The 240301-nt window shown below is 42.6% G+C and overlaps 44 protein-coding genes, 10 long non-coding RNA genes and 4 other non-coding genes across 96 annotated transcripts, besides 5 other annotated features; 23 read left to right on the plus strand and 35 right to left on the minus strand.

Moving 5' to 3' along the window:
• The first annotated feature begins 2082 nt into the window (after window positions 1-2082).
• Window positions 2083-2119: a mobile genetic element.
• An 800-nt stretch (window positions 2120-2919) lies between these two features.
• Window positions 2920-5429, plus strand: CG17104 (uncharacterized protein). Of its 3 annotated transcripts, none has more exons than NM_001273429.1 (3): window positions 2920-3186; window positions 3469-4527; window positions 4626-5429. In NM_001273429.1, the coding sequence occupies exons 2-3, from the start codon at window positions 3630-3632 to the stop codon at window positions 5075-5077; spliced, it is 1350 nt and encodes a 449-aa protein (NP_001260358.1). In that variant the 5' UTR covers window positions 2920-3186; window positions 3469-3629; the 3' UTR covers window positions 5078-5429. The 3 variants fall into 3 exon arrangements, with proteins under 3 accessions (NP_001260358.1, NP_609433.1, NP_001285809.1); NM_135589.3 differs by having other exon boundaries at window positions 3087-3186; window positions 4626-5229; NM_001298880.1 differs by lacking the exon at window positions 2920-3186 and having other exon boundaries at window positions 3539-4527; window positions 4626-5229.
• Window positions 5430-5872: 443 nt separating this feature from the next.
• On the minus strand, window positions 5873-6202 carry lncRNA:CR44180 (long non-coding RNA:CR44180). The gene has a single exon (NR_073754.1). It is a non-coding gene; the product is annotated as a long non-coding RNA:CR44180 (long non-coding RNA).
• A 549-nt stretch (window positions 6203-6751) lies between these two features.
• Window positions 6752-7497, plus strand: CG17105 (uncharacterized protein). Of its 2 annotated transcripts, none has more exons than NM_001298881.1 (1): window positions 6752-7497. In NM_001298881.1, the coding sequence occupies exon 1, from the start codon at window positions 6769-6771 to the stop codon at window positions 7078-7080; it is 312 nt and encodes a 103-aa protein (NP_001285810.1). In that variant the 5' UTR covers window positions 6752-6768; the 3' UTR covers window positions 7081-7497. The 2 variants fall into 2 exon arrangements, with proteins under 2 accessions (NP_001285810.1, NP_609434.1); NM_135590.3 differs by having other exon boundaries at window positions 6752-7185.
• A 126-nt stretch (window positions 7498-7623) lies between these two features.
• On the plus strand, window positions 7624-8250 carry CG17107 (uncharacterized protein). 3 transcript variants are annotated; one of them, NM_001273430.1, is made up of 1 exon: window positions 7624-8105. In NM_001273430.1, exon 1 carries the CDS (start codon window positions 7713-7715, stop codon window positions 8001-8003), a length of 291 nt encoding a protein of 96 aa, NP_001260359.1. In that variant the 5' UTR covers window positions 7624-7712; the 3' UTR covers window positions 8004-8105. The 3 variants fall into 3 exon arrangements, with proteins under 3 accessions (NP_001260359.1, NP_001260360.1, NP_609435.1); NM_001273431.1 differs by having other exon boundaries at window positions 7688-8250; NM_135591.4 differs by having other exon boundaries at window positions 7688-8105.
• A 659-nt stretch (window positions 8251-8909) lies between these two features.
• Window positions 8910-8965: a mobile genetic element.
• A 183-nt stretch (window positions 8966-9148) lies between these two features.
• On the minus strand, window positions 9149-10131 carry CG7299 (uncharacterized protein). 2 transcript variants are annotated; one of them, NM_001201859.2, is made up of 1 exon: window positions 9149-10131. In NM_001201859.2, exon 1 carries the CDS (start codon window positions 10092-10094, stop codon window positions 9561-9563), a length of 534 nt encoding a protein of 177 aa, NP_001188788.2. In that variant the 5' UTR covers window positions 10095-10131; the 3' UTR covers window positions 9149-9560. The 2 variants fall into 2 exon arrangements, with proteins under 2 accessions (NP_001188788.2, NP_609436.1); NM_135592.4 differs by having other exon boundaries at window positions 9489-10131.
• Window positions 10132-11845: 1714 nt separating this feature from the next.
• On the minus strand, window positions 11846-12788 carry CG7296 (uncharacterized protein). Of its 2 annotated transcripts, none has more exons than NM_001273432.1 (1): window positions 11846-12788. In NM_001273432.1, exon 1 carries the CDS (start codon window positions 12667-12669, stop codon window positions 12184-12186), a length of 486 nt encoding a protein of 161 aa, NP_001260361.1. In that variant the 5' UTR covers window positions 12670-12788; the 3' UTR covers window positions 11846-12183. The 2 variants fall into 2 exon arrangements, with proteins under 2 accessions (NP_001260361.1, NP_609437.2); NM_135593.4 differs by having other exon boundaries at window positions 12113-12711.
• Window positions 12789-14455: 1667 nt separating this feature from the next.
• CG7294 (uncharacterized protein) lies at window positions 14456-14993 on the minus strand. The gene has a single exon (NM_135594.4). The coding sequence runs from the start codon at window positions 14916-14918 to the stop codon at window positions 14535-14537; it is 384 nt and encodes a 127-aa protein (NP_609438.1). The 5' UTR covers window positions 14919-14993; the 3' UTR covers window positions 14456-14534.
• A 3668-nt stretch (window positions 14994-18661) lies between these two features.
• Window positions 18662-19825, minus strand: CG17108 (uncharacterized protein). Its single transcript, NM_135595.3, has one exon. The coding sequence runs from the start codon at window positions 19780-19782 to the stop codon at window positions 18754-18756; it is 1029 nt and encodes a 342-aa protein (NP_609439.1). The 5' UTR covers window positions 19783-19825; the 3' UTR covers window positions 18662-18753.
• An 896-nt stretch (window positions 19826-20721) lies between these two features.
• On the minus strand, window positions 20722-23765 carry CG7300 (uncharacterized protein). 2 transcript variants are annotated; one of them, NM_001201860.2, is made up of 1 exon: window positions 20722-23765. In NM_001201860.2, the coding sequence occupies exon 1, from the start codon at window positions 23744-23746 to the stop codon at window positions 21086-21088; it is 2661 nt and encodes an 886-aa protein (NP_001188789.2). In that variant the 5' UTR covers window positions 23747-23765; the 3' UTR covers window positions 20722-21085. The 2 variants fall into 2 exon arrangements, with proteins under 2 accessions (NP_001188789.2, NP_609440.2); NM_135596.4 differs by having other exon boundaries at window positions 20931-23765.
• Window positions 20780-23917, plus strand: asRNA:CR44181 (antisense RNA:CR44181). Its single transcript, NR_073755.1, has one exon.
• Window positions 23918-25129: 1212 nt separating this feature from the next.
• On the minus strand, window positions 25130-27266 carry Lip1 (Lipase 1). Of its 2 annotated transcripts, none has more exons than NM_078816.4 (5): window positions 26882-27266; window positions 26439-26616; window positions 26018-26373; window positions 25812-25949; window positions 25130-25753 (listed from the first exon to the last, which is right to left on the minus strand). In NM_078816.4, exons 1-5 carry the CDS (start codon window positions 27083-27085, stop codon window positions 25310-25312), a joined length of 1320 nt encoding a protein of 439 aa, NP_523540.1. In that variant the 5' UTR covers window positions 27086-27266; the 3' UTR covers window positions 25130-25309. The 2 variants fall into 2 exon arrangements, with proteins under 2 accessions (NP_523540.1, NP_001285811.1); NM_001298882.1 differs by having other exon boundaries at window positions 25239-25753.
• A 395-nt stretch (window positions 27267-27661) lies between these two features.
• On the minus strand, window positions 27662-35175 carry Lip2 (Lipase 2; the record flags this gene model as incomplete). 2 transcript variants are annotated; one of them, NM_001298883.1, is made up of 6 exons in its annotated part: window positions 27662-28527; window positions 28590-28718; window positions 30750-30899; window positions 30954-31219; window positions 31423-31600; window positions 34581-35175. In NM_001298883.1, 5 exons carry the CDS (start codon window positions 31598-31600, stop codon window positions 28117-28119), a joined length of 1134 nt encoding a protein of 377 aa, NP_001285812.1. In that variant the 3' UTR covers window positions 27662-28116. The 2 variants fall into 2 exon arrangements, with proteins under 2 accessions (NP_001285812.1, NP_524667.1); NM_079928.2 differs by lacking the exon at window positions 34581-35175 and adding an exon at window positions 31805-31912 and having other exon boundaries at window positions 27957-28527.
• CG6415 (uncharacterized protein) lies at window positions 29343-30652 on the plus strand. Its single transcript, NM_135597.3, has 2 exons — window positions 29343-29814; window positions 29871-30652. The coding sequence occupies exons 1-2, from the start codon at window positions 29356-29358 to the stop codon at window positions 30627-30629; spliced, it is 1218 nt and encodes a 405-aa protein (NP_609441.1). The 5' UTR covers window positions 29343-29355; the 3' UTR covers window positions 30630-30652.
• A 647-nt stretch (window positions 35176-35822) lies between the features above and the next one.
• On the plus strand, window positions 35823-36455 carry lncRNA:CR44407 (long non-coding RNA:CR44407). The gene has a single exon (NR_124182.1). It is a non-coding gene; the product is annotated as a long non-coding RNA:CR44407 (long non-coding RNA).
• A 13469-nt stretch (window positions 36456-49924) lies between these two features.
• CG6431 (uncharacterized protein) lies at window positions 49925-54462 on the plus strand. 2 transcript variants are annotated; one of them, NM_001201861.2, is made up of 6 exons: window positions 49925-50068; window positions 50139-50268; window positions 53327-53475; window positions 53556-53990; window positions 54074-54278; window positions 54335-54462. In NM_001201861.2, the coding sequence occupies exons 1-6, from the start codon at window positions 49996-49998 to the stop codon at window positions 54396-54398; spliced, it is 1056 nt and encodes a 351-aa protein (NP_001188790.1). In that variant the 5' UTR covers window positions 49925-49995; the 3' UTR covers window positions 54399-54462. The 2 variants fall into 2 exon arrangements, with proteins under 2 accessions (NP_001188790.1, NP_609442.2); NM_135598.4 differs by lacking the exons at window positions 49925-50068; window positions 50139-50268 and adding exons at window positions 51237-51866; window positions 52024-52165.
• A 237-nt stretch (window positions 54463-54699) lies between these two features.
• CG6443 (uncharacterized protein) lies at window positions 54700-56024 on the plus strand. Its single transcript, NM_135599.5, has 3 exons — window positions 54700-54824; window positions 54903-55030; window positions 55094-56024. The coding sequence occupies exons 2-3, from the start codon at window positions 54962-54964 to the stop codon at window positions 55922-55924; spliced, it is 900 nt and encodes a 299-aa protein (NP_609443.1). The 5' UTR covers window positions 54700-54824; window positions 54903-54961; the 3' UTR covers window positions 55925-56024.
• Window positions 55977-57078, plus strand: CG17118 (uncharacterized protein). Its single transcript, NM_164941.2, has 3 exons — window positions 55977-56104; window positions 56162-56353; window positions 56420-57078. The coding sequence occupies exons 1-3, from the start codon at window positions 56021-56023 to the stop codon at window positions 56987-56989; spliced, it is 846 nt and encodes a 281-aa protein (NP_723611.1). The 5' UTR covers window positions 55977-56020; the 3' UTR covers window positions 56990-57078.
• A 43-nt stretch (window positions 57079-57121) lies between these two features.
• Window positions 57122-58145, minus strand: EMC3 (ER membrane protein complex subunit 3). The gene is made up of 2 exons (NM_135600.3): window positions 57908-58145; window positions 57122-57847 (listed from the first exon to the last, which is right to left on the minus strand). The coding sequence occupies exons 1-2, from the start codon at window positions 58054-58056 to the stop codon at window positions 57253-57255; spliced, it is 744 nt and encodes a 247-aa protein (NP_609444.1). The 5' UTR covers window positions 58057-58145; the 3' UTR covers window positions 57122-57252.
• Window positions 58146-58374: 229 nt separating this feature from the next.
• On the plus strand, window positions 58375-59029 carry Dpy-30L1 (Dpy-30-like 1). The gene has a single exon (NM_135601.4). It carries the CDS (start codon window positions 58540-58542, stop codon window positions 58942-58944), a length of 405 nt encoding a protein of 134 aa, NP_609445.1. The 5' UTR covers window positions 58375-58539; the 3' UTR covers window positions 58945-59029.
• On the minus strand, window positions 59015-61793 carry Nup107 (Nucleoporin 107kD). The gene is made up of 2 exons (NM_135602.4): window positions 59495-61793; window positions 59015-59430 (listed from the first exon to the last, which is right to left on the minus strand). Exons 1-2 carry the CDS (start codon window positions 61665-61667, stop codon window positions 59066-59068), a joined length of 2538 nt encoding a protein of 845 aa, NP_609446.1. The 5' UTR covers window positions 61668-61793; the 3' UTR covers window positions 59015-59065.
• A 247-nt stretch (window positions 61794-62040) lies between these two features.
• On the minus strand, window positions 62041-62765 carry Vha16-5 (Vacuolar H[+] ATPase 16kD subunit 5). The gene has a single exon (NM_135603.3). It carries the CDS (start codon window positions 62677-62679, stop codon window positions 62098-62100), a length of 582 nt encoding a protein of 193 aa, NP_609447.1. The 5' UTR covers window positions 62680-62765; the 3' UTR covers window positions 62041-62097.
• A 301-nt stretch (window positions 62766-63066) lies between these two features.
• CG12299 (uncharacterized protein) lies at window positions 63067-66484 on the plus strand. Its single transcript, NM_135604.3, has 2 exons — window positions 63067-63489; window positions 63598-66484. The coding sequence occupies exon 2, from the start codon at window positions 63610-63612 to the stop codon at window positions 65818-65820; it is 2211 nt and encodes a 736-aa protein (NP_609448.1). The 5' UTR covers window positions 63067-63489; window positions 63598-63609; the 3' UTR covers window positions 65821-66484.
• Window positions 66485-66503: 19 nt separating this feature from the next.
• On the minus strand, window positions 66504-69657 carry CG6729 (uncharacterized protein). The gene is made up of 4 exons (NM_135605.3): window positions 69544-69657; window positions 68415-69492; window positions 68310-68356; window positions 66504-68257 (listed from the first exon to the last, which is right to left on the minus strand). The coding sequence occupies exons 1-4, from the start codon at window positions 69594-69596 to the stop codon at window positions 66601-66603; spliced, it is 2835 nt and encodes a 944-aa protein (NP_609449.1). The 5' UTR covers window positions 69597-69657; the 3' UTR covers window positions 66504-66600.
• Window positions 67607-67709, plus strand: mir-4970 (mir-4970 stem loop). Its single transcript, NR_047931.1, has one exon. It is a non-coding gene; the product is annotated as a mir-4970 precursor RNA (primary transcript).
• Window positions 69658-69796: 139 nt separating the features above from the next.
• On the minus strand, window positions 69797-82047 carry CG17124 (uncharacterized protein). 3 transcript variants are annotated; one of them, NM_001298884.1, is made up of 5 exons: window positions 81626-82047; window positions 79039-79736; window positions 71504-71800; window positions 71357-71431; window positions 69797-71293 (listed from the first exon to the last, which is right to left on the minus strand). In NM_001298884.1, exons 3-5 carry the CDS (start codon window positions 71717-71719, stop codon window positions 71210-71212), a joined length of 375 nt encoding a protein of 124 aa, NP_001285813.1. In that variant the 5' UTR covers window positions 71720-71800; window positions 79039-79736; window positions 81626-82047; the 3' UTR covers window positions 69797-71209. The 3 variants fall into 3 exon arrangements, with proteins under 3 accessions (NP_001285813.1, NP_723615.1, NP_609450.1); NM_164942.2 differs by lacking the exon at window positions 79039-79736; NM_135606.3 differs by lacking the exon at window positions 79039-79736 and having other exon boundaries at window positions 70837-71293.
• mir-9378 (mir-9378 stem loop) lies at window positions 77599-77660 on the minus strand. The gene has a single exon (NR_144667.1). It is a non-coding gene; the product is annotated as a mir-9378 precursor RNA (primary transcript).
• Window positions 82048-86837: 4790 nt separating the features above from the next.
• On the plus strand, window positions 86838-90693 carry CG6495 (uncharacterized protein). Its single transcript, NM_135607.3, has 6 exons — window positions 86838-87372; window positions 87549-88040; window positions 88248-88366; window positions 88438-88813; window positions 89579-90108; window positions 90165-90693. The coding sequence occupies exons 1-6, from the start codon at window positions 87228-87230 to the stop codon at window positions 90528-90530; spliced, it is 2028 nt and encodes a 675-aa protein (NP_609451.1). The 5' UTR covers window positions 86838-87227; the 3' UTR covers window positions 90531-90693.
• A 38-nt stretch (window positions 90694-90731) lies between these two features.
• Window positions 90732-93728, minus strand: Ubc2 (Ubiquitin conjugating enzyme 2). Of its 4 annotated transcripts, none has more exons than NM_001273433.1 (4): window positions 93379-93661; window positions 92113-92734; window positions 91913-91997; window positions 90732-91852 (listed from the first exon to the last, which is right to left on the minus strand). In NM_001273433.1, the coding sequence occupies exons 2-4, from the start codon at window positions 92711-92713 to the stop codon at window positions 91840-91842; spliced, it is 699 nt and encodes a 232-aa protein (NP_001260362.1). In that variant the 5' UTR covers window positions 92714-92734; window positions 93379-93661; the 3' UTR covers window positions 90732-91839. The 4 variants fall into 4 exon arrangements, with proteins under 4 accessions (NP_001260362.1, NP_001285814.1, NP_477137.1 ...); NM_001298885.1 differs by having other exon boundaries at window positions 91285-91852; window positions 93379-93728; NM_057789.4 differs by having other exon boundaries at window positions 91285-91852.
• A 227-nt stretch (window positions 93729-93955) lies between these two features.
• Window positions 93956-95674, minus strand: CG6724 (uncharacterized protein). 2 transcript variants are annotated; one of them, NM_001273434.1, is made up of 4 exons: window positions 95397-95674; window positions 94676-95336; window positions 94366-94612; window positions 93956-94298 (listed from the first exon to the last, which is right to left on the minus strand). In NM_001273434.1, exons 1-4 carry the CDS (start codon window positions 95453-95455, stop codon window positions 94009-94011), a joined length of 1257 nt encoding a protein of 418 aa, NP_001260363.1. In that variant the 5' UTR covers window positions 95456-95674; the 3' UTR covers window positions 93956-94008. The 2 variants fall into 2 exon arrangements, with proteins under 2 accessions (NP_001260363.1, NP_609452.1); NM_135608.3 differs by having other exon boundaries at window positions 94670-95336.
• Window positions 95675-96589: 915 nt separating this feature from the next.
• CG17127 (uncharacterized protein) lies at window positions 96590-97092 on the plus strand. 2 transcript variants are annotated; one of them, NM_001144341.3, is made up of 2 exons: window positions 96590-96618; window positions 96680-97092. In NM_001144341.3, exon 2 carries the CDS (start codon window positions 96707-96709, stop codon window positions 97001-97003), a length of 297 nt encoding a protein of 98 aa, NP_001137813.1. In that variant the 5' UTR covers window positions 96590-96618; window positions 96680-96706; the 3' UTR covers window positions 97004-97092. The 2 variants fall into 2 exon arrangements, with proteins under 2 accessions (NP_001137813.1, NP_609453.1); NM_135609.3 differs by lacking the exon at window positions 96590-96618 and having other exon boundaries at window positions 96653-97092.
• Window positions 97093-97759: 667 nt separating this feature from the next.
• Window positions 97760-126831, minus strand: CG31869 (uncharacterized protein). 3 transcript variants are annotated; one of them, NM_001144343.3, is made up of 8 exons: window positions 126563-126831; window positions 126401-126461; window positions 114461-114699; window positions 101296-101466; window positions 101087-101200; window positions 100925-101008; window positions 100461-100562; window positions 97760-100387 (listed from the first exon to the last, which is right to left on the minus strand). In NM_001144343.3, exons 3-8 carry the CDS (start codon window positions 114690-114692, stop codon window positions 98757-98759), a joined length of 2334 nt encoding a protein of 777 aa, NP_001137815.1. In that variant the 5' UTR covers window positions 114693-114699; window positions 126401-126461; window positions 126563-126831; the 3' UTR covers window positions 97760-98756. The 3 variants fall into 3 exon arrangements, with proteins under 3 accessions (NP_001137815.1, NP_723619.1, NP_001137814.1); NM_164944.4 differs by having other exon boundaries at window positions 126401-126831; NM_001144342.3 differs by having other exon boundaries at window positions 100461-100653; window positions 126401-126831.
• lncRNA:CR44582 (long non-coding RNA:CR44582) lies at window positions 111225-111895 on the minus strand. Its single transcript, NR_124183.1, has one exon. It is a non-coding gene; the product is annotated as a long non-coding RNA:CR44582 (long non-coding RNA).
• CG31870 (uncharacterized protein) lies at window positions 115944-117172 on the plus strand. 4 transcript variants are annotated; one of them, NM_001298886.1, is made up of 3 exons: window positions 115944-116089; window positions 116149-116431; window positions 116505-117172. In NM_001298886.1, the coding sequence occupies exons 1-2, from the start codon at window positions 116074-116076 to the stop codon at window positions 116370-116372; spliced, it is 240 nt and encodes a 79-aa protein (NP_001285815.1). In that variant the 5' UTR covers window positions 115944-116073; the 3' UTR covers window positions 116373-116431; window positions 116505-117172. The 4 variants fall into 4 exon arrangements, with proteins under 4 accessions (NP_001285815.1, NP_723622.1, NP_723620.1 ...); NM_164947.3 differs by lacking the exon at window positions 116505-117172 and having other exon boundaries at window positions 116138-116480; NM_164945.2 differs by lacking the exon at window positions 116505-117172 and having other exon boundaries at window positions 116149-116480.
• A 485-nt stretch (window positions 126832-127316) lies between the features above and the next one.
• lncRNA:CR44581 (long non-coding RNA:CR44581) lies at window positions 127317-128523 on the minus strand. The gene is made up of 2 exons (NR_124184.1): window positions 128301-128523; window positions 127317-128142 (listed from the first exon to the last, which is right to left on the minus strand). It is a non-coding gene; the product is annotated as a long non-coding RNA:CR44581 (long non-coding RNA).
• Window positions 128524-129995: 1472 nt separating this feature from the next.
• Nos (Nitric oxide synthase) lies at window positions 129996-163233 on the minus strand. 3 transcript variants are annotated; one of them, NM_078817.4, is made up of 19 exons: window positions 163002-163233; window positions 157051-157818; window positions 156322-156436; window positions 151671-151807; window positions 151396-151558; window positions 149483-149574; window positions 148690-148831; window positions 147829-147968; window positions 144114-144288; window positions 142685-142866; window positions 141746-141955; window positions 139023-139167; window positions 138186-138290; window positions 138009-138076; window positions 133013-133346; window positions 131707-132849; window positions 131341-131465; window positions 130552-130618; window positions 129996-130348 (listed from the first exon to the last, which is right to left on the minus strand). In NM_078817.4, the coding sequence occupies exons 2-19, from the start codon at window positions 157647-157649 to the stop codon at window positions 130241-130243; spliced, it is 4050 nt and encodes a 1349-aa protein (NP_523541.2). In that variant the 5' UTR covers window positions 157650-157818; window positions 163002-163233; the 3' UTR covers window positions 129996-130240. The 3 variants fall into 3 exon arrangements, with proteins under 3 accessions (NP_523541.2, NP_001027240.1, NP_001027243.2); NM_001032069.2 differs by having other exon boundaries at window positions 138009-138290; NM_001032072.2 differs by lacking the exons at window positions 156322-156436; window positions 157051-157818; window positions 163002-163233 and adding an exon at window positions 152262-152680.
• On the plus strand, window positions 144829-146207 carry CG6508 (uncharacterized protein). The gene has a single exon (NM_135613.2). It carries the CDS (start codon window positions 144845-144847, stop codon window positions 146114-146116), a length of 1272 nt encoding a protein of 423 aa, NP_609457.1. The 5' UTR covers window positions 144829-144844; the 3' UTR covers window positions 146117-146207.
• CG17134 (uncharacterized protein) lies at window positions 146427-147689 on the plus strand. The gene has a single exon (NM_135614.3). It carries the CDS (start codon window positions 146455-146457, stop codon window positions 147628-147630), a length of 1176 nt encoding a protein of 391 aa, NP_609458.1. The 5' UTR covers window positions 146427-146454; the 3' UTR covers window positions 147631-147689.
• A 220-nt stretch (window positions 163234-163453) lies between the features above and the next one.
• CG6700 (uncharacterized protein) lies at window positions 163454-168319 on the minus strand. 2 transcript variants are annotated; one of them, NM_135615.4, is made up of 6 exons: window positions 168103-168319; window positions 166589-167995; window positions 165783-166518; window positions 165523-165727; window positions 165255-165462; window positions 163454-165191 (listed from the first exon to the last, which is right to left on the minus strand). In NM_135615.4, exons 2-6 carry the CDS (start codon window positions 167908-167910, stop codon window positions 165038-165040), a joined length of 2625 nt encoding a protein of 874 aa, NP_609459.1. In that variant the 5' UTR covers window positions 167911-167995; window positions 168103-168319; the 3' UTR covers window positions 163454-165037. The 2 variants fall into 2 exon arrangements, with proteins under 2 accessions (NP_609459.1, NP_001162944.1); NM_001169473.2 differs by having other exon boundaries at window positions 163582-165191; window positions 168107-168319.
• On the minus strand, window positions 166067-166198 carry mir-4987 (mir-4987 stem loop). The gene has a single exon (NR_047933.1). It is a non-coding gene; the product is annotated as a mir-4987 precursor RNA (primary transcript).
• Window positions 168320-168735: 416 nt separating the features above from the next.
• CG17140 (uncharacterized protein) lies at window positions 168736-171386 on the minus strand. 2 transcript variants are annotated; one of them, NM_001038808.1, is made up of 5 exons: window positions 170831-171386; window positions 170528-170758; window positions 169461-170472; window positions 169162-169392; window positions 168736-169103 (listed from the first exon to the last, which is right to left on the minus strand). In NM_001038808.1, the coding sequence occupies exons 3-5, from the start codon at window positions 170012-170014 to the stop codon at window positions 168803-168805; spliced, it is 1086 nt and encodes a 361-aa protein (NP_001033897.1). In that variant the 5' UTR covers window positions 170015-170472; window positions 170528-170758; window positions 170831-171386; the 3' UTR covers window positions 168736-168802. The 2 variants fall into 2 exon arrangements, with proteins under 2 accessions (NP_001033897.1, NP_001033896.1); NM_001038807.1 differs by lacking the exons at window positions 170528-170758; window positions 170831-171386 and having other exon boundaries at window positions 169461-170124.
• On the minus strand, window positions 168736-171386 carry CG17139 (uncharacterized protein). Its single transcript, NM_001038809.1, has 5 exons — window positions 170831-171386; window positions 170528-170758; window positions 169461-170472; window positions 169162-169392; window positions 168736-169103 (listed from the first exon to the last, which is right to left on the minus strand). Exons 1-3 carry the CDS (start codon window positions 171319-171321, stop codon window positions 170172-170174), a joined length of 1023 nt encoding a protein of 340 aa, NP_001033898.1. The 5' UTR covers window positions 171322-171386; the 3' UTR covers window positions 168736-169103; window positions 169162-169392; window positions 169461-170171.
• Window positions 171387-171509: 123 nt separating this feature from the next.
• On the minus strand, window positions 171510-172766 carry Porin2. Of its 2 annotated transcripts, NM_001273435.1 has the most exons (4): window positions 172686-172766; window positions 172295-172626; window positions 172004-172228; window positions 171510-171940 (listed from the first exon to the last, which is right to left on the minus strand). In NM_001273435.1, the coding sequence occupies exons 2-4, from the start codon at window positions 172618-172620 to the stop codon at window positions 171610-171612; spliced, it is 882 nt and encodes a 293-aa protein (NP_001260364.1). In that variant the 5' UTR covers window positions 172621-172626; window positions 172686-172766; the 3' UTR covers window positions 171510-171609. The 2 variants fall into 2 exon arrangements, with proteins under 2 accessions (NP_001260364.1, NP_609462.1); NM_135618.2 differs by having other exon boundaries at window positions 172295-172766.
• A 182-nt stretch (window positions 172767-172948) lies between these two features.
• On the minus strand, window positions 172949-176570 carry porin. 5 transcript variants are annotated; one of them, NM_134283.2, is made up of 4 exons: window positions 175939-176062; window positions 174266-174585; window positions 173963-174190; window positions 172949-173890 (listed from the first exon to the last, which is right to left on the minus strand). In NM_134283.2, exons 2-4 carry the CDS (start codon window positions 174583-174585, stop codon window positions 173590-173592), a joined length of 849 nt encoding a protein of 282 aa, NP_599110.1. In that variant the 5' UTR covers window positions 175939-176062; the 3' UTR covers window positions 172949-173589. The 5 variants fall into 5 exon arrangements, with proteins under 5 accessions (NP_599110.1, NP_001245961.1, NP_001260365.1 ...); NM_001259032.1 differs by lacking the exon at window positions 175939-176062 and adding an exon at window positions 174753-174787; NM_001273436.1 differs by lacking the exon at window positions 175939-176062 and adding an exon at window positions 176476-176570 and having other exon boundaries at window positions 173147-173890.
• SmydA-3 (SET and MYND domain containing, arthropod-specific, member 3) lies at window positions 175863-180326 on the plus strand. Of its 3 annotated transcripts, NM_001273437.1 has the most exons (6): window positions 175863-175981; window positions 176963-177409; window positions 178085-178607; window positions 178832-179161; window positions 179275-179501; window positions 179556-180326. In NM_001273437.1, exons 3-6 carry the CDS (start codon window positions 178240-178242, stop codon window positions 180152-180154), a joined length of 1524 nt encoding a protein of 507 aa, NP_001260366.1. In that variant the 5' UTR covers window positions 175863-175981; window positions 176963-177409; window positions 178085-178239; the 3' UTR covers window positions 180155-180326. The 3 variants fall into 3 exon arrangements, with proteins under 3 accessions (NP_001260366.1, NP_001245962.1, NP_609464.1); NM_001259033.2 differs by lacking the exon at window positions 178085-178607; NM_135620.3 differs by lacking the exons at window positions 175863-175981; window positions 176963-177409 and having other exon boundaries at window positions 178233-178607.
• On the minus strand, window positions 180157-182366 carry Dnz1 (DNZDHHC/NEW1 zinc finger protein 11). The gene is made up of 3 exons (NM_058101.4): window positions 181885-182366; window positions 181377-181820; window positions 180157-181179 (listed from the first exon to the last, which is right to left on the minus strand). The coding sequence occupies exons 1-3, from the start codon at window positions 181998-182000 to the stop codon at window positions 180909-180911; spliced, it is 831 nt and encodes a 276-aa protein (NP_477449.1). The 5' UTR covers window positions 182001-182366; the 3' UTR covers window positions 180157-180908.
• A 152-nt stretch (window positions 182367-182518) lies between these two features.
• On the minus strand, window positions 182519-183816 carry aurB (aurora B). The gene is made up of 3 exons (NM_057988.4): window positions 183566-183816; window positions 182793-183510; window positions 182519-182732 (listed from the first exon to the last, which is right to left on the minus strand). The coding sequence occupies exons 1-3, from the start codon at window positions 183697-183699 to the stop codon at window positions 182595-182597; spliced, it is 990 nt and encodes a 329-aa protein (NP_477336.1). The 5' UTR covers window positions 183700-183816; the 3' UTR covers window positions 182519-182594.
• A 441-nt stretch (window positions 183817-184257) lies between these two features.
• Stam (Signal transducing adaptor molecule) lies at window positions 184258-187728 on the plus strand. Its single transcript, NM_058100.4, has 4 exons — window positions 184258-184599; window positions 185092-185369; window positions 185429-186632; window positions 186699-187728. Exons 1-4 carry the CDS (start codon window positions 184557-184559, stop codon window positions 187241-187243), a joined length of 2070 nt encoding a protein of 689 aa, NP_477448.1. The 5' UTR covers window positions 184258-184556; the 3' UTR covers window positions 187244-187728.
• A 187-nt stretch (window positions 187729-187915) lies between these two features.
• lncRNA:CR43807 (long non-coding RNA:CR43807) lies at window positions 187916-190419 on the minus strand. The gene is made up of 3 exons (NR_073756.1): window positions 190184-190419; window positions 188526-188623; window positions 187916-188456 (listed from the first exon to the last, which is right to left on the minus strand). It is a non-coding gene; the product is annotated as a long non-coding RNA:CR43807 (long non-coding RNA).
• Window positions 188626-190159: a mobile genetic element.
• A 5469-nt stretch (window positions 190420-195888) lies between the features above and the next one.
• On the plus strand, window positions 195889-196444 carry CG12517 (uncharacterized protein). Its single transcript, NM_135621.2, has one exon. It carries the CDS (start codon window positions 195962-195964, stop codon window positions 196376-196378), a length of 417 nt encoding a protein of 138 aa, NP_609465.1. The 5' UTR covers window positions 195889-195961; the 3' UTR covers window positions 196379-196444.
• A 144-nt stretch (window positions 196445-196588) lies between these two features.
• Window positions 196589-196855, plus strand: lncRNA:CR45453 (long non-coding RNA:CR45453). The gene has a single exon (NR_124185.1). It is a non-coding gene; the product is annotated as a long non-coding RNA:CR45453 (long non-coding RNA).
• Window positions 196856-197735: 880 nt separating this feature from the next.
• On the plus strand, window positions 197736-198106 carry lncRNA:CR45454 (long non-coding RNA:CR45454). Its single transcript, NR_124186.1, has one exon. It is a non-coding gene; the product is annotated as a long non-coding RNA:CR45454 (long non-coding RNA).
• A 4213-nt stretch (window positions 198107-202319) lies between these two features.
• Window positions 202320-209318: a mobile genetic element.
• Window positions 209319-212175: 2857 nt separating this feature from the next.
• lncRNA:CR44490 (long non-coding RNA:CR44490) lies at window positions 212176-212921 on the plus strand. Its single transcript, NR_124187.1, has 2 exons — window positions 212176-212205; window positions 212684-212921. It is a non-coding gene; the product is annotated as a long non-coding RNA:CR44490 (long non-coding RNA).
• A 445-nt stretch (window positions 212922-213366) lies between these two features.
• CG14071 (uncharacterized protein) lies at window positions 213367-214649 on the minus strand. 3 transcript variants are annotated; one of them, NM_001259034.2, is made up of 2 exons: window positions 213998-214649; window positions 213367-213939 (listed from the first exon to the last, which is right to left on the minus strand). In NM_001259034.2, the coding sequence occupies exon 1, from the start codon at window positions 214498-214500 to the stop codon at window positions 214090-214092; it is 411 nt and encodes a 136-aa protein (NP_001245963.1). In that variant the 5' UTR covers window positions 214501-214649; the 3' UTR covers window positions 213367-213939; window positions 213998-214089. The 3 variants fall into 3 exon arrangements, with proteins under 3 accessions (NP_001245963.1, NP_001285817.1, NP_609466.1); NM_001298888.1 differs by lacking the exon at window positions 213367-213939 and having other exon boundaries at window positions 213991-214544; window positions 214619-214649; NM_135622.3 differs by lacking the exon at window positions 213367-213939 and having other exon boundaries at window positions 213991-214649.
• Window positions 214650-220365: 5716 nt separating this feature from the next.
• On the minus strand, window positions 220366-221066 carry lncRNA:CR44491 (long non-coding RNA:CR44491). Its single transcript, NR_124188.1, has one exon. It is a non-coding gene; the product is annotated as a long non-coding RNA:CR44491 (long non-coding RNA).
• Window positions 221067-226222: 5156 nt separating this feature from the next.
• CG14070 (uncharacterized protein) lies at window positions 226223-227507 on the minus strand. 2 transcript variants are annotated; one of them, NM_001298889.1, is made up of 2 exons: window positions 226983-227507; window positions 226223-226926 (listed from the first exon to the last, which is right to left on the minus strand). In NM_001298889.1, exons 1-2 carry the CDS (start codon window positions 227415-227417, stop codon window positions 226606-226608), a joined length of 756 nt encoding a protein of 251 aa, NP_001285818.1. In that variant the 5' UTR covers window positions 227418-227507; the 3' UTR covers window positions 226223-226605. The 2 variants fall into 2 exon arrangements, with proteins under 2 accessions (NP_001285818.1, NP_609467.1); NM_135623.3 differs by having other exon boundaries at window positions 226370-226926.
• A 59-nt stretch (window positions 227508-227566) lies between these two features.
• Window positions 227567-227636: a mobile genetic element.
• Window positions 227637-229452: 1816 nt separating this feature from the next.
• Window positions 229453-229681, minus strand: lncRNA:CR45724 (long non-coding RNA:CR45724). The gene has a single exon (NR_124189.1). It is a non-coding gene; the product is annotated as a long non-coding RNA:CR45724 (long non-coding RNA).
• Window positions 229682-231991: 2310 nt separating this feature from the next.
• Window positions 231992-234615, minus strand: CG7309 (uncharacterized protein). The gene is made up of 9 exons (NM_135624.5): window positions 234527-234615; window positions 234322-234463; window positions 234004-234269; window positions 233837-233951; window positions 233735-233784; window positions 233550-233672; window positions 232803-233484; window positions 232569-232685; window positions 231992-232500 (listed from the first exon to the last, which is right to left on the minus strand). Exons 1-9 carry the CDS (start codon window positions 234532-234534, stop codon window positions 232417-232419), a joined length of 1587 nt encoding a protein of 528 aa, NP_609468.4. The 5' UTR covers window positions 234535-234615; the 3' UTR covers window positions 231992-232416.
• Window positions 234616-235772: 1157 nt separating this feature from the next.
• CG14069 (uncharacterized protein) lies at window positions 235773-236370 on the minus strand. Of its 2 annotated transcripts, none has more exons than NM_001298890.1 (1): window positions 235773-236370. In NM_001298890.1, the coding sequence occupies exon 1, from the start codon at window positions 236255-236257 to the stop codon at window positions 235952-235954; it is 306 nt and encodes a 101-aa protein (NP_001285819.1). In that variant the 5' UTR covers window positions 236258-236370; the 3' UTR covers window positions 235773-235951. The 2 variants fall into 2 exon arrangements, with proteins under 2 accessions (NP_001285819.1, NP_609469.1); NM_135625.2 differs by having other exon boundaries at window positions 235885-236263.
• Between the last annotated feature and the right edge of the window lie 3931 nt (window positions 236371-240301).

Here is a 240301-nt window from a genome sequence, read left to right on the forward strand (position 1 = left end):
CGCAACAATAAGCCTTTGCTTGCAATTGAAAATTAAAAAATAAACAGAGTTGCAGAGTTTCAAGTTCCTTGGAATAAAAAGCCAATCGAAAGGAATTGGAGCCAGACAAGTGACTTTTGTGGCGGAGCATAAAGTTTCGAGGACTTATTGATTACAAAGTAATGAGGTAAAAACAAAGCTCACATTTTCCAGGCACATACTGCCAGTTCCACCCCACGTTGATTGATTTTACTTCGGCATCGCAAGCAAATTTACATTTCCATGCCAAGTAATTTAGAAATAAACATTACCGCCAGCAGCCAGTGAAGCGCTCGTAATCGTTAAGCAATAAGCTTCCACGCCTTGCGGACAAATTGCCACTGGGCGACACTTCAAAGTCCTGGGAAAGTCGATGGGGAAAATTACATTTGTACAGAACCGAATTTGCATGCGAAATGTTTTCCTAATGATTTTCCGAAGCATTAAAACTGAAGCGGGGCTTCCATTTCTGATCGGGCTAAAAGCTTATTTCACTTCGTATTTAAATTACATTGCTCGTTTGGCCAAATCTTAAGTACTACCTACTTTGATTTTAGTCGGTCGGCGCTTTAAAATTAATAATGATTTCGTGTCGCTTCCCGGCTGCCTGTTAATGACTTCTTCTTCGTTGGTTCAACTCTGGCCACAGGGCGTATGATTAATACTTTGTTTACACTCGAAGTAGCCGCCGCCGAGGAAAATTGAATTCTCGATTCATCACCTTCCCTTCATCAGCTGCGTACATTTTGCATAAATATTTCGGCAAAGTGCTGAGAGCCAGGCAGCCAGCTACATCATCAGTTTAACAAACTAATTTGCTTGCCAAAAAGTCCTTTTCGGGACCATTTTATAAGCCATTTATATTTACGTTGGACGCCTGCCAAGTGGCCTTTGTGTCCGGCATTTTGATGGCAGGAGCTCAATTTAAGTGAGTGCCAGCAGCCTCCGTCCTCCGTCCTTCGTCCTTCTGCGCTTAATGATGTTATTCAAGTTGGCTAAAGGTGTCTGCTGGGCATGCCAGCCAAGTGAGTGGCAGGACTTAAAGTAGCCGAGGGAGCCAATCATTAGATAAATCATATTGAACAAAACACGCCCCCAGCAAAGAAATATGTATTAACTAACTTCTCAGCGCACCAATTTCGCTGAACTAGGCAGAAACCGAAAACTAGGCGGTACAGTAAATATCTAAACATATATTTAAATATTTACTTTAATTTAAATTCCTGAACTACTTTTACAGTATTTAGTTTAATCTCAGCTTTCTAACATTTATAATTCCCGCGATCACAGAGTTCACAAAAGTTAGTGTATCTGAATTCTTAGTAAACTAGTGACCTTATACCCATTTCGTCCAAGTCAGGCCGCACTGTAGCTCAATAGCAGCCAGTTTATTGTTATTGCCCTGCGTAGTTGACATTTGTAGTTGTAAGTGCCTTTATCGCCGTTGGTGGTGGCAAGATGTTAACATTTTCGACCACGTCCAGAAGACATTTTCTGTCGAGTTGACATAAAACTTGTCCTTATGGTCAACAATGTTTATGTTGTTGGCCAAGTTTGCCGCAAACGAGAGTTTTGTGGTCGCTTTTCTGGTTCGATAAGAACTAATTATGAAAGTTCCTCTTTGCAATTTGTTGCCACCGAATCAATTTGCGGGGTCAATACTGCTGGGCAAATTTATACGTTTAATCGAAATGACCAACCGGAAGATAAGCGTAATGCGAGGAAGTATTGTACATTAAAATTTCAAATGAAATTGGCTAGAAAAAACAACATTGAATATTATGGCTGCTCTGGAATTCCGCTAAAAGCTGACTCACTCCCAAGTGTATAACAATGGCAATCAGCAAAAGCCACTTGACAAAATCCCCAGACATTCCATAAGTTTGCTTTTATGGAAAATGTCAAACACTCACAGCATTAGCATGAAAATTGGCAGAAGCTTAAGCGAATGATGAATAAAATGCATTGCCAAAAAAATATGATATATTACAGATTATAGGAAGATCATTGTAAAAGAATTTCTAAAATGTATAAAGTTGAAATATATATTTTATTCCATCAAATATATTCGGGAAACTTGACTATAGCATTTTTGCTTTTTTTTTATTTTTAGCTATCCAATCCACTTTTTTTTAAGCACACCGGAAATATATCAGGGGATTAAGTTTGCTCTTGGCATAAAATTATTAAACTGGAACTAAAACTGGAAATGAGTTTAGTAAGTCGCTTGAAAATGTAGTTTTATAAGAAAGGGTTTTGATCCCATAATATTACTGTTACAATTTTAGGAAATACTTTTTTGATCTACATATATTATGCAATTATATCCATCCTTAAAAAGTTCACAATTATTTGAGAATTGTAATAGAAATGATAGCATGCTATAATCAATAAATTATTAACACGTCATATAAGTAACTAACGACAATTTTCCACATTTCTGGAAATGTGGAAAAATGTAAATAATGTCTGTGTTTATAGGAACTGAGTGGTTTACTTTTCACATAGCAATCACATATTCGCTCAATTACTCCAATCATTCAATCGGCAATCAGACACTCTTTCAGGCCAAGACAATGGACTTGGCTCAAAGAGACCCATTGGTTCTGATCGAATTCATTTAATATAATATCAATAACAAATGCGAGAGCGTATCGGAGCAGATCGTTGAATAACCGCGAATTATGAGAGGTCGTCGAGTTGTAACCAACTAATTGCCATACCAGAAAGCCGGTTTGCCACTCCGGGCCAAGCCGAAACTGAAAAGCCACAGCATCGAAAAGCAAAATCAATATCAAAAGGTGAACACAGGTGAGTGTGCGTTGAAAGTGAAATTGAACTGGAGAGTGGGGAAGTGCCATTTAAGAGATGATTTCTGGGCCAAGTGCGCGGCGCCTCGTCTTCCCAGGCCGGCCCACCTGCACTTCAGGTCCATCAAAAGTGCCGAACCCGAGGAGCAGTTGGTCGCACACCTGGGCCGCCAGAAGAAGCGAAAGAAACCCAAGCCAAAAACCCGGGCCGGGAACAGTTTTTCAAACGCCTTAAAAGCCCGAGACGGAGCTGCAAACGGTTTAGTTCCTCGCCGCAAACAAAACTAGTCACAACAACGTGGAGCGGAAGCCAGCAGCCCCAAAGTGAACCAGTTAACATACAGAGATACGGTCTGAGGTAAAGACACTCAGAGAAAAACGTTTAAAAAAATGCTTAAAATTTATGGTGAATTTCCAAATATAAAACAAACAAAATTGAAGTGAACTATCAATTTTAGTGCAATTGTCAAAAAGAAAAGGAAAAGTGGGAATGACTATAACTTTAACTAAAGCATCGTTCAAAAGCTAATATAAACAGTGAATAACATATAGCTCTAAAACAGCTTAAAAATATTCAGTTATTTGTAAGATCCCTTCCTCTCTTAATATCGTAAAAATAAACCACCTTTTTTCTCTGCAGAAAGAGAGAGCTTTTGGAATCAGGAGCAAGTTTTTTCAGAGCCAAAGTGAACGTAGCTTTCGGCACGTTCGAACCACCACACTCGTTTGATTCATTGCCAGCGAGCCACTGAACCGCCTCGCATTCCGCGAATACCAAAAAAAAACAAAAAATCCGCCGAAATGCTGCGGACCTTTGCCATTCTGCTACTGATCGCAGTTTACAGCCACGCAAGAGCTGCGCCACAGAAAACAACCGTTTCGCCGGAGTATGAAGCCACCGAGGACGTGGACTCCTCCACCTATATGTCCGTGGAGGAGAGCACCATTACGGTAGATGTCGACTCGGACGTGATATTGACCACCAATCCTGAGGGGGAGGCCTTCACCGAAGCCAGCCCGATAGTTACGACGGAGGAGCCACTTCCGGATTCGGTGGTGCAACAGCTTGAGATGGAGCGTGCACAGGAGGAGGAGCTCAAGAATCCCGAAAAGCCGGAAGATGACCTCGATTCGGACTCGGAGGAGGAGGATCAGACCACATCAACAAGTACTGAGCAACCAAAGTCTGAAGTTTCCGAGAGCACCACCAAGCGGAGCTACAAATTCGGAGCTACCACACTGCCACCGAATTTCATCACAACCACTAGAAGAGTGGAGATCACCACTATTCTGCCACAGGACGGAGCCACGACTCCTAATGCTGAGACCGAGGAAACCACCGTCAAGGAGGAGGTCAAAACCATAAGGAACTACTTCGAGCGGAAGCCCGCACATATGGAAGAGATTGAACTGGACATGGCCGAGAACCGAATGGAAACGACCACAAATGAACCCCTCCATGAGAACGTAGAGCTTTCCATGATTATGACCACCGACGCCGCATTGGTGGAAGAGGATAAAAAGACCGGAATTGAGACTGATCAGGCAGAGACGGTGGAAACCACAGTGGTGCCTGTTTACCAATACGTTAGCAATGCAGCTCCTATCGTCACTGAACCACAACCGGAATCAACTACGGTGGTGCCCACAGTAAAGGAAGAGGCAGCCACCACTGAGGGTGCCATTGAGGAAACTACAGGTGTGTCTTTAATCTAAAAATATATTTGTGACTTATTTATTTACGAAACCCATTTCCTTGCCAACAATATGTTAACTAAATACATATTTTTTTCACAGAACTGCCACTAGTTTTGTCCTCTGCATTTAAACCCACCAGTGAGGCTGAGGAGACCACTGAAACAGCTCCAAGCACCTCCACTTCAACCACCGAGACTGTTCTGATCACCACCAAGGTGGGAACATTGGAGAACTTCCAGCCAGAGACCACCACGAGTGCTTTGGACACAACATCCACTACGAGCACCACTGAAGCTCCAACTACGACGAGCACCACAAGCAGCACTGAAGATCCAACTACAACGAGCACCACTGAGGCTCCAACTACGACGAGCACCACTGAAGCTCCAACTACGACAAGTACCACCAGCACCACCAGTGCTCCAACCACAACCACCACCACAGAACGCCCCATTCAGACGCGAGCTCCGCGTGTGGAGCGAATCTTCAACTCCGACGGAGTGGAGGTGCTCTACGGATACTCGTCTGTGGTGCGGACCAACCGCTCGTGAGTGGTCAGCACCACACGACCTTGTCAAGGTCGGACAACTTGCCATTATGTGGAGATTGATGCTCGGGTTGTTTTAGGCAATTTTCAATTCTAAACGAGTTATAAACAAAAATATTTAAATTTTATGCGACGATCCGCACAGTGTGATAAACCAAAAAAAAAAAAGAAAAACAAATAACGATGCGTAAGAAGATATCGATGGAAATACAAATCCGCACAGACATTAAACAAAACAAAAATAATATTGTGCAAAATTTGTGAACGGTCTGCCAAATGACAAAAATGAGGAGAAATGCGTGAGATAAGCGATTTTATAAATTATAAATAAAACATGAACACCCATCTTTCGTTTTGTGTTTGTTTTGGCGATTGCACAAAGCGTTAGTAGGTATTTTAAACATTGTTGATCCGAAAATCGATCTTCAAATGGGACATAATATTGCCGCAACGAAACGTGATTGGCTGAGGTGATCCAAAAGATACCCTCTAATAGTAGCAGAGGGAAAGATAATTTAAATCATGTTTATGTAGGGTCTATTCCTAAAATTGAATATTCAATATAGAGTTTTTAATATAGAGCATTCAATGTAGAGTATTCAATATAGTATAGACTTCTTTCAAATCTAATTCACTGAATATGAATCATTTTGTATATTGTTCGAGCAGCGCACCCAAGAAATCAAGTCAAACACAAGCTCAGACATTCAGCAGCCCACAAGCTGATCGCTGCCCACCTGCAAAAAAAAAAATAAAAAACAGAAAAAGAAAAACCGGCAATCTCCTCAAGAGTTGTCGTCATACATTTTTGGGCTTTATGTTCCGGCATGGACGCAGTTAGTCCGATGGACAGACACGTGGACCAGTCAAGCTGACTGGTTTGGTGTGGTCAGGTCTGCAGGCTTGGGTCGCCTGGCAGATTATTCATTCATCGATCGGCTTGTGAAAATCCATGAATCCATGAAGAAGCACAGGGCTTTTTTGGGGGTTTTGCAATGAGTATCACGTTTGCTATGCCTCACCCTCGATGGAATTTGAAAGCAATCGGCTATAAAACAAACACCAAGCGCTAATTTCCATTTGAACTTGAGCGGCAGTCGCTAAACTGCATGTTGAATATGGTTCGAATGAATGCGGATCGAAGGTTTTGGCGATACGGGTTTTTTTTTTTTTGGCCACTTAACTGGCCTTTATTTACTAAGCCAACTGACTTAGTAAGCTCTAGGTCGTGGGATGTACCGATATCAGGCAGTTAGTCATAAGCTTAACGGGATGAAGAAAAATATATATATTAAGATGGTAACCACAATTGCAGAAATGAAATTAATAGATTAGTTATTTCTATCATAACATTGAAGTAATTTCTCTATCTCTCCATTTTCCTTGCTTATGAATAAATTTATCCTGGACATTTAATGACCCAAATTACTACAGTAGATTGATTTGTAAAACAAAAAGATTCGCAAATATTTCTCACTGTATGCTTGCTACAGTAAGCTCTGGCTATAAAAGCTTCATTCGCAGAAAATAAAAACAACTTCTGTTACAGCCGAAAACTATGCCACTTATATATTTAAGCTCTAGTTAACCATTGTTAACAAGTTAAGTAGACTTATTTTTGCTTTCTTTGTTTCATTATGGAAATTAAGTTGTCATACGAAAAAAAAAAAACACAGGATAGTGGGACATCCCACGATGAAATTATATGCACTCTGCGCTATCCTGCTCCTTGCCATTGTGGCAGTCCAAGGATATCCTGGTATACACGGTGGCTTTGGACACGGAGGACACGGTGGACTCAGTGGCTTGGGAGGACTTGGCGGCTTAGGAGGACGCGTTGGTTTCGGAGGACCCGGTGGCTATGGAGGACCCGGTGGCTACGGAGGACTCGGTGGCTACGGCGGACCCGGTAGCTACGGCGGTGGTGGTGGAGGCGCAGTAGCCACTGCCAACGCTAATGCAAACGCAAACTCAGTTGGTTACAGTCCGGGTGCTTACTACGGATAAGGAATGATGATAACAGCAGTCCAGAAACGGCAATTGCTTTAAAAAATAAACAAATGCATAATTATTGCATAAAGACTAAGACATTTTTCTATTATTACTTTTGCCAAACGTTATCAACACAATGGCCTTACCTTCTATGTATAATATACTATAAATATAAATTTATTAATTTTTAATTATTATTTATTAAGTGAAGAATATATATATAATTTTCGGGTTCAAAAGTTGTAATCACCGGAAAAGGAATTTTGTATAAAATGTGTAAACAGAAGCAAATCTAAGGACTTACATGATAAACTAGTTTTTATAGCTGATTATCATAATGAATTTATCTGAGCTTTTTTACAGCCTGAAAATATACTTTACCAAAACATGGCTTGCCAAAGCTAACCAGTTTTCAATTATTGATAACATAGTATATAAGCATATACTATACATATAGGTAATATTAAACGTCATGCGTTTTTAATATATGTCTAATTAATGTGCTAATCGAAGCCCCCATATATATGCCGATACAATATCGATTCTGTGATTTTTTTTGTTTTTCAGATAAACAAGTCGTCCACCTGTCACGGATGCTGGTATAAAAGAGGCCAGCACGCGATCACAAAACATCGCAATCTCTAACGATGAAGTTCCTGGCTATCTGCATTTTTCTAATCTTCGCCCTGGTGGCCGTTCAGGCACATCCTGGTGGATTCGGCGGATTCGGTGGAGGCGGTGGTGGCGGTGGTCGCGGTGGAGGCGGTGGAGGCGGTGGAGTCGGTGGAGTCGGCGGTTCGAACGCAGTTGCCAACGCGAATGCCGCTGCAACCGCCGACAGCAGAGGAGGCGGCCCAGCTTCCGCCTCGGCCTCGGCCACTGCAACCGCCAACGCCAGCTCCGGAGGAGGTGGAGGTGGACATGGCAGACATGGATAGGCTCGAAACGGATTCATAACTGTACTCTCGAAAAGTGGGCACGTCCGCTGACAGACCTACTAAACTGAAACCAATACCAATACCAATAAATATTAAAATGCTAATTCTGTTTTTGGAAATCCAAGATGTTGTTTTCGTATATTAGGTTAATAACCAGTTTATGAGTCGGGCATTATTTATAGATCTAATGACGTCAAACAAGATTTCTCTAGCCTCCTAAAAACAGACTAAGTTAACAGCGGGAGCTAATATTAGAAACTATGTTTTAAAATGTATCTAACAACTTGAATTACAACTGAAAAGTATGCATTATATATATATAGTTTTTGCAAATAGTTAGTGCATCTCAATTTTAATTTAATTTATTTTTATATTTAAAATCATTAAGCTCATTTCATTCATCATTTGTTTGTACAGCTTACCCGGAAATCCAAACAATTTGTGAGTTTTTTTTTTTTGTGTGATTACTTTTTTTATGTAATTAAGTAATTGCATTTGCCACCCACAACAAGTCTTGAATTTGGCCACTTACGGAGTGACACACTCAATTTCAGCAGGTCTAATAAATCGAAGATATTTTTTCACAAATGAAGTCCGACGTCTCTTGATATATTGTCAAGCTTCTTAAAACTCGGGTTTGCAATATTTAAATTTGCAAATTATCAACATCTGGATAAGTTTCTACGTTTACGGTAGCCAAACCTTTCCGAAATAAAACTAGTTTTATACCCCTTAATCGTACAGTAATAGGGTATGCTAGGCTTATTAGAATGTATGAAACAGATAGAAGGAGCATTTTCAATCTATATTGCATTCAGATTTTAGGGACGTTGCACTTTTGAAAAATGCTTTTGATATTTTTTTGTTTAATTACCATTTTTTCCTATCTATTGATGTGCCAAATGAACTAGTTGAGTAACGGGTATCAGATAGTCGAGGAACTCGGCTATAGCGTTTTTTCTAGTTTTTAATTCTAGCTAAATTATCTACATATTATTATCATAGTTAATTTTTGCACTAATCAAAGCACACAGTCTGCATATCAATGATGTTTTCGAAATGTCTGTTCTTTTCTGTTGCTCTAGAAAGTGGAACACACATTATAATTATAATTTGTAAATCTAAAGAGTAAAATATTTTTCTTTGTTTATTCCAAAAAGACTACAAACATTTTTACAAAATACGCTTTCAATGTATGAATTGTAATTTTATCAGCCTAGAACAATTTTGCGACTGAATCATTTCATTTATATTTTCATAATAGAAATGCATAAATTCGAAATAAAATATTATCAAAATATTCTTGACAAAGCATTCCCCTGGAAAAAAAAATGTAATTGGATGTGTGCAAAAATGCACATGTTCTTTTTATGCACATTCAATTTAGTGGATCTATACTTAAAAAGGATTCTGTGTTAGTTTTCCTTGTTTGCATGGACCTCATTACTGTGATGACATGCCTTTCAAGAATTACAAATGTTCATAGTTTTGTGTTTTTTATTTTTATTTTTATAAATATTAAAAATCTACTCAGTGAATAAATTCGGATCTGTTGGCTTATTTGCGGAATGCGTTGGCGACGGCATTGGCGTTAGCATTAGCACTGCCACCTCGGGTGTTGGCATTGGCATTGGCGTTTGCATTGGCATTACCACCGCCAAATCCTCCGTCAGAGTTGGCGACAGCATTGGCATTGGCGTTAGCTTCGGAGTTACCACCGAATCCTCCTGGTCCTCCTGGTCCTCCGAATCCTCCTGGTCCTCCGAATCCACCCTGTCCTCCGAATCCACCCTGTCCTCCGAATCCACCCTGTCCGCCGAATCCACCTTGTCCTTCAAAGCCACCTGGTCCTCCGAATCCACCTTGTCCTGGCCCTCCGAATCCACCCTGTCCTCCGAATCCAGGGCCTCGTTCCCCGAATCCTCCTCCGAATCCGCCTTCCTTCTGGAAACCAGGTCCGCTGAATCCTGGTCTTCCACCGCCCTCACTCTCAGCATTTGCGTTGGCATTTGCGTTAGCATTGCCATTATTAAACTGCGGGGCGGCACTGGACACGGCCAGGATTACGGCGAGAACGACAAAGACCTTCATGGTGATCTGCTTGATCGGAGTGACTGAACAAACTTAATGGCCAATGCCCCAGGGCCTGGTTTTTATAGTGGCCAGACGGCAGGCAGACGCAAACAAACAAAAAAAAATAAAAAAAAAAAACAATAATCTAATCTAGCCTCCGCTTTCGGATAAAAATTAGCATGCAAACAATAGTCACTGCCGAAAAATAATTTCAATATTATCGGAGATCACAGATAGATTCCCCCGATCTGGACAGCGCTCCAGAGTGGGACGGATAGCGAGTGAAAGAGTCAGATAGTGCTCTGATCGAATGCAATGGTTTAAGGAAAGTTTGCAAATGTCTTTAGACCAACACGAGCCGTGTTCGTGGTGGTTTACTAAGGAACCGGTTTGATGATATCAATATTTAAACGATTATTGATATTTGTGTTTATATTTCATTAAGCCAGTATATTTCTTACTTTCGGCACTATCATCGCATCGCTTTCAGACGGAAACGACATAGAAGCAGTTAATTGTCAGGGAATTCTCTTTATTAGCTATTAGCTATTAACACTAGAATGTGTTATATGTTTGTTTTTTTTTTTTTTATCAGCATAGATATAGAAGCAAAGTGGTTCCTGAAATCTAAATCTACCTTAATATAGAAGCGTTATTACATGATCATTGTGAAAAGAACCGTTTCAGAATCCTTAGCGGTATTAGTCCAATGATAATCAAATTGGAATCAACAAATTTGGCAAGCTTAAAAACATTACCCTAATATATTTAAATATTTTCGGTCGCTTACTACCAATATATTCTTACAAAGTCGCACATGTGGTTTTAATTAACACTTTTCTATGAGTTTCCTTGTTCTGCTATAAATCCAAAATTATTCCATATTTGGAAGCAAACCCACATCTGGTTCTTATCAATATTTTTGTAATTTACCGGCAACCGTTCAAGCCCCTATAAAATTTACATATTTTTTAGCGATGAATATATGTATGTTTGTATTCAACTTCATTTACGCGAAATAAAAATGATAATTTAAACTGCGGACGTGCGGATAGTCGAGTCAGATCTAACAAGAAAGGAAGCTCAGCCGAAGCTTATATACCCTTCTACTACGTGTATTTATTTGTTTATCTATATAAATTTAAATATGTACATATATATTTAAAAAATACGGATGCTTACCGAGTTACAACATTGAAACTATGATTTCTTTTTTATTATTTTCGAATAATTTTCCAAGGCAGTTGTGGTCGTTCGATTTTTACTAAGCAAAATACAAAGTTATTGTACTCAAATACGAATTTACACCGAATAAGAGTGTTTTTTATGATCAAGCGAAAAATTGTTTGCCGATCCGGTTCGTTCCGAGTTATATGCTACCCTATATTAGAAAAAAGCTTTTGGGGAAGATTCATGCAGATAGCTTCAAACCTAAGGGGCTCATTTGCATAAAAACAAACAGAATGATCAAGAATTTAAACATGTATATACTTCTTTTGGTCGCAAATGTGTCTGGCAAACTTCTGGATATAATCGAGATGCCCTCTGAAAGCGTATAAAAAGTCAACCAGTGTTTTGTCAATTTCCAATGCCTGACAAAAGCTTCTTGCTATATATTTGAACCAAGATTTTATAACTCTCTTGTACTACTGATTCATAAAATAATATCAAATTTTTCCAGTTCTTAAGAACTGTGTTTTAAAATGTATTAATGTTAGATTAGATTTTCATTATTTGTGTCTTAAAATTAAATTGGTTTTCGTAAACTTAAAATATAATTCAAAGATTTTAGCAATGATCTTTTGTATAAGCACGCCTACAAGAGCCAAAAATATAACATCTCCTTTCAATAAATGCGTTTAAAATTTGTCGTTAGTTTTCTAGCAAATAGTTCAACTTTTTTTATTTCTCACTCCGCGTCTATTCGACTATTGCTACTGTTGAATTTTTAGCTTAACACGTTTACCTATAATATGTTTACAAATAACTCCTTAATGATAAAAATGATTGAATGACAAATACTTGTATATAATTTTAATTTATTTAGGTTTTATTCACAGTCATTTCTTATCGCTTAACTCCAAATACCAGTATAGTTTGGATCGGTCTAACCGTACAGTCCACCTCCGGAGGCATTGGCGGATGACGATGCAGAAGCGGATCCAGCGCCACCACGTCCGCCACCACTAGCCGATGCCGAGGAAGAGGCTGAGGCCGCAGATGAGCCACCGACTGCAGGACGTCCACCACCGAATCCTGAGCCACCACCAAATCCAGGACCTCCACCAAATCCACCGCCGAATCCTGGGCCACCGCCGAATCCTGGGCGACCGCCGAAACCTTGGCCACCGCCGAAACCTGGGCCACCGCCGAATCCTGGGCCACCGCCAAAGCCTGGGCGACCGCCGAAACCTGGGCCACCGCCGAAACCTGGGCCACCGCCAAACCCTGGGCCACCGCCGAATCCAGGACGACCTCCAAGGCCGCCCTGGGCATTGGCATTAGCATTCGCGTTGGCGTTGGCGTTTCCGCCGAATTGAGGCAGGGCCGATGCCACAGCCACCAGAACAGAGAGCGCGATGAAAAGTTTCATGTTGAGTTGTTGCTTCCTCGAAGGTGATCCAAACACTTGTCCAATGCACCGCCGGACCCGGCTTTTATTCCGTTGCCCGTTGGCGAATAGATTCGTTGACTGCTCGGTGATCTACCCTGGAGCTCACTCTCCTAAGCGGCAAAAGTAGATAGAAATGAGAAAAAGAGAAAAAACAGAACAAATTATCAATATTTATGGCTCAACTCATTAGCAAGTTCGGAGCGTACGACCGTCGGACCCTACACACAATAAACCCGGTCTGCTCGATCTCCCGCTGCAACCGGTTAGTCCCAATCTCGGTAGCACCTGAGACGCGCCCCCTAATCTATACATCCACTGGAGAGGCAGCATAACGATGGGCTTGATACCAGTGATGTCATGGACCGAGTAGTTAATGGAGCTTAATGGAGGGTGACGAAAAATACATCTTATCGAGGGGGGCCAATATTGAAAATCAGCGCAGGTAGATTTCGAACAAGGGGAATTCTAGTCAGATGATCCGAAATAGATGTCGCATTAAATGCTAGTCAAAATCTATATATTTATCCTCGGAACATAGAAAAATGTAATTACTTATTGTTTAGCCATTTAAAAATATGTAAATAATAATATTAAGCAGTAAACGTAAAACAGTTTACCATAGATATTATAGATATTAGATAGAGGTAGATCTTATTAGCGGTAACTGGTTAGATATTAGTACAGTCATCAAATTAAATTAATAAATAAAAATAATGAACTAGTTCTCTTTGAGCATCTCTGTGCCGCTATTAATTAAGTATCACAAACATATCAAAAACAGTTGACTGATTTTACTGTTCGCCATAATAAATGCAAATTTTTTGTTGCCTTTCTGCCACCTGTTTAGCTTTAAACTTTTTCGCGTCGCGCAGATTTTTAATTGTTTGTTTATTTAAGCCTTTTAAAGCCGAATATAATTGAAAACGTTATAAAAACGTGTATTTGGCTAAATTCTAAACGTTAATTATTCAAATTAATACACGAGAGTCATCATCATGTCAGGAGAAAAACAACATCCCAAAAGCATTAGAAATTCAAATGAATCGAGTTGATTAATTTTGTTTGATCGGCGTGGGGGCTACGAAAGAGCTATCATCGAAAGAGTGGACCAACCAAACGGGGAGTCCCAATTGAAAGTGTGCCAAGTAATGTTATGTGATTCACACAGCCATATAAAAATGCAAAAGGGTGCTCAAAAGCCTCCTACATACGATGCCCGCATCACTGGCCATCTATGTCAGAACTTTGACAATTGAATGTGCAACTATTTTTATTTATCCTCCCGACTTATATGTATAAGCCAACGGCAATTTTATGCAGATTAGTACTCATCGGATGAGAAATCGAACCATATTGTGCACTGCACAAGTTTGAGGAGGGTAAAATTCAAAAACAAAAAAAGTAAGAGTACGGTAAGGTAAGTACTCTCACTAAAATGATTAGAAGTAATAAATCTTTTAATCTGCTCACAAATCTATCCCAAATTATTATACTAAAAATATAATTTCTTATAATAGCCAACCCTCGACCGTAGAATAATCATTCACTTCGCTGATAAGACTTAAAATCAATTAGATTGCTTATAAGATTTAAAATAAAAATTACATTACACATAGAACTCGACAGATAAATATTTTTCGCTTTTAGCGAAATGTGTAAATATTTGTTAATTAAAAACTGCACATAAATCCGTTTATTGAACCTTAATAATTTCTGAAGAGATAAATTATTGATTTTTTTTTAATTTCAAAATAATGCTTTTTGTGGGTTTTAAAATTTTTTTATTTCAGACTTTTTTAACATTAACAATAACTTAACTTCTAGATAATCCGCTCTCTGGCAGCTTATCCGTAGAAACCACCACCGCTTGCGGAGGCGGATGAAGAGGCGGATGAGGAGGCCGCTCCGCCACCACCACCAGCTGCAGAGGCTGACGAAGATGCGGAGGCAGAGGCAGCACCACCGCCACCACCGCGTCCACCGCCATGACGCCTGCCACCGCCGAATCCGCCGCCATAGGGATTACCGAATCCCCCGCCGTATGGACCACCTCCGAAACCGCCGCCATAAGGACCACCGCCAAAGCCGCCGCCATATGGACCACCGCCAAAGCCACCGCCGTAGGGTCCGCCGCCGAATCCGCCACCAAATCCTGGTCGTCCGAATCCAAATTGCGGTAGGGCCGAAACGGCGGCCACCAGAAGAGCGAGAACAATCAGAGTCTTCATTGCGAGAATTCTTCTGTGAGTTTGATAGATTCTATCTGTGCGATCGCTGGGTTGTCTGGGCTGGAACTGACGGACTCTCAGCTGAGTCGCTAAAGTATTTATACCTGCTGCATTTTTTCGAAAAGTCGTCACATACCTGGAGAGTCAAATGTTTATAATTTCGGCTCATGGGCCGATCACCTACCGGTTTTCTTTTGATTGTGTTCCATCTCATATCTAATTACACTGGGCAACATACATATTGCTCTTGAGAAAATCGATGACGAATGATATTTTGAGTTTAAATGTACAATTAATAAAATAATGCTAAATTAATAAAATAATGCTACATTTAATAATATTTTTATTGATATTGGTAATAAAAACAACGCTTGGATTTTTTAAAATTCATTATCAAAACGGTAGCATAAACGAGGAATTATAAAGAAGTATTATATACTTAGCCGATTTTTGCTATTATTACTAGCAGTATTTTAAATTCTGTTAAATATATCGATGATTTCCTATTTTAAAAATAATATAATTTTTTAAGTTTTACATGCTTGGTGCGTAGTGCTGCCGTGCTAAGCGATGACTTTGTTTGCCGGGGGATTCCCACACACACTCCCACGAAGACACATGATTGTCGACCCCCACTCAAAAGATGACCCAGGTGGTAGTGTTTGAAAAATGACAGCCAGCTTGTTTACATGTAGTTCTTCCTGATCTGCGTAGTTCCCCACCAAGATCAAGAGTACTCCTCGGCGGTTGATTTCGATCGCCTAATGCCGATCATCTGACAAGTTCATCTTGAAGAGTTTATTCCCCCTATCTTGCTTTGTTCGTCGAAAGCGGTTTCGATGGCGATGTTTTCAATAAACACCGGTCGATTGGAGTGGGCCAGTTGGAGGTGGTGAGATCACTGACTGATCGCCGGTGGCTATTGGGCATTTCTCCAGGTTTCGCGACCATTCTGCTCAAGAGAAGGTTCAGTCTGCCACAGAAAGTCTTCAGTTCCGATCGCGCATCAATTATTAAAATATACCCGACTAATCCTGAAATTATTAGAATAAAACCAACTAGTCCTGAAAGTACACATGTGGATTTGTTGAAAACAAAACAGAATCATATTTCTTATCTTAAATTAATACAACTTTACTATAAAGCCAAAATTTATTATTACTCATGGTTTGCTCTGTGTGTTTAAATGAAGTGATCAATTAATCTACGGCCAACACATTTGAATTCTATTGATTCTATTGATATTGTATTGTAGTGATATGCATTATATATCGAATATACTATTTGATTGATTTCTAAAAGCATTTTATCTTAGTTCACAGTATCGGCCAGCAATTGCGATTGGTTTCACTAGCGCAAATATGTAAATCTTGTGCAATGAGTAAAATATAGTATCAGAGTGAAATCTCTCATTCATGACTAAGTTTAGGTTTACAATCTCTTAGCAATATGATATGTTGACACTGATCGTTAGTGGGGAAAAATCACACATTTTAATGAGACAGTGCACGATAGCAATCGCAAAATCCCCATAATTCGGGCTCTTAGAGATCTGAGTCTTAACAGTCCATAACAATAAAGTCTCCCATGCGCGTCGAACAAGATTTCAGGGGTTGTTAATTGGTAAAAAAAAAAATCATTTCTTTTTAGAATATGAATACGAAACCCGTTTGGGTGTCGTCACAGCCAACTTTGAGATACATTTGTGATCGTACACATGTGTGACGATTAGCGACTCACATCCGAAGGGGTTTTCCTGGCCAGCATTTGTGAAAATCGAATTAGCACAGTCGTCAGAACTCGGTGATTTTTGGTGGTCGATTCAGGCAAAGGTAAACTATTGGAAATCCAATTTTACTTGTACTTTAAGCTCGTTATAAATAAAGTCATTAATTCCCAGCCCATTTGAATATTTTTTTCGTCTTTGGCTTATGCAAAAAGTCCGTAACATAATCGCCTAATGAAACCGGTCGGGTACGGGATCGTTTATTTATTTATATTTTCTATTTTTTTTTTTGTTTTTTTTTTTTGCCACATTTGCGATGAGGCTTTTTTTTGGGCAATTATATAAGTCTGAGCTTCGGGCATTATGTGATTTTTCCCGGAGCGACTTCTTTGTGTTCCATAATTAATGGCAGTGAAATGGCGCAGTATCTCGCAATTGCCAAACAATCGATTCGAACTCTTTACATAATTAGCTGTCTAAGCTGGCAATGCAAACGACTGGCTCCCGAATTGTAATGCATTTGCATTTAAATAAATAACGAGAGCTCTTAAATAATGAACTGCTAGTGCAAATATTTGTATATTAAAATCAATCAAATTGAAATAATCGGAGACTGGTCGAAATAGAAATATTATCACATTAGCCGACGGCCAGAATCATTTTCCATGGCGACATGAAATATTATTAAAATGCCAACTAATGAACGTCATGTTAATTATGTAAACACACACACACACACAAGCGCACGCAATCAGTGTCCTGTAATATTTTCGCATTTTAAACGCCGTTTATTGCTATTGGCATTTCCCATAGTTTTTCCGCGCCTCACCACCACTTGGCAAATTGAATTTTACCCGCCCGGGCAGGGCAAACTTTTCAATTATGCGGCCAGCGGGCTAATGAACAAAGCGATCTGACCAGAAAACCATTTGGCCAACATATCGATATGGATACGAGCCAGCCAGCCAGCCACACATCTAGCTGAATGTGCAGACTGAATTATTTAATTTTAATTAAATGCTGGCTGGCAATCGAATGGTCCAAAAATTGTGTATAGCCTATTTTGGGGCCAGTAGATCGCTTATGAAATTGAAACTTATTGTCGCATACTTTGAGGCAACGCACCTGAGATGAGCCGTAGTTTAAAAAAAAAAAAGTGCATTGGCTCATTGATAAACATTTCACATTTATTTTATGGCCCAACATAAATTGCAGCAAACAAAGGGCCCGGCCATATTGTCAGTTCTACAAAGGCCAACAACTGTTGCAGCAGCAGCAGCAGTGACTCTGTGGCAAACCGCCAACAGTCTGTTGGCCCCAACTTCCGGTTTTCCCCTCATCTTCCGCCTCTTCGACTCCATGTTGCAAAACTGCACCGCAGGGGTTCATCGTCCTTGTGCAAATTGGTCTCACAGTTTATTGCCGACTCCGGACTGCGGACTACGGACTGTGGACCTCGGACTAGGGACTTCGTGCTGCAGACTTCAGACCTCGGAGCCCAGGAGCACACAGATGCTGCTCCTCCGGCAATAAAAGTGCACTTTCAGCCTGCGAGTGAGAAGCCAAAGCTGAGGCGATGGCGAAGGCAAAGGAGCTTGCTTAAGATTTCAATTTGTTGCCATTGTGTGCAACAATTTGCAATAGTAAAACTTTGCTTAATGATAAATGTTTGTGGGGGACACATAAAACTCAAGAGCAGCGCAGTCTGTCCTGGCCATTTAAGAGATTTATGTGACCATGAGTGGCATCAATGTCTTCGGTCGGCGCAAATACAACTCCAAACCATACCATTCCATTCCCTCTAATAGACCATTAATTTTGGCGGAAACTTTGCATGCCAGATTTTCCGAACCCCAAAAAGCAGGAAAAGTCTTCTTTCGACCGCTAAGAAAACGGCTCGAAGAATAAATGGGACAGAATCAAGGACACAACGTGTCTTTCACGCATTTAGTCCTTACTCCGATTCAGAAATTATAGTGTCTAATAAAATGCCAAAAAATGATAGTACACCAAAATTGTTGAGTACAAAAACTATATTTGATCGGTTTTGATGTAATACTTTAAGCCACTGGGAGAATTACAGGTATATTGGGCTTTGGGTAATCCAGACTAGCCATGATAGCCGCCGCCTGCTCCTGCTGAGGCACTGGCACTGGCTGAAGCAGAGGCTCCGGAGCCACCTCCGTAGCCACCTCCGTAGCTACCACCACCGCCTGGTCCGCCACCTAAGGAGACTGCAGGTCCAATTCCGTAGCCGCCACCGCCGCCTCCGCCTCCGCCGCCGCCGCCGCCGTATCCGCCTTTGAAGCCGCCTCCGCCTCCATGGCCTTTGTGCTTGTGGCTAAGACCACCACCAAAGTGTCCACCACCGGATCCGCCTCCAATGCCGGGGCCAAAGCCTCCACCGCCACCTCCAATGCCGGGTCCAAAGCCTCCTCCACCTGGTCCGAAGCCTCCTCCACCTCCTCCACCAGGTCCGAAGCCTCCTCCGCCGTGACCTCCGCCGCCATGACCTCCACCAATAACTCCAACTGAAGATGATGCAGAGCTACCGGATCCGCCGATTCCTCCACCAAATCCAGGACCGCCGCCGATTCCACCGCCTCCACCAGAATGGCCACCTCCGCCGCCGATTCCGCCACCAAATCCAGGGCCGCCACCGATTCCGCTACCTCCACCAGAATGGCCACCTCCACCGCCGATTCCGCCACCTCCTCCGGAATATCCACCTGATCCAAATCCAGGGCCGTCACCGATTCCTCCACCGGAATGACCACCTGATCCGAATCCGGGACCGCCACCGAATCCGCCTCCACCTCCAGAATGACCTCCGCCGGAGATCACTCCACCGCCAGCATGGCCACCTGCGAAGGGACCTCCTCCGACACCGCCGCCTCCAAGTCCTAAATCACCGCCAGAGCCGAAACCGCCAGATCCAAGTCCTCCAGAACCGTGACCACCAGATCCATAACCTCCGCCGAGCTTACCGCCTCCATCACCGCCGCCAATCGCACCGGCAGAAGCGGACGAGGAAGCGGATGCTCCGGCGTGTCCACCACCACCACCTCCGCCTCCACCGCCGTAACCTCCGGCGGAAGCTAACGCCACACAAACACTCAGCACTATAAACAGACGCATCGGAACCTTTGCCTGCAGCTGACTAACTGGGCTCCCTGGAAAGATGCCGGCTTTTATAAGAGACTCTCCGATGTGCAAAAAGCACAAATAATAGCAAAATACTTGCAAAAATTTCGCAGAGCGCGAAAAAAGAACAGAACTCAGTCACGTTCCCAATGCTGGGATCCTAGGGTCAGGCCAGGCAAAAACTCAGACTGCACTGGACAACAAAGAATAATCAAATGGATTAGTAATCCATTTCAGTACAATATTTGTTACAAAGAAGTTTGATTTTATTTCAGTTGTATACCATCTCAAAATATTAATCCACAATAGTCTCTTCAAATTTAGTAATATATTGAGAATTTTAAAAACCTTTAAAACAGTAATTATAGTTAATATTAATTATAAATGAGAGTGCACACCTGTAGCACAGTGTACTTTGCACCCGTGGAGAACACACAAACGAGTTCCATTTTAATATTCTCGATTGTCTACAGGCGGAAATTACATTATACCCTAGGGAGAACCGAATATTTGGAAGGCGTGTGCAACCCGCGGGAGATTCATGTTAGCCATCAGTAATGATGAATTAACTTAATGATATCTAAGCCCGATTACCATTGTTGATTTACCAAAATAAACGAGTAAGCACATATTCCTAATGGAAGATCAAATGTGGCTTGAACGTGGGCTAGGGCAAAAAGAGGGTATTCCGACCTCGTCATAGTCCGGTACATTCAGTCGCTAAGTCTTATGTAAACCATTTTAATTATCGATTACCTCGGAATCAGTTGCATTGAATCTCGACTCGCCCAAGATTAGATTGATTTTCAATAAGATGATATTCGGAGGCGGTTGATGGTTACGACAATGACCCTTGGGGTCTACGTCACTCGGTTTGATGGAGTGAAAATACAGACGCCACACAGAGTGATGAATTATATAAAATTATTAAACACCATCATAATGTTTATTTGGCGAACATTTTAATTAGTACGCGATCTTAAAGCACACACATAATTTATAATAATAGTACTTTATGGTGTATTTATATTCTAATGTGGCCAAATAAATTCATTTTCACCGTGGACTTTGCATTAATACTAAAGATTAATAATTATTGGTCAGCGAATCGTTGTATGAATTGAATGATAAACTTTTTTTTTATTGTACATGTCACTTTTTAATAAGCTTTAGATCAAATCTTTAATGTCAGCTTAATGTATTGTACAATGTAGACATTCGCTTTAAAGGTCGCGTTCAAATTTTAATTATAGAATTTAAGTGTAGAATACTTTGAAATATTAGAGGTAACTTAAAATTAGCCAAGGAAAAGGCCGCCGCCACGGTTAATGGATCCTCCAAGGTGAGCGCCACCCAATCCAATTCCGGCACTTCCAGAGTTCCCGCCGAGATTGCCACCAAGGCTTAGACCATTTCCTCCCAGACTGATACTTCCCTGGCGATATCCTCCTTGGCTGGCAGATCCGCTCGATCCCAAGGAGGCAGTGCTACCACCGAGAGAGAGACTTCCCGAACCCACAGCAGGGGTCAGTATACCACTGGCGACTCCATGGGCCAGAGACGCAGCCTCGTGGGCACCGGCTAGTCCAATCGATCCAGCTGTGTTAGAGTTGTGTCCGTTTGCTCCTATTGACAGGCCATTTGTTCCAAGTGAAGCAGATCCTGAATTTCCAGAGGTTCCGATACTCAAATGTCCGGCGTTGATCTTGGATGATCCGGCGCCAGAGCCAGTAGATCCAGAGATTCCAACTGATCCGATGCTCAAGTGACCAGATGATCCAGTGCCAGAGGATCCCTTAGAAGCGGAATCAGTTGATCCAATGCTCAGATGTCCGACACCAATAGATGCAGCTTGAGAGGAACCGGTACTTCCAGCAGATTGGATATTTAGATGACCAGCTTCGATGGAGGCAGAACCTGATCCGGTGTGCAGGGAACTAGATCCCGATGACTCAACTTTCTTGTGCTCTGTCTTGATGTGGGCAGATCCAGTGTGTGATCCAGAGGCTCCAGAACCAGCAGATCCTGAGATTCCAGCTGATCCGATGCTCAAGTGGCCAGATGAACCGAGGGCAGAGGATCCCTTAGAGGCGGAATCAGTTGCTCCAATGTTCAGGTGTCCTACACCAATAGATGCGTGGTTTGAAGCAGCTTCGGAGGATCCGGTAGTTCCGGCAGATTGGACATTCAGATGACCAGCACCGATGGAAGCAGAACCTGATCCGGCGTGCATAGAGCTTGATCCCGATGACTCAACTTTCTTGTTTTCTGTCTTGATGTGGGCAGATGCAGCGTGCGTTCCAGAGGCTCCAATGGTTGCGGATCCAGAACTAATGTGGGATTGACCAGCACTGAATTTGGATGATTCGGTTTTTGAGGAATAAGTGGATGAATGCCCAGAAGAGACCATCGTGGACTCAGATTTATGATATGAAGAAGAAGTTTTCTTTTCACTGGCTCCAGTGGCGTCTACATTAATGTGGCCAGCAGTGCCGGAATTCGAGCCAGAGGTTTCGATTTTCCCATGTCCAGCTGTGATCTTAGCAGAACCAGCCTGAACAGATCCAGTATGGTGTGCACCAGTTGACGAAGATCCAGTGATTTTGGCATTGCCAAGGGAGCCTGAGCTGGATCCGGAAATTCCAGATGATCCGATGCTCAAGTGACCAGAATTGGCTCCGGAACCAGAGGTTGCACCGTTGACAACGCCACTGGCAACTGTGTCTGCTGCCTGAGCTCCATGAGCGGCAGTAATTGTTCCTGCGGAATGGATAACATTGGCTCCGGTTCCTGCAACTCCCAAAACTCCGTTGACAACCTGTGCTCCATGAGCGGCACCTGTCGATCCTGCTGCTCCAGCTTCCGCTGCATTCAGCACTGCATTGGCTGCATTAACAGTTGCTGATCCGGCGCTATGATGAAGGTCACTGGAACCCGAGACGCCGGAAGTGCCGATGGTCAAGTGTGCAGTATTCGTCTTGCTACCACTGTTGCCAGAGGTTTGAATATTCAAATGTCCAACTCCTAGGGAAGCAGATCCTGACCCACTGTGCTGAGAAGACGCTTTGTGTACCTCATCCGCCGCCGTTACACCTGCAGAATGCACAGCATTGACTCCAGTCGCAGCAGCTCCCAAAACTCCGTGAGCAGCATGTGCTCCGTAAGATGCGGCCGTCGATCCTGCCGAGTGCACAACATTAGCTCCAGTTCCGGCCACTCCCAAAATTCCGTTCACTGCCTGAGCTCCGTGAGCAGCAGCTGTTGATCCCGCTGAATGGATTGCATCTACTCCAGATCCAGTTGCTCCTAGCACTCCATGGGCAGCCTGAGCTCCGTGATTGGCAGCTGCGGATCCGGCGGAATGAACGACATTGGCTCCAGTCGAAGCAGCGCCCAATATCCCGTTCACTGCCTGAGCTCCGTGAGCAGCAGCTGTTGATCCCGCAGAGTGGACGGCATCTACTCCAGATCCAGCTGCTCCTAGCACTGCATTGGCAGCCTGAGCTCCGTGATTGGCAGCTGCGGATCCGGCGGAATGAACGACATTGGCTCCAGTCGAAGCAGCGCCCAATATCCCGTTCACTGCCTGAGCTCCGTGAGCAGCAGCTGTTGATCCCGCAGAATGGACGGCATCTACTCCAGATCCAGCTGCTCCTAGCACTGCATTGGCAGCCTGAGCTCCGTGACTAGCAGCTGCGGATCCGGCAGAGTGGACGACATTGGCTCCAGTCGAAGCAGCGCCCAGAATGCCATTGGCAGCCTGATTCAGAACCGATCCAGAAGATCCTCTGTTGTATTCCCCACCCAGACTCAATCCAGGCAGACTTGCTTGAGCCGAGCCACCACCGTTTCCGCCTCCAAATCCAAGGCTAGCACCACCGAAGCCCAGTCCGAATCCGGCGGATGCCAAGGATACGCAGCAGGCAGTTAGAAGTAAATACAATCCCGTGGGAGCCATTGTCTCAATTTTACTAACTGCTTTCCGAGAAAACGGCTTGCTTTTATAGAACCGAAAATGCGCCTAGCAGTAATGACGTCAAAGCCACTACAGGCAAGCTTCGCTACCTCGAAAAGCTCCAAATAAATTAGAATTTGTTAAAACTTCATTTCATTTCGACATCTTAAAGATAAATCAAATTGCTGTTAAATAAAATGCAATAAATATCTGAAATGGAAAAACTTGAAACTACCTAATGTGCACACTAACAGAGGTTAAACTGTAAGTGAACAAATTTCGTGACGATTTCTTCGTTAATCAATACGAACAAAAATACAGAGGGAAACCAGTTCCTTAGCATTTATCATAGTTTTTTGACTGGGAGGTGCTTATTCTGTTCAGGGGATTCACAAATGTATAAATATAACACGTGTGGTGCAGAATCTGCAAAATTAAGGTCAATCCGATCTTGCAGAAATAGTCACAGCAAACTTTCCATACATTTTAGTTTTTATCATCTTGCTTAAGTGCAAATCCAGTTTACTATCATATTGATACTTTCTACATTCTCATAAAAGTTTCATAGTTTTTACCTAAACATCTTCAACACATGCTCATTAAAATATACAGAGTATTCTTGGCATCGCAATAAGTTATTCAACTTTTTCGTGCCTATATTTATCCCATAATTAATTTCCCTCACCCAAGACTGATAAAATTAGCATTATTTTTACATCTGCTATGACGACTATAGTAGTGCGTCAAAATGAAACGAATTTTCAGAAATATTTCATACGTGTAACCAGTAGAACAAGACTTACAGCTTAAATACTGTATACGGAAGTTTTTCTTTAAGATAATTATACGCAACTAAGTAGGGAACTTAGTAAATTCGGTACCGTACAATCGATCTGAGCCACGTGCCAGTTGCCGCTTGGCGCAAGCTTAGACACAGTTTTTCACTTAACTTGGCTGCTGGTGTTGCAGGAAAAGCGCAGCTGAGCGTAGCTGAGCTCCACCCAAATGCAAATGGCAAGACAATGTGGGCTAAGAGCCCAAGAAACTATAGCTGGCGGAAGGTCGGGCGGGGGTGCAAGAAAGGAGGGAAATGCGGCAGCTTCTTGGCCCCGGTGTCAGCTGTTGGCCCACTGGAAAGCACTGGGGAAAATGGAAAATTGTGCTCGCAGGAAATCTGCTTACAAATGCATGTATCTTGGCCCGCCAGCTGGATGATGTTGATGCAAAATCTGTTACGGCTTTTGTGGGGCGAAAGAAACACTTGACTTCCGCTTCCGCCGGAGTTGCCCATGCACACTTGCGAATGCCAAATGCTATGCAAATGCGGGCATCTTTTCCATATTTAAAGCAAAGTACAACGAAGAGCAAATAAATAAATAAATATTTAAATTGGTACTGCCAAGTGGCTTCGTTATTTTTAATATGAATCTGAAATCGACACTCTATGTGATAATTTTACGCACGGAATGGTAATAAATACGAAGCACAGAGTTTTGTTTATAATATTATTGTAGAAATAAATACTTATAGTTACAAAATAAATATGTCCAAGAAGAGGTAACACAATTAAGAACGTATGAATTTTCCCCGGATTTCCCTTCTGGATCGATTAGCCTCTTCTGGCGAGCCCTCTGGCACTTTTCCGAGGACCTGCAGCATACGGCGATAGAGCATTTTTCGCACATCGATGGCCCAGAGGAAGTCCATGTGGTTGAACTCCTTCTGCGGCACCAGGTACTTGCCCGTCACGTTGCCCAGGTCATCGCACATGGACTCCACATCCTTGGGGTGGCAAAGCAGATCATTGGTAGAGTAGTACACGAAAGTGGGCACCGTCACCAGACTCAGGTTGTAACGAGGTGGCAGGTGATCCCTGTACAACTGCATATTCTTATTGGAACTGTAGCTATAAGGAGCAAAGCGACCGCTCTTGATGATCTGAATGAAGTGCTTCACCTGCTTGGCAGCCACTCCTGCCGGGTAGTGACCCAGGATCACAGGGAACATTTTCTGCAACAAATCTTGAAAGTAAATACGTACTCTTGTTGAAACTTAAGCATAAAGTTACCCTGTTAAACTCGTTCCAGTTGCGACCCACTATTCCAAATACGGCCTCGATGCACAGCCGTTCCGTCTCCTCCGTCATCCGGCATAGAAACCGGAACTCCCCATTGAACATCTCCCTAATCGAGCTGCCTACCAGGCTCTAAATTATGTAATGGAAATATGTTCTTTATCATGATATAGGAAAACTATACTTTTATTGTTACTCACATTAAAGTACAGACTGATGGCCCGAATGTAGGGGTGGTCCTCGGTCTCCTTGGCATAAACGGCGGGTGCGAGGGCCTGCATGGAAACGACCTTGTCGTTGTAGGCTGGACGCATGGAGCACATCACGAAGAAAGAGGTGCATCCCTGCGAGTGGCCGGCGTAGTGCAGTTTCGGGAATCCGGTCACCTTTAGCACGTGATCAATCATCGCTGGCAAGTCGTACATCCCGATCTCGTGCCAACTGAAGTCCCAGAACTTGGACTCGTCCGGGTCGAGGGTGGTGTGATTCCTCGAGTAGCGATTGCCACGCGCGTTCCCCAGCCAGACATCGTAGTTGTGGTCGGCCAGCAAGTAGGCTGCAAAGTGGACTTCGGTCGTAATCACTTGGCCATTAATCACGGACGACGCGAATGGCACTTACCCAGGCTCACGTTGGGCCCCATTACCACAAATCCCGCCGAGCTGTCCACGAGTCCGTGCTGCAGGAGGAAGGGCGGGGCGCCCTGCTTGCGGATGCGATGCATGGTGAGAATGTATCCGTCCTCGGTGGTCACATGGTGCACCTCCGACTCGTAGCCGTACTTGGCGATTAATTTGTCCTGATGACGAAATGGGTGAGAAGTGATGATAATGGCCGTAAAAAGAGGAGTAATCTTCCACTTGGCTATGAAAAGATTTTTCAGTAATTATTGGGAAGCGCAAGACATTATTTTCCACAATACAACTGTCTCTTTAAGATATATATATATATAGCAGCCCTTTTTGTGATGCTAAAGTGTTAATAATATCTTTTACTGATTATTGAATTTTTTTCTTTTTCTGATGTTTTTTATAGCACTGGAGAAGTTTCAATTTATATCATACCACACTGAGAGTCGAATCCTGTTTGATGTTCTTGCGCTGCAGTCGATCCTCCGGCGTTTCGTCCTCGACGCTCTCCTCCTCTTCTTCTTCCTCCTCCTCGTCCTCTTCGTCCTCCTCGCCGCCAATCAGCTGGCCTTGGATCCTGGAGATGAACACACAGAGTCCCAGGAGCAGGAGCAACTGCATCCTCAGGCTGCACCGCATCTTAATTTAGCCACAAGTATCTGCGAGTTTCACTTTCACGGAAGCGAATCTCTTGGCGGAATTCAACCTCAACGCAGCGCGACGCGAACTCAACTGAAGACCAATTCGAAAACTGTCAACGGTTCGAACCGCCGATTACAAAAACCACATCGACCAACTTCTGCAGAGACCCTGCAGCAAATAAAAAAAAAAAACCGAAATAATAAAAAGAATGCCGAAATACGAAAAACTTTCGATCAGACAACAACATTGCGCACTGTGACGTGTTAGCTTGTTTTGTTTACATTTCGATTACGTTTTACCTTTTGGGCCAGTTAATTAAATATGGGTACAAATCAGTGGGTCTCCGAGGAGGGGGAGGGTGTACTTCGAATGCGTAGGGCGTATCAATCGGAAACAAGAAACTTATCAAGTGCAGCAAGTACAGTAAAGCGTCGAGCCAGAGACAAAAGCAATTGTCAAATTGAACCATGTTCAATGGAGCCCACAAATATCTTATCAATCACAAATGTTCACACAATTGTAAAATTGTATTTTATGATGACATAAAGCCCAATGGTTTATAATAATTTATTTATCTGAGATTATTTTCCAAAAAATAACAGCAATCAAAGAGATATAAGTAGATAAATGTTGATAACATTTTGATACCTAAGGTACTTTGTTTACACCCACTGTTGTAAAGTAGGTCCAAACATTTCCACCAAGGTAATTATCATTATTTATCGTCTCTCATTTTACCATCGAAATAGCTTAATAACCGAAACCTTTTTGGCCAAAGCCACAACAACCAACACTGGTAACAGATAACTTTATTGTTGGCCATCAAAAGAAAGTAAAAGTGTCGACCAGTTGTGGCGGCTGCCTTTTTGAATTATACATATATATATGTATATTTTTTTTTAATGGTTTGGCTACCGCATTACATAATTGGCATTTTGGACGACTGCCAAGGTAAATAAAGCATTTCGCTGGGCAATTATTTTCTGTTATTTCTGTTATAATGGGCCTTTTTTATATAATTTTGGCGGTCATTCAATTACGTAGGGCAAGCGCCCATCGAAAAACTGTTCCATATGCTCGATTAATTTGTCGTTGACCAGGCTCTTAACATCGCCGGAAATCAGGAAGTCCAAGTGATTGAACTTCTTGGAGTTGATCCTCCGCACACTCTTCACCGACCTCAGCATTCTGGCATATATGGCATGGACTCCTTCCGGTGTGGCAATAGCATCCGTTTCCCCGAAATACAATATGATCGGCACTGTGATCTGGCTTATATTGTAACTGAGGGCCTCCACGCTGTGATATACTTGCAAGTTCTCCGCGGTCCCAAAGTCATAGGAGATGAAATCACCCGATTTCCATATCTGCTGCAAGTGTTTGATTTCCCGCGGAGAACCGCCTTGCAGTAGATACTCGTAGTTAAAGGCTTCTAACAGCTGGAAAAGGATATTAAAGCTAGTGGGTATTCAAATTCATTAAATAAGTATAAATGTTTTACCTTTTTGTTGTTTTGAGCGCTGCCTACCAACTGCTTGGCATAATATTCGCAGAGATCTCGTTTGGCTTGGCATACTTTTCGAAAGTAGCCAGGTGGAAAGATCTCGAACTTGTATGCCTTCTGGCGTTTCTGCAAGCAAGAAAATTGTTATATTTATAAAATATTAAATATTCAGACTAAAATGCTTATTAATATAAAAACTTTATTTATTTATATATTCATTTTATTTAAGTAGCATTATACCACAAGTTCAATTTTTAGTTTATCTTCTATAAACAAATGTATTACTTTTCTTCTATAAACAAGTGTATTTCTTTTCACGAAAATGCATTGCCCTTTTTATAAAATTTCCACTGGAATAGATTCCACTCAGCTGATTGGTTTTACTTTCCATAGCATCAAGATCCACCAAAACATATTTAGAGTCACACCAGGGGGTTATCACCGAGTGTACCTATTTCTCTAAATAATCTCAAAGTCTCTCCTACTCTCAGAAGTTCCCTAATCTCTCTAATGTCAAGCGGTCAGGCTGTTATCAGCAACACTGAGAAAAACATATGGTTTCCTCGAGCACTCAACTTTGTAAAACCAACATTTAATCTTGATTGTTTCATACTATTACCATATCTAACCTTTATTGACCAAAAATCCTGATATACAAATCAAATACAAATTTTTGTACTTCAAAGCTAGTTAAATTTCTTTAGGTGTATCTCAAAGATCTGCTCTTGGCAGTGCTCTCGATCCGGGCTTCAGTCACTGCGCGATGTTCAGACTAAGCTATCGACTGCCCGCTGCCCTCGGCGGTCTGCGCCACGCCTCCTCCGCCGCCGGCGAGGGTCAGCGCACCGCCCTCTACGATTTCCACGTGCAGAAAGGCGGAAAGATCGTGAACTTCGGAGGCTATGCTCTGCCGGTTCAGTATTCGGATCAGAGCATTATAGCCTCCCACCTGCACACCCGTCAGGTGGGCTCCATTTTCGACGTGTCGCACATGCTGCAATCCCGGATTTTCGGCAAGGATGCGGCCGCCTGTCTGGAGTCGGTTTGCACTGCGGACATTCTGGGCACGCCGGAGGGCAGTGGTAGCCTCACCGTCTTCACCAACGAGGCGGGCGGTATCCTGGACGATCTCATCGTGAACAAAGTCAGCGAAAAGGAGCTATATGTGGTCTCCAATGCGGCGATGAAAGAACAGGACATGGGCATAATGAAGACAGCTGTGGTATGTTCGTATTACATTGCACTTTTGAAGGATAAATATATGTTTCGAATTTTCAGGATAATTTTAAGTCCCAGGGAAAAGACGTATCCATTGAATTCCTCACACCCGCCGATCAATCTCTAGTAGCCGTCCAGGGTCCTCAAGTGGCCAAGGAACTATCGAAACTACTTACCGGGAAAGCTTCTCTCGATCAACTCTACTTCATGAGTTCCTTCGTCACCACATTGGCTGGAATCCCCAATGTCAGGATCACGAGATGTGGTTACACCGGTGAGGACGGTGTGGAGATATCGGTGGCATCCAGCCAGGCACAGAAGCTCACTGAATCTCTTCTTGAGAGTGGAGTCCTCAAGCTTGCTGGTCTGGGAGCCAGAGACTCCCTGCGATTGGAGGCGGGTCTCTGCTTGTATGGCAGTGATATCGATTCTAAGACGACACCCGTGGAGGCGGCTCTTGCCTGGTTGGTAACCAAAAGACGCCGCACAACCCGCGATTTTCCAGGAGCTGACGTGATCCTTGGCCAGCTGAAGGAGGGCGTCAGCCGGAGGCGAGTGGGTCTCCAGATGTTGGGCACCAAGCCACCGCCAGCTCGTTCCGGAGTGGCCATCTTTAGTCAGGGTCAGCAGGTGGGTCAGGTGACTAGTGGCTGCCCAAGTCCCAGTGCTGGACGCAACATTGCTATGGGATATGTGGCAGAGAATCTAAAAGCACCCGGCACAAAGGTGGAGTTCAAGGTTCGAGACAAGCTCTACGAGGCTGAAGTCACTAAAATGCCATTTGTAAAAGCTAACTATTATAACAGACCAAAGAAATAAATGTGCAGCACACACTGATAATGATTAAGTGAATTCTAAATGGAAGTTTAAGCTAAGGTTGACAAGTCTTTCGCCAACACCAAGCCCGCTAACTAAACAAAGTAAATTTCCAGCAATTACCTTGATAAACTTCATGAGGCGCCGCACCTGGAAGGAGTCGAATCTCACCTGACGATGCAGTCGAGCCAGTGGTGCCAGTGCCTGTATGAGCTGAATGCGCTGGTTAAAACGTGGATGCACCGCACAAAGCACCAGGAACGCATTAAAGGCCTAAGAGCATATTTTGAAGGATGAGTTAGCCAGCTGAAAGTAAGCAGCGCTCACCTGGGAGTGTCCAATTAGTACCACCTGATGGTGTATTTGCTCCTCATCCTGGCCAGGACCTCCTCTGCTGGCCAGTTGCTCGCCGCCTGTGACCTTCGCCATGTGGTCAATTATGGCTGGCAAATCGTAGGCGCCATGCTCGTGGAAGCTGAAGCGCCAGAATTCGACCATCACGTCGGTCAAGTCGATGTGCTGCCGTCCGTAGGGCGACACTCCGCGCAGATTCGCCAGCCACACGTCGTATTCGCGGTGGTGCAGCTGGAAGGCTGTACACCGAAAGAAAATATAGGGTTTCATATAAAGATATATCAAAGTGCAATTCAGTAAGGCCACAATGTACGAAAGTTGTTGAAATACAATTTTAAGTTTTAGATTCCACCAAAACCCACTGACAATGCATTTTTTTAAGATTTACCTACTGACTTGTATTTAGGTGTACAAATGTTACCGGAAGTGCCCACCTGCTTACCCAAACTCCGTTCGGGCCCCATGCACACCCATCCCAGAGAGGAACCCAGCAATCCATGGACCAGGAGCACCGGCTTAGCTCCCAGTCGCGGCAGACGCTGCAACTGCAGCTGGTAGCCATCCGCCGTGGTCACATTGTGCACTTCGTGGCTGACATTCTGGGCCTCCAGCCAGTCCATCTAATGGCCATGCATAGAATGCACAGAAAAAAGTGCAATATATATTTTAATTTTAATTTTTAACAGATTAAAAAAATTCTATTTAATACTCTCTACTCTATTTACTCTCCTACTCCATGCATTCATTTTCATGATAAGTTTTGAATATTTTTCCGAAGTGTATTAAGGAGAAGGGAGCGTAGTCGCTATTAGCCCGACACTCACCGTAGTCCACTTGTATCGCGACTCCGGCGGCGAGGAGTGGGCATTTCTGCCAATGGCACACACGATGAGCATTACTTTGATGGCGCCGATGCAGCCTGACCCACCCATTTCACCCTTTCAACTAAATCGGGAGCCAGCCCCACATGGGTGCACTAATTGGCCGGTTCCCCAGATCATCTTTACACTTGACTAGGCACTCAAAAATGTAATTTATCGAGCAATATGGTTAGTTGAGTGCGAAAAGCTAATAGCTTTACATATTTCAAGCTGCGTATTATTAAGTATTTAGAATGCTTCTTTAAATAATTACAGAACTACTCGCTTGTTTTTATTATTAAAGTCTTACACAAATATATATACAGTGGCTAAAGTAATACAACTTCAATCTATAAACTTTATTCCCTGCATCCAGACAAGTGCCAGGCAATGCCATTCGCAATTAAATAAAGCTTAATGGAAAACTTAAATAAAATAGATTGAATAATACCAGCGCATCAGCATCAGCATCCGCACACATCCGCATCCGCAGTGGGATCTGTATGGCAACACTCACAATTAATTGCAGTCCCCTGGTCTTATCACTCAGTAATATTCATACTCGCAAAGAGGGGGAAAAGTCTGCGCAAAAAGAAAATGCGAAAGCACTCGGCCATCCAGTTGCAATTGCAACTCAGGAGCAGACTGCACCCCCTGTCCACCGCGTTTGTTTACTTATCGCTGGGAGATTACAATTGACTACCCGGACAACAAAAAATCGCGGCGAACTTTATTAAAATTACGCTCGAAAGTGACAGGATGGGTAAGGAAGCAACCGAATAAAAGGCCAAAGCCAGGAGCAAACGCCAAATTAAATGGAATACAAAAATGTGAATGCAAAAAAAAAAAAAAAATAATAACCACAAGGCTAGGGGGTGGCAAGGTGTGGGCTTCGCGAATGCGACTGGCAACAAAGGACGTGCACTGGCCACAGGTCCTGCGCCCAGGATCCGATCCACTGCTGCCCGTTCAACTTTCCTCCCGTCATATATGGTTGAATATGGCCCTTTTGGACATTTGGTCCACGAAGTCACACAGCGTTCTCCTTTTGGCATCTCTGCCAAAGGATACGGGAATCCTGGCATAAAGGAGGCGGCATCTGTGCGCAGTCAACGGGATGCAAAAGTGCAGTCGATTAACGGATGTGAATAAAGGGTGCGGGATTCACCAAACGCCCCTCGCCGTCGCAGGAGGGGCGTGGTATGTCGACACTGGCATATGTATGAATTTTTATTAAATTTAATAAAGCTGCAATTATGCAATTTACTTTGTCTGCATTTGTCACGCCCACGCGACAGTCGGTTGAAAATTAATTTGGCTGCGGTTACTGAATTTTAAAAATGCATTCTACGGTTTCATGGACTCATGCTGGATGGAAACATATTCAAACCAGTAAAGTCGATAGAATGTAACGTAAATGTATAGAATGTAACGTATATATATACTTATTTAAAGAGATATTTTCAAAGTAATACAATTAGTTTAATTGTATTTGATTAACTGGTACAAATATGTTTTATATACTTTTAGACAACTGAAGTGTTATTTATGGAATTCAAATCAAAGTTGATTTTGTGACACCCACGTAAAAGTACTTTCAATGCGATACAATGATAGAATAGACAACCAAAAGATACAATTTAAAATTTGCATTCATGTGAAACACACATCATCGCTTTAGATGATTTCCCACCCAAATTACACGTATTTATCTGCTCTAATGACACTTTTTACGCCCCGTAAAACATGAGCCACATAAACGTTGCCGAATGGAGCGAATTCGGCACGCATCAATTGACATTTTTGGCACAAAGGTGAATTGGGGCGCCAACAATGGGGGCCCAAAACGACTGCGATTTCGATTGCGATGCTAAGCGCCTGATGGAAAAATCATTATGACGAGTAAATAACATCGAGGTAAACAAGTTTGCGGCAAAACAAGGAAGGACCACACAACGGGACGTGAAAAATGAAAATAGTAATGAAAATGGTGATGGCAAACAAAAGTCAATCACCGTCGTTGTTGTCGAAGGAAATTGTCGAAAATATTTGGGAAGGGGAATCGCAGCAAAAGACACTTTGTATTATTAAACGGCAGATAGACAAATCAAAATGCGACGAGGGTGACAATGGCGACGGCTGGGTTTTCCGCTGGCAATACCCCCCCCCCCCCCGCCCCTGACTTTTCACTCCCCTTTCCGCTGAGCTTTTCCGGCAGGTGGAAATTCTCGCAGAGACACAACCGCACACGAAATCAATGTAATTGACGAACTCACTGCCACTGGCTGGGTAAGTGAGTGAAAGAATCGTGTCGTTTATTGTGGCAACAGCTTTTCAGAGGAGCTCGCCACCGATTTCCCTTTTTTCCGCCGAGTTTTCCTTGCGCCATTGTTTGTCTTTCAACTCAATTGCATGGCAACTTTCGGTGGGTCGTCGCCATTTTTCCGCCTACAGAACTCGCTTCTGTATTCGTTATTATTTCCTATGCCAGACTGTGAATTGCTTTTGAAATGTTTGCGTGCCATTTGCGTTGACAGTAAAAGCCGCTTAATGATTTCATTTTGGTTATAAATAGGATTTTTGCCTCAAAATCTTAGAAGAAAAAGACTTTTGTACTTGGGGTAGGTTATGTGAAATGGAGTGAGTGAGCGATTCAAGTGTGCTATCCAAGTTCATTTACACAGTGAGTAATAAAATTTATAACTTAAACTAATACAATTTTAAAGATCTTTCGACTTACCAAACTTTAAACTCTTTCTCCAGAAATAAGCTTCAATATCCACTTAGCACTTAAATTTGGCAAAGTTCAAGCCTTTATTGGCTATCAAGTGCCCGGCATTTATTCGCCGAATTATGTGCGCCTTTTAAATAAACAAAACGTCAGTTTTCGAGCGGAATTAAAGCAAGTTCTGCCAGCAAATTTCCACGTTGCCGTTGTCCGAGCCAAGGAAAATTCCATTGGCCCGGCGCAGCAAGGAGGGCAAAGTTTTCACATTTTTGTTTAACATTTTCCAAATGCCGTTTTATACATTTTTCTTTTTTTTTACACTTTTATGCATAATGGAATTAGTTAAATTTCTCTTTGCAGCGAAATTTTCGCTGAACTTGCGCCAAAAAGTTTGCTTCCTGTTTTCCCCCTTTTTCCGAAATGTTATGCGTTTCTGATGACGTTGTAGAAAACGTTTCCGTTTTCCGAGCCTGCAATGAAAACTTCTTAGCTTAGAACAACATTGGACTTGCCACTCGCTCGAGTTTTAATTAAAATATTTATGAATTTGTCTTCGAAGAGCGACCAAATTGACAAGAAAAGCAGTATCTTGATTCTGGGCTGCTGAATGAGTCAAAAGAATGGCCAAGAGAAATGAGCCATCTGGCCGAGATAAATGCCAAGTGTGAATTGAAACTCAAAGTCGCTCATGTGAATGAGTTTCTAATTAAGCCAGGCAAACTGGAAGCCTCATGCCAGTCTGAATAATAACAATGAAGTCGACGTATATATTTTTTAATTATTACGAGTATACTTTTTATACTCGCAAAACGTGCGGCGTATATTTTGCCATGATGTCATTTCATCGGGCAGCAACTGAATTTAAATTATTGAATTACATTTAATACGTCACTTGAGAAAATACCGGTATGAAAATCGCATTCGAGGAAATCCCCCTATTAGCCATTAAAGTCCATACTATTGTGAGTTCGTATTTCACACAAAGTCACCGATAGTAGCAATTATTTATTTGCATATTTAACATCGACCGGCTAATAAATAATCATTATGGCCTTTTATTTCGCTTTTTCGTGTTGATTACTAGCCGTTCTGAGACAATCCGGGTTGTCTAACCAGAATTACCCAACAAATTGATCTTCAATTTGTTTAAAGCAATTAGCCAATGTTTATTGTTTTCGATTCCGAGTAAGCGACAAGTGTTTGCTTCTAAAGGAATTAATCAGCGTTTTGGTATAAATATTAGCACACAAACACCAATGATCGGAGTACCAAAAAATGTGAGATACAAGGGTATTTGAAACAAGTAAGCTGAGTATAAGCATATTGAAACCTGTTATTTTGCAACTAGTTCAACAACTGTTGAACATTTAAGGACCTCGATTCGCAAAACCGACATATTGAACACATCCCCCAACAATTTGCATTTCTTTATGGCCCTCAGAAGTATTTTCTAGCCAAACTGCCCAACTCCCCCACTCTCGTTACGCAATGCAAACAGCTTCCAACTAGTGCTCGACTCTGGCTGCTTTATGTCTTTCCATTATTGATGACTTAATTCCGCTTGATTTATTGAGGCCACAAACAGCCGGTCAGCGAGCCATGTTTTGCAATGGCCGGAACCAGGAGTCAGGACCTGGCCGGGATACCCATTTGGTATGCACACGTACTGCGTACTGGGCCAAATGGAGGCACTCGATGGAGAGGTTGGAGCCAACAGACCTAGCATCTGTGCTTGGCCAGAACGTGTTTAATAAATAAGCCCAGTTAATATGGCGCAAAAAGTTTCGGGCCAAAGCAATGTAAGCAGAACCCATATATTGTAGAATATAATCACTCGCACATAGAAAAAAATTCATTTTAATATACTGAGCCCTTTGAATTCAATATAAAAAGTATATACATTTTATGAAAGTTTAAATTTAAAACAATATAACATTAAACTAGTAAACAATATGTTTTTATTCCCTTCGTATAAATTGATATCATGGAGTATATGAAGTTTCTATTCTTTTTGAACAACATTATGGTAAGGCCCAGGCAATTTCTCCCTGTGCATTTCTCAAATGTACTTGGCATTGTCTGAGCAGTATTTATTTCCGAGCTACCCATCTCGGTGCATTGACCTCTTTGGATGGGCAACAGTTAATGATGTTAACAGTGGGTTTGGGCCATGAATGGCCAGCGGCAACGATGCATTCAGCCGTTGCTCCATTGATCACCTAGAAAAGGATGAAAAACGAGCTGTTTTCAGATGGAGATACTGCCACAAAAGTTTCGATGCAGGAGAATGAGGTGTAATCGAAACGGGCGCAAACTCGATTGCTGCACGGTAATTAAAATTTAATCATTGGACATTAGTATTCCCATACTCGCAGAGCTTACCGTGGGCGAATTGGCGTGGCTGGGGGCGTGGTCGATAATGCTGCGATGGAGGCTTAGCCAAATGGACGAGTTCGAGTCGCTGGGCCAGGGGAAGGCGGTCAGTCAAATGAGCTCCCTTTTGAGGGCTTTCAACCTGGTGTATCTGTGCACTCACTACGAACTGCATACTTTCGGGCATGTAAATGCACAATCTGCATTTGCGTTTGTGTGGATAAATGTTTGACTTAGAGGTTTGGGTTTGGTTGTTTTGGTTCGTTTGGTTTGTTTGTCCGTTTGTTTGATGGTAGCCAAGGTATTTAAGTCACCGCTGCTTTTTGCTCTGTTCGCATCGCTTCGGGCTTTTAATAGATTCCTGCTAATGACATGCAATTAATTTTGTGGGTTTTCAGCCGGAATCATAAACTGTGCAAAAAAGATATTTGCACGTATGAGTAGGGTTTTTTATGGTAGTAGCTACCAGCGGTTGACTTTGTAATTGGTTGTGTGTGGCCCATCGACCTGCTTTAGTAATAACTGCGGCCAGCAAAGTCAATTCAAACAAAGATTTTGGCAACTGCAACAGTATTAAAAGCAGTATCAAAAATGTTTGCACAAGTATTATTTTTTTTGTGATTTTACAATTTTACAATACAAAGCTTTTTACAATCGCTACTACTTGAAAAGACTTTTTGCTTCTGTTTATACTTTTCAATAAGCTATCCAAGCGTATGGTACTCATTCTTTTAACTTTCATTCCAGCATTTTAATCAAGTACCCATTTTTATTAAACGTTATTTATGCCGAGCTTATATGGCTTTTTAATAAGAGCTTGACCCCTCAGAGTCACTTTTATCAAGAAAGTGCACTTTCCGTCGATTGTAGAGCGATGAAAGAAGGGGTTGACAATCCACGGCACATCTGCTTTTCATTTCGAACTTTTATCTAACAACAAAGCTCACACATGGAATAGCCAATGTTTTGACCAGTGGCACAAAAGGACAACCCCGATTGCGAGTTGGCCAGGGGATTTGGCCGGCAAATGGCCAGCGATGGCAATTAACTTTATAACATTTGCATGGCCCATGTGCAATTGCCTGGCCTTGTTGTTGCGGGTACATTACCAGCCAGTTGATTAATTGGAAATTGCGGTTAATGGATGGTCAGATCGAAATCGAAATCGACAATGGAGATGAACAAGTCGCCCTGGAGTCTAGACTTTTAATTAGACCAGGCATTTGAGCCTACTGAAGTCCCCTACTTGAAGCATATGCAAAAAAAAAGTTTTCTGCAGAAACTTTGCCACTTGCCATGGAATTTTTTCCTCCAGAGTCAGCCAAAAAAGTTGACAGATTTGCAGCGGAAAATTAACAAGTTCCGTGCTGAAAACATATTCGTTTTTCCTTTACTTTTTTTTTGTATAAACTTTGCCTTCGTAAAATTCAGTTAAGAAGTCGGAAAAAGTATGCAATGCTAAGAATGTGCTAAAAACTATGTACACGAAAAAGAGTTTTATAGGATTTTTTGTTTTTCTTTTCTTTCTTTCTTTTTTTTTTTGATGCAGCTGTTATTCGACCAAGTCTACGAAAACTTAAAAAGTCGTAGATGTCGCCGGCAGTTTTGTGTTGCCGCATTTTTATGCCCTTCCGGCAAACCAGAGTTTCCCACTCCGATCGTTCAACAGCCTAGAAACGGAGTTTGTTGGAAATTAAGTTTACTCGATGGCCACTTCCAGTTGTTTGCCCAGCAGACGCATATTTTTCACAATCTTGTGATCACTTGCAGGATGTCAGAAGTAATGATTGCGTAACTGGTAAGCTTGCCAAATAAAATTCTACTCAGTAATTGGTTTGTCTACATATGTAGGAAACATTGTGAGTACTTATTCAAACTTACAATTAAAAGCAGCTTATTGTTTAAGTATATAAATAATATAAACTTAAAGTACCTGCACTTAATTTCTGGCATTATTCCCCTAAAAGGTTCAATCTGCACATCTAAATTCAGCTCAGGTTCAGGATGAGCGCTCAGCTGGCAATTGCCTTCGGTCCAATTATCAGTTGTGATTTGAAATGAAGGCAATCGGATGAATTTTTTATAAAAGCACATAAGAGCCGAGCATCTGGAATGTGCGTATGGTCAGAGCGACCGGCGATTGACCCCAATAAATTGGAACCGTAAAACAGGACCACAGCCGGCCGAGCAAAGTTCACATGGGTGGCGACCTTTTGGCAGCCTTAAAACGCCTGTTGATTTATTCAAAAGGGGATTAGCAGGGGCATCTGAATGGGGATAAACACAACGTAACCGCAGACATGGCATTCAAAGTTGCCAACGAAGCAGGAAGACAGTCTCGTAATTTTAGCCAGTCGGTCGGCACTTTTGAGCCGCAGTGTTTTTTTTAACCCGGCATAAAATAAGACAAATGAGCTAATTTCGCTGGCGGAAAGGATAACAGGATCGGGCCATCGCCTTGGCCATAATAAATCGCACACAAATGTGATATTTATATGCATTTTTTTATACAGACATAAGCGCAAACATACTATACGAAGGCACTCGGCTGCCATTTGCCATAAATCTATTGCCGCATTATTACTCATACGCACTGTAGACGCTGTCTACCCTAATATATCAAGGCATTACCATGGCTATTACTCTTCCTTTCTCTCCATCGGCATGGCATGCCCTTTCATTCGAATAAATGTACATTTATCTCGGAAAATGGCATAGGTTAAGCTTTTCGAAAAAGTTTAAAAACCATGTGCTTAGGGTTTATAGAGATGCACTGCAAAATGCATATTTGCCCTAATTGTTCCACTCTACCCTTTGATGGCTAATCCTAAGTAGTCCGCAAATTGCACAACTCTGGCTCGTTTGAAACCAGTTTGGGTTTAAACTACTATTGAAAACCCCGAAGCAAGTCAAGTACCGAATTCCCACTCCGAATCACTACTCTCGGTGCCGTGTAGCGTGACTTGGGATTTATGAACTCCATTTCGCATGTTCGCCATTGTAAAGATTAATTGCCACAGCTCCGTACCGCTTCCCATTGCGGCTTGTTGTTATCATTCAGCAGCAGGCCATGTCCGTAGCTTCAGCTCCTTTTTGTTGGCCAACTGACAGGGTGAATCAGCAATGGAGAGCTGAGGAGCTGAAGAGCTGCGCAGCAATAGAGCGATAGCAACGACATCGACAGACGGGGAAGTTATGTGCCAAACTTAAAGTCCAAACCAGCAATGCAAACGCATTGGACAAAGCCATTGTCAAGCTGGCAGTGTTTGCTTTAGAAAAATGCGTTGTAAAATCAGTATCAAAGGTTAGTGAGCCAACGAGCTAAGTTCCAACTAAATTCAACAGGATTTATAAATACGAATGTACTAATGTTAACTCAGTTAAAGATAATATTTTATAACCATCTAGAGATAGAAATGCAATACATTAATTAAGTTGGTACTGCATTACTAAATTCGTTGAGTACCAAATGCGTGCATTTATACCCACTTCAAAATGATTTAATTTACCCAACTTTTACACACTCAGACTCCGGATGTTTCCGGCATCGTTGTTAATATAATTTCGATGCGCATTGTACCCAATTAAATGAACCATAATCCTTGGGCACCCAATGCAGCCGGCTCACCGTCATAAAAGTTGAACTCCTTTCATTATTCTCCTTAAACTTTCATGATGGGGCTTTTGCTCTTTGTTTGTGCTGCTGCTGTTGTTTGCGAGGCTTTACTGTATTTTAATTGGCTTTTTATTTATATGAGCGGAGAGCCGAGTTTTCTCCACAATATTGGCACAATAAATGTAATCCGGTTCCGCATGCCAGGGGTTCCAGGGGCTGTAAATAATCACGAGACGTCTGCCGCAAATGCAGGGAATAAACTTTTTAAAAAACATCGAGCGTGGCCAAGTTTGCTAGGAAACGGAAGTCATTGAACGGGTTTGTTACCGTAACATAATTCCTGCCTTCGACAATAAAAATTGAAAGTCCTTATCAGGATTTCATTCCACCTTGATTACGCTAACAAACATTGTTCATAATGATAATCACTGGTTGAAAATACTAAAAAGAAAGCTGAAAATAATTCAATTTATATTGCGACTTTACATTCTAGGTCTAACTTTTATAAACATCTGGAAGGATTTCATATGGACAGGACTCATATGCTTGGTATTGAATAGTTTAGCCGTTACGTATACGTCATGGCGTCCAAAGCCTAGGTGAATTATAACGGCTTTGAATGTCACAATTTAGAGTGCAGATTGTAGGAGTTTCAATTTTTGTGTTTGAAAAAGGAACAGGTTTGTGAATGTTAACATAAGGGTATAGGTTTGTGTTGTGCAAAACTAAAAATTGACTTAAAAATACTAACTCTTCCCTCTTCCTAACAAGTGCACCGTGCCTTTTTTAAACTCCTGCCAACGAAACGGTAGAAGGCCATAAACAAAATCGGCTAAGCCGATAAAAAATGTGTTGACTTTATGGCCAGAAGAGGCAAGCCCGCAACAGGCTAGATAGCACGCATAAGTCATTTTTTCTGGAATTTATTGAATTTATACGGACGTTCGCAAATTGGCTAAAGTTGGGAAACACAAAGAAGTAGCTCATTAAAAAGTAAAGCCTTTCTTTTCGCCTGCTATAAAGTTGTTTTCGAAGAAAACTTTCTAGAAATAAAATAAAGTAAGTTGAAATCGAAAGAAATAGTTTGTTTTTACCTAGCAAAATAAACCTAAAAGTCAGACTGACAAATACAAATCTATCTTTGTCCCCAAGAAACACCAAACTCATTTAGAGGAATTAGATATACAATTGCAGTGGCAGGCGACTTACACCTGTGTCAACATATTCTGTCCAGCAATTTTCATCCCCGGAGATTGGCGTGACCAAAGTCCGGACCATCAATCATCCAGACTGATTCCCAACCAAATCCGAGATAAGAAAGGAAGTTCGCTGCTAACCTAACACACCAACAGCCAACAATTAAAAATTGGATTTAATTAAAGAAGAGCCCACACTCCTTTGGCGTCTGTCATTTTCCACGGCGAATGCAAATCATTTTAATGCGATTAATTAATATGAGGCAAGGCAGAACTTTCTGCTTTCCTCAAAGAAAAGCGAAAAGCACACAAGTTGAAAATCATATTTGCCACCGCCCTATTCTGCTAATGGGGCAAAGTGAGCACACACAGACGCAAAATGTGAGAGGCTGGCAAATTGAGTGCTAATTAAATTAAAAACTGAGTAAAAATAGTTTCGCAAAAGTCATATCCCCTTTCTGCAGGAGATGGCATCCTGCACTGCCCCTCTCCTCCTTCTCCGCTCGGTTTGTTCTACTCGTCGTGTAAATGAGCTCCAACTTGCTGTGCAAATAACGCGTGTAGCTAAGTTTCCAAAGTGGGTACAAGGAAAACTGCCAGGCTGTAACTATATGCAGAAACGCAAATACACTTTAAGAAATGGAAATCTGCTCTTTTAATACATCTTCATTGATGCCAGCGTAACACAGATTTTTTACCAATAGCTACATCTTTTTGGTGTCCGATTTTTACTACCAAAACCAACTAGAAATTTCAGAAAACATATGCATTTTTTTCCTTAAGCTTTCCCTGCCTACCTTTCTCTCAGTGTCCCTTAAGCCATTCAAATCCCTAGCCGAGGAAAAACAATTTCGAATTAAGTATGCGCATATGTTTGTGCAAATGGCAAGCAAGTTAAAAAAAACCCAAAGGAAACAAAAAAAACAACAGGACAACGCAGAACAAACCCGAAAAACAAGCTGAGGCAGCAGTCGCTGTCCCTAAATCCTTTTCCTCTCCCACAGAAGCTAACCGCAAGGACCACGGAGGCGGAGTGATTGCAAACAGGATGAAAATGCAGCTGGCAAGACGAAAGCCAACAAACTGAAACGCTTGAGTTGAGTGAGATGCGAAGGACGAGCGGCAAAGGGCAGCCGGAAACGGAAGTGCAAGGAGCTGCGCAAGAAGAAGCAGCTAGCAGCTGAGCCAAGGAACCAAGCTAATGCTGCTGAGCTGCTCCTTGAACCGCTTCTACACAAAAAATGAAGACTTTCGGCTTAAATCTTAGTTTTTCATTTAAGATGAGTTACTAAGAACAAGAGCAATACATTTTTAAGTTTATGTTTATTTAAAATGTAGTTTTAATAAAAATGTATATCGTTCATACCCCCATAAAATCACATAAAAAATACATTTTGACTTCAATAATTATTATTTAACAACAAACATAATTTTAATAAATTCGTGATTGATTTTGATAAATTTTGTTTAGCTGACACCAAACTAAAAAGGTCTTTGAAAACGCAAGAACAGAGCACACATTTCTCTCGGTGTAGCACCCTTTTAGGTTTTGTTTTTGCCTCAAGCACGCTCGAGATGCAAAGTAAATGCAAAACCACAGCAAATTATGTTGAGGGGGTCGGAATCTGGTGGGTGATGTCTACTGGCGCGATAAGGACGAAGGCCCAAGGACCAAGAAGCTGGAACGGCAGAACGAGGGAACTTGGGACCTCCGGCGGAGCCGCTCAAGTGATTTTCCTTGAGTGGAGTGGAGCCTTGAGCAGGTGTCTGTTTAACCATTATGTTTAGTTGCAGGCAATTTGTTCTGTGCCGTGTTGCCAAGGTAAACTATTTTTTCTTCACTACTGCTCAAAATTTCACCCAGCGGCTTCCGGCTGAACTACACTTCTATGCAGGTTTGACGATCAGCGAAACCTTCAAAAAATAAATTGATAGTCTTAGGAATTTAAAGGAATTAATAAGCGTGGTGTTACATAAATAATAATACTTAAGTATCTTACTTTGCTCTACAAGCAAATAACAAAACAATTGAACGAAAATGTGAACCGAAAAGATAATCAATTAAAAATAGAAAACCCCTTTGAAAAATTCTTATGCTGTCTAGTGTTTTTACTATTTTTGAGAATATTTCCCAAAGTGCATTGCTGAAGGAGATTAAGTTGCAGGAGGTTAAGAGAACTTTATTAAAATAGCACAAACAGCAGCCATTGCTCACAGCTCATCATGGAGCAGGATATTCCTGTGCTCAAACAAACGGAGGTGGGCTCCATATCCTTTACCTAGCAGTTCCTGGCTGAAAAACTGCACGAGAAATCATTGAGCCTTCCCGGTATGTAGAGAAGAACAAGGGAAATGAATACACTGATCTCAGCGAATCGATGGCGATGCCTTTTCTTTGAATTTAAAACTGACCCCGCATTTTAAAAATCGACTCAAAGTGCTGTACGGATTAAATGTCAGCCTGCAGGTGAGAGAACAGCCACAGAGGTAGTCGGTTGATAAACAAGAACGTAAATTTCCTTAATGGTGATGCTCCCCATACATTATTGAGTGAAATACATAAAACTGCCTAACCATTTCAGAAATTCTAATCTGACAAATGCAGGCACATTACTTGAAAAACAGAAATACAATATAGCAACAGCTTTGCAGTCATTAAAGGGTTAAGTGTCGGCATATCGAGTTGGGAAAATTTCTAACGAAAATAAACAAGCTAACCTCACTCTGCGGATCTTCGGTAATCGTTTGGACCGGGTGCAAAAGGGCTAAGCAAATATTTGCAGCGGCAACTTCGCAAATGAGCTTCAGCCCAAAAGACAGAGGACACACAGAGATGATGACGACAACGACGACGATGAGGAGTTGTCGCTGCGTTGTAGCCAGGATTTCAAAAGGACCTCAACTCTGGCGGAAACGGAAACAACAACTTTCCCGCTCTCCAGGAACAGGATGGATGTGAATGGGTTGGAAGGAAGGGCCGCCTGTCGTGGCTGCCATTTAATGACATTTTTGCACCCATTTGAGCTTCCGGGCCTGCTGTCTGCCTGTCGATTTCAGCAATAATTTACTTAAGAAAAGTCTAAATATGCTTGCCAGCCAGCAGCCAGTACCTCCATCTTGTGGCTCGGCAATTGTTTATTGCGTTTATCTTCGTCCGTCTGGAGGCGATAAAATGTTGTGAAAATCCAGCGACAATATCCAATAAATCGTTGTCCTTCCAGGGGGGTTTTGTGGCCTGACCTTCACAACTCTGTTCAAATTTTGCTGTCCCGTGTTTGTTTGTATTTGCTTTCGTCCTGTCTGCTCCCTGGCTTTTTTCAAAGGGTTTAATTGTCCTTTTTGTTCGCCTTTTGTTGACATAGGTGGCCAGGAGATGAGGCTGTGCGAAATAAAGGACCTCCCCATATGCCAAATGCTCGTATTATGAATGGCTTCGGCATTCATTGTATTTTTGGGGGTAGGCCTACAAAAGTGTTAATTAACTTGTATAAATCAGTTGGCAATAGACTTGTGGAAAGCGAACGAAGGTCGTAAATTCAAGTGGAGTTAGATTGAAATGGGATCGAGTTTATCCTAATTGAGTTGAAATGGTGATGTAGTTAACTTAAAGGGATTTAATAGTGTATTCTCTTTAAAGTTTATTTGCCTTTCTAATAGAAATTTTCAATAACAGCAGTCACTCTTAATCTGCACGTTCTATAGCCACCTTGCCTCCTTTAACCAGCCACAGTGACTGCCATAAAGCATTTCCGGATAGCCAATAAATCCGCAAACTGTAAATCTCAATAATGCGAGGCGAGGCCATTAAAAGTCAATGGAAGCTGAGCGGAAAAAGAGCTTGTCAAAGCATCCGCATAATTCAGCCGAGACATTTCACGCCGTCTCTACGGGATACCCACAGCACCACCCAAAACACCCACAGCACCACCCAAAACACCCACAGCACCACCCAAAAAAACACCCAAACGACCCAAAACATCCACAGCAACCGCTGAGCTGAGGCTGAGCTCATAATTCTCGCGTTTCCTGACATCAGATTGAATTTGCGCAATGAACGCGACTTGCAGCTCATGATAAATGCATTTTGGCGCCAAAACGATTTGTTGCGCTTACTTTGCTGCAATGCGAATGCGAAAATTTATGCGACTTTGTAATGCAATTCATAAGCTATGCGCTGCACTTTTCCAAAAGTTGCAATTTATCGTTTGCCCAAGTGCCCAGCACGAACAAACAAATTGCCAATCCAATGCATTCGATATTGCGGCTTCAGAACTGCTTTATATGTTAATCCAAGTGTTATTTGCAATAAAATGGAAATGATCGCTTTTGTGGCATCAAGAGCATCTGTGTCTTCAAAAGAAAAACAAATAAAACTAAGTTATGGCTGCATAACGAAATACCTTAATATTAATCATAAAATGAGTAACTAGATAACTAATTTGTTAGCCATGTATCGCTGCATCAAAAGCCAACAACTTTGTGCGCACGATTCATCCTTCCAGGCCGACTGCACTATCCTTTTGGCCGCCGCCCTTTCCAGTGCCAGGTGTACTGTGACAAGTTTAATTATTGCCGTACTCCAGTCAGTACGCCCGACGTACTTGGGGTTTGTTTGCGCAGTCATTTAGCCAGTCTGTCATTCAGTCAGTCTGCCAATGTTGACTGCATAGCCGCTGCTTAACGCCTCACTTGGCAGCTCCAGTGGGAATGGAGATGGAATTCTGTGGGGGGGTGGAGATGGCGATGGTGATGGAGATGGAGTATTAAAACAATTTTGTTAATTAAGTAGGAAAAATTGTTAGTTTATTTACTCGTCAACTTTGCCAGTGCCAAACACCTCACACACTCTGCCTGCCATTCCCAATGGATATTTTGTGCCGTAGCAGCTAAGTTTCAGAGTTTACTCAAAAATTCTCAAGTGCACAATTAATTAGTAAAGTTGCGGCAAAGCAAAAGCCGAAGCAAAAACAAAGCAAGGCGCAATTTTCCACTCCCCCCAAACCCCCCGGTTTTCCTGGAATTTATGGCCCATTTTGATTAGACTCGCTGAAAAGCATCGTAAGTTTTGGCCAAGTTTAAAACTATTCGTAAGTAGGCAAAGCTTTTGTGATTATTTTCCACGGAGTTCGTTGGCAATAGGCAAGAAATTGAAAAGTGATTGGGACTTGCATAAGTAATGAACCGATTCAGTGGAATTCCATTCTCGATGTCGTTATTTAAGGGAAGATTATATAAATGCTCAAGAGTAAATTAAATTGGAATTGAAAAAATTGGAATCGGCATGAGTTGAGAGTAAAACGTGCTAGCTCTGGCTAAAAAAATTTATTGGGGATTTTAAAAATTAGGTAGTTCTATTAAGGGAGATGCTGCACCATTGAAAAAAATAAAAAAATAAGCATGCAAGGAATTCTTTTTACAGAAATCATATTTCCAGTGAAAGCAAGGCTGTTTTTATGTTTTTACTAATATTTGCGTTATTCAAACAAATTTAAATCCTTACGATTTTCTTTCGACATTATTGTGGTAGCTTACATGTATTTAAAGTATAAATATGTTATTAAATGCATTAAATTAAAATAAAGTTACAAATATTAAAAGAAAATATATATTTATTTAAGTCATAGTTATTTTCGAAGCGCTCTGTTAACTGGTTGAGTAACTCTATAAGCTTTCTGTTAACAACCTCTGTTAATATTTAGTAAAGACCTGCACCATTGACTGCTTGCTTTACTGCTTATTAAAAGTCCAAGGTAGATATTTTATCCCTAAATATATATAAATATTAATATATTATATGGATTAATATAGGTAATTAACATTATTATTAAATAATTATTAAATATTAACATATTATAAAACGTACTTTTGTGATATTGCTTCGTATATAGAAAGATAGTTTTTTCATACTGTGGGTTGTTTACATTGCAGTTGTTGAATACAAGTTTTTGTTTTATTTTTGGTATTATAGCAAATTTAATATTATGAGCGTACTCTAAAATTTTTTGTTTTCTCTCAAAATTGTATACTTCTGTAAATTTCACGGAAGCATCCATTCGACGCTATGCCCCATAACTTGGCAAAGTTATGGGAAAATGATGTGAGTGAATGAAGCCAAAATTCGTCATGGTCAATTAATTAACAATATCTGTAATTTGGAAAAGAAAATGCAAAAATTGTTTAATTTGTAAACCAACTAATTGCCAACCAAAATAGCATTGAAGACTGCATCGAAATGAAGTACTTAACCAATTGCAACCGATTTAATTAGGCAGATTTTGATCACATTTCGAATAATAATTAAAAGGATTGTGTTGTGGAGGTGTGAATATCTAGTTCGTATCAGTGCAGGCTGGGAAAATGTTATGCAATTGGCAACTATTCTTTGCCAACCGCTACCAGATGAATGAACAATATAAAACACAACATCAAGTGCACAAGTATCCAGTAACAGCAAATTGGCTGAGATCGGCAACCATGGAAAATGGAAAGACCAAAAATGAACAAGGAAACTCGACTAACAAATACACTTTTTATGCAAAACTGCAAAAAGCAACTGAATCGAAAATATAACATATGACATATTACAGCCATTCTAATATAGCCTTGATGAATATTAAATGAATAATGTGAATAACTAGATCAGTTATTGTTTTATAGCCATTATAAATATAGAGCAAAAAAGTGCAACATGAATAGAGGGAAAAATATGTTGTACCTTTTTCTTGCCTCCGCTGCGGTTCGGTTTTCATTTTCATTTGCATTACATGTATTTTCCTTTCCTTCGAATGGCTTTACTATATCAAAAAACCCTGGAAAATTGTTTTTGCTGCCTCCAGTTGACTTTAGCCCCGTTTTGCGGTGCTGTAGGGCAACGAGCTCATTACTTTCAATTAGATGCATTAGGCGCAGACTCAACATTGTTTACTTTCGTTTGTAAAATCGCCGTCTGCCGGTTGCAAAAGCGTTTGATGTCATTTTGGGGCCCGAGTTTTCCTTAACTCAGATCTGTTTCCCTCTCGTGGTCAGAATTAAGTGCTGTCGCTTTTGCTGCCAACTTCTTTTTATCTAAGGTGTAGGGAAATTGTTTGGCTTGACTTTTAAATTGGCCTTAAAGGTTGAGTTCATTGGACTTTCTTAATTGGAAACCAACGCTGCACTTGAAAATGTAGCCTGGTTTTTATCAAGTCTACCTGTTAACTTCACTTTAAAAAACACTTTATATACTCCTTAACTGCGACAGTTGGATCTAATTGATCTATTACATTTTTAATAGAAATGTGGCGTGATAGCGTTTAAAATTTCTAAGATCATTGCCATACTTTCAACACTCATCGAATCTGTTTAACAATTTATTGGTATGCTATTTAAAAAATGCAAAGCTTTTTAAATGATTTTTATTCTTTATTGCTGTGGATAAAGGAGCCTGCAGGTGGCCAAATGTCGCAATCAATAGTCGTTTATAAACACATAGTCAATTGCGAAACGCTATCACCCCAGTCAACAATATGATATTACACCTCAAAAAATATGACTGTGATTAAATATGACTTTCATGATTAAATGAAAGGAAGCGTTTATCATAACTATGCAATTTAATGGTCATTTAAACTTAACCAAAATTCATTTATCATTTTATTTAAAAAAAATAATTTAAAAAGCATAATCAGGCTTCATAACATTTATCAAGCGATTTGAAAAATTTAATCAATTTCTTAACTATTTTAATCGATTTAAATTACTCGCTATGGTAAATGCTTACTGTGGCTAAAAAAAATGAATATAGTTAGCCCGATCGATAAAAATTGTAATAAAAGTTAAATGCTTCGTTTATTAGGCCTTTTTGTGATGTAGGTATAGAGGGCTCAGTTTAGATATATTGTTTTACTTTCAACTTTCTGAAAACACAAATCGATTTTCCTCAGTGCACTTTGCCGTATGGAAATCTTAGTTCGGTTACACGCAACTTCTGCGCACACGAGACCAAAATATGAAAACAACCGCCTGATGCCTCCCCACAAAGCAATGTCACCCAATCCACAGATGGCGCCGGGTCGTTCGTGAGTGTCAATTTTCGGCGATTTTCATTCGTTTTTCATTTTCTTGTGCGGATGCAGCTTTTAAAAGCTCTTGGCTCCTTAGTTTGGCAGTAGCCGATGCGAGTGGCTCATTCAATTAGACGGCTTCCATTTAACCCGATGTGTCGCGGCCTTCTCCGTGATACCAATTTAAATGCGGAGTTCATATGGACAAAATGCTAACGAGCCTTATCGCACTGCTGTTATCGCTACTTTCCCTAAATCCCATCACGAATGCTTGTAAGTGAAGAAGATCGCATCGCCGATAGGGATTGTGATTTGTGTGCTTAGCTGGTTTCCTTTTTTATAGCCAAATACCACAGAGAGGCATTGCAATTCTTGTTGCGCAACGGAAACTTCGACCTAAATCCACTAAACTGTCACATTTTATTGTGGGAAACGTGCCCTAAGCGATTTATAGATTATCAGCTGTTTACAAGGTAAGTAAAGTGAGAAATGTGAAAGTGACAAACATGTTGAAAATTAATTTAAAAGACGAAAATAATGTTTTTAAAAAGAGTACGTTATTGAATGAAGTGCTAAAGACAATTATCTTAACAAATAGCGAAATTGAACAAGATAAAAATTAGATTTAGGTTTGAATGAATAATTTAATTTACAATAAGCCAGTAAGACCTCTAAAGCGAATTGGTTTTCAAATATCAACAGCCTTACCACGCTAGCCAAATAAGCATTCCAATCTTTCTCTTTTCTGCGATGCAGATTAACCTTATAAATGTTCCCATTTTACTCCTGAAATCTTTCCTTTCATTTTCCTGACCGTGAACCACGAAACAAAGGCAGTATGAAAGGCCAGCTAGTCACCAAAAAGATGGAAATCTGATAAAACTTCACAATCGCATAGCTAAAACGAATGACTTAGGAAACAAACTTGGCAATTGTCGTCGAATAAAATTATAAGAATTTGCATTAAATGCGAATGTTATGTAAATAATAAACATATGAATTACAAACCAAAGACACCATGAAAAGGCAATGGCATTGAGCTGGGGGAACGAAACCGAAACCATTTCCAACCGAAAACTCATAATCAAAATCAGTGCAGCGTTGCGTGTGCCATGGATTTTCATTTTCATAGACGTCGCCAGGCGGCAAATGCGGCAAAAGCAGCAAAAGCAGCAACAGCAGCAATTGCATCAACAATGAAGCCAACACAACAGCAAAAACAGCAGCAACATTATACAGATATTAGCCAAAGTCGTTCACGTTTTGACTGCGAAGTTGAGCAAAGTCAAGGCAACAGGCGGTGGGCTGAGCAATTCTTAGGCCAGTTTTTACTGTTGCTGCTGCAGTTGCTGTTACGGCTGCTACTGCTGCTGTTGCTGCTTCAGCAGGCGTCTGCTGCATTTTCCTTGGCTGCGCATTTCGCGCTTTTGCAGCCCATTTGCAGTGCACAGCGCGAATCTGCAAGACGTGGTGCGGATTGCTCGCGAAAAAATCAAAATTGCTAATTTCAATGCAAAGGATTACGATGAAATCGCTAGGCAAACACAAATGGATATCAATTAGAGAAACGTGCAATCGGAGTGCAAGTTGTCAATTTAAACGGGAAAGCGCTGTGGAATCTGGTTAAAAATATACGAAATATGTGAAAGGCGATGAAAGAGGAAAGCCAAATATCCTCACGGAAAATAACTCATTAATAAGTGACTTGAAAATAAAAATCTCTAAATTATTTCATAAACAAATCAGTCGAATGGAATTAAATTAATGAAAAATTTGGTGTAAAATTGGGTGAAATTAAATTTTTTTTTTAAATTGTGAAAGATAATAAGTTAACTTTATATGCATGAGCTAATAACAACCTGAATTATGAGCTCAAAATTTTAGTAAATATTATTACCAGTTAAAGTATTGATAATGTAACTTTTTTATGTGAAAATAATCGAAACTGCATTGAAATTTTGGCTTTAATTAGCATTTTAAATAAGTGAAACAACAAGTCATAAGACGTTAAAGTCCAAATAAAAAATGAAACAAATCGTCGTGCTTTGCATATTCTCACTCTTTGCCAAAGGTAAAATACCTGAATTTATTTCACATAAAATGTGTTGATCAAGCTGAAAAAAAATCCAGTTCTTGTTTTTCCGTTCAAAAAATCTTGATCATTTACACATTTTAAAGTGTTTTTATGAAAAGGCAGAGAATTTAAGAATCGTGAAATGCAATTGCAGATGCACAAACATTGCTCCTAAGCCAAATGGATTGGAAGAATCTGCGCAACAGTGGAGCCTTGGACCTAAATGTCTTGCGCTGCTTTTTGCGCGACAAAAACTATTGTCCCAGTCCACATATCGATCACCGTCTGTATGCACCGTAAGTTCGATTGGATTCGAAGATATTATGAGTACTCCCAAAGTAATATTCCTTTTTGAGCAAAATCAAGTTTTATCGGTGAATCACACTTTTAAATTGGTATTAAGTCCATAAAGTGCTGATCAAAATGCTTGCAAATATATATTTTTTAAGTGCTAAAGATGTGTTTTCATCTTTAAAAATCAGTCGTGCCACATGTTTAGGTTCGATTTGTTTATAAATTTAAATGCCAAAAGCAGGAAAATTAATGTTATTAATTTAGTCGCTGGCGGGGGAGAAAGTTCCTCAGGTGTTAGGCAACTGGAATTTCAGACTCGGTTAGTGTGTCAACTGCCGAAACACTTGTCGCACTGCACTTGTGCAACCATAAGGATATTAAGCGGCAAAGAGCAAGAGAAAAAATAAGAGTACAATTAATGGGCGGGCAACTCGTTTCTCGAAACCAGCCACTGACCCACTAAGGATGGGATGCTTTTGCCAAAGGAGGCCGGCTTTTTCCACATCGAGCGCCGATCTTGGCCAGCGATGACATCAATTTCAATGGCCAATGCCAATAAAATGCTTTGTAAATGGCTCCTCGATATTTGCCCAACTTGTCTGGGCAAGATTACCGCCAGCTCTGGAGGCGAGACAAAGTCGCAACTGGCGAAGTCCATTTTTGGAGAGCAGACGGGTAATTGCGGTGGTAACAAATTTAACAACTGGGGGGATTACATGATGGCCAGCTTTTACGAGCCTGCTGATTGATGGTTGTATAACAGCGGGAAATGACCGGGCTGACACCTCCGTTCTGGGAAATCCGCGAAGGAATACAAATTGCTTTTTCTGCAACTATTTAGTCTCGTTAAGAATTTCTGGAAACCGTTTGGCTTGTAATTGGTGATGTATTTTAACTCATAGTTGTAAAGTCTATAATTTGATCCACTTTAAATGAATTTTTCATTATTACTAGCTTGATATTCAATTGAAAATCTTTCAAGATTAACTAAAGTTAAGAGTTAGCATGCCCAGATCTGTGCTTGCTGCACGAGAGATTTCTACGGTTTTATACACACATGGAATTTCCATAGTTCTATTTAAATGTATGCACAAAAAAGAAAACAGAGATATCTGCAAAATACTATTCCATTATTATATAGTGGCTTTTTACAATATTTTCAGCAATGGACCGCGTCGTGGAACTCCTTTAAATGTTAAGAACCCAATAACGCTTTATAAAGGTGGATTTAGCAAGCACCGCGAGACTGTCTTCATAATACACGGATTCAATGGAACTGCCATAGATATTCACCTGCAATTCCTTCGAGATGGTGAGTGCATCTATCTGTTAAATTATTATATTCTACAATATTAAGCTATAATTTATATAACTTTAACTCTCTCTTTTTAGCTTACCTATCCCGCGATTTCAATGTCATTACAGTGGACTGGCGACCTTTGACCCGCTATCCATGCTACCTCCACTCGCTTATAAACACCAGGTTAACTGCGCAATGCACCGCCCAGATCTACGCCTTCCTCACCCACTACGGAGCTGTCCGGGAACGGATCACTTGCGTGGGTCACTCCCTGGGCGCCCACATCTGCGGCATGATCAGCAACCACCTGACGCGGAAACAGTATCGCATCATTGGATTGGATCCCGCCCGGCCTTTAATTGAGCGCATGAAGAGCAACAAGTTTCGGTTGTCGATCGATGATGCCAACGTCATTCAGGTGCTCCACACCAATGCCGGTTTCCTGGGCCAGGAGGATAACTCCGGGCATCTAAACTACTGTGTCAACGGTGGACGCATCCAGCCGTTCTGCAAAGGAAATCCAATCAGTAAGGCTAAATTAAAGTAGTTTAATACCCTCTTTCTCGGAAAAAGAAATCATATATAAATAAATGTGCTCTCTATCAAACAGGAAAATCGCGATGTTCGCACTTCTTGAGCATCTGCTACTTGGCCACTGCCACATTTAAACACAATAAGTTCATGGGAGTACCGTGTCCCAATGGCTGCCTGAATCTTAGTGGATCCAAGAGGCTGCCAGTGAGCGGCAAAGTGAATCCCTTCGAGTTCGCCTCGCTGATAAGGGAGTACCACATAGGCAACGATGCCCCCGATGAGTAAGTTTATTAAAAACCATATATATAATTTATAACCAATTTCATATTTGATTTAGCGCCCGAGGCTGCATTTGCATTGATGTGCCGTATGCCAAGCACTGCCCCTTTACGGATGCGTAGGAGCTGGTCTTCAGTAGTTTGTAATTCTATGATAAAGCTGTCGATAATAAATTCAAGTAATATTATTTTTTTGGTCTTTGGGTATTTTAGTAAATATGAAGGAAAAATGAGAAATAATTACTTACCTTCTACTACACGTAGTAGGAGTTTATTATTAAAATGTTGCAAATTCCAAATTTAGTTTTCGAAAATTTAAAAATCAAATTCGATATACTAAGAGTTTGGTTCACCGTAATATACCAAAATTTATATCGAATATATGATATCGATGTTTGCAATCGTCATTGCAGTCGCTACAGCTGTTTGGTGTTTTACCATCTCTATGGACATTGTGTATATAAAACATTTGTTATTGCTCATAACAGAATTTCTCCATTTACTACAACCTGAAGATATATAGTTATTTATATCGTTAGTTTATTTAAAGTAAGTAAGATACTTATACCGTGTAAAATGTAAAACAATTGAAAAATATCATAACCCATTGTAAATCGCATATTATAGTTTGCCCAACAAGGAATTCCCAGGAAATATATTGTAATTCTTGAGATAAATATATAATCATGGGTTGCGATGGAGGAACTATTCCCAGGCGCGATGAGCTGGTGCGCGTGAAGCAAAAGCCAGAGCAGGTAAGTCTATTCGATTGGAGCACCTCCTAGCCAGACCGAAATATCATTTCTCGAACCCTACAGAAAGACAAAGATGCGGAGAGGGAGTTCCGTTGGCGCCACTGCACCTTGACCCAGCAAAGCCTCCAGGAGCCGATCGCCATGTGCGGCATGGGTAGGCTCTATTCCAAGCAGAGCGTCATTGAGCGACTGCTGGAGAAGGAACCGATGCCAGAGACAGCTGCGCACGTGAAGAGCATGAAGGACATTCGCCAGCTTAATCCCACACCCAATCCCGCCTTCACCGAGGAGGACAAAACTGAGGGACTGCTGGACACACGACATTCTCCTTACATCTGCAAGCTGATTGGCCTGGAGATGTCCGGCAAATTTCGCTTTGTGGCCCTTTGGAGCTGCGGATGCGTTTTATCAGAGCGTGCCTTGAAACAGATCAAAGGCAGTGTGGCTAGCACTTGTCCGCTGTGCCAGGCTGCCTATAGCGTTGAGGACGTGGTGGTCCTCAATGGCAACGAGGAGGACATGGAGCTCATGCGGGTCAAGATGGAAATGCGTGCGGCCAAGCGTAAGTCCTCCAAAAAGGACAAGAAGAGTGCCAAAAAGGTGGAGGTGAAAGCGGAGCCCGCAGAGGAACAGGAGCCAGTGGCGTCCACATCCAAGGCTGCAGCCGCAGAGAAGCCCACTACAAGCACAAAAACCAAGGCGGTGGCGCCGGTCAAACGACTGGGCGCCGTTAATGCAATGCAGGATCCCGAACTGAAGCGTCTCAAGAGCGACTTCAGCGTGGCCAAGGACCCGAAGGCCAGCGATGTTTACAAGTCCCTTTTCACCTCCCATAAAACCGAAAAGGACCAGGAGCGCGCCCACTGGGTCACCTATAATCCATTCTACAATTAGTCTAGATTTCGTTTAAGTTTGCTGTGTTAACTCAGTCACATGTCCATAGTTTGATCGTTGAAACCACACACACAGTTTCAAAATATACAACCGACAATGTATCGTGCAGCCTATCAAAAAGGTTTCCTTACCGTGCTTTACAGCGTAGGCAGTTCGCCCCTGAACAACTGGTCTTCCTATGTGAGTATCTGGCATTCAATGCAGCTGCCTCGTCTCTAGAAAGCATCCTTGTAACAGACCAAAAACGGGTATATCAAACGGATCTACGATGAGGACATCAAGTCCCTGGTGCTCGAGATAATGGGCTCAAATGTGTCCACCACATTCATACACTGCCCCAGCGAATGCAAGGAGCAGCTGGGCATCAAGTTGCCCTTCCTGGTGCTCCTTATAAAGAACATGCACAAGTACTTTTGCTTCGAAGTTAAGGTAAGGCCAAGTGCTATGAATTTATAGTAAACTCTGGACTGCACAATGATGACAATATATCCTTAGATTCAAGACGATCAGCGCTTCATGCGCCGTTTCCGAGTGTCCAATTTCCAGAGCAAGACCTCCGTGAAGCCCTTCTGCACGGCGATGCCGATGGGCATGTCACCGGGGTGGAACCAGATCCAGTTTAACCTGGCCGACTTCACGCGCCGTGCTTACGGCTCCAACTATCTGGAGACGGTATCCTTGCAGCTGCATGCCAACGTACGCATCCGGCGCATCTACTTCGCAGATAAGCTATACACAGAGGCTGAATTGCCCAATGACTACCGTCTGATGGGCAAGCCGAAGGATCTGAAGAAGCCGGAGAAGCAGTTCAAGGTGCAGGCCACTGCGCGTCCTCCGTCGCCTTTGAACACGGGTCGCGGTGAACCCGGACCCTCCAAAGACACGGACGCAGAGGCAACAGGTCCCGCCACGGATCCGATGAGTGAGCCGGAGCCCGCGCTGCAGAAGTCTCCGTCGCCGCCTGTTCCGCAGAAGGTTCCGTCGCCAGCAGCTTCCGCTCCTCCAGAGCCGGCCACCGAGGAGCCAGCTCCACAAACGGAGGCCACCGAAGAGGCCTACTATTAAGTTACGTTGCACAGTTGCTTGTTTTTATCGTTCTGTTGACACGCGACTGGGAGTGGCACATAGTTTAAATTTCCAGTCATAGCAATCATAATCGAAAGTGTTTCTTTAATACAAAACTTGGGAATGGGCATTACATTTGGATTTCCATGCAGAACGGATTGGTTTCCCATTGTAGTCACACAACTTGCTTTATTTTAACCCTCTCTGACTCGAAACAAAATCTACTTTGTTACATTGTGAATTTGCTAAAATACATAACTTAATTAGGATGATGCCGCGGGTGCACTGGCGATAGCCAGCATGTCAGCGTCAATGTTCTTGAGTGCGTTGTGGTACTCGGTTATCTCGAGCGCCTCCCACTCGGCCTTGAAGGCGGCCTTTGGATCCTGGGGCATAGTCATGGCGGCGCCCGTCATGGCATCCGCCTGTGCCTGCGTCTGATCGGCATGATTGTTCTCGCCAAGAACCAGTGTGTAGATGGAGCGCAGGCCGAACACGTTGAGGAAGTACCAAGAGGCTGAGGAGACCCAGGCGGCGTCCAGCGAGGCCAGCTCCACGCCCCGCTGGAGCATGGGCTTAAAGCGCAGGGTCAACGGGAAGGGTACCTTGGTGGTGACGAAGCCCGAAAACATCCAGTTGATCCAGCCACCGATCACGACCATGGGCAGCACGTTAATAAAGTTTCCCTTGACCATGTCGGTGAGCATGGCGGATGAGTTTTGGGCTACAGGCGCCCGTTTCTGAGTCTTGAAGTAGCCGGTCTCCTCGTTGTTGAAGTAGTTCTTACGCATGGAGAAGCTCTGGGCGCTGAGATACTTGCCGTTCTCGCGTAGCAAGCGTGCCCGGATCATTGCCTGGCTGTGAACGGAATGGTAGGTGTCACTAAAAGGTGCCTCGCTGCACTTTGCTCACTCTCACCTGTCCTGGATTTGGGTGATCTCGGCCTTCTTCTGCGTGGATATCAGTATAGAGACGTAGTGGCGCACAATGCCCACCAGGAACGTGATCAGCACGATGGGCAGGAACACCCACACGCGGATGTCCGGATCAATCAGCAGCTCCGTCATATTTTAATTGATCTGTGAGATTTTCCTGTTTTTCGGCCCAATTTTCACCCAACTGGCTCAATTGGATTGGGGATGACAGTCGATTATTTATCCGATAAATGTGACAGGTCACGTTCGGAACATTTATCGATAGCTTATTTCACTTTTAAAAACATAGGAACACTTATTTAATTGAACACATTAAGTGAATAAGTGATTAATTACCTGTGATTTGTACCCAAATCCAGTATATTCAAATGCATGTAAGCTGATATATTTACGATAATATATGTTTTTACACAATATTCACAGGGAATACCCCAATTATGTGAACAAATCACAGGAATTCGATGTATAAGTAAATTTTCGTGTCATCGATTCCCGACATGAATGCGACAACTCTGCAGACCGAGAATGTAAATTTTGATCGAATCGAATTTGTTGGACTGCTGCAAAGACGCCAAGTGAAAACCGAGATTTGCTGAACAAAAGGAACACATTGCCATGGAGGCCAAGACCGACGCACCCATCTCACCAGCGCCCACAACAAATCCGCCGGCAGAAGCTGGCAAGGAGCCAAATGCAAGCAGCAATGCGCAAGCAAACCCGACCGCTGCGCCGGGAGCTCCTCCATCCGGAGCCATTGCCGTTGGCCAGTCCACAAATCCAGTGGCGCAGCAGCAACAGCAGCCGGCGGTGGCCAAGAAGCCCAGTAGCGAGACAAACAACATGCCCACGCGACAGTACCTCGACCAGACGGTGGCGCCGGTTCTGCTCCACGGAATGCAGGCCCTGGCTCGCGAACGGCCCACGGATCCCATACAGTTCCTGGCCTCCTACCTACTAAAGCATAGCAACGGGTGCGACGAGAACAACGCCTCCGCCGCCGCCGTGGACAACAACTCCTAAGCCCTCCATCCTACCTACCTCCCATTTGTCCCCCTCCTTAGTTGTATAATTGAACAGTGAATAAATAATAAACGTTTAAAGTTAGAATGTAATCGCAAAACACACAAATGTACTAGGATTGCTAAGTTGTTATAGGATAGCCCCATGGATCCAGTTTCGAGTTGAGCAGCTCCAGGGAGGCGTCCGCGATCTTGGCCAGAAGCTCTGCCAGCTTGTGCTTCGTATAGACTTTGTACAACTGCCGATTCTCGCTGGATATTTCATCTGCCAGGCGCACGCAACCCGCAAAGTCTCCCGACTTGAACATCACTTCGTTCAGAAACAGGGCGATCTCAGGAATGCAGATGGAGCGCAATTTCTCCATCTGCAGTAGGCGATGATCCCAGCTCAGCTGCACGGCGTTCTCGGGCAGCTTGGCGATGAACGGATCCACCAGCCAACCCTTGTCCGGGAACATGAGCACATTGTACAGGAGTTCGATGGTTTCTGCAGGGAAAGAATGCGGGTTATATGCCAAAAGATCTCATTAATGGGTATGCGATCCACTTACGCTTGGCCTGCTCCTTAACCTTGTGCTCCCAGCGCACGACTTCCGATCGGTGAGCCTGCTCCTTGCGCTCACTCGCCATGCGCTCCGTGAAGTTGTCCTGCGAGGAAGCTGCGTGTGAAGTCTGTGGCTTCTTGGGCCTGTTCTGCTGCAGGCGGTTCCATTCGACGAAACTGTCGACGCCAGACAGATACGCCTTGTAGCAGAGATACTCCTTCAGGCAGCACTCCTCACGCGGTGGTATGTTGTCCACCGAGCCGTACAAGCTGACTAGTTGCTGCACTATGTCGGCCGGCACCATGCGGAAGGTCTGGCGCATGCACTCCACCTTGCTGCTGGCCAGATAGGTGCGTATCATGGCGTTGGCCTGCCACAGCAACTCACCGCGCTGCTCCGGCAAATGGATTAGCCACTCCAATGCTGAGATCTTGCGCTGATCGATTGCAGAGATCTCGCCGGACTGCGGCTCACCGAATTCCCCGAGTGGCTGATGTGCGAGGCGAATATTCTGCACGGTGACGCGTGTGATCTGTTCCACATCCAAGCCCGCCTGCAGGGCGGCATCCACAGCTAGCTCCCGCGGACGCTTCTGCTCCACTTGCTCCAGAAACCGCGAGTAGAGCTGAACCTGCAGCGGATTCGAAAGCGATGCAGTATAGTAGGCTATTAGCTGCGGTTCGCCCCTGGCAATCAATGCCTCCACATATGCGGCTACGATCTTCTCCGCCTGTCGCTCCTGCTCCACACGGCCGATTTGACGCAGGAAGAGCACTATGTGGGCCATAAAGCGCAATTGATGGGGCGATTGTTGGGAGGTATCCTTCTCCACCCAGCGCACCATGTGTTGGATCAGCTCGCCGCAAGTATCCAGGATTAAATGACGCTGGATAATGCCCAGTTGACTTTGGGCGAAATCCCGCACCGACGCATCCTTGGCAACGTTCAGTTCCTCGAAGATCTGCTCCATCGTCATCCTGCCGTTCCAGTAATCATCGGGCATCGGTTGGTAGTTTTTGAGGCAGCAGCCGCGTATCTCCGATTCCACACGGATGTCGATCTGCACCTTCAGATGGGCCCAGAGCAAATCGTGCCAGTTGCTGTGCAAAAGGGTTTTCAGCGAGCCCAAGTGGCCGGAGAAGACACCCGCCGTCGCGCGGCTGTACTCGTCATAGTTCTTGGAATCGGCCAGCATCCACGCGCAGCGCTTCCAGATATCCCTCCTGGGATTGCCCTCGATGGGCAGCTTTTCGTGCAGCACCGAGACATTCTGCTCGAAGTTGGGATCCTCGTGGAGACGCCAGCCCTCAAGGATCGCCGCCCGCCACGTCTGTCCGAAGTGCTTGCACAACTTGAGGCCATCGTCGACGCGTCCCGCTCGTATCAATTCGAAAATGGCGCGGGACAGGCGCAGGTTGTCCTCCTCGTCGAGGGCGTGCAACGGTCGTTTCTCGCGTACGGGAGCATCTGGATCCAGACGCGTTACGATCTTATGGCCCTTGCCAAAGGCGGCGCCCTGCAGGTTCTCCAGTTGGAAGAGCGTGTTCTCCCACGCCATCATACGATCGTGGGCGTGGAGTGGGTTTTGTTGCTCCCCCCGGTCGTAGCACGCCTCCAGCCAGTCCACCACCAGCTGGTACTCACGCAGCGTCGCATTGAGGGCGTACAACTGCTGTATGACCTCCTTCTCGCTGCCGCCGAGCGTGGGGCCATCTTGCATCTCATCATCCGCCTGCCTGTCCGTCTGCAGCAGGATGCGGTCGTAGAAGAGGGCGTGCAGCAGGCGCCACGTGTTTATCTCCTGTCGCAGCCAGGTGAGCATAGACTCGCGTTGCCGCGCGCCCTGTTCCCCACCCATGCCGTGATCGATCTCCAGCTCCAGCTGCTCCACCACGCCGCGACAGACTTGCGTCAGCGATTGGATCACCTCGAATGCCTCCTGCCCGTTACCCTGAGCCTGCAGCACGTCGAAGAACTGCGGGAAGAGCACGTCCATGCGGCTCTTGCCCCGATCCAGATCATCGCCGGTGTCCTCCATCAGCGAGAGCTCATTCTGCTCCGCGTTGCTCTTCTCGAGGATGAGCAGCGAGTGGGAGAGATTTTGCGGCGGCATCGAGCTGTTCAGCGTCGTGCGTAGCAGGCCACTGCGGCTGCTCCTCGGGAACGGGCTGTCGGCCATGGCTGCACTATGCGTTTCTTGGCTATCAGCTACGGCACATCAATTCAATTAATTTAATCAAAACAGAAATTCACGCGCTATTCGCTAAAAATGCCGGGAGCGTTCAGTGTTACCAGATGACGGAACAGCAAGAAAGCTCCCTTGCACATACACTTGTAAATAAGCGATTCTCACTGAATTCAAGCAAATTTCGTAAGAAACAAATTGATTTAAATTGTTTACATATCTAGTAATTCGGCAAAGCTGCTAAAGAATAAGGTACCAGCATTCCGTAGAATCATTAGTATGGGGTACCTCCATCGCGTACCGCAACGGCGTACCTGAAATGAGTACCACAATCGCGTAAAGAAATTCAAAAGGCATTTCAAATATTAAAGATCGATAAAAACGTTTCTTAACGAATTAAATATTTTAGATATAACAAATTCTGCTACTTAATGTTGACCGTGTACAAATAAATCCCAATGATCAGGCCGTAGAGACCGAGCACCTCGGCGAAAATAAGGATCAGGATCATGCCGATAAAGAGGCGTGGCTGCAGGGCAATGTGCCGCACGCCCACTTCGCCGACTTCACCCACTGCATATCCGGCAGCCAGTCCAGCAAATCCCACCGAAAGTCCAGCGGCCAGGTGTACATAGCCGGTGGGCAGCGAGTATTTGGGAGCAGGCGCTAGTTCCCCAGATAGGAGCACGGATACCACCAGACCGTATATGGCAATGATGCCCGCCATGACCACCGGAATGATGGACTTCATCACCAGCTCGGGACGCATCACCGCTGTGGCGGCGATTCCAGTTCCGGAAACAGCAGTTCCGTAGGCCGCTCCAGCGGAGGTCAGCACACTGGAGAATACGACGCCCATCACGCCATAGAACGGGGAGTACGGCGGATAGCGATCCAGCACGATTGGCGATATACTGGTTTCCTTCAGCTTGAGACTTTCAATCAGCCCCGGCACGTCCACCGAATTTGATCCGTTATACACTGGCAGATAGTAATCCATTTCCATTTTGGTAGCCTTTTTCGTATTTACTTGAAAAGGAACGATCCACGTTGCTTGCTTTCTGGATTTTCCAACTTGTTAGTCTGACTAGCCTGTAGTTTGGCAAGAAAGAAAATCCAAGGGGAACGAGATGAGCAGTTTATATTTAATATTAATATTATTTAAGATGTTAGGGCTCAATTCAATAATTTTAGCAACTTGTTAAGTGAAATTAAACACTAATAATAAAACTTGCTTAGATTTAGGCACTCGAAATTAAATTAAATATTATTAAATGTTTAAAACCTTCGAAAGATGTAACAATCGATTGCGGTTTGAATTTGAAGCTGCGCGGTTTATCGGTCATCATGCTGGCGACGTGCACGAAACGCTTGCATGACGATATGCTGCCGTCCAATCGTGCAAGGGCCGCCCAACATAAAACATTTTTCTTTTATTTGTTGTACGCACGGCGAAGACGCTTGCAATTGCGATTTTGGCTCTGCAGAATTGCGATTGGGCGATGCGCTGCATTCGCTCGAGTCGCAGCTCCTGGCAGTCGCAGCTAACCAGACAACGGGTCGGAGGACGGTACGCGATTCCGGCGACCCACGGAACCGAGCAGCCAAATTCAAAAACAAGCGAGCACCGAAAACAGGAAGCAAGTTATTCGCATTTCGCTGGCGGCGCATAAAATGGAACGCAGTGGACGAATGTGGACGAGAGCCCTGAGAGAAACACAAAAGCACGGAACCTGAGCAACAGCACACACCAGTGATATAATAGTAGTCTACGGAACCCCTGATCCACGGCACTTCGCATCTAATCTCACCCAAGGTACGGCATTGATTTTTCTCCCCGCAAACGCGCATTTTTATTATAGAGAAAATGTTCACACGCTCGTCGCTTGTGTTCCTTGTGATTTTTGTTGTTTGATTTGCACAGCCTTTTGGCAAGATGGCCGTGCAGCTGAAACAGAGCTACCACCACCTGCCCCTGACGATCACGCCAATCCTGCAGCAGACGCACCTCCTGCCGCAACAGGCACCCAATCCACCCCAGCAGCAACCGCAGCAGCCACAGCCGCCGGATCTCACCTTCCACTGCATGTGCTGTGCGGAGTTCTTCGTCCATCCGCTGGCGCTGTACCAGCACATGAACACCCTGCACCCCCATGAGCCGGGCAATGGACAGCAAGAGCAGGAGAGCCCGGGCGACGAGAGCGAGGACTACAGCTGGATATTCGAGCCGGTGTGCGAGCTGGCGGAGGATGGCAGCGACTCGTCGGATGGGAGCGCCTCCTCGGGCTCCGACAGCTCCTCGTCGTCGGACGACGACGATGACGATGACGACGACGACAGCAGCAGCTCCAGTTCGAGTTCCAGCAACTCGAGCTCATCAAGCAGCTCGGTGCCGACCACCAGCAACTCCAATACCCAGCAGAGCCAGGAGTCAGTGCAGCCACTTCACGGCCTGGTTGCCGGTCCGGGCTACAATGAGTTCCAGCTGCAGATGACAGATCCGCGGGAGTCCACCTCCATATTCATGGTGCAGCCGACCGTAAGCGTCACGCCCTTGCAGCAGCTACTACCACCGGCACCCACTGTTAGCCCGGGATTGGGCCTGCAATCGACGCCCATCAAGCGGCGGCGCGGAAGGCGGAGCAACATCGGTGCACCCGTGATGGATCCAGCGTTGAATGGCAACCAGAAATGCTTCCAGTGCACGCACTGCGAGGCGAGCTTTCCCAACGCCGGCGATCTGTCCAAGCACGTGCGCTCGCACATCACCAACAAGCCGTTCCAGTGCTCCATCTGCCAGAAGACATTCACGCACATCGGCAGCCTGAACACGCACATCCGCATCCACAGCGGCGAGAAGCCGTACAAGTGCGAGCTCTGCCCGAAGGCCTTCACGCAGTCCAGCAGCCTGATGGTGCACATGCGCTCGCATTCGGTGCGCAAGCCGCATCAGTGTGTGCAGTGCGACAAGGGATTCATCAACTACAGCTCGCTGCTGCTGCACCAGAAGACGCACATCGCGCCCACGGAGACGTTCATCTGTCCGGAGTGCGAGCGCGAATTCAAGGCGGAGGCGCTGCTCGACGAGCACATGCGCATGCATACGCAGGAGCTGGTGTACCAGTGCGCCATCTGCCGCGAGGCCTTCCGCGCCAGCTCGGAGCTGGTACAGCACATGAAGAACCACATGGGCGAGAAGCCATTCACCTGCTCGCTGTGCGACCGCTCGTTCACGCAGTCGGGTAGCCTGAACATCCACATGCGCATCCATACCGGCGAAAAGCCGTTCCAGTGCAAGCTATGCGACAAGTGCTTCACACAGGCCTCCAGTCTGAGTGTTCACATGAAGATCCATGCGGGCGAGAAGCCCTACCCGTGTCCCATATGCGGCAAGTCGTACAGCCAGCAGGCGTACCTCAACAAGCACATCCAGGCGCACCAGATGGCTTCGGCCGCCTCCGCATCCACGTCGCCTGGCCTGCTGGTCGCCAAGCAGCCGCACGAAACACTCGTTTGCATTGTCTGCGGATCGTTGCATGCGGATGCCACTGCACTGGCCAGCCATGTGCACAGCCAGCACGCAGCGCTGCTGGACACGATGAAGCAGTCCGGAATGAACACGGCGCCGGGCGGAGCGATTCCAGACGTCAAGTGCAGTGCAGAGGAGCAGCAAGCCTATGTGGAGCGGGTTCAGTGCGTCCTGCAGCAGATGAACCATCAGCAGCAGCATCAACAGCACCAGCAACAACCTCCGCAACAACAACAGCAACATCCGCAACAACAACAGCAGCAGCATCTGCAACAACAGCCGCATCAGATGCAGCTACCGCAGCAGCCCAAGTTGCCAGCCATGGACTCCACCGGCGAGGACGAAGAAGAGCCCGACGAAGCGGAGGAACCGCCGGATGAGGAGGAGGAACAAGATGAACCAGAGGAGCCGGCGGAGGTGAAAACGGAAGTGCTGGCAGCAGAGGACGCTCTCACCAATCCGGGCTATCCCATTCTCGGGCTGCAGGAGGAACAGATCCTGCTAGACTCTGACATGTACTACGAGGACTTCGGCGACATGGACGTGGGCTGTCAGGAGGAGGTGTTCGGCGACTTTGTCGTCAACGAGGAGGAGGTTTACACCGATGCGCTCATCTAGATCTAGGTACTAAGATTTGGCCATAGTTTACGAAAGTAATTCATATTTACATTGAAAGGCACGACAGTTCTTAACTACGTTTGGATCACAAAATGTGCTGACCGCACTTTTTTTATACACTTAATTTTGTTTAATGATGTCGTGTGGTATTACAGAGAAGACATTTGTCGGAAGTGTTCCAAAAGTACTTAACTCACAGTTTATCGTTGTTAGGTTACCATGTAGGATTCCCAGAGCACACAACAAACCTTCAAAGTTTCAACTCGGTACGCGAAAGATCAGTTACTTATCTATTAACCATGGAACCACCAAGAACCTTTTTTTTTTTTACTAATCATAAGATCAAAAGCGATTTTGTGAGCATTCCCAGTACAACTTGTGGCACATTTTGGGCAACCGAAAGCGAAATTCCAGTTTTGTATCTCATATCACACGAAGCCCACACGACTAAAGAAGATTGTCCAGGAAATGGACGTATTGTATTTGCATAGTATCTTACAAAGATATTACATTTTGTTAGTATTAAGCCCTACTTTATGCTGCTCATTTTACATCCCAAGGGATATACCCTTACCCAAGTTGGAGCCACAACGACTCCAACTATTCCACGTCGCGTATTTCCCAGAATCGCCTGAAGAGATTACATTAATCGTTATATTTAAGCACGCAGACTTGTCTTTTTTGGGTAAGGCTTTTGATTTATTCACTGTTCTAACAGTGGAACTCTGGTAAGAGGTACAGGATCATAATGGTTTTTATTGTATTCATTTGTGTGGACTCTTAAATCCTAGTGAAATTTCCCGCTGCAGAAGCGCCCATCTTGTCAGGTTCATTCAAATCCAGTGTGGGATCCGTCTCCACCACTCCGAACATCCCAGGCAGTAGATAGCCACCGGTCAGCGGATAGCCCGGATCCAGTTGCTCGGGCGGAGCGATGAGCACATCGTCACCCTGGTAGACGTAGGGCAATCGGATGATCCAGTAGGCGCTCTGTGAGAGGCGAGGCGGTACTATGCTGCCCATGGTGAAGGTGTACCTTCCCACGCACACCTTGGGATCCACGATGATGTTGACCGGCGCCTTGGGCGTCACCACATGGATGCGCATCAGCTGCGCCAGAAAGTTGTTCTGGGATCGGCAGGGACAGGGATAATAGAGCGGCATGTTGTTGTGGACTACCATGCTGCAGGTTTCGCGTTCGATGTCTGCTCCACCGCGCAGCACGCGATCTGGGGCGCACATCATGAACCGGTGTCCGCGGGAGCACTCGTACTCCATGCCGACGAATATTTTGAGCGAAAGCCTGTCGCCCTGCTTCTTCCACCGCTGCTGCTTCTTTCCGTGATGCTGCTGCTGGTATTGCTGCTTGGGCGCGTGAACTAGACGCAACTGGACGTCCCAGGGCAGCAGGAAATTGGCGCCGGACAAGAAGCCGCTCTGGAAGTGCTCCTGCAGCCCGGTATTGTGGCTATAAATGGAACTGGGACCCACGCAGGCCAGGGACCAACTTGGGAAGAGCGGCAGCAGGCCAAAGTTGCTGACAGTGTGGACCAAGCCCGGCAGATACTCAGTTGTGGACGTGGAAACGGCATGGGCTGGACCGGCGTCTTCGCGAGCCTCCTTCTTCGCTGGCTCCTGGAGCTCAACCACGAGTTCGTTATCCGTGTCGGCGCTGGAGGTGCCACTGCTTGTGGTATTCTGCTCGGAATTCAACAGTTGCTCGGAACTAGCCTGCGATTCCTTCAGTGATGCTCCAAATCCGGCAATGGACATGTTTAGATCGGACCCAAAGGTGGGCGACAAGGGCTGGGAGCAGCAGTTGCTGGCGGTATTCTGAAGCTGCTCTTCCGTGGGTTGCTCTTGCTCCTGACCCTCCTCTTCCTCCGCTTCATCCTCCTCCGCATCTTCGTCTTGCGGCGCACCACTTTTTCCATTGTTCAACAGAGGAAATGCAGCTTCAAAGGCCGCCGCCCGGTAATCACTAACCGATGGCTCGAAAATGGGGAACTGGTACTGCTTGACCTTAACGCACAAGTTGCACATTTGAGCAATGTGCTCGTAGAACTCGTAGTTCGCTTGCCGCAGGTTGAACGGATCCTCTCGACGGCCCTGAGTGCGACCGCAATTGCAGCTGGAGATGTGGATCACTCCGCTGTTGTGCTTCTCGTGTGGCACTTTCTTGGGCAGTGTGCAGGGATGGGAGCGCAGGCTAAGCTGCTCGCACTGCTGACGTCCATCCTGCCAGTGCTTGTGGCAAATGGATGCCAGCTTCGCCAGTGCCGCCTGCGCCTGTGGACCGCGACCTTCCTCCTCGAAGGCAAGGGTGGCCTCCGCCAGTAGTTGTCGGTGCGTGGCACTGCCATAGTTCTCGGGTGCAGCGTTCTTGTAGGCGGCGATGCCCTTCTTTAGGCCCAGTTCGCAGAGGTGAGCCCAAAATCTGCGATATAGTAAAGTTAAAGAGCGCATAAGGGTAAGTACTATTAACATACTTTTTCTCATAGTTCAAGCTCTCGTCGAAGTTCTTCAAGAAGTTTTTCTGTAAAGAGCAGTCAATGGTGAACAAGGTGCCACTATAGACGTACTATGTTACTCACATATTCCTCATTGCTGGTTTCTAGGTTTGGATCCTTAGTGTTCTCCACCAGCAACGTGTGCATCGTGGCCATGCAGTCGTGCCACTCTTTGCTATTTAGGAGTTGGAACGTACCCTGCTGGGCATGCTGCTTGAAGGAACCCGCTTCAAAGCAACCCATCAAGGCGTCCTGAACGTGGCGCTCCAGAAAGTTCCACACGGTGTGGTCCTTCTTGTACTGCTGATTATCCCACTCCTTCTCATCGACCGGCAAGGCGAAGGGTTTGACGAAGCCATCGAAGGGAGCCAGCGCCAAGATCTCCAGGTCTTCCTCCTCCTCTTTGAGATCCGGCTTGTACATTGTCTCATTGAGGCATTCGACGGCCTTCATCAGCGTGTCCTCACGCAACTCTTCGTGTGCGTTGAAGAAGACGAACTGTTTGTTATTGGGAAGTGCCACAAGCGAGTTGCTGCTGCTATTGGTCACGATGTTGTGGTGGCGCAACAACTCATAGATGCAGTCCTCCATCTGGAACTCGTATGTAGAGACGCATTCGCGTGTCTTTGGCTCGTCGCTCGGAAAGTTTTCGAAAAGGAAGAGAATCCTGGGAGTGCAAAGTCGTGTGCGCTCGCTCATTCTGGCGGCAGGCGTTTCTCTAAGCATTTGTGGCAAGAACTGCATCAAATGCTGTTCCCTGGCGAACTTGGCCAATTGGAACACGGTGATTAGTGTCGGATCAAACGTCTGCCCAGTTTCCACATACACCACAATGTGGCAAACGTGCAGGGCCAGCAGCATCATGCGCACGAAGCGACATCGTATCCCCTCGAAGAAGCTGTCGATGTCGAAGGGAGTATCCACATCCTCTATGCAGACATCTATCATCTGGCCAGCAATCTCCGCGTCGTAGGTGCTTTCGAAGTGCAGCAGCAGGATGGAGGTACCCGGCTTGTAGTAACACTGCATCTGGCCGTCCTTGGGTGTGTGCTCACTAGGCGGCTCCATGCCGAAAGCCACCATCTTGTTGGCCTGGTCGCAATCCGACCGGCCAACGATTCCGACCACTACCAGCGAACCGTTCAGCTGCAGCAGCTCCTGTCTAGGAAAAGTCATGTATGAGATGCTCTCTGCAGTTTCTTCTTAGACTTACGCCACATTTTCGGGTATATCCGGGTAAGTCCAGGTGTAGTAATCATCCAACATTTTCGCTGGAAATTGTTTACAAGATTCTGCATCAGCTGTTTGAGTTCTGACCACGTACAGTAAATATCTGGCAGCACTGTCTTAAATGATATCGATAGCGATGCTTCCGATATATTTCAGTTACTTGGCGCGTTTTTTTAAAATTACGTCCCTTACCAATAGCTGAAATATACATTTGGTAATAAAAATCCAAATAATTTGTTGTCTAAAGCAATTAAATCTTTATTGTAAACTTTTCTTTTGCGTTTTATAAATATTTTCCGCTAGCCCTTCATTACAGCTCTCCGCACTATTTTAGCGTACGTTTTTGTGTGTGCTTTTCGATTTGCTTTTAAATGAGAGTTATGTGCATGATTAGGTGTGAATGCTTTAATGCTAAACTCGCTTAAATAATCGTTTTATGCGTTCTCTTAATGTTGCAATGGAATAATGCGGTGATTAATTTGTTGATACTAGTATGCAAATAGCAATTTTTAAGAAGATACTAATACGTTTACGATCTGGTAGAGAGAAATAGGGTTCGATAGTCTAGGTGTGCTAAAGCTGAATCATAATAGCGTATCTTTTCTCCTCCGCCTTTGTTGAGCACAATTAAAATACTTTTACGTTATGTTTCGATTGCTACAAATTGTTTAGACACTACTACAAAGAGGTGTAGATTCCGTGGAGTGAAGAAGTGTTGATGCTTTTCGTGGGTATTTACAAATTTTTGAGAATCGAGCTGTATGGGATTCGTTAATTATTTTATTTACAACTATTTCGTGTAGTCTGGGTTTTCTAAAATGCAGCTGTTTCTTATAGGTTGTGAATAATGTTCCTTTTAATTCGAGAACAAAGTTTTTTGATGTGTGGTTAAAATTCCGTTTTGCCAGGCCGTACTGTGCTTCTGTATTCCATATCCGTTTGTACTTGTTGACTGCGCATACAAGACCTTCCTCCTCCACGTTTTGGCAGTGAACCTGAGCTTTCATCTTTGACTTGGTGATCGCACACTTTACATACAAAAATGTTTATTAAGATACTCATAGTTATGATATTCATGGGTCTATATAGATAGGGGGCTAAATGAAGCACACACATGCAAATAAACTAGTTTTGCAAAACAACCGGAGTGGTTCGAGTGGATTGAAATTGGAATCCACTCAAGATTGGATCTAATCGTATTTCATTAACTACACAGGCTTATCCTTTTGCCATGGTTTTCAATTCAGTTGTAGCTGAACATTTGCTTTTGCTTTTTCGGGGCATATCATATCATGTTTGTGTTTTATTAAAAAAATATCATCACAAAATTGATGAAGTATTATGTTTTCGGCGGCATTACACCATAAGCTTACGGCTAACGATCTTCATCATGTTTATCATTTTCTTGGGTAGCTTAAATTAGGTTAGACTTCAAATTAATCAGCGCAAAGATACAAACTAACAACTAAAGTACATAGAGAAAATCAACACAGTGTTCGAATAGGTAGATCTCAAGAATTCTTTGTTCTTTGCGTTCCAAGCTAAACTTAATCATCTAGGTTTTGTTAATTCTTTTTCTTTATCTGCATAGTATATATGTATGTATGTGTAGGTCTGCTGGATGATTTTTCAAATGAGGCATCGGCGATTTACAGGGTTTTTGCGCGATCCAGCAGATCGCCAATGAACTTCGATATGTCTGATTGCGGGCGTTTGCAGACGGACAGTAATCTCTGCATAATAAGGAAAGAAGCTTAATTAGAACGGTGTTAATTGATGGAAGTTATGGAACTCACTATAAGATGAGATCTTCTTATGTCATCTGTGTCCATGTCCAGTATCTCGTCGATGTCCACATCGATGGCCTCGTTCTGTGGGTCGAAGTCCATGCAAATGAGAAGTTTAATTTACGAATAACCCTTTTGAACGTTGGCACTACTCACTGGTGGATCGAAGAGCTTCTGTAGCTCGTCGTAGAGCCACATCTCCACGGCCAGCCGCTTGCGGATGAGGCTCATCTGGTGTGAACCGTACTTGGCCGTGAGGAACTTCTCCCGCCGCTCCTTCACCTCCGCCCCCTTCTCGTTGAAGTTGACCCGGAGGTTCGTCCGGTTCGGCGACCGCTCACAGTCGTTCATCTGCTCCAGACCGCACTGCATCTTTGTCGATCGATTTAGCGGTACAAGCTGCGCCGGTTGAACTTCAATTTGCGGAACGCCTGCAATCGATTGGCGTGGCTGCTGCAATTGAGGCAAACAGTTGGACACATGAGACTCAAGTGGCAGTGTAATTAAATAAATTATTAATCGCCTGTAACTGAGCTTTCCAAACGTGCGTCACACCCATTTCTCTGTTTCAAGACCCGTTTTCTGTGCCCAAAAGGCACTACCAACATCCCGCATCCGTGACTCACCCAACTTTTGTGCCCTGCAGACCCTCAGCTCTGATTCATACATTCCACTATCTGCCCATTTGTGCGCCAGTGGACTTTTTCTATGTCCAGAAACAATGACGACATGCAATCCGAACACCGAACAGCAATAATTGCTAACGTGTCACTGGTTTTTCTCCTATCTCTGTATCCTCCCACATATATGTATATATATATATATATATACTATATGACAGCTAATTAAATTAATGTATAATGCTTGGCATTTCAGTGAACTCCAGTAGCTGGAAATCTAATTTCAGTATATAACTAAGTGCAGCCAAAACAAAGGTCACGTCGAATTGCCTTCCTGGGTTCATATTATGATAGAAAACATAGTTTATTTGTAAAAATAAGTCTTAAAATGATATATTAATAAAGAGATTCTATTTGAAAAGAAGTTCATATTGGTATAGAAGGACATGTATAACTTTTCTAACCCGACATATTTAAAGGCACATCGAACGCGCCGTATTGACTTTTTCTATTACTTATAAGCATATTAAATCCAAGTGACACTTTTCCCGTGTTTTCCCCAATCCGAAGGGGGACAAAGAGAGGTTATTTTCCCAGCCAAAAGCCGAGTGCCAATGGCAACAGAGGCCGTGGTGCCAGTCACCAGGAAAGGCCCCTTAACACCTATCCGCCCATTCCCAAAGAAACTCGGTATCCTTGATCTACTAACACAAGCCATCCCCAAAAAAGCATTCGCCAGCTAACGGTGAACCTTGAAATTTCCAATTTCCCCCGAAAAAAAGTTAACAAACTCGATTCACTCTCATTCTTTGGGGCCGAACTAAAACGAAATTGAATTGCAAATGCTCGCAGTTGAGTATTGAAATAGTTTTCGTTGGCTTTTTATATATTTTTTCTTTCTTTTTTTTTTTTTTGTAAGGTATTTCGAAATCGTGGGCCATGTGGCAAACGTGGCAGCAACAACAGCATTGCATGCACACTCGTACACACAAAGAGTTTTCCGCATTCGCCGCTATAAATACATAAACAACAATGCCCGACCCCGCCACATTTTCACACAGCTGAATTTTCCAGCCCGTGCGAAATCTGATACCAGATTTACCCGAGAGCCATGAGCAATTATGAAACCGGCGTTTAACTTGTCACTTGCATGTCGTCCGCTTATCGTTCTGTTTTCCCGGCGGAGCGAGGAAATCCGTAGATTTGTTTGCCTCTTGAAACATGAGCCGGTGCAGATCTGACCCTCTGGGGTAAAGAGTTCCATAGTTTAGTTTTTCTTGGGGCTCTGGTCCCGGAAATTACCCTAAACGAAGTTAATTGTGTGGATCTGTTTGGCCTACTACTAACTGGAGTGGGGTAACCACTCCTACGTTCCCGCTGATGATGGACTGGCGACATGATACCATTTTAGAGGTATGGAAAAACGTGTGAAGCGGTGGATGAAATTACCATCTTAGAACACCCAACTGGGAAAAAACGCGAGATCGCTTATATCTCTAAAGTATTTCGACTTCATAACGCTGCCGATCTATTAAATCATTAGTAATAGGATTATTTTTATAAATAAAGAAATCCTAGGAATTCATAGCAAAGTTATTAAATATTTATTCTATGAATAAACTTAGGTTCTTTTTTTATTTTCATTATTTAAATACTGGGTATTGTTGTCGCGGTGGTTATAACAAATGTGTATTGTGTGATTCTTCTGCTGAGTCAACGGTAATTGTGGGATCTAATAACTTATGTTGACTACCGCAAAGCTTATCTAAGGAATTTCCTCAGGTTTTCCCAACGACAACATGTAGAAACGAGAGCAAAAACTATTTGACCGAAGATTTCGAAGGGCGATGAAGTTGAAAAGGGGGGCAAATTATACCTTTATTATAATGGCTTGCCACATCTGATGTTGCAGCTTTGCATAAATATTATGTTGAAATGCCTATGGCAATGCGGCAACAACATGCAACATGTTGCATGTGCAGCGCCAGCAGCAGCAGCTGGCCCAGCAGCAACAACAAAGTCGGCGCTAGCTGCGAATAAATTTGTATCGAGCAAACCCCCTCTGCCCACGCCCCTGCAACGCAGTGTTGCATAAACTTCCGGAATTGCTGCACTGTGACAAAAAAAATGTGGCATATAATTGAAAGCCTATGAAGCCAGGAGAGTTTCCACTGTGAAAAAAGATTTAAAAGAACTAGTTTTCTTATCTGTAATTGTAGGTTTTTCCAGTTTGGTATAATATTGTGTAACTAAATATCAATTTAAAATGTATTGTTTTTCAGTGTGTACTATTTCTCAAAATTTGTATCAAAATTGCAGTGCAACTTAATGCGTTTTACCTCGGTCCAGTAAAGGAAATTAGTGCGGCTGGTCAGAAACAGAAAGAACCATTAGATGAATTGCATGCGATGGCAATTTTCGGAATAGTTTCATGCATATCAAATGTGATCGATGTGGGCAGAAAAGGCTCTCCTCAATTCCACTCACATTCGAATTAAAAATGTAAATTGGCACTTGGTCTGCAGCTCCCCACTTGCCACAAAACTGAAATGTCAACGATACATTTTTCAGTGTCTCCCAGACACAAGGACATTCATTGAAATCCTGTAAGCATTTTCAATCAGCAAACAAGATTTGATTTATTGCAGACAGCCAGAAAAGTCAATCAATCGATGAACTCAAGAAAAATAAGACAAAAACGATGATGATGTGTCCATTAGAGCGGGCTAATTAGATTTCAAGTAACAAAAGCCCCAATTAATAAACGTACATTTGATGAGGCATAAAATGGGGAAATAAAATCAAATCCCAACTCAGAACCAGAGCAAGTTCAAGACAAAGGCCCAATTTGTTCACCTCCAAATTGATTTTTAAATGCCCCGCTCTGCTGCTCCCCTATATCTATATATATATATATTCCATATATACATGGAGCATTTATGGGTAAATGCAAATTCAATGTGTCGCAATCGACGCAGATACATTTTATCGTTTTGGGAATATCTTTTTTGGGCCGGCGCCAAATGACGACTGCAGAAAGTTCATGTTAATTTCAAGGTAATTGTGGATTAATTATACATTTATGTAGTGTTCATAGTCGCTTATATGGCTTTCGGTCCATAAAACACTTTGCCACGCCACTCAAAAGTGCTCTATAAAATAAAATGGTCATTTAAGCGATTGCCAAAAGAGATTATCTTCGTATGACTTGTAAAAATACACATTCATCACACTTTTCTGACTTTTATGCGCATTACGTGGCAGATATTCAAAATGTTCTAAATCTGGGCTAATGATTTCGATTTCTTTTTGGTCCAAATTTACATATCCATAAATATGAAACCAAAATATCAGGTTCATCAACTCAGATACGGAGTAGACATGGCATTAACCCATATAGGAAGATACTTTGAGATCCATGAGATCGACTATTGAGCGTTTCAGAAAACTTCATTCAAGCCGGAATTTTCACATGAACGGGGGAAAAAGTGAAATGTGACGGTTTTATGCTAAAAAGCCTACTTTTGTACCGCTCACAAAAGGGGCAGCGTTTGTTTATGCAAATGCTTTATGATTCGCGGGCCGTGAAATCCCCTGGAAAAAAACCCAAAAAAAAAAAAGAATTGAGAAAATTGGGAACAAAAAATAAGCAGAAACCAGTTTATGAAATCTATGAATAGAAAGAAACTTGGAATCGAAATTCATTGATATCGCGCCGTCTCACTTCGAGCTATCAGATTTGGTGTGCCTCTATTAATTTATATTGTAAATATATTGTTTATTAATACAGCGTTATACAACGGTGGGCTTATCAGCCAGACAAAAAAAACATTAATCTGCCATATGAATTGCAGTCGCATTTAAATAAGCCGACGTATTGCATAAACACTCTTGATAACCCGATGAGTCAGGCAATGCGCACATTAGATTCTAACATCCTTCTAATTTAATTATATATACAATATTTCGAGTGCTATTTTTGACATTCTAGCACCCAGCTTCTGATTGATGGGCTCCCACCTTCTAAGACACACGTCGATCTTTTGATAATTCTACCGTGATTTCATGGACTTTGATCGCTCCTTAATTTGTTAAGAATCTAGAAGTCAAGCGCCTGTTTCGCACACAAAAGCCAAGAAATTAGCTAAAATACGAATTAATCAACATAAAAAAAAAAAATAAAAATAAAATAAAAATAAGTTGTTTGTACTCAAATAAAACTTGTTGAACTCAAAGACTTTGAGTTGCGGCAACTTTAAATAAATAAAATAAATGCTTCAATCTAAAAATCCAACAAATTAGCTTGTCGCATGAAAACTAAAATTAAAAGTTGAAAAAAAGTTTTCACAGCACATTCAGAAACTGTTGTTGAGTCGCAAAAAAGTTCTGGCCAAGTTGAAACTCACGAATTCGCAGATTCTCAGATTGAGCAATCATTCAGTTTGGAATGCGTGTGTGGTGGTGGTGACTCATTTTCGGGAGAAGGTAAACATAAATACTTTTGTTTCTTTTGCTCTTTTTTGTTGTTTTTGTTGTGAAATTGAAAAGTTAATTTGGCTTATTGTTTATCCATTTTGGTCAGCCCCTTTTCAGACATTTTTTTGATTACCCAAATGGGGTTACCGAGCGAAAAATGACCAAAAAAAAGAGGCTTTGAGCCTTATGGCTAAATAATTACAAGTGAAAAAACCTACACCTACGATATTCGCGAGCAGTTGGGGCCAAGTTGGTAGCCAAGTGGCCATTAGGTAGGCAGTGGTCAACTGGCCAAGTAGCCGCCTCCGGGGTCATTGACCCCCAAGGAGGACGACCCCGGGGCGGGCAGGGGCCTGGAGATGGCCATCTCATATTCGGACTGCTTACTGGGCACTTGCCAAAAGCGAATTGTCATGGAAAAATGATACACAGCATTATTTGGCAGGGGCAACAACACACAAAAAAAAAACCAAAAACTTTTCCAGCATAAATTACCTTTGGCAAATGTTTGCGCACTTCGGTCGCGAGTTCTCCGTACTCACAACCCCGGATAAACTCAACAGCGACGGGGCGGTCTACTTGACACGGTTTTCGAGGCGGAAAAAATCAAATGAAATACAATGGGCTAAACTGTTCTTGCGAGCATCGTATTTGCTGGCTAATTCATTGTTTACGCAATGTTTTTCTCGTTCTTGGCTCACTGCGAAATTGCGTCACGAACTATGGGAAAATGTTCGACTAGGTGTGAGATATCGCGCTGACTGATGGTCGCAAGTGGAATAAAATTTTGGCCATTTATAAATAGATGTCATTCCTAGTCATCGTGTCCAACGGATTGACCGACTTTTTGCTAAGATGACCGAAAATAAATGTTGTGGATATATTTCGAGGATCTCGAATGGAGATGTTGGAATGCAAAAGATTACTCATTGTTTATATACCGCAGATCTTTTAATACAATAAAGGGGAAACCCTCTAGGTGGTATCTTTTCCTAGTAGCAAAAGCCCACAAAATCGCATCCGTTGTCAAGATACATATTCTTGGAAACCCCAGTTATTGTCTTATGATTTCCTGCTAATGTTTATTGGCTGCTCCAGCGAATGTTTACTTCTTAGTAGCGCTGTGCCCCATGGATGAAGCCCCCAGCTCGAGTTCCCAATGGAGGAAACTCCCGTTCGGCTATCAGATTTGCCCGAACTCGAGGTCTCACTCCACTCCAGAAATCGGGGGAAATCGATAATGTGAGCACACACCGCACGCATTTCAAAGTCACAAAAGGTATGGTTGAGGTCTGTTGGGGGTTGATTCCAATCGCGGGGATTTGAAGGCGGGGAAAACAGAGCAATCAACAAATATGTGCACTTGCATATTTACGTCTGGCTGCTTGTCAATACTAAAATGTCTATAAATAACAGAGACAAATACATATGTGTGTAAGTGATAAATCGAGCAATAGAAACCGAATAGGAACCCAATGGTCCGGGCGGTGGTGGTGAAAATCACGGAAAACACACGCAAAATGCACACAAGCGTCAAGTTCATTGTACACTTGTGTTTATGATTACGATGGTAATGGATCCACTATGGTATCCAAAGTTCTCGGGCACTGTCAAAGTCATAAAATCATCAAACAAATGGGTCCACAGCGCGTTAGTCAGCTGCACTGTAAAAAACCGGGTGCGGTTAAGTCATGCATAGGCTTTTTTTGTATCATAAAATAAGTCTCATCACATCATTTTAACATGTAATGCTAATTTAAGTTAATATAAAGCGTATTTTCCGAGCTAACTGCTATTACCTTTTAAATACCTTTACTTAAACTGCTATAAATGCCGTATTCATATATTCACATTATTGTTTGGAGCCATTTGTGAGAATATTCATTATTTTATAAGTCATTAAAAAGTTTCTGTAGAGCATAAACTATTTCTTTTTATAGTTAGTTCACTTTTATGCACACACATCATAAAAGATGCAGCGAGCTGCGAGCACTGCCACAATGGAACCACCCCTACTAATATACCGCTCACATATATTATATATATATGGGGCTATATAGTTGTGTTTATAAGTGCGCCTTTATGGCAGCAATCACATTACACATACGCCATGTCGGCCGCCGTCGATTGTCAGCTGTCCGCAGTAGGTTAGAGTTCAATGATTGCACGACGACTTCATGTACAAACGTATATCTCCACTGCGCCAGAGATTCTTTTTCATTCTCTGAAAGAATCTGCTGTGCAACTACAACTTGCTTCTGATTGTAAACGAAGCTTCAAAGTATTATGAATTCAAATGTATTCAAGTGTTCTCTGCACTCTTGCGGCTTAGAATAATATTTTCTAATTAAAGGCATTATTAATATAAAGTGAGCATAGAGTTATGTATACTTCCGCTTCGAATTACGATTTTAACGGTTTAATTAAATATCCCCAATCATTTATCATCGTTTCTGCATTAGCCATAAATCGTATAAATGGTGAGATGCAGTTAATTTAGTTGAACACTCTCCATACACGATTGGCATAGCAAAAGGCTCTGCCAAAATGGATTTATCTGTCATATATCACTCTTTTCTTACCTGCTACACATACCTGCCGTTAGATTTCAATTTCCAACGAGCTTTTGAAACATTTCCGTTGCAAGATATAATTCGGTGTATCTCCAGATAGCATTATTCCCAACACGTAGGAAAACAAAGCAAACGGCAAAACGACCATAAATTGCTTATTAATCTTTTTGACGAAATCGGCAGAACGAAACATTTGAGACGTTACGTTTGCTCTGCGAGATACATTTATGTTTGTGTATATTTTTTCCGTTGAATTTGAAATGTTCTTTGTTATTCTTTGGGCTATTCTTAGACGGCCCAGGATGTTTGCAAATGCCCGGTGATTTGATGTTTGCTTTCGTCTATGAGTTATAACGCAGCATTTGCTGGGGTTCAAGTTCATCTGGTGATCTATAGGCGCGATGGGGAAACTTCTTGGGGCGACCTTCGCGGCAGACAAAGCGCTAATCTGCAATCTGCCAGCTGAGCTCGTTGGTAAATAAACAAACAAGCAGCTGGGCTAGTATCTCAAAATCGATTTTCTACCCAGTCTCGAGTCGCGAGTCGCGCCAGACAATGGAACTAAAGACCCACTACGGATACGCCGGCAAAAAGCGTGCGTAATGAGTTGAAAGATACATTTGCCTATCTAGATATCACTAACTGTATCCGTATCTGCATCTGTATCCGTATCTTTATAGCTGACCGTTCAACTGCAGCTTTGACACGCTTCTGAGCACCCTGTAAACACATATCGATTGAGGGGTAAATGCGAAAAAAGTCGAAGATAGTGCAGCAAAATATGTAAGCATGTCAGAATCAAGCGACGTGTGTCCAATACCCAACGTACATATCTTGTATCTGTAAATGTATCTGTATCTGTATCTGGTGGCGTGTTGGTTTTTACTGCACGTTGCACAGTGATTAGACACAGGCGGCCGCAAAATGTTATGACTGCGAATAAAACCAGGTTACAAAACGCAGCAGACACAACATAAAAGAAATTACGGCTCTCGACACACATTATGCTGCCATAAACTAGCACCAGCCACCAATGATACACACCACTTCTGTGGGCCGAGGAAAAGCGAGTCTGCGATTGATAAAAAGTCAATTAAACTGAATTGCATTCTTGCACTTGCAGAAAGTTGCCATCGGACAAGGGATACTCATTCAGCGAAATGTTTGATAGTACTTAAAGATACACAGAAAACTACATTCAAATATTTTGAGTCTTATAGTATAATTTGTCATTGAAATTCCATTAAAAGGGAAATGAATAAAATATTTTAATATTTTTTATAATACGCTGATGGAATATAACCTAATGTAGATATTATATTTAAATACTTGTGTATGTTAATACCTTTCAGAAATATATTTTTGTATGCATATTACTTTAGATTATAATATGTGAGAATAGAAATTAAGGAGCTTTAAATTTGTTTGACAAATACCGGTCTGTGGAGGTTTCAAGGGTCAACAAAACCTCTATTGACTTCGCTTTTCTGTGAGGCAAGCCGATGTTAATGCTAATATTTGCCAGCTAATTTGGCCGCTCAGACAGCCGACTACTGCTGTGTTTGATTTGTGGGCTGGCACAAGATCTCCGCCTGGCCGAATCCGAATGCTAATCGGAATTCAAGCGCATCCCGCTTGCTGGGTTCTACCACCCAGAACTGCCCGATCCCCCCTCGGAAAAGCGACTGGCAGTTGGGGGAATTTGGAAGCGTGAAGCGCAGTTGCGTTTTTCGTTTCGTTACGTTCCGCTGGATGCGTGGCCAAAAGACCACCCTTCGCTGCCAATAAAAAGTTTCGTATATGAAGTTGTAAAGTGAGAGAGATACTCGCACTAGATACAAATAAAAACGTAAACGAGGCAGCAACCACTGCATAAAATTCCGCAGCTCAACACGCACACGGCCTGAGTAGCTCTTGCTGCAGGTTTTCAGCTGGCCAACTCAAACTCGGCTTCTGTGCCGCAATGTCTGCGGGTCTTAATGCTAATGGTACTCGACTCGTACTGGAAATGAAAATGCTATGGGCTCAAGTACGGCCATGGGGATGGGAGAAGGGGACCAGATCTGGCCCCGAAACTGGGAGTGGGACTTTGCCTGGGAGACTGGACAGGTGGCTGTGACGGGCACGCTTCTCCTGGACACTGGCCACTGGACACTAGCCACCGGCCAGCTGAAACAAATCGACCCGATCGACTGGTCTACGAGCAGAACAAAAAAGAACAGACAAGCAACATTTTCCGGTTCTCGAATGCGATGAAAGTTCTGGCTGTAAGACAGAATTTTCATTTTTTGTTCAACAATATTAGCTGAAAATGTCCAGAAAAGCAAAAGCAGCCATTTATTGGATTTTAAGATTTAGGATTATGATTTTCTCATAGGTAAAAAAATCAAAAACTTTGTCATAATCAATTTGTAGCTCAATATCTGCAATGCTTAATAAATGAAAATATTACTTTTTCATAACAATTTACAAGACCTTCACGCATAAACTTGAATTTTTTGCTTAAAAAAATAGCTTTCATAGTTACGAAACCAACCTTCCAAAAGGTATTTAACTATTTATCATTTTTTTAATTAATACCAATTTTCTAATATTTAAATAAAATTTACTTTTGGCAGTTTTCCAGCGATTGACTCGTCGTGGTTCGGTCTGTATTTGGCTTAATTGCGGCGTCTAGTTCTGGACTGAAATTTCACTAGCCGAGATTTTTAATTTATTTTCTTTTTTTGCTGAGGCTGGCGCCGCTTTAGGATTTTCCACTTTTCTACTGCTGCTGCTGCTGCTTCTGCTGCTGCGACTTTCTGCTCAATGAAATTTTCATTTGCACGAGAGCACAATGAGGGCGAAAAGCACACAGGCACACACACACACGGCGACGTTCGAGCGGTCGGTTTGTTTAACTGTTTGTTTATAAAGCGGCAGCGGATTGCCCGGAGTTTGGATACAGTATCTAAAAAGTATGGTTCTGGACCTAGCAACTCGGAGCTTAGCACGCGCAGCCGGTGAGCACCAATGAAAGACTGAACTGAGTCGGCGAATGGAAAAGTATCTGCCGGATACACACAACTGTTAAGCGAACAGAGCCCTCTCAGCCGCTGTTAACTCTCCGGGCGCTGTGCGCGTTGATGTGACTGCTGATTTGTGGATTCGTGGAGCTGAAGTCGCGGACTATGGGTATTTGGTGCCACTAATGACCATCGGCTCAGCACCCAATGCTTCGGGCTCCAATGATTCCAGTTAGTCACTACTCACAGCGGGATAATCCAAAGCTGCGATCTTTAAATTTACTATCTAGCCAATCGTAAAATGTTATTTATAGTGCTCGTACTATTTTCTATTGGATTCCTATTATATTGCTCCGAATTGGCGTAGTCACACTCCTACTAAAATTAGTTTTATGTTATTCCTAAATTTGCGTATGAGAGCAACAAACTATCTTGTGACTAAAACATATCAGTGCGGTATTATTCTATTGGTATTATTCTGCTTTCAAAACGCTTTTAAATAACTGTTTGATATCTAATTCGATTTTAAGTGCGAAAACAAAATTTTCCATCCTAAATAGCTCGTGAAATAATTACACCTTGCAGTACTTTAATATAACATTTATATATAATTGTTTAAGCATATTGAAGCAATAAATTAATGAATTTTCTGATCTTGTGTACAATTTCATATTTTATTAGGAAAGATACTAGATCTGGGCTACATTAAGATAGATATCCATTGCGTTTTAGCCGACGAATGTCACGGTTTTGAGCACAGCCACCATTTGAGCTTAGAATTTCTGAAACAAAAGCGCCGTCGACTGCAACATTTTGGGGGAGGGAGTGCGTAGAAAGAGAAAGAGAGAGAGGGATAGAGCGTAGAAAGCAGCAGCAGGCCAAACTGGTCAAAATTTACAGTTGGAGCGGAAAAAGCGCCAAAAGAGCGGATGCACAACCATTGACCATAAACTTGAAAACATAACAGAGGCTGAAACTTTGTTAACTAACAGTGATTGAGAGTTAACAGTGGCGGGGAGAGTTAACAGTGGCCGAGAGGCATCAGAATTTTAGCCACATTCGGCTGCCAATTATGCTCGGCAATGGAGAATGGTGAATGGGACTTAACACAATGTGACAGACGTCACTCAAATGGCCAAGAAGCGAGCGGAAAAAAAGTGAGCACAAAGCGTTTAAGAAAATCAATAAATAAATATTTGAAGAGCAGAGCGGATGTTGGGCCAAGATGTCTCGAGCCTTAATTACCTTTCTTTGACTTTTTGACAACACATCCAACACTGCGTATGCTTAATTTTAAAGCAACTAAATATTCAAATGGTAGAAGGTTCCCTTGAACCTTGCCTCTCATTCATTCGTCCTGGCTGAGTGGTGGCTTTGTTTTTTGGCCAAATCATTGAACCCAAGTTCAAGAGTTCATCTCGGGGGCAGCATCTGCTGGCCCCTGGAATTTCATCTGCTCTTAGCCATGTTTATGGCCCCTTGTTGCGCATTTACTGTGCGGTTAAGCCAGTCGCTGCCAACCCACGAAAACAAGGAGCATCGGCACTGGCGGGTTTCTTGACGCCTCCAACTTTTTGTATGAGAAATACGCTTTTATGCTCCCCATTAATCCCATTTGGCCACCCTGCCATAACAAGAGCTTAAATTGGTTTAATGGTCGCGACGAAGTCTGGCCATTTCATAGTTTTTTCTTCATTTTCCTTTTGCATATAATTAATGATTAGTTGGGTCAGTTCATCAGTCCATGGTTTTTTTAGGGGCTTGGCTTAACGCATCAGTATTTGGCTTTCATTACCTTTTTTTTACGCTTCGAAAGGGGGAATAGGTCTTGGTGAAAAGTGTAACTAAGCCCAGTCGCAATGATTAATGTTGAAATGGCTTATGGCTTTCAGTTACATGTTAGCGTTTCATTAATTTCATATTGTCTTGATTTATCTACGCGGTTCGATTGTTTCGATCTTTATTTGAAATTCTTCTTCTTATTTATGGATTTTAACTTTTATATCTTTCAACATTTTCTTCTCTTGCGTGATCGGTCCAAGTTGTTTTTAAAGCTCTATTATGTAAACTGGCCAACCATTTAATTTTTCATTCTTTTCGTGTCGCAAGCTCGATAAAATTATCTTTTGCTGTTTTAACTTTAACTTAATATCATGTCCAACCATTTAAGCTTTATTTATGCTAAGCTCATAGGCTTAGTTTTCCTACCGATGGGGGATCTTTATGTATAGATACCCCCTCTATGAAGCCTCTGATCCAAACGAAACTCATATATCTTGTTGGTTAGTTTGCGCTTCTGCTTAAGTTGGAACAGGCTGTGAGATTCATTCATTCGCAGTGTTAGTAGTTTGGCTTTTGTTAGGCACAAGTGCGGGAATTAAATAGGGAAAGAAGCAGCATCTAACAGCTTTCTGGCGAAAAATGAAAACACGTTTTTTGGACGGCAAGGCCACATGCAAAACAATACAAAACACCATCAGGTATGTATTTATGTACATTTGGTCCACCTGGCGACGGATGAAGATCCCGGCACGTCTTGTCACTGCCCATTTCCCATTCCCAACGCCTGAGTCCCTCATCTGGCCATCCAGGCTGCCTTCTTTGTGGTTCGTCTGGCGAAATTTCCATTTCGTTAAATGTGGAGAATTTACGAGCTCGCTGGCTGCACGTGCACATGTCCTTTCTGTCCGAAATGCTTTACGAGTCCTGGCAGTCATTTGGATTTTGGGAGCTGCGCCCCCGGCGGTGACAGGGGAATTTTCTAAATTTTTCTGTCGTTCCTCCCGACTTCAATGTTATTGAACTTTGGCGTCTCGACGTCTGTGACATGAGCGAATAAGTTGCTCGGCTAACGCAAATAAATGTGAAGGAGCCCACAGACTTTGGGCAGCAGAAGTGCAGGAATAAATAGATACAAATGCCAGGATATAAGAAGCATACACATTGCGACTGGGGCATTGTGCACTTGTGTCAATAACCCTTATTGGTTGAAAAGCACAAACTCCCACAAGTCATGCGAGCTCGTGCAATATTCTTGGAAATTCGTCGAACGAGGCCGACATTCTGCAAATGCTTTGTGGCAGACAAAAACTTTGACTGGAAAATGATTAAGGTATACGGATAATTGCTTTAAAAAAAGTCCCTCTTTCTGCAGCAATTAGAGGCAAAGACAACCACTACCATTTCAGTTCGGTGCTAAATATAAATGCAAATCACTTTTTAGTTGGATGCAATCACCAGCCAAACACTCTGCAACAACCCCCAACTTCCCGAGTGCCACGCCCTGCTTCCTGTCCCGCCTCCTGCTCCTGCATTAAAAGCATTAACATTGCCAGTGGCAGCAAAAACTGAACTGAAGATGCAATGCAAGCGGAGCTGTTGGCATTCTCCCTTAGTTGTGCCACTTTAAAGGGTGAAAATGGCACAGGGATTGCATTTTTCTAATACCTTACACATGACCAGTGTTTAGTAATGGAAAATGAAGCAATTAAATTTGGATTGCACATTATATCTTGCATTATATCTCGCTTTAAGTTAATTTTCTGTTCAAGCAACTGTGTGCCATTAATTACAGGGTACTCATAAAGTGCAGACGTTGCACTCGAAGCTCCCCAAAATGTACACACACACATACTCGTACATACGTGGCGAGGATGCCCACTTGGGTGACGTGACTCCGTGAAATATGCAATGGTTTTTTGTTATGTTGCTACCAGACTTTCGCATTTCGCCCACTTTATGGCTCCAAATGCTGTTACCCCTTTACGACAGCCCCCTCACCCTTGGCTTTTTCCAATTCCCCTTCCCCCATCGCCGCCGCCACTGTGATTGTGTTGTTGTCTTGCAACTGCCCCAAAGGGGTTGCATGCTGCTCCCGTCGCCTTTGTGTTCGCTGGGCTTTTGTGCAGCAAGTCGACCGGGTGTTTTAATGGGCGGCAGGGTGCAGGCTGCAGGATGCAGCTGAGTGCTTAACGCTTTATTTTCATTAACATTTCTAAGTTGCCTCTTCAGCGGCTTTAAGCTGTGCGACTAAGCGGCGCATGCGTCGAGGGTGCTGTTAGCGCACGAAGTCCTGCGACAGGACCTGCAATTAGCAACTCGCCATTAGAGGTCCTAATGACATGAAACCATACGTATGTATATGGGCATATCATCATACCGTGTGCATATGGTATCGCACAAACTTGTGCGATGAAACCTGCTGTAATTGAGTTCCATCAACCATCGTCTTTTCACAAAGGTGAACCACCACCAGCACCACCTACTGCCATTCCCACAGCTGCGGTTAAATTATTAAGGTATCTGTAGGCAAAGGGTAGAAGCTTTTATCGATTTTCATTGTTACACGGAAGGGGAGCTTAGATTATACATTTATAAAGTATATTACACAGAAATCTTTCGCTCTTAGAAAAGTTAAAATATATGAAATATAATTGAAAGAGGTAAAACGGATTTTTGGTATTAAAAAGATAGCATATTCCAATTTTAGATACTTTAGATTTACAAATAACTCTATAACCTTTATAAAGTTACGTATCTAGCCTAATAATTCTATGTTCTTAGTTTTTTCTCTCTGTGTGGGCCACGTTTGCAGTTTCAAAACACAGAGAATGCTGCGAACGGCGTGTCGACATCCCCGGATATTGTTGTTACCAATTGACAATATACATTACAGGACCTCCAAGGTTGGGGTTGAAAGCTCAAACATATGGTGGAACGTAAGGGGGATGTTGGAATAGCTATCGATACCAAAACACCCACCACGAACAGCTGATAAGGAAAGCTCCATGTAGCTGGGGGTGAAAAAGCTGCTCGTGGAGGGTTTCCCAGTTTTCCGAACGACTTCCATTGGTTTACATTTCGCCAGCCATCGTGTATTTGCCACAAAATCCAGAGAAAACCAAGCGAAAAATCAAAATAATCATCGAAATAATGGAAAAGCGCATATCATAAACTGATATTTGCGTGCTCAAGTGTAAATTGAAGGAACGCGTGTTGTGGTGATTCTTTTTTGCAGCCCGCAAAAAGGCCAAAAATCAATAGGCGTGTTCAAATTGTAAACACGGCAAGCCCTCGGACAAGCCTCTTTCGCTTTCTCGGCCTTTCCAACCCCGAAATCCCCAAGTGAACTGTGACCGCCAGCTGCCCGAAGTGAAAAGGCCCAGTCGCGTTCGAAAAACCGCAAAAATAACCATTAGCCAGCGAAATGATTGCCAACTTGGCGTTGCCTTTCCTGCTGATGATCGCGGAAGCAGCAGCCACCGCGGAGCAGGTGAAGTACCTGGAGTACCTGCAATCTTCGCCGGCGGAGCACCGGCTTAGCAAACGCATGGATCTGGAGGTGTGCATAGGTGAGACCAAATTCGTTAGCCACATCCAGCTTTATGGTTGGTAATTAGTTTTAGTCTTTTGTTTGTGTGTCTTTGGCCATAATAACTCAATAATCACCTAATAATATAGAAGACCACAAACTTCAACACAAGAGCATTTACGAACTTTTGGAGTTTCTTTCGACTTCTGCCCACAGGTCATTTTGATGTGCATAAGAACACCATTATTCGCACGGGAGAGTCGCAGGCGATTGGTGGCAAGTACCTCCAGGGCATTGAGCTGGACACCATCGAGGAATGCGAAAGGCTGTGCTGCGAGACGGACGCCTGCGATGTGTACATCTTCGAGCGGAAGGCGGGTGGCTATTGCTACCTCTTCGAGTGCGGTCCTCCGGAGGATTTCCGCTGCAAGTTCACCAGGCACGCCAACTACACGAGTGCCGTGCTGAATCCACAGCCAAAGCCAGTCGGTGAGCTGGTGACCACACCGCGTCCGCAGTTGCCCCACATCCCCAGCAACAATGTGTCGCAGCAGGAATGGGAGCTGAGCAACCTGAAGCTAAAGCCGGAAGCGCGCGACAAGCCCACTGTTTCCACCGCCGCAGTGGTGGCTCCCACATCGGGAACGGGAACGGGAACGGGAGTGGGTCTGGGAGTGGGCCAGTCGCCAGTTTACCAATCGCAAAGTGGTGAGTTGTGGTCGGGTTTTCGATACCTTGTACTTTATAGAAATCACGGGTATATGCGATTTGAAGCTTAGAATATATATAAGAACAATTTGAATTTAAAATCTAAATCAATCTTAAACTAAAAATATTATCTAAAAATTCCTACGATTGATTACCTACTATTTAAAATTGTTCCCCTTCGAGAAACTAACGTAACCACTTTTTCAGTTCCCGCCGCGCATTGTGGACGCTTCCAGTTCACCTGCCACTCCGGCGAGTGCATCGCGGTGTACAATGCCTGCGATGGAATACCCCAGTGCGAGGATGGCAGCGACGAGGGACCGGAAGTGAGTTGCACTTTCACCTCCAGCCAAATACACACACTCCCTCAACCGTTAATTGCTAACCCCATTTTCAGTGCAACATCGTGCTGTCGACGGCCACAAAACCGGCCACTACCAGCAGCAATTTGGAGCCCGTGAAGCCGATGGTGTCGCAGTATGTGCCCGTGCAGAACGTGCAACAGACACAGCAGGTCGTGGCCCAGCAGATGCAGCAGCAGCAACCGCAGCAGCAACAGCAACAGCCGCAGCAGCAACCACAACATGTCATTGTTTTGGGACCACCACCGCCACCGCCGCCTCCACCGCCCATGGTGAACAATCGTGAAGATGCCGCTGCCTGGGCCAACCGCAAGATGATTGCCGAAGGGCAGCAGCAGCTGCCGCAGCAGCAACTGCAACAGCAACAGCAGCAACAATCATCGCAGCCAAAGACGGAGATCATCAACACGGGTTAGTATAGATAAGGGGTCTAGGAAAATATAGTTAAGATTAGAAGTTAGTTGATAGGATGTATTAAAAGCATATGATGTGTCAAAGATTAGATTTAATGATTATTAACACAACAAAGTTTAGGAAATGAAACTTTTGCAGCTGTAGTATACGATGTAGTTCCCAATTGATGATATCTGTCTTATCTATAGAATCTTCAACGCTAACAAACTTATGATTGGCAATCATACAGGGCTTTTCTTCATTTTTTTTATATAATTTATTTTATTTTATGCCTCACAACCCAGTAAAGCTGCTGCAGCACTGCACTAAGTTGCATTAAGTTGTTAATTAAACTCGATTGAGTGTCCAGGAGCAATTAGTTCTAGCCAGGCACTCCAGCCCAACAAAAACTAAAAGCTGAGTAAATATTTATGAGGACAGGGAATGGGGAGTGATACCCGGAGGCTACGGCGCTCCAGTGCGACATTAGCACACAAATGGCCGGCACAGTGCACGCAATGATCCCACTGCCATGGCCACTTGGCCACGACACACTCGCTCCCTTGTTCCGGAGGGCTTTTCTGCTGGGAAAATCGCAAATAGCCCATCAGTTTTCATTGTGTGAAATGGGAGCTGCCGTCGCTCGAAATTGATTTACGAATGCTTGTGCCCTATGCGTGCAGTGCCTCTGTCTGCGCGTAATTAATTCAATTAGCTGTGCGTTAACCGGGATACACACACTTCATGCTTCCTAGTGACGCCTTCGCCTCCGCTTTCTTACAGACGCACAGAGCCACATATTTAGCCATAAAGGCGGCCTCCAGCTGCAGCAGCCCGCAAACGGACAGGGTCCACCGCCGTCGCCACTCCAGGTTCCGGGTCAGATGGCGGGAGCAGGTCAGGTTCAGGTTCAGGGGCAATCCCCAACGCTGCAACTGCCCGGCTACGAGGCCAACCAGGCTGTATACGGGATGTCACGCACAGGAATCTACATGCCACAGCAGCCGGCGCAACTCCAGGCTCCAGCTGGCCAACAGCAGCAGCAGGTGCAAGCGAGTGTGGTGTGGCCACAGCAGGCTCCATTAATTCCGCAGCAACAGTCGCCCGTGCAGCAGTCGCAGTCCCTGATGCCCCAGCAATCTGGTCATGTCTATGCCGCCGCTGCTCCGGCCATCCAATCTCCGCCAGCTGCGCAGCAAGCCATGTTGCCAGTCCTAAATGCAGCACCCGTAGCTGGGAAAAATCAGGGTCCAGCGGCAGATGGGGACTACGATGATTACGATGAGGAAACGTACACGGAGGCACCAAAAAAGGTAAGATCTGATGAATGAATATAGATTAAGATTAACCATTCATTTTAAAACCACAGAAGCAGCACAAACACAAGAAGGTCAAGACGAAGACGGCCAAGGATCCCATTGAACTTGCCCTGGAGCAAAACAAGTTGCAACCGGAGGGATCCCTTCCAGCCCTGCCGGTTCCCGCTTCCCCCGTCCACGAGCAGTACAAGATGATCCATGACAACCTGGCGATGGAGTTCCGCGATCACGACGGTCACTCGGAGCGACCTGGCGGGGCGGTCCTCTCGCTGACTCTGGGCCTGCTGGTCACCGCTGCGCTGGCCATTCTTATCGGGTGCAGGATGCGGACGGTGACGCGGAGGGCACGACGACTGGGCGGCAAGACGCCCTACTCACAGGAGGCGGACTTCCTGGTCAACGGCATGTATCTGTAAGCCGGTTGCCTGCGGATTAGGTCGGGGGCTAGCCAAGATTCGTTGTGTTGTTCCACGTGCGGGGAAGCGTGAGGATATATATATTTACGATTAATTGTGTAATGAAAAACGTATTTTATATAAACAAAGATATATCAAATAAAACTAAAACTTAAACATAGCGATCGCCTTACCTGTGGACCGATTAATGAGTCGAAAAGTAATTTTATAATATTTTTTATTTAAGTTCCTTTCCATTTGCGATTTCAGTTTTGTTTTGGTTACGAAAAAAACTTACAATTACTTTGTTACGAAATCTTGTTCTCAGTTTTTTTTTCAATGAAGTGACGACGATGACTGGTTTAGTCATTAAAACTACAAAATAGTAGGAAGTTGGTTTTTATTTATATTCTTTTTTTCTTTTCTTTTCCTTTATATATCAGCACTATACTCGTAATTGCCTTTCTTTAAAATAACAAATTTCGCTGTGGTGGAGCCTTTTTAATGTTCAAGTCTAAAATCATTATTAGTGAAAGGTAGTATTTGACCAAAAAAACAAATTTCGAACGCTTAAAAATATCACATTAAAAAATCAAACCGAATCCGATTTCATATATAAATAACACAAATTTATTTAATTTTGTTTTGGAATTTGGAATAGGTTGTCTTAAGTTTTGTATACATAGATTTATTTCGTTTTTCGTTTACCACTTCATTTTTAGTCTTTTGTTGTTGAGAATTTTCCTTGCTGTGGCCAGTTTTTTTTTTTTTTTTTGAATGAAAATCATCTTTTACGAAGTTTACTGCCCTGACATTGGTTGCATTAATATTACGCATTACGCATTAAAATAGGCTTTTCTCTTTACTCGTTTAGCTCCATTTTCACTTAACACTGTACACATATAATGTAAACTAATTGTATTTATATTTATTATGCAGTTGAATAGTTTATAGTTTAATATGTCAATGTGCAATTCATGATGCAGTTTTTCATCGAATGTGACTCGTTACAATGTTTTCGGTTGCTAAGCGAATTAAAAACAAAACTAGTTTCCGAAAAATACAACTCAAGAAATCTCCAAATGTTTTTTTTTTTTTACAACTTCTGTATTAACGTGATATAAATATAGACTGAATTTAGATTGGATTGGATCGACTGGCTGTTGGCGGTTGCTTTTCGTGTTACGGTAGTTGTTACTGTTAATTTAGTAGTTATCGTACTTTAATATATATTTATAAAATAGACTTTCTCCGTTGCAAGATGCGAATTTTCGTTTCTGTTGTTGCAGTTTTCGGTTTGTGGTACATGCACGTTGCCAAAACTTACGCATCATGTTGCGTACCTAAAAGACAAGCACACAGATTACTAAGTTTGTTTACTCGCTTTTCCAGCGACAACTCACCTTTTTGTCCAGAGACGCGCAATTCGATCGTGCTCCTCACGATTCTGCAAATATTGCGTGGCAATGCTGCCCACCAGCGGATCGGCTGTAAAGACACATGATATAAACATGAGATCATATTTACTACAGTCCTAGGAAAAGTTAAATCAAAGTGGAGAACACGACACTGTATATCAAAGTCTAAAAAAAATAAGTCTCACCTGGATTACAGTCTGTGAGCAGGGAGCAAATTGACAGCAAGACCTTTGATATGGTCAGCGCCGGCGACCAGTTGTCCTTGAGTATGTCCAGGCAAATGACGCCCTGGCTGTTGATGTTGCAGTGATAGATGCGCGTGCGGAACGTGACTTTGGGTGGCTTGAAGGGATACTCCGGCGAGAAGTGTATGTCGAGGAAGAAGACGCCGCCCTCGTAGACGGATCCGGGTGGTCCCAGTATGGTGGATACCCACTCGTACAGGTTGTCGCCCTTGGGCCCGGCACTGCAGTTGGGCGGTGGGTCCAGTGTGATCTCAGCCAGCTCCTTCTGTATGCGCTTGGCCGAGGTGCCCAGCGCCCTGGATATCCTGGGCGTTGTTTTGGCTTCCTTTCGCGGCTCATCTCCGCCACCGGCATTGCTCCCGGAGGCACCACCGTTGGCGTTGCTGCCCCTGCCGCCACGTGCCTGCGGAGTTCCGGCAGTCGTCGGCTGGCTGGTATTGCTCACGTTGCTGGCCGTTGTGCTGGGTGCACTGGGCGCATTTGAGGTGGCACTGGAGGTGGCCACCTCGGCGGCACTGCCCGCTGCTGGGGTTGAAGACATTTTTGGTCTCGTTTCTTCGAACTGAAATGAGTATTTTGATGTTTGGTTAGATAATGGTTTATGTAAACGATCCACTATGTTCAGCAGGGAATTTCCATAGAAAACTGGTGAAATATGAAGCCAAAGCCTACTTGGGATTCACATTTATTTTTAAAGGGAAATCCCTTCTTGCCTGCACTTTGTGCGTACGAATGTAGTTGATGTGAAAAGTATGGCCAGTGGAGTCGGCAATTATACGCGAATCTTGGACGGGGCTTCCCCAGGGTCCTTGACCTGGTTTTCCACCCAGTTTGTGCCCCTTTATGATGACAGGGGTTTGCTTTTTTTCGCACAAACGCACGCATTTCTATTGAGCAGCGGCCATTTTGGCAAACCCCCGACAGTAAAAAGTGGGTTTTGCATGGGATTCGTTGTCAGGCCAGTGGATGCTGGACAGGATTAGGTGATAGCTGGACAAGCATTTGCCCCCAAAGTTTCGAGAGCATGTGCTGGATGCCGCAAAAAATCAATCAGCAGACATTTGCAAAATGCCGCCGCCGACGGCGGAGGATGATGATGACGGTGCTGACTCCGCCGCCTGCAGCTCGATTGCACAATTTCGCGGAATTTGGACGCTGATTAGGTGGGGTCTATCTTGGGACCAGCCCGTGAAGCACTATACACACCTCACTATTGCAGTTTCTTTCACTTTTTTCTATCACAACACTTGCGAAAATGATTCTCCCTGTGTCGCCTGCTGCCCTCTCGCTCGCACTCTCGCGCACACGGCCTTCGCAGTGGATGCACGGCTGTTCCGCTGGCGTCCTTGGTGGGTGGCAGTGTCGGCGCTCCAAACTCCTCGGCGGCTCACGGTCGCGATCGTTGTTATTTCGCTAAATTACAGTTGGCAAATTACGAGGCGACGCAGAGCCGACTTTATCTTTGTTAGAAACTCGATAATTTGTATGTTTGTAGCCAGCTATCGGTCCGGGTCCGTCTCTAGGTGCTCGCGCTGTCCGCTCATCCTTAGCGAACTATCGATGTTCGGCTTCTGGCAACCGTTTTTTGCCTTTTCTAGCACTGTGGCAACTCGGAAGCGGATACCATAAAAATAATATTCAAGTATTGAAATCTAACTATTTCGTAAATGAAATAAAAAACAAGAATATTTACACCATGTATAATACACTTTGAATACCTCTCTGCTTCACCCACTTCGATAATTTAAGTGTAACACCCCAGATGTAAAATCTTTCAATATTTACTTTAAAGTTTAAACTAGTTTTGTATTTATAAAAAGTTTACAAGTTTTGGGATTACTTCGTCTCCGCTTCTTCCGCTAGCGCCTTGCGAGATTTGAATACGCGCACCGTGTTGTCGACACCACCAGATACAATGTACTTGGGATTGGACCAGTCGATGTCCAGGACCTTTTCACCGTGACCCAGAAGATCGTACAGTGGGGCCTTGGGACTCCTGCAGTCCCACAGCTTGTTCTGGTTGTCATAAGCGCCGGAGACAAATAGGAACTCCTCCGTGGTGGACCACATGACGGTCTGCACCCAGGCATTGTGTCCCAGATAGGTATTCCTTACCACTGATCCCTCTGAAAGATCCGAATTATATTGGTTAGGTGGAAGTTCCATTGTTGATATTGGAGTATTAGATCTTACGGTTTGTCCTAGGATCATAGAGCCGCAGATTCTTGTCCGCCGAAGCAGTCAGTATCAGCCGATTCAGCTTTGAGTAGCTCGCATCGAATATGGACTTGTTGGTGGATATTTCGGTCTTGATGCCCTCAAGACTCAGATCCCACACCTTGAGTGTGTGATCCCAGCTGCCAGTTAGCAGAGTGGTAGCATCCATCCACTGCACGGCTGATACGCTCTCACGATGTCCCTGCAGCGTAATTTTGGGGGTCTGAAAGGAATTGTAAAGCTGATTACAAGTCTAATTATAAATGGCAAGACTACTCACTCTCACACCGCTCTCTTTCATCCGCTTTGAGCTGCCCTCGACTGCATCGTCCAGCTCTGCTGACCACACCTTCAACATCGTGTCCCAAGAGCCCGTGGCAAATCTCAGACCATCCGGACTCACGCTGACACTGTCGACGCCTCGCTCGTGGCCCTTGCACACGGAGACACATTCCACCGAGTTGGAGCCCACGTTCCACTGCCACAGCATGGCGGTCTGATCCTGCGATGTGGACACAAAACGTCCCGTCTCCTCGTCCAGCGATATCCAGTCCACCGCCTTGATGGGCGCCGTGTGACCAGAAATAGTGAGAATGTGCTTGCCTTTGTTGGTCCACAAATTCAGGGTGTTGTCGTAGCACCCGGAGAGGATCCACTTTCCTCTAGCCTTCACCGCGGACACCCAGTCGTCGTGCAGCAGGCAATCCTGTGGCTCTGGCGCCGGGAACCGCTCCACATACTCGATCTCGATGGCGTCCTCGAAACTGATGGCTTTCTCGCGCAGGTGATCGCACAGCCGGCCACGCAGGTACTCATCGAACACCAGGAAGTCGAAGTCCGTGTCGGAAGAGCCATCTTTTTGACGCAACAGTGCGTTCACGAATGTGTTTAGCTCCACGGTGGTGACGGTGCCATCGATGGCATAGGGCACATCAGGCACGGCATAGCTGAAATAGGGTATCTTGATTAAAATCTTCTACTGATAGAGATTCTAGATGGACACTCACTGCTCCTGCTTGGTCTTCAGGTGCACCTGCACCTGCCCCTCGCCGTTATCCACATCCATCTCCTGGCCCACGTGCGTTTCTTTTTGGCTGGATTGGGATTGGGGTGTTCCCGCGTGTGTTTGCTACGGTTATGACTTAACTCCTGCAGGTGGTACAAGGTGTTGACCACTAAACTAGAGGTTCTTCCTTCGGGAGATCGTTGTGTAAAATTAAATTGAAAAGAAGCGTGTTTTTAAACGAACGATGGTAAATGCAACAAATACATGCAAAAACACTAAAAAACGCCGAAGCGCATGCCGGAATAAGAGTTATCGCATTGCTATCGCTGTGCTCTTATCGAAATGCCTTATCGTCTTGTTATCACCCGTTACTACTAAGCGGAGTTTTTAAATTCAAATTTTTTGGTGCGTTAAAACTATGCATAATTATAATAGCTTGCTTAAGTGTAATTTGCCGATTACTTTAACAAATAAAAAGATATTAATAGAGTGTATGGTATTTCTAATCACTTTGATTTTGTTTCTCTAAAATATTACTCATCAAATTCGAAAAACCGCTGATTGCATAACCACTGCTTTGTCGTTTCTCCTTTTTTTTATTACAAAAAAATCTTACAGAGATACGAGCCAATTCGCAATACTGATAATTAAATATTTTTTGCAAGCAAATCAGGCGCAGATGATTTGCTGTAATTTAGCCACTAACTGCTTCTCTTCCTTTTGATCGTCTTACGCAAAATGGAAAAATAAGAAACCAAAAAATGCACAGCCGCGGCGGCAATTTGTAAATGACTCTTCAATCTTCAAAGACTGGTAATTGTTAATATTTTACGTTCAGGCTATTAATATGAACCAGATAGCACCTGAAAGACCACTTTGCGGCCGAGTGTTCACTGGAAGGTTAAATGCCACTTGACATTTCTGAAGTGGCGCTTAACCTTCGCATCAAAATTGGACAAATGCCCAAGAAAATAAAAAATTTCCAATAAAAAATGTATTCACCTTAATGGGTCGATGGGGATATTAAGCTGGGAAGTAATAACACTTTTTTTCGGTACTACTACTTTGTGCCACCATTTTGGCTTTACAAAAAACCAGAAACGAAGCGAAATGAAAGAGTTAAAGCTTTCCAGATTTTCGGGGCTTCCAGCGGCGCAGCTCAGCTTATAAAACGGGCATTGCGCCTGCGCAGCCGAAACATTACAACAAACGACGCGCGCAAGGTAAGACCATAACCAAATCCAGTCCGCATCGAGCGCCACTGAATCCGTGCATCTCTTGCAGTTGAATCCCCTCGAGAAAACCCACAAAATGAAAGTGTTCGCGCTGTGTTCGATGCTCGCCCTGCTCCTGGCTGGTGCCCAATCCCTGCCCCAGAATCGCGAGGGTGCCGCCTACACGAACGAGGCGATCCGGCAGGCGCAGCAGACGCTTCTCATCCCCAAGGATGCCCAGATCCAGAACGTGCAGGAGGGCATCGAGCTGGGCGCGTACGAGCAGATACCCGGCAACCAGCGCATCAATCTCTTCGAGATCCTCGGCGACCAGGTGCCCTCCGAGGTGATAAACAACCTGCAGTCCCAGGTCGACCAGATCGGTCGCAACTAAGTCGTAGGACCACTTCCTTGGTTAGCTCATTGCATTTCGTCCTCATTGTTAAGTTTCTCACTAATAAAACGAAAACATTACAAGTATTTAATCGCAGCGTTTATTTACCACCCAAAACAATTGGAAAAAAAAATCCGAAAAAAATATTAAAAGCGAAAGTGATCCTCCCCGAAAACCAGTTGGTTCCTCTGCAAACGAACTCTCGAATCGAAACGAGTGATTTATTGGTTTGATTTGTGGCTTTTTCCTAACGATCTTCGCCGACTTTCTCCTCGCTGATCCCGCTGCGCATACGAATTAACAATAAAAGTCGGCACATTGCTATCGCATGGCATGGTATCCTATCCTCAACCTTGTTACGTAACCCGGGGATGGGAATGGCGATGGAGTCGCTGGTAACCCGAGTGGTTGCCCCGCCGGCAACTTTTGTGCTGCGGTCGTGATGCAACAGTTGTCGTCGTGATTGTTTTCCTCGGACTTTTATTTATTTTTTTTTGTATTTTGTATTTTGTTGCTTTTTGCTGGGCTTCGGTTTGTTTATTTAATTTCTGGTAATTGCCGCCACATGCACTTGCATGTGTAATGAGTTGTACGTGGAGGGGGCGTGGCATGCCCGCAGGTACAGAGGGGCTGCTTGCATAACATCTGGGTGGGTCCGATGATCGTAGGGTATTTTATAGGGCCCTGATTTTTGCATCATTTGTGGTAATAAATATTCCCAAATATGATATGAACCACTTAAAACTTTTATCTTGTGTGTTTAGAATTACCTCATTTTTATTTCGTACTTCATACATTGTTAAATGAGCTTCAATCTAAATTTACGCTAGTTAAAGTATTTTCATAATATATTTTAATTATCTCAAAAATTCTGTGTGGTATGTGTGTGAGTGATAGTGTGCACGATCATCGCCTAAATAAATTATGTTCATATAGGTAATTAATTATTTATTATACTCGTACGTACTAACTAAAGAATGACTGCGTTTTCATTTTGACACTTTTCTCCGCTCGTCAGCTTTGAAATTCACTCGAGCTTTTGATTTTCCTTTCTAGGAAAATCCAACGATAATTATCAAGACTCAATGTCAAAGTAAAATTAGTTTAAATTGTATATAAATTATGGTTAAAGTAGGAGTAAATTGCTTTAAATTAAAACTTTGCCATATTCAGTCTAAACTTAAAAGCTTTTCAATTCAAAGAGGACTACACAGTTGGCCATTGCATTAAACCATTTCTCAAAATCATTTGCATTCGTTATGAAATAAATTACAAATTAAATAAAATCATGATGGGATAAAACAAGTTAAATAATTTCTCCTTCGTTTATGTTGCGACTTATTCGATGATTTTCAAATGTGGGGGACAATGGTTGATTTTGTTTTCAGTGCACTTAGCTCAGTACGTATAAATTAGAAGTATAACTAAGCAATATGGATTGCCAGATAATGGAAACATTTCGTTATTGCATTTGGGGAGCCCAGCTTTGCTAATCTGCTAATCATACATTAGTTAGTTAATGATTACGTTCGTAAAGTTGATAAATTCAAAGGTCGTTCTATGCAGTCTATGGAAATGATAATGGAATCTTCTTCCCCTTTCTTCTGGCTACTTAAACCTAACAATCTGCCGCCATTCTGCTCACTTGAATGGTTGGATATTCGCTGCTTTGCAGGCCACTAGGCCCCATGGTGTCCGTATGTACAATAAAAGGGTTAAATATGTCAAGTAGAGCCACTCCAGGCGGCGATCCTCAGTAGATGCGCTGGAGGTATAGACGCCCCAATGGCAGGGCCCGCTCCACAAAGCTCTTCTCGGCCCTCGCCGACGATTTGTCCAGTCCACTGGCACTGGTCCTGGCCACCGTTTCCTGGCTCTCGTCCAGCTTCAGGCTCTTGGCATCGGCCTTGGGATCCACACCGCCCACCTGGCCCGCTCCCGAGCCCAGTTCATCGATCTCCAGCGTGGATACGGCATTGGTTTTGGGGGTGACGGGCTCCCTGATTTCCCCACTGCCAAGCTCAACCTCCTCACCCTGGCTGATCTTCTCCAGCTGCAGATCGCTGCCGTTCTGGATGCGCGTCTCCCCGGATATATCCTCGCCACTGTACATCAGCAGTGGCACCAGGGAGCTCTTCTCGTGAATGGATGAGCCGGACGCCATCATTTCCTCGGTGGTAGAAGACTTATCCTGGTAGAGATCGATGTCGCCACCACCACTTCCGCTGCCACTGCCATCCAGGCTGGTATCGGTCGCCAGTTTCACATGCCTGTGGTCCACCTCAAAGGGGCTGGGTATGCTCCGAGGCTCATCCTTCTCGGACTCGGCTATGTCCTCCAGCTCGACGAGCGGAAAGTTTACGTCTCGCAGACTGAAGTCGTCCTCGGGCAGCGAGGGATAGGCTGGATTGGATTCCACTTGAGGTACATCATCATCCACGTCCATGTGATGAGTGGAGCTCACTGGCGGCATCTCACTGCTTACTGCGACGGAATCGGAGCTACTCTCGACGTCTGACTTGGTGGTGTTTGGGCTGATCACGGTTTGGATGGTGGGTGAGGTCTCGCTGGGCTTTGGTGGTGCATCCGTGGTCACTTTGATAACGGTTCCAGGTCCCTCGGTGGTGGATATGATGTGGTAAATGTTATCACTGCCCGCCGTATCGGGTTCAAGTTCCGCATCGGACGGCTCCACCAGCGAATCCCTGAAGCCATTCTGCACGAATATGGGCAGTGCGGATTCCTCGTAGTTCTTGGTGCTCAGTGTGGATCCCTCGGTGGTGTACTCCCGCTTGATGTTCACCTTGCTGGGATCGTTGCTGGTCAGCGGCTGCAGTCCGTCGGCGTTGTAGGTGACCAGCGGCTTCACCTGTTGCTCCACTATGATGCTGCTGCTAGGCGAGAGGGGTCTTTCGATGTAGCCAACCGAGGCGATGAGCTTTAAGCTCTCGGTGCCGCCTGGAAGTGCTTTCTGGTTGCCGTCTTGGCTGGGCATTGGTGTTGCTGTCGAGTCCGTTGGTGTTGCTGCCGTCGCGGATGATGTTGCTGCTGCTGCTGCAGTGCTGCTGCTTGCCGGTGCTGCTGCTGTTGTTGCTGCTGCTCCCGTCGCTCCTGCTGATCCTGCTGTGGTGGTGTCCAGGGAGCTGCTGGTTACTGGTGCTGCAGGTCCCTCGGTGGTGAGCATCAAATTGCTCTGCTTTCTGGTCGGAATCGATGGCTTGGCTTTGTTGTCATCGGTTATGCGGATCTCCGTTGGCTTGGTGATCTCTTTGATGGTGATGTTCCAGTTGAATCCAGCCGGCTGAGCCAGTGCCATCGGTTTCGCCGTGGTAGTAGTCGAGCTGCTCACGGGTTCGCTGGCCAGCGGTGGATTATTATCGAGAACTGTGGGTGTTGGGGAAACGAGTTGATTTAGTGAACCCACTGGTTGATCAACATGCAGCATTGGCAAACTCACTTGGACAATTGTCGTACTGCGGACAGCAGCGACCGGGCACGTATTTGGGCATGCAGTCATCTCGCCGGTAACAGGTCACCGGGCTGCAAACAATCTCGCCGCCTGCAACAAATGGAGTGTGTTTATGCCAATAGTCGAAAATTCTACGAAAATATTGCTGAATGAGGGTGTGTGTCATTCAATATTTGCTACACTACAAAGAAAAAACATTGAAGCTCTTGGGTACCGAAAAGTGGAGATGATCTAACCAAAATAGTTATTTATTTACAGATTAAATAAATTTTTTTTGATATCTTAAAGTTTTACCCATGCGTTGTATCATCAGAAATGTTAGGTGCATTATTTGGCATAAGGAATTATATGAAGCGAGGTCATAAAACTTTCCCAAGGCTCTGCACACCCAAGGATTCCACCATAATTACCCCCAGTTCTCGGCTAATTGGCAGACAGCTGGATGCACTCACCTTTGCAGTAGCACACGGTGCACGGCGTGTCCGGGGCAACCAATTTATCACCATTGGCATAAGTTTTGCCATCCTTTTCGCAATCTGGAAAAGGAGCGCAGTGGAGATTTGCATAAATGCATCCGAAAGTGGGTGCGCCGGCATGGATTCGCTCTCACTTACCGCATTTATAATCGGGGCAGCAGTGGCCAGTGCGCTGGATGGCACGACAGCTAGTTTGGTATTGGCAACGGGTCGCGGATTCGGCCACCCAAAGTCCATCCTGCAGGCATTGGCCTATAAGCAATTTGAATGGAGCGCGACGCGGCGCATTGTTTGCCATTTAGTTTTTGGGTGTGGGTGGCGGTATGGGATTAGTTTTCGGCTCTTACCCTGCGGCTGCTGCTGCTCCGGAGATGCGGAGGATGGGGATTCCGTGGAGCTGGCCGCGAGGCCGTGGAATCCGCCTACGCTGCCGCCACTGGAGCTGCTCGACAGGATGCTCGGCGTGACCGCGACCGTGACGACTGCGGAGGATGCACTGCTGCTTTCCATGGCGGGCACTGCGAAAAAGTAGAGAACACGAGTGTGAAATGCGAGAAGATAGAAAATCAACAAAGGCCATTGAATAGAATGCACTGCACTGGGGCAAAAAATCGGCGGGGAAATCCTGAAAATCCGGGCTCATAAGAAATAAAGTTCCATAACACCCACGCACATTTGAAAGGCTTAAAATATTTTGCATTTATTTATGTGGTCCCCAAAATCTGTAAATTCCACAACGCCCACATTTTTGAAAGTTACGAAGGTGAAAGGATTTTACATCTATATATCAAACATGTTCTTTTTTAGTTTGTTCACTTGACCCGAGGCAAACAAGCACAGGTGTGTTAAGATTACCAAAGTTTTGACAGCTATATTAAGTGTTTTTATTGCTTAGACTATATGAAATTTGAATAAGAAATTAAGCCTTGATATAAGTTTTACTAACATAAAATGGATTTTTTAACTACCTTGTATAGTACTGCAACATGGCTAAAACAACAAAAACTTGAATTCTATTCATTCTTTAAATACATATCCCTATTTTAGCGTCAACAGATAAATACGTATCTTTATTATGTTTTGAATGAAATTGTACTTCAACATTTTCCCGGAATGCCTTTTTTTAAAGTTTTTTTGCACTACTTTAATTAGTAAATATTTTTGTAGCTTAACTTGCTTCCAAGAATTTTTCCTCATAGTTCACTTTAATTCTAGAAAAATGCTTGTGCAGATTATTAACGAACACTGCCCTCCACTTTGTGCACAGCTATCGGGATCTTCCTTTAATGAAACGAAAATGCAAATTGCCTTCATGTTTTAATTTACAAATGTAATTGGATTATGTTGTTCTCGGATTTTTGCAGAGTGTATCCAGGAGCGGAAAGGCATTTGCTGGAGGATTGGTGCGAGGGGTGAGATGAGGTGATGGGCAGTTGCCCTTCGCCCCCTGACACTGGGTACATATTTGAATGAATGACATTTTGATAACAGTTGTTTGTTGTTCCTGTTGCTGGTGCGGCTTCAGCCGCCTCTGCTGTTGGCCAAGGTAAAATGCTATCAAAATACGGCAAAGTTAAATGAGTTTAGTTTTAGTTTGGCTTTTTTGTTTGCCCAGTTGGAGGCGACTCCCAATTGGGAAACCAAAGCGAAACGAAGTGGAGCACAAGATGGAGTGACATCCGTTTTGTCTACGCCCGTTGATTGTCCAGTTTGGCGTATAATTCCGATTGACATGCCTTGTGTACCCGTACATCTTCCATTTGCCCCTCCAACTTTGCCTCAAATTGTCCAACTTAAAGGCTTCGCTGGCAACACAATCTCTTGAGCTCGGTTCATGTCATTTGGCATGAAAAATGATTAAATATGTTCGGTCATTAATCATACGCCCAGTGGTTCAGTTTTATTATGTCTGTTTCGGCCATCCTTTACTGTGAGTTTTCCCTTCCTTAAAATGGGACCCATGTATCCCTTTACGTACAACCAACTCTAAATTGTTTTCCTAGCGCTCATTAAGGGAACTGCATATGCTGCTCCCCATCCTTTGGCGCCAAAAATGGGGGAATTATTTACATTTATTTCGGTGTTCAACTGGGAGGAGTGAACTCTAGACTTTAAAGTCGATTTATTTCACTTTCTTCGTTAATAGTTTTTAAATTGGATATAGTTTTTATTTATTAAATAAAATTTAATTTCATTAAAGATTCATAGCTAGCTGAGTGATCGTTGCACATTCATCCCCAAGATTATAAACTCTTAAAGCCTTTCCATCGCACCCACTCCTTGATGAGTCCAAGAGCTAACCAGCTGTGTGTCCACATCATCGCAAGTGCAGTTTTCCCGTACGCCTCGCACTTAGCTAAGTATTCTGAAATCATCTACGCCGTCTGCGACTTTCATTTAGCCCCTTTAAGCACTTTGGCTTGTTGCTCGTTATGCAAGGCAGAAAATCAGAATCAGAACTAGAATCAGACTCGAAATCCAGAAATAGAAATAGAAACAGAAACGAGACAGACACACATGGATGAAATCCGAAACGCTGCAATTAGTGGAACAGCTTCCCGTTTTGCGCTCTGTTTTCATTGTGGAACGCAGCGCTAATTCCTCGACTTTCCATTGTCTCTGGGTCTCTGGGACTATTCCGGGTTTTCTTTTTTTTTTTTGTCCCCCCTTCCCAACCCGCACTTTGTGTTTTGCATTAATTTTTGGCTGGCCAACACGTTTCAAATGAGCAAAATGATTATGCACATAATGTGGAGCAGTCGCTGGGACGGCTGACATTTGTCTGGGACTCGGGTGACACGATTCGGTCAGATTACGTATACGCCACCGCGGAGATCTTGTTTTAGATTTTCTTGTCAGCTTCCTCGCTTGGGTCCGTTGTGCAAGTGCTTAAATTCTGTAAGCCGCTGAATTATATTTGTTTTTCTCCTTCATTCTTTTGTTGTTGTTGTTTGTTTTTTTTTTGTCTCGGACGAGTGACAATAAATTGCTGGCTGTGAAATTGCATTGTAAATTAGCTTTTGATTGTTTTCCGCAAGGCAGAAAGTTATTATGCAAATGCCTGTAAATGTGACGCGATTTGCCGCTGCAATAGCTGCTGATTCATACCCATAAATGTCATTGATTATAAATTAATGTTGCTTTTATTTTGTCGTGATAAATGATAAGCACAATTCCGTCGAATTGTTATAAACAAGCTGGCAAACAAGCGAATTGCCGGCTAAGATCCACCGCCTAGAATCGCTTTCAGTGCCACAGGCGTTGGTAGAGAGGATTTACGGGGGGTCCCTGGTTGGAAGACACCCACTTTAGGCTGGATTTTATCAGCTAAATATCCATTAAAAACAGCGCGAGTTGAAGCCAAATTTTTGACAGCCTGCCCTGGGTAACCACACCACTGAAACCGCACTACTATTAATAATACTTAACACCATTGATAAATACGAGCGGCTATAAACGCGCCTATATAGCCGAAACCAACAGCAATAACAAATCATGCTGGGCAAGTCGAGCCAAGGAGCGTGGAAATTGCGGAAAATTGTCTGGCCCGCCGTCGCCTACACTTCATAAACTACTCAACTTCAGCGCCGGCCAGAAAATGTTTTCCATCATTATTACATTTCCACCAAGTGGCTTTCCCGGCTCCATCCGCACCTCACTTTTCCGCCGCATTTTCCCTTAGCTGAGTTTTCGCCGAGCGTTTAAATCGTTGCGGCGGTCGGTTCATCTGCTCGCTCCTTGAGTTTTCCTAAGCAGTTTGCTTGCGGTTAGTTAGACAGAGGAAAATGTGCTAGTTTGACATGACTTCTGCTCAGTCGAACGCAATAAAGAAATTCCAGGCCCATGAATTGTGAGTGTAATTGCAATTTTATTGGGGCCAAGTTGTTTGAGTCTGCGAGCCGTGAAACAATCTGGTTTCCAAAGGGACCAGCTTCAAGATGAATTATAAAATTGCAAAACACGAAATTTGTTTAAGTTGATTCTAAAACTCATAGGATTATGCATATACTCATTAAACATTTGAAAGAAATATGTAAAAAAAATCAATTTACAATAGTACTTTTAATAAATTTGAATGACAAGCAATTGGTGATTCGAAGAAATAAGAATGTGCTAGCAATCCGATCTTAGCATGCATGTCGTACGAAACTCAAAATTGGTAACAAGAACATGCCGTCATGCTTATAGACATAATGATTTAGTATATATGTATATATTCCGCTGATAATTCCATTGTTTCCATGGGGAATTTCGACGGAAACCGAGAAACCAACGGCGCGTAAGTCAGGCAGTTGCGAATGCGATTTCAAATTGACGCTTAAATGGCATTCAAAACGAAAGCAAAAACAATGAAAAACAATAAAAATACGGCGGATGGGCGGATTGACAGACGGACAAATGACAACAAATGAGTTTTTTGAGTGTTCTGAGCTCGTTGTTGCACTTGTCATCATTCTGGACAAAGATGATGGATGAGGTGAGCCAAAAGGCGACGCCGGGCGAGTGGCAGACACTTTTTGTCTCGAAATCCACAGAAAAAAAAAAAACACAACTCATCATCCAACAACAAGCAAAAAACCTAAGAAAACAAATTATACGGTTTAATGGCAGGTGATATGCGCGAAACCAAAATAAGCGGACTGATAAAAAAGACGAAGTGGAATTTCGTATGGCGAAGTGAACAAAGTTGAAATTGGCCACAGTTGGCATTATGACGGAATCAATCAAAACTTAAACGGGCTTTAAAGAAAACGTTCCGGTACTTAAAGAAACCGTTTAAATTGCCTCATTTGCATGAGTTAATTTAATTTGCAAACCTAAAAGTAATTATAAGTCAGCTAACATTAGTATGATTGCCTAAAAGATAGAGGAATATTAACCAGTCTAGGATAAGATATTCTTTACAAGGTGATTATTGTTAATGGCCTAAGAAATCAAAAAAATACGAAATACACTTTTATCTAATATAATTATCCATTGTAATGCCAAGGGGCTTGACATATTATCGAATTATCAGCGCAGACGTGTGAAATGCCAGTGTAATCACTTGAGTGTTAACTCAAACAATTTGGCACAGTGAAAATTCAAATTGAATTCTGCATTAGTGCCCGGCATTTGCATGTTGGCCACACTAGCTGTGTGTGTGTGCCCAGTTCCAATCCCAGAGTAATCCCCTTTCCTGTTGCCACCGCGTCGATGTCCATGGGCAATTTAAATTAATAATGGCATAACCCCGGCTCGCCCATCATTCCAGCTGTCATTAGGCGCATTATCCATCCAACCCAGGGCCAAGATCTGGGAACTTTGGTGGCCCAATGGAGATGATACCCTCTGTCAGCGTCACGTGCCCAGCCGGCCTAATTGTAGCAATTTGAGTAATCACATGTGGGCAGTGGGTAGTCAGTTGGGCAGGTGGGCAGGTGGGTAGCCTGCTTATTGGCAGATACATTTCACGGGCAAATAATATTGCACCGAGTGATTTATTTCAGTAATCAAAAGCAATGCCAATAATTACGCCGTTGTATGCCAATTCATCTGAAATTAATGCTTTCATCTGCGAGCTGAGAGTGATTTAAAAAAGTTCAAATAAAGCCATAAGATCATCGTTTAAATGAGTGATTTAATTATACAGAAAGTTATTTCAATAACTAAATTTGAAGTAATTTAAATTCGAGCTGCCTAATAATAATGAAAATTCATTTTAATATGAATATGTAATATGAATGCAAACCAACGAATTGCAATGAAATCTCATTTGTATTAAGTGCAAAGCACAGAAGTTTGCTTTCAGTTTGATACTCTCGATAACTATTTATTAATCATACGCCACGTTGGCCGCCACAAAGTCAAGTTCTTGATGGAATGTAAGTCCTTGCTGGAAGTGGCCAACTGTGAGCTCTTTTCAATTTACCCCGAGTTGTTATTAGCAGCACTCCTTCCTTTCAACTGGGCTAAGAGCTCTGCAGATCGGCGTTAAAGTGTAACACTCCATAAAACAGATGCCTCGCCGGGACGTGACCACAATATAATTACCCGCAGCGAGACGGAGACAAGCGCGCGCCACTTGTTGGCCAGCGTCTCTGGCTTTTGGCTCTTCAAAAGCTAATTTACATGCCGGCTTGGCCCTTCGCTCTAGGCCAAACCAAACCAAACCAAACTAAAAAAAAAAAACCAAACAGAAAAGGGGAAAAAAGTCGGACAAACCAGCTCGGATTGAAAGTAAAAGTTTTTAACACTTTTCATTTTAGAAGCTGCTGCGCTCTCCACGGCACGTGTGAGTTTCGGTTTTGGCCTTTGTGTGTGTCTTTTGGCCTCTGTTTGCTTTTCGCATTAGGCCAAAAGTGGATGATGTTCGGGCCCATTATCAAGTGGCAGCTGTTGGCAGCAGCACGTTGGCATTTGGCTTTTGTAATTGGTCGATCGCCGGCTCAGGCGGGTTACACCATTGGTATGTGTTACATGTTTGGCTTGTTTCTGGTTTTCTTGGTCACTCTTCAATTGGCTTATTTTGATAAGATCTTAGCGCTATTATGTGAGACGGCACGGGGTTTCACTTTCTGGGTCATATTTGGCTTAGCGATTTTCCCACGTAATTGATAAATTTATTTAAAAACCGATGCTTACAATAGCATGCAATTTAAAAGGTAAATTTGAGTTGCGTAATTGTGCAACCGAAATATTATCCAAAATAATTTCTTGATTCTATGGTACACTTTGACATAGTTTACTTGGACACACCATTTAATTATTTCAATGGATTCATATGCACATGCCGTAAGCAACGCCCCTTCCAATAGCATCGTATTCCTTCCAAATTCCAGTGCCTTCCGTACAAAAACCCTATGAAAACAGCCACAGTTTCGATGTGCCCACTGGTCATGGGATGGGCAAACAACACCGAAGGCCCGCAATTACACAAACAGGGAATCCGCAAAGTCATCCAACAACCGCATGCCGAGTCAGTTAGTTCCGTTCGGGGTGGTCCAATTTCTGGTCCTGGTGCTGGTCCTGGTCCAGATTTTGCTCAACGAGGCGTGCTCATGACCACTTAAAGCCGCTTTAAGCTTTCCATCCGAAAAATATGTGCCATCGTCACCGGCATCGCAGTTCATATTCGGGCTTTGCCTGCGACGAACTTCCTTGGGGACTAATTTTCCGATTTCACACACAATTTTACATCGACAGCAGCCGTGAGGGGGAAAGTTCACTTCGAGTCGTTTGTAAGTTTTCCCAGATTTGCTGCTGTTAACCATTTGACCTGGCCCGAAGTCAAACCGAAGTTGAAGCTCCTGTTTCCCGGCATTGTTGTCCTTACAGGACCTTTTTCCCCTGTGTTATTATGCTTATTGCTGCATCTAGAGCACGTATTATGACAGTTAGTTAGGGGTAGAAGGCAAAGTTTGTACATATTTGTGGCCAGTATGCTGATTGTTTGCACACACTTTAAGTGACAAAAGGGAAACCGGTTAGCTACTACAGCAAAACTTCATAAGTTCTTTAAAATGCATAACTGGAACTTTGAATACATATATGTGTATATAATCATTAATATGAACTATCCCTTTACAATTGAAACAATAAACCAATGAGGACCCGCAATAAAGCTGATTTTCCGCTTCTGAACTTGGCTGCAAACAAGGATAAACTTGGTTACGATCCAGTTCGAATAATTTCCGACAAAGTTATGGGCGAAAACTTTATAGAAACACCTGGAGGAGCACTTGGAAGGAAATGCCAGGCACGCGTTGAACTAGAGCTGTTCTTAGCCCGTTTGCATATGCCAAGGGTATACACTCATTTTTATTGCCAGACGTGACTACATCGCTTTCGGCATAGTTATGCTGCTGGAACTTTAAATTACAAAAATATACTTTTTCGGGGCATCAAATCCCAGTGGCACACACACCCCCGCCGATTTTTGGTTTGTATTGAAAATCTATGGAAAATACAAACGGATAAATATTGCCTGTCGTTTTCTGCTGGTGGGGCGTAAAAGTTTTTCTAGGATTAAGCCACGTAAATGCTTGAATAATGTGAACAGATTTAACTTTTGCCATTGTGCGAAACTTTTTCACCCGGCTGATGAAGTTGAGGAAGGTAGTTTTTTTTTTGTTCCCAGACAGGTTAATAAAATGGCAAATTGAATGCGCTGCATTCGAGCCGGACCGATAAGCTGATAACAGCTGGGGACCTGATAACGATGATCATAATGTATCCGTTTTACCTTTTAAGTGTTTGCTTCTTTTTTCGGTTCGATTTTTTTTTCTGGTTTTTTGTGGCCCTTTGTTGGTCTTCTTTCCTTTTGACCAAAGGCGACAATTTGTTGGCATTTTTTACGACTGCCAAGTGGCGTTAAATTAACGGGGCGGAGAAAGTGGCCGTGGGCCGGAAAGGAAAGGTGAAAGCATCTGCTTTCGACCCGCATTTTATTTTATGCCGTTTTGATTTTTCCTTTTCGTTTCCGCTCCTTTTTTCGCTTGGTTTTTTTTCTCTTTTTCTGTTCTGTTGTCGTAAGACTCCATTAAACAATTCAATTAAGCCGCGAGGGGCGGATGTTGTCTTTAAAATGTCAAGCTGGACATAATGCGGGCAGGAAAAGGGGGTACTTGGTATGTCCACATCCCTGCCCGGTTGGGTGAATTAAAACATTTTATGCAAATTTTAACGCTACTCTCCAACGAGTTCTTCTCGCATTTTATTTGCCGATCTCCGTTCTGTGATGGCTTTTACTGTTTGGCAAACGCTTAAAGTATTTACTTTAATTTCATGGGTAAAACGAAAACAAGGAAACTCCGCAATTAAAAACGGAAACGCCTAAAAGCTGGCAACTGTATTCAAAAAAAAAAGAAGAGCAAAGACGGAAATTAAAATATTTCCGGTTAGCTGAAGAACTTTTTTCGCCCACTGATGGCCAAAGCTAAGGAAAACGTTGCATCTGCCAGACTTGGGTCATTGTAATGCTTAAATGCTAATTGAAGTTGAATCGTTTTCAGAGCCAAATTGCTGGAAGTTGAAGATTCCTTCGTTGACCATAATAATTGATGTAGTGTGAATGAAAGGGTACTCTCAATGAAACCAAAAGAAGCACAAAATCGTCACCATTTTACTGATACTTCGGAGTATCTCAGTTTTATCAGTCATTATGAAAAATGTATAGGCAAGATCCTTGTCGACGCTTATTGATGATTCTCGATCTAAAACTTAGCAATATGGCTGATGGCTTTCGCAGTGCCGTTGCATATAAATGTCAGATAAATAGTTTCCCGGTTGGGGGCGTGGCCATAAGCCATAAAATTGCAGTGGCGCGACCAACGTTGCGTATACGCAACGCCAAGAAGACAAACTCGAGGGGGACAGATGGGTGGGCAATACTGGCGGATGATGGCGTGGCGGAGGCAACAACGCAACTTGGCTAACAAAGTTATGACAAGGATTTATGAAGTATGCATTAAAAATGAGCAGCTATTTGCCGTTTTGCAGTTCAAGTATGGCTAAGAATTTGCTTAAAGCTTTAAGCCAAAGTCCCGAAAAAAAAAACACCAACGACAAATGAAAATCTCTGACTCTCTCCTTGAAGACGTTTGCCATTCCTACGCAGTTGAAACAAAACATTGTCGTGAGCATGTTTGTTTGTTTGTTTGTTTGCATGTTTGCCAGTTGCCGGGTGTTTGCCGTATGTCCCGTTTGTTTGCATACAAATTCTTCAGACGCCGCCGCATTTGTTTGTTTGCCGAGGCAACAGGCAACTGACAACTGCCAAAGGAGTTGTCTCCTGGGTCGGATCTTCTCTGCGTTCCTCCGTTCCCAGCCCCCGGATATGTGCCACCTTAACTGTGCATATAAAAATTCGCATATAAATCAGCGATACATGCAAACACACACACCCCATATCCTCCTACCACCCCCCCACACTTTTCGCTTCGCCCAGTGCCATCTGTAAACATATCGTTATTTATCCATTTACCCCGTTCCACGTGACAGACGCCCTAGGAGCAGGGATACGGTGCGGGGCTTCACTGTAACAATTTGTGGGCTTGGTCGACTGTTCGGGATGCAAGTTAATAGGGGAACATGATGTGGTTGCGGTGCTCAGGCTTCTCCTCCACGGACGATAAACGAGGAGGTTGGTCCGGTCCGGAGTCAATCAATTGCGAAGGAATTGTTTTAATTCAAGCGAACATTTCGCTAGAGAAATGTTCTTGGTTGCTCAATTCTGTAAACAACTTTACATAAATAACAATAAAATATCCGAGTTTAAGGTAGTTGTTATACATTTAAATTTAGTTAACCCGCTGAATGCTACAATTTAATACTTCATTCCGACTGAGCTATTCGACGAAATCTGTTATTCTGAAAAGTCTTTACGCCGAAAGTATTAACAAAGCACTTTTCTCCGTACTCCGTATGAATATAAATCCAGTTCCTTAGTTTTCCCCCTTTCCCGCTCAATGGTGCTCATTATCAACGCAGTCGAGGTAGAGTGGAAAATATGTATTTTTATATACACATGATGAGCTCGATTTTCTTTTCATTTTCATTTTCATTTCAATTTTCATGTGAACTGGCGACGATTTTTCACCGTCACTTTGCGGTGAGCATGAGGAGCAGGATGCAAGGACCTTCTGCTCGGCATTCAGGCTATTTGGGGGGGGGGGGGGTAAGCGAACCATCCTCGCCGACTGCAAGGATTTCCCAACACAACAAGAGCTGGGCAGGAACTTAAGCAGGAAACAGGAAAAGCAACGTATCCAGCTTCTCTTACTTTTCGCCAACCTCTTCTTTGTACGTGACGTCTTTCTCTCGAGACGTCACTAGATTTATTGTATGCAAGTTATGTGTGTGTGTGAGTGTTAGTACCTGTGTGTGTGTGCACGAGTGTGGGTGCTGTTTGCACTTGTGTAGGTGTAAATATGCAAATCGGTTTTTTTTTCGACACGCTGACGACTTTTTCACAGCAACTGAAATGTGCTTAAAATTTGCAAAATTGTAGTTCATTTTTATATTCCATCGAATGGTGTCCCTTTTTTTTCAGTTTCCCCTTTTCACCTTGACAATTGTCCTGGGGCCAGGATTGCTGCACACAGAATACAAACAGGGTTATTTTCCCCCCAACGACTACGTTTGATTTGGCTTCACCAGATTTTCCCAAATGCATCCATTTCTCATCGCTCCTCCTGTCTTTTGTTTGCATTTCGGTTTGCTTTGCCTCTTGACAGCAGTTTGAGTGCCATTTTTCGCTTTGGTTTTTCAGTTTATTGTCGCAAATTGTTACCAGGTTCGTAAAAAAGGCAGTTAAAAAGATTCAGGCATTTCTGTGACCGTTTATCCATTGTACTCTTATTTTTGGTGGGCATTTCTGGCATCAATCAACGAAGTAAACCAATTGGATTTTATGATTTTATAAGCTTGTTTAGCTAATTAATTTTTAATGCAACCTTTATATCTATACCACACAATTTTTATTAAATAGCACAGCTTGAACTAAAAAAAATTTGAAAGTGTATTTAAACAATAATAACTTCCTTATCCTTTTTTCAACCCTTTGGCTTCGGGTAAATTCCGTTTATAACAATTTAAACCCTTGCTTTGGCACTTAATTGAAAATTAAAAAGGTGCACATAAAAAATTAAAATTAATTTCGTGCCGTTTGACCAGAAACCGTTCGACCTTATTGTTAGGCCACACGCTTCTCGGATTTACTGGCCTAACCCACGCCTAATTCGCTGGATGAAGTGGGCAAATTCTCCGCTGGCCATTTAACTTTTAAGCAGGCCTGATTAAAAAAAAAAAATTGCATACTAGGCCACACCGCTTTTTTCTGACCAAAACTCGCTAACTTTTTTCGCCAGCACAGCGCTGAACTTGAACATTTTCATTGGGTAACTGGGCCCAGAAGTCCTGGCAGGCAGGGCGTGTAAAATGGCCAACGAAAATTGCAGCTGCCAAGCAAACACATGCAAAAGCCGCATCCGCCACTTTCGCGAGTGCCAGTCCGGGGAACCCCAGGATCCGCACATCCGCATATCCGCAACATCCGCTCTGCACGCCCTTCATCCATAGATGCCTCATTTGGCGGCTCGTTGCGGCAAAGAGCTCCAAAAAAAACTTAACAGAGCAAAATGGGTCGACTATGGTATACCATGTGCTTCGCACATATCGAATAACTAATCTCTCTGACTAAGGTTTTTTCATTTAACAAGAAAGCATTAATATTAATGTATATATATATTTTTTTAAGCAATAGAGATCAACATGTTATTGCTTATACTTTAAAATCATTTCTACTAATTGTAGTTCCTGCATACCCTTACCCATTGCTGGGTATCCACTGCAACAATGGCCGAGTTAGCAAAAATGTTTAAACAGCTGGTAAAATACAAAGGACAAAAAGGGGCGTTGGTAAATTTATGTGGGCATGGTGTGGACCTGTCGCAACACAAAATCTGACGCCTAAACGCAGCTTAGCGATTAAAGCGCTTTTCAAACTTGGCCCAAGGGGGAATTTTAAGCGCCCAAAGCCGCCGGCTAGCATTTCGTTTCGTTTTTGCCCACTTGCCACGTTCGCTCCATGTTTGTTTTTGGCTGGAAGAACAGTGGCCCAAAGGGAGCCAATGTCGGTATAGAGTTAATTTCCCTCCAAACTACAGCGACAAGTTTATTTTGGCCCGTTGTTTGGCCATCCACTGCATGCTTTGGGGCTACTGCGGTTGTGGATCGGAATTTCCCTGAGTGTGTGTTTTATTGGGGATAAATAGACAGACGATTGCTTAAAGTGTCTATGTGAATGAACAGTTATTCGGATGGAAAATTACATTTATTAATACATATTTATTGCTGGTATTAGTTTATATGGTGCTATAGTGAACAGAAGTTAATGTTCTCACATAACTATCTCTATATATGACTTCCGTTTCCATTCACCACATTTCTCATTTCATTGACACTGAACAAGTTTAAGTCATTCTTGCTGCCTTGCTCCGATCATTTTGTAATTTCCCCTTCTTTCGATGGAACAAAAACTAGCTGCATAGTTTCGAATATTTTTCCTCGTGCACTGGAGATGAAAAACTGCTCGACGAATGCGAAAGAAAAACCAAATGTAAAGCAAGTCACAGTCACAGCTTGCGACATTGCCAATGTTGTTGCTAAATTGTTAAATAAATCAAAATCCGAATCACAGGAACCAGACCCTCAAGCTAAACTGGCACGCCAAGTGCCAATTGAAGGGGAATCACCGGATGGTTTGGGGTCGTTTGGGTGGTTTTGGGTGGTTTTGGGTGGCTTGCCAGATGGGCGGATGGGTGGTTGCAGTGGGAGACGACTGTTATTGATGTGCTTTTAATTGAGGCTTGTGTGTCGTGTCTGCTGCATGTTGCTGTCAGCTTTCAGTGCCCCGATCCTCCGCAATTGGCATTTGGACACCCCCCCCCCAACCACCCTCTTGCACTGTCGTTTATCCAGCCATTTGGCTCATAACGAAATTTTATTAGTTTTTCAGTTTTCAACACTTACCGGCAGTCGACGTGTTGGCCATGCAAATGGTCAACATCAGAATAGCAAGACTGATGGACCCATGGATTCCCAGCGGATTCCCCAAGTCCGTTCGCCTTCGACGACCTCGTCGCTGTTGGTTATTATTGCATTTTTTCCTAGACATCTGCAGATCTGTACCGGAATCCTTCCGATGGAATTCGGGGCTGACTCTCAGCTGGAATGCCTCCGAATGCTTCTCTGTTCTGTGCATTCTGTTCCTGCAAGGCCAGATGCAAAGCGAAATGGTTAATTAAATACTTAAAATTTGAATTATTAAGCTTGAATTTATCGGCTAAATGCCATGCATTGCCAAAGTTTTATTGATTTTCCGTAATTTATGCAAAGTCTGTTGCATCAGCCAAAAAGTTTCAGTACCAAAAAAATGTCAGACTAATTTGCTATAAGTTTCTGGCGAAAGTTTATAAGGAAAAGGGAGAGATGCAAATAGTATTAATTGAAAAAAAATTGGATAGTAGAATTTGACAAGTGACCCCGAAAATAAAGCTTAAGAGGAAGCTCAACATAATTTATAACACATTTAAACATCATAATATGGTGGAATCACTTTTAAAGTTGGCAAGCTGTTAAATTGGATTTCTTCACTCTGAATTGTGATTAAATCAACTTTGTTAAAACAGCACAAAGCGCACATTAATTTAAACGATTCAAGCTTCAGCCAATCGAAACCGAAAAATTTGCATCCATCAACATTTCGCATTCTTAAAAACGTTCGACTAACACAATAAAGATGTTAAATATTTTATGATAAGTGATTTATATCGAACATGCCATGAATATTTCATGCCAACATAATTTGGTTAACGGTTAACATTTTTAGTGACAAGAGGTATGCGAAATGCCTAATTTGATAAAACGTTTTTTTTTTTTCAATCAGATTGGACTTCCATAAAATTACAAGAATTTGCCATTTGTCAGCCAAGAAATTAGCCGGAGCATTTGGCTTTATGTAAATCAACAAAGAGCGTATCCGCCAGATACATTAGCTAAATCAGATAAATAAAATCTATTAGTGCGCAACTGAAAACTGTGAATCGAATTCCGGCGACGGCTAGAACAATGCAAAATGCTGTACAATTTGAGGCAAATTAAATATTAATTAGTGTGGCGTGTGTATAAAAGTTAATTAATGTTTTTTACGCCCTAGGTGTTAATAAGGTGTGTTTTTTTTTTTTTGCCCACTGGCGCCCCGTCTTTTATTTCTGGGCGTTGAAAATAGCTGTTGATTTACGGATAATTAAGCAGATAGTAAAGTTATGCAAATAAATAAATATTTAATCAATCAATCGGGGTGTGTGAAACAATGTGGAAGTGTAACAATCCATCAGATATACATCTAATTAGTTAGTTTAAATGATTATATGTTGGTATGTGTATATATTTACTAATCACATATTCCGAGAGTTTATTGTATCGTTTGATTATTGGATATATATGGGATTTTGTTCATTTCACAATTCGACTGTTCTCGGAACACATACCTTTTTTGCTTCCCAAAAAATTTATTTGTTCTCCAAATCTAAGATATTTAAATTAGTATTGTTGAAATTAGCCACAGCGAATAATTTGTGAACATGTCTAGGAACTATGGTAGGTTGAAGTCTTAATTTTCTACGGACAATGCGCATATCCTTTCAGTATTTTGTAAGGACCTGGACCTGGAGCCTACATGCTACCCAGCAGTTTTGGACAAAAAGGACCTCAGTTCTCCTTCGGCCGCAGAATTGACCGCAAAAGAGATGAAAAACCTGGTCCGGGTCCTGCTGCTTATAAGGTGGATAAAGTGACACGCTACGGAAACGCGGAGGGTCCACAGTTTTCCATGTATGTTAGGAACTCCAAGATGAAACCCCTTCCCATTCGATTGTCTTGAAGATTCGATCCTGATTCCGTATTTAGTAATGAAGTTTCTAAAACAGTCGATATTGTGATGTACATACATAGCGGCGAAATATGCAAGTAAATCTATAAATATTTATATAAAAACTTTGAACATATCCTTTAGCCGGTTGTCCACTCAATTCGCCCGCATTGCATTTCCAATTTGCTTCAATTAATGCCCAAGACATTGATGCACAATTTCCATTCAAATCGATGCCATGGCAACGGGGATTGCTAATCGCCCTTAACTCGGCAATTAATTCGACGACATATTCAATTCGAATGGAGATGGGTGATGGGCAATGGATGGACCAAATGCAAATCGGCGGCGGGGGTGGAGAATCGGGAAATGGTAATAATGACAGTCTGTGGTAGCTGGTGGCATGAGAATTGATACACAATGCGGCGACAACCACTTGTTGGACCTGTTGGAAGAGCCTTTGGTCAGGACACTACTTCTCATCACTTCAGGACGAGAGCTTAGATGAGGGCACTTCAGCTGTTGGTCGGCTTTGTGAATGTGCCCGAGTGGACAGAAGGACTGGTGGAACTGTAATGAAGCCGCCGGCCTAAGTAACTCACTTTGCAGTCCAGGCCAGTCGTCTACTGAGTGACTGAACCGCGCCAAAGGAGCAGCTTCTGGCATCTAAGCGAAAGCCTGTTATTTTCCTCGCTGCCTGTAATAATCACACAGTAAACAGGCAGCGGTCAGAAGACTTGACTGGGGTGGGGATGGCCTGGATACACTGAGAAAAATGTCTGCTGTTTGTTACATTAAACAAATTACATGCTAACTTCATATTATTAAATTATATTTTGGTCAATGAATGAATTTAGCTTTTCAACTTGATTTTACATTTGAATTTGAATGTATTTTGGCAATCTAAAGTTATTATATGCAATCTTTTATCTTTTCTCTCCCTGTACTGGACTTCGGCGTGGGAATGGCCAACAGAAAGCCAAAGAAAGGAAAGGGCTTTGGACTAACTGAGTGCGCCAGAGGAGTAGGCCCCTCTAGCTCCTCCTGCTCCTTCTTCTCCCATCTGACCAGTTGTAATTGCAACGTCAACGTAAATGCATGGCACATGCAGCAGCGACTCAGGAATTTCACGGATGTGCGATGTGCGTGCATTTTGCAGATGCTCGAGCTGACCGCCGCTTGGACATCACGTATTCGCACAGACACACGGACGCACAGACAACGGACCGCATTTGATTGCATTTTCGCTGCTCCAGAACGCGGATGAGCCCGGGGGTAGTGGGGCAAACGGAGTAGCTTGGGAACTCTGGGACTTGGGAACTGGACGCACTGCCCTCGATCCACTCCTCGTGCTCAAGATTTATCTGTGCGCGTTTATTTTAATGTTACGTTCTGGCATCTTTGCTCAATTTTGCCTGCCGCATACCCTTCACCAAAGGTATTCTACCTGGTAGCCAGAATTGAAAAACAAATTATAAATATATCTTCTCTTCATTCAGGATTAAATTATGAAACATTTATGAAATTAAGATTCCCTATTAAAGAATCGAAACAAAAACTTCCATCTCAAGTGAAGTGACAAACATTTACATAAAACATGTCACGTTTGTGTAAATTGTTTAAAGTCTAATTAAGATGTCAATCTCCTTCAGTTGAATCTATTGATTGTGCAACTATCACAGCACTCAAGTGCATCTAATCTTCGCCAGACGGACTTCTGGCTGGGACTTTCGTCTGCTTAAGCAGCCTCTTTCGATGCATTGCCCATTGGCTGGATGTCTTTGTGTTTATGGAGCCATGTCCGCAGGTTGCCATCTTCATCTGGCCATCAGCAGCACCATCATCATCATCAACCGAATCACTAGAAGCGGGAGCAGGAGCAGAAGCTGATGCAGAAGCTGCATCCTCGATGGCGTGCCATTCCTGAACGTGGTACGTTGACCGCTCGGAATGTTGATTCATCTTCTTGGGCATAACTGCTGCCAGTTTGCACGGACTACTCTCTGTTTTATTTTCCTATTTTCACAACTCCACTTGCTCTTTTATGTCAATCAGCAGTTTGGCATCCAGCTCCTCGGCTGGCTGCTACACGTTTATGGGCCATCATTGTGGCCATCGAGACGGTTGGAAAAATGGTTGCGTCTATTTTTAGTGGAACACATGCGTCGCTTTCGCCTGCTCTATTCTATTCCTGACCGACCAGCACTCGTTCATACTCGTTCAGTATGTTAGATCCCCAGGCGGGTCTCTATTATCCCCATATTGCCATAATAAGCGAAGATTGCCCTTAAGTGGCTGGCGGGGATTGGGCGAGTACTCGCCAGTGCATTCTTCTTTATTTTTAGCACGATCTCGGCCTGTCTGGGCCTGTTACATGAATAATTGCCAGTTAGGCTTACAGGCCCACATGATCGCCATGGATAATTGTAAATGGGCATAGAACTTAATTGCATTTAAATGCCGACAGGTGTGGGTACTGCACAAAATCAGCGCATGAGAATTCTGGCAAATTAAAGGCTTCCGAAGTAGCAACTACATTGTAAGCCAATACATTTCATTAGAACCAATTAAAGTAGGGAATTATTTAAAATTGGATTTTACAAAATGTAAATTCTACGAATTGAATGAATATCGCAGATATTTCTTGTGCCAAAGATGTTCTTTTTACAAAACGTAAAGAGGAATTCCTGAGTTGATTCTTATTCCTCAGAACCTTTTAATTCAGAACCTTAGGCTTCTGAGAGTAAGATGTTATATTTTAATATTATTTTGGCAATATTCATGGGAAACCCGTAAAAGGAAATCATGCACGACTTGCCAGCCTTTGCTTAATATTCGTCTCACCGGAATCCATTCGGCTGACTGTCATTAGCAATTCGGGCAATCAATGAACAAAAGATAATGTTAATTTGACAGCCCCCGGCAATTGATTCCCAGCCAACTGACAAACGCACAGGCCGCACTGCCTGATTGAAGGGTCATTAGAGGGTTAAAGGAAGTCGGAGCAGCGGGCTGACCTCACACGCATTTCGATTTGTTTATGCCATTTCCGATTTTAATTGATATTACTGAATTGGGCTGGTGTGTGTTTTTCGTATAACCTCCCCTTGATAAACCATAATCGACCCTGTTCCACGCACGTGACTTGTTTAAGTGATAGCTTAAAATGTAATTTCGCGTATTTAATGTGCTTGCCAAAATTGGGGAAAATTGCGAGCTAATCACAACAAATAAAACGATTAATATGAAATAATTTCATTTCGTTAGCTGACCCAGTTAACGTGTGGAATCATCGAGAACTTCCTGGTCGAAAGATTCATTTTCACCATGCTCGCCTTTATTCAGCTTTTTTTTTGCATTAACTTTAAACGATTACCTTAACTTTGCTCATCCGAAATGAGCCACATAAAGCTGCAGTAAGTCATCGTCGGTCAGCTTAAACTAAGCTATCACATTAAAAGTTTTCAGGAATTTAAGACCATTTAATGTAAGTCAAAAAGTCAATAAACCCAAACGCTCGACTTCTTCCTGCTGCTCAGCGAAAAATAAACCAAAAAAACAAAAAACAAAAAAAAAAGCAAGACAAGAAAACAAAAGTGGAGCAACAAAAACCTGTCACGTTCGACAAAAGTGCATTCACATTTTGAAAGTCCAAGCGGGAGTGGGAACTTGGAATGTATCTTCGATGAAGCATCCACCCTTGTTCCGCCACCAGATTCAGATACATTTCTATCTTAAAGCCGCCGCATCCCGACAACTTTCGTGGTTGGCCCAAGACAAATTCGGCCAATTACTTCATTATTGAGGTTGAGGTTTTCTGGTTTTGGGTCTGGGTTTTCTTGGCCACCTCCCATTTTTTTGGGGTCCTTTCTCGGCTGTCTGGCTGCTGTCGTCTGTCATCAGGTGAAAGGCAAATAAAATGTCAATTTGTATCGCCAGTTGTGTCCTTTTCATATTATTCATATGCACATTACACATTCTGAATTTATTCATGCCGTCGGAGCAGCCTTTTTGTGTCAATAAACATTTACATGTTTATCTAATTTGGGCGGCTTTGCCCGTCGCCCTTTTATGGCCGCAGCTTCAACTTGAACTTGGGGTGAAATTGTGATTCGTGGGAATTCAATTATAGCCGGCCAATCTGGGCCACGGCACAGATACACAGATTTCAGCTTTCAGATACTTTCGCAGTGCACTACTTTTTGGGTTCCGGACGCCGTTTCCTCTGAACTTGTTGCCAGGCCCAAAAACAAGTTGATGGCCAAGCCGCACTGCAAGTTGTAAAGCGGCCAATAACTAAAATACACAAAAAAATAAAAACGCAGATACGAAACAAAATCAAGCGACCCAATGCCGATGAAACGAGCAACTCTGTTGCCGCCTGTCATCGACGGCAGAGCAAGTGTTATGGCAGCAATTATTGTGGTTTCCGTAAGCGAGTTTTCATTTTGACAGCCCAAAGGACAAGGCTCGCAGGATGTGTGCGAAATATCCTGAATAATTCTTGACGGGCAGGATGCACACAGTGCTTGTTGGAATCGATAAAGTTTATTTCACAGCACGGAGGGGTGCGACATAGTGACATAGATAAAGCCATGGGGGATATGACAGGTTTTCGATGACAAAACTTTAAAAAATCTTATAAAACATTGAAGCCTAAACAATAACTAAAATTATAGAAGAAGCGATAAATGTTTAGCTAATAATATGTAACGTTTTATATTGCTTGACTTGGGGTGCTTCTGTTTAGGATTGCTGTTATTGGCAGAGATTATAATTATAAATGAACATTCAGTTCTTATAGTTAAATTCTTGAGTACCAAGACTGTGTGTCCTGCTGCCATGGAAATTATGTTATATTGTAGTTGACTTAGAACCATGCTGAAATGGCTAACTAATATTCAAACCAATCAGGTACAATTTCCGGAGCACCCTTTCTTCATTTATTTGGTTTGGACAATTTGACGCAACTACCCTTTAGCCGAAGACAATGACTCCATTTTGGAGTGCGCCCTGTGTCAGCGCCACGTTTCACTTCGTTCTTGACATTTTGTTTAAAATGTGTGCTCTGCATTTTGCGACTAGCCGCAACTTCGTCAAGCATAGTGAGGGGAGGGGTCTCCAAAAGTCAAAAGCGGCGGCAAGTTGGCGAAGACGAAAGGCCAAGAGGGCTGTCCAATTTGGCTTACTATACATGTGCCAGCCGAATCCGTGGGTCGTTCACTTCACTTGGTTCGTCTTCAATTCGGGCTGGGCTGTCTAAACGCCTTCGAATTTGCGCTGATTTGACACAAAAATGTGATGTAAAGTAGTCGCCGCCTCAAAATGCAAATTGTGCATGAATATTTACCCCTCTATTCCCGATTCCCAACCGCCTGTCGTTAAAGGTTTTTGTTTACGCTTGTTTTGCTGTAACTACGATTTTGGCCACGGATGGGCGATAAGGTGAAGGATGGCCGGGTTTTGGGTTTTGGGTTTTTTGAGTTTTCCTGCGCCCTGTTATAAATTTCGTATCCAGCAGATACTTACAACAGCTTTGTGGCACTTCGCCTACATGTGGATACTATGGCAACCCAAAAGGGGAGCAAAGAACATCGAAAAATCAACAACTTGTAGTGCAGAGAATTTACTTGGCCCCAAGTTTGTGCAGGCGAAACTTTACTGCAAGTAATGATTGTCAAAAGAATTTCTTGGTACATTCGATACCAGGCCGAAATGACTTTTAACTTACGAGATTATTTGTATATCTCGTGTTATTGTAAAGTTAAGACATTGTGTGTCACTAGTGAACTAGCGAACTTGTATTTTCTGAATTCGTTGTTCACCTGTCAGGAAATAGCGCAGTTCTACGTGAACCTTATCGCAAAGTATATTTTATGCATTCAACCGACATTGATTAACCAAAATATCACGCCTTAGCGCTAATTGAACATTTAGCTTAATGGGAATTCATAAATCGCTCGAAAACCCTCATAAAGTCAAGACGAAACAAGTCGAAAGGTATTATTTGCGGCTCTATAGTGCAGGTGATTAATGCCGGCAATAAATAGTAATGCCGAGAAAAAACCCGAAACTAAATACGGATGAGTCAAAATGGATTGGACTGGGGAACTGGACAAACACAGCCCAGTTCGTCGGATCGATATTCAATATCATTTCAAAATGAGGCCGCCACATGCGAAATCAGTTTTTACACACGATTCGAAATTGTTGAGGACACCTGGGCGATTTTCAATATTTGTGCTTCCGAAAGCAAATTAATTAAAACTACACGTACGAAGGTTGATGGGCGCCCCCCCCATATTGAATTATTTTTGTGGCATTTTCAATGCTGTCCAAATGGCGCCACACATTCGTGTAATTAGATGCGCATTTTTGGCAGAATTATTTCGCTCAGCTGTTTCCCCAAAACGAAATGATCTAAGCTGAAAAAATTTCCAAAAATAATATGTTTGCGCGCCTGACCATCTTATTTCAATCGATAAAATGTTGATGTTTTGTTATGATTTTTGGCTCGAGCAAAAATATGGAAACAGGTTTCGACCAAAAAAAAAAAAGAAAAATATAAACAAAGCCCGGCTCAAGTCACTTGTGAAATTTTTATCGTTGAGAAGTTCATGTGGACGCCGTGCATTTGTGTATTCATGAATTTCAACCGAAACTGAATAAATCTTGCTTAAAGTCCCTTCTGCAGAATTTTTGCATCTGCTACGCTGGTAGGTTTTCCCTACCGACTCTCTTCGAAAATATTTTAAATGAGTCAGCTAAAAAACACATCAAGTTGCGACCGGAAATTGAAAGACACTGGTTAAGTCATCTTGAGTAAACTTAGCAAAAACACTCACAGGTATTTGTACTGTGTTTACCTTGTCCGAGGGGCAATATGTTTTTTTTTTAAGATATAAACGACACTCGGTTTCAGGGTTCCATTGCAATCTTAAATGTAAACCAATGAACTTTTAATAAAGTAAGCAAACAGTGAAATAAATTGTATTTATCCGGACACAAGCATATCGGTTGATTCTTAGCCGCCGCCATTAGTGTTGTTATTTATTTTCCTATCATTAAAAGTTTTTATATTTATTTACCATTTTTTGGACAAAAAAAAAACTGTCAAAGGAAAAACTCAATATTTGACATTTAATGAAATGCAGTAAACTCATTCAAATGTTCAGCTGAAACGGACAAACTGGGTACTTTTCAAAGCCATTTGTGACGTAGAAGAAAAAATGAAATATGAATTCGTTTCCTGGTAACGAGTGTGCAACAAATTAATTGATTTAATATAGAGTCAGCGAATAAAAATTAAACACTCGAGTGTAAAACCATTTCTGCCTTATTTATTCACGAGGCTTAAATGCTTATGGCAATTTAATGTTTTCACTTTTTATGAAGTGCGTGGCAATTAAACGAAAATTGTATGTGGGGGTAGTAACACCGACTTGGTTAATCTGCTGCATTTTTGCCGGTTTTTTCTGTTTTATTTTTTTTTTTATTCGTGGATCCACGGGCTTTAAGCCACTGGAAGACTTTGTACGTAAGAGGCTTTGAGTCTTTGAAAAATGTTCATTATTATTTAGCCATGCAAGCCATGTATCTACTATGCCACGCAATGTGCGCATCCAAATAAAAAACAGATCGAACAAAAAATGGGAAGACAAGCGAAGGCAATTCAAATTCAACACATTTTGCGTTTCATTCATAAAAAATTCACAAATATTTTTGGCTATATATCGAAGATATGCGCGATTTTGGTTTTATTGTCTGTCTGCACTACTTTAAATGGGTCCACGTGCCGAATTTGTGGGCGCCCGAGGGCGGTGGGCGGGGCTCGAGTGCCCCCCTTCGGCAAAATTGGTAATGAGCATTGTTAAAATGCGCTAAGTGATTTTTTGCACTTTGCGACTTCTTCGCCTGTCGCCTCGTCTTGGCCGTCTTTTGCAAGCCATTTGTGCACCGTGTTTGGTTTGTTTGGCATGGCTGCCTTTTAGTATTTGCCTATGAATGAAGTGGCTATATCTAAAGTGGCAACGGCTATATTGCTATCCACATATATTTTCATTCATATCTCGAACTTTTTTGTGGCGCGGCGGCTTCACTTTGTCGCAGGAAGTCCCAGTTTAGTTAATAAATGCATATGCTGAATATGTTTATTAGGCACACATTTAGGAACTATGCCTAGAGCATAAAAATATATGTATCTCCTTTTCGCACTTGCCACTCTAAAATTCTGCACTTAACTCATCTACATACTGTTGACAACCTGGCTAGCTGCCTTTGCGCACGTGAAAGATATATTGTGGGGTAAAAATAAAATAATACATCGTCGAACTATCATCAGCACGCGATTTCGTCAGAGCATATGGCTTAATCTCACGTAACAGAAATTATTCTATAATAATTCTCAACGCTCTACGCGGTCGGACAAAAGATTTCGCATGCATTTACTTGAATGATTTATACCCATTCGTATATACTCGTACGAAACTTCGGACACTCACAATTCATCTGAAATGGCCATCCTTAACCTTGAACCCCGGACGCATTAGTGCGCCAAAGTTAATAATTTAAATCAACTAATTGCGGCAATAATAGGCGAATTTATTTACGGCTGACTTTGGGCCGCCTGACCGACCGACCGACCAACAAGCTGCGAAAATTTCTATAATCGGCAAGAAGCAACGCTTAATTTGCAATGAATCCCCAGAAGCCGCACTGAATGAATGTGCCAAAAATTGAGGAACAAGATTTCAATACAATACCGTCTGAATTAACACGCTATAGAAGCTGTCAGAGAAACAAAAAAAAGGCAAAAAAAAATAGTAAAAGGAGAAAAAAGCCACAAGAAAAGTTCACAAGCCACGGCTAAAAGGCAGACACGCGTGTCTTGCCATTTGTTTATTGTTGATTTACTCGCTTTATTTTCGTTTTAGTCGGTAGCTGGTAGCTAGTATCTGGTAGTTGGTAGCTGGATAGCCCAGCGACAATGCCATTAAGATTAATGTTTATTATCTAGGCAGCAAGCCTACATGAAACTTGGGGGGGATAAAAAACACAGTGACGAGTAGCAATGAACCTTGTAAGGTCTGGGCTGCTGTCAAATGGCTTTATTTCATGTGCCACACACACATCAGTTGCAGCAGCAAGTCGCTCATAAATTTTGAATACATTTCAAACACCTGTAATCGTAAAAATCAGCACTTAGTCACCGCCGCCGCCGCCGCCGCCGCTCAAAATCCAAACAATTTGTGAACGCCAAAAAGTACACAGAAATAAAGAGCAATACCTAACAATAATGGTACATAGTTCAAAAGCGTTTCGATTGTTTGGCATCAGGGGTATTTGAACACAGGTAAGTGAACTATGTAGGTGGGTATACATATGTGTATTCGAATCAAAACAATCGCATAGACACATCATCCTTCACTTACTGCGAATTAAGTAAGCAACCGATTTGTTCGAACAGCTTCGCAGACTTCTCGAGAAATGTGGATAAACATATTTCAAGTATTTCTTTGAAATGTGATCTAGCTAAAAAGCTAAAGCTACTGAATCAATTTTATTTTCAACAAATACAGTTCCTGGGAATTTTCTATCATTTATGGATTCGCCAATTTATTAAGGTTTTTTGTCTCAGTTTTTAGTTTCAACTTGGTGCACAAAGCTGCTACTTTTCATTTTCGGCTTGCTTTCTTTATTTATAGAATTTACCTTTAATTTTCTGTAAGAATTATAATTTAATATTTTTCATGAACCACTGCAATTGACTATATTTCCTTGGCTATGACAGCTAAACTGAATATTTACGGCGCGTAAATATTTTGGCGCATTTTCCCCCGCTTCGCTGGACTGAAAATCACCAAGCGAACGAATTTCTTGTTCAATAATTTCACTCTTGGCAACCGACTATCAAACAACCTTTGCATTATTTTTGTTGCCATTGCAATATTGTTACTACAAGTGTCCCCTGGTTTGTTGTACAAACATAGCCACATATATTACATATGGCCACATATCGACTTGCACATGCAGACACTTACGTTTGTGGCCGAAATGAATATTTCGCGCTTTTTCGATTTGAGGGGCGCGATGGATGATGGGCTTAAAGAAATATTTTCTGATTAGCGTCGAGCTGGTGTGGTGGTGGTGTTTTGCTATTGCTGCTGCTTTTTAGACGGTTTTTGCCTCGCTTTTGGCCTTACCCACGTTTCTTGCCGTTTTCTTTTGCGTTTTTTTTCGGTTTTTTTTCTGAATATATTTTTTTTTACATATATGTTATGTTTTAGTGCTTTTCCAATTTCTTATTCACTTCATGTCTGCGCCCGCACACAGTTGCACACTCAGCGACGCAAGGGGGTTCACCATAGGCAGTACGCACTGTAAATTATGTGAGCTTTCAGCCGCCTTTGGCCGATTTTCGATTTTCAACCGCGACGTCAACGTTGTGCGCTCGAAATCTCGTTACTAACTAAAATAAACGAAGCGCGGCCCGACAAAAAAATCGACATCAGAGTGGCGATGTTTGTCTTTTGTTGTTGCAGCCGTCGACGGTAACCAAGCTCGCTCGCACACCTGCCCCTTCCCTCCCCTCACCACACCAACCCGCCGCCACGCCCCCTTATGCACGCCCCGGCTTCGAACGGCGGCAAGTTCAAGTCGCAATGTTAGGCTTGAACGGAAATGGCGGCTTAGCTAGTTTCTAGACAGCTTTTGTTTATAAATAAAAAATTATTCTAAGTCGCCTGGTAAATATTTTAAAAATTTTTGTTAGAATATTCTTTTTATTTTTTAAGTAAAAGTATTTATTTTTCATGGAATACATGTATAAAAATTCCTTACGATGTTGTAAGTAGTGTATTAAACCTACTTCTGAGTCATAGAATTTGACTTTCTTGCGAACAAGTTTTCTATAAATATATGTAATAATATGATACAATAGCTTAAAAAACCTATATTAAATAAATTCATAAAGATGTAGCTTAGCTCGTTTATAGCTCAATTCAAGTGTGAGTTCTCTGATCTCGAGCCGTCTGAGTCTGCGCTGATTTAAGTTCGAAACGAACTTCGGATCGAAGGCAAAACTTGCAAGCCGGCAAAAGTGAACTTGCGTGTTGCTGGACTGTTCGCAACATGTTGCTTCCGCTGGGAATTTCTTAGTGCCAATATACAAATTTTAATTGGAATGACTAACGAAAAATATTGTTTACCCGATTTCTACAACCTTGATTGTTCCTATTTGGGTAATTCAGAAAAATACTGCGTTAGCCAATTCAGAAACAGGCCTTCGCCTGAGGCATTCTTCCAAATGAGCTGAGTCGTCCTGTGATTACCAAAAATTCCAATTTGCTCGCTGAGCTCGACTTTGCACCTTTGTGCACTCAGCAGACAGTAAATTTCGAGTGAATCCCAACGTCTTCTTGTTGCCAGCGGCAAACCAAGGTGCCCCATGACGTCTAATATTTTCCCGAACTCGTTTGCTTACTCACACACGAAATTATGCCAGGAATGTTGGTGGGACCCGGGGCATCTGAACGGTGGTTGTTGTGACCGTCTGAGATTGCCCGTGGTTGAAAGTCGTCTGATTAATTCCGAATCGAGAGTGTATCCATGAACTTGGAGTATCTTCGTAGCGATAGAGTAGCGAGGCAAAAGCCGGTTAATAGCCAAAATGTTGGTCACATGGCAAGTGAGACGCGTGCCATGCGTAGAACTGCATTCCATTTGTTAGTCTGGGCTTATCCCGCACAATTAAGCCAAGTCCCTTTGCTGATTCATGTTCTGGCTAAAAAAGATCAGGTGATTTCATTTGCAGTTCGAAAAAACCCAATAAGCCATTGACACCAGTTTACGATTACCATTTCTGCAGAGTTTTACAATCGCAGTTCGGTTGGTAAAAGCAAATCTTACCGATTTTACGTCGCGGTCAGCATGTCCACTTACCTTGCGAGTCATTCGAACTCATTTCGGTCGAAACTGCAGCATTTTACTTTTTAGCCACGCGACTTTATCAATTTCCACCGAATTTGCATAAGTTAAATCGGGTGACGATATTGCAACCAAGCAAAAGGTCAATGAAATGGGGAAATCGTCTTTAAAAAAATACATTGTAACATCTTAATTATTGTCAATTTATGTTTTAAACTTTTGACTAGGTGGTCGTATCTTTTGATTGTCTCAATAGGCATAAGCCAAAGCTTCTACTTCTGGCCAAAAATGTCCATTAAACCTTTCCATTTCCATTTCCTAAGCAATATCTATCAGTTTCCTGTGTTTCTGCCATTGACATATGTCTAAACCTGAAATATGAGAGGAGGCTGAGTTGATTGAAAGATATACGCGTTCTTTATCTTAGTCAAACCGCGACTACTCACTGCAGTAGAAATTTCCGATAAAAAAGAAACAAAAAATCGCAAAAAATTCTAAATGAAACAAGTAAAAACCTATCGTTGGTGTGACTCGAATGCCACAATACCAATTATTCAATAAATCACTTTTCTGTTGCTTAGATTCCATGAATCGCTGCATTTCTATCGAGAATGGAGAATGAAGAAAACAAATATTTTGTACCAATAGACTTATTTTTAATTAAAGCCTATTTATTTCATATTTTTTAATAAGCCCAGACGGATTTAAAAAGAACTGTAAATGGAAGTGAAACGCGTAATTTTCCTTAGCAATTTTCCAGCGTATGGCAAGATAAAAGCGCAAATACCCGTACATCGAGCAAACAGCGGGTATTCCCATACCCAGTATACCCTAGATGTGCACACAAACAAGAACAAATCAAACAGAAGCCAAGCAGCGTTCACAATTCAATTTCAGCATTGAAATCAGATACTCCAGCTAACATAGTCGCAGTCGCAGTTGGTGGGATAGCGGTGAGCCCCTTTGGTCGGAGTTGGGATGTGGATGTGGATGTGTTTAGAATTTCGCACAAGGTACAAATCTGTTAACGCTTTGAAACCGCAGACAGCCACCGGAATGTTGGCGCAGCTACCGAGTTGTAGATGCACTGGGGGCCAGAGATAACAAAACACTCTAATTGATGAAAATATTGATGGGTCCCGGTGTTCTTAACAATTAATTATTATGGCCCATTTGCCTGATATGTTCATTTTTGTTAGCTCAACATTTGAACTTCAATACTGTTTTTCTCAAGGGAAAGCTGCTTGAAATTGGCCAAATATATAAGTACTCTTCAAATTCTAATTCTTCATGAAAATGATTGATAAATCAAAAAAAAAACTATCTAATTAAAATTAAATTAGTTTTTGCATTCCTTAGAGCCACTGTAATGCTAGTTTTTCTTGTATGCATATAGTGTAAAACGAATTACGGAAGGTAAATATATATGAATCGCCTATTTTCGAGTCTGGCATTGCCAAGCTGATAATATTCCCCTCTTAAAGCAAAGGCAATCGGGGAAATAAAGCATGAAAAAATCAATAAAAAAAAAAGAAAGTGAGTATTTATTTTAAAAATTGCATTTTCTGCACAATTTGCCAATCGTCCAATTTCCATTTCCCTTCAGGCAGTTTAAGCCGCTTAGCCAATGGTCCTCACTTTGGTGACGAAATTGGAAATTGCATTTGACTAATCCACGCTTTTCCTTTATATTAACAATTTGATGGATTTCTTTTTCGATTCGTTTATTTGAAATATATTTTAACATTTAGATTTTGATTTCACAATTGATTTGTACATTAGAATCAATAATAAAATGTAATTTATTTAAACGTTATTCATACGAATATGTAATGAACAAAGCGACAATATTTAATTGCATTTGAATATGGAAGAAAAAAAAGAGCAAGTGCTTGGTATTCCTCTTGAATTTGGATATGTCACCCTCCTATTTTGATTACTTCGAATATCTATCCTTATGGCTGGGAGGCCATTCGTATCCTGGCCGTGGCCCTTGACTTTGTGTGTATCTCAGCCGTTCGCAGCGTGATGCCAAAGATGTCCTCGTGGTAGCGACTTTCGTCCTGTGGAAAATCGAAAGAGCAGTGCAACACAATGTATGTAGATTCGCTGTCATCAAATGTTCTTTTACACTACATTGTTCAAAACTATTTTTATACTAGCTGTGGAAATATTGCTCATACGCCGTGTGTGGCTGGGCGGAAACCCCTCCACTGTCGGTATTTATGCCTGCAAAGCTCAACGTTATACCGCTAAGGATACTTACCCGCAGTGTTAGCAAAAATGTCTCAACTTCCGCCTCGCTTTTCTGCTCTTTGCCGGCAATGCACTTCCTGTCAAAGAGAAAAGGAATACGGGTAAGTTGAAGTGTGTATAGAAAATACAGGAAAATGCTGAAAAACTGTTTATTTATTCGCACAGGAATATGGGACGTAATCTGTGGGGACGTTGCTACAAGATTTACAAAGTGACGAGATGAAAGGGAAGCTGTAAAGCACACCATCACTTCTAAGGTCTCTTTAGTGATATTAGCTAAATTTACTAAAAACCCATTTGACCTGACTCTGTAATAGCCTAATAACATATTAATTCACTTATTAGTCATTTTTACTTCTTCATAATTACAAGAATTAGGTCGAATCGTATGTATTTCTTCCCAAGAACCTTTCCAATTACCAAACGCAACAGATGCGACAGTCTTATCTGCCCTGGTTTCAATTAAACTAAACCGCTTAAGACTACAAGCACATTTCCATTGAAATCCCCCCGTAAGGACAGCGCCATTATGCAATATCCTGTGTGTATGGATTGAGACAGCCCCTATTTCACAATAAGGCACTTAATCAGAAGCTTTGAAAAAAATGCGAGGCAGAGAAACGAAATATAAAAGCCAAGCCGATGGCAAAATACCTGACCGTTGGGCATTGGAAAACAGAAAACTCCCAATGGTGTCTCAGGGGGAATGGGCCCCCTGCCTCCGTGTCCTGGGAATGAGCAGCCACTCCTCGGTCCAAACACACAAAGGCAATCAAACTTAAGGCAGAGCAAACCTTACCTGATGGTCTGGTACACATGCTCGGCCATTGTGACATCGCCGCAGACGTAGATGTGGCCCCGCTCCTGGACAATCAACTGGTACAACGAATCGAATTCCTGCTCAATCAGGTCCTGCACATATGTCTGCAATGCACGGGCGATTCGATGCCAAATCGAAAAACAAATCATTATTTAAACGGGAATTGCTCAGATACAGAGGGAGAAAAATCACGAAATCACGATAATATACACTTTTGTTGTTAGTAAATTTTGTGGTAAGTAATGTGTGTTTCGAATAAAATAAAATAGAATGTCTTCGATATGTTTTCTGTGTAAAACATACACAAACAAACACAAAGTTTTATGGCTTACCACCTAAACTTACCTTCGGAATGGCCTGCTCCCTGGACAGAGCGAGAAAAACTCGGTCTAGGATTTGATCCTTCTGTAGCTCTGCCTTCTCCTCGGCGTACAAATCGACATCCCGATTACGGCAGCCAAAGAAGAGCCACATCTTGGGCAATTTGGCCGTGGGATCAAGGTCGCTTAGCACCTGGAACTCCTGCCAAAAGGAGCGGAATGGAGCTATTCCTGTGCCAGGACCAATCAGAATAATGGGACGACTCCGATCGCTGGGCAAATGGAAGCCCAAGGCGCTCCTCACGAACATGAACAGCTCGTCGTCTGCCCGCAAGCCGGATAGATAGTTAGAGCACACGCCATACCGCTCGTCTCCCTGGCCATCTTCACAGCGGTACTTCACGATGGCCACCGTGAGGTGGATTTCGTCACTAACGCGGCGCGGCGACGAAGAAATGGAATAGAAGCGAGGCTGCAGCGGCGTTAGTTGGGCAAGCAGAAGGGGAGCCGGTGGTCGGCACGAGGGGAACTCCTCGAGAACGTCCAGCAGATGGGGCAGCCGCCAGTGCCGCCAGTCCTCGTAGGCCGACGAATCGTTGACCAGCAACTCCAGCCGCTCCTTGTCCGCGGTATCCTCACAGAATCCTGCCAGCAGGGTGAGCAACTGTCGCGATGGCGGAGTGGTCAGATCAAAGAATCGGGCCAGAAGATTCCTTAGAGTATCCGGCGGTATTTTGTCGTGCGGCTCCCAGCACTTGAATATACCATTCGATGTCTGCTTTTCCTTTAGCAATTGCAACTGCAGCACCTCGTCGGGATTATCCACACCCACCAGTCGATTTAGCAGTCCGTCGACCAGTTCCGTTCGATTCGCCGGAAAGATGCCCACATGATCACCCGGCTCGTACTCCAAGCCAGGTGCACAGATCTCCAGCAGCATCGTTGTCTTGGCTCCCTCACTCAAACGGGTCAAATTGTGGGGCTTCGCCTTCGCCTTGCAGCAGTGCACCTTCTTGTTGTGGTACTTGGATAAACTGCTGTCCAGGGATCCCTTATTCGCCGACGGCACCAGGCGCACCGTATTCACAGTCAGCGAATCGTTCTGCAGGGCTAGCGAGGCATCCGAAAGGCTCTCCTCTGGATCCAGGCAGAAGGTCTCGCAGGCCAACTAAGAAAATATATAATATTTTATGCACACCTATTCTAAGTCATTTGGAAGTCATCCCAAAGTGCATTTCCTCGGTTCCTTCTTCTTTCGAAAACTTGCATATTTTCGCATGTCCCCAGCACAGATTCCCCATGAAGGTGTCACTTTAGATCGCCGCACTCACCTTGAATACCTCGGGCGCCCACTTCCGGAACGACTGCTCCTGTCCGCACATCTCGTCGCCGTAGGCCACCCTCAGCAGGCGTTCGCCGCCCAGCTCGCCCAGAATGTTGTCCACATACTGACCGAAGGCGCAGAAATTTGGATAGGCCGAGGAGCCGAGGGCAAAAACGGCGAACCGGACATTGGAGAGGGGGCCAAAGGTCTCCTCGGTGAAGGTGTCCGAGGTGGAGCCCCGCAGCGAGTCCCAGCGGTCGATTCTCTTCACCTGTTGCAGTGGCAGCTTCATGAACTCCTGCCGCGAGCTGGCCTTCATGAAGGACTTTGACGAGCCAATGCTGTTTGGGTGGGCAGAAAAGAAGAGATTTTGTTTGAGGCCTACTGCTAGGAGAAAATTCCGCCATCCAGTGCAGCTCTTTTGGGTGGTCAGCCCAGAAGTATGCAGGCCAGTTTTGGAAACAGTCCCCAAGAACACTCAAATTAAAATGAGCCTGTTGGGAGGGGGACTTTCCCGCCCGCCGTTTCATATTTCACAAAGGACGACCCAACAATGGGCAGGGGGCGTGGTCAAGGGCGGCCAGCAGCTTCTGCTGTTGTTGTGCAGGAACTAAACAATGAACAAAACACGCCAAAGGAGGCAACAATAAAAGAAGAAAAGCAGAGGCTGACAGCAAAGCATTTATTACGCTTGTCATTGGATGTAGTGAAAAATACAAGAAAAAACTAGGGAAAAAAATGAAAATGAAATCTGCAAAAACTGCCAAAATAAAATGAGCACAAAGTACTGCTGTAGCCAGAAAGAAAAGACAAGATGTGGACTGGAATTCAGAGAAGGACATGGACATGGACTTGGACATGGGCAATTCACTAAAATAAAAAAAAAAACGTAATCATCCGCTCGTCAGCTGCTCGTCATCGGCAAGCTGGAAAAGCTGGAAAAGCCCAGCATGTGAGTTTTTCCCCGCGCAAACTGCAGTTTTCGACTGCTCAGTTGGAGAGGGAAAATTTGAGTGATGATTCAACAATGAACACTGTCATCCTTTAACTAAAACCCAAAGACCGACGAAAAATCCGCTCTTGGCCAGACTGCTCAACGGGCTCAACTGCCAACTGCATCTGGCCAAGGCCATGGCCCACTGGCAATGCGTTTAAAACTATTTGAGCTCCAGCTGCTCGGCTTGGCTTTGGGTCAAAGTTTATGGCTTTGGTGGGGTCGTAAAAACCTGTTGCCCCGAGCAGAGGGCTCAGCACCCGTCACGACTGCCTGGCATGGGGCTTACAAGTTGTAGAAGCTTGTTAACAGCGACTGATGGAGCAGACCCTGTCGGGGATTACGGCCAGGATGAAGCCACCACGCCGGCACTCAACTCTTCATAAGGCGATGGTCATGGAGAGGAATATTAAATTACAGCATTGCTACTTAAGCGGCTCTACGATTTAAGTAACGGGTCCCAATCCTCATTATATCTAAATGGGTTTTGCAAAACTAACTTGGCTTAATTAATACAGAAGGGCAAATATTATTGTTAGTCTGGTGCGATAAATTAGACAATCAATATTTAAGCATGTGCACATCACGAGTCAGCATGTGTAACCTTCGCATGTTGTTCGATATCAATGAAACATTTGCAAAAGAGCCTGAACCTAATCTAATATAATCATCCCTAGAACTTTTAAATCCCCCCTTAACCATTGTAATTATAAGTAAACGTAATCCCATTCCAACCGAAACACATGCAATTCATCACGCCGGCAGAAAGCACAACTCAACGCTTCGGTGCTTAGCCAATCTGTAAGCTGTGTGACGCCTATCAACTTAATCACATGCTTCTTAAAGCGGCAACAACAACGAACTGGAAGGATCCAAATAGCACGCAAACAAACAGACATCCCTTTCACCCAAAAGTGCAGCATTGCGTGAAAAGAGTGTTGTAATTTACAGCTCAACTTTCACCGAGTGAGGCGGGAAAATACAGGAAAAGAGCAGGTGCCAGAGCAAAACTATTGAAAGCGAAAAAAAATAGAAACCAGCAGGGCCAAAGAACGAAGTGGCAGACTGGAAATCCTGGACTCCGAATAATTAAAACGAAGCCAAGCTCCGTTGCGAATTGCCTGTACTTTTACACTAAAACACTGGTATAAATAGTTTTAGAAAATAAAATTATAAATAATTGCTTTAAAGATACAATTATTAATCGGCTAATTTGTAGACTTTCGTTGATAAGCCATATTAAGAGTATCAAGGGTAATAAGCACATTTCAGCTATCCTGGCCACACACACACTGCGTATACGTAATGTTCGCAGTGCATCCCCGCATCATCATAAATTTGCAAAGTTGCCTAAAAGCTGGCAGTGCCATTTTCGCCCCGTATTTATTCAGTCTGCTCTTGAGTCAAGTAGCCCCATCCAACAACTTGTGCTTGTAATTATTTTTGTGCACTTGAAAATCTGCTGGGAGGGGTGGGGGTGGCATACAAAAAAGATGCTAATGATTTTCAGAAGCATTTTATTCAAGTGTTTGGCTCCACTCATTATGCAAAGTGGAGTAATTTCGAGCTTATAGGTGCCATCATCAGAGTGAAGCAACTTTCATGGCAAATGCATCGTGCTCACCTGTCCTTAATGATGACGTCTAAGGCCGGATAAGTGCCCCATTCCGAGCTGTTGCAGTTTACAGACAACAGGATACGGATGTCAGGTGCTCACACATAAAAACACAAACATGCCACCCACACTGCAGACACTTAAAAGGACACTCAGAGGCGTTGATGGCATAATGGACTGCAATTAAGTGAGCTCGAGATGACAGTCACTTGACTCAAAGCAGGACAAGGCTAGTATTTTTAAACGAATTGTGCTCTTTTGTGGTTCTCAAGCTATTTCATTCCCAACCAGTGAAGTCTCTTCTGTTTCGCCACAAATATTGTACCGAAAGTCGGTGGTAGTCTTAACATTCTCTTGGCTGAAAAAGACTCTGCTCTCCACTTGACTTTCGACTAGAAACTATGCGACAACTATTAAGCAATAATCTGAGTTTCAGTTTCAGCAAGTTGTGCCAGCAAGTTTGCAAGTTTCGAGCTTTAAAATTAAATCAATCGAAGCAAACAATTAAGAGCAAAGCAATTTGCGAAGCGACAAAATGCCTCGGGAAAATAAGAAACACAAATACACGAGCCAAGCTCACTCGAGCGTTTAAGCAGCCAAAAAGGAGGAGGACCTTCAGCAGCCCAGCTCACATGATGTTGATAGCCTCCCCGAAGCGATTTTGGCATCAGGCTGCGAGGCTTGGTTGTTTAAATTGCTCATACGCAGCGTGGCACCCAAAACGGCAGCCAAAGAAGCGGGGCCTCATTTCTGCAATGCTGGCCAAGCAAAAATTGCAATCGATTCAAGTGGAGTGCTTTAAATTCTACAAAATAATTGAAACGATTATAGCCGAGTCTGATACAAAAGGTTCTTAGAAAGATAAATTCCCTCTCTATAATTTGCCCGACAATTAATCATAATACAAATGAGAAACGTGGGCTGAGGCATGCTAATTAACTCAGGTTTGGCAAAATTCCTGCGAAACTTCCGCCCAAATGAGCTTCGCCCAATTCAACAAGCAGATAAATACAAAATGGTATCCAATGAAGAAGTAATAAATCAAATTAATTGGTTTTTACAGCACACAAAAGGAGTGAAACTAAAAACATGGGAGGACGCTCATCACAATTCGGCCATTATAATAAACTCCAATTAATAAGCATGCCCAATTGATACAATAAACACGCACAATTATGTCAGATCAGAGAATCCCACCATTTTTTTTTCTTTTCAATTAAATCATCTCCCTTATCGGAAGAGCGAAAGTGCGGAAATGCGGCCGCAGGACATTTTTTACAGCTTGACTCTCGTAATATGTTATTGAATTGGCTTCCGTCCGTGGGGAGCGTGTGTTTGTTTCGGCAGCCCCGGGTCCTTCCGTCAGCAGCATATGAATTTTCAATTTCATTTTCAACAGGCGACTGCCAGCTTGTTTAGGTATAAATTTAGCAACCAAAGAATGGCTGGGTGGTGTGTGTGTGTGTGTGTGTGTGCCCCAAGTTGTCAAAGTTGTCAAGCGGAAATCCCCTTTACATCATAAAAACCCCACACATCACACAGACCTACATACGTGAGGCAAAATATCGAAATAACAAAATTATTGTTATTGTTTTTTCCCCTTCGCTGTGGCGTAAGGGAAATTGCGCGGATTTGTCTGCTCTCTCAAGCGGCACGCACTTAAGTGCGTGTCCTTATCCCTGCGCGCATCGGTATGCGTGCGAGGGCCCATGTGTTTGTGTGTGTGCCTTTGTAATTTTAAAGCCGAGTATGCGGGACAACAAGAAGAGGGGCCAATTAATAATACAAAAATGCCAAATATGTGTCAGCAATAAAGCCAACAATTCTGGAATTGCAAGTAGCTACAGTGGGCATAACTTAGTGAATACCCAGCAAATAAAATTGAATGCCTTGAATTGCGTTTGGATAAATATTAATAATAAATTAAATGTCATATTCAATTTAAAGTGTGTAGCCATGGTATTCTGCTTGACATATATTTAAATTTATGGACTAAAATTTGTATTTTCTATTTGCTTTCTTTTCTATCTTGTTATCTATTCCCTCATATTTTAAATCGCTTTCCAACCCCAGTCCAGCTAAATAATTAATTAATCCGGCTTTCGTTTCGTTACCAAAGACAAGGGATTAAAATCTCATTGCATGGCCCACAAGGTATGCAATAAAGATTGATACCAAAAAAACCCCATTTGCATGAGCTTGAAATTCAAAATGAAAGAAAACTTGCTTAAAAAGCAATTCAGTTACGCCCCTTCGTCCCTATTTATTATCTTTGCTCCTTTCACGACATCGAAGTAACCGCAAAAAAATTGATTTATACGAAATTTATGCAAAGACTGCGCCAACAGAATGGATAGAAGGAGGTGGAGAAGGGCTGGGAATTTATTGACTCACCTGGAGTCCTGCAATCCATGCTCGGAAGACTCCTGGACACGCATCGCATACAATTCCTGGGAGAAAAGCTGCGTGGCAGGGGCGAAAAGTTAAAGTTCACATTTCGGGTCATTAGAAGGCGGCTGGGCCTAATCCATTAATTAGTTCAGTATGATCCTTGCGGGGGGGAGTACTTACCTCGCCGTTTTCGGGCGGATCACCGTTGCCAAAGGTGGAGGCCACAACAATTAACAATGCCTCGTGCTCAATGGAGGATATATCGTAGTCGGACATGCAATATATCTAAATGAATTAACAATTTAGTGCTGTGGGTAGCCGTATTCTGTTCATCCTTTCTCTTTTTTTTTTTTTTTTGCTAGCCAAACACTTTTGTGGTCATTAGATACTCGGCCCAAAACACGCATTATGGTCAGAGAACCTAATGAGCCTGGATTCTCGCAAATACCCTGTGGTTTGTCACAGGTGTTTGCAGCTTATCTTATTTTGCCAGGCAGCCGGCAGATGCTTTTTACACACACATGTCGAGGAAACCAGGACTACGACTAGGCCAAGCTGGACCGGATCCTGTGGATCGGAGGAAACGGAACCAACCGGACACTATGCCGGCAAAAAAAAAAATTTTTAAAGTAAATTTCGGTTTTATGCTAATTTATCTCATGTGGCGCTGGCCTTTACGGCAAGTCTAAGGTCGCAGGTTAAATTGGGGACACCCGAAATGGGGCTAATTTTAGATGTAGGTTAAAGCGTTTTATAATGTCAAATTAGGGATGTCATTTGGCAGTATGAAGTATGCCTAATGGTAGCTCATTTCCTGGGCTTATTTTTAACAAATTTGTAAACAAGCCCCAATATTTTCTACTCTATTTCGTGATAATAATAATATTTTCAACAAGAAATTCACTATGATTAAAATCCCTGCGAAATGAAACATTCACTACAAAAATGACTTGCTTGAATGTTCATTTCGTAAGGTTTTTTATTGCTACTTTATTGTATACCTCATGTTAGACTCACCTGTGCATTGAATGCGTGCCCTAGGAGTTCACAAAGTTGCTTCGCATATTGCTCCGATTTGCCAGTTTCGGTGGCATATAGAACTGTTGCCTTTATGCGTTTCGATAAGGCGCGTCCAAATAGTTTCGATGTAAATTTCACAGCCCTGCAACGAAGTGAGAACGAATGTTTAGCTCGTTTATATGGCCAAATATGGTGAATGTCTTAAAGCTGCACGACCAGCATCCATCGACATTCGAGCCATAAGCCTTCTTGTCGAGGCTAAGACCATAACATATGTAGAACATAAGAGGCGCCGGCTAATATAGCCACTTTGATTGACATGCCGAGTAATTGGAAAATTGTCTACAAATACATAAACATATGTATGTATTTTCGTCTAAGGATCCGCACACATGGTTAGTCAATAATCAAAAGGGCGCAACAGAATTTTATTTCATAGAGTCGGACGCCCTTCATTTCGACATTTAAAGTAGGATCGCATAAAATTTTATGCACAGCAAAAAGCGAGGCAACACAATGAAAGTCGAGGAATTTTCCTGCGGAAAATTAAAGCCCAATACATGAGAGGAAAGCCTTCAGCTGATTCAACGCCAGACGTTGTTCAGAACCCTTTCGTCTGTATTATATTTATTATTAAGGAGTTGTGTTAATATATTAAGTAAGTATGCAGTATTTTAAGGTAAATGCAGCAAAATATATTAAGTAAATTCTACTAATTTTTGTTTTTATACTTTCAACAAAGTCGTTCCGGAAACTTTGAGATATTTCCTTACTAAAACGTATGAATATATATCTAGGGTATTCCCTAGTTGAAACTTCAGCATGCCTGGCTTCCATTTCTTATTTTCCTTTGGGATGCCATTGCTTTCTTGACTCTGCGCCGGCTGCCTTCAGTCTGCGCCTGGCAGGCAGGGAACTACTTTTTGGGATAAGAGTCCAAATGGATGCTTATAGGCAGTTTAAATGTAATTCAATATGTCTGGCACTTCCACTTTGCAGCACCTCGTGCCCGACGCACTTCTACTTCTCGATACCCGGGAGCAGCAACTCCTGCACCTCCACATCCACCTCCATCTCCATCTCCACATCCACCTTCATCTCCAGCATTTCATCCACACACATTTCACTGCACACACTTTTGTGCGAGCATGAATATAATTTCATTTTCATAAAGTTGTCGATGTCAGCGCTGATTTAATTCCATTTCATCTCATCAGAGCTAAGAGCCGCGGCGCGTGCTGAAACAATTAAACTTAATTATGTCTACGGCCTGTCATCGCAGCATGGATATATGTGCGGATACGTAATACGTATATCCTCTCATAAATACGTAAATACGAATGATTTCATTTGAGCGCTGATAAAAAGTTTGGCCCTCGAATAGGAGTCGATTTAATGGCAGGCCGTATATGTATGTGCAGTTGCAACAGTTTTAATTGATAAATTTTTAATGAATTTGTGAACGCCATTTGGCAGTTGCTTGTTGGCCTGGCCATGTTGTTGGCTTCAACGGACTGATTGCAGTAAATTAAAATTAATTAGCATGCAAAATACGCTGGTGTGGACAATGCCATTAACGTGGAGCGCTTTAAAGTGCGGTCGTTAAATAATCATTATAATTCTTCACGCTTTATTTAACAGCAATTCTCATTATTTCATATGTTTTTTTTTTCTACCTGCTTAATTGTGTAATTGATTTTATTTGTTAGGGCCTACCGCAGGTGTTTGTTTGAGCATCCGATTAATGGACAGAAACATGAATAGGTGTAAGTATTAAATGCAATTGAGCCAATGCTAAATGAATAATTTGCTCGGATTTGCATAAGCCTTTGGAATCCGATAGATTCAGCATCGTTTATTTGTTCACAAATCGGATACTGAATTGATGAACCATATCTGGTGTACAAGCGGTTTTTGTATCAGACTGCATATTGCCCAAAAGTAAGTTTACACATGCACTTGACTTATAATTAAATGACTTATTAACAGATACAGTATCAAATATTAATATTTATTATTTGATGTACTATCGGACTGCAAGTTAACAAATATTTCTTCAAATTTGCTGAGGTCATAAGCTGGTTAATTAGCCCTTTGGTTAAACTTTGTTTGCTGGGACTTTAAATTCTCAAATTTAAAATCAGATAGTTCAAATAAACTTCCTTTCTTCCTGACGAATTTCAATTTAAGTTCGTAAAAGCGGAAACTAACTTATAAATGTCTCAGCGTTTTACCTCGCATAAAATAAGGACATCAAATTTGCATAACAATCAACTTTAGCCGCACATATGTTCCCAATTCTGCTGCTAAATCTAGGGGAGATCTCAGATAGAAAGGACGTGGCAGTATCCCGGCAAATAACATTTAAAATAACAATAACGGGCACAACAAACATGATGCAATGTACCAAATTATCCGGGCGACTTGATAACACTGGAGCAGATGGAGGAGGAACAGGAGGAGCAGGAAGCCCCATGGCAATAAACCACAATCCATGTAATCTACTTAAAAGCTAATCCCTGCTGATGCTGTCGTGTGACACAGTGGCAAAACGACCGAACACGGGGACAATTACACGGGCAAGGATGCGAGTATCAACATCATCATCATCATCATCCACCGAATGGTTCAGGATAATGGTGGGAGTGTGGGCAGGATCAGGAGTAGGAACAGGAGCGGTAGCACCACCAAAGGTCGCCACGTTAACGGTAAGTACTTACCTAGCGATTTGTTTAAAATTGAATTTACGTCTTGGCTTCTTGCCCTTGCTCTCGCCACGCCCCTTCTTCCACACGTGGGTTCGCCAGGCGGGATCCTGGTACTCGAACGAGGGCTTCAGGTAGTACAGAGCCATCTCCTGATGGAATACCGGCGTTATGGAGCCCGACAGCGGCGGCACGATCCAAATCCAATCAGCGGGACACCCATTCCTATGGAGAAACACAAACGATTTCAGCAACGGCAAGCGATGTACTTTAATTGACGAGGAGGGGTGGCTGAATCCTTTGGACTCATTCCTAGTATTTTTAGTGCCCCAAATGGCAGATTACCATTTACTAAGTTAATTGTGGCTGCCCCCGTCTGTCGTTGCCATAAAAATAGACACGAGGCTTATGGTTTTGATTTAGTGCTTGTAAAAGGAGACGATTTAGACTGGTTTGGGCATTCTAAAATAGCCCATTTAAACAAGGTTAAGGACATTTGTGAAATGGTAATGAATTTTGAAATCTAACTATACAAAATAAATAAACAAAGTAAAAATGAAATGCGAACAATGTAATATTTATTTATAACTTCTACGAAAAGAGAAACTCCCTGCTTTTTTCCGACGCCAATGAAATAAGTTTGACAAATTGTGCGGCATTTATGTGTCTCGCGAGCACTTTACATAAACGCTGGCGACAGCAAATTGGAAGCGATAAATTTACTTTCGCACCTGCAAAAGAGTTTTCCGCGCGATTTTCCCCGCGGCCGTGGCAAAGTCAAATAAAACACGTTACGCCATAAACATGCGGTTGGGATATGGATACACAAACATACATATACATATACATATATATATATACACGGTTGCGGATGCGGAGGTGTCATAAATGCAAACCCAGCCGGGTCATAAACAAACACACAGGATATAATCGCCGATCTGGGGGCAAACTCACCTGAGCTTGGACTCGTTCTCGAAATGCTTCATAAAGCTCTCGCTGGCCGTGTGGTGATCCACAATGGTCACGTTGCGACTCTGGTAGGAGTGGAGCACGGCAATGTTCATCTCCACCACAGCCTTGTCCTTCCACAAGGATGTGGGCGTACGGGTGTCCAGTTGCATCTTCAGCGCCACCGTCTGCGGTTAGTTAAAAATCAATTTCGTTACTGCCTAATCGCTCTAATCGAATAACTATGTCGATTTTCGATTACTGTTTTCGGTTTTGCGGCCAGCATTTATTAATTACCAACTATGCTACTGTGTTGGCCAGGTCCAACAAGTGGCCCAAAGCCTCTTGCCACTTGCCTCCTGCCTCTTGCCACTTGCCTCCTGCCATTTGCCACTTGCCACTTGCTAGTCAGAAGCCACAACGTATGTCAATTATTAATTTGGCCATAGGCCATCGAATGTCACGAGTGGAGCTGATGCTTGCAAATGATTGACTTTGATGATGACAAATACCACAGGATAATGGGAAATGTGTGCCAAAGCGCACGTATTCTACGCATAATAATACGAACGAGCTATGTACTTCAAAACAAATAATTATCACTAGAACTGCACTACATTAGATGAGCTGTGATATCTGCAAAATGTTTCATATATTTTATATAAGATTTATAAAAAATTCTTATACTTAAACACAAATTTTTACTTTCTTTTTAAAAAGAACTATTTAACTGCATTTACTACTCAATTAAGTAAGTGAAGTGGAAATAATGTACTCTATTTTTTATATTTTACATCAAGTTCCATCCTCACATTGGCCTACCAATGCACCTGTACACCTGTCGCAACATTTTGCTGTCATAAAATGGAACCCGATTTCCGGAGAAGTGCTAATGGCGTTTTCATGCTGCTGAAATCTAATTAGGTTGCCGAGATCGATCGAATTTTAAATGCATTGCCAGTGTATTTAGTTGCAGGTCCGAATCGAGCATATCTCACGCATAAAAGTACATTAACTTTCACTCTATAATTAATAATTTCACAATTATTAATGTTGCCAAGGCAACAGTTTTCAGGACTTAAAGAGTCGCCGTTCTTAAGTGTTGTTAACCAGCTTACATCCACCGCCCAGCGGCACATAGCTGGTGGGTAAAAAGAATGTTGGCCCAGTAAAAAAAAAAAATAAAGAGGGCTTTATGTGGGGACAGCAGGAATGATAAGGGGGAGTCCCCGGTTGCCGGGTGCTCTGCACATTATGCGGCCTTATAATGAAATAAGCGCCACATCGCGATACAGCGACAAAGACATCAAGGACATCGGACGAGGACAAGAGCAAGGACAATGTCATGAGAGATGGGGAGGGGGGGCGGTGGCGGATATCAATACTAAAATTACCACACATATACATGGTCGAATATCTTTTTACTCCAACTTACCTCCAGCATATTGCGGCGATTTGTGTCGCATAAATTCCGGCTGCCAATCTCTGTCGACATGTACCAACCACTGAATGTGGTGGCCGTAAACTGAATGCCGCCCACATCGAACAGCATACTGGATACGGCGGGCAGGGCGTACCATCGCAGTCCCAGATCCGAGAACCATTCGAATCTGCAATGGGAGAGCAAGAGTATTGGGTGCTTTTATTTCGCCAGCTCGATTCATATTGGGAGATATGGCTGACGATGCGGGTGGGTGGGTCAGTGGCCACAGGCCGCGATTGTGGATGCAAATCCATTGGTTATACAAGCCATCACCCGACCAGCTGATGTACGTCCGTACATAATCCCGACGTGGCATCGACGACAAGCCAATTGAGTAGCTAAACACTACGGAGTCCCAAATGAACCACACAGTTATAAAATAACTCAATAAACGCCAAATGAAGAGATACATTACCTATAAATGAAATTTGAATTTGGACGCATAATAAAACCGATTTAATTAAAGAGTCACGATGTCACGTAAAAAAGCGCTTTGCCAACAGCATTAATCATATTTGCATGGATACTTTAGGTCACTTACAATGAGCGGCAAATTAAATCATATAACTAAAAATCATATAACCGACAAGTTATGGAATAGTTTTTGTGTGGCATAGCCTCGTTGAGTATTTAAGCTACTTCCCCTACATACAATAGGAAACATTTGCTTGATACACGCAGTCATGGAAGTTGGCCAACTAATAATTATACCACTATTTTTACTGCTGCTTGACCATTCGATGGGCCAACTCAGGAGGACTCCCATCACTCGTCAGATCAACCAGAACAAGACCCATGCCAATGTGAAGGCGGAGAAGATCTTGCTGGCGGCCAAGTACTTTCTGGTGGACAGACAATCATCACAAACGACACAGGTGCTAGCCAACGGATTCAATCTGGAGTACACCATTCGCCTCTGCATCGGAACACCACCGCAGTGTTTTAATCTTCAGTTCGACACTGGATCATCCGACTTATGGGTGCCGAGTGTAAAGTGTTCAAGCACCAACGAAGCCTGCCAAAAGCACAATAAATACAACTCGAGTGCGTCCAGTTCCCACGTGGAGGATGGAAAAGGATTTAGCATACAGTACGGCTCAGGCAGCTTGTCTGGATTTTTGTCCACGGATACGGTGGACATCGATGGTATGGTAATCAGGAATCAGACATTCGCCGAGGCCATCGATGAACCAGGTTCAGCCTTTGTGAACACCATTTTTGATGGCATAATTGGAATGGCATTTGCGTCCATTTCCGGCGGAGTCACCACTCCCTTTGACAACATCATCCGGCAGGGATTGGTCAAACATCCGGTGTTCTCCGTCTACCTCAGGCGCGATGGTACCTCACAGTCTGGCGGAGAAGTCATCTGGGGTGGAATCGATCGGAGCATCTACAGGGGTTGCATCAACTACGTTCCAGTATCGATGCCTGCCTATTGGCAATTTACGGCTAATTCGGTGAAAATCGAGGGCATCCTTCTCTGCAACGGATGCCAGGCCATCGCCGATACTGGCACCTCGCTCATCGCCGTTCCCCTGCGAGCCTATAAAGCGATCAATAAAGTGTTGAATGCCACTGATGCCGGAGATGGAGAAGCATTTGTGGACTGCAGCAGTCTCTGTAGATTGCCGAATGTTAATCTAAATATCGGTGGCACTACCTACACACTAACGCCAAAGGATTACATCTACAAGGTCCAGGCGGATAACAATCAAACCCTGTGCCTATCCGGCTTCACATACTTGCAGGGTAATTTACTATGGATACTGGGAGACATTTTCCTTGGAAAGGTCTATACGGTTTTCGATGTGGGCAAGGAGAGAATTGGATTCGCAAAACTAAAGAAGCATTCAAGTTATAGGGTTTATGCCTCCAGTTATGTGAAAGAACCATCTAGCTACGGCATCGATTACCCATTCTACGGCGATGAATACTCCAGATTCTTTACTTGAGTCAATTATATTTCAACTCCAAACTAATCCACGTGCCTATTTGTTTCATCATAAACCTTATGGCTAAACACTTGTATTAAAGAAGATTTGTAAAACGAACAACAAATATTTGCCGAGTTCTTTAATCTCTACGACTGGAGTTGGCTTTGTTTCCAAGTCAGCTTAAGTATGCCAACAGAACTCGTGGACGTCATTAACTTCCAGAAATGGAAAATTTCGTGGCTATTTATGGATATTTGCAGTTAGACAATACAAAAAAAATGGGAGAGCAGACAGAAAAGTTATTTAAATTTCGAACCCATTTCAAATCTATTCACAGTCGAATTTCAGCCGCAGACATGAGACAGTTGTTAGTTTTATTGGTGCTTGTCGGGATTGGCCATTCCGCTGCCAAGTTGAATCGCGTCCAGCTCCAAGTGAACAAGAATTTCACCAAGACCCATGGCAGTGTTAAGGCCGAGAAGACCGTGCTGGCATCGAAGTACTCCTTTTTGGCGGAGACCTCTTTCAGTGTCAGTTCGTCGGGTGCCACCGAAAACCTGCACAATTCCATGAACAATGAGTACTACGGCGTGATTGCTATCGGAACGCCTGAGCAGAGATTCAACATTCTGTTCGACACGGGATCGGCCAATCTGTGGGTTCCAAGTGCAAGTTGCCCGGCTTCGAATACCGCGTGCCAGAGGCACAACAAATACGATTCTTCGGCATCCAGCACTTATGTGGCCAATGGTGAGGAGTTCGCCATCGAATACGGAACTGGTAGTCTGTCGGGTTTCCTGTCCAACGACATTGTGACCATAGCGGGAATCAGCATTCAGAATCAGACATTCGGCGAAGCACTCAGCGAGCCGGGTACAACCTTCGTGGATGCTCCTTTTGCTGGAATCCTGGGACTGGCCTTCAGCGCGATTGCCGTCGATGGAGTGACTCCGCCGTTCGACAACATGATCTCCCAGGGACTGCTCGATGAACCAGTTATCTCCTTCTATCTCAAGCGACAGGGAACCGCTGTGCGCGGTGGAGAACTGATCCTGGGCGGTATTGACTCGAGTCTCTATAGGGGAAGCCTCACCTATGTGCCCGTTTCCGTTCCTGCCTACTGGCAGTTCAAGGTGAACACCATCAAGACCAATGGCACTTTGCTGTGCAACGGATGCCAAGCCATCGCCGATACGGGCACCTCCTTAATCGCAGTTCCACTGGCCGCTTACAGGAAGATCAATCGCCAGCTGGGCGCCACCGATAATGACGGTGAGGCATTCGTGAGGTGCGGCCGAGTCTCATCCCTGCCCAAGGTCAACCTGAATATCGGTGGTACTGTCTTCACCCTGGCACCAAGGGATTATATAGTCAAGGTAACGCAGAATGGCCAAACCTACTGCATGTCCGCCTTCACCTACATGGAGGGACTAAGCTTCTGGATTCTGGGTGATGTCTTTATTGGCAAGTTCTACACGGTTTTCGACAAGGGCAACGAAAGGATTGGTTTCGCCAGGGTGGCGGATTATTAACATAACGTTGTTATCGAAAAGGAAATAACTAAGAGAAATACATGCAATACATAAAATCTAACTTGGAGTATTCCTGTGGGTAATAACTATCAGGTTTACTTGCTTACAATGTATGTAAGTAAGATTTAAGTAAATCACAAATCAGAGCGATAGTAAGCTGTGGTAATAGCACCCATCTGCATGCATCTTTATACTCACTTTGGATGGGTCAGCGGAACTTCCAGTATCAATTCGGGCGGGTAATCAAAGTAGTCCGGATCGTGACCATTGGCCGAGACCACCAATGGCAGTATGTCCCACTCGCTGCCCTTGCTCTTCCAGCCCAGCTTGGTGCAGACCTGATGGATGGAAGAGCGATGGGATTGGACATCAAACAAATGTGATTCGGAATCGAAAATCAGCATAAGGCCAGCGGGCAGGCGGTGGCGTATATAAAAGTGACATGTGTAAAAATAAATGGGGATACTTTGGGGCTCGGTTTTATATGCAAATACATTAATGTTGGCATGGGTATGTGGACTATGGATTGACTGAAACCATGGATCGCAGTGTGCCCAACCGCTCGGCGGTAACATCTGCTACCGTATTTGTGTTCGTATTTATTGACAGCTTTGTTGTTTGTTCGGTTTTTGCGTATTTAAAAAGAGATTTATTACAACGAGTTATAGAGCTGTAGAGCGAACTTGCCGCCGCTGCTACTGCTGCTACACCGCCATTGTTGTTGTGGGCTTTTGGGGCTTTTCCAACTTGTTGGTTCGACAAAAGGTCGCCACATGGGAAATTGGGTGGGTCAAAGGGGGCGACGGAGGCTCGGATTTAAAGGCAAAGTCAGTTGATGCGTGTAAATATCGTGATGGCAGAGGAAAAAAAATATACAGATATTTATGCATGTATGATATGTAAATTGATAGCTGGATTGCGCAGAACCATGTGAATAAATAAGAGCTGTTTGATGGCATTGTAAATATTTTCGAACCGTGTCTATAACTTTGCGTTCAAATAAGCAGGAAATTAAAAGTCAAAATAAATTATAGAAAAAATTTAGAACTACTAATTTACCTCTGTAAACTCCACATTCATGGGATCGCCAATGATTTTCCCATCCGCCTGCTTGTAGCCGGCATAAGATATTAATTGGTTATTCCAAATGCGATAATCATGCTTGGCATCTGTGCGTTGTGGAAATATCGTGATGGCCGATCTGAAATATGAAATCAATTTACTTTACACAAGGCAACCGCAAAACAATTTGTGTACTCAAAACGTTAAAGTTTGCCAAAGTTGAATGAAACTTTTGAAAACAGCCAAAAGCGCTTTGCATTCTAATGTGCAACACCAAACGAATGAAATGGGGAAGTTGAAAGGGATGTTGCCTGAAATATTCATGGCATCAAATTGGCAATAGCCCTCCTTACTTTCACCCTCTCAATTTAGCCAATTAGCGGACCAAACCCATAATTTGGCAATCACTTTTCGCAAACATTCCACTGACGCCTGCCACGTAGCGAGTAGATTATTTGAAAATTTCGATATTGTGTGTGCCAAAGAGCATGGGAAAATATTAATAATTATGTGCAGCTCCAAACGATTAGAGGGATTCCAAAATTGTCTGTTTGGCCTAATTTCCATAAGCTGGCAATTACGTTTTGCAGGAATATCAAAAATTGCATTCCTAATTGCGAGTGTTAATTGTTCAATCGAAATATTTTGGGCCATATATGATAATATTTTTAAAGTGTGCCAGTTCAATGAATATATTTTTGTTTAAATTCAAAATCTGAACTCATATATCTTAAAAAAACAATGAATAAATATTTAATAGAGCAAACACTTGACCGACAAATTCAATTACCTCAGGTTGCCCTTATTTGTTGCATATTTAATGTGATTGCAAATGGCTTCAAACATGCCACTTGTTGTTGTCACATACCGACAGTCAAAGACCTGCAAAATACAGTGTATGAATAATAGAAATATCAGCTTGACAATAACGAATCACTTTTCCGATGAACATGTATAAATTTCCACCTCGAGGGGTGAAAAAAAAAAAACACAATTCCCGCCGAGCTAAAATTACCTAAAATATTCAAATGCTTGTAGCTGGAAACTAGAAAAAATCAACAGCACTTGCAGACAGAAAACTAAAAGTGTAAACAATTGTTTTTACATGAATTTTAGTTGCCAGCCCACAAGCTATGCCACACATTTACATTCCCCTTTTTATTCGCCTCGTCCAACGGGGCGTATGATAAATGTGACATAAATTTCTGTGTAACTTCTATATTTGTTTTATTTGCGGCATAGGGTCGCATAAGAGAGTTGTTCGCAACTTGTTCACACCGAAACCCGAAACCCATTTTCAATTATTTCGCTTCAATGAATTTTTTGCAATATTTCTGTTTAAGTGTCGAACTTGCACACCCTTAATTTTACCTCTGTTATCTGGCTCCATACAATTGTTTTTTTTTTTTCCACACCTGTTTTGTGGGTTTCCATGTGTTTTTGGGTCTAGGCCAGATTGAAGTTGGCTTTATGGGATTTCTATGTTTAAGCCACTCGAAACTGAAATTCATTCCCGCCCAAGGAAAGCCCTTTTCATTCGATTTTCTGCTGTGTTGGGTTTTGTTCGGGTTTTTTTTTTCTGTGTCGTAGGGCGAACCGATGTACAACGAGTTTCCTAATTAAGTTTGCAAAGCGCACAAAACTGAACCCTTTTTAAGTGCTTATGCCACACATACTTCATTTAATTTAAAGCAAAGTTCTCCGCTTTTTTTTTTGTTTTGTCTCGCCGAGTGGTATTGGATAGCTTTGGAAAACTTTTTACATGTAATCAAAAGTCAGTACTAAAAATGAAATTAACATGGAAAATATTTAAAGTACTTTGTATCTGTTTGTTATAACTTTTGGTTTAACATAACATTTGGATGTGGATATGGTTATGTTATTATGTGCCAACTCATCATTTCCATAAGTTTGTTATAAATAGATTTATTTAATTTGAAAGCAGAATACGAAACTGACATTCGTCTGCAAATGCAAAGTACATTTGTTTGGCATGGCGCTGAAGGTGGGACTACCTGTCTTTGGAAATCAGATTTGCCTTCTCGAGTTCTCGCCTAACAAACATACGTAAATCATTCAGGCGGAAATGCAAATCGGTTTACACTTTGCTAGGCACACACACACACACAGAGAGTATGTGCCATTTGGTGTGCCAACTAGTGATCATTATAATTTGTGATTTCGGGTGCATGTGAATAAATCTTCGCCTCGGGCGCCATTTCTTTTTCGAGTAAATTAAAATTTACGAGGATTTGCATTTCAAATTTCAGCTTTGTCTTTGTCTATTTCCATTTTGACTCTGTCTTGAAACACGCATAAATCTAGAATAATGTGGCCCAGACAAAAGGCACATCGTACATATTATATATTCGTCTGTGATTTGTGCTCTGACAAATTTGGCTGACTACTCCGGCGGGTGTATTGCCCATATAATTTTTTTTTTTGGAATTGCATACGTTTAAGCCTAATGTGGCTTGATGAATTGTTGTCATATTTTGTGGCCGATGAAAGCTGATTTCGAGTTCTGCATGACCTCTTCGGTCATGAATCACTGATAAATCCATCTAATCCTTATGAATTACGGTTGTGTGTAGCTTTGCCAAATAAAACTTAAAGACGTTTATCTGATATATCGCACTTGCCATAAGTATTTCTTTAATAATTTCGATTTATATCGCATAAATTTGCATTCGTAGCACCCACCTGCAACTTCGACCATTGTATTCGGCCAATGCAACGTGAAGAATTGCGCCAGGCCAATTTGGCACCATAAATTAGTTCCGTTTCGGTTAGCTGATAATGTCCAGTGGTCTCAATGCTCTGGCGCACCTGTTTCCATCGCGTCTCGTGGGCGGTAGATGATGTACTGCAATCGAGATAGAAAATAAGATATGTTAATTTTAAGTATAATATATCAAAGGTATAATATTAAATCTCAAATGCGGTTTATTTTATATGTTATGTTATCGAATGCTCACCGCTTTATCGATGTAAAGTACTGCTCGAGGAAGTCCTTGGCGTGTTCGAGGATCAGATCGGATTTCCTGGCCTCCACCGCCGCATTGCCAATGTTCATAATGCTGCTCGTACAGGTGGCCTTCGAGCAGGAAAGAATCTGATGGGAATAGAAAAGGGAGCCCAACAAATAAGTCATCAAGTCGGAATGAATACAGTCTGTGCGTCATGTTTTGACAGCTTTTAATTAAACAAGTGTAATTGCTCATTTTGGTAATTAAATTTTTATTGGCACTTGCCCCTGCAGCGACAAATGGCAATGGAAGTGGCAGTCGGAAAAGCGAACTGGTGACAGTTGAGAAACAAGTGGAGAGTAACAATGGTACGAAAATTAAATTGATAAGAAAGATGAGGAAAAGCAAAGGTCCTTTTGGAATCCGCCCCAGTTTAGTGAGCAGCGTTTAAAAAGCATTTCACCGTCAATTGCGGATGTCGCTTTTCCTTCACGTCGTTTTCCTCACGCACTTTTCCTCAACTTAAGCCCGCTACTCGGTGTGATTTTTTTTTTTATGATGCGTGTCGTTGTAATTTTCATTTCCACTCCGGCAGCTCACCTCGGATTCCTGCCAGCAGAGCACTTTCCTCCACCTTTCTACTTCTCAGTTTATTTTTGCCCGACGGTTTAATTTACTCAACGACACGACTTCAGTCTGTCTGTCTATTGCTCCGTGGAAAAAGCAGCCGCAATCCGCCCAAGACACCCGCGGTCATAATTAGTTTGTTTTTCCAGGCAGTTGAGCTCTCGAATTGGCTTGGCAAAGTGTGGCATAAAAACTGCTCAAGTGTCGCAAGTGTCTAACTAAAATATTTCATGCGGCTATGCTCGCTACAATTACGTCAATCATACGCAGCGTATGCCGCGGTAAAAGCAGCTTCTTCAAGCTTACGAGCAAGTTTAGTGGGTAAGAATGGTAAAGGACACATTAACTGCTGAAATAAAGGAGCGATTTAGGGCATTAAACTGTAAAGTGAATAGATATAAACTAAGCCAATTAAAGAACCCTTGAGTAACTCGTTGAAAAGTCAATTTGAAACGAAAATTATTTTCAGCAACGTCTCAAATAGAATCCAAAAAGGGTCTGCTGATTTTTGATGTAAAATGCAAAACAAATAGATATTAATATACGTAATAAAAATAATTGGATTCAATTAGATTCACCTATTTCAAAGATTTTCAACTGTGAGTCTTTCCTTTTTCATAAGTCTTTTGAGCTATTTCCTTTTGAATAGGAAATACTTACTTAAATAAGTAGTAAGTGGTACATTTGCATAGTTGCATGCTACAATAACTCAAGAATCTGAATCGGTTGTTAAAATGTAATACCATTCGAACATCATGGCGTTCAACCAGTTGTTGAGGTAATAAAAGTGGTAGAGCTAGTAAACGTGGTAATGGCAGTAAAAGTTGAAAAGCAATACCCGTCAAAGTATCACAGTTGGCGAAATGTCGGGACGGGGAAATTCAAAGGATTAGTTTGTGAACGTACTTCAATGTTGAGCTGCGATTTCCACAAAGGCACATTAATTTTAGAACTCTCTTGTTTGCAACCGCTTTGCCCACAATAAAGTGCAGTTGCAACTTAAAGGCAAACCACATACTTTGCCATGTATGCACATGGCAAAAATGCAATTCCTCCTGCCTCTCCCTTCTGCCCGCCCACATAAACTTTGGCAATTTTCACTCAGATGCACAAGACAAATTTATGCACAATGCAAACAGCAACAGCGAGCCCGGCAACCGAAAACATCAACCAAAAACCAGCGACACACATGACGCAAGTACGTTAGTTAGATAGCAACTTGAAGGATTTATTATCCTAATAAGCCGGAATCGGGCGCGTCTGGTTAAGTGGCTAAATTATTACCTTTCCGTGGGCGAGAACCTCTTAAGCTAAACAAGACGTCATAAAAGCGCTGGCTTTTCATTTTCATTTCCATCTGCAGCGGAGCAAATTAATTTTTTGGTGGATGGGTGGGAATGCAAATAATTGCCAGCGCGGGACTGGTTAGCACTCAAAGTTTTCCAAAATTGTTTTATGTAAATATAAACAGGAGGAGGAGCGGCATTTGCAGCGGAACCGGAAATTGTTGCAGCTGCCGAAATAAATACGAAGGAAACGATGGCAGGATTTCCCGCCCACCCACACACACACACACAAACACATTTACGAGGCGAGGAGCTTAAAGTTTGGCGTGTAAGTTTGGTTTTCCTTGGGCCACGTGCCGCCCAACTCCACTGGGTGGCATCTCCCCGAGAAACTGCACTTTCTCCAGAAGAGGAGCACTACTTGCCCGCCAAAAATGGTTATTTTTTCACTTCTCCTCGTGTTTGCAGCAGAATTATGCCCTGCGGCGCGGGAAAGTGAAAGAAGTGCTGCCGTTTTCATTCGCCTTGGGACACGCTTCCCTAGACAACAACGAATTGTGGATACCCTCGCATGGATTACACTGAATAAAACAGCGCAAATCCAAAGCGGATTGCATTTATACGCTTATAGCAGGTGCTTTAAGTTAGCAAACTGCCATTCTTATACTGTATATCCTCTTAAAAAGTCCATAGTTAAACATTAAGTACAAATAAGCTTATTTAAAAGTTGTATGCGTAGGTGTTTCCAACTTTTTATGCCAAATGTCAACAAAAAGTTAACCAAAAGCCAACCAATAAAAAAAGTTATTGGCAACACGACAAGTGCTCTCACGGAAACATCCGGAGAAAAAAAAAAACATTTTCCAGCCAATTGAATTTCCGGCCAAGCCATTGCCATAAGTTTCCCGAGACGCTAGTTTTCTTCCGGAGCAAAAACATAACCATGGAGGAATTCAAATATTAACTGCATTCTGCGGCAGTTAAGTTTGTTTTTGCCACATTTTGGCCCACCTTTTGGCCATGAAATTCAAATTGTACGGCAACTGGCACACAAATTAAATGAAAATGCTGTCAGTGGTAATGAAAAATGCAACGAAAATATTTGCTCAAAGTTTCGGTAGTCGAGTGCATGATATAAACCGAGCTAAGTAGCAAAGTCACTCATGAGGGGAGTTGAAGCCAACAATCCAGGATACGGATTAACCGAAAAGTGTGCGGCAATAAAGTTTCATTAACTCGTAAGGATTAAAGACCCTTTTCACATGCTCAAGTCACTAAATCCCGAGTGTTAAATGCCACGATGTAAACTTAATGTTTGCAACTTAAATGGCCGGTCCATCGTTTAAGCTGAGCTCCATTATAATTACCTGGGTGTCGGAAGTGGGAGTCCTTGGGAGCAATTTGCATGTTGTAGCATGGAGTGCTTAAATAAAATGGCACAGTGGCTCATATAAATTTGTGCATTGCATAATTTTCGAGCGCATTAAAACGGCGGCGGAAGGGAAATGAAATTTGATTGTGAGAAAGGATTCGTTGCGCCATTTCCGCTGTTGGCGTTGATGCTGACTTAATTAGCATAGAAAGTGTAGCTGCAGCTGCAACTGCCACTCTGGACTTTTGGGGGTGCCGCAGTAATTGGGGTTAGGTGTCCCAACTTTAAGCCGACTTCTGACACCGCCGACTTGCCACTTCGCTTATGCAATTTGCACTTTGCTCCTGCCGCCTCCACTCGACTAAATGAGTTTCGAACCAATGGAGCGGCGGTGGCTGAATCCGTTTTGGCCAACTCTGAGTGTTCGGCCAAATTAAATTATGCAGATTGTGGCGGCAACAATGCTGAAAGGTATCCAAAGACATTTGCCTAATGAGCATAGCGAGTTTTGAGCACTGACAGTTACAAGTAGTTGAATTTAAGTCAACAAAATTATAACATTTTCCTCTGAGTAAACTCACATAATTTTCTTCCCAACACACAAGTTTATTTTGCACTTCACAAATACCTCATTTCTATAAAAGGCTGAAAGAATTTGGTCTTATTTTTCGATTTGCTATGAAATGTAGTAATTGTTTTCAGCTGGCAAGACAAAAAAGCTTATTCCGCCCAATTTTGTCGTTTGTCATAGCTCAAAATGTTCAGAAAAAAAGAAGCACATTTACCACATTAGCCCAAAAATAGTATATAATTTAACACCCACAAAGCAAGGAAAAAATGTAGAAAAATGAGCCAACTTCGTGCCACTTTATTACGATGGGAAAAGTTTTGTGGACTGGCACCAAAAAAAAAAAAGAGCAACAGCAGGGTCCTTTATTTAATCCGCCATCCAGCCTGGGCACGCACTCTACCAACTTTTGCATAACAAAACTGTTGTAAAATGCTCCAATTGCAAACAAAGCGACAGGAGCCACGTACACACATATGCAGGCTGCACCCACACACTCAAACATACATACTCATACACACGCAGAAAAATGAAGAAACAGGCAGTAACACAAACAATTACATGGCAGGCCAACATTAAAGGAACTCCTGCAAGTATGAAATGTTTGTTGCGCTCGTTGGCCAACTCACTTTTAACGCATTCCACCGACTGAAACTTTCAGCTCTTAGTCCGAGAATTGTTTTACTGCCCTTTTATGGTACACTCGCTCGTGCATGGAGCGGCAGTGGCTTCTTCCACGGCCACGTGCACTGGCTAATTATAGCCAAGATGCCAGCTCCCCACCGGCAAATCCTGGACGTGACTCACCTCGCGACCCTTGCAGTGCAGCGTGTCGTAGACCTCCGGCCTGCCCTCGATGTTCTTCAGTCTCATCGGCTTGCGCATCAGCAGACTGCGTCCCTCGTCGTCCAGGTGCATAAAACTGCAATTTGGAAAGTGATTTCAGATTCAGTTGTGGGTAGAAAGTACGGAAAAGTAAGTGCTAAGCCAGCGAATCTGAGAGCCATTTGGCCACTAAGCTTCGCACATTAATCGCGCATTTTGTCTAGAGGCTGCGTAGTCTTTTCTTTCAGGCCACTCATCTTGGAGTAATTAAATATGAATGTTTTTTATAAACGTTTTAAAAACAATAAGCTTTTGAATTCGTAAAAAAAACAAATTTGATTCTCTGGATTATTGGTAAAAACTTAAAGCCAATTTAAGGTAACATTCTCAATTTGTACGCTTTAAATGCAAGGAAAGTTCATAACTAAAAGAATAATAAGAATAGCCTAGTCGTCTATGCCTATGGCTAAATGGTTAAAAATGCATTTTGCTTAACTGCCTAGCAGTGAAATAGAAATGTTTTTCTTATTTTTGAAACTCAATTTCCCCCCGGCAAATGCTATTTACCAGCATCACCTAGAAAACCCATCTAGTTCCCAAACGCAACTAATTCAGCTTAGTCCTGCCGCCATCCTGTGGCTGCCCCAAACCATTTATCAGTCATGCCAGCAGTGGTGTGCTCCACATATCTGTGATAAATGCAATCCTTACCTGCCGGCACGCGACCGATAATCCTGTGACATCTTTCTGGGCTGCTGTTGGTTTTTCGGCGACGGCGATAGTTCCCGCGAACTTTTTCCGGACGCAGTGCAGCTGCCCGAGGGAGGACAACCCGCACCCTGACCAACGCCAACGCCACCACCGCCACTCCCACTCCCGCTGCCACTGCCATCCAGTTCGACCACGATGCTGGTGTTGGTGCCACGCCGTTCGCGGATTGGAGGCGATGCTGTGGAGATACTGGCGCGCTTGTGGTGCCTCAATGGCGTGCCACTTGAAGATGGCAAGCCTCCTGCTGCTTGAGCTCCTTGTGCTCCACCCGGATGGTCCACTTCATGGCTGGGCGAGGAGTCACCGCCTCCGCCATTTGGATTGCCGCTCAAGAGCCCATTGCCATTCAACGTTGGCGTTGCTTGAGTTTTGATTTTTCTGCTATTTTGTTGCTGTGTCTGTGCCTTCTGTTGCTGCAGCTGCTGCTGCTGCTGCTGCAGTTGCTGTTGCTGCTGCTGCTGTTGCTGTTGCGCATTTGTCGAACGTTTGATGGTCACGAATCGCAGGTTCTCAAATATCGATGTGAAATGCTGCGACATCTTGTCCGGGGAACGTGGAGCAGCTCCTCTGCGCTGATTGTTTGCCTCGTTGATTTAAAATGCAGCCAACAGGTGAACCACTTGGACAATTTACCCTCCAAGTTTTTGATTAAATTCTGTTCGCAAACTTTCTGCGGCTCTCTTTTTCGGGCCGCACTCAATTGCTTCACTGAGGATTGAAAAGTTTTCGGAAAAGTTGTATTACTTCGCTTGGTCGGAACGAATAAAGGAACTTAAAAACATACTGGTGTAATGAGAGGTTTAATGAGCAAAATCGGCAGGATAAAGTTTGCTTTTGATTTTCTATTGTGTTAGACTTAAGTATATGCATGTCTTTAAGTAGGCTATAATTGTAATATATTTGTAGTGTAATAACTTTAATAACACACTATTAATACTACTTAAGAATAATCCTTTATCCTTTAGTTATTTGATTGACTGTGTAGTGGTATCCCCCAGTTTGTGCACTTGAATGAATCCATACCTTTGACTTAAGGCTCCTGCCTCGAATGTCATCAGACATCATCGAGTTGTCCAGCTTTCTGATCCTTCGGCTCCACTCAAAATGCCTGAGAGCGACGAAAGGAAAACAATAGATGGACAAAGGCTGGCTTTTAGCTATAAAAATAGACTTATGCACTCAAAGCCAGCCGGCCAGCTAATTGATTGATTGATTGATAAGCCAAAGCAAAAGGGCGTAACGGCACGTACTGTATGTGCGTGTGTGCGAATGGAAAAATAACATCCAGTGAAACAAAATAAACCAAAATTTGCGGTCATTATTTTGATTTGCCTAAGCAATTTTCCAAAGCCGTCATTAAACAAAACAGCAAAAACAAGTGCGCACAAACAATGGGCGAGTAATTGGAAAGCGATAGCATTTCATTGGACATTCTGTGTGACTCAGTGCGTGAGTGCCCTCAAAGTGAATGATTCGGCATTTGATTTCGAATTTAAATGCGCGTGGGTGCCCATTGAACTTCATCGATGGAATGGATTCCCCCAGGTCAGCAGTGGTCAGCAGCTTCCCATGTCAAATGCAGCCACAAGCGGAGGTTAATCAATGGCAGCGGCTCATCGGTTTCGCATTTCATGTGGCCCAAGTACACAATAGCCACCTGTCTATTACGAAAAAGGATATTTCAAACTGGATTTTAAACAGAGTTATCCTTTCATGCACATCATTTCATTAAGAGATCTCTTTAAATAGTTATTAAGTAGGTATGCCAAATTATATATGTAGAAGAAAGCATCTTGATTATTTTTGAGTAGAGTGAATCTATAGTTTTAAAGCTTACAAAAGCCTATCATATTATTCCTGCTGTTAGATTAAAAAAATTTAATTAAATCTTCGGTTGTGCCAAACTTTGCTTTGCAAGTCAGCTCAACTGATGCGTCATCTTTAAAATTTGCACATTTTTTCAGGCAGTTAGAGGTTAGACAAGTGCTCTCCAAACAAATGAACGAGCCGCGAATGGAAATGGGTTTTTGTTTTTAGGGAAGGAAAAAGGAAACAGCATCTGATGGGGAAAAACAGCGTGAAAATTGGCTGCCGAATGAATGATTAAAGCCCTTTGAGGGCACAAACCAAAGGGCTCAGCAGATGTTGTCTGCAACTTTTGCAACTCTAATCAGGAGCCTCCACTTTGCCACACTTCTCGTTGAAGGTGAAGGTTAAGCGGAGTGTATAAATAGGCCAGCTGCCGGTTCACCCACCAAATTAAAGGTAAACTAATTGAATTTTCATAGAGCGGCAGGGACTTCGTCACTTTTTGATTAAGAAAATTTATTACGCGGCTGAGCGGCGCGGAGGCGTCTGGTTTTGTGGTTTGCAGCGGCAAATTGCCATAAAGATGCTTTTAATTGCTACAAATGTTCAGCATGGACTGGAAAACGCGGTGTCTGCTTTTCATTTCCGCTCGCTTTTCCTCGTTGCCAGCTTAATCAGACCAAAGGCAAATAACACTGGTGGTTATTCTCGGGAGTATTTCAGACAGTGCCTCTGGTTATAGTTGTTTGTCAGTCTCTGTTGGTTTAAAATCTAATGAGCTGAGTGGAAATTAAATGGGGTAAAACAATAATCCTGAATGCTCAAGGCAAACCTATTGAATGGTAAATAACAGGAAGAAAGTTTCACAATTCCTTTTTATTTGGATACTATGAATATAAATTACATTTATTTTCATTATATTGCTCATACGCAGTGGGGTACATTCGCCAATGGAAGTATAAATTGTGAGTAGAGCACTCGTTTATTTCTACTGTTTATTTATCAAAGCTTCAAATAATCATTAAACTATATATTTATAGAAAGCCAGGTTCATAAATGAATATTTATACGATAAATAGTCGACCCAATAAATTTAGTTAAAACAAAGAATTCAACTTCAATGCTCTGGAAAACTATGCCTTCAAAATCAGAAAAACATTTTGTGAAAATAGAGCTGTGAAGACTTTTAGCAAGAGTTAGAAATTAAAGTCCGATTTATGAACCGAAAAAGGGGGAAATCATAAAATTTCCCGAAGGAGGCTTTACGCACAAGATCTTTCACAGGAAGCACAATTCAATCACATTTCCCCGGCAGCAAGTGGAAAATCTGAGATTTCCTACACTGTCAACACTTCAGCTCCTCCAGCACTGCTCCTCCACGTCGTTTTAAATCCAATCAATTGCTTTAAAATAAACCCTTGAATAAAATCAAAGGCAAAACCGTAACGACGACGGGCGCTGAATGCTTTTCGTATTATCTCAAATGACAACACAGCCGCGTGAAGAAATGAAAACCAAAGGAAATCGTACAATTGGGGGACAAAGAAAAGCGGTTAAAAAAAATCCTAAAAAAGAAAAAAACAAAAAATTGTGCCAAGTACAATGCAAAACTGTAAAAAGGGAAGTGGAAAACCAGCAAATCTGTTAAGAAAAACCATTTAAATGGTAGACACAACACAGCCAGCACAATGGGCATGTGGTTTCCCACCCACACAGGTGTAATGTGGATTCAGCCAAGGCCTTGACTTGTGGTCAACTGCGAATCCTGACCAGAATGGTAGTCGGATTTGGGAGCATACTTATGTATATCCAAGGCAAATAAGGCGAGCCTGCGCTCTATAATTAGGGTATTTTTACTAAATTGCTATTTAAATTGGCTTAAGCACGAGTAATTTGTATAACAATAGAGATGTTGTAAGTATGGTGTAGAATTTTAAATGGTAATCAAGACGAAGGATAATTATCCCACCAGTTTCTGCAACAATTTTTATTAGCAAGCATTTAGTAACACAAACCAAACAAAATGGCTAATGTATTCATAATTTTATAAGGAAATTTAAAATATATTTAAAAACTGAATTTTTACATGATTTCTTGGCATCCCGCAGAGCTCTAATAAATTGACATGTTTCTATCAGAGAAACTGTTCTCATCGCTCAAAATTTATTTTATGCTAATGCAAATTGTGAAATAACCCCAAGTCAGCTGAGCACTTGCAAAATGAACGAAAGACCGTTCGGTAAATAACACATCATTTTTGAAGATTCTCGTAAAGTGAAGAAAATCCTTTGGCCATCCCTTTGGTTGGCTCAAAAAAAAAAAGGAAAGGTAAACAAGTTTTATTTCCCCCCCAAATGCTGACTAACCGGCTCTGGATTAACATATGAAAGGGATAGTCCTGCGAAGGATTTTATGCCTGTGTGAAAAAGGATTCGCCTTTGCCGAGCAGCGGATCCAAGTACGCCCACATCCTTAAGCAAGTGTATTAAATATTCACACATAATGTTGCAAAATTTATACTCCTGTCGTCCTTTGTAATGTCAGCCTCAGCTGCGGTTCGCATTTTGATAGTCAATATTGAATGTTTATTTATTGTTATTCAAAAATATGCCGAACATTGCATATTACGTACATATTATATGCAAGGTGTGAGTAATGGAAGGCAGGTTCAGCTGAAAGGCTGATTTGTTCGCAAATTGATTTGGGTATGCATTAGACATGTGAAAGGGAAAAGTCGCCGAACATTGCGTTGAATCTTCAAAGGAGATATCTTTCATTTCGAAATAACTTAGCTAATGGTGAAAAGTTGTTCCTCAATCATTTGCAGTGCATCTGCCTGCATATGAAAAGGTCGTCACAATATACATAAAACTAATATAGTTTTAGTGTATATTCTGCAGTGCTTTTTGTTCCGGATTATACGTATCGCTGAGTTTCTATGGAACTACCTTCTCGACTATGCAATATACCATGGCCCGCCAAGCATCAGGAATATTATAATTATCTTAACAACGAAATGAAGAAAACTGGCGAAACGTGGATGGGACAGAAGGATGGGTCCTTGTCAACCGTTTGACATCGGCTGCTGTGACAGCTTCACAGGAAGTTGGCCCACTGCCTCCCGAAAAAGTTTTCTTGGCACTCAATTTGATGTTATTTTTTACTGCTAATTGTTTTTCAATTTATGTTGGAAATTTTGTTATAAACATATTTTGTTGACTACATGCTAAGGAGTTGATTTCCGCATCTTGAAGAACCCTAATTACCTAATGGGGTTTCGCGTTTACTAATTCAATTTGAGTCGTTTGGCTTTGAGGGTAGTTATTAAAGATTAATTTCCCTTAATTATTGTTCATTTTCGGGGTAAAGCAATTTACTATTTTTTTCCATTTCCAAATGCCCGAATAATAAATTTAATTGCAAATTTTATCATTTTGATATCTTTGTGACATTAATCAAATGGCTGCTTGAAGTGGAGGGTTCTTAGGATTGACTGATTGTTGTGGTCCAGCAATTAGTCAATCAATTCTAAGTTGACATAGGGTTCAATTAAAAGAGATTTTCGTGACATTTCTTATAAATCATTACATTCATTGTCGGGATATAATGGGATTGTCGGGATAACGGGATTCATTGTCGGGAATGAGTTAATTTACTCACTAATTTGATGGATTTATAAGCCTTTTATATAAAAAGGGTTAATGTTAAATGAATTTATTTTATTACATTTATAGTTTGGTAAACTTGTTCGTATGCATTCAAAATATTTAAATATAATGTGGAACATAAATGGAGTCCAACTGATTTTATTTGTTAATTACATCTTTCTTTTTGTTAATAAAAAATTTGTGTTTCTCTTTTTGTTTAGTTCTTTATCCAACTAGGTTTTTTGGTAACGATCATATCCGTAAAAAGATCTGAAAATCTAATTAATAATTTTGAATTTGCAATACATTTGTATTATTTTCGTTGTGTCGAAAATGGATTTAATGGTAATGGATATTTAAAGCAAATAAAATTAAGTGGCTTAAAATATGAAATTCATAATATTTGAACTGAACGATTTATATTTGTACGCATACCTTTTCAAAAACTATATTCTTGTAATTAAATAGATTAATTTATGGTAACTATTAACAGTAGTTTATTACACAAAGAAATAAATATTTCTCTCCACTCTTCTTTCGGTCACTTCACTGACAATAAGATTTAAGGACTCTTTTTGAATTTCAGTTTCTTTTGATTATCTCTGTGTGGTCCTTCGATTTCAGTTTTCAGCGCGATCCAAAGAACTCGAACGCCGCGCGTTGACTGAAGCTAAGGCCGCAACGCAGCATCCTTAAATAGCGGCTGAACCTTCGCCAGCATCCTTTGGATGTTGTTGAAAGCTCGGCTGACACACTACAACAAGCTCTAAATGGCGTGGGTCCTGGCTAAAGCTCCCGCGATTCGTCAGCAGCTGGAAGAGGATTGTTGGAATAACGACCTTGTGCTGAAAGGGAAATTTCACCAAGAGGAAAACACCAGTTGCTTTGTTTTGTGGCGTTTATTGTTAAAAGCGGGATAATAGCACTCCCATTTCATGCAATCGGGATGCCATTGTTTGCATCCATAGATAGGGGAGCTTTTGAAATCTTGAATTCTTTTCAATAGTTTTCCAACATTCAAGAAAATTAAAAATATATTAACAGTTAAGCTTAGCCTAAAAATATACCTATAATCCTAGCCTTTTATATAATTACTGTTTAATATAATAGTTAGGATTCTAATCACACTCCCTCTAATAAAAATAAAAAAAAAAACACTGATTACAGATTCTTAGCCAATTACTTATGTGGTACCCCGAAGTGTCCAACTTTTTGTATACAATCTGCTTTAGTAAAGCGAATTAAAATTGGAAGAGCTTACAAATGTCGTGCATATTTGATGACTTGTTGAATGCCTTCACGGATGTTTAGTGGCGACGGGGAAGACCAGGTTGAATTTGCCATACTCCAAAACGTTGAGTTTGAACTTCCGATAATTTTGCATGCAGGCTGGATCTCGTTGCAGTTGTAGTTCGTGGTGGTGGTGGATTTGATGGTTGTATATATATACAGGTATACAATAGAGAGACAGAACATTAGTATAATCCTTTTCAATAATTTAAATAAGACAACAATCATTAAGCCTAAGCTTAAAACTAGTTTAAAAATGAAGTGATCATACGGTGTATAAATGAGTAAAATAACGACAAAAAAACAAAAATGCTTTCTCTGCCCAAAGCCTACGGGCTTTTCGGGTTCCGTGATCGCTTCTGATTTTGTTTATCTGCATGTGTTAGTTTTGATAAAGTTCATATTTAGTAAGGTTGTTATTCAAGAGGGTCGCAACCCTATTTGGAATTGATTCACTTAATTCTTGACCTGAATAATATATTCATTGAAAGGTCACGCACTTAAGGTTTCAGGTTGCTGTTGAATTCAGACGAGTTTTGATTTGCGGATCTTGCTCGATTTTGGTGGTATACAAAAAAAGTATACAAAGATGGTTGAGTTTTTAAAGAGGTAATGAAGACCAACGCTGTCACAAATTTTCAGCACACCGCGCCAAATGATAAGGTCCAATGTTAAAATTATTTCAGACGGCATACATTTTTCCACCTTTGTTAATCCTGGAAAAAGGTATTCGTCGCTGAATCCATGTTGAATTTAATCCATATGAATCCTTCCATGTAATGTCATTTCCAGAGTATGGCATCATCGATAATAATGTACGCCTTCTAAAATCCAAGGCTACTCCAGAGCAAATCTTCAACATTGTTTTCAATGTTTCCTGTGATGCATTCTATATCATTTTTCGTTGAATTATTTTCCATCTAAAAACTTTAAACCCTACGAAGAACAGTTGGTCCTAAATAAGCGAAGACTTCAGCCTAAGAATGGGAGTAATTCAAGTCCTAACTTTGTAACGAAAGGGAATCGCGATCTAGAGAAATATATACACAAATTTTTAAACAGGGCCAAGAGAGTTGCATCCGCAGTCCGAAAAAGGACACTAACATCCGAAAAGCTCGGAAATCAGGTACAAAATCGAATAGGGCTTCATGCCAGCTAGTCTGCTCTATATGAAGTGTGATTCAAATAGCAATAGCAGCTGCATTTTTGCAATCAACTTGCGCACCATCGGCGGCATATGGCAAACTGAAAGTGTCGAGCCATTCCTTGCACTTTTCTGAGCTATCGAAAGCCAGAATTTTGGTAATATAGTCAACGCTAATGTTAGGACGATAACTGAAAAGAAACAAATGATTATTATTACTAATAATTAAAATTTAGTGGATATAATATACTTACGACTTAATAATGACTCGCAATGCAGCTTTGCGCTCTCTCTCCAGGAACCATTCAATCATGTGGCCGGACATAAGAGGCGCCGTCCTGTACAGGGAAAACAATTTGCAGTAGTTGCCCAGCGACCACGCAGATCGGAACTGAAGAGCGTGCGCAATGACAGGATTTTCACGTTGATCAGCCGTAATCGAACGCATGACAGTGGTGATGTCTGGAAACCATAAGCTGTGTTAATTTTAATCGAAAATATATGAAACAAAGTCAACCATACCCAGAGTATTCTTTGTGAAAATGTAGTAGAGTATGCGATAGGCGGTGAACTCGAGGGCATTGGCGTTTTTACCACCGATCTCCATGTACAGCATCTTAAGTTGCGTCTGGCACTGATTGAACTCCTCGTGGTCACCCTTCTCCATGGCAATGCGTGCGTGTGTCTCGTACACCTCAACCGTAAACTGATCACGAATACCCTGGACCTGTGAGTACATTTGTGTTAACACTATTTCATATCTTTACTCGGCGCATACTTACAGTCAAATCCTGCCTTATGGACTTAAGCTGATCACACGCGTAGTGATAATCCTGATTGGCACGCCATTTTCCTTTCACATTAACAAGCGAATGGGTGAGCACCTCGACAGGTCGCACCTCTGACGGAGACGGCGCCTTTGTAAGACGCAAAAATGACTTTTCTAGATCCCTACAAGTTCCTACAATGTGTAAATCGAGAAGATCTATACCGCTAGCCGCCTCTGTGTCTTCGTAGAAAGCTGACCGTTGGTGCTGCTGGTGTTGCTGCACCATTTTCTTCTTGTTCTTGGCCGTGGTGAGACCAAACGGTGAGCTTGCAATGGCGACGACCGATTTTTTGGCCGAGCTGGAGCCCTGCTGTGAGAATCGTGCCGCACGCTGTTGCAAGCGCGCTGTGTCATCATCAACGGCACCGCCAACAGACGACTGATTGGAGTAAAAGTGAGGTGTGTCCTTTTTTTTCATCTGTGCTGAGGCCATAGCAGCTGCGCGCTTGCCCTTCTTCATCAGCATTTTTTGCTGCTTGCGGGATAAATTCGCGGTGAGTGGTATGAAATTCAGAGATTCGTTCGAGCCCGATTTGCGAATAATCTTACGCGCCGGTGGACTGCTGGCATCGCTACTGCGGGAACACGATCGGGAGCGGGGGGATCGCGAACGGGAACGCGAACGAGAGCGCGAACGCGAGTACCGCTTCTTGCTCGAGTACTTTAACGAGTTTGAAGATGACGGCGACCTGCGAACGATATAAACATCCTGGTTTATGACACAGTTTCAATTCGATCAATAGAGATCATAAAACTCACCGCGACCGACTCCTGGAGTACTTGGACGACGAAGAGTGATGAGAACCGTAGCTGGACGAGGCCTTGTTGAACTGATTGCCCTTCTGCTTGAACTGATTCACTATACCCGTGGAACCTTTGGCAGGTGACTTATCCGCTTCGCGGTCTCTCTCTCGCTCCCTCTCCTGTTCTTGCTTCTTCTGAAAGTAGTTGCTTCGCTGCTGCTGCGGCGGTGGCACATTGCTTAGCACCACATCAATGCCGTCTCTCTCGCTGTACACCGTCGGCATGGGCTCGTTATCCCAATCGCGTGTCCACAGCTCGTTGCGATTGGCCGCCGCTATAATCTTGCCTTTCAGACATATGTCGATCTGATCCTTATCCAGATCAGTGTTGCACTTTGAATAGCAACGAGCAACATATTGGTTGAGGGAATTCGGCCAGGAGTCGCTTGAAGCCATTTGAAAACTGTTTGGCCGCTTAAAATTTGATGTTTGGGATGTAGCCTCTCCCGCTCTTTGTGCTGCCATGTGCTCCTGCTGCTGCTGCTTCTGGTGTTGGGGATTCTCTGTGGGTGCCACAATGGCCAGGGGTAATGGAGGTGGTGGTTTGCTCAAGTCCGGATTAATTGGTACACCTACATCGCTGGCGCTAATGATGGGCGGCGGTGGAGCTTGGGGTGTGGCTGGGGTTTGATTGGCAAACGGATTGCTGTATGTTGATTGCTCAAAGTTCTTGTTTTTGTTATTCCGCTTGCGCTTCTTTTTGTTGCTGTTGTTGTTATTGTACAATTGCATGACCTGTTGCTGTTGTTGATGTTGTTGTTGTTGATGCTGCTGCTGTTGTTGTTGCTGCAGGGGATTAGGAGCACCGGCCAAACGCTTTTGGTTTAAATTCAAATTAAAACGTATTCCCCCGAAATTTTTTTGCTGCTGCTGCTGCTGTTGTTGTTGTTGCTGCTGTTGTTGTTGTAATTGTTGTTGCTGTTGTTGTTGTTGTTGTTGTTTGTTTTGGCCAGGTGGCTGACCTATTTGCGGCGGAGGCGGAGGGGGCGGCCCTGAGGGCAGAGGCGGCGGTGCAGCCAACGCATTGCTGAAGCCCGGCGGCGCATTTGACGTACTGACCGTCGAGGTTACCTGCTGTTGCTGCTGCTGCTGGTAGCGTACGTAGTACTGGTAGTACTGCTGATACTGCTGCTGGTAAGCAGCATTTTGGTTGGCATACCAGGCGTAATTGCTCCACTGCTGGGCGAGCTGGGCGGGATTAGCGCTCTGCTGCTGCTGTTGCTGCATCTCCTGCAGCTGCGGAATAAGGGGCGGCGGAGCACTCATGGCATCTGACATGGTACTCCCACAATCTGCCTCTCTTGGTTCTTTGCTAATTTCTTTTTTACCTGAACTTACCTTTGGGTTTTTGCGATTTCGGCCCCTGATTTCATGACAAAGGGTACCAAAAATGGGAAAAATGTGCGCATTAGTCTGTGTGTATGGGTGTGTGTGTGAATGTTGGCATGTGACGCCATTTTTATTTCTTACCTACTTCTTGGTCACCGAGAACTGGCACTTTTTGCTTCGATTTGCTCGTTTGAAACGCCGTTTTCTCCAAAATAACTTATTAAAAAGGTGGCGCAGTGCAAAAATATATCTGCATACGCACGAAAACACTCGGAATACGCTATTTTTTGCCTTATTTTCTCACGATATATAAACACGTCCGAACAGTTGAACTATTTTTTCGTATAAAGAAAAGGAGACAGAATAATCGATGACTAGATATGTCGCAGTGCTAGTGTGGCCGTAGCTTGCTGAGCCGAAAATCCATTCCTATAATTTAAAAGATGCGCGCCATAATAGCGGAGGAATTGTGGAATATGGAACATGTGAACGTTTTCTATTTATTTATTTCTTCGTTTTTTGGACGTGGATTTAAAAAAATAAAAAATCTAAGTATCTATGTACGATTTAAGGATTTACGATGTAATTAAAAATGGAATTGTCGTTAATTTCAAATCGATTTTTAATATTAAGACTGTTGTAGAACAATAAAACATTAAAATATAAGGTACAATACGCTGCAGTATTCAGATTCCATTAATTAAAAATAAGTTTTACTTAGTTTACTTACGGAAACCACCAAAATCATGATCAGATAAGTTAGAAAAACACTTTGTATACAAATTATTTATTTATATTAATCATGTATAGTAAAATCATAGTACATAGTAAACCATTCTTTTCAACAGTGAAAACCCCAGGAAACGCCAATCCTATGGGCTCCACCAATGGGATCTACTCCATCGAAGGCCAAGTGATAGCCAACATCGATGTTCTCCCCAATCTTTGATTGGTAGACGAACCCCATTCTGGAGTCCTCCCGCAGCTTGGCCTTCACCATGGTGCCATTCTGGAAGTCGTACTGAACCCCAATGGCAAACTGTTTCACATTTTCCGAACTGTAGAGATTCGTCTTGATGGCAAAGGCCCAGGCTTCGCCGATCCTTTGGAAGATCGAGCCTCGAAGATCCTCGAAATTCTCGCTACAAGTAAAATATAATGGGATGTTGGCTATATTAAATAAGCTATTGGACAACCTACAGTTTTAGACCCACTTCGGTCCTCCCATTATTGTAGCCCAGGCACAGGGCGTGCTTATCGAATCCCTTTTCGTCAAAGTTGTACTCCGTTCGATATCCCAGCACCCAATTCTCTACAGGCGCCACCAGGACATAGCCCAGAAATAGGGGTTCGTTGTACAGAGGCACCACCAGTTCCACCTTCACGGGATCGCGCTCCAACCCGCACTTCAGCTTCGTTTGAAAGCTCACTCTTCAGGGTTTAATTTGCATAGTTTTTAATGCTGTTAAGAAAATTCTGAAAAAATGGAGGACACTCACTCGTCTTTTGTGCCAATTGTTGACTTGAGCAGTCCATACAATCGACTGCCAAAGTTCATGCCGCGCACAGCGATCTCCGAGAGAAGATCATTGTTGGTGAACCAGCCGAGGGACGTGCTGTAGTTGCCCACTTCCTTGAACACCTCCATGCCGCCAAATACGTTCTTCATGGTGGGATAGCCCTCGCCGAAGGTGTTCAGATAGAAGTCATTATCGGTTCGCGTGCTGCAGTGCATCTGCCATGCGCCGATCTTGAAGCCATTGATGAGGCAATCCTTCGCCAAGGCGCCCACATGGAAGTAGGTGGGCATTTCGCCCTCTGACGTTGGCGAGGGTATTATCTCCACTTCGACTTCCTTGGGTGGCTTTTCGGGCTCTTCCTGCTTAGGTGGCTCCTGCTTGGAGGCATCCTGCTTAGTTTTCTTCTGTTTGCTTGGCTCCTGCTTAGGTGGCTCCGGCTGCTCCTTATTCGCATCACTGGCCACTGTAGTGGGCCGTGCGCGCATTTTGTTCCGGCGAAACAAGTTGCGCAGCCGTTGCTTCATATTTGTCATTTTGAAAATACTTTAAAAAAATAGCAAAAATAAATAGGTATAAATTTAAAATTTTGATTAAACGATCTGACACCGGAAACATAAACTTCTGATTTGTTTTTCAGTTTCTCCCCATCATGACATAGAAATGAATACAAACGTATGTTTGCTAGCCATCCTACATATTGAAGTACCATGATGAGCCGAACTTGTGCTTCCCATTGATGGGATCACTTCCTTCGAAGCCAACGTGGAACAGAACTTCGATGTCTTCGCGAAGTTTTTTCTGAAAGATAAGCCCGATGCGGGAATCTCCACGCACTTTGGCCTTCAGCATGCTTCCAGGTTCCCACTCGTACTGACCTCCAATGGAGACACTCTTGGCACTCACGTTTCCATACAGGTTGGCCTTCAAAGCCACTGCCCACTTTTCACCAATGCGCTGGAATATTGATCCTCGCAGCGCCTTGAAATTCTCACTGAAATATATAAATGTAGTTTTTTGCGGGTTGGAGGATGTTGGTTGTAACCTACAATTTCAGTCCGACTTCTGTGACATCGTTACTATATCCTCCGCAAAAAGCATGCATATTGAAGTCCCTATCCTCCACATTGAACACCGTGCGGTAGCCCAAGAGGTAATTCTTGACAGGCTGCATCATAATGTAGCCCATCAATAAGGGTTCCTTATAGATGGGAATATACATTTCCACTTTGCCAGGATTGCGATCGAATCCACACTTCAGCTTGCATTGAAACTTGCGTCTGTAAAGAATAATATGTACTTACGAAAGATAATCTCTTGAATCCCTTCCAGCAAATTCGAATCCCACTTACCCTTCAGGGTAGCTGACCATAGACTTCAATACAGTGGACCATGTGCCGCCCAGCCCATCACCATGCACTCCAAGATCCGATAGCAAGTCTCCATCCGACAACCAGGCGAGGGATGCATGAAAGTTTCCACTCTCCTTGTACGCCTCCAGTCCGCCGTAGACAGTGTTCCATGTTGGATAACCCTCGCCGAAGCTGCTCAAATAGAAATCCTTTTCGGTTTTCGAGGTGCACTGCAGCTTCCAGCGGCCAATGGTGTAGCCGTGGATGAGGCACATCTTGGCCAGCAGACCAACGTGGAAATAGCTGGGCATCTCACCCTCCATCGGTGGTGGCGGCAGCATCTCCACCTTGTTCTCCTCCTTATCTTCTTCTGCACTCCGGTTGTCCTGGACATTGCCACCACCTTCATCGTGGGGTTCCAGGTAATCCGATGCAGCCCGCTTTCGCTTGTTCCTTCTGAACAAGTTCCGTATCCGTTCTCTCATGGGCATTGTGCCATATAAAAAGTACAATAATTAAAAGAAAAATTTAATTAAACACACTTGAAATTTTGGAGTTCTTTGGAAATTGGATAATAATATCGAAGCAGCTGTGATCAAAATTAACAAGATTATTTACTTTTAATTTGTAATATTTTACAGCCTGTATTTAAGCTGCTTAATTAATTACTCAGATTGTTATATTGCCATTATGAAGAACAAAATATATTTGTCATTTGAATAAAGATAAACTTAAAAATAAATTTAGAAATTGAAATCGTTAAGTGATTGGCAGTCATTTTAGCACTGGAGGGCAATTCCCACGCCGAACCGATGGTTTCCGTCCTTAAAGTTGTTGCAATCCAGCACGGCGGATATGGAGGCGGTGATGCCGTCGCGCAGTTTCTGTTCATAGCCCAGGCCCAGCTCCACCAGGTTGTTGACCTTGGCGCGTACGAGGGCATCCTCCTCCAAGTGGTAGATCATGCCCAGATTGACGACCACATCTCCGCCCTGCTGTTCACCCTCGGCAGCTTCGCCGCCGCCGGCTCCCTTGGTTACCTCGATACCGGCATCGATCTTCTCGCTCGCCTTGTAGAACAGCGAGGCCAACCAGGTGTCGCCGTTCTTCCTGCAAATTGATTAAAAGACATAAGATAAAGTCTTCCCACATCTCGTCACACGGGGAACTTACAGCTCGCCATGGAGGGTGGCAGTTTCATTTGTCCAACCAAGGGCCACCTTCCAGCCCTTGAGTTCGGTGTTGCCAACGTCAAATTCGGTGCCCACGCCGCCGAGGAACTCCTTGTGGCCCACAACCAGCGAACAGTTGAGTATCGGCTCCGAGTTCAGTCCAATGTCGGCCAGGAAGTTAAAGTTGTCCTGGGCATAGCCCATCTTGAACTTGCCATCCGCCTCACTGTTGACCCGAGATGTTTATATAATTAAAGGATGCTACCTAAACGATCCCCAAAGGAATACGCACTTTGATCCCGGCTGAAACTTGGCCTCGACGGCCAACATCAGGCCCTGTGCCAACTTATCCCGGTGCATAATCTCACCGAAGAGCCAGTTCTCCGTGTTCCATCGCTCGGTTAGGGTCAGGCCTTGGTCCTCGATCTTGTACTTGCTCTGAAGCGAGCCGGTCACCTTGCTGTTGTCCTGGCTGGCGAAGCCGGTGGTGAAGAACTCAATCCCCGAATTGGTCAGGGTCTTGCAGTCGATCTGCCAGATGCCCGGATGGTAGCCGCGCTTGAAGAGATCGCGGGCCAGCTTGCCCAGATCTGGGTATGTCGGTGTTTTGGCGGCCATTACGGGCTGTATGAATAGGTGGTATGGTATATATGGCCCGACTAATTTCGAAATTTTTTGTCTACTTTTCAACAGCCTCGATTAGCCGAAAATTTATGTCTAACGCTGCCTGATCAGTATCGAGTTTTATACACGCTGGAGACCTGTGAACTAAAACGCACGGAGTCCTGTGCCCAACCGAAAAAGTTAAGTTTTTCAAGCACAAAGAACTTGGGATCAGTATAAGGTACTTATCTTATTATACAGTTTTTTCTTTCAAGCTTAAATCCTTAAATTAAGCTAACCATTCCCAAGCCTTCCACCACCAACGCTGCAATCAAGATAATTTATTTCTTCTCGATTTATTTCTCAGGTAAATGCACAACGAAAAGGTAAAGATTGTTATTAAGGATGTGATTTTGGTGTTATGTGTGTCCTAGTTTCGCCGCAGGATTTTGCAGGCAATCCGTAAAGCCTTGAGAACTGAAAAAAATGCAATGCCTTTTGAGCCATAATATTCCGTCTTTTCCATTTTGTTTTTTTTTTTCGTTTAATAGGTAAATGTATTTTTACTGCACTTTTGTCAACAACAATTTCGCTAATATTCAATGCACTAATCAAAGCTACATCCAACGACGACGGACTGACCTGACCGACCCATCGATTGCACCACCCATCCATCCCCCTGCATCGTTTGTTTGGCAGTGTCTCTCCTGCAGATTCGCGTGGCTGGGGCAGGGAATGGGCGGATGTGGTGATGGCCGGCTGACAACTAATCCAATCCAATCGAATCGCTAAGATGTGCAGATTCTCTTTATATTTGACTGTGTGTTGTTTGTTTTTAAAGAATATCGTATCTTTTATTTTGTTTGATCTTGTTGTTGTTTCTGCACTTGTCTGGCTGCTGTTATTGTTGTTGTTGTTGTTGTTGGGCGTGTGGGGATGTTAGACAACGTTCAAGGATTTCACGACTAGCGGAAAACCACGGACTTAGGCCTCCAGCTCCAGACCCACACCGATCTTGTGGCCGCCGGCATTGAAGTTCTTGCCATCGACCAGCGTGGACAGGGTCAGGGTGACTCCGTCGCGCAACTTCTGCTGGTAGCCCAGACCCACCTGGCTGGCGTTGTTCACCTTAGCGCGCACGCTGGCATCATCATCCAGCTGATACTTGGCGCCGATGGCGAACTTGGTGTTGCTGGTGCCGCTGGCCCACGACAGCTGTACACCCACATCCAGCTTGTCCGAAGTGCGTTGGAAGATCGAGCCGCTGAACTCCTGGCCATCGTTGCTAAACACCGGACAAGGCAATCATTAGTTTGCATTGATTTCATTTGCCATGCGTGGCAATTGCAATACTTACACAGCTGTGTGCAGAACAAAGTCCTTGGTGGTGTAGCCAAGGGCAAAGTTGTTGGTGGTCAGCTTGGACTGTTGTGTGTCAAATGCGGTCTGGTAGCCGGCCAACCATCCCTGGTAGCCAAGCACGGCAGAGGCATTGATCAAGGGGCCCTTCAGATCAATGTTCACATCCGAATCGGCCTTGACGTTCTCATGGCCGTAGGCAACCTTGAACTTGCCGTTCTTGTTTCTGACGATTTTTAATTAAATATGCAATATTAATTATTCTGCAGTGAACATATATGTAATAACATGTGATCCTTACCCAGACTGAGGAGCAAAGTTGCCCTCCAGGGACAGCTTCAGACCCTCGAGGAGCTGATCCTGGACAGCAACCTCGGTGAACAGCGTGTTGTCTGTGTTCCACTTCTCGGTGAGGGTCAGGCCGTAGTCCTTGACCTTGTACTTGGTCTCCAGGGAGCCGAAGACCTTTCCAGACTCCTGGTTGGAGTGTCCGGCTGTGTTGAACTCAATGCCCGACGAGGTCTTAGTCTTCAGATCGAGCTTCCACAGGCCAAAGTTGTAGCCTTTGCTGAAGATGTCGCGAGCCTGTTTGCCCAAATCGCTGTATGATGGAGGAGCCATCTGGAATGGATTGAAATGGAATGCATTAAATCGCACCTTCAATTAGTTGGTGAATAATCGATAATCATGACGATGATACTTATTGCGAAATCATTTCACTCGCCAGGTCATTAATTGCGTTTAGCGAACGATAAGTTTAATCTTATCAGCAACATAATGATTATTACTTTTTGCTCGACTTGATTTCAAAATGTTCTATCGGCCGCAAATGAAAAGTGAAAACTAAAAGACGCCAAAAAACAGCATCAACATGTCCCAAGAATTTCGAGGGCTTTTTCCCCATTTTCACTTTGGCTAAATGTCAATTTTGTGCGGCGAAAATAAAGAAATCAATTTAGATTAGTGTTCAAGGCGGCCACATGCAAAGAATCACCAACTGAAGCAGCGAAAATTCTGAGTGACTGAGGAGGGGGTCAATGCACGTCTGGGCAAAATAAAGTGGCGCAAAAAATAGAAGCGAAGATAGAAAACAAATAGTGACTAAGTCTATTTTACTCCAAGAAATTAAGGGTTTTCTATACCAATGCAAAACCATTTAAATCAAAATTTATTTTTCAAATATTTTTATAGGTTTTTTAAACTAAAATTTTAATAAAAATACTGAGATTTTCCCTATTTATCTGGCCACAGGTTTGCCTCTCTCTATGTTTACGTTCCGTTCTTGCTGGCATTAATTGCTGGTCAGTTCAGTCCCGTTAGGCTAGCGATCATTGACTCAGAAGCTAACTGCACATTTGCAACGTCTGCTGTGGTCACTGCTTCGCTGTTTCTATTTGCGTGACGTCAGGAATGCGACTCACAGTCGCGGTAGGAATATTAGTCGCGGATAAATAAATTTCTATCCGATATTGAGCATAAAAAAAATCAAACAAAAATAACCCAAAACATCTAATTGAAATTATTATATAGATATAACAATATAAATATTTCATGTTGTGTTCGGGGGGATTGGTGGGGGGAAACTCAAGGCAATCAAGGCAGAAAATTATGAAAAGCAGCGGCCAGCAGACAAAAATCTTTATGGCCGGCAGCCAAACGTTAAATGGGATGGGCTCTTATTGTTCCGGAAGTCAGGTGATATAACCTGGTCACTAGATGCTGAAAATAATACTATCAGGTGGATGTCCCGGTGAAAATGAATCAGCATCTCGTTGACGATGACCTTGACAAGCAGATTATAAAGGGGGTGGTTGGGTGGATGTGCAGCTCATTTTTTCGACAGTTGCATAACAGCAGGGAAATCGATGAGGGAAAGTGGAAAGCTAAGTGAATAGCTGCCCGAAAAGGTGGTCTATTGATTTTCCAGGTGACGTCACTGCGAAAATACCACCCACAATCGCGAAGTGCACCCACCTCCTCACATGACCACAAACAAACAAAACGACGATAAAGAACGGTAAAGAGTGAAATCGAAAATGTTTATTGAGCGAGCTGCACGCTGGTGGATGGCAACATGACGATAACGAACGGAATTGATGCGACATGCGTTACGTAACGGAAATTCGCCAGGCACTTTTCCATCGATCTCTCTGCTTCTTTGCCCCCTTTTTTCGCCGGCAGCTGCTGCCAATGAACTGCGAAGGCATTGGTGTGCGTGGACTGTTCATGTGTGGATGTGTGTGTGACAGCTAACCGGCTTAATATCCCCTTTAAATTTCGGATTTATCAATTAATTATTGCGTGATTTGGTGATAAGAAGCTCGCCCATCGTCATCCAACAAAAAAGTGCTCAGCCCTTTTGCTTTTCGTTCATGCGCGTGTCTACTTGCAATTTTTTCATTTCGAGGTTATGAAATCACTGGCACCGAAAATCCTGATTTTCCTTCTACCCATAGGGGTATCCATCACATTTCACTGAATTTTGAGGGGGTTTACTCCTGAGCTACTTACTTTTGATGAGTTTTAGTTTGGTTAGAGTGTAATGCGAAACGCAGAGGAACAGAGACACCACGACAAACGTACACCAAAAAATTTTGTAATTCTGTGCCTTAGTGTTACCAACCCTAAAAATTCGTCCAATAATTATTCCCTAAAACAAGCCGCAGATATACTATCTGGTAACGCTGCGTCACTCTTAATGGCAATGGTCACACTTTTTGTAACGGAAATTTGAAAACTAACGGTTACTTAAAATAATTATTGAAATTAGAATTCAATCATTCTATTAAGAAATTCGTTATCTTAAGAACAATTAACTTACATCAAAGTGTTTTTTTTTTACATAAAAGGGTTTCCTGCAAACGAAAACTTTAAAGTTGTGGACAAGTAAATGGGCTTTAAAAAAGTTATAATCCAAAGCAATCAAAATGCAATAAATATATTACAACTTTATTGATTGACACCAATGAAGTGTGTGCGATGCTCTTTTTATTTTTAGACGAATCTGCGTGCAGGGCCGCCAATCGACCGCATAATCCCATTCGGATGGGCCAAAAGCGAGACCAGTGCATTTGCCGTGCGGCGACAGAATGTTGAAGGCCCGTCTGCAGGAGGACGCCGTGCTGGGACGCTGCTTGGCCACCTCTAGCTCCGTGGAGCGGGGCGAGCTGGTGCTGGAGGAGCTGCCCTTCGCACGCGGACCGAAGCGCGACAGCGGAATCGTGTGCCTGGGCTGCTACCAGTTCCTGCAGTTCGGAGAGGACGGCGATTCGCTGGACCGCTGCGAACTCTGCGATTGGCCGCTGTGCGGATCGTGCGCCGACGACGAAGACGTCACGGAGCACCGCGGAGAGTGCCAGGTCTTCTCCGCCGCACGTGTCACTTTCGCCGGGAATGTGAGCGATGATGGCGTCTGCCCGCAGTTGGATTGCATAACCATATTGAGGTTAGTTCGCGGGCGCTCCAGCGGGGCGGGGGTGATGGTGCTGGGTACATCCGTACAGCAGGGGCTACTGGGTGCTACTAGGGGAACCTGGGCGGTCTGTCCGAATATTAGTTTTGGCAGCAGCGGCCCATTTCTCGCAGTTCGCAGGCTAGCCGGCATATACAGATTCTCATGGCGACTCTACGTCAAAGAAGGCGGACGGATGGATTAACAAGTCTGTGAAAGGGACAGTGGAGCAAATCGCACAGAAAATAAAAAATAAATAGCTAAATTTAAAGTGCATGAAAGTAAGGAGAAAATTATGGCATGAAACAAGCCATATTTGTACATATTATTATGACAGAATAATTGGTATATGATAGTTGCGGCGCGTTATGATCAATGTACCATCATGTTTTTATATATTTCGTAGCAAAACTGAACTGTAAGCACTGTGAATTATTATTTAAATAATGTTAAGCACATGTTTAAATAGATCGGTGCTTAGTACTTAGAAATAGAACTAACAAAGCCAAGCAACTTAAAAGTTACAAGCAACTTAAAAGTTACAAGCAACTTAAAAGTTACAACCAGTAAATTATTTAATTTATGAAAATGTAAGGTATTTTAGTTATTATAGAAATTGAACAATGTTTTCTCAAGACAATTTGTTCAAAACTAAAATTTCTCACCTAGGACCTCGCATGCCCACTGTGCCCAGCAATTTTGATGCTTTATGTCGGAGCAGGCAGAAATGTAGTCATGTAGTGGGGAGGAGGCATCATCTGTGGGGTGTGCCCATGACATGAGATCTGAGATCTGAGTGCGGCCAGCCGGCATCAGTCAGCGAAATGACATCGCCGCCAACGCTGTCGGTGAATAGGACAGCGGTTCAGTGGAGTCCGGTCTGCGGACGCTATCTGGTGGCCAAGGGAGCGATCCGTGGCCACGGTCTGCTGATCGAGGAGCTGCCCTTTGCCGTCGGGCCCAAGTGCAATGGACCGGTGGTGTGCCTGGGTTGCTACGAACCCAACCCAGATCCGGAGGAGGAGCTGTGTAGCGAATGTGGCTGGCCGCTGTGCGTGGAGTGCGCCCAACAAGCGGATAACGCCCATTTCCGCCTGGAGTGCAGCCAGCTGAAGGATGCTCGGGCACGATTCTTCCGCCTGCCCAGCGGCAGCAGGCACTGTCCGCAATTGGACTGTATTATGCCGCTCAGGTGAAGCCCAGCGGGTGGAACAAAAATAGACCACCAGGCACCAGGCAAACTGATAGCGTCACTATTTTATCCGCTCAAGATGAAAGTTATATACAAAAGGATTCATTAACAATTAAAAAAGAGAAAGATTTTTAATTTAATGTAGCTAATTATAATCAATAGGTTACTTGTTGTGCTTCATATGATTGTCATTTGGAATACCCTTTTAAACTTTCTACTTTCAGAGTTCTGTTGGCCAAGGAGGCGAATCCGGAGCGATGGGACAACGAGGTGGCACCCATGGAGCACCACAAGGAGGAGCGCCAAAGGGACGCGGATGTCTGGCATGCGGATCGCGTTAATATCGCTCAGTATTTGCGCGGTCCCTGCCAACTGGCCAACCGATTCAGCGAGGAGCTGATCATGCAGGTGGTGGGTGTGCTGGAGGTGAACGCCTTCGAGGCGCGCAGCCCGAAGGGCTATCCACTGAGGTGCCTCTTTCCCTATACCGGCATTCTGGCCCACAACTGCGTGCCCAACACATCCAGGAGCATCTATCCCAGCGAGGGATACAAGTGAGTTGTAAATAGATTTGTAAATTCAGTTCTCTAGTTCAAGATGTCTAGAATTACATTTCCGCTGTTGCACATCTAAAATAAGTCCTCCTATATTTGTTTCTCTTCCAAAGAATCCGACTGCGCGCCATGGTGGACTTGGAGGAGGGTCAGCCCCTGCACCACAGCTACACCTACACATTGGATGGCACTGCCCAGAGACAGAAGCACCTGAAGCAGGGCAAGTTCTTCACCTGCCAATGCGAACGCTGTCTGGATCCCACCGAATTGGGAACGCACTTCTCCAGCCTGAAGTGTGGTCAGTGCGCCGAGGGATTCCAAGTGCCCAGGCAGCCAACAGGTGAGCGAAAAAGATCCTCTAGAAAGTGATAAGCTGACCTTATCCACTACGCAGAACCGGACACTAGTTGGAACTGCGCGAACTGTGGCTCCGACACCAGCAATGCGGATGCACTGGCGATGCTCCAATCCCTGCAATCCGAGGTGAATGCCGTGCAAGCGCTGCCCATGGCAGCCAAGCGGCTGGAGGAGATCGAACGACTGTTGCGCAAGTACAAATCACTGCTGCATCCGCTGCACTTTATAGCCACCGGGCTGAGGCAGTTGCTCATCGAGATGTACGGGCGAGTACAGGGCTACGAGATGGTGCAACTGCCGGACCACCAATTGGAGCGCAAGGCGGAGCTATGCCGCCAAGTGCTGAGAGTGCTGAACACCTTCGAACCGGGTCTGAGTCGAACACGCGCCATGAATCTTTACGAGCTGCACGTGCCACTGGTGCTGCTGGCCAAAAGTGGCTTCATAGCCGGCAAGCTGAAGGGCGGCGAGCTGCGTGCCCGCCTCGTCGACGCCATAGATCTGCTGAAGGAGTGTGTGGAGATCCTGGAGTTCGAGGACAAGAGCTCCCAGGAGGGAGTGCTGTGCGTTGTGGCCAAACAGGCGCTGAAACAGCTCACACTGAGCGTCGAGGGACTGGGAAGCGAACTCGATTGATTGACTTATGCATATCGGTTAGCTTTATTGGGAACAGTTCTGGGTTTCTAGGGACACAAACTGCTGATGTTGGTGTTACATTTAAAATCTTATTGGTGCGCTGGTCGATGGTCGTAAATGTCAAAAGAACAATAAACTACAAAACTAAACAGTGATTACAATTATTACAAACTAATGATGCACAGTATTTTCTATTTGAGTGTTTAATCTCCGTTTTATTTCCTTTTTGGTATATGCGTCATTCTTCGGGTATATCGTAAATGCTTTTGATAAGGACTTAGTTTCTAGCTCGGTACATATTGCTATGTAGTATTGTATACAGTTGAGATTTTTCTACGTCTCAAACTAGAAGGTGCTGCTTACTTGGATACTGGTAAAAAATACACCGGGTGGCCAAAGAATGCATCGGTGTACAAATAATCAACGCAACATTCGCTGGCATTCTAAAGCAAGCAGCTGCAAAAAGTTACTTACAAAATAGCCGTGTTCATTTTGAGTATGCTCCTGTTGGCCGCCACGCTGCTGCTTTCTATGTATTTATAATTTTAAAACATTATAAACTAAAGCATAAATTAAGTTGGAATCTGCATATAATACACAAAACGAAATACGATTCAATTTGACTGGCTGCGGGCAGGGGGATAGGTCGTTTAAAAATAATCACACACACATTGATTAAAAACTAAAAACACTCGGGGGCTCTTTTAGCCGCACAGCAAACGCAAGGACAAAATATAAAGAATATTTCCTGACCCTAGACCTCGTGGCTCAGTAGAGGCGTATCATGGTAGCGGGAGGCATGATTGAGACTGGTGCAGGGCAGCAGCCACAGCGCCGGATGTCCGCGTCCGAACACATCCGCCAGCAGCTGGTACTTGCGCCGATTTGGACGATAGGTGCCCTTCTGCTGTATCGCCTCCACGGCCGTCTCGTCGTACAGAATCGCATGCAGCTGGTCCACCATGATGGCCGTAACGAACAGGCCGAACAGCGCCGACACCAGCATAAGGATAACCGAGTGAATCCTGCAACGGAGGGATATAAGTTATATATGACTCATAATACACTTTAAAATTGCGTGGCCAAGTAACGCATTCATTGTTTAAGAACTAACAAAGCACTACTTTTCCATCTTGCATTGCATTCCGCTTAGCATTCGATTAAGGCAAACCCAAATAAGGCTCTAGCTTCTGCTATTGTTGCTGTGGCATACGAAACTTACATTCGCAACTGGGTTTCGATCACGTTCTGGCTGCACTCCTCGCAGGGCCACACCCAGGAACCGACGATAAGGGCAATGGAGTAGAGCGACAGCAGCGCCACGTAGATGAGGAACTGCAGGAAGTACTTCTGATTGCGCTCGCCCACACAGTTGTTGATCCAGGGGCAGTGGTGATCCATGCGCCGGATGCACCGCTTGCAGATGCGACAATGATGGGCGCGTGGCGGCCTATACGTTTCGCAGCGGGTGCACACGGTCCATTCGCTGCTGTGTCCATTACCGGGCGGAGGATTGTTTTTGTTGGTCGTGTGCAGGTCGGAGAAGTCCAGACGATTGGCGGGCAGCGGCACAGTGCCTGGATCGGAGAACACGGCCTTGGAGTGGGACATGGCCAACAGGAAGACGACGGTGTTAAAGAGCACCACATGGAAGGACATCCAGAGGCTGTCGCCAAGTGGGTAGATATATATATAATGACGTCATGGTGCGTACAGTATGCATTACTCACCTGCCCGGCATGGTGGTCAGAATGATCCAACGGATGACCACATAGTCCGCGTACAGAACTGCTCCGTAGGTGACTACCAAGCAGGCGATGCCACAGGGATCTCGGATAAAAACCATTGCTCTGCTGCCTGCGTCTTGTTGGACTGACCTGGGTGATATTGCCTCTCCGCCCCTTCTATTTAATTCAATTAGAAACCGAAGGGGCTGATGTTCCTAGCCCCCCTCCCCCTGAAAATCGAGGGCCGAAAAATAACAATTGTTGCTGTAGTTCCTCGGCTCGTCTGGCGACCACCGATCCACTGCTGGGCGGGATACGAGGCTCCTGGTGGCGGTCTCGTCGGCTGCCGCACTTTGCCCACTCACTGCTGGGTGCACGATTCACAAATCGAGCGTTTCATCGAAATTTTAGGGCTTATTTTACGCTTGAAATTGTCATTTATTTATTTAGGGTGACCGTTTGCGGGAAGCGCGAAAATATAGCATGGCCCACGAACTGGAACTAAGTAAGGCATGGGCTTAGAAAAATTAATTTAAAAGGGGTTAAATTAGAAAAAGGTAATTTAAGTAAGTTACTACCAATAGATTTTTATTTTTAAGCAGTTTTCAGATTTCAAAAATATACTCCAAACTTCATTAAATCTTATAAACCGTTTATTAAACATAAAAGTAAAATCTGAAATAAGTCGTTACACAATGCAAACTCGAAACCAGTCAATTTCTGGCCGTGTTCTCCTTGCCGCGCTCCCGTTTCTGCAGCTGCAGCTCCCTTTCGGCCATTCCCGCCTTCACCCAATAATGGGTCATCACATCCACCAAGGTGATGCGGCCCTTGCTTTCCTTGCGAAGCAGCTGCAAAGATGAAATCCCTGTTCAATAAATGGATCTCAAAGGAAACATCTTCCAACTCACCCCGCCAATCAATTCCTTGCAGCCCTTGGACAAATGCGATGGGTAGGAGATCTCCATGCGCCGGATCTTGCTGTAGGTGCTCTCCGTGCTGTTCGACTCGAAGGGCGGACAGCCGACGACGAACTCGTAGCACAGAATGCCCAGGCACCACTGGTCCACCGAGTCGTCGTAGGAGTTCCCATCCACCATCTCCGGCGGCAGATAGTCCAGGGTGCCGCACAGAGTCCTGCGCTTGTTGTTCGGCGTGTGCGCCGACCAACCAAAGTCGGCCAGCTTAAGGTCGTCCGTGCTGGTTAGCAGAATGTTCTCCGGCTTCAGATCCCGATGGATCACGTTGTTCAGGTGACAGTAGTTGAGGGCATTCGCCACTTGGTAGGTGTACTTCGCAGACCGCGGTTCATCGAATCGATGATTGGGTGCGCCACGCAGGTGCTTGAACAGCTCGCCCTCGGACGCAATTTCCAGGGCCAGATAGATGCGGCTCTCGTCGTGGAACCAAGTGAGCAGGCGCAGGATGTGCGGGTGCTTCAGTCGCGACTGGATCTCGATCTCGCGTAGAACCTGACGCTGCACGCAGCCCTTGCGCAGCTCCTCTTTGAACATCACCTTCATGGCCACCAGATAGTGCGAGTGGCGCTCCCGCGCCAAGTAGACACGTCCAAATTTGCCGCGTCCCAAGTGGGCGCCCATCTCAAAGTCCCGGGGACTCCAATCGTATCTGGAGGGAGCAGATTAAGTACGGATTGATACATTAGCTTATTGCTTGTACGTACGGCTGTCCGTATGCGTCGTGGGACATCATCTTGAGGCACATATTCTTGATCGGCTCCTGGTGCTCCTCGGGCACCTTGGCCAGCAGGTGCGGCAGGTGGTTGCGGTTGGCGTGCTTCGCGCGGGAAAGCGTCATGGCGCTGACTTGTTTATAATATTATGATTTTTAAGTAAATTAATTATTTTAAGTTGTATTTTCTATAAGCGTCCCTTTTGTTTGCGCGTTTTTTTCGAATGCTGAGATTAGTGTGACCGCATGCTAGAATCGAGTTATTCTGTGACTCTCAGTGAAGCAGTTAAGTCACTGTATTTTTAAATTCGGTCAACGTATAATAAAATATTTTCATGTTTCTTAAATAAAAATTAATCTTCTAGTTTTGTTCTTATATTGTGCATAGTTATTATAATATACGCTTCTCACCCGTAGGAGAATAGTTTGAGTGAAGGGCATAGAAAACTGTTTAATTATTATAAACCATAGCTACCAGTGCTCAAATCATATCAGATGTTTAATAGATTTATATTATTAGTTGTCTAAATTTATTTAAATATACAATATCAATAATATTTATATGTATATATAAATAAAAATGTTTTGCATAATATAAGTCTCGAATACCTCTAACTAACCATTGAAAATGAGCTGCAAAAAATCCTTTGGATTTCCCGACTATTCGCAATCTGGCCACACTCGCCATTAGTCATTTTTTACACAATAAACGTAAATTAAGCGAATTTGCAAGCGCTATTCGGAAGTTTTTAGGCTAATCGAAAAGATATAAGCAGCCCAAAAGAGATTTGGAAAAAAGCGAAAAGGTCTACGCAGGAGGAAGTACACCAAAAGCGTGCTTTCAGTCGCCGTGACGCACCGAAAATCGATTGGAGAGGAAAAACAATAGGGAAAACAGACAAAGATCAACTGATTTGGATTTATTGACCCCAGGGCAGCGCAGATTATTGGCAGATAGCCGAGCGAGCGGTTTGGTCATAAAGATGGGAATCTTTGGGCAGTCGTCGCCATTCGACGCCGACGTGGGTGAGTTACCACTTATCGTTAAGCTGTTGTGTTGGCCGATTGGACAAGCCGATGTTCCAATTGGACTGCACAACGGTCCAATATGCGTTTCATAGTTTTCTATTCTTATCTGGGGTCTAAAAACCCGCACACCACACCATTTTCCCCTGTTTTCCCTATGAACCCGATCCCCCGATTGAGCAGACAACAAAGAAAGTCATGTGAGATGCTGTGCGCAGCTCTGCGTCGTTCGTTGAACTTCTTATTGGAGTTGTTAGATGGCAGTCGCTGACCTTGAGTGACGTAGCACCCGCAGCCCCTCACACCCCCTCCGTTTACGCAGCCAACCCCCTCGCCATCCCTTAATGCAATTTAGTTAGTTTCCGATTGTATTGATTTTCTTTAGCTGCAATCAGTTTTCGAAGAAGCTTATCTTTGTTTTGCTGTGACTCAGAATATAAATTTCTATTTGACTGATAAGCTAATGCGGTTCATGCCTTTCTTGTTTTATAGAAAAGGCCACCAGCGAAACTAATACCAACGACAACTGGTCTCTGATTTTGGATGTATGCGACAAGGTAACGACCAATCCCCGCCTGGCCAAGGATTGCCTGAAGGCGGTGATGCGCCGCATGGGCCACACCGATCCTCATGTGGTGATGCAGGCGATTACGCTTTTGGACGCCCTGTCCAACAACTGCGGAAAACCGCTCCATTTGGAGGTGGCTTCACGGGATTTCGAGACGGAGTTCCGCCGCCTGTTGGCCAAAGCACAGCCAAAGGTTTCACTGGTGAGTACAAACAGTTTTAACTCACTTATTTCATTTCTAATTCCAATTATGATTCACAGAAAATGCGCCAAGTGCTGAAGAACTGGGCTGAAAACGACTATAAGAACGATCGAGAGCTCGACTTGATACCCGCACTCTATGCCAAGCTGCGCCAAGAGGGATATGATTTCAAGAATCTTGGCGATAAGACTAGCAAGACTGTTGCCGAAAAGGCCGCCGCCCTGCCCAAAGATCCGAATGTGGTCAGCAGCCAGCAGGAAGAGGATGACATCGCCAAGGCCATCGAATTGTCGCTGAAGGAGAACAAGGGCAGTCCAAAGACTGGGAGTGTAGCAAGTACCGGCACCGCCAGTGCCTATCCCTCATTGTATCCATCTTTCGCTGGAACCGGCTCGAGTGCACCGAGCGCCGAAGCCAGTTCCGCACCAGCGCCAGAGCCGAGAAAGGTTCGAGCTCTGTACGATTTCGAAGCTGCCGAGGAAAACGAATTGACCTTCTTTGCCGGCGAGATCATTCATGTGCTGGATGATAGTGATCCAAACTGGTGGAAGGGATACAATCAACGCGGCGAGGGTCTCTTCCCCTCGAACTTTGTCACTGCCGATCTGTCCGTCGATCCCGAGCGGCTGGACATCAATCAGCAGCATAAGTCGGCCGCCGCAGCCGGGCAACGAGAGTTGGATTCCGCTGCGGCACTGCAGCAAAAGACTGAAGCGGCAGCAGCTGCCGCCGCAGCTCAGCCTGTGGAGATCGACGAGTCAAAGATCGACCGGCTGCTGCATTTGCTGCACGAGGCGAATCCCGAAGATCCCTCGCAGGACAGCGACGAAATGCTGCAGCTGGAGCAGGAGGTCCATCAGATGGGACCGCTGATCGATGCCGAGCTGGAACGCGTCGACCGCAAGCACGCTCAACTGACGCAGTTGTCCAGCGACCTCGTCGACGCCATTAATCTGTACCATACCTTGATGCGGGATGACCGTGCTGCGGCTGGACATTTTGCCGCCGCTGCTGGCGGCTTTATGCCTGGACTTGCTGGTTTCCCGGGTGCCGCTCTGTACGGTGCTCCAGGTTATCCTGCAGCGGGTGGATTCCCACCGGCCCAAAATTATCCGGGCATGCACTCGATGCCATATGGCCCCGTACCAAATCCTCCCACTTCTGCTCCATCTCAGGCACCTGGAGCTCCTGGTGGCTATCTGGGTCAACCGCAGGGGCAGGTGCCACTGCCCTATCAGAACGGACATGCCGCACAGATGAACTGTTAGTACAAAGGATTAAAATACTTATTATATTTACCTATAATAACATTTTCAATCGTCTTTCCAGCGCTGCCAGCCCATTTGACTCAACCCACTGGCACTGCACCCATGCCCCAGCCAATCTACACTCAGCCGACTCCCGTGACCACCCAACAGCAGCAGCAGCCACTTCCACAGCACCCTCAACAGCCGCCACAGCAGCAAGGCCAGCAGCCCCCACAGCATCCCCAGAACAGCTACCACATCGACCCCCAGTCACAGTACGCCCAAGTTCCGCCCGCAGTCACACAAATCCAGCAGCCGCAGCAGCCACCGGCTCCGCACGCTTACATGTCGCCGCAGCATCAGCAGGCACCGCCACCACAGGGATACCAGCCAGGACCAAATCTTTATGGACCGAACGGATCGCCGGCCGTCGTCAACCCGCAGAGCTACATGTCCCCACAGCAGCAGCAGCAACAACACCCACCACCACACGATCAGTTTAGTCAGCTGCATCAGCAGATGGCCGCCATGTCCATGGCTGGCGGACCGCCAGTTGGGGCGCCCGGCTATCACATGCAGAACGATGCTGTCAAGAACAACATTCCTATCTACCAGCAGCAGCGGTAAGACCGCTGCACTAAAACAGAGACCTTCACTTGGTTCGCTTTGAATTGCCCGAGCAACTTTAAGCTTTGTCTTCATTCTGACAAAAGGATGTCATCGAGTATGTTAGTTTTGGCCAACTTGCCGAGAAACGGAAGTTGTCAAATCTCTGCTATGTACATTTTGAGAAGAGCAATTGTCAGTGAACCAAATATGTCGACTATCCTTTAAAATAACGAAAGAAGCCAAATTAATATCAAGTATACCCTTACGAGTTTTCGTTTTTTGTGTTTATATTTGGTCCAACGAAATGATATATTTTTCTGGAAGTAAGGCAATACCAGTCGAAAAAGATATATATACCATATAAATAATCTGTATTCAACAGCACGTATAACTTTGTATTTAGTGCAGGGGAGATAACTATTATGTATTATGTTTATTGTACGGATTATGATAAATCTAACGAAACGAATCACATTCATTAAAATCATAAAAATATACTAAGTAAACACAATGTCTTTGAAAATTGCAAGTCAAAAGCTTACGGCTACCCTTCTCAAATATTTTCAGCACTAGCAATCGATGTGGAATAATTTTCAAGAAAATTTTGGAAATCAGATGAAGTTTTTAGAAATTTTTTTAGTGATAAAGAAAGCAGATTATTTGTTTATTTCTCACTTGAATTGTTTGTTTATTTTTATGATATTTATTTAAATTTTCTTATCGATGCTATAAAACATGAAGGTAAAATTCTTTATGTAGGCTTCAGAAAGAGTAATCTGCATTGCTTTATAAACTGAAACAATTCAGCACGAGTTTTGGATTCGCACCCCTTTTAAACTTAACATGCTTAGAGCTCCATTCAACTGCGCTCATCCCCTTTTCGGAGAATACCTCCCTCCGCTCGTGTTAGTGCGCTTTTCCGATGAGATTCCAATATATTCAGACAAGCTTTGCCACATGCCACTGTCTCGCAATCCGGCAAACATGCAACAATTTAGCAAAATTCCATCCGGCATTCGGTGGCACAAATATCCTGTGAAATAAACTGTCAAAACGGGGCAGACAGACAGTATCTCAGCCTGGTAAATAGAAAATGCCAATGAATGCGGAGTGTCACCTGGAGTGAAAGAACGACGAGCCAGGAGACGGGCGAGAGCAGGCTATGCAAATATTTGCTGATTGTTGATTTCTATGGGCTGGCAAGTGGGTGGTTGTGGGTGGTGTTGTCTAGCTGCAAAAATGTCAACAAATGCATAGGTATTTTTTAAATTAATTGATTTTGCTGGCCTTGCACGCTTACATCGAATGGGCTGGGAAACGGGAAAATTTGGGCGAACTGGCTGGGGTCGTGGGAAAATCCTGCCCAGCCGAACACCTGAACCTTGTTCGTCCTGTGCCCTTTTTTTTTTTTTTTTTTATTATTTGACTTACGGTAGGAAAATTAAAATCTTCTAAAGATACCACCTACCGTCCGTAGGTGGCATGCACGATTCATAAGCCCTATTGGAATTATGCCTACGTACTAAAACAAAAACCTCCGCGTGCTCTACAGTCCTTGCTCGCTCACCGGGACTGCCAGTCAAGGTATGACTTCGGTGAGCAGGATGTGAGGCCAGGTCGCACTCCCTTCCTTCAGTGTAGTCCATGGGGGCTCCTCCTTCCACCCTTTAGTCGCCTTTTACGACGAGCCGGGGACGCTGAGGATGAATTCTTCGCCCGCCGTCACCCAGGACACCAGTTTGGGCTTAGACATCCACTCTGTTGGCCATCTCGTCTGATCGGACACGCTTCATCATATTAATGATAATGCTGTGTCCCCGCTCCCAAGCCCCCCTGTTCGCCATCATAGCCGCGAACAAGCCACTAGGGCTGAACGGGGAACCTGACAGCGTCTTTAGCTGCTCTCTCTCCGCCGTGAACCTGGAGCAGTGCATTAGCACATGTTCTGCTGTTTCTTCACCGTCGACGCAGAACAAGCATTGGGCTGACTCTACGTGACGGAACCGGAGTAGATAGGCCCGGAAGCAGCCATGGTCCGTGAGGAACTGGGTTAGGTGGTAGTCCAAGCATTTGTGTTGGCACTCTGCCCAAACCGTCATCTCTGGGATGAGCTGATAGGTCCACCTCCCCCGTCGCGACGTTTGCCATCTACTCTGCCATTCACCTAATAGCCACTCGTGTGCCTCTTGCCTGGAAGCGCCACTCCGCATTAGGCTGAGAGCCTTGATCTCCAGATCAATCGGCGGCAGGCCTGCCAGCGCTAGCGCCGCGTCTTCGGATATGGTCCTGAAACCTCTAATGAGCCTCAGAGACATTGACCGTAGCACCGAACGAGCTCCTTTCAGGTATGAGACCCTGCCAGTGGCATTGCTCCAGACTGGTGCAGCGTATAGTAGCGAAGCCTTTGCTACTGACACCAGCAGTTTCCTGGCCGGGTGTCTTGGGCCTCCGACGTTGGGCATAAGCCTCGCCAACGAAGAGGCTGTGATTGCTGCCTTCTTGCTGGCGTGGCTCGCGTGGTCCTTGAACGATAGTCTGCGATCTATCATTACCCCCAGGTACTTTAGGGACTCTTGAGAGGTCACCTGTGTACCCTTGACGGAGACCAGCATGTTCTCCACCTTTTTCCTGCTGCTTAGTAGGACTGCTTCGGTCTTGTGAGCCGCTATTGCTAGCCCGGCTTTCTCGAGCCAGCGGATGGCAGCACCGATCGTAGAGTTGCATTTGTCTTCCAACCCTGCGATTGTTTTCGAGACAGCTGTGATTGCCACATCGTCAGCAAAACAATGCAGCTCTACTCCTACGGGCCTGTTGATGCCCAAGATCCCATCGTACATAATGTTCCATAGGATTGGTCCAAGTACCGATCCTTGGGGAACACCTGCCGAAACTCGGTATCTTTTTGGGCCATCTTCCGTATCGTACCATAGGATCGTACCATTCCGTATCGTCCTGTGCCCTTGGGCCCGTGCAATTGTGTGCTGTTGTGTTGCCTTTGTGGAGCAGTTTCCGTTCGGTTCGTTGTCAACTTTGATGGCATTTTGCTCAGTTTCGTTCTCGATTTGATTATTCCGCCGGGTGATTTGCATTTTGTGCCGCTGCATCTGTATCCTTCAAGTCGGATGGCATTAATCAGAAACAACTGAACTGGCTCAAGGACGACCCTTCAACCCACCCACCGCCTCTCGTGCTTCCCGCTTCCTTCTTTATCATTATTTTTTTTTTTTTTTGTAACACTTGGCAATAAAATCAAATGATGCGGGCATCGTAAAGCTTCGCGCCTCTCGCGTTTTCTATGTCGTAAAAGTCGACACGTTACCATTATTGCGTTATGTATCGCATTGCCATTTTTGTCCCTTGACTGCAAATCCCCGGCTCCATGTGCCATGTGCCATGGAGGTTGGACCACGGCCACGAATCTTCCATTGCTGGCTTCCTGGCCTGCGGATTGTGGCCTTTAAAGCGGCATAAATGATTCCCTTTTTTGCAGCTCTTCATTCACCGATGCGAATGCCTCAAAATATTTACCCGCGCTGAAAATCTAATAAAAAAAAATTGTTGGAAAAAATCCGGACAGAAAATGGGGTAAGGAAAAAATATTTATGGCCATTTGCTTTTGATATTTATTCAATGGTCTATTGTTTGCCGATAAGCTGTGAATAGTTTTTTTTTTTTTTTTTTTTTTTTTGCTTTTTGTTGGTCGTTGTTTAGTCAACAGTTAGTTAGGTTGGGAAATCCAACAGGAAAAATGAAAGATGGTCGTTCAGCGAGGTCCTAAATTCCTGAATAGTTAATATTGAACGATGTTTAAATTCCCAAAACATATTTTAAGCTAAAGAAAAAATGTATGAACAGATAAATATATATTTGTAGGTGGAGATTTAAAAATGAATCTAATGTTTTTATGCAAATAGTTAGTAGTAATGTTTTACTTGCTTATGTTCTTTTAAAGATAATGAATTTTCCGCATACATGTACATGTACAGCCTTATGTTGTTTGCGTAAAATAAATAGCAAAGTAATTTTACAACGTCAACATTTTTGTGCCACTTGAAAAATTGTTCAGAGCATTTGAAACCATTTCCCCAATAACTGGCCACAATCGCAATTTTCCCAGCATATGCAAGTGGCACGCTGACTGGGAAAACTATTTATTATTTGCACACTTTCCACAAGGTCACGCTGCATGCCATCCCAGCTCGTCGCTTTTCCTCAAATTGTTTCAAGGAAGCTTACTTTCAAATCTAACAGTCATGAGCTAGCAAAGTTTTTCAAAGAGAAAACTTGTTTTTCGCATGGAAATTGGCTGAGAAAACGGCACACAACATACAAAATATGCAGCTTAATTGGCTTTGTATCGCCACTTTTGAAGGCTTTGAGGACTTTCTTCATTTATACATTTTAATTCATTGTTACTTTCAGAGCAAAGTTGAATTTTTTCAATTCATAAACTTGATGCAATGGGGAATGTGTAAGCAAAGTGCGCAATTTCTGGGAAAACAGGATGAAAAGCGCAGGGAAAATGCCTAAACGAAGCACGCGTATACATTTGCATACTCTTTGTTCTGCTTTTGCCAGACATGTTTAATTTTTTCCTTTTTTTTTCGCCTTTTGTCAGAACACATCACTCACTGGTTTTCCATCGCATTCCATGTGCCTTCCGCTTACCTTGGATTCCCAGTTTATCATGCATTAATTAACGATTCCATTCAACTGCCATCATCGCAGCCCTCTTGAGTCGTGCGAACGGCGAACACACAAACTTCAGCGAACAGTTTGCACTGCATTTGGATAAGTTGTACTCGAGCACACTACAAATATCCAGGAGTGGGGATACAATGCTCGTTGGAGTCCAGTGATGCCAGGACTTGCAGGTTCATTAAACGTATATAAAAGCATACAATGCCATTCATCCTGAAAACATATCTAATAGATTTATTATTTTGCTTTTGTTGTGAGTTTTACTATATGTTAACAGAAATATCTACATATCCACATATCTACATAAGTATCTACATGTGTATCTACATGGGAATCTACATAAGTATCTACATAAGCATCTACACATCCAGGAAACTTAATGATTGCTTTTTAATGCATATTATAGTTAGCTAATTAAAATATTGGTCACTTAAAATTACAAAATATAAATGCACATAAAATAGATATAAAATAAAAAAGAAAAAAATCTTTAAAAATCGAATTAATATTTTTCGTGCTTTTTTGAGTTGGTATGCAAATGGGAAAGTTAAATACTACTCAGTGAAGTGGTCATCACTGATTGTGGGCGTTCGCATTGGTGGGCGGGGCAGCAGGTCGTGCTGTTTCTAAATCACAAACACTGGCACACACTTGTTCACACAGCTGCATATTGACTTTCGCTGAAGTTGAGCGCGTGATTGAGCCAATGAGTGATTGGAGAGCTGTGAATGATTGAAAGCCTTTGTCTGAGTGTAATTTAATTAAACAAATCAAAGTTGTGCGCCAGTTGGGAGGCGGTCCCGTGCCATCCGAGTGTTTTTCTGTTAATTGAAAATACGTTCAACGAACGCGAACAAATATGCCGACAGCTGGAGGAAGGGGTGGGGTTTTTGGGTGGTTGTTGGTGTTTTTCGTGGCATTAAATAATTAAGGGGGAAATTCGCGTACTCGCTCGCGTTGCCCATTTTCCCACTGTCGCCTTTTAGGCGCTTTATTATTTCACTTTTTGCTCGAATTTGTGTTTTGTAATTGTGTTTGTTATCGCGTTCTATTTGTGTTTAATTATGTGCACCACCACCTCGTTCAATTGTTATAAATATATAAAATCAAATACTTATGCATGAGGTGTTTTTTCTTTGCATCCGGTGTGCGGTGCACATTACCAAAATTAAACATTTGGCCATTTCGAAATGTAACAATTTGCTGTATAAGCACTTTGCTTTATTATGGTAAACATTTGAATGGTTTGGTTTTCAGGGCGTATATATTTTTGTGTTGATTGACTGACAAGCTGCAAGTGTGAATATTCAAAGCTTTTACGAAGGAAAGCTTCAAAACACGAAGGAACGACAAACGGACGGACAGATAGATAAGCGGACGGACATGACAGGATACTAATACGGCTAATGATTATGATCGATATTCTTCTTCTTTTAATAGTTACATACATTAAAAATTTAACTCTACGAGTTATCCTGCCAATGCTTAACACATTTCCCAAACACACGATAACTTGGCTTAGATGCATCCCAGCCACTTGCAGCTGCCGCTGACACATTTCCGAACTCACTGTAACACACAGAGGGCCGTCATTAGGAAAGTGATGGGACAAAAGATTCCGTTGAATAGTGGGTCCATGCTCGTGCCGCCTTATTGGAAACTTATTCGCCGGCAGGACTGCAATTAACAGGACACGGAAGGCGACAGGCAGCTCAGTTTGATGCACGAGGCGATGTGGGATGGCGACAAAGTGGATTTAATGCCGAAAGGGTCCGAGGCAAGTAAGTTTTATGCAAATTGCATGTTGCACATACCCAGTGGATGGTGGATGGGGGAGGGGGGTAGGGCGCAAGAAAGATAAATTACTTTTAAAGTGCGCAGAGCCAGAAATGCTCTACTCAGTGCTCCTGGTAGTGCCAACATATACACATATTTATACATATATATACATGTACTTCTTCGATGGCCCGAAATGCAAATGGGTTTTCCCTGCACTCGTACTTCCTGATGATTTGCTTGGGCCGAAACAAGTTTGCCATGTGCAAGTTTTTAGATCGTTTTGCCTTTTGGGCTTTTCTGTTTGGCAGCTTGTATATTATTTGTTAATTGATATGTCGCAAAAACTTTGCATCCTGTGCTGTAAAACTTTGTAATGCCCGAATCATTGTAGATCTACGAAAAATGGATTCGTTGTCTTGGCCACCGATGATAAATCGAAACTCACTTTAATAACCATCTGTTCTCCTTAAAGAAATCCCTGTATACATATGCTCGAAGAGCAGGAATAATTAAATTGTAAAACAGGAGAACGCAAAGAATTTATTGGACTGAACGAACTGGAATTCCAGGTTTGCGTCGACCTCAGCAAAAAGCATAGAAATAGTGCCAGAAGTGGCAAAAATTCCGGGTAGCACAGGTGCACCAGCTGGCCGAAGTTGGGCTCTGTTTAACTATTTTCTATTCATTTTTGCATTTTGCTAATAAAAATTTCATTTTTGCTTAACTAAGTGAAACGAAAAGGTTAAAAGCAGAGCAAGGAACTCTGGCGCAAACGTTCGGCGAACAATGAAGGATTTTATCTTGGCCGACTGTTGTTTGGTCAAGCCTTTGCCGCCAGTACAGTGCTCCCTGGCTACGTTGGCCCAGTTCTTCCATTTCGCCATTCACTTCTGATAGGGAGTGAAATCAGTTGGCGTATAATTTCGTTTTGCCATCGCTCTCAAAAAATATATTTGCACTGTACTTCCGCTTTTGTGCCCGTTGTCTTGTTGCCTAGATAACATTTCCGTCATTTCCCTTTGTGTTGCTCCTTTTTCGGTTCCTGTTTGTTTGCAAACATTTTTAAAATTGTTTGCTGTAATTTGTTTCCGGACCCAGACAGCAACAAAAACCAAAAAAAAAAACCTTAAAAAAAGGGAATATATACAACAAAAAATAGGCAAATGGCCCTTGCCAAAGTGGGCGTTTCTTCTTTTGGCCAACAAACGTAGTTACAGCAGTCGCTTTGTATTTTTTACGATTAAAAAATTATAATTTCAATGCTTGTCTGCCGTTTGGCTCAGCACGTTTGGTCCATCTTTTTAACTTGATTTTTGTGCTGCCAAATGGCGGCGACAGCTGTGGGTATACCATGTTCTATAAATCCAATTAATCGGGATATCCCTAGGAATTTGGGCATCGCCACTATCCCAAAATTCGGCAGCACGTTCCATGACTTTTATTAGTTTCACTTTTTTTCGCCGAGAATTTATGGCGATTTTTGTATATCTATGCAAATGTTTTTTATACGGCTGTATGTGTGGTTGGGTATAAAAATATTTATTTGTTTACTTGCCGTATTGCTGTCCAATTATTAACAATTACACAGTTTTCAAGTTTGAATTTCAAATGGCGCTATAAGAACTGGTAAAAGATACAATTAGGGAAATTTCAGTCAACCAAATGAGTTATTCATTTTAATTATATTGAGTAAATTACATATCAATTACAGCATTTTTTTTAGTTTTTATTCGGACAGCAATTTAATTGGTTAAAATCCTGTTTACTTTTCTCTACATTCGTTTGCATTGTAAAAGTGCCGGAGTGTGTCATCTGTTGATTAAATTATATACGTATGTATGTATCTATTTGTAAGCAAACACTGACGTCATTCGCATTCTAATTCCAAACGAAATGAAAATATTTAAATAAAAAATAAACTTTGCCACGTGCTGCACTCGAATGCAATCGGAAGTCACGTACCATGCTGACTCAAAGTTTGCAACGCAAATAGTGAAAGTGCTGCGAAATCTAAAATTAAATAAAGCTCGTAATTTGACAAAGTTATTAATAAGATAGCTTCGCCGGCGTTTCAGATACTTCTGCTTCAGCGCATTACGTTACAATCGAGCAAAGCTGAAAAATGAAATACGAACCAACGATCACACAGCACGTAGAAATGTTTGAAGTTTTGTGGCGATTTCAGTTCAAAACCAAATTTGCTGCAGATCGGACGCAAAGTTTTCAAACGGACTTCAAAGGATATATATTCATAAAATGAGTAACCTGGGATCAATACTGCTCCTTCTGCTCATCATCTGTATCGAACGCTCGCGACAGCAACGCTTCTCGCATCCCGAATCCTGGACGGATAATGGGATTTACGTTCCCGGTTCGGAGGACGACCTGGACTGGACGGGCGCCAATTGGCAGCTGGTGGTCCGCTTTCTGATGCAGCGCCAGCAGCTGCGTTTCTGCATCGCACTGGCCAGATTCGATGAGCAATTGGTGCCCGGCACAGCCTGCCAGGCTCTTTTGGCCAACGGCCCGCTTATGGCCAACTGCGATATTGGCAACATCGAGGATCTGACCATGACCTTGCGCTATGCCTTCGGCGAAATTCTGCTGGACACAAGTCGAAAATGCCGTCCTGGCTTGGAGCTATTCGGAGTTCGCTGCAGGCGGAGGGCATAACCTGGGGAAAGGTTTTATTAAATATTTTAACTTTAATTTTAAAAATACTAGTACAGTTTCAACAATGCCAAACAATTTTTTTAGTTACCCTTTTCTCTGCAAAAGTTGTCTAAGTTCGTTCTAATTTTATGGCACTTAAATACTTTGGATAACTGCTATTATTTCTAATTATCATCGATGTATTTTTGTGTGCAGATACGACAGTAAGCCAAGTGTTGCCAGAAATAACTGCATTAGTTTGTCGCTAATAAATTAGTAACTAATGGAAAATCGTAACATTTTTGCTAGCTGCTGAAACTACTAATTGTTCCCATTTCCAAATCGCCTCCTAAGTGCATTGCTAATTCACTTTATCGAGCAATTTTTCATCGTCTGCCCTGTGCTGTCCCTTGTCATTTCAATATGTCAATAAAAATCAGAATGTAACACTACCACCACTGCCCATCCCCTGATATATATTCGTTTCCATTGGAAACTGGGTGAAGGACTGAGTCCGAGTGGCGAGTCCTTGCCGAGTGCACTGCCTCCCTGACAAATGACGATTATAATTTGTAAAATGCGCCCATCTTGTTGTTCCCCTTCAGATCCTCAGAGGTCCCCAGATCCCCAGTTGCTTGTCGCATCCCCGATATGTTCGACTTGTGGCCTAGATGTTGCTGTCCGGCCATTTTCGCCCCATTCCCAGGCATTTTCACTCTCGGATTCAGTTTAGTTCATCGCAATTGTTGTTGCAATTAGCAGATGCGATGGGCGGGCATTTTCCGGGCGGTAATATAAGCACAACTGATGGTTTGAATGGAGAAAATTGCACAGCGCAAATGGCCGATAGCCGTGGGTGGATAAAGTCGTACGAGTATTGTTGCATTTGGCAATTACCGGCAAATGTTTAGGAGCAAGCTGTGTTTTCCATGCAGAGTTTTCCAATTTCAATCGGAGCTGTGATATCTTTTTCAATCGATTTGCAAGACATCTTCGAATAGAAAAAACTGTGACACACTCCCATGCAGAGCAGTCAACACAATAGACGCTTTCCAAATCAGTTTTCGCAATGAAATTGATGGGATTTGTGCATCGAGTGTGCAAGCTGCAGAAGTGCATTTTAGGCTAACATTATACGGGACAACAAAATGTTTATCTAGCTGAACAGAAATGGTTTGGAAAAATTAAACGATTAGATCTAGAAACATTAAATACTCAATTTTAAAAATAACAAAATATTAAAAAAAAATCATTTTTATAGAAAAAAATCAATTTAATCATTTTTTCATTTTCATTTACATTTAAACAAGTTTGAAATTGAGTTTCATTTGCTTTTTTTAGCGACTGTTGTTCAAGCGTTTATCTGCCACTTTCAAGGACTCTTCAAGCTGCTCCCCAAATTATGGACAACTTTTCTTCGGCATGGCCAAAGCTAAATGTAAATTAATGAATTGTTTAAAGTGCTTAAAATATTTACGCTCAAAGCAAGTGGATGAGCACTGCCACGCCTCCCACCTCCCGCCCCCCTTCGCGGACTAGCTTCAATCCAGAATGCTGTGAGCCTGGGCCGCTGACCAATGAATATGCAAACGATCCGCCACCCACGGACACTCCTCCCACCAAGTTCGTTATAACGCAGCATAAGGTCAAGGAGAAAAGGCAACGGAGAAGAGGTGGGCGGAGAAAGTACACTGGTCTACACAGCTCGGAGGTCTAGATATTCTAAGCACTACACTTGTTATTTGTTTTAAAAAATAAATAATTCAATAAATATATGTACATACATTTAAAATACAACTTAATAAACGTTTGTTATGGCTGACAAAAAGTGAGGAAACATTTTGAGCAAAATATAACATTTTATCAAGTTAGATCCTTGTTCGCTTCGTACCACGGTGCGTATACGCGTTGGTGTCGAACGGTCATTAAGGCAGCGAACTGAGAGCTGAGCCCGCTGTTTACGCAGTGTGGCGATGGAGCAGCAATGGGTAAAAACAAGAGGACGACAGTGGCAACAGTCTGTCTTGTGACTTCTGGTGCCACCCGTGATTTCCCACCCATCCAGTGTCCTGCGGAGCGCTGTGCTCCTTCGTTCCACCCATGGCTTTTGCAACTGACGACTGACTGTTAATGCGGAGCCCCTCGTTCCGTAAAATATGCATAAACAAATGAAACGAACTGACTTTGCCACTTGCTCAGCGCCACTGCAGCGTTTCCAACGTTTTGAGGCGCTGCAGCCTTCTGTCCTTTTCGTCCTGCCGTTCTGTTCAGCTCGAGTAATTAAATTTCGCTGGAAATTCCTTGCATTTCCTTTTCTGATTTCGCCTGAGCTACCGAACTCGCGGATTTTTCTGTGCTATTTGCATTGAAAAAGTAAAAAATCTATTAATGAAAAGCGACTGGTAATAATTTATGCAGCAGTAAGCAGATAGCTGAAAGCTGAGGTTCATTTTGATAAGGCGGAAATGCCTTTAAATCACTTGACTGCGAGCATGGGGTCAAATGCCTTCGACGGTCGATTGGCAAATGAGATCGAACCAGATTGCAATCACTGCCCACAGACTCCCTACTGCATCCTTTGAAATCCACGCGGCGTAGAAAACGATACAAACTGGTACCAAACTGATTGCATTGTCGTGTGCACCCAGGAATGAGCAACATGGGAAGACAAAGGAATCGAGCCAGAAAGGTTCGATGCTTTTGCGCAACAATATTAAAGGGCCACATGAAAATACTTATGGAAAAACTGGAACGCTTGTGTTGTCTAATTTCACCCGACCAAAATGGTAGGAATTTTATTACATTATATACTACAAAATCATTGATACTAACAGCATATGGAAAACGTATTGGTAATTAACTTACTGTGATATCTTATTAATATACATTAAAGTTTTTTACCCCAATTCGTTGTAATTAAATTATTTAGAATACAATCAAATATTTATGATGTATTTGAATTAACTGTGCTAATTGATGTGTAATTATAGTTAAATACGTTTGAATGAATTATTCTGTGTTCTTTTTTTTTTTTGGGTAATTGTTCGCTTACCTTTCATTTTTTCCTGTCAATCACCGTGAGGCATCGCAATCGACTGTTATGTCGGGTGGCAAGTGGCATGTGGCAAGGATGTGCGGCAAGGATGTGTGGGCCTGTGTGTGAGTGCGATCCATTCGGGCTCTTCAAGGCTCATTTATGGCCAGCATCGTTGGTCACTTTTTATGCATTTTCCCACGCTGTTTACTTTGTATACAAACGAGTGGCACTTACTTATTTTGTGCCACATAATGAGCGCTCCTGATGGTCGCTTATAAATTATAAAGCATTCCAACTCACACACACACACTCGCTGTCGACCAATAAACTTACCGCTCACACCCACCCAATTTGATTTGTATGGCTTTTCAATTTGTGCTCTGGTGCTCTTTAGTTTCATACCACTCCCCTTCGCTGGCTGGATGGGCGGTCGTATTTCCTTTTTGCTGCATTTGCCATTGTATAAATTTTTGGTATTTGCGCCAATTTCATTCCAAATTGAGCGCTGCCCACAGTCGTTTATTTTTAATGCACCCAGGCCATCCAAACATCCAAGCATTCAAACATCGAAGCATCCCACATCCCAAACCCAACCCAAACTCGAGCGAAACGAAACGGAACGAGACCGAGGCAAGGCAATATGGACATGGGCTGCTTCTCGCAAGGATGCGGACCAGGTGGGGAATGGGACTGGTGGGCACCACATCAGAAGTTGATTTTTTTCGACTTTCAGCTCGGCTTGCCTTTATTTCCCAATTCCCATTTTTCTATTGTGGTCTAGCAGAGGGATTTCGGCTTTACTTGTTTGTATGTCTGCTTTTGGGAACGGAACACGTGTTGATTTGCCGTACCATAATACTTTATCAAGTTCTAGCCTTAAATACCGCACATATTCTGCGACTGCAACTGCGACTGCAACTCAATATCAATTTTCGGTTTTATTTTAAATCCATTGTGGAAAATTACGATCCCCAAAAGTGCACTGGTGAGAGCATCCAAATTGCGTTGCTCCGCCCACATGGAATCCCATTTTTTCCCAATTTGGTCCTTTGTATTATTTGCAGTGTGCATTTTGGACATTGTGTCCTGCCGGATGCCAAACACTAGCTGCACAGCAGGACACTCAGGCGAATTGCAGTGGCAGGAACTGGATTGGAGGTGGGGGTGGCATCCCTGCAAGCAGTCGGATTACTTGGGCCAAAACGCAGCCGAAGGCGAAGGAGGGCCCCAAGTGCGCTCAAGATTTATGGCTCATGGTCCTCTGCTTTTGCGGTTGTGCGGGGATAGGCGGTTGGGGGGGGGGTATGACCAACTACTTGGGAGCTGTGGAGCCATCAAATACAATCAAACTGATTGCCTTTTTTTGTATGCCAGCGCCGCCAGCAGGCAGCGCTGACCTATAATGCGATTTTGATTTTTTATTAATTTCTTAATTTGCAATTAGTTAATGACTGGCCGGGAGGCAAGTCGCTGAACCACACCCGCACTCCTACCTTGGCGACCAACAAAAGGGCGTAAAGGTCGTGAGCTACATACGTATGCCACACATACAGCGAATTTCGAATGTGGAACGGGCACAAATAAATAACAAAATGGCGTTCTTCAATATCCGGCGAGCGGAAATTTCAATAAGGCAGCCAAGGGAGGCTCCTTGGCCGTAATCAGGATATGAGCTCAAATGACTGGGCGAAAAAATGTGTGCGGCAATCAAACCTCGTGTATGTGGGCCGTTTGAGGGGGCGTGGCAAGTTTTGAATTAGTTGCGCCGAGGAATTCTGCATAAATCATTTCCTGTTTGTGTCAAAGGAACAAAAAAAAAAAACAAAAAATCGAAAAGGAAAAAATGAAGACTGAAGATAAAAGCCTTGCAAAGACAACGACGACGGAATGGAATAAAAAATGAAAAGCGAAGGAAGCTACAAAATGACATGACAAAGTCAAAGAGACGAACAAAAATAAGGGCAAGACAAAGCAAACAGCAACAATAACATTAAATTAGCATTTTTTATTACTTGTAGTTTTCGTTGCCCTTTTGTACATTCCTTTGTGTGTGTGTTTTTTTATTCCGTTTCATTGCCAGATATTTGCATAAGTTGACACAAGCAGCTACTAAGTAATATTGCGCATTCGACATGTTGGCCAGCGGCTTTAACTGGAAACTCTGGCAGTACAAGCGCTTTTATAATCAAATTAAATATTTGTTTGGACTTGCATGCTTGCAAGTGTACTTCTAACATAATGTATAAAGGAAGTTAAAGCTTTTCCATTACGAATATCTCTTTAAATTCAAATTCGAAATTTAAAGACAGAGATCAGCTCGCACTTTTGTGTATATATTCAAAATAAGTAACCACTACCATTTAAAGTAATTGCAAATTGAATTGCCCGAAAACGAAACGGAAAAGTGCAGCTCTTCGATTTTCCATCTTCGGTAAAACGTAAATGTTCCCTGTTGTGCGATAGTTTAACTGTTATGGCTACTGTCTTCCTACCCTTCATTCAGATGTCTGCTGAAATATGTATGAAATCTTACACATTTATTACAAAAGAGCGGAGAAAACAAAAGGCGAACCGAAGGAGCCGGGCACATCTGCATGGATTTCCACATCTTCCCGATCCGCTGCTCCACCGCATCACTGCTCCACTGGTCCACGTATAAATTTTATGTACACTTACTTACTTCTGCAAACAATGAAGGCTCCGTGACGTGACTTAGTCCTGGGGCTGGTCAGCTGGAACCGGGGAGTCCTGGACGAGTCCGGCTCGTCTGCCATTGTCCACAGCTCCTTGCTGCCCATCCGCCTTCCGTTTCTGGGTCGTTGGCTGCCAAGTGCAACGATTTCGGTTTCCATTGGCATTATGTAGTTTAAGATTTCACCCGAATGGGCATGCATATGTGTACTCCGTGTATTTACATACATATATAGTGACGTATTTGGGTGGTCCAAACCAGCCACTTCCATTATTTCAAAGAAATCAGTAATGCACTCTAGTAATTTTCCATAACGTATCCCAGCTGCGCAGCATTCGTTTATCTTTGGCAGCGCAGCCGTTCTTGTAAACATCCTAAAGCCTGACCTAAGCAGATTTGACTGCCCTCTTTCAACGCTACCTAATCTTAAGAACCCAAGAGCGAGGCTCTCCCGAAATACAAATATTGTTCAAATACTGAGGCTTCTCCTCAATCCAATTTGCATTTGATTTTTAGTCTTAAGCTGAGATCCAAAGAATAAAGTCGTGAAACTATTTCTCCTAAAAACTATTTTTTATTTCTTGGCGTTGTCCTTAGTCAACTGACGGGACATTAGTTCGACTCATAAATAAAACAACAATTTTACTGGCGCAGTCGGTAGGATACAAAAGTATCCGAAAAAAAAAGAACCTTCGAGTGGAAAATAAGTTAAATTTTATAGTCCAGTGCTCGAAACATCTCCCAAAATAAATTCGTGAAAACTCTTCAACTTGGATTATAATTCCAATTCGGTTATCCAATAATAAGTGGAAGTGAAATACGAAACAAAAATATTAAGTCCAAAGGCAACTAAGTTTTAAAACCAACATATAAAAATAAAAAATTAAAACAATATAGAATTTTAATAATACAACACAAAAATTTACAAAACAAAAAAAAAACAAACAAGTGAAACTAGAAAGCTTAAAAATAATAATAACATTGAATCCGAAACAAAACAAAAAAATAAAACACAAAAGTTAAAAATTTTACAATAAAAATGTCACAACCAATTATTGCGCTGAGCGACATAAACCTTGCCGAAGCCCGTCGGCAGCTTAAAGACATTATGCCATTCAAGGGTGATCCAGAAACCCTTCACACCTTTATCAGCAGAGTGGATTACGTAATTTCGCTCTACCAAACAAATGATGTCCGACAACAGAGGATTCTACTGGGAGCCATCGAAAGGAACTTGGACGGACAAATTACACGATCTTTGGGACTTCCGAACATCGAAGATTGGCCTACCCTTAAAGCAAGACTCATCGCGGAATTTAAAATTCAAACACCAAACTACAAACTTCTGGAGAACTTCAGGGAGACACCATACAGAGGAAGCCTAAGAGCATTCTGCGAAGAAGCGGAGAGACGACGTCAATTACTAATTTCGAAACTACACCTGGAAGGTAACCAATCGGATTTTCTTATTTATATTCAGGGTATTAAAGAATCTATTAAGATACTGATAAGGAAACTACCAATACAATTATTCACTATTTTAGCCCATCACGATATTACAGACTTAAGATCCTTAATTACCATTGCGCAAAATGAGGGAATTTATGAAGAACACATTAATTTTGAATTTTATGAAAAACCAGAATATCGTAATAAAAATTCAAATTCTAACCAGAATTCGAAAACACAAAAATTCAATACAAATGTTCAAACTCAAAATCGACCAAATTACTCACAATATTCCCAACCCTTCCAACCTAATTTTAATCAATACATTCAACCATTTAGACCTAGCTATACACAGCAGATAACTAACAACCCACCCATGTGGCACGCACCTAATTATTTCAGACCCAACCAATACATAAACCCACAACCCATTATTCAAAAAAATCATTTCCAACAATATCCCAACAAAGCCCAATTTCCCCAAACAACGCATTTTAGAGGAAATACATACCCTCGACTACAACAACCCTCTACATATAAAAATACTAACTTCCCGATTACTAAACGACTAAGACCATCGGACAGTGAACAAACTAAAATGTCTATTGACGAAATTAGATTCCAAGACGCGCATGAATTCGAACAAGTCCAACCTAATTATTACGAGCAACAGTATTTTAACCAAAATCAATACAATCCGTATCAAAATCATAGCTTCATTAATGAAGGGCAACAACAAGTCCAATCTGTACAAATTAATAACAAACAAAACCAAAATAATTCTGAACTAAACGAAAATTTTCGGTTAACAGCCCCGGAAAATACGAATACATAAAAATAGTATACAAAGGGCGCTCATACAAATGCCTTCTAGACACAGGATCAACAATTAATATGATCAATGAAAATATATTTCGTCTTCCCATTCAAAATAGTAGATGTGAAGTTTTAACATCAAATGGCCCTATTACCTTGAACGACTTGATTATGTTACCCAGAAATAGTATTTTCAAAAAAACCGAACCATTTTATGTGCACAGATTTTCTAATAATTACGATATGCTAATTGGCAGAAAATTGTTGAAAAATGCTCAATCAGTTATTAATTACAAAAATGATACAGTTACCCTTTTTGATCAAACATACAAATTAATTACTTCAGAATCCGAAAGAAACCAAAATTTGTATATCCAAAGGACACCAGAATCAATTGCAAGCTCAGATCAGGAATCAATAAAAAAATTAGATTTTTCACAGTTTCGATTAGATCACCTAAATCAGGAGGAAACTTTTAAGTTAAAAGGCTTGTTAAATAAATTTAGAAATCTTGAATATAAGGAGGGAGAGAAATTAACATTTACAAATACAATTAAACACGTACTAAATACAACACATAACTCCCCAATTTATTCGAAACAATACCCACTTGCGCAAACACACGAAATCGAAGTAGAAAACCAAGTACAGGAAATGCTGAATCAGGGATTAATTAGGGAAAGTAATTCTCCATACAATAGTCCTACTTGGGTCGTACCAAAGAAACCGGATGCTTCTGGCGTAAATAAGTACAGGGTAGTAATTGATTATAGAAAGCTAAATGAAATAACCATACCTGACAGATATCCAATTCCAAATATGGACGAAATTCTTGGCAAACTGGGTAAATGCCAATATTTTACAACGATCGATCTGGCAAAGGGATTTCATCAAATAGAAATGGACGAAGAATCAATTTCTAAAACTGCATTCTCCACAAAAAGCGGTCATTACGAATACCTTCGAATGCCATTTGGCCTTAGGAATGCACCCGCTACTTTTCAAAGGTGCATGAATAATATCCTTCGACCGTTGCTTAACAAACACTGTTTGGTGTATCTGGATGATATTATAATTTTTTCAACATCCCTTACAGAACATTTAAATTCAATACAATTAGTTTTTACAAAGCTTGCAGATGCAAATTTAAAATTGCAACTAGACAAATGTGAGTTCTTAAAAAAGGAAGCTAACTTTCTTGGTCACATAGTTACCCCTGATGGTATTAAACCAAATCCTATTAAAGTTAAAGCCATAGTTTCATACCCAATTCCGACAAAAGTAAAAGAGATAAGAGCTTTCCTTGGATTAACAGGTTATTATCGCAAATTTATTCCAAATTACGCAGACATAGCAAAACCCATGACCAGCTGCTTAAAAAAAGGAGCAAAGATAGATACACAAAAACTTGAGTACATAGAGGCATTCGAAAAACTTAAGGCTTTGATAATTCGTGACCCAATTTTACAATTACCTGATTTTGAAAAGAAATTTGTTTTAACCACAGATGCAAGTAACTTGGCCCTCGGGGCTGTCCTTTCTCAAAACGGTCATCCTATATCTTTTATTAGTAGAACACTTAACGATCACGAATTAAATTACAGTGCTATCGAAAAAGAATTACTTGCCATAGTTTGGGCCACAAAAACTTTTCGACATTATTTACTAGGACGACAATTTCTCATTGCCAGTGACCATCAACCTCTTAGATGGCTTCATAACTTAAAGGAACCGAATGCTAAGTTAGAAAGATGGAGAGTTAGATTAAGCGAATACCAATTTAAAATAGATTATATTAAAGGGAAAGAAAATTCAGTTGCCGATGCATTATCAAGAATTAAAATTGAAGAAAATCATCATAGTGAAGCTACTCAACATAGTGCAGAAGAGGACAATAGCAACCTTATTCATTTAACAGAAAAACCAATAAATTATTTCAAAAAACAAATAATCTTTATTAAATCCGATAAAAATAAAGTAGAGCATTCAAAAATATTCGGTAACTCCATTACCACAATTCAATATGATGTAATGACACTTGAAAAGGCCAAACAAATTTTACTCGATCACTTTATCCATAGAAACATTACCATTTATATTGAGAGCGATGTAGATTTTGAAATTATTCAAAGAGCACACATAGAAATTGTTAATACCACCTACACAAAAGTAATTCGCAGTCTTTTCCTATTAAAGAACGTTGGTTCATACGCCGAATTCAAAGAAATCATACTTCAATCACATGAAAAACTTTTACACCCTGGTATACAGAAAATGACAAAATTATTTAAAGAAAATCACTTCTTTCCAAATAGCCAACTATTAATTCAGAATATAATAAACGAATGCAACATATGCAATTTGGCCAAAACAGAACATAGAAACACCAAAATGCCTTTAAAAATCACACCCAACCCGGAACATTGCCGAGAAAAATTTGTAGTAGATATTTATTCATCTGAGGGAAAACATTACATCAGTTGCATTGATATTTATTCTAAATTCGCTACACTTGAGCAAATTAAAACTAAGGATTGGATAGAATGCAGAAACGCATTAATGCGCATTTTTAATCAACTAGGTAAACCCAAATTATTAAAGGCAGACAGAGACGGAGCTTTCTCCAGTTTAGCTTTAAAGCGATGGCTTGAAGAAGAAGAAGTCGAATTACAGCTCAATACAGCAAAAAACGGGGTAGCAGACGTCGAAAGATTACACAAAACAATAAATGAAAAAATTCGTATAATCAATTCATCTGATGATGAAGAAGTAAAATTAAGCAAGATAGAAACAATCCTCTACACATACAACCATAAAATTAAACATGACACTACTGGACAGACACCTGCTCAAATTTTCTTATACGCTGGGCATCCCATATTAGACACTCAAAAAATTAAAGAGAAGAAAATAGACAAAATAAATGAAGACAGACAGGAATTTAATATTGACACTAATTACAGAAAAGGTCCACTACAGAAAGGCAAATTAGAAAACCCATTTAAACCAACCAAAAATGTAGAACAGACAGACCCTGACCATTACAAAATCACTAATAGAAATAGAGTTACGCACTACTACAAAACACAATTCAAAAAACAAAAGAAAAATAATAAACTCTCAATTTCACAGGCACCTGGTACCCGATAACACTATTGTTTATACTGATCACAGCTGTTCATGGACAACAAATTCAAATTAATAATATTGACACCAACCACGGATACCTCCTTTTTTCTGATAAGCCAGTACAGATACCATCCTCCTTTGAACATCACTCCTTAAAAATCAATTTAACTGAAATAGACATCGTGGTTGACTATTTTGAGCAAAGACTACGAACCGATTACCATGCACCCCAGATCAATTTTTTATACAATAAAATAAAAAGAGAACTAGCCGGAATAACCCTGAAACATAGAAACAAACGGGGTCTTATTAACATTGTGGGTTCAGGTTTTAAATACCTATTTGGAACACTAGATGAAAATGATCGAGTCGAAATACAGAAAAAACTTGAAATCAACGTCCATAACTCAGTAAAATTACATGAACTCAACGACGCCATACGATTGATAAATGACGGAATGCAAAAAATACAGAATTATGAAAATAACCACACCATCATTGACAGTCTTTTGTTCGAACTAATGCAGTTTACGGAATACATAGAAGATTTGGAAATGGCTATGCAGCTTTCCAGACTTGGACTGTTTAACCCCAAATTACTAAACTACGACAAACTTGAAAATGTGAACAGCCAAAACATTTTGAACATTAAAACATCCACTTGGATTAACTACAATGATAACCAAGTATTAATCATATCCCACATACCCATTTACCTTTCACTAATAAGCACAATTAAAATAATTCCTTACCCAGACTCCAACGGCTATCAGCTAGATTACACAGACACACAATCATATTTTGAAAAAGAAAATAAAGTTTATAATACCGAAAATAAAGAAGTAAAAAATGAATGTGTCACCAATATTATTAAACACTTAAATCCAATTTGTAATTTTAAGCCAGTACACACGAACGAAATAATAAAATACATAGAACCAAACACAATTGTAACCTGGAACTTAACCCAAACAATTCTTAACCAAAATTGCCAAAATTCAATTAATAAAATAAAAATAGAAGGAAACAAAATGATAAGAGTAACGCAATGCAAAATAGAAATCAATAATATAATTTTAAGTGAAAATCTGTTAGAACCAGAAATAGATTTGACACCACTATACACACCACTTAATATAACAAAAATAAAAATTGTAAAACACAACGACATTGTTGAGATGATTTCAGAGAACAATATTACACTTTACATACAAATGATCATTGTAATAATCGCACTAATTTTGTTGTACTCATATTTAAGATATGTATCATTTAAACCATTTATGATGCTGTATGCAAAACTTAAAATAAGAAAAAATCAAAATCAAAACACACCACAACAAACAGAAATAGAAGAAACTCCATTTCCCACACTATATCCATCAATCCCAGCCCAAGTATAGGCTTCTCTTTAAGGGAAGGGGAGTGACGTATTTGGGTGGTCCAAACCAGCCACTTCCATTATTTCAAAGAAATCAGTAATGCACTCTAGTAATTTTCCATAACGTATCCCAGCTGCGCAGCATTCGTTTATCTTTGGCAGCGCAGCCGTTCTTGTAAACATCCTAAAGCCTGACCTAAGCAGATTTGACTGCCCTCTTTCAACGCTACCTAATCTTAAGAACCCAAGAGCGAGGCTCTCCCGAAATACAAATATTGTTCAAATACTGAGGCTTCTCCTCAATCCAATTTGCATTTGATTTTTAGTCTTAAGCTGAGATCCAAAGAATAAAGTCGTGAAACTATTTCTCCTAAAAACTATTTTTTATTTCTTGGCGTTGTCCTTAGTCAACTGACGGGACATTAGTTCGACTCATAAATAAAACAACAATTTTACTATATATATGTATATATATATATATGTATATTTATGCTTCTTGGGGCCGGGCTAAAGTGAGGCATGTCCTGCGGCCAAAAGAAATTGTAAACATCAAGGCACAGAGATGTTCTTGTGTTGCTGCTGTCACAGGACAGTCATCTTTTCGGATAATCGAAAACTTTGGTGACTTTTCAATAATCTTTTGCAGTTCAGAGGTTCTCCCTAAAAGGGTGACAAAATGTCCAGGCATGTGGAAATCCCTAAAATGGGAACTATAGTAATTGAAAGTTAATAAATACAGCTGAGAGCCGCCTATTTCATCCTTAAATATCCAATCTTAAGTATAATTCTGTGGTAATTGGACAGTATATAATAATTTACCTTACCGTCGCTCCGTAATTCACTTCGGCTTATTAATTAAATCGCATCAAATGGGCTCATCACTCATCGCACCCGGCCATTAGGTGGCTTTAAGTCGCAAATAAGCTTTAAGTAGCCACTCGTTCGAGTCCCCACTGTGCCCCAGAGCCCACCGCCCAAAAAGCACCCGATCCATCTGACACTGTGTTCTGGTTGCGCCCCTAACAACATTGTCAACATCGAACAAATCGCTGCCATCAGTTCTGGGTACATTGTTTAAAGAACATTTTAAAATTCAGCAGGAGCAACGGACCGCTTATGTACATGTCCTGTTTGCCTTCGCTCTGTATATTATTTCATACGCACGCTTCTTAAGCATGGCAATAAATTTTCGTGCGAAATTTTCATATGCGTCGCCGTCAGCCACGCCCTCATCCTGACCCCATCCGCCCATCCTGCCATCCTCCCACAGGATGTCCGCACATCACGCGTCCTTGCGGCTTCACTGGGACAACGTGGCATTCTTGAAGGCGCTGCTGTTTGGGTTGCGTGCTCGCTTGTTTCGCTTTTTGTAATTTTCAATTTAAGCAGCACAACGTGTTGCTCGCCAACTTGCCACATTGCCACACGGCTACACTAAAGTAAATAAACATTACATTCATAGGTCTTATTCGGGGATCAGTGGCGGCTAGTCTTGGTTTTCTACCCCCAGAAAGCTGATCAATAATCAATTTGGAAAAATTATATAATTTAGCAAATATTTAAAATCAAATCAAATATATTAGAAGGCAGATTTCTAAGTGTACTGTGCCCTGTTTTTACCACTCCACGAGCATTTTGGGCAGCCATTTAGTGACAAATTAAGTGCCGTCGTATGCGTGTTAATTTCGCAACTCTTAGCAAATGACGCATACGACACGTGTGCCCGTGGGCCCAGCTTAGTTGCAATTTATTTGGCGTTATGGGCTACAAATTGATTATTTTGTTCTCGGACTTTATGATCCCTATTACCGACCCTTCAAGTGCCGATTTATGAGCTCAGCAATCGCATTCTCGCCTCGCATTTTATGCGACAGAGAGTGAATTTATCGCCCTTTTCCGCGATGACCTTAAAAAGCACACAATGTAATGTAGTTGCCGCACGCTGTGCCCTTTATGATTGCCACAAATCGCATTATGACTTAATTTTTATGCCGCCGCGTTCATAACCTTTATGTAGTGTTAAAAGTACTCACAGTACTGCCATTCCACGGACCACATTAAATATTTAATTATCCGCAATGATCTGCAGACGCAACTTGTTGCCGAACACGTCGTACCTGTCACCTGCCAGACCGCAAAATTGCCACCTGCCAGCCTTGCACTTCTCATTGTCACTTGTCTTGACCATCTGGCCGGGTGTTTGGTTCATTGGAGCACAGGGATCTGTGGATCTGGGGCTTCAACGCCACGCCGAAAATTCCTGCCCCACTTGCCGGCTGCAAAGTGCAGATGCTGCTGCTCGTATTGAGCCATTAACAAAATCCCAGCGGCAACAAATTGCCTTTCCACCGGCAACCAAAGATGGTTTCAATGAAGTTTGAAAGTGAATAGGGGTCTGCTATTAATTGTCCTTTGGAGACAATTTGGGATTTTTTCAAGCATCACTCATACTGAGAATGTTTCGAGGAACTTGACTATTGCGTACTGCTGCATTGCTAATGGGTATACCTTCAGATACTTATATCTTATACCATTGGCTTTATACAATCTTTGTCGCCCCAAATGACTTCTTTCTGCATCCACATGCTGCATTCACATGATGGCTGTGCTGCGCAATTACGCAAATTAGCTAAGTGAAATTCAATACACTTGGCCAGACCTTGTAATGGAGGTGATTCGAGGTGGGAAAGGGGGATGGCTAAGGAGGTATTCGGGCGCATATTATCATGCCCAGCCTGAGCACATGTAATTGCCATTAAATTGATGTGATTGAATAAGCCGCACAAAGGGTTTTCTCGTGCAAACCACACACATTCAACGCCAGCAGAATGGGCTGAGAATATGCAAGAAAATTATAATTTAGCACCTACGAATTAAATACAATGTGTGACAAAAAAATGTAGAGAACAAGGCTTACAAAGACTTATCTTTTCTTTGCGTAGATAATATATTTAGTTTCTTTTCACAAAGAATCCCTGCAAACAAATAGTGTGTTCAATTTACTATTTACTTACATTATATTTGCTTTATTCTGTCCACTTTTTTTTGTTGCCATTTATTTGATTTATGTGTGTAGCGGCTGTAACCGGGGTGTTTTTTTTTTTTTATTTTCCCCATTGTTATTACATGGCACAAATTTTCTTATCTCCAACCTTATCGGACTGACCGTATTTTATGCCTGTGGTGGCATTTCTTGGTGTGCCAAATGTGTTTGTTTGGCAAGCAAATTGAAAACAAATTGTACTACATGAATTTAAGCAATCATTTCTTTTTTTGCCACTTATATTTGTATGTGTAGCATTGAAGTATATTCGTCAATTATCAATAGAAAAATCGGTTGCCTGGTAATTACAAAAAAAATATATATATTCATAAACGAGTATAGCGGGTCAAATCATGGTTGAAGTTTTTGTGCCATAGTCCTTTTTATGTTCTCAAGTTACAAAACCCATGGTATAGGGCTTCGAGGCGAGAGCCTTAAAAAAAAGGCAACGCTGATGGGTATAAGAAAAGAAAGTTTAACACTTGCTCATACTTCTGTTTATTCAAGGTTGGCTTAGAAACGCAAACAAAAAAAAAAGGTGACCGTCATTTGTTTTCTTGACACTTTTGAAGGCTGCTCAACAAGAGGCGGCTTAGTCTTTTTTTTTTCATTCTTTCTTTCTTTTTCCTAAAGGGTTTTGTGCCAGTTTAAACATTTTCTTATACTCTTCGCATTTTTGCATAATGCTATTCTCTTGGGCGACCAAAAGGGTTTTGTCACTAAATAAGTCGCAAGTTGATATTAATAACATCTCATTATCGCATCGTTCTAATTTTCAGCGCTCAGATGAAATATGTTCGCAACGTCAATTTATCATAATGAAGACAAACGACGAGAAAGGATGACCTTCAAAAAATTATTATCCAAGTTTTTAAGTTGTGGCACTTGTAATTGATGAGCTCAACATTTCCAGATTGGCTGGAAAGCGATTAGCGCAACGAGGGAGTTTTAAAATGTGCTTTTAACAAACAGGAATCAAAATTAAGTAAAAATATGAAATACATCCGACATTTTTCGAACCTTCACAAATGCTTTGTTAGTGCGAATTTTCCAATTGACTGGGATGAAAGGCAATCAGAGTCACAGCGGTACAGACCCAAAGTGTCTTATTTTCGGTTCACTGGCCAGAATGGTCGAGATGATTGACTTCATGCAAATGTTCTTGTTAAGACCCATGTCTGGTTGGGAAATTTGCATTTGGCTTGTTTGACCAGTCTGGCTGGCACGGGAATAAAATTGAAATTGTTACCTCGTCGTCGAACGCTTCAATTTAATTAATTAGAGTACAGGACAGGGCCCATAAGTCTGGCTTTCTTCAAATATACCTCGACTTCCTTCTCAATTCTCCGACTATTAATGTTTAACCAAAGCAAAGTAACAACAAATATGCAATTGCATCCTTATACATGTAAGCGCAGACCATTTTGTGGTCCCCTTGGCAATTAAAGTTACAGTTTGGTATAGAATTGTTTAAGTTTAACTTTATCCAAGTAGAATTAATTTCTTATGTTTCTAAACATTTTGGGGTTTTATGTAAAGTCAATATATAACATATGCATTTTTGTTTTGAGCTGTAGTTTACTTAAATATATTCAGTAAATGGCGACCATTTTCAATGCACAGGAAATTCCATAAATTTTCAAGCTTCAGCTTTATCGATCCGGCGAGTCTATATATTTGCAGCGCGTTGACACCGCCAGACGCTCGGCATTATTGAATTTATGCACTTAACGATAGAGTCAGCAGAGTGTAGCTGCTGCCGCAGCGGATGCTGTTTCCGCGACGGCAGTGGCAACATTGCGTATACGCAATTAAATTTGCAGTGTCTTCTGGCTCGCATTGGATTGTCTGTGCGCGAGTGCATAAAGAATTACCGGAAATGAGATTGTTGCGGCTTTAATTTCACCCAAAATGATTTAAGATGTCCAGCGGAATGTGTGAATGGATTTCGCGTTGCATCGAACGTGGACTTCATTATCCAAAAGTAACACATATTTTACTGATTATCGACGGCACACGGGTACATATGGCAAAGCTGGAGAATACAAATACATGTTTACATAGCCCTTGCAATTTCGAATCATTTAACATACTTGCAAACTTTACTTGCACATTAAATCGAACTGAAATTTTCAAGATACACATATGTAGAAGTACAACGTATGTAATGGTTAAATACATATCTTCACATTGAGGCGGCTGCTGCCGATTCCTCATTAGCCACTGTGATGGCCTTTTCAATGACTCCCTTCAGCTTCCTGATGTCCGCATCCAGGTAAATAAGGCGCTCGTACGTGGCAGCCAGCTTGTTGATAATGCTACCGAGGTGATTCCTCAGAATTTCCTGCAGCTCGTCCTCGTTGGGAGCAACGAATGGCTGGCCACTCAAATTGCACTGGAACTCGTCCTCGGCCAGCGCCTCTGCCAAATTATCCTCGGTATCGTCCTGCTGCTTGCGCAATCGGCTCAATTCGTGATCCAAATCAGATCGCTCGATGGTCATGGCCTCAAAGTCGGCCATCTTTTGATGCAGTTCCGGATGGAGTACCACGCCCGGATTGATTAAACGACCAAAGCCCTTTGCCGATCTGGACATTGCTGCACAGTGTAGTTACGCCGTTGAAAGGAGTTTGTGGTTTTCTACGTGGAGCAGTATTTGATTTAACTTAGCAATAAATTTGTTCCTTAAATCCGAACAGTTTCTAGCTACCTACTTATGATTGGTAAATATGTGTTGCTGGCGTCCACTGAATACTCGAGAAAAAACAAAAAGACTGTAGTTAAAAAAGGAAATAGATCATTACATTCAAAAATTGTTTAAGCCGAAATGCATTACGAGTAGATGATAGCAGAAGCATTGTAAACTATCATTCAAATAGTTATTTTTCGTACTATCTCTTTTTAGTGGACAAGAATGTGTTGAAGTTTAAAATTTTCCACGAGTTAACGGCACAAAGATATAGTTTCTTTTTGTCCCTTCTGCATTTATATGCTAATCAAAATTTGGCAATCAAGGGAAGCTTTCTGAAAGAGAATCTTGCCATGCATTTAAATAACAATAACAGCGGTCCCTTTTGAGGTTCACGTGTATATTTGAAGTGGAGAATATTTGGGAATATATACAACTCAGGGCGCGTGTCCTAATTAATAAGACCACCTCGACGCCATCATTGCCATTTGAGCCCAGTGGATTTTTGCTCCTTTTTTTTTGTTGGTTACAAGAATTTCCCAGCGGCATTTCGCGAAATGCAAAAACAACAAGCACCGAAACACAATGGACAAAATGATGAAAAGAAACAAAGGAGGATAGAGATATCTCATTATGGACAAAAGCAGGCCAAACGAGTCCAAAAATAAAATGAAAAATTATGCAACCGAAACAAAAAACAAAAAAAAAAAAAACCCAGCTGTCCTGTTTATCCTCCTCGTCCTTGCAAATCGACATCCGCCCCTTGACCAGTCTGCGTATTTCACGAATTTGTTTACAGCTCTCGACGCGGAGATCCTGGCTTTGAGGTCCTGCGAAACACGCGTGCCGAAAATAATCAAAATATAATAAGCAGACTCTTCAAGGCGCTGCCAAATGAGGCATGTAATAATTTTTGCCCTGCCCAAATTCCCAGTCCCTTTCCACTGGCCGTAAGATTTATGGTGCGTAGTTTTGTGCTCTGATTGTGAGGTAGTATGAGGGGTATGTTGTTTCATTTATTTAGCAAACAAATATTACACATGTATTTATTCAAGACCAATGAATTATAATTACATCTACACTAATAATTAATATGCAAATTTGCATTCGAAACTGGTACCAATTATAATAATGAAAATACATATTAAATATATATTAATAAATATATCTTTGTTTTTTTGCTTAAAAGTATTGTTAACAATATCACAATGATTTAAAAAATGGCTACCATTTTTACTATCTGATATCTGATCATCTTCGACTTTTCCGTTTTAAACTCCTGCACGGTATATGATATTCGGTAGACTCGATTTTCGGACCAGCCCCGTCAAATTAAGCAATTTCCAACTCAGTTATGGAAGTTACATTTTTACGAGTAGTTCACAAACAATTCTATCCACTTGGATTTTTTCATTTATTCGTTTGCTCTTGGCTTTGCCAGCTTAATAGGCTTTGCACACTTTTAGGTTATCTTCAGTCAGTCAGTAAGCCGGCTTACTGAAGGATTTCATGGGGTTTTCTCCGAACATTTCTCTATAACTCGCCCCTTAAAATGCCAAACAATGTGATGAGCAACAGCCATTGGCATCTGCCTACAGTTATGCAAATCACTTGCGGGAAAATTTAGCTTGAGTAACTTCCACTTCTTGCTTGCGCCACAAGGTGGTCAGTTGAAAATTGCGAACGGAAGGATAGGCTTGGATATTCGTCCTTGGGAAATGAAGGAAATGGGGGGGGGGGGGGCTAGAATGCGTGCACCTAGTTTGCCCTAATTTCCGCTTTATTTGGCAAATATATACGTTGCCGGTCGAGTGCTTTTTAATAAGTTAGTTGCCCGACATTCACGCTGCTCTGTTTTCATCTCGTCGCTCTGTGTGCTCTCGCATAATTAAAAATGTACACACGTGCGCTCACAAGGAGACCGACCACGTGTTAGGGGGTCTGGTGGGTGGGAGGTTGGGTGGTTGGTATTCTTGTGGTTTACCTGCGGTAAAGGATGATAGTAAGTAGGGGGAAGGGTGGAGTCCGGACTCCGGACAGGTTATATTTACTTGCCGCCCAGCTGCCTCGCTGAAAGTTAAAATACAAAAAACCTGCGCATCATCATTGTTGCTCGGGGCGTATACTTAATACTCAGCAGCGGAAACCAGGAGATGAAGTCGTCGAGTAAGCTGAAGAGCTCACGCGGAAACTTTTTGTTAAGAAAATAAATGGGAGCTCGTAACATAAGACAGACTTAATAAAAACGTAGTAGTAGTAATCTTAACTATTGGAAATTTAACACGTACGTGAACAATTTTCATTTATATTTAAAATAACATTCAGATTACTTAATTATATATTTCTTATTAACCTAATTAAATTCTATTTTGAATTAAACCCTTTTGGTGTGACAGGTAACCGTGGAATTGCAATAACTAAATGCATCAAACACATGTTGCCCATCTAATGTTCAATTCAACAGAAAAATTTCGCACGGAAATTGAGTAAAATGAAAATCAAATGCGCACAAATATCTACCCAATATGTTTGACAAACATTTGGCTGGTTTGGATTCAACGATGGGAAAAATGAAATTTGGAATATATGAAGGTATGCGAAACTCACAGCGCAAAAGATAAAAAACTAACGAATTTTTTTATGAAACATGCTGCTATGTGTTGTTTTTTATAGACGCATTCGCATATAGTAGATAGTATTTTTTATGAAAATCCGGGTAACCTCTTTTTTTTGGTGCTTAATTGGGGAAGTCTGCTTTCGCGGAGGTGGCTGATATTTTGAGGGTTTTGTGAATTTCTGGTTGAAAATCAATTAAAATCGTTATTCAATAATTGCTTGCATGCAAAACCAGTTGCAGAAACAAATGCCATTAATTAATTTTAATTCTAGCTGGATGGTTGGCTGATTTACCAATTGAAAGTTCATTTCAGCTGTCATTTGGCGGTTAATTGTGAAAACTTGATTAACATCGGTTAATTGACAGTTTGGAAACGGTTAAATAATTGTATTTTTCTTCATTTTAATTAATCAAATTCGTAAAACAGCTGTTATAATAGATTTAATTAACAACTTGCTCATTTTAGTTTGTTTAATTAATATAATAGTAAGTGTTTTTTATTTGGAAAAAAAATAATTAATTCGCGGGACATATGTTTTTCGAACCACTGAAGGACTTCACTTAGTTCCCAGGATTCATTCAAGGTGAACCATTCCACGTTTGGCTTCTACACTGCTGGCTATTAAATATTTTTGCCGCAGTTTAATTAAATGCACGGGTTTTGATGGCTTAAGAGGCCCATAGAAATATTTTTGGCAGCTGTCAACTGGGCCACTAAAAGCGCGCATGGACTTTTCATTACTGTTGGAGAACGAGGCGGGAAACCTTGAAAGTGTTGAGTGCGGATTTAGCAGCTAACCGTGGCGACGTGGCCACGCCCACCCCGTAACCACCCATCCATAATCCATGGGGGTATGTGTGTGTTTGTGTGGGCGTAGTGGGCGTGGCCGGTCAGCACTTACCACCGCAGCTGATTGTGCGTGACAAATTTCGAGTCAGCAGTTTGGCATTTTAACGCACTAGCACTGAAAACTAACCAAAGTTCGGATCTCCATAAACTTGGAGCTTAGGCCCATCAACTCTGCGTATATGGCCAAAAACGCCATAGCCCCGCCTCCGCTTTTTTGGCCAACATTTCCCGAACATAGCCAACTCAATTAGCGTTCGCACAAGCTTTTAGCCAAACTCAGTTATTATTGCCTATGGTGTTGAAATAAAATGTTCGCTTGGACTGCAACAATATGCATTTGAATTAGCGAGCACATTACGCACCGTGCACTGTGCTTAAATATTAAAATTTGCAAATACGCAATTTACTGCTCTATGTCATTGTTTATTTTGCAATAATATCGATAGATGGCAAAAACAGGGAGAATTATCCGATCACGTTGATAGATGGCGGATATTTCTAAAATATCAGTCGAAGCACCGCAAATGACATTTATTTGTTGGTTTATATAGTTATAGTTTGTTTGTTTAAGCAAAATTGCAAGTTCTGCAAGATCTTAAAGCACACAATCTGCTCATTAGCAACATAGTTAATGTATATAGATAATAACCAGTTCACTGCTCTTCGTGGCGCCAAGTGTTTGTTTAAGATCTCGATTTTCCAGCAATTTCCGGCTATATGTATATATCTTCTGAATATTGCATTAATCGATTTTCATGCCATTCTTCGCCTCGCTCTTGCTTGCCAAGCAGACTCCAAGACATAAAGCACAAAACGTGCCTTAAAGTATGCCAGGCATTTTAATTAAAACTCGTTTCTGCCTTTGCCCATTATACCGTCTTGCCCGTTCCCCATTGGCCCCCCAAAAAAAAGTGGTAGCAACCGTTATTCCAGCTTTTGCTTTACCTCAACTTAATGGCAGCTGCTGTCGTGCTTGATTACCCAAGTGCCACGCCTCTTCCGCCCATCCACCAGGCTGGCCCATCCCGCACCGTGCAGCACTTGAAAACTTTTACGCTTGTCATGTGCAACATGTCCAACTATGCCGTACCCGTCCATCTCCTCAAGCTGCTGCTCCGCTCCTGCTGCTCAGCTCGTCCTTTCTGTCCTGCAGCCTAAAGGCAACAAATCCAGCACAGTGCACATGTAGCTGCTCAACGGAAATGAAAAATCAAGTAGAACAACTCATAATGGCAGAGGTCTGGTTGACGGCGAATCAGGGTTGCAAATGGATAAATCGGGATTAAATTAGCCATCAGATTGTTCTTGGAATCGAAGTTAGAAAGCTAAAAACAAAAATATACCAAGAGATATAAGATCAAAGGTGTGTAAAAGTATGAAACTAATTCACTTGAATCGTTTATTTTTCGTAGCTTACTATTAGATACATTTATGAGTGATGAACATGGAAAACCTGGAAACTCTGCTGTGGCTCACCTTCAACTTCGTTTCCGACCTCTGCAGCCCTGAAGAGCAACTCTTCCGTCGGTTGTGGCAATTTTCTTGAACATTTTTTCGAATGCCTGCTCCTTGTTGCTTCTCCACTGGCATCGTCCACTTGGCAGCGTCGCAATTGTCTGTTATGTGGCACTCAATTACACTTTCGTTGTCACTAAAACATCTTGCTGTGCACGGAGCAAAGGAGCACGAGCTGGAGCAGAAGCTGGAGATGGAGCAGTAGCTGGAGCTGTAGATGGAACTGAAAGGGAAGGCAAAGAAAAGCTTTGCATACATGTGTGATTGTGTCCCGGCTTTGACACTTGAAGTGAAGAACTTTGCCGAGTAGGATTCATGCGTCTAGTTAGTCTAGCACTCCTGCTGCTCGAGTGTTCGAAGCTTGACATCCAATAAAGATTACCGACGATTGTTAAACACAAATTGCGCTCAATGATGAGTTATCTGGCACAAGGATAGACCGAATTCCCCCCAACAATCGTACCTTTTTGTGGCCCAGCAAATCAGCTTTGCAAGCCGACGTCCTTGGAAGCCATAAGGTATGCCACTGTGCACCATCTTTTGCCATCCGGCGACTGGCAAAGTTATGAGGCCACCATTCTGACGAACTTGTCAAATGAATTCCGAGCGTGTGGGTTGTGGGTGGTGGGTTGGGTGGCGGGGGAATTATCAGAAAATGAAATTTAAAACGTTTTTGTGTTTGCCAGTCAGTCGACAAGGCAAGTTTATTGTACTTTGTACTTGGTGGTTATGGCATGATGTATTCGTGCCATGGCATGTAATTCATCAGCCGGCGAGATGAATGAGTCGTATTCATATATATATTCACATATCCAGTCGATGGGTATTACTATCTCTCTTTTTTTTTGTCGCCGGATTTTTATGGCATACTTCGCGACAAAGTTTACATTTTCAATTTATAATGATTGCACAGCTCTCATATCTGTGTTTGCAGCACGTTTTTGGCTTTATTCGTTGTATTCAGGTGGGGGGAATGTATGTATGCATGTATGTATCTATTGGTATCAAAAAATCTGGAATTTCCATTTGTGGAAATGGTATTGAATGAGTCCGGCACTCGTATGTTCATTAGACGTGGCTGCCTGCAAATTTTGTTCTTTTATTTCGAACCCCATCTGTGTCAATCTCGATCTATTGTTCCTCTTCTTCATTACGAAGCTCGATGCTGGAACAATATGAGCAGCCACAAGGAAACTGGCTCTGTTTTTGTCCTTTCCAGCTGACTTGGCCAAATTGCAAATAGATTTTTGGTTTGTTTATGCATTCTGCTTAGACGTATCGAAATGCTTTTTTCAACAACCAGATAGACAAATAAATGCATATGACTGAGCTGCGAGGTGAAGTGCTGGCATTCCAGACAAGCAGGCAGTCTCATTGAAATACTTTATCAGATTTTGATTATGTTTGGCATACAGATACTCTACGGAAACACCTGAAAATTATTGGGACGAAAGCTTCAATGATTGTTTGCCAATGTTACTTCAAATAAATTTGATTGGCATGTGTATGAAACACTCTCTGGTTTATTTGAAATACTCCACTGCCAATTTTGTTTCGTGGTTTTTGTGGAATGTACTCAGCGAAATTATAAAATTCGATTAAGTCATTTCGGATAAATAATATTTTTGGCTTGCACGTGGTAAGTTAACCGCCGTAAATGCAAATTTTATACGCAGTTAACTTTACAAACTGTTTAGCTAAAACAAATATTCATGCTGCTATTTTTAATTAACAGAAAATGTCAAAAAGCCATGCATGTTTCCACAGCTTACTTTATGAGAGAGAGAGAGACCCTTTTGGCCACTAAATGCGAAATGTTTCGCATCACACTGAAGCATGTCCTCTGGCGAATCCTTTATATTTGGCACAGGAGTAACAAGAGCTCTCGCATTATCCCCTCGTTAGTTTTGCGACGCCTGTGGGGCAGTATTGCCGTGGCCATTACTTTAATTAAATTATATTTGTATGGCCACGACGTCAATCGTAAAACCAATACGCCTAATGCATCTGTCAACACAAAAACTCACTGCTAGTGCGTGTGTGTGTGTGTCGGATTCTCAAAAGCAAAATCACGTACTTAAAGGCAATAAGCGTTTTTATAACCTACCTCAAAAGCAAAAACCGAGGGCCCAGGCAAAATATTTAAAAAACTCAACCGCAAGAAAGGCGAATACAAAACGAAAAAAAAAGAACACAGCAGCCAACGCAAACACACATTTCTATTAAAACGCAAATTTCAACAGATTAACACACAGACCACCGGATGCGGAAATTCGCATCGAGGAGAGGAGACGCCGCGCGTGTCATTCGCCGTGTAACAATTTGAAACTTTTATGGAGTTTCTGCGTTCAACCAAAAGCAAAAAAAAAAAAAAGGAAAGGAAAAAACAGGCAGAAAAAAAGTCTATCGATGGTCGGCGGACAAGTTTAAGAACACGTTAAACTTTTTACGACTTTCGTAGATGAGGATTTTGTGGGCCAAAATGTATGCGCAACTTTTCCAGCATGAAGATAATACAGTCAGGACAGGAGTCGAGAGGAAGGCATAATGGAATTTAAGGCAACAGCTGCCACTAATTAACCTGGCCATTTGGAGCTCAATGCCGCCGCTTTGTATTAGTTAAAAACTCATAAAAATTGCCGGCTGATTGAAAATGCTTTGGTGTTTTTGCCAAAGCCAAGAAGGATTTAAGCCGCTCAAACTTCATTGCATATTTATGGGCGCAAGTCCCCGCACACATATACATACATACACACCGACACGCACACAGGGGTTTTGCCGCTTTTTAAATATTTAAATTCTAGCTACCGTGTGGGAAACCAAACAGAAGACTGGCGCACATCTGGCATAAATAAATAGACCGACTTGACTGACTGTCCCTTTTTTGGCAAGTCGAAAAGGTGAAAGACAATGGAGGCTTTTCATTTGGAGCTCTACCAAGCGTTAGAAATCCGTTTAAATTGAGCGTGAAGTAAAGTTTGGGCCCTCCTGCAGTTGCACAATGCCGGCATAATTTAAGTTTTCCACTGCAAATGCAATTAAAGTCTGCTTTGGCGAAATTTGCGATGACTTTCGGGGCCATCGGACGAGGCATCTCTGTGTGCGGGCTTAGCTCTTGTAGCGCTTTTATTTAACTAGACTAAGCGGCTTTTGCCTAGACAAACTTTGCCGCACCCAAATCCGCTTGACTTTTGGCCAAGTCTTTATTGCAAGCGCCTGCTTGCCAGTACGAGCATGTGGAGAGATCCTGGATGACAATGTGTGGCAGTGAGTCCTTGTTAAATATTAATATAGAGCGCACGAAATACAACGAACATCTAATGCGGTTCGGTTTTTAAATCAATGGGTTTTAAATTAACAAGCAGTCATTAATTGCATTGATTTTCTTTGGTAATAGAAAATCAATGAATTGGGCTTTATATACATCATTTTGCCTGAATACTTTAAAATGCTTAAATACTTCAAGCTGTGCCAGTGAAATGAATTCAATTCATTAAACTCATTCTCAGCATGCTGATAAAACAGTTGCCCCAGAGTATTTCTCCGACTTGACAACCACGAACACCGCCGAATGTTATATGAAAAGCGCACGTTTTCCGGACCAGCCGACAATCAAAGTTGGCCACAAAGACTGGCCAACATAATGTGCTCATGAGCCTATGCATATGCCGCACAAAAGTTGAGTCCAACAAAGGAAGCCCAACTGCGTCAGATCTTTTGTACGGTTTCGCGTGTAATTTATTTGACAGTTTGACAATTTGGAAAAAAATGGGCGCTAAACAGGAGTGGAAAACCTGGGGAAAAGCGCGTGAAAGTGGCCGCGGGCGGACAAAAGCTTCCAACGCAACGATGGCGAACTGTTAAAAAGCGTGGCAAAGTCGGGCAAGGCCCGGGGAAAATCAGGGTAACCCACAGAAAAGCAAGCGAAACCCAGGCGCAACTGGGGAAAACACCTCGGACCGCTGCAAGGCGCTAATGTTGAATTAAACGAGCGCTGACAGCGGCATAAACAAAAGGGCGCCCAACAGGACCAGGATTTATATGTCTCACATGTGCATATATATATGGCATACAGTATACTTTATATTGTATGTATATATATGTGCATGCATATTTATGATAAATTGTCGCTGTTGGAAAACGAGTCGCTGACATTTTGGCGCCTACGAAAAAGGACACGGGAAAAAAGTAAAGAAAAGTTCAACACAAGTCAAAGTCAGCATGAATGCTTGTCTGAAATTTTAATAGCCCGGCAAACTGGCATTATTATTGAATTGCCAAACATTGGCGCCAAAAATGACTTTGCAATGCGAAATGCATATACATATATATATATGAAAAAAAACGAGTCAAATTGTGTAGCTGAAAAGCCGTTTAATGTCACGCCACCGAAATAATCCAGCTCTGGAGATGATTGGAAAATGCTTTAAAATAGCAGAAAAATAAAAAAAAGTGGGGTGAATAAAATGGTGAGTGTGAAATGGGTGTGCAGATGCCTTCTCATTGGAGCTGCTCTAAGCTTTATTGTCTCTGCCGCAGCCATTTGCACACGCTCAAATCTCAAATCTCTGGTCGCAATTCAACCTGTTAGCCGGTGCGATGCGAGTTTTCTTGCCTACTTTTCGGGGCCAGCTCTTTGCGGCTGCTCAAATGTAGTCGTAAAAGCGCTTTTACGTAATGCGACGATGTCGCTGGGAATGAGACGATAATGGTCCCACAAGAATTGCGCCTCGTACGTGTGTGAGTGAGTGAGTGTCGTCCTTGAAGTGAAATGCTCACCATGCTGGGTCTTAAAGTTAAATTCACAAGGATTATGTTTTATGCGATGCAGAAGAACTCCTTTTCGTGCCAATCTCATCAACCCGCAAATGCCTTTCTTTTTTGTCTACCATTGAGTGCTGTTTGCCAACAAAAAATTTACTTCCTGACTAGGCATTCAATTGAGAGGAATAATATGATCCACATTCTTGAGTTTTGATTTGCATTCAGGTAGCTTCTAACCTAATCTAATCCTCTTAGCGAAGTAATTACGTAATTACAATTATTAGTATTGATTAGAACGCAATTATACGGAATTCGCCTATCACTTGTTAGCTTATGCTTGCCAAATTAATTATACACATTCATCTGGTTGGTCTGAAATGGCAGAGTTGAGCTCTTTTCCTTATACATTCAAGTATGGAAAGATATTATTTTAGTTTGAATACCTTAATAAACAATATATTATAACATATTATAACATATTATAAGCACATACAAAGAATGTGACCTACCTCAATTTTCTCGCTTACGACTCTTGTTAGCCTAAGTTGGCCAAATTAATTATACACATTTATTTGGCCAACTTACTTCCACAGACGAACGCTCTATTTGAGTAAAGTGTTATTTAAGCAGAAGCCATTCATTCAGCCGCAGATCGTTCTGTATCTTCTGCCCTAAATCTGAATCCGACCCAGGTAAATAAACTTAAATGCTTTCACTCCTGTTTGGCCAAAGAGTTCAGATTCAGTCTGCCGCCATGAATGCACCAGATGCACACATTTCCAGATTTTTGTGTATATTTTACTTATGCAAATGGCATGCGATGCGACACACAGGACAGTGCTCACTTTGGGCCAACACACACACACACATTCACATACAGGTGAGCCTTTAGTGACGCTGTTTTAATTAAACCAGCTTCAGTATTTCTCGTTGTTGCAGTGGATATTCTAATGCCCCGTGATGCGACCAATGTCGCCATCACATATTTCGTCCTTTTTTATTATTTTATTAATCCCCGCAGTGAAAACCGTGATGATTTTCATTCAGGAAGTATACTTATAGTTTTAGCAAAATGCGAAAACTGATCATTTAAAAATGTAAAAAAAAACCTTAAATTCCTGACGGTACAACTCGGTTAAAAGCCATGAAGCCAAAAAGAACTATTGAGAAAAGATATTTAAAGATAACTTCAGCTGCCACTGCAAATCTGTCAGACGCCCTTTTCCCCCGCTATATCCGCTATATATCCGGTATTGCGCAGTGTACCCTTTTATTGTCGGATTCAGATTATCCGCTTTTCTCGGAACTGGCCGCTTACTTGTTTATCGTACTGTCAATTACTTTTAAGGTTCGGATCTTAACGGCGAAAACGCAACTGCTTTCCAATTAAGAGTAACGCATTGCGGGTAAGTAAAAATAAAGTGAAATGATAGCAAAGGATGGGGAGAATGGGAGTCTTTCCCCCTTTTTCTGGCCTGTTCAACTGGAGAGGAGAGAGGGGGTGCATACACATGTCGTTGGAAGCTTCTCGGGAGACTGCCCCCTCCCATCCAGCAAGCGCTTATGCAAATGGATTTTCAGCCAAGAGCGAAGGTCACTGCGTCTTTTGCGGTTCTCGAATGCATGCCTGGTTGGCATCTCCCCCCGCTCTGGTGATCCGCTTCCAGAAACTCATTAACGGCAGTGTTGCCTTTTAAGTCGGCTCCTGGCTCCCGCGTCCTGGCCCTCGACTCCTTGGCCCTTGATGGTCGGGCCAAAGTCACAATAATTAAGTGAAGACGTTTGCGACAGGGATTAAAGTAATGGAACGTTTTTTACTGCCGAAAAGGGTCCTTGTGCATTTACTTAATCCGCTCAGGACCTAGTAGTGACCGGTCCCAACTGAATGCCAGTTGCGTGTAGAGTATCTTTGCTTCGGTGCTCGAGGGTGCCACCGAATCACATTTTCTTGCTGCCTTTTTCACATTTAAGAATTTTACGGCATTGTATGTATGTATGTTAGTTTGCAACGGGAAAAAAATCTTTGAGTGGATGGTAAAGCCGCTTAAACGCAACTCGAGACTTTTTAATAATTTACGTTGGCTGAGGCGCGAATCAAAGAGCATTTGGAGTGGCCTCTCCGTTGCCAAGGGGCAGGTGTACAAATAGAGATATAAAATAAAAAAAAAAAGAAAGCATTAGACGCTGGGAGAGTGTTTCCCATTAAAGTTTATGCAAATCCCTTAAATGTCGAATGGACGTTAAGCAATCCGATGGATAAGGATTACTAGGCCGACGTCTGTGTCTTAATGATCCGGTAGTTGCCTTTTTTCTCCCATTTCTCGCCACTTCTCTTCCGGTATCCATCCACCGACCACCTGCCTCCACCTAGCTCCGAGAGCATCAGGAATCCGCCAATTTTGCAGAACAGCAGGGAGAAGTATTGTATCGACAGCAGAGTATCGTTCCAGCCCCACAACATGCTCCAATGATTGCTAAACACATCGTGATATAGTAGGGCAATCACCGTCAGATAGGCAAACAGTTTGCAATGAAAGCCAAGCCAAATGAAAACCAAAAGACCAAATGAAACGATGCTGAAAAGGGTCTGGAAAATTATGTAAACTTAATTAATCATTTGTAATAAGTAATTGTGCAACTTACCTCCAAGCCCTCGTCTATCCAAATGATGTACAAACTGGACAGACAGAGTCTTCCTCCCAGCAGTAAAATATGATATTTCGACTGGAACCAGTCCATCTGATCCCTCAAATTGATTTTGGCCGCCATTAGCAGCAGCAGGGAGCCCACATCCAAGCTGTCGTTGAAGAGGAAATAAAAGAACATGGTCCATATCGAGAAGAACAGCCGGTGGATAACTCTTCCGATTAGCAGCAGAGTCACTCCGCTCGCCTCCTTTCGCGTGCCGAGAATGAGAAAGATGGCGCCGATGGTCAGCAGGACATCAAAGCATGTGTAGAAGTGACCGAAGCACTCGTTCACGTCCATCACAATCGCTCTTTCCCTGCCCACAAGTGGTGTGTTGACCACTGAATACAAAACCTCCATAAAGTAGTACGACATCACGAAGTACTGCATATACTTTAGAACAATGGGCCTAAACTCGCGCCTAAGAATATTGATTGCTTTCGATACCATGATGAACTCGCTTTTAGATTTAAACTAGAAAGTATCACCTATATGACATAAATGAATTGTTTAGGCAAAGCAAACTTTGTTCTTCGATTTAGTTTGCGAGATATTGACGTTCATACAGACGGACAAACATGGCTAGTTATCCTTATCAAAAATATATATACTAGATGTGTTCATTCTACCTGTTGCATTTTTTTTCGACGAATCTAACAACCCATCTCAAAAGCTAATATTAATACCTGTAAGCAATAATACCTTATCCTTTCTTGGACTGTCTTATCCTTTACCGAACCTCCCCTTTTTAATTAGCTCGTCATTATTAGTAAGCCCCAAATATCTCGGGGGCGTAATATTCGCAGGTTTTGGCCCTTAGTGAAATCTTTTTGTGATGAGGGGTGAACATTCAATATCGTGCCGCGCCTAATTGTCAGTAATTGTTGGCGATGCCATTGGCAGACCGCAGGGTTATATTAGTTAATTGGCCGCCAGAAGGTAGATTGTCTTTCCTTGAGAATTCTGCCAGGAAAATACTTGTGCACACCTTGTGGCTATCAGACGAGTTCCAGGAATTCAAACCTTCAAAGATTGAACACTCTAGTTGTGGGTACAGTGTGCGGAGCTTAAGATTATTTTCTCATCAATGAGTGTAGTATGCTTTTATACTTTACAAGTAAATAAGCCAAAAAACACACATACATATGGTAGAAAGTTTAGGAAGTGTAGTTATAACTTCAAATCTGCCTAAGCCTAGTTCTCAATATAATAAGGTAAATTATAAGTATAGTTATATCGTAGCAAGATAAGCAGATTAGCTAATATTTTCATTGGTGCGAAGCAGGGAATACTGAAGTCATAATCTGACTGCAGAAACCCAGACAATCTATAAAGTGTTTGAGTTCACTTTGCTCGCTGATAGACACCTCATCGCCACTTGTTTTCGCAGAGTAAGGTTGCGGCAAAGTGACTGGATTCCAGTTTGATGCCAATGACTGTCAACAACTTTTGACATTTTGCAATTTATCTGCTTACACAGCAGAAATTAATGCCACAAGTGGAAAACATTGTAGCTGGTTCAAGGTAATGAGCAAGTTGAGTGGGTGAAATCGTAAAGGCAAAGAAGATGCGGCAAAAGAAGAAAATCAAAAAACCAATCCATGTTGATGACATCTAAGCGCTTTTTCATCCCTTTTACTTGCGAATATGGAAAAGGTATTTGCCAGATATTACGCCAAGGACCTTGGCAAAGACATAGACACAATCTAATGGCATGGAATGAAAGTAAAGAAAGAATAGTTGGTGTGCCAGTCCTCTGAACAATATTGTTCGAAAGTAATACAATGGCAATGACATGTAAACAAGATCGTAACCCTTAAATTTGACGTAGAAATATTCATTATGGCCTATCTGACAACTTGTTTATACTGTAACCATATCCCGGAGCACTAATTACTACCAAGATGGCAGTGAAAATAATGACAATAGCATTGGCCTTGCCATGGACTTGGATTTGCCAGGAACTGTTCGCCACTATCCTTCGAAATAAATGAGCAGGATGAAAAACTTGGTAACCAGCCATTACAAGTTCCCATGCCTGGGGAAAGTTTATTAATTGAGCCTATTAGTTGCCTTCTTCTTGTTGCCAACAACGACGTGATGAACATTTCCCAAAGAAATTTGTAATAAGCCAGCGGCATCAGAATTTTATGGAATATTTGTATATTCCTTATTTAAGATTGCAAAAATATATTAGAGAGATACGACGCTCCTAGATTACTAAAAAATTCACAAACTTTTAGCTGGAAAATATTTGTAATAATATACCGCAGTTATGCTACAGCAATTTTTATTTATTACTAAGAATATAAATAAGCACGAAATATGATTTAAAAATTTATGCTTCCGCTTCAACCGAATTTATGGTATCATTTTTTGAAAGTCCTAAGGTGCGCAATCTTCGCATCACTCTTTTGCACTTTTTCACTTTGTATAGATATTCTGGAAAAGAGCATTTGAGATGCTCGTCTTGTGGTGTTTGCTTAAACATTTTGCTCGGCAATCAAATCAGCTATGGGACCTTGGGGCGTGAGGAGACTGAAGGATGGTGGCGAGCAGAAAAGGGGGCGTGGCTGTCGAAGGAAGCGACGAAGATACAGTTCGTTGATTTTGTTACAAATAATTTAAATCTATGTCAACATTTGGAACGCATCGCGATAATAATTCATTTTTGCCTTTTGCCGCAGCTTCGTGACAGCTAATCACTAGAGAGAGACGGCGATAGACAGACAGACAGACAGAGGGAGAGAGTGAGAGATATATAGGGAGCGACTGACAGGCGGAAAGGCAAATAAAAATGGACAGTGACAGCCATTTTGAAAAATGGCGTCATGGCTGCCCGATTTCCGCCGGCAAATGAATTTTCCCATTTGACGTCGTCGACGTTGTTTTGTGTGCTAATTTAACGTCTTTTTTTTCACTCGCCGGTTAAATTAACAACAACATGATACCAATAGGTCGCTCATTATGACTGGTCTAAAATGAGGGCTTTATCGCGAGGCGCATAAATTAAATAAAATTCACCATCATGATTATCGATTGTGTGCACATGCGCGACGCCATCAATGGTAATTGTTTATTTGTTTTTCGATAAAATCATTTTAATTTCATTAGTTTCCGCTTTATTGTCTGTTTTGCCATCCGAATTCCCCATCAAGTTGTGCGCATACATTTGTCCGAGTTTCAAAAATATCGCTTTATCTGTGACAAATGTCAGACAAGCGATTTATCCTTAACTGTTCAATTGTCATGCATATTGCTATGAATTCAATTAGTAATGAACATCATGCAGTTTTGTTGAGCCTTTCGATAAAATTGTAATACTGATTGCTCGCATTTTTATAAGTACCTGCAAATCTGTTACCTATGGAGTAACAACATAATTGGTGTAAAAATATATTGTAAAAATTAATATTTCGATGCCTTTTCCATTCAGTGTACCTCCAATTTTAGCGTCTTTATTATCTTAACAACCGTATATATCAGCTCCAGACAACTTTTTCAACGTCTGAAAGGACAATGGCCGACTTGAGCTTCCTGTTTGGAAGTTATCGTGAAACCTTCGGGGTCTGTCCATAAAGCAAACAATGCAACCCAAGAAGACCCAAATGACGGCAAGAAAATCTATTATACTTGGGAGTGCATGCGCATATAAAAGGAGTACACTCTGAAAGTTATAATGAATGGAAATAATGGCGCCGCAGGTGAATAATCCGACACCATGTTTGTTTCTTGGGCGCTGGGATGTTGGGATGTACATTTTTTTTCATCCTTTCCAATCTGTCTGTTTTATATCCGAATTTGCATTGTACCTTTTTGTTTTAAGACAATGGTTAAAATGTCCTCTGGCTTTTAGTTTTTGTTTTCCTCGATTGCTGTCAGCAAAATCAGTCACAGACGCGATTGCAACTGACAGCGCAGCAGGAATATTATTCGTAGAAAACATTTCAATTACAAAATTGAGCATTATCTCAAATTTAAACATGTATTTTTGGAAATACATGTATTTTGTTGTATATTTGTTTTTTCAATTTCACCGCGAATCTTGGGCAGATGTCAAGAAGGATAATGAGCCTAGATTTGGGAATAAGGAAATGCCAGTGAGCTCGGAATTTGCCAGCGTGGAAAATCAGCTTAAGGCGTGCATGATATTTGAATATATATGCATAATTTGTGCGTCTCCCTTTTTGGGGCTTCCAATGACTTTAAGATGGAAATTCCTCATCTGACTAAGAAGTAGAAAAGCCCATGGGATTTTCAAGACAAATTGAAAGGCATGACAATAAGACCTGAAAAAGTGTCACAGGCCGAAGAAGGCTCTCCCATTTTATGATTTCATTGAATTTTCAATAAAAATTAGTTACAGCTTATGGGATATTATCGAAATATACACACGCAATTGAATTTATAAATGCTTATATTTTATTTACATACTTTTTCCACAATTTACAAGTACTTGCAACATCTGCGGCCGTTAACCTTGACAAAATCAATTAAATGCGCAATTTTGGATTGTCGTGAGTGTTATGAATATTCACGAACTCTGCGCCACTGTATTAATATTTAAATAGTTTGAATATAAATGCCTCCCAAAGCTGCTGACGCCGAAACCTGCAGCCGCTAATGTATTTTGGCTGGAGAGGATTCACGCGACACCAAACCGGCAAGTATCCAGCCGGAAAGAGTTTGCTAGAGGGATGTAGATGTACATGCGTATGTAGATGCGCCTGGTCCTCGTCTAAATTAACAAATAAATTATTCAGTGCCAACACTTGTGTGGGCAATGTTTGGACTACAGCGATGTGAATTAGGTGCGAATGACCAGGCGGGGATTACCCTAAATGCGAAACTGTGTAATTTGCTTAAAAGCGTTGGTCCTCGGACAACACTTTAATGCCATGTTTGTACTGGCCACTCTTCACTGTGATGCTGCAGTTTCTGAAAAAAAATAGGAAAAAGTTGATCCAAATTTAAGTTGCTTTAATTGGCAATGGCTACGTTTTGAAACATGTACATCACAATTTGAAATGAATTTCAAAAAATTTTGGCTCAGAAACTTTATCCAGTTCTTTTTTGTTGGTTTGTTTGCTGTTTGATCCTTTCTTTCGTCCTTATATTTTTCTAAAAGTTACTGCCACAGCAGCAGCATTTTGTTTTGCCATCACCTGTCCGTGGAGCTGAATTTTCGTGGACCAGCTGTTGCCGAGCCATCCCAATCTCGTCCAAATCCAGTTCCATCTCCGATTTTGTATGCTAAACGTGTCAACAAGATTGCTCTACACACCGCATTGCAGTGGTGTTTACTTGGTAATTTTATCAAATGCGGTTGAGAGAAATCGAAACGGAAATTTGGATGGCTGAACTGAAATGAAGTTGAAATTAGTTGAATTCAGAGCACCATGGTGCGGAACAAGATGGTGAATCCAGCGATTGTGCAGAACATGAAAAGCGTCAGGATACTTCCGCCCAGCAGCTGAAAAATCCGTTAAGATACACATATCTATACATATATATATATATATATCAATTCGTATTACTTACAAATTGAAAAGGTCTGACATTGCCCCAGCCGGCGACAATTGTGTTGGCCGGGCTGCTCACGGGCAGCAAAAACTGATTGTGCAACGCGGTGGCAAATGGCAGTGAAAAGGAATTACCCTAAAATTACACAAAAATATTAGTGAAAGGAATCTTATTGACTTAATATGATATGGCTTAGTCCGACCATCCTATCCATTCATATTCATTAATATGAATATACAAATTTTGACTCACCGCGGTTACCATGGTGGGCAATGCCAACTTGGCCACGGTGGTGGCCGGCGACAGCGTGGTCCAAAGTGTTCCAAGCAAGGCGCCGCAGATGAAGCTCTTCATATTGAATCCCTTGTTATCGGAGTTCATCGAATCCGCCAAGTAGGTGTTCAATCCACAAACAGCGGAACTATAGCTAAAGCTGAAGGCGGCGCCCAGCATAAAGATTTCCGCCCAGGGAGTATTGTTGTTGACCGCCTTCCAGCCCAGAAGTGAATTGGCAGGACCCTCCTTCTCCGGCTGGCGGCAAACATAGTATCTGCAGAATATATAGTTGGCCGGAATTGCGAAGAAGAGAATGGACATGCCAATGCCGGCCACTGAGAGACCAGATTCCGCCTTATAGTTTATACTATCCCAGCCCGTAAAGATGCGCGGCTTGCGAGTGGCCACCAGCAGGAACATCAATAGAATCAAGCTCAAGGCCAAGATGGGATATATTCCCCAGGGACCAAGAGCCTGTTTTCTTTCAGACGCGGTCTGTTTAAAGCCCGCCTTAGCCCCAGCCATTTCCGCCAGATCGCGCTTCACACTGCCTCCAAGGAGACCGAGGAAGAGGACTTGCAACCAGAAGATCATGACAACGAGACCCATTAGAGCTGGTCCCGCCATTAGCATGCCAATTTCCAGAACTGTAAGAGACCTGGAAAAGTAGTTTGCAACTTCAACTTTCGTACCTTTTCGAACAGCAATTAAAACCATAATCACCCCCCAAAACCATCGCTTATCACACCATTGGGATTGACGATGGGCGAAAGACTTGCTGCCAAAGAGGCTGCGTAGCAACAGGTTAGGTATATTCCGATTACAGGACGCGTGGGATATGGTTTGCTAGGAGGCGGATTATAAAATTAATTGGATTTGTGGAAGGTACTGTACTGTCAAGGACTCACGATCCAATTTCATAGGGCTTCTCTTCAGAGTTTAATTTTATCAAACCACCCTGTAAAAAGTATGTAAAATAAGTTAAGATTCAGATGTTGGTGATTTCTTACATTATCGTATTCCACCATCACGGCTTGGGACACCTTCATCCAAAAAGCAGCGGATATTGTGGGATTCACCAAAATGGACACAATGGCCGCGGCGATGGTCAAGAAAATCTGAAGACTACAGAACGATATTCTAAAGTAATGTACAACTCAGCCATTTAAGGACATACAATTTCAAACTTCCACCGACCAAGGAGATGACAATAAAAGCCAAGCGGTCACTCAATTTCGAACTGTCCATCATGATGCCCATGAATATAGCGGAATAAACGAAAAATATGAGATCAGTGTAGTACGACACACTGATCTCTTTAGAGCTCGCAATGCCTGCAACGGGTATGAAAACCATATAGATGAAGGCGGCAGCTCCTCTGGCCATTAAATTTAGGATATAAATCAAGTAAAGACATAGTGTTAGATAGATGAAGCGGCAAATCTACAGGAAATAAGTTAATTAAATGCCTTTCAAAAGCCTTGCCATCTCTTACCAGTACTGGAGTTCCAATTAAAATGGGTGCCAGCAAAATAGGTATGAACAAAAGTAGAACTCCTTTGTAGTGGTACTTGCAAAATAATCTGCGATCATCTTGCTCCTCCAGGGGAATATCCCCGGGCTTGTAATCTTGAGTACTTGTTTAAGGATCATAATATATAATATATTAATAAATAGTTCGATTCTGTTGTTATACTCACGCTGCCATTTTGTACGACTAAAATAGTTTGCTCGGATGTTCAATTTTGTTACAGCGTGTTGCCTTAATGACTCACATGGAAATGGTTGCTATGCACAATGGTTTCAATACTGAAGTTTACTGAACCAAATTTGTTTTCCGGTTTGTAAATATATATATATATATTTACCTATCATAGCGTTAAATTATTTTAAGTTTCGGAAAATATTTAACCTAATAGTTGGAGTTTTTATTGCAAAAGTTTTTTTTTCCTAACTGCCAAGTTAACTCACGTAGTGGGTCAAGGGTTTTTCGCTGGCCAAAAACTGCATCGCGAACAGCGACAGGGGAATTTGGCCAATAAAAACTTTGGTCGGCCAAACTGAGTCTGCCGAGTCTGACTGAGATGCACTGCATTGTGGGTCGAATCCCGAATCCGGATGGTGATTCCGATTCTGATGACGATGGCGATGGCAACTTTGTGGGAACACGTGGCGCGTAACAACGCGCGGTCGTCGGCAATTTTGCGTAACTATTCGCCGTTCTGCTTCGTTAGTGGCTGAGCAGAAGAATGAGTCCTTTCGCAATGGAAACTGTTTAAAGTTGCCAAAATAGAACAAGCAAGCATGTCACTGCAGATAGTGCTAAATTAAATGTTGCACAATTGTTCACCTGTGTCAGCAAACTGGCCATGATGCGTTCCAAAAAATGATAGTTATACATACTAAGTATCAAATTACTTATCGTTTTAGGAAGTTTGTATCAAAAATAAGTTGGTTTGGAATTTTAAAACTATATTTACTATGAAAATCTTTGTAATATGAAATGAGTTACCAACTGCTCAACTATTTATACTATCTGGCATACTTTTCAGACTTTTTCATTACCCATCTCAGCACCAGGATTTAACTTGATTCTAAAAACTTTCAGCAAGTATTAAATTCACTCATCGTTCGACGAAACTACTCATAATTTGCTGTCTAAAGGGGCGCCAAGTTGCCGTTGCCGGTTTTGTCCGATTGACACTCGGTATTTTGGTGTTTTAGTGGCGATGGCAACCAGGCGGACAAGCAAAGGATGAAATCCATGAACTAACTGGCAACAAAAAAGGGCAATGCCAAAGCGGAAGTTGATTGACTCCTTTGGACACTTTTTCCATACGGAAGGTTGATAAACAAAAATGGCCGACAACTTTCCTTCAGCTTCATCCGGCTACCATTGTTGTCATTTGCCTGAGGCGCTGGGGCGAGCCAACATGACGTATACATAACATAACGAACCAATCCTTGATTAGGGTTAACACGAATCTATGATGGATGCTTGGGTTTTATGGCACGGCGAACTCGAGATCAACTCAAAAATCACGGCTATACATATGTTGCCTGCCATTGTGTTCTTTATTTCAGTTAGCTACAAGGTTTTGGGATATTTCGAATCACCTTAAAGTCTAGGCCAACTTGCGACATCGTCCTGCCAGGAGACCCCATCCGGCCCAGCAACGCTTTTGAATCTCGAGTAGCATTTCACCTGTCACGCCGAGCTGGTTGCTCAGAATGGTGGCACATCCAGTGTTTTGGAGCGGTATTCGCAGCTTCTGTTGCTGAAGCGAACGACAATAGGCCAACTTGTCCGGCTGCTCCTGAAGCTCCAGTGCTATTTGAGCCGACCAGTTGGCTATTTGAGGGTCCAGCTGCATCAGGATCAGTGGGATGAACATTAACAATCCGATGGCAATTGTGGTCGCTGTGTTCATGGCGACAAATAGCAGGCAACTGAGCTAATAAGCGCCATCTAAGCTACTAGCTGTTCATTTAAGTTCCAACAGCTGTTCTTGATTTGCATTGAAACTTTAAAAGCAGCTGAAAAATAACCAATAGAAATCATTGCCTGCCATTTGCATTCTTATCGAGCAATTGAAAATTGCACCTCAATATGTAAAATTATTTTATTGGGTCGTTTGAATCTTGACAGATTTTTAATATAATGCATTAATTTGTTGAATAAGTAATTTATGTGTAGCGACAGTTTTAACAATTCATTTTTTATATAACACCAAGCTACGTACACTACTTACCAACAATCTATCTACTTATTTAAGCAAATATAAAAAATCGAATGTGTATTTATACAATAATGTAAAATAGTTGCAAAATATATGTTCAAAATGAAGCACTTTTCTGTAGTTAGCTCTTATGTTCTTTTTATGATTATTACAGTCCGTTTAATTTGTAGCTTAGTGTTAAAGCTGCTTTTAAAAATTATTTCTTTCATTACCATTTTTTTAGGCAGGCTCAATTTTAATCAATATTTTTTCGCAGGACTGCAAAGTGAAATAGCCTTTAATATACGATTCGCCATTTCCCCATTTTAACGCTTTATTTTCGCCCAAAGTTTTCGTTTGTTTTTAGACCTTTCAATTGCTTGTTAGCGGTTTTTTCTTTGTTCGGCCCTTTCATTATCGGCACCTCTGTTTTTTTTCCGAACGTCGTCATTCTTCTGGTTGAAATTGCATTTGGCGAAATGAATGCCCGGTCCTCGTCCTTTTGGCCACTTTGGCCCCGGTGCAGCATCGACCTCGAATGATGCATGCAATCGAGTGTAAATTTCTCCGTTTTATTATTTAATAACGTCGCTGAGGAAGTAACTTTTCTGCTATCTATATGATGGTTACTGTCATATTTACGCGCCCATTTCCCATTTTTTATCCATACCCTGCCAGGCTATATAAACGAATTGTCTGCGTGAATGTAAGTGCAAATTGGACAACTGAAATGACACACCTACCCGCCTTTCACAGGTAGCACACACACAAAAAAAACAAATAAAATGTGTATAATATGGGCAATATTTCTTTTTGGTACTCTTAAATTTTTGAGTAACTTGAGAGGTTTCAGTGTTCATTTTGATTGGCTTAAAAATGAAAGGATTAAACTGGTGATAGACAAATCTCAGCGTGAAATTCATTCGGACGCACCGAGGAGGATTAAGCCAACTTTTTACAAAGGCCAGTATGATGGGCTTCGCAGGTCCTTGTTCCGCACCGTTTGCAGCTTAAGTGGAGTCTGGCAGCCATTCAAAGTAAGTGCAGTGGGCGCCCAAAGCGTACTTAAGCATTTAAGTAAATTTAAAAACTTGTTAAGCTCCATAATGAAGCGATAGGGCCGCGATGGAGACCAATACTCTTCGGAACTCTCGCATCTAGGTTTTAAGCAGTGATTTTCGTAACTTTTATTAATTAGTTCTACTATTAAATCAAATGGCAGGCAAACGAGCTTAACCCTTAAGGCGCCTTTTTGCCCCTGCTAACGATGTTCGTCGGTAATGGGGCAAGCATGTGGCAAACATCGGTTCTAGCCCCAAAAACAAGTCCATTAGGGGCCCCAAAACAAGCACAAAGGGCTGTGTTGAAGCCAAAGAGCCCACCTGCTGATATTTCGGTTTATTGTTGATGTGGGTAGCGGCTGGAATTAAAAAATTCTCAACAGAAAAATTCAATTAAGGCTTTCATTTCTGTCACTCAGGTCAGGTAGCCCGAGGCCATTGTTCGCCTCATTAAAAGCCATTGTAAAATCTGCGTTAAATTCGTTTTTAGGCATGGTTGTACTTGGTTTCAATTAAAATCTAAAATAAAATAATTAATGTTAGTAATAATAATATTTATTTTTATTAAATGCAACGTCCATTGCAGTTCCATACAAGTTAACTAACTGTCTGTGCGAACTAAAATTCTGTCCTAAAGAACAGAATGCTTTTGCTGAGCATCGCGACTATTAGATACTCGTTACTTAGACAGTGACTTTGGTTGAACTTTAAACTAACTTTTCATATGTTTCTCATAACAATCAGACTTTTAATGCACTCCGAATCACGGACACCCCGGCTCAATGGCTCGAAAACTAATGACGCGCCATAATTACTGCCCTGCAAATTACTGCTATTATTTCCATGGAAGATGAGCTTTCTGGCGGCTCAGCCCAGTAGTAATCGCAGCAACTATCCGCCGGCACACACATGGTGATGCAACCGTATGTACGTATGTATGTCTAATGCCCCATAAATCTTCATTCATTCGCTTCATCATGCAGAAGCCACGGAGGCGACAATGTGCGCGTCATCAACATCATCGTCGATGTCGACTTATCCGCATCTTGGCGTACATTTGTTTCTCTTTCGCCCATTGTGCACCCGGGGAGGCGTCATTTATCACTGGAGTCCCTTAGTTGTCATATTTCCACTGCAGCCAACTGGGTGCAACTGGGTGCAACTGGGTAGCTGGATAGCTGAGTAGCTGAGTAGATGGGTATAAGGGTATCTGGATATGATGATTTTTCACTTTCATTCGACTAAAGTTCGTTCAACGACAGTCGATCGCCTCGAATGATTGAATGAAGGACCAGCGACAGATAGAAATCAGACATTAAAGCCATGCCTGGCATATGCTTACACGAATATGGTTATGGATATTTATTGGGAATCATGTCGTCGTTCCACTCGCACACACACACACACACTCACACACCATGTCGAATCTTAATTTCCGCCGGAAATAATCCCATTTAAAAAGTGCACTTTTGAGCCCCAGCGAAATGGCATTTCGCATAATAATAATAAAAAGGAAATGAGCTCGAAAACAACAACATCCTCATTATGATAGCCATTGTTAATCGTGAAAATGTCAACACGAGCCTCAGTCTCACAATGCAATTTTAGCTGTAAATAACACAATTCGTTTAAAACAATAATTAGTTTTCGCTTCCTTTGTGCGCATTCAAAGCCATATTGCAGGAGTCCTTGTAGTCGGAGAGGTCCTTCTGCTAAATGATGATGGAAGCATCTATAATACCCTTAAAAATGTTCCCTTTTCTGACCCGAACATGCAGAACACACACACATATTAATCATTCTAACACATTGCTGGTTGAAACCCTACTTATAGTAAATGAATATTGTGTACAATATGTTTTATTTAAGTGAATTTTAAATGCCATGAAATTGACCAGCCCACCACGAAGGGCTGAGCTATATATATATATTTAATTTTCTGTGTGCGGGTCCACTAGCTTTAACAAATTTATTTACCAAGGTGCGTGGCCTAAAACGCCCACAAGTTGGTAAATATAGACAGACGAGCGAAGTGCAAACAAGTGGCGATATAAGTACGTAAATAGGTATATTTATGTGTTTGCCCAAACATGAATGCTGACTGACCCAGCCACAGAAAATGGGTAAACAGATGTAAAAAACAGACGAGGACGAATTGGGCCAATACACTTACGCATTAATATTGTATAAAAATTCCAGAAATTAAAATTACAAAAAAATTCTTTGGCTTAAACTATATTTCTCAACCAAACAACCAACTTTAAGGCTAGATATGGATCTCAATTTGCTCAAAATTAAAATTCCAGCAAATTTTACATTGAAAAAATGTTCTACAATAATTTTGCAATAACCTTTAACTTGGCATTACTCATCTCTAACAACTTTTCTTGCCACTTGCCACAAGTCCAAAAATTTGTGCCCCAACTGAGGGCCAGGTCTGAAAAGTATGGCCTGCAAGTTTGTTTGTGTGTGGCTTTGCTGGTGATGTGTTTACCCTTTTTAGCATGAGTTGCTCTTTTTCAGTGTCTGAACGTGTAAATTTATAATTAAACGCCAACACTTTCTTCTTTTTTACCCAGCCAGATCCCAAAAACTTGGACTTTGGACCGCCGCCTGCTGCCAGCCGTTTCCGCCTTCGTTTTCAATTTTCGTTTACATTGTGTGTGCTTCCTGGCCATTCAATGGTATTGTGTCC

The sequence above is a fragment of the Drosophila melanogaster genome, chromosome 2L (genome assembly GCF_000001215.4).
Source record: "Drosophila melanogaster chromosome 2L".
Taxonomy (NCBI): Eukaryota; Metazoa; Arthropoda; class Insecta; order Diptera; family Drosophilidae; genus Drosophila; species Drosophila melanogaster.

What these genes read in the sequence shown, in the direction of transcription:
- CG17104 (NM_001273429.1), top strand. Translation starts at nt 3,630, where the DNA reads ATGCTGCGGACCTTTGCCATTCTGCTACTGATCGCAGTTTACAGCCAC. An exon ending in TGCCATTGAGGAAACTACAG is followed by an intron (nt 4,528 to 4,625) that starts GTGTGTCTTTAA and finishes TTTTTTTCACAG; the next exon opens with AACTGCCACTAGTTTTGTCC.
- CG17105 (NM_001298881.1), top strand. Translation starts at nt 6,769, where the DNA reads ATGAAATTATATGCACTCTGCGCTATCCTGCTCCTTGCCATTGTGGCA.
- CG17107 (NM_001273430.1), top strand. Translation starts at nt 7,713, where the DNA reads ATGAAGTTCCTGGCTATCTGCATTTTTCTAATCTTCGCCCTGGTGGCC.
- CG7299 (NM_001201859.2), bottom strand. Translation starts at nt 10,094, where the DNA reads ATGAAGGTCTTTGTCGTTCTCGCCGTAATCCTGGCCGTGTCCAGTGCC.
- CG7296 (NM_001273432.1), bottom strand. Translation starts at nt 12,669, where the DNA reads ATGAAACTTTTCATCGCGCTCTCTGTTCTGGTGGCTGTGGCATCGGCC.
- CG7294 (NM_135594.4), bottom strand. Translation starts at nt 14,918, where the DNA reads ATGAAGACTCTGATTGTTCTCGCTCTTCTGGTGGCCGCCGTTTCGGCC.
- CG17108 (NM_135595.3), bottom strand. Translation starts at nt 19,782, where the DNA reads ATGCGTCTGTTTATAGTGCTGAGTGTTTGTGTGGCGTTAGCTTCCGCC.
- CG7300 (NM_001201860.2), bottom strand. Translation starts at nt 23,746, where the DNA reads ATGGCTCCCACGGGATTGTATTTACTTCTAACTGCCTGCTGCGTATCC.
- Lip1 (NM_078816.4), bottom strand. Translation starts at nt 27,085, where the DNA reads ATGCGGTGCAGCCTGAGGATGCAGTTGCTCCTGCTCCTGGGACTCTGT. An exon ending in GGGGCCCAACGTGAGCCTGG is followed by an intron (nt 26,374 to 26,438) that starts GTAAGTGCCATT and finishes TCCACTTTGCAG; the next exon opens with CCTACTTGCTGGCCGACCAC. An exon ending in CCATCAGTCTGTACTTTAAT is followed by an intron (nt 25,950 to 26,017) that starts GTGAGTAACAAT and finishes TACATAATTTAG; the next exon opens with AGCCTGGTAGGCAGCTCGAT.
- CG6415 (NM_135597.3), top strand. Translation starts at nt 29,356, where the DNA reads ATGTTCAGACTAAGCTATCGACTGCCCGCTGCCCTCGGCGGTCTGCGC. An exon ending in GCATAATGAAGACAGCTGTG is followed by an intron (nt 29,815 to 29,870) that starts GTATGTTCGTAT and finishes TCGAATTTTCAG; the next exon opens with GATAATTTTAAGTCCCAGGG.
- CG6431 (NM_001201861.2), top strand. Translation starts at nt 49,996, where the DNA reads ATGGACAAAATGCTAACGAGCCTTATCGCACTGCTGTTATCGCTACTT. An exon ending in CTGCAAAGGAAATCCAATCA is followed by an intron (nt 53,991 to 54,073) that starts GTAAGGCTAAAT and finishes TCTATCAAACAG; the next exon opens with GAAAATCGCGATGTTCGCAC. An exon ending in GGCAACGATGCCCCCGATGA is followed by an intron (nt 54,279 to 54,334) that starts GTAAGTTTATTA and finishes TATTTGATTTAG; the next exon opens with CGCCCGAGGCTGCATTTGCA.
- CG6443 (NM_135599.5), top strand. Translation starts at nt 54,962, where the DNA reads ATGGGTTGCGATGGAGGAACTATTCCCAGGCGCGATGAGCTGGTGCGC. An exon ending in TGAAGCAAAAGCCAGAGCAG is followed by an intron (nt 55,031 to 55,093) that starts GTAAGTCTATTC and finishes CGAACCCTACAG; the next exon opens with AAAGACAAAGATGCGGAGAG.
- CG17118 (NM_164941.2), top strand. Translation starts at nt 56,021, where the DNA reads ATGTATCGTGCAGCCTATCAAAAAGGTTTCCTTACCGTGCTTTACAGC. An exon ending in TGAACAACTGGTCTTCCTAT is followed by an intron (nt 56,105 to 56,161) that starts GTGAGTATCTGG and finishes TCCTTGTAACAG; the next exon opens with ACCAAAAACGGGTATATCAA. An exon ending in ACTTTTGCTTCGAAGTTAAG is followed by an intron (nt 56,354 to 56,419) that starts GTAAGGCCAAGT and finishes ATATATCCTTAG; the next exon opens with ATTCAAGACGATCAGCGCTT.
- EMC3 (NM_135600.3), bottom strand. Translation starts at nt 58,056, where the DNA reads ATGACGGAGCTGCTGATTGATCCGGACATCCGCGTGTGGGTGTTCCTG. An exon ending in ATCACCCAAATCCAGGACAG is followed by an intron (nt 57,848 to 57,907) that starts GTGAGAGTGAGC and finishes TTCCGTTCACAG; the next exon opens with CCAGGCAATGATCCGGGCAC.
- Dpy-30L1 (NM_135601.4), top strand. Translation starts at nt 58,540, where the DNA reads ATGGAGGCCAAGACCGACGCACCCATCTCACCAGCGCCCACAACAAAT.
- Nup107 (NM_135602.4), bottom strand. Translation starts at nt 61,667, where the DNA reads ATGGCCGACAGCCCGTTCCCGAGGAGCAGCCGCAGTGGCCTGCTACGC. An exon ending in GGTTAAGGAGCAGGCCAAGC is followed by an intron (nt 59,431 to 59,494) that starts GTAAGTGGATCG and finishes CTTTCCCTGCAG; the next exon opens with AAACCATCGAACTCCTGTAC.
- Vha16-5 (NM_135603.3), bottom strand. Translation starts at nt 62,679, where the DNA reads ATGGAAATGGATTACTATCTGCCAGTGTATAACGGATCAAATTCGGTG.
- CG12299 (NM_135604.3), top strand. Translation starts at nt 63,610, where the DNA reads ATGGCCGTGCAGCTGAAACAGAGCTACCACCACCTGCCCCTGACGATC.
- CG6729 (NM_135605.3), bottom strand. Translation starts at nt 69,596, where the DNA reads ATGTTGGATGATTACTACACCTGGACTTACCCGGATATACCCGAAAAT. An exon ending in GATATACCCGAAAATGTGGC is followed by an intron (nt 69,493 to 69,543) that starts GTAAGTCTAAGA and finishes GACTTTTCCTAG; the next exon opens with ACAGGAGCTGCTGCAGCTGA. An exon ending in AGCTTGAACTATGAGAAAAA is followed by an intron (nt 68,258 to 68,309) that starts GTATGTTAATAG and finishes ACTATATCGCAG; the next exon opens with ATTTTGGGCTCACCTCTGCG.
- CG17124 (NM_164942.2), bottom strand. Translation starts at nt 71,719, where the DNA reads ATGCAGTGCGGTCTGGAGCAGATGAACGACTGTGAGCGGTCGCCGAAC. An exon ending in AGAAGCTCTTCGATCCACCA is followed by an intron (nt 71,432 to 71,503) that starts GTGAGTAGTGCC and finishes TTCGACCCACAG; the next exon opens with AACGAGGCCATCGATGTGGA. An exon ending in TAAGAAGATCTCATCTTATA is followed by an intron (nt 71,294 to 71,356) that starts GTGAGTTCCATA and finishes CTTATTATGCAG; the next exon opens with AGATTACTGTCCGTCTGCAA.
- CG6495 (NM_135607.3), top strand. Translation starts at nt 87,228, where the DNA reads ATGATTGCCAACTTGGCGTTGCCTTTCCTGCTGATGATCGCGGAAGCA. An exon ending in GGATCTGGAGGTGTGCATAG is followed by an intron (nt 87,373 to 87,548) that starts GTGAGACCAAAT and finishes TTCTGCCCACAG; the next exon opens with GTCATTTTGATGTGCATAAG. An exon ending in GACGGAGATCATCAACACGG is followed by an intron (nt 88,814 to 89,578) that starts GTTAGTATAGAT and finishes GCTTTCTTACAG; the next exon opens with ACGCACAGAGCCACATATTT.
- Ubc2 (NM_001273433.1), bottom strand. Translation starts at nt 92,713, where the DNA reads ATGTCTTCAACCCCAGCAGCGGGCAGTGCCGCCGAGGTGGCCACCTCC. An exon ending in GCTCACAGACTGTAATCCAG is followed by an intron (nt 91,998 to 92,112) that starts GTGAGACTTATT and finishes GTGTCTTTACAG; the next exon opens with CCGATCCGCTGGTGGGCAGC.
- CG6724 (NM_135608.3), bottom strand. Translation starts at nt 95,455, where the DNA reads ATGGATGTGGATAACGGCGAGGGGCAGGTGCAGGTGCACCTGAAGACC. An exon ending in CTGAAGACCAAGCAGGAGCA is followed by an intron (nt 95,337 to 95,396) that starts GTGAGTGTCCAT and finishes ACCCTATTTCAG; the next exon opens with CTATGCCGTGCCTGATGTGC. An exon ending in TGAAAGAGAGCGGTGTGAGA is followed by an intron (nt 94,613 to 94,669) that starts GTGAGTAGTCTT and finishes AATTCCTTTCAG; the next exon opens with ACCCCCAAAATTACGCTGCA.
- CG17127 (NM_001144341.3), top strand. Translation starts at nt 96,707, where the DNA reads ATGAAAGTGTTCGCGCTGTGTTCGATGCTCGCCCTGCTCCTGGCTGGT.
- CG31869 (NM_001144343.3), bottom strand. Translation starts at nt 114,692, where the DNA reads ATGCACAGAACAGAGAAGCATTCGGAGGCATTCCAGCTGAGAGTCAGC. An exon ending in CACCGTGTGCTACTGCAAAG is followed by an intron (nt 100,563 to 100,924) that starts GTGAGTGCATCC and finishes CATTTGTTGCAG; the next exon opens with GCGGCGAGATTGTTTGCAGC. An exon ending in GCAGTACGACAATTGTCCAA is followed by an intron (nt 100,388 to 100,460) that starts GTGAGTTTGCCA and finishes CAACACCCACAG; the next exon opens with TTCTCGATAATAATCCACCG.
- CG6508 (NM_135613.2), top strand. Translation starts at nt 144,845, where the DNA reads ATGGAAGTTGGCCAACTAATAATTATACCACTATTTTTACTGCTGCTT.
- CG17134 (NM_135614.3), top strand. Translation starts at nt 146,455, where the DNA reads ATGAGACAGTTGTTAGTTTTATTGGTGCTTGTCGGGATTGGCCATTCC.
- Nos (NM_078817.4), bottom strand. Translation starts at nt 157,649, where the DNA reads ATGTCGCAGCATTTCACATCGATATTTGAGAACCTGCGATTCGTGACC. An exon ending in ACAAATAAGGGCAACCTGAG is followed by an intron (nt 148,832 to 149,482) that starts GTAATTGAATTT and finishes TTCATATTTCAG; the next exon opens with ATCGGCCATCACGATATTTC. An exon ending in CATGTGTACCAGACCATCAG is followed by an intron (nt 130,619 to 131,340) that starts GTAAGGTTTGCT and finishes TCTCTTTGACAG; the next exon opens with GAAGTGCATTGCCGGCAAAG.
- CG6700 (NM_135615.4), bottom strand. Translation starts at nt 167,910, where the DNA reads ATGTCAGATGCCATGAGTGCTCCGCCGCCCCTTATTCCGCAGCTGCAG. An exon ending in CCATAAGGCAGGATTTGACT is followed by an intron (nt 165,728 to 165,782) that starts GTAAGTATGCGC and finishes ATGTACTCACAG; the next exon opens with GTCCAGGGTATTCGTGATCA. An exon ending in TTGCGAGTCATTATTAAGTC is followed by an intron (nt 165,192 to 165,254) that starts GTAAGTATATTA and finishes GTTTCTTTTCAG; the next exon opens with TTATCGTCCTAACATTAGCG.
- Porin2 (NM_001273435.1), bottom strand. Translation starts at nt 172,620, where the DNA reads ATGGCCGCCAAAACACCGACATACCCAGATCTGGGCAAGCTGGCCCGC. An exon ending in AAGTTTCAGCCGGGATCAAA is followed by an intron (nt 172,229 to 172,294) that starts GTGCGTATTCCT and finishes TCGGGTCAACAG; the next exon opens with TGAGGCGGATGGCAAGTTCA. An exon ending in GCCACCCTCCATGGCGAGCT is followed by an intron (nt 171,941 to 172,003) that starts GTAAGTTCCCCG and finishes ATCAATTTGCAG; the next exon opens with GAAGAACGGCGACACCTGGT.
- porin (NM_134283.2), bottom strand. Translation starts at nt 174,585, where the DNA reads ATGGCTCCTCCATCATACAGCGATTTGGGCAAACAGGCTCGCGACATC. An exon ending in AACTTTGCTCCTCAGTCTGG is followed by an intron (nt 174,191 to 174,265) that starts GTAAGGATCACA and finishes AAAAATCGTCAG; the next exon opens with AAACAAGAACGGCAAGTTCA. An exon ending in TTTGTTCTGCACACAGCTGT is followed by an intron (nt 173,891 to 173,962) that starts GTAAGTATTGCA and finishes TCCGGTGTTTAG; the next exon opens with CAACGATGGCCAGGAGTTCA.
- SmydA-3 (NM_001273437.1), top strand. Translation starts at nt 178,240, where the DNA reads ATGACATCGCCGCCAACGCTGTCGGTGAATAGGACAGCGGTTCAGTGG. An exon ending in GACTGTATTATGCCGCTCAG is followed by an intron (nt 178,608 to 178,831) that starts GTGAAGCCCAGC and finishes TTCTACTTTCAG; the next exon opens with AGTTCTGTTGGCCAAGGAGG. An exon ending in TATCCCAGCGAGGGATACAA is followed by an intron (nt 179,162 to 179,274) that starts GTGAGTTGTAAA and finishes TCTCTTCCAAAG; the next exon opens with AATCCGACTGCGCGCCATGG.
- Dnz1 (NM_058101.4), bottom strand. Translation starts at nt 182,000, where the DNA reads ATGGTTTTTATCCGAGATCCCTGTGGCATCGCCTGCTTGGTAGTCACC. An exon ending in CTGACCACCATGCCGGGCAG is followed by an intron (nt 181,821 to 181,884) that starts GTGAGTAATGCA and finishes ACTTGGCGACAG; the next exon opens with CCTCTGGATGTCCTTCCATG. An exon ending in ATCGAAACCCAGTTGCGAAT is followed by an intron (nt 181,180 to 181,376) that starts GTAAGTTTCGTA and finishes CCTCCGTTGCAG; the next exon opens with GATTCACTCGGTTATCCTTA.
- aurB (NM_057988.4), bottom strand. Translation starts at nt 183,699, where the DNA reads ATGACGCTTTCCCGCGCGAAGCACGCCAACCGCAACCACCTGCCGCAC. An exon ending in CACGACGCATACGGACAGCC is followed by an intron (nt 183,511 to 183,565) that starts GTACGTACAAGC and finishes TGCTCCCTCCAG; the next exon opens with ATACGATTGGAGTCCCCGGG. An exon ending in GCAAGGAATTGATTGGCGGG is followed by an intron (nt 182,733 to 182,792) that starts GTGAGTTGGAAG and finishes TCATCTTTGCAG; the next exon opens with CTGCTTCGCAAGGAAAGCAA.
- Stam (NM_058100.4), top strand. Translation starts at nt 184,557, where the DNA reads ATGGGAATCTTTGGGCAGTCGTCGCCATTCGACGCCGACGTGG. An exon ending in GCCATTCGACGCCGACGTGG is followed by an intron (nt 184,600 to 185,091) that starts GTGAGTTACCAC and finishes CTTGTTTTATAG; the next exon opens with AAAAGGCCACCAGCGAAACT. An exon ending in CACAGCCAAAGGTTTCACTG is followed by an intron (nt 185,370 to 185,428) that starts GTGAGTACAAAC and finishes TATGATTCACAG; the next exon opens with AAAATGCGCCAAGTGCTGAA.
- CG12517 (NM_135621.2), top strand. Translation starts at nt 195,962, where the DNA reads ATGAGTAACCTGGGATCAATACTGCTCCTTCTGCTCATCATCTGTATC.
- CG14071 (NM_001259034.2), bottom strand. Translation starts at nt 214,500, where the DNA reads ATGTCCAGATCGGCAAAGGGCTTTGGTCGTTTAATCAATCCGGGCGTG.
- CG14070 (NM_001298889.1), bottom strand. Translation starts at nt 227,417, where the DNA reads ATGCAGTACTTCGTGATGTCGTACTACTTTATGGAGGTTTTGTATTCA. An exon ending in GGATAGACGAGGGCTTGGAG is followed by an intron (nt 226,927 to 226,982) that starts GTAAGTTGCACA and finishes ATAATTTTCCAG; the next exon opens with ACCCTTTTCAGCATCGTTTC.
- CG7309 (NM_135624.5), bottom strand. An exon ending in GTCGGTGGAAGTTTGAAATT is followed by an intron (nt 233,952 to 234,003) that starts GTATGTCCTTAA and finishes ATCGTTCTGTAG; the next exon opens with TCTTCAGATTTTCTTGACCA. An exon ending in TGATGGTGGAATACGATAAT is followed by an intron (nt 233,785 to 233,836) that starts GTAAGAAATCAC and finishes TACTTTTTACAG; the next exon opens with GGTGGTTTGATAAAATTAAA.
- CG14069 (NM_001298890.1), bottom strand. Translation starts at nt 236,257, where the DNA reads ATGAACACAGCGACCACAATTGCCATCGGATTGTTAATGTTCATCCCA.